Source organism: Carassius auratus, chromosome 5 (genome assembly GCF_003368295.1).
Source record: "Carassius auratus strain Wakin chromosome 5, ASM336829v1, whole genome shotgun sequence".
Lineage (NCBI taxonomy): Eukaryota > Metazoa > Chordata > Actinopteri > Cypriniformes > Cyprinidae > Carassius > Carassius auratus.
This window is the reverse complement of record NC_039247.1, coordinates 30956836-31222296: the sequence shown is the minus strand read 5'-3', so window position 1 is coordinate 31222296 and position 265461 is coordinate 30956836. Positions and strand designations below refer to the sequence as shown.

Below are 265461 nucleotides of genomic sequence, written 5' to 3'. Positions count from 1 at the left end.
GTCCTGTGTTCTTCTGCTCTCGCTTCAAGGTTGTGTGGTTCAGAGAGCCGACATCCCCATCGAGAAGAGTGAGACTGTGAAACACAGAGCGTGAGGCAGAATTGGCACAGCTGTGTTGAGATGATAGTAAGATGTGGGGTTCACCATCTGTACATACATCATTGTTAGAACAGTAAGTTTAAATGAAGCTTTGTTTCATGTGTGTTGACTTGTACATGTATGCATTTATTGTGATTTACAGCCCTCTTGCGGCTGTAGACGGTAATTTTTTCTCTTGGTTCATTTCTCTTAGTTCATTTCTTTGGTTTCATTACAAATTAATTTTGATAAATAAGTCGCAGCTGACTATAAGTCGCAGGACCAGCCAAACTATGAAAAAAGTGTGACTTATACTCCGGAAAATACGGTAGTCATTATCACGATAATCCATGTACAAGAGTCAATTTCCTTGGATGAGATGGTTTTTATTCGTTACTTATTTGACACTACGCTATAAACACACACTGACCTCATCGAGCTTTTATTTTGGCACTTCCGACGGGTCCCATCGGGTTCGGGCAAAGATCTTCAGTTCTAGGCCACAGTATGTTACTGAGGCATGCGAACATCATGCATGTAGCTTGTGTCACTTTCAAGAGCGTTTGATGGCCGAGCCAAAGATCAAAATCGCAGCAACCACAGTTTAAATGATAAAATGTATGTTCAAAATTACAGAGCCACTTCTCTCTCTCTATAGGCTTAAAGGGAATGTAGCAACTTTTAAAAACACACACTAATATATGAGCTTTTCTTCAGCTAACCAGACCATTCTGCCAGATAGTTTCATTTCTTTTTGATGACAGGAACTCACCAAGGTTTTATTGTTGTATCAAATAACTGTAGTAATGTTGGCGGAAAATATGATTATCCTCATTGGCAAAACTGACTCTATTCAAAAAACCACTAGATAAAATAAAGCCATTTTAAACCAACTATACATGCATGCAGTTTATTCAAATATTAAGAGATACTGAGTGACTAAGTATAACTTCTAACATGAGCATGTAACAGGTTTTGAGTCATAGCGTACTTGCAGCCTAAAGAAACTTCATTTTTTAACAGGGAAATAAAGGTGAAATCATAACCTGAACTTAGTCCTTCAGTAGGCTGCTGTCAATCATTCTCTCTGCATCTCCTGCAGTCTTCAGCTGAGCTCGAGAGGGGGGGGGGGGGGGGGGAGCGGCGGCGCCATCTGCTGGTAAAAAGAAACAATTACATCTCCCGCAGACAAGCTAGGATGTTTGATTTAGAGTGCTCAGAGGTTCTAAAATAAACATCCGGAAATCCATTGCTTTCCAGCACCTCTCTACAGGTAAAAACATAGACAGTAAAAGAAATGGACACAGTTGAGTGACCCCATTGGATTCAACAGAGAAAAATGAAGTCAATTAGAAGCACGCACTTCCTGGGGGTCGAGCGTACTGCACAGACTCAAACTGAGCTTGATGAAGTAGATGTCACCTGAGCAACCTGTCTGACAATTGTAAGTCTTCTAATGCCTGTGCCAAGAGACATCTGAATCACCCACCGAATCTTGCAGACAAGGCGAGCATGAACAGGAGCACATTTTGGTAAGTGTTCTGATTAATTATCTCCCTTGACTTTATACATCCACATCCCCCCGATAGCCTCATAGACAGTAAAAGATTGCCTGCGAGCTTCTCCTCCTGTCCATACGGTAATTTCTCTACTGTGCGACAGAGAGTCGCAGGTTATGATGCAATCGTTAGCCTATTTTTTTTTTTACAAAAACTGCTTCTACGGGACCATACCGTAAGATACAAGGTAATGGAGCCTTTTATACATTTTCGTGTTTCTTTAGAAATAATAAATGGACAAATGGAGTCTTTAAATGCCCCAGATGTAAAGTTATTCGCTGTCAAAGTGACGCCAAAATGAATGGGAGTCAATGGAATGCTAACAGCAGGTAGGGGTCCGCTAGCCAATGGCAGCACCCACGGGTGCTTAAAAAAAATATGAAACCCTGCCCTCTTTCTTTAAACTGACCTCTTACAAAGTGTGATTGTGCACGAGCGTGCTGCAGCCGTGGAGGTGTGGCCAGAGTGACTACAATCAGCCAATTACAACCCGAGCTGGAGGCGGAACATTGTAGCTATGGCTGATACATCAACAGAGGAGAAATCAACTGTTTTTGGGGTCCCATCCAAGCGCCACCAACGACAATTATTAAGTTAATCGTTTATATATATATATATATATTTGCAAGGACAGTGCTTGCAAGGAAGATAGTAGTGTACATGTATAGAGATTTAAATAGATGAAGATCAATTGTAATTTAGTATACAAATAAATGCAAGAGAGCAGATCAATCACAGGTTGTTTGGTAAGCATTCCGAAGTTATACGTTGTTTAATTTTTTTTTTTTTTTAAATACTGATGAATATCAGTAGAATAGAAGATATAACAGAATATCTGTATGTTGCCTTGCAGGTACTGTATAAATGGCAACCACTGAATCTCATATGAATAAACAGCATGAATGTTTTTGTTGTGTTTTAGGTGTTCAACACAAGACCACAATTCAGTATGCAACACGACCGGATCTCCCAAAGCTTGTCACGATCGGTGATACAGGAATACACAGAGAGATCCAAGTGCGGGTATGATGTTTATTAAGGGGTAATCCAAAGGGGTAAACAGTCCAGGCAGGGTCAAAGCCAGAGTATCCAATCAACATGAAAACAGACAAGAACACATGGCAAGAGCAAGACTACGGATAGCATAAGACAAGGACTCCGTGACACATACTCAGACAGACCGGGTATAAATACACAGAAGGTAATAATCAATTAACCCAAACAAGGAGGAAGGTGACCAAATAAGGGAACAGACAGTTCATAAAGTGACAGACACCGTGGGAAAGGAGGACACCTAGTGGAAACCCAGGGAACACAACCCAGACACTGTGACAGTACCCCCCCATCTACGGAGCGGCTCCCAGACGCTCTACGACAAGACACAAAACAGAGACCAGGAGGGAGGCGGACAGGTGGAGGCTCAGGGGGAGGGACGGAGGGCCAGAAAAGAAAAACATGGGAAACAGACACCAGAAGTGTGAACACAAAACAGGGAGACCAGGAGGGAGGAGGACCAGAGGAGGTTCAGGGGGAGGGACAGAGGGACAGACTAATAGAGAGGAACAGGGACAGGAGTGAACACAAAAACAAAAAGCAAAAAACAACATGAAGCCCCCCAGGGCAGAGCAGAAGACCACCACATCCTTGTGGTCGAGGCCAGAGTCCTTCAGGGTGGAGCGGAAGACCACCACAACCGTGTGGTAAGGGCAGAAGCCCCCCAGGGCGGAGCAGAAGACTACCATGTCCTTGTGGTCGAAGCCAGAGTCCTCCAGGGCGAAGTGGAAGACCACCACAACTGTGTGGTCAGGGCGGAGCAGAAGACAACCACAACCGTGTGGTCTAGACCGAAGTCCCCCAGGGCGGAGCAGAAGACCACCACAACCGTGTGGTCAAGACCGAAGTCCCCCAGGGCGGAGCAGAAGACCACCACAATCGTGTGGTCAGGACGAGAGCCCCCCAAGGCGGAGAAGACCTCCGTGCGGCCGGACCAACGGGATGACGAAACTCTGGTAATCCCCTGGTGTCTTTACTGGACTCCAGAAGATCGGTGCTGGCCTGACTCTGCTCGCGAAGATCATTGGTGACTGGCATTTGTTCATGAAGACCATCGGTGACTTGCACTCGTACTTGAAGATCATTGGTGACTTGTATTTGCTCATGAAGATCAATGGTGACTTGCCTTTGTTCATGAAGATCACCCGTGACTTGATTCAGTCCTAGAAGATCACCCGTGACTTGACTCTGTCCCTGAAAATCACCAGTGACTTGACTTAGTCCCCGAAGATCACCAGAGACTTGACACAGTCCTTGAAGATCACCAGTGACTTGACTTGACTCTGAAAGGTCAACGGTGAACAGCCTTGTCTCTGGAAAGTCCATGGTACCTAGCCCTGGCTCTGGAAGGTCATCAGTGACTAGCCCTGACTCTGGAAGGTCAGCGGTGACTAGCCCTGATTCTGGAAGGTCAACGGTGACTAGCCCCGACTCTGGAAGGTCAGCGGTGACTAGCCCCGACTCTGGAAGGTCAGCGGTGACTAGCCCCGACTCTGGAAGGTCAGCGGTGACTAGCCCCGACTCTGGAAGCTCAGCGGTGACTAGCCCTGACTCTGGAGGGTCCACGAACACCTGACTCGACTCTGGAGAGTTCACTGGAACCTGACTCGACTCTGGAGAGTCCACTGGAACCTGACTCGACTCTGGGGGGTTCACTGGAACCTGACTCGACTCTGGAGGGTTCACTGGAACCTGACTCGACTCTGGAGGGTTCACTGGAACCTGACTCGACTCTGGAGGGTTCACTGGAACCTGACTCGACTCTGGAGGGTTCACTGGAACCTGACTCGACTCTAGAGGGTCAACTGGAACATGACTCGACTCTGGAGAGTTCACTGGAACCTGACTCGACTCTGGAGGGTTCACTGGAACCTGACTCGACTCTAGAGGGTCAACTGGAACATGACTCGACTCTGGAGAGTTCACTGGAAAATGACTCGACTCTGGGGGGTCAACAGGAACCTGACTCTACTCTGGGGGGTCAACAGGAACCTGACTCTACTCTGGGAGGTCAACAGGAACCTGACTTTACTCTGGAGAGTCCACTGGAACCTGACTCGACTCTGGAGAGTCCACTGGAACCTGACTCGACTCTGGAGGGTCAACTGGAACCTGACTTGACTCTTGAGAGTTCACTTGAACCTGACTCGACTCTGGAGAGTCAACTGGAACCTGACTCGACTCTGGAGAGTCAACTGGAACCTGACTCGACTCCAGAGGGTCAGCTGTGACTGTCATCCTGTGCAGCGGCATTGGGCAATCAGCCATCTTGGGCCATGACTCTGGACCGGTGGTCAACTTGGGCATTGGCACTGGGCTGGCAGCCATCTTGTGCTGTGGTGCTGGATTGGCGTGAACAGTCTTGGGAATTTCTAGGATCCTTGACAGCATGGAGAAATATTCCAAGAATGAGTCAGCGGCCATCTTGGGCATTGGTGCTGAGCTGGTGGCCATCCTGCATTGTGGCACTGGATTGGTGACCACTTTGTGCTGTGGCGCTGTGCTGGCGTCCATATTGCCTTGTGGCACTGGGTTGGCGGCCATCTTGTGCTGTGGCGCTGGGCTGGTGGCCATCTTGCTTCGTGGTGCTGGGTTGACGGCCATGTTGCCTCATGGCGCTGAGCTGGCGGCCATCTTGTACTGTGGTGTGAGGCTGGCTTCCATCTTGCCTTGTGGTGCGGGGTTGGTGATTGCTTCTCTCCCGCTCGATGGCTGGGGAAGAAACATCACTCGACATACCGCTGGATCTCGTGTTGACGGAGTCCTTCTGTCACGATTGGTGATACAGGAATACACAGAGAGATCCAAGTGTGGGTATGATATTTATTAAGGGGTAATCCAAAGGGATAAACAGTCCAGGCAGTGTCAAAACCAGAGTATCCAATCAACATGAAAACAGACAAGAACACACGGCAAGAGCAAGGCTACGGATAGCATAAGACATAAGACAAGGACTCCGTGACACATACTCAGACAGAACAGGTATAAATACACAGAAGGTAATGAGAGAACTGGAGACAGGTGGGGAATAATCAATTAACCCAAACAAGGAGGAAGGTGACCAAATAAGGGAACAGACAGTTCATAAAGTGACAGACACCGTGGGAAAGGAGGACACCTAGTGGAAACCCAGGGAACACAGCCCAGACACTGTGACAAAGCTAGCCTGTAGGAAACTGAAAGGGAAGAGTCCAGGAGTGGTTTTCTTGCCTGCTTTTGCCTCTATCATGAGTGGACAAAAGGCAGAAGCATTAGAGTAGTTCTGCATGTCTGTAGGTCACTCATACATCAGGTATTAATAATAATAGCCAGAGACAGACAGTAGTCATTTAGAATCAAGTACCTTTAAACATAAAAACAAGGTGTTGATTCCTTACAAAATTAAAAGAAGAGGTCAAATCTGGAAAGGAAAGTTGTAAAATCCAGAAATGTTTTTATTGTTAAAAATCCAGAGGTTCAAATAAATATGACATGTAAAAGCATAAATGAATCAATGATTATTCATAAAAGAATGATTTCCTTCTCAAAGCAGTTGAGTGCAAACTTCAGCCCGTATCTGATTCTTAATCATTTGTTGGTCAATACTAACCTCCCGCTAACTTCAGCAAGGCATAGGTATCACATCATGATTGATGGCATTAGATTGCAGTGCACCCATTCATAGTTTAAGTCATTTTTGCGTCATTGAATTGACCAGTGCAGGGTTGCCAATTAACTGATTTGGAGAAAAAATCATGTTTCTGAAAACAGTTTGTATGGTAGACTAGTTGTTGTCAAACTGTGTTGCGTCATGGAGTGTCCTCAGGTAGTACTCGGCACTAACCTAGAATGGAATGTGCTCTGGAATGTGATGTACTCCTCCTAGGTTTTTCATCTGATCACCACCAAATCCGGACAACATGAAGCCAAATTGCGAAGACATTTTTAATATCTCAAACCGTTTGGCTGTGGCGAAGCAACACATTTATTGTGATAAACAGAAACAAAAAGTGTGTTATAACTTTCACATACATTGTCTGATTTTGATGCCTTCGATGTGACTGTTACTACCAACTGGCAGCAGGAAGTGTGTCATTTTCAAAATGCTTTGAAATCAGCATATTAATTTCACTCGATTTGCTTCAAACTTCACCGGAATAATGTCAAATTCACCAAATTTCTGTAGGTGTCCAGAAATAAATTTAACACAGCACTGCATAGTCTTCACTGTAAAATAAAATACACAGTCAAACCAAAATGTATTCAGACACCTTCAACATTTCTCACATTATAACAGTTTATTTGTTATAGTTTAAAATTGGTAAAAAAAAAAAAAATATGACAAGAACTCAGAGTTAAACTGTGTCAGAAAAAATTCGTCTTGATAATGTCAGATAATTTTTATAAAAAGATATGTATTGGAATCAACCAAAACTTCAGACAACTGTCAGTATGACAATATTTACACCACTATCAATACTTTGTTGAACAGTTATCAAGCAAGCAATGCTTAATTTGGTTCAGTCTGTGGTGTGAAAAGGTTGCATTAGCAATTAAAGAAAGAAACACTTAAGCAAAACATGGTCAGGTCCCAAATTTATTTATTTATTTTTATCAATTTCACTGGTAGTCTACAGTATGAAGAATTTTTGGGTATAATATTTCACAGTTCGCTGTATTTTGCTACTCACTTACATAAATGAACTAGTGTCCTGCACCCACCAGTAAAACAGTATAATCAATTATATCAAATTTTTTGTTTGACTGTGGATAAATTCTTGTTAAAACTACAAAGTAATTCAATCAAGAGCAGTGAGTGATTTACTTTCATTTTCTTGGATTAACATTAAAGATACCGACAGCAGAGCTAGTAAATTAGGCGCGGTCACTTTAAGAGCTGAAGCCAACTTGATGTGTTGAATACTCAGAGCACGTAATAAAACGTATTTTTAAAATACACATTTCTGTTTTAATAAATGCTCATAGTAAATCATAGCATATTGCCTAAAACATAAAATGGGTACAAAAATAATCAGTGATACATTTGCGACCTCATAAAAATAAGGGTCGCAATGTCATTTCAAAAGGTTGCATATGCGACAATTTTGGTCGCAGTGTAGTTCCCTGTATATTTTTTTTACATCAAGATGGACAACTTTTTAATTTATAGTCATTAGCAACGACCAACAGGAAGTTGGTTATTTTGGTCAAATTTAGATGTTTGGAAAAATCTGGCTGTGAATTAATGCATATTTCTCCTAGGAGAATCATGCAATTCAAACCAAGCTTTGTCAACATGATGCCAAAGATACTGAAAATGCTAAATTAAGAACAAATTTTGTGATATCTTGAACGGTGTTGCAATGGTGATACGTTACAGTAAAAAAGGAAACAGTAATTTTCTTATATGTTTAAAATGCATTTTCCAAACTATTAAAAACTTTGTACATATGGATAACAAGACATTCTTAGGAAAAATGCTTAATTTCATAAATTTATAAGGCTCATCAATTATAATCCGAGGTCAACAATTATTATTATTTTTTAACTCTCAGACATTTCATCTGATAGATGAAGGCTGTAATACTATACCTATATCTGTCCACCAGATAGAGTCATAGAATAAGAAATATTTATAAAATATCTCAATTAGTTAGAATGAAGAAAAACAATACATAGTAAAAGTTAATATTTACTATATTGTTAATTTCACAAAAGCTTATAGTCAGCTTAAATCAGTTTAAAAAATCCTTACCTATCATAAAAAGTGTTTGGTAACACTTTACAATAAGGTCTAATTTGTTAACATTAGTTAATCCATTAACTAACATGAACTGACAACAAGCAATATATTTTTTATAGCATTTATTAATCTCTGTTCATGTTAGTTGATAAAAATGTTCATGGACATGTTAATTCACAGTACATTAATTAATGTTAACAGCTACAACTTTCAATTTTAATAATATATTACTAAGTTTTGAACTTAATATTATCTAACATTAATACATGCTAAGAAAATATTGTTCATGTTAACTAACATAAATAATGCAAACAAATTAAACCTAATTTTAAAGTGTTACCACAATTTTATATATTGTTCAGTCTCTCTCTCTTTCTCTCTCTCTCTCTGTGTGTGTGTGTGTGTGTGTGTATTTCACACTCTTGATGTTTAGCTCCAACCCTGATCAAACCCACCTACCTGTGATTTTTCTAATGAGCTAAACTGCAGTGCACTGGCCCTCGATCCAGGGCAAGATTTGAATAACCCTGCTGTAGACTAGAATGTTTTATTAATGCTGAAATTTTTTTATCATAGGCTACTGTGCATTATTTGCCATCGTCTTATTAGTTATATTTTCAGTTATATGCAGGCTATATGACACAGTATTGTTGCAAATAATTTACAATAAGTATTGTGCATTTTACACTTCTGTTGGATTGATTGAAAATTGCTTTATTAAAAATTTCAAGGATCAGCATTTTAAAACTACATAGGCTAGAAAAGTAGCATATTTATCATAGACTGGATGTAATGATCGTGAGCTTTTTATTACATCATCCCCGATACAGACATCATGTTCTTCATCGTGGCCTGCGTGTTTTTCCATGCACACAATCATGCACACAATCCCGCCATTCTTCCGAAGTGCTTTCAATGCCGCTTTAGCTAGACGCGTTTAACATTCTGCGACGCGCGCATCCTTCAGTGTTGCGTAACACACTCTGTCCATCAGCGAGGATGATGCGTGATGATGCTCTGCTTGGCTAATAACGGATGCTGAGCTGCATCCCGCCCCCATGCCCCCCCATACGAATGCTGCTCCATGGTGCCAACAGACGGACATTATTACACGGCCGAAGAAAACAACAGCCAGCCTCCATCACCAGTGAGTAGATGAACATCTCACCGCACTATGGATAAATCAGGGCATATTGAACAGATGCAGTTGCTTGCTGCACTAGAGTCTGTTGGGCACAGGCTGGCGTTTGTGCCAGTTTGCTGTTATTGATAATCTCCATCAAATAGAAACGCGGGTCACTGTCGTCTGTTTAACACTGTGAATATGGTGACACTGCTCTTCCATGTCTAGGAGAGACTCGATGATTGTTGCATATCAAGAAGTAGTGGCTATACAGATTAAATGAATCAATATGTGACATGTAATTTAGTTCTAGTTTGGCAAATAGGAACAGAAAAAAAAAAAATCACTGACTCTCCTGTCAATATGATTAGTAACAGTAAGCCATAGCTAATCTGTTTGAGTCTATAGGTATATAGTGCTTTAAAATAAGAAATATATATTGAGTGTGTGTGTGTGTGTTTCCATGCAGGGGTTGAGATCATCTCCAGTGTAGGTGGGTGTTAATGAGTGCCTCCATGGCAAACAGGGGACCAAGCTATGGGCTCAGCCGTGAGGTCCAAGAGAAGATTGAACAGAAGTATGATCCGGCTTCGGAGGCTCGGCTTGTGGAATGGATTGTGGTCCAGTGTGGCGACGACTTGGAGCGACCTGAACCTGGCAAACAGAACTTCCAGAAATGGCTCATGAGTGGAACTGTAGGTGTTTAGTGTGAAATATGAGTAAGAAATGATAGGGATGTGCTCAAGGAGCCTAATCAACATACGGTTTGCTAAACTTCTTACACAGCTGAGAGCTGGAATCATTATGTGGAATAATCATTGCATCACAGAATAATATTATGCATTTGACATGATTATGAAACTGTACAGCGATAAAGCATTATGGACGATTTTTTTTTTTGGAATGACTAGTAATTTAATTAGACAGAAAGAGATCAACAGAGAAAGTTTGAAGTAGAAAGGCTGAAATAGTACTTTTGCATTAAAAAAATAAAAAAAAGTTTTTGGTAATATTAGCTATAGATAAATCCCTTCATAGATGCACAAATTCACTGGAAATAGTGCGTCATCCATGCATGTTTGAGAAACAATGCACTATGATTTGTGAATTGTAATCTTCTGCTATTTAAAATCCATAATAAGCAAAAACTGGGATGCAGTGATTTTACAGGACACCTTTATAAGTATAAGACACCTTTCTGTATATTAGTTATTGTTTTAGTAAAGCTAGGATGATGTTAAGATTTGGGCAGAACGAATGAAATGTGTCCTAACCCCTTCCCAGATTCTCTGCCGGCTCATCAACAGTCTGTACCCCAGAGGTCAGGAGCCAGTTAAGAAAATCACAGAAACTAAAATGGTCTTCAAGCAAATGGAAAAGATCTCTCAGTTCCTGCAGGCTGCTGAAGAATACGGTGTCAACAGAGGAGACATATTCCAAACTGTTGATCTTTGGGAAGGTAACACACACACACACACACACACACACACACCACATCATTTCATTTATTTTGAACCTTCTGCAGTTTATCTTACATTATCTGTGAACCACTACTGTACCAAAAAAAATTTTTTTTATACATATACCAAGTCTGCGTAATCAGAGTGCAGCTGTAACAATGTATCCAGTAAATCTAATTTAATTCTACCCTTTATTTTATTAAGAGCATTTCTAGCTATAAATTCACCTATTAAATGATCAATAAGACATCTTAAATAATTAACAACATTCATTGATTCTGCAACCTTATCATCAAACTTCATAAAAAATTCAGCATCTTAATGTAATCTCCCTCATAAAGCAAAGAGAGTCTTACTTAAATGTAAGGAAAGTGTATTATCCAAAAACCAAATGGACACCTCTTGTAAAAATAAAGGACTTAAAACACTCCCTTGAGGAACACCACTGTTTATAAGATAGACAATATAACTTTAACATCTACTCTCTGACGTCTGTTTTCAAGATAGGACTGTATCCAGCTATTAGCCTTTTCTCTGCAGCCTATTGCCTTTAACCTAAGAACTTTTGAACAATTCCACACTGAGAATAAAATGATTGCACTTGATTTACATTATAAATATATCAGAATTCATTGGCCACTGATATCAAATAATGATTGCAAATTTTAGCAGCCTCCTTTGGATTAGAAAACTTTTATTAAAAGTACACACAAAATCTGTTTGTACATAGTTCTTTTGAACCTTGACTTGTGATTTATTTCTGAAAGTGAAATTAATCTGAATAAAAATGTTGATCACAAAAAAGTACACAAAAAAATAAATGCATGGTTTAGCACGATGATTTCCATTTATCATTTGCAATTATGTTTAGAAGTGTTCAGCATGTTTTAGATTATGTTAACTACAAAATATGATGAGATTAAATGTCTAGTGTGCTACTTTTCTGTAATATAACATTTGATGCACTTAACCTCGATGAATCTGCCATTGTGGACAGATTTAATCATATATTACAGCCTAAACCCCATGAGCGGCCGCACACCATCGTTGCCAAGCTTCACTAACACTCAGAGTCATACCAAAATCTGGGAGACCTTTAAACCTTCAAATGACTGTAAAAAACATGATTTACAGTTCAGATACAGCTTTTCACAAAAGCAAAACATTTTCTAAAATGATACGATAAAACTCAACATTTCAGTCTTTAAACTATTTTTAAGAAAAGGGACGAATATCAGTCAATTATCATATTAATTTAAACAATTAAGTAGCATAAATATATCTTTGTGTAAATCTCTAGATTTGTATAGTACATTGTCCTCTGGTTCACATTTATGACTGCGTGTTTTCTGTGATTTTCGAATTGGTCTGAACAAAAAGAGCAGAAGGCCTTACTGAAAAATGTTAATTCGTTCTCTGTCAGCAGGAAACCACAGTCTTTTGAAGTTTAATCTTATATCTCAATTCTTGTCTATATGTCCCCAATATATAAGACTTATTCAAATCATAGTTAAGACTTTGTTGTATCATGTAAGACTTTAAATGGCTTTGAATCTGAAACAGACCTCACGGGGGTCCCTTTAGTGAGGAAAGAGGAAATGAAATTTGCATGATGTGTGTGAGAAGGATTCGCTTCATGCAAGATCTTAAACTGGACTACCTTGGAATAATATATTGATGTGATTATACATCTAATGATGTTTGGGCCATACAAATGTCGGGAGTTTTCCGTGAGAAATAACACAAACGGATGAAATACGGGAGCTTTGGAGATTAGCTGTGGCTCCTGCTGGAGTCAGGACAGTGGTGTACATCGTTTGGGGATGTGGACTCTAAATGTACAGGAGCATGGGACTTGTTTTGTGGGGTTCTGGAGTGTTCTGTGTTTCTTCTTCATTTCTTTCCTTTCTTTCATTATTTTGGAGGGGATGCAGACTTATTCCCTGGGTCAGTAAGGTTTAGAGTATTATAATAACTGACTGACACTATTGGTTGCTCAGTTAACAATACCAGAGGCTCTTCCATCAGATTTTGGAGCTGGGATGTGAAAAATTCCTTAGTGACGTTGTATTTTTTCAAGAAACCCATTTGAGAAATGAAGACCACATTAATCTCAGGTCATAGCAGATAAAAGTGGTAGATATTTGATCACAGTATGCACGCTATTTCAGAGTCAGAATCTGTGTTAATAAGATGTCTTTGGCAGGCTCTGTGTCACAGGTCTCATGTTCCCTCTGTTCTAAAGGAAAGGACATGGCTGCAGTCCAGAGGACACTGACGGCCCTGGGAAGTGAAGCTCTCACGAAGGATGATGGACACTACCGTGGAGACAAAGACTGGTTTCACAGGTGAGCTGGATCAAGAAGAGTCACCTGTTTGCAGTTTGCCCATATAGATGTGCTGAGACTGGTGTGTGTAAACTCTCTGCAGGAAAGCAAAAGATGTTCTATGCATATCTAATTGCTTTCAGCTCCTGATTATGTCTGTTGAGGCTTTGTCAGCGTACAAAGAAAGTGGTGAAAGATTATCCAATCAGAAGATCTCTATCACAGCCTGGGCAGAACTGCCCACAGTGCAAACGAATAGAGTCTAAATTCAGATTCATCAGCCAATCAGATTGTGTTATTTGTAGCTGGTGGGTGTGGTCTTTACAGAGGCTGTCTAGCTGGCTTTAAGTCAATCACACATTAAGTGATGTAGGTAAGACGTGAGAGACCTTCTGTAAGAACTGCTGATTTATTACAAAGAAACGGAGGGCTTATTTTCATTTAAAAAAATCACTTGTAAGTGCTTTTGGCATGTGATCTAAATTGGCTACTGCCTAAATATTGGTGGAACATTTACAGCTGTTGCAATATTGCAAAAGGCCAGTAAGCACTTATGAAAAAATTATAATTAGTGGCGAGGCAAAGCATTGGATCTTTGAAATACATTCTGTATAACAATCTATGTATTTAATTTCTTTAAATTGAAACATCATACATTGTACATCAAATCAGAAACAGCTGCCTCGAAGTACACACTTCCTGCATCTCAGCATTTCTGATTGTGTTTCAGGAAAGCCAAGGTCCACAAGAGGGAGTTTTCTGAGGAGCAGCTGCGTCAGGGCCGCAGTCTCATCGGCTTCCAGATGGGAAGCAACCGTGGAGCGTCTCAGTCTGGCATGGCAGGGTACGGCACCCCACGGCAAATCATGCGGCATGACTCTCCTCGAGACAACGGCCATCAGAGCAATCCCTAAACACTACACACTTCTGTATTTAAAACCTCCACTGGAGCCCCAAGCCAAATCCAGAGCTCCAGATGTAGGAGGAATGTGTGCATGTGTGTGTGTGTGTGTGTATTTAGAGTCTCACACCAGTCCTAGAATTACACACATCAGAGTTGTCCCTTTACCCACAATGCACCAGTGCCAGCTGTTATCATCTCTCAGGCAAGATCCAGAGCAAGGCCAACATGTTTAAATTGAATATAGTTTGACAGATGAAATGTGCATCTCTCTAAAGGTGTATCCCTTTTAGAATGATATAAACTGACAATCAGATACTTGAATGTCTTACAGTTATGCATTTGGCCAATGCTTTTACCCAAAACAAATTAAAAGTCCATTTACTTTTGTGTCTTGTGAATCAAACCCATGTCATGGTGGGTTGATCGAGTGCATGCTGTGCAAAAGAAAAGTCTATTTCTACTTAAAGCCATATGTAACCAGTCAGTATGATTGATGTATACTGTCTAACTATAAACGTTCCTGTTCCCGCAGAATACACCAAACTAATCAACTCATCCTATAATGTCTTCACTAAATGTCATGGTTGTGCTAACATTTCTGATGTCAATGCAAATAACTGATGCTATACATTCCAGTGAGAAAAGAAAGAAAACTGTACTTAAGAGTCTGTATAGAGTAAAACGGAAAAAAAAAATGGTGGTATTTATGAAAAGTGAGTTCAAATGCAGCTATTTTCAACCTTTGTTAATTTTATGCATTGACTAACATGCATGTAGAGTAAATGTGCTTCTGATGCGAAGATTATACTGCAGATTATATATATATATATATATATATATATATATATTTATTGAAGTTTAATGATTGTAGCCACACAGTACCTTTGACAATCAAAATAGTTTATAATTGTCACGACTGAAACGTTTGGCTATTTAGTTCAGTGTTTGTTTTAAATTTTGTGGTTTGATCTTCCATTTAATTGATCATCTTTACCATCATTTAAATATTCCTGATTGTTTTTTTATTTAGTAAATGTATTAGTTTACATTTTTGGAATGTAGTGATTTTTTTTTATTTAAAATTGTTTGACTTTAGAAAAGAAAGGACTAGACATTAAGAAGATACTAGTGTACATTTTTAAATGTGTGCACAAATAACTATTATCTATTAATTCGATAATTGTTGCAAATCTTACAATTCACTGGTAGTTAATTATGTGTCTGTGCAAAGTAAACTTCACAAGACCATTTTGTGTTTGAATTGGAACATCTTCGGCTATTGGCAAAAATGATAATACATGTCACAAACATGATCAACTATTGGCAAATGTGCCTCAATATACAAACCATTGCACATCCATTTAATTCTGAGCTTCACAGACACAAGCTGCCAGGTGTAATGCATTGGTTTGTGGTGAGATCCATTTCTAACGTCTATTCAACTGATGGAAAATTGTGCACGCATACATTAATAGTTTTGAGGTCGATTTCTTTATTACTGTGAGGTTTGACCATTTCAGATGGTGATCAGTGCGATGTCAGAGTAAACCTGCACACACACACACACACACACACACAGCTCTTCATGAGAGATCATGACCACTGGAGAGGCTTGCTTAACTAAAGGTAACCTGCTTTTATCAAAAATGAATTGTAGACACTTGCATGTAGGTGACAGTAAACAAACTTGAGTTTATTTCGAAACACTCTCCTTCAGCTGATATACATGTTCGTTCTGCTTACTGTCAAACATCCAAACCATCACAATGGCTTCACAATTTTGTCCACACACATCTGTCGCTCACACACTCACTCACTCTCGTAGCTCTCTGAAAAACAAAAGATCTGAACAGAAAGAATATTGAAACTAAGAGGAATGAAAACAAATAAAAACAAAACAAAATGCAAAGTACAATAATGTCCTTGTCTTCTTTCACTCAGCCATCTGGGTGTCCGTCTGCCTCTTCCACCACTTCAGCATGTCTGAGCTGGAAATCAAAGCAACATGGATGTTAACCAGTGATGGGAATAACGGCGTTATAAATAACGGCGTTACTAACGGCATTACTTTTTCCAGTAACGAGTAATCTAATTGATTACTCTTCTCATCTTAATAACGCCGTTACCGTTACTGCCAAAAAATGCGGCGCGTTACTATAACTGATGATGAAGCTGTTTTTTTTTTTTTTCATCAGACCAACTAGATCTCTGAGCGAGAGGCAAATACTTTTTTTTACTGTTCTTCCTTGGTTAGTGGGCAGAGCACGAGACAAGCGCATAAATGCTGACGATTGGCTGAGGTAGAGTAAAATTTCATTGTAAGCCAATCAGAGGTAGAGTTGGGCGGGTTTTCGAAAGCACGCATAGTAGTGATGGGAATTCGGCTCTTTTGACTCAGCTCACTGAAAAGAGCCGGCTCTTTGGCTCACAAACGGCTCTTTAAATGACTTTGACTATAATATTTCAATTTTTATTACATAATTATTTAATTTCTATAGGCTAAATTTGAAAAAAAAAATAGAGTTGGCTCTTCAGATATGCGAGCCAGCTCCCGAAGTTCAACTAAAAAAGCCGGCTCTTAGAGTCGGCTCATTCGCGAATCGCGAACGACTCCTCAAAAGCTCATTCGCGAACGAGTCGATCCATCATCACTAACGCTCATTCGCGAACGACCCATCATCGGACAGGACAGGACACACAACGAACAACACAAGTCAGTCAGTCAACCAGAGACAGGTATGGCGACGAGCCCAAATAATCCAAAAGTAGCCTTCTCTAAATGGAAGTATATACATTACTTTTTCCTTCAAGAAATTAAAGAAACAATAAAAGGAAATATCAAAAGTTCCCAAAAATCTATCGTGTTATTTGCATTGATCCACTATATAAACATGATATCTACATACATGCCATTTGATTGGAGGCTAGTCTCACTTTGTCCCACAGCAACTTTTTTTTTTAGATGTGTGTACAATGTTTCATGTTTCTGTTAATAATGTATTGTATTAAGTGTCCATTTCATTATAATATTCAGATTTATCATAAATAATTGAACATGCACATGTATTTTAAGTTCCTTTAAAGAGGGGTAGAGGTGGGGTCACGTTTGAGCATTTAAAATGTAATTTTACTTGAAAGTAACGCAATAGTTACTTTCTTAAGTAACTAGTTACTTTAAAAATTTGTAACTGAGTTACTAATTTAGTTACTTTTTGGAAGAAGTAACTAGTAACTGTAACTAATTACTTTTTAAAAGTAACTTGCCCAACACTGATGTTAACGCACATTACCAGGACTCGGTTGGTGAATGTCGTTTCATTGGCTGGGAGATCATTGCATGACTGGACTGAAAATCAGGGATTGCAGACCACAGGACACTTACTGTACTTGTTTTCGTTTAGTCCTACAATCCATAATGCAATAAAGAAAAGTAGATGGCCAATCATATCAAAGTGGGCGGGGTTAACGGTTCACAGAAGCAGAGTGCGAATAAACGTTGAAAGAGAGGTGAGAGGAAAGTTGCAAATATTAATATTAATGTCAACCGTTTTATGTTAGAAATGTTTAATGACTGACAAACTGCTCCACTTTTCCTCAGATATGGCCAGAGCGAGAGCGTGATGAATGTTTCATGTGTGAATTATCTGCGTCTGTGTCTCTCTAGGCAAACAATGACGCTGTGAGTTTAGTTGCTTCAAAAACAGTGATTTTACCTCTTCGTTAATGAGGAACAAATGTAGTGATTCATAGCTAAAGCTATTTTATTAATAAATGTCAAAAGATCCTGTGCTCCTGAATGAGTCTCCTATCTTGAGAAATGGTTATAATGCACATCTGCAAATAGATCTATATATAGCTTGAACTAACTGAGATGGGGGTGGCATGTTAAACCAGCATCCCCTTTAGATTATTAATGTGTATTATGTGACACGAATCATGCAAATTAAATGTATGATCATTTCTGAACTAAATAATGGCGATTGGCCGTAGTAGTTACCTACTTTAGTTAAACTACACATGAACAACACTTCTACAGCATTTATTAATCTTAGTGTTAATTTACTTATTACAAGATTTGTGCTTGTTAACATTAGTTAATGCATTGTGAATTAACATGAACAAACATAAACAACTGTATTGCCATTAACAAAGATTATAAATACTGTAATAAATGTATTGCTCGTTGTTAGTTAATACATTAAGTGACATTAACTAATGGAACCTTATTATAAAACGTTACCAACGTGCGTGAGCAAAAATGTGATTTTCATTTTATACCAGTCTCTCAGTCTCTCTCTCTCTCTCTCTTTCTCTCTCTCTCTCTCTCTATATATATATATATATATATATATAAAATGGGCTGAGAGTTGAATGCAGAATATTGCGGATGGAGATGTATCTAACTCTCTTGCGGTCACCTTGAGGTTGTTGTAGTGTTCCAGGCTGCAGCAGTGCTCTGATTTAGCTCTTTTCTCGTCAGTGTAGAACATGTTACACAGCTTGCAGAAGAAACCAGTTACTGGGATGACGTAGTTCACACCTGAAATAAGAGGAGTCTTTCCTGAGACAAGATTTACACTGTTTTTTGTTTTTCAATTTTTTTGCTTAAACATAAAAAAGGGGAATTGGCAAAAATACATTGGCATAAACATTTCAAACCGCCAGGTTTTTTTAAAAATAAGAACACTAAACGTGTTTTCACACAGGTAGTAAATACACTGAACTTTATTTGCATCTAAAAAAAAAAAAAAAAACCTTGTTGGAAATGAAAACATTTTTGAAACTGACCTTAATTGACCTTAAAGTCAATACAACTTCAAATTAATTTTGAAAATGTTATCTTGGCATGCTTCAGATGGTTATAATACTGAGATGACCGAGTGTGTATAATAACACAAGGGTGTGTGATGGACTTACCCACAGTCTGGTCAGGCTGATAAGGTCTCAGAGGGGTTTTCTCCAGCTGACCGTCCTCTTCTGAACCTTTACATTCACAAACCGGATCTCCTCCAACACCTTCACAATCCAGTGAAGAACTCTGCTGGTTCTGCAAACACACATTTCCTCATATGATTTCTACTGACAGAGATATCATATATGCCTGACGCTCAGATACTTTTCTTTTCCTTCAACTCAACGCTTTAAAAATGCAAATCAAATGCAAGCATGACACTTCAGATCAAGATGTTTCTATAAAGATTTCAGGTGAGGTTTGATTTTCTCTTGTGATTACCTGGTCATTTTCTGTCCTTTCAGTGCTTGGATTAATTTCTTTCGTGTCCTTTTTTAACCCTCTCCCCTGTGCATTTTCGAGGAGTCTCCTATGAACAAAAAACATTACATAGACACTCGACCAAAATATGAGCTGAACTACAGAAAAGTGAAGTGGATTCATTTGAGATCTGCTGCATTGACATTTATAAGTGTTTTCAAAGTATCTGGCCAGCTGTGCATGACAAGGATGGAAATGTACTGTATTTTATAATTTGTGCATCTATCCACTTTATTCAGCGACATGATTTCAACATTGCACTGAAATGGAAAAACCACATTGACCTACCAGCGAATCAGAGAGTCCCCTTTCCTGCACATGGCTATCCTCAGCACCGAACCCCAAAACTTGCAAGGTCGCCGACTGTACTGCGCAACCATTTTTTCAGCAGCCTTCGTACTTTCCAGTTGCATGTAACACTGAGAAGCAACAAGTTGAGGCACAGGAAAAACCAAAGGGTTACGAAGACATTCAAGAACCCGCCAAAGGGCAGACAGTGACGAGGGAATACGTACCGTTCCTTGATACCTGTGCAGAGAGTAGCCAGTCAGTCTCCCAAAAGGCTTGGTTAGTTTGAAGAGGGATTTCTGAGTGTATTTCTGTCGCACGTTCCTCTGGTTGGGAAGACGGCTGATGAAGATAGACCTCCCGCTGGGGCTCTGAACATGACGCGAGGGATTGAAATCAGTCTAGTTTAATTCTCTACTCATCTACATTTGGAATAACCACATTCACTGAATTATTATGTGCACATTATACAGGTGCTGGTCATATAATTAGAAAATCATCAAAAAGTTGATTTCACTAATTCCATTCAAAAAGTTAAGCTTGTATATTGTATTTATTGATTATACACAGACCGATATATTTCAAATGTTTATTTATTTTAATTTTGATGTTTATAACTGACAACTAATGCGGTGTTCACACCAAAAGCAAATAGAGCGTCTGGCGCGATGATTTCAATGTTAAGTCAAGGTAAAGATGCGTTTACGCGGCTCTGGAGGTCTAGCGGCGTGAATGAGGCATTTAGCGCGGCAGACGCGAGTTCGAGCGAATTGAGCATCTTGCTCGAATGGTGCTTTTGTGCATTTACGGGTTAGATGCGTATTCGAGTTTGATGCCCGAGTTGAAAGATTTGAACTTTGGCGTCAAATCGCGGCGTTAACCAATCAGGAGCCTGCTCAGGAGTCACTCATTCAACATGGAGGAACAACTGATGTTGTCAGTGAGCAGTCACCCGGAGCTAAATGACAAGTATCATACACAAGTTCATATTTCAGGAATAAAAAGGACCTCGCTTTGAAGAGTGTGTTGTAATACCACAAGAAGCGGATTTCGCATCGGACGCACGTAAATCTCGCTTCAAACTCTTGCTTCTACGCATGTCTATTTCGCTCTAGATGCGCGAATGCATTCAAAATGTTCAAGCGGCGAACGGTAGACGCAAATTTGGACACAAAAGGTCATTGCAAAAGAGGCTGGCTGTTCACAGAGCTCTGTTTCCAAAAGATGTGGTAGAAAAAAAAAGTGTACAAGCAATAGGGATAACCGCACCCTGGAGAGGATTGTGAAACAAAACCCATTCAGAAATGTGGGGGAGATTCACAAAGAGTGGACTGCAGCTGGAGTCAGTGCTTCAAGAACCACTACACACAGACGTATGCAAGACAGGCCACTATCAGAGACACCTGGTCTCTCATAACACCTGAGCAGTGCCACAGACTGATCCACTCCATGCCACGCCGCATTGCTGCAGTCATTCAGACAAAAGAGCCACAACTAAGTACTGAGTGCTGTATATGTTCATACTTTTTAGTTGACCAAGATTTCTAAAAATCCTTTCTTTGTATTGGTCTTAAAATTATATTCAAATTTTCTGAGATACTGAATTTGGGATTTTCCTTAGTTGTCAGTTATAATCATCAAAATAAAAAAAAAATAAACATTTGTAATATATCAGTCTGTATGTAATGAATGAATATAATATACAAGTTTCACTTTTTGAATGGAATTAAATAAATGATTTGATGATATTCTAAATATATGACCAGCACCTGTATGTTACATGGAAAGTAATTTTAACACATACGTGTTGACTGATTTGTATATTCTGTCTACAGTATATATTGATCGTCTTTTATTTTATTTTATTCTCGATTTTTTCTGTTTGTAACTTTTCCTGACGTTCCTTGTGAATGTGAAGCAGTCTTAATATTCTTCTATATCCTTCCTTCTGTCATCTATGGAGAAATAACTCACAGGTGTAGCGTTTTTTGTGGTTTTCATAAAAATATGAACTGTTTTCAACATTGATGAGCAGTAAATCATCATATTATTCTGATTTCTTAAGATCATGTGAAGGCTGGAGGAATGATGCTGAAAATACAGCGGAGCATCACAGAAATATATTATATTTTCACACATAAAAACTGCTATTTTATATACTTTTCTACTGTGTTTTTGATAGAATAAAGGCAGCCTCCATGAGTATAGTGATTCAGTCAAAATCAGTTGAAACACTGACAGGTCACTGGTGGATGGGATGTTACAGTAAGTCTGTCTATCATGTTTCTAAACACACACCTCTATTGTGTTCATGGTAAGGCACATGGAAACAGACACCGGTCTGCCGCATATCGTTGCCTTGTGATCGCTGTAGAACTGCACCATTTCTTGGGCTTTTTCAGCGGTTTCCAGCTCAATCATAGCCTACAAGAACACAAACACACATCACAGCTACAGCAAAACCTGAAGAACTGAGACGAGTAAAGCTGACAGCGTATGTGGAAACGGAAGACACAGTGACTATAGAGAGAGTATAAAGCACCAATGTTGGATCCTCAAACGCATGATTTAATATGGATTCATTAAAGAATACATCAACAGGTCTGTTTCAGTGTGTGCATGATTAATGATAGCTACAGTGAGTTATGTGCAGTGACTGCTTCAAGCGCTCTTTATTCTCACAAAGATTTATTTTGTGTGTGTAGGGGTGTTTTGCAGCTCATTTTTTATTTAAATTTTTTAGCTCATTTATTAACTAAAGCATACAATATCCTTTGTTTTTAACTTGTAATGTTGTTAATGTTGAAAGAAGCATTTTTGAAGGAACTAGGATTAACAAATGCGGTATAAGTGTTTATTTTCTAACTAATGTTAAAGTATTCAACTTTTCTTAAAGTATTATCCAAGTTAGAAAATTCACACACACAAATACAATGTTTATTAAGGGTTAGAGAGATGTTTTACACACTAAGAGGAGAGTCCTGTTTTACTCATCCACTGAAAACATGCATAGCTGAAGAAACAACCTTGAAGTATCAGGGAGAACTTTTTTATTTTATTTTATTTTTGTATTTAAGATTACCTTTAATTGGAAAATGTATATTTTTGCTAGTAATGCACCAATAAATAAATAAATAAATAATATATAGCTCAGAAATTTAAGTTTTCATTAAGCCAAAATCAAAAATAAAGTTTAGTTAATAAATTAAATCAAATGTATTCAATAATTCAACATTCAAATAAGAAAACCCTGTTGTACGAACATTTAAACTGCACATAAGGCAGATTTTATATCACCTTTTAATAACAATAGTTTCTACTCCCAATTTATTGTTGAAATATAAACATGGCTGTTAAAAAAAAAAAAGACAGATCAATTCAAATGTAAATTAAAATGAAGTATGAAATCATAAGTAGAAATATGATCAATATGTAATAGAGTGTAGTATCAATAATATCTATGTTTTTTAATGCTTCTGAAAAGTGTCACCAAGGCTGCATTTCTTAAAATGATTTCTGAAGAATCATGTGACACTCATTTTAAAAAGGAATTAAAATATGAATCAGTTATTTGAAATTGTCACGAAACACAATATTACCATTCATACTAACTTTGTGATCAAATAAAGACAGCCTTGGACAACAAGGGACTTATTTAATAAAACAAGCAAAAAAAAAAAACAAGTGTTTAGATTGAAATTGTTCAGTCGGCGATATTTCGTGCATCCCTCATTTTTACACAACACGTACCTCCTGTTTGAACGTGGATAAATGCTTGACCATTCTGCCGAAGGGAGAGGTCAGACTGTGAAGATCCTTCATCAGGTCAGGGCTCCTCTTTACAGGCCACACCACCACTACTTTACTATCCTGAAACAAACACACACCAAACACACGTTTCATTCCCAAGACATCCAACATCTACAGTAAATGAGAGATGTGACTCTTACCTTTGACACAGTGGAGTCTGGAATAAAAAGGGAAAAGGGGTCACTGTCATAGATTAAAATATGAATGGATTGAATTTAAATTTGGCATGACATGAAAAGTCACTATTTTCTAAATGTGATCTTAAGTAAACAATTCATAAATGCACGAGTTGTATTTTTTTTCTTTTCGTGTTTTGACCTTGTAATGTTTAATGATAAAGGATCACCTCCTGCATTGTAGTCCAGCTCATCTAATGTAACGAAATCTTCCATGTTCTCTGGGAATTCTGCATCATCCACAACACCCTGCAGAGAAATAAACACATGCATTGCTTTCAGTCACACGTTCATGCACTTCCTGCATTCTCAAAACGTCATAAACCGTAACACTGGAGAGTACGGTCAAATGCACTTTATATGAAGGTTTCATTAGTTAATGCATGACATGAACAACGCATGTATTCATCTGTTAATGGAAACACAGTGGTTCATTGTTAAAGTATTAAATGTTAATTGACTCACCTCTTCGTCTGGATTCTGCTCTGAAGCTCTCTCTCTGTCCTCCTCAGCAGCGCTAGGTCTCTCCTCTTCCAGCTTCTCCTCCTGTTTCTCTTCTTCCTCCTCATCGGTCCTCTCCTGAAGCATCCCAGGTTCATCCTCCAGCTGAACGCCCTCCTCTTCATCCAGCTCCTCGTCTTCTTTCTCTACGGTTTCTTGGTTTGAGCCGTCGCTCTTGTCCTTGTTGCTAGACGTGGACTCCTCTCTTTGTCGGCTGTGTTTGCTCGGCTCAGATTTTCTGCTCACAGGCTGAGGACTGTTCTCTCTGAAGGACCAAGCATTTCAAAGTTCAATACCAGTTAATTTATACCGACAGCCTCCGTGATTCATCGAAACAACTCCACACGGTCGTGGTAGAGCACAATGCACTTATTCTCCATCGTTTCTCAAAACATACAGCACTTAGATATGAACCTATCATCTTTGCGGTGAAAACTGTATTTTCTCCAAATGTGTCGTATGATGGATGTCTCTTCTCGTTTATCACCGTGAAGCTGCTTTGACACGAACAGAAGTGACCTGACAGTATTTTGTTCCTGAAATGAGTTTGTATAGTGTGTAGTTTTCTAAATGGTTTTATTTTAAATGCAACTACACTACATTCAGAAAGCTTTTGACATTTGATTAGATGGCAATGTTTTTGATTTCACAGTTACAGTCTTGAGAAATTAACAAGTAATGTGTCTTAGTAATATGCTGAACTACTATAGTTCACTATAAACTACGATGTCTTTATATAAAAGCAGCAGAAAGAAGGAAAACAATAAGGAATTGATGGTGAGATGCAAAAATATGCAAAAAAAGAAAAAAGCTATTGGAAATTGCTTGGTACGATTTCTTGTAATTGTAGGAGTGTTTATTAAAAAAGCAGTCGATGAAGTTCTTGAGATATCAGAAGTCTCTTACCTCAGGCTTGTGATGTGCGTCATGCTCACTTTGACACTTTTGCCCTGGATCCTCAGAGGGTTACTGTAGTAATACTTCACCATGATTTTAGCATCACGCCAGTCAACCATCTCGATCAAGGCCTACACACACACACACACACACACAACAGTTCAATGGGGGGGGGGGCAGTGTATGTGTACAAAGGCTGTCAAAATTAATGCGTACAATTAACTCAAAACTTTTTTTACTGAACTAATCAACAGACAGTTTGTGACATATCCTCTGAAAAACGTGCCACTTTATGAAGAACTGTGGGTGTTTCACTCGCTGGATGTGTGCCAGTGTCACATTTGCATAGGATGCTCTATTTGGATCCGTGATTGGTTGAATGCACAGTTTAAATGAATGAATTGAGCTCCTCCTCACCTTACAGTCAGTGAACCTGGACTGCCAGACCTCTCCAAACATGCCTGCGAGCTCCAGCACTTCAGCCTCGATGTCCTCCCCGGGAGGCAGACGTGAGAAACACACCACCGAAGGCGCATTCGAGCGCTTTGTTCGTTTGGGTGAAGGCGCATCAAACTTGGGAGGGGTCTGTCAGTCAAAAACCGTAACCGTTGTGGATAGACCGTCAGAGTGAGTACAGAGGTGTGATTTGTGGGCTACTCACATAAATGCCTTCCACTGTGGGGGATAAGTAGAGGACGACTGCGCTCTCCTTTACGAAGGCTGGCTTCAGCTGGAAGTGATTGACCATATTCTGAGCCTCCTTGTGAGAACTGAACTCCAGGAATCCCTGTTACCCAGCAAACCAAAATAATACATAAATAAATGAAAAACACAATACAAAAGACTGAGTGTGACATGAATGTGAATGGGTGCCGTCAGAATGAGAGTCCAAACAGCTGATAAAAACATCACAATAATCCACAGCGCTCCAGTCCATCAGTTAAAGGGACATTTTCTCATTAGTCACTTACCTCCATGTCGTTCCACACCCGTACAAGCTTTGTCTGTCTTGACTGTCTGGAAGAATGGTATGTTTTTTCATCTATTTATGCTTTGGTTTGAAAGCAACCCATGCATCGGCGCAGTGTGAAGCGTTCATGTCTATGGGACAGTCTCAAGTTTACCAGTTCTCATCCAAAATATCTTAAATTGTGTTCCAAAGATGAACAAAGCTCTTACGGGTTTGGAATGTCATGGGGGTAGATCAATGACTACATTTTTATTTTTGGATGGAGTAACCCTTTCTGGAGAAGACAAAAGCTGAAACAAATCCATCAAGATGTTTTCAACCTCAAACTGTTGTCTGCAGCTAAAAATACAAGTCCTCTGTCCATAATATTGCTTTCTCTGGTGAAAAACTGTAATCTCGTCTGAATCCGGAGAGAGATCTACACAGATCAAGCCCAAAACAGCTGAGAGATGAGAGAGACAACAGGAGAAGCACTTATTTCCACTGGAGGAAGTGTATAGACTCGTATCTTAGCCAGAAGCAACGGTTTGATGTTAAAAACATCTTGATGATGCATTGTGTTTGGAGTGCTGTGGATTATTGTGATGTTTTTATCAGCTGTTTGGACTCTCATTCTGACGGCACCCATTCACTGCACAGCATCCATTGATGAGACACTTTCTCCAAACCTGATGAAGAAACACACTCCTCTACTGTACATCTAGAGTGAATTTCACTTCTTTATATCTGCTAAACTTCAGCTTTCCATAGAATAAAAGTCAATTCTGATGAACTAACCCTTTAAATATCACTGTAGTAAAGAGTTATATTGTTACAGGTGCTGTTAAAACAACGGTGGGCAAAGCAAAGTTCAACACAAGCTCATTGTGTAGAAATCTAGAGCGCCTTTCGTTACCTTCGCTGGGAACACCAGGTGCTTCACGATTGTGCCGAATGGTTTTCCAAGCTCTAGAAGCTCCCCCACGGCCACGGCACCCATAGGAAACTTGGCAACTACTACTCTTGTGTTGGGCTGAGGATAACATATAGACATTTCAGTTTGAGTGCTTGAGTAGCAGAAATGAATAAACCAGAGCAGCACATCAGTGAAGTTACCTTAGGAGGGTAGAGGTGGTCTGATGAGCCGGACATGTACTGATCCCCTTAGAGAAAAGATAAAACCTCTTTAACCTATTATAAGTCAAGTCAGTTTAAAATGACATAGGCTTGATGAGACAGGAACAGGAAGTTAAAGAAGAGACCACACAAGGGCTTGGCATTCAAATGGAGATAACTGAACCCATGCAGAGGCGTGTACAAGAGCGATATTTACGGTTCATCTCTCGTGAATCTAAATAAATGAATAAATAATAATACACTTGCTGTATTCCTCGTGTGTAAGTCACTTTGGAAAAAAGCATCTTCTAAATGAAGAAATTTAGTTTCAATTTCAAGAAAAAATAAGTATATTTGCTATCATTCGCTGCATTTGATTTGTCAACTTTTAGGAGAACGCTAGCTTGCAAATGGTCTCAAAGTTAACAGGCAATAAATAGGTCTTTACGTTTCATTTTGAGATGTGACTAGAGCTGCACAAACTTGTGTTATTCTGCGTGCTTAAGAAGTGTCTTTCTGTCTACAGGTTATCTTATGGGTCTTTCCATGGTTTTAATTTTAGTTTTATCATAACATTATAATGCCGTGCATATTCTAAAAAAAAGATCATAATCTAGGAGAAACCAATCCAGTGTATAGTTCAGATCTGAGGCTTCATCCTATAGAAAAGCACTAAAAGTGTTTCAGGTAGACCGTTTTCAGCTTGTTTGTTTTCATCTAAACACATAGCACGCGGTCGCTTCAAACAGCAGCATGATCAAATCTAGATGCACTGTGAAGGAGACGGTTTACCGATGGTGTGTTCGGAGCTGTAGGCTCTCTTAGAGGCTTGAAATGAGCGAGAACTGCGCTCAGATTCATTAAACTTGTGGCGGACCCCGGACAGATGGTCTCTCCATGTCTGCAGTCAAGAAACGACAGATTATAATAAACACATTCCTCCAGAAAAATCAACAAATACATCATTGCATACATGAAATACTAGTTTATATTGTGGACAGAATCTCCAAAATCGATACGAGTATAATATATTTATCCAAATGGTAATGCATTTTCATATTAATAGTTAATCTCATGATGAGCCTGAGAAAATATCCAGAATACACATGTCCGTGTCTAGCCTGGGTTCTTCTACATTCCCTCACTGTGAAGCAGTACAATCCTCCGATAGCATCACGGATAGATTTTCCCATAAATGTAATGCGATTTTACAAAATGTTAATCAGTTCTAGACATTTTTGTTCTTATGTAATAGTTTTGTCTGATCATGGCACTGGATGCATCACATATCTCTTCACCTTGATGGAATTCAGCATGCACTTGCAGAGAGGGCACTTGTGTGGGAAAACGGTCGGGTCGTCGCCCGACTCCATCTCCACAGCCGCGGGATCCGCACTCGGTCTCTCTCGGGAGGACTTCCTGTGAGCCAGCTCTCTTCTTCCTCCCGTGTACCTCTCAGACTTCCTGTGCCCCTCCCCCTTCCCATGATGCTCGTGGCTCCCGGAGCGCCGTGCTGAGCTGGAGGACAAGGGGCTTCTGTGTCTGTCGCTGGAGCATCTCTCGGGTGTGCCGCGCTTGTCCTGGGGAGGCCTGGACTCTGCGCTAGAAGACTCTTTAAGGGCTCTCTTGGCTTTGAGCTGCATGATGAGATAAGGGAGGGTCTCCACGCTGATTTCGCTTTCGGGAATCTGTGCGAGTGCATCCACATCTTCGGAGGACAGGCCGAGCGTCGCATACAGGCTCTGAGCACTAACAGTCTCGGCTTCACCGGTGTCTTCAGCGGCGTCCATCTCCAACCTTTACAGACAGGAAAGAGAAATCAATGAGGTCTGTATGTGGATGCAGAGGGAAGAGAATTGTTTTCATAAACTGAGAAGTAGAAATGAGTAAAACGGCATTTAGTTTATCATACATGCTTGTCAGTATATTCGGCAGTTCACTTTAATATGTTTCAAAGACAATAGAAATAGTTATGAATAATCAAATATATAGATGTACTTAAGTTACTCAAAAAAACACTGACTGCATTTAATACAATTTTTAATTACAATGCATTTTCATTAATTTCATTTAACTATGTAATGAATGTGAACTAAATTAAATATTTTACATTTAACTGCAACTTTAAGTATATTCATTTAAGGTATATATTTTAGCATCTTTAAAAGTATTCTTAAGTGTTCCTCTTTTTAACAGCAGGAGTCAACAATATGATTTCATTTTATTTTTCTTTCTTTCTGCATATTTCTTCATGTTGGTTAATGTTCGGTGGACGTGTGTGATGCCAAACTCCTTAAGGTTTTTAATCATTTCATTCTCTTAACTAGAATTTGTCATTATCATGATACCAGTACAGTTGTGTCACCCTGAATAACCTTTGAACAAATGCTTTTAACTTTATGTACATCTGTTAAGATTTGACTTGTTTTTCTGCTATTTGAGCCAATCAGAATCCTCGTTCTTCAAGTAAAGTTGGTGACCTTCTGTTAGAGTAGAATTGCTGTTGTATTGGGAATGTAAGGCAGAGTGGCCCATGATCTCCTCCTGGAGAAGTATTAAAGCGGATGAGTCCTGGTCTTCATTCATCAGACCTGGTGCTGGGGCTTAACTGTAAATTGCCCTACAGAACAATGGTTGTTTATTAACCTTGTTATTTATTATAATCTATTCACAGCTCTGGTGGAGGTAGGGTTAATACATACTGGTTATTAGTCAATGTTGATCAAATTAAAATGACTAAATAAGATGGTTGATGTCGCAGACCTAATGTCACAATTTGTAATGGTGTATCTAAATATACTGCATCTTTTTAAACGGTCGTAAATCTATCAGACAAGACGAGCTAATCGCACAATCCCATCTCAAACTGAATTCATGCATTAAAAAACAATGAATAAAAGATAAGTTTGGATATTCTGAACTTAAAGTTGACTGGCTCTCCTGCTCGCAAACTTCTGGCCCAAACGAGGTTGGGATGTTTTTTAAGTCCTGGTGTAAAAGACGTTCTGTAATTGGCTATACGAGGAAATACTATTGATTATTTGAATATAATTGCACCTTAACATAATGGCATATGTTTTGCATTCGAGTATTCTGCATTAATAATCCCCCCCTGGCTACAGTTAGCCCCAGAGCTAACCCACAGCTGATCTGGTGCTGGTCAAGCATCTTCAGACGCTACACTGTGTCTTCAGCGCGGTAACATCTGTCGCGAGGCTCAGATGTAAACACGAACATCAAACGCGCCGCACGCGCATCAATAACACGACCGGAAACTCCGAGAGATGGCTTGATTAACTTAACTTTGGCATTGTTGAATATTTCATCAATTTACACCCATACAAAAGAAATAAAAGGCGCATAAAATGGCATTCTGGAATTGCTCTTACATAAAAAATAATACAACGAGTTTAGTAATTACCTAAGCGTCCGTCAAGGAGTGCTCCTTGTCCAATTTGAAGATATGATGAATAGCCCGAGTTTCTTCTTCTGAAATGTCTTGGTTGCGATTCGCTCGAATGGTGCAAACACCGCCACCTAGCGCTCGGAAGCGAGAGTTTATGTATGGGATTAGAATCCCGCCAAATGTATGGCAGTCACAGAAAACTAGTAAGCATAAATAAAATATTTAAAATCGCGTGTAATATAATAACACATTATTTTTTTCCAAATCTCAAACAAAATCAGGTTTCCTGCTCATGTTATTTTTGTGTGTGTTCTTGTGGTCTTTTCCACTTTGCTCTTGTTTCCACATTCTGTGCTTGCGTTTCTAAAAGTTTGAGTTTCATGTAAATCAGGGCGGGCTTCAGCGTCACCATTGGCCCGTAGGTTCTAGATTGACAGCTGCTCCTCTAGCCAATCAGTTCAAGGGGGAGTTGACGTCACTCTAATGCGACTCGTGGCTGCTGGGGCAGGTGTGTGAAGATGGATAACCAGCGTCAGCAGACAAATCCCGGATGATCTCAGGTAATTATCCATAAATATTTTGTTAGTGGGTGACAGAAACATTCACTTGTGTATTATGATATTTTCTGCCAGCGCTTATTATTTTTCGATCCATGACTGTGCTGTTTGTTATAAAAAAAAACTGCATTTGTTTTTCGGTTTTGTGCGTTATTATTTTACACGTGTTTTTAAATATTTGATCTTTGCTTATTGTTTTTCGATCTGTGACTGCAATACATTTGGCGGGATTCTAATCCCATATGAGTGTTTACACAATGCATAAAACTAATTAAATGCAAAGGACAGAGTGTTAGGATACACGTATCATATCAAGCCTTGGCTGCAGCACAATGCATCTGGAGGTGTTAGTGCACAGGGATATTAAGTAGAGCCTAAACCAGTTGAGGTCGTTCTGTTTCGAAAGCTTAGCAGCTTATCTGAGAGTCTCTATTAATAAGTTTGGCCCTAGATCCAGATTTGAATGTTTTACGATTATGGTTATTGCTCTGTATGGACATCATCTCTTCACTTACTTTCCTAAGAAAAGGAAAAGACAGGTCTGTAATTCTGAGCTTTCCGTCAGCAGAAGGCAACGCCTGTTTCACGACTGCTGTTCCGGGGTTTTGTGAATTATTTTTATTACATTGGTTGGAGCATTAAAAAATAAAACTGAGAAAAAAACATTAAAAAATATATATATATTAATATTATGTCCTTTGTATAGGACACCAGGACTAAGTTAGTAACATAAAAAGGCATGTATAAGCAAAAACAATTATTTGTTTATTTATTTTTCATTCACCAATCAGTTTTTAATTCACTAATCAGTTTGTATAAAGATGATTCACAGCTATGTTATGAGAGATATAACAGAAGGATCTGATTTGCTACTGTACTTTATGGAATATGTGCATAAAATGTAGATACTTTATTTTATTCAGTGTATGTCTACATTGCATATTTATGTGTTCTTGGGGAAAACCATAATGAAAAATAAGTGTAATTGAATTGAGTTTATTTATATTTAATCAGGGACAATGCACAAAAAACATATACACAGTTAGATATATACAGTTTATATTATCATATTTCCCTAAGAGTGCTAAATCTGATCATTCTGTCAGTATCAGTGATATTAAAAGAGCAAAGAGAGGGAGTGTTTCTGATCAAAGCTCCTAAACAGCCTGAACGTGCTCAGAACAGGACACCCAGACTAAAACTGTGACATGAAGCCTCTCAGAGAAATCAGTCAAATATAATGTCCTCTACAGAGGTCAGAAGCCTGTGTCTGGGTCCCAGGAGTTTAATTAGGTTATCAAAATATGATTTTGCCTGCTGTAATGAGATAGTTTTATTGTGCACAAACTGTATTTCCCCCTGTGGTGGTGCTATTACACTTCCTACTTCCTATATTACTCTTACTATAAATAAAGTTAGAGCCATGGATATCTACTTGGGGAGCATTTCAATTCTAAATCACCTGAGGAGGAAAGAGCAGGGTTTGAGTGAAGTTTCACATGCTTTCATGTCAATGGATCCTGTACATTCTCCTACATTCTCCATGAAATCTGACTCAACTGAACTCTAGACCACAATTTTGGAACCGATAAATGCAAAAAAACAAGGTTTGATCTGGGTTTATGTGACAGAAAAGTCCAGCTTTCTGGAATACTCCTCTCCTTTTTGCTACATATCGCATTACATATGTACAGTATATATTTATATTACTCAACAATGAATGGCACATTGAAAAATAATTTTATTTTAAACATTGTTCAACATGTTTTCAATGGTGAGTACACTCAGGTGAGATAAATAAATCATTACAGAGGTCTGGAAAAATGCTACAGAAGACCACCCACAGTAGAGCCATATGAAGATATTTTTCTAACAGTGTTTTTCAGGATTTCATTGTGTTTACACTTACACAGCCTCTTCAAGCTAAACTGAAAGAACACACACACACACACACACAAAAAATGCATAGTATATATTTTTTTACAGATATATATTTTTTTGTTTTGAGTGCCGCGAGGATACTGTCATGACACAGAATGATCTCTGCGTCTGTGCTCGAGGTCCGAGGCTATTAGCTCCGTCCGGCTCGCTGTTAGCCTCGCAGCGGCTAATGGGTGAAGATGGCAGAAGACTGTACATTCCCGAGACGGACGTATGCGCATCTTGTCATTTTACAATTGCATATGGCATTAGAGTTTACATATAGTCCTGTCTAAAATGAATAGACCCAAGCAATTCACAGATATTGCCAGATAATCACTTTACCTCTACCATACTTGGATCGTTTGTGATTCTGGCTGTCATCCTTTCTTGCATTGCCAATTATAAGCTATATATTTTTAGGATAGCCCACAGTCATTATGCTACATCAATGTGCCCTCTACTGGATGTAATGTATTACAGTTTTGAAGTAACATGCGGGACACTGTTCATGACCCCTTGATGCCTACTGACACTGGGCCAGTCCCTTCAGAAGAACTCTTTCTAATATATACCCTTAAGTTTCATACTCTAATCCCATAAAGAGCGTACCTCTCAATCATCATTTTGTTTTATATGATACCAATTAATCCTTATACTTCATAATATATCCTTATCCTTATAATTCAATTTTCAGTACACAACAAAACTAATATTGTAGTTTCTCTGACTCAGGAGCAAAGCACAAGACATTACTGTTGGTTTTAAAACTTGGTTTGTAGCGTTGGTGTAGTAGATCCGATGTTTTTCGTTTTAACATCAATTGTCTCAACATTGATAGGATGTTTGGAGGACTGGTTCCGTTTCTTCTGTACACTGAAGTGCACTCCGTAGCAGAAGTAGATGAGCAAGCCTATATTCAATTAGGAAATACAATTAAGCTTATTATGTACAATGATTGGATTATGTTGAAATGTGCATGTACTTTTTGTCAAATGTTTTGATAATACTGGTAAAGCACTCCTGTCAATGATTTTTATTCATCGCAGAGCACATCCTGATTGTGAATCCTGCCCTAATGAAGGTGTTTAGACTAGTGTTCATAAATGCAACAGTTGCATTCATCAAACAAGCATAATGAATAAATGAATTTGGCAATCTGAAGTCAATGGTATATTTAACATTGCCTTTGCTGACTCATTTGTGAATTATGAATAAAATGTATTCTCCAAACCACTTACTCACATAATAATTTCCTGAAAGTGTTTAATTTGAATTATTTTCCTGCATATATGGCTCAGTATACTGAAAATATTCATGTAGTCTTACCCACTGCCATCCACACTGCATAGCGAGTCCACGTTTCACCCCCCAGCTGGACCATTAAGTAGATATTGATGAATGTACTGAAGACAGGGAGTAATGGCAGAAATGGGACCTACAGAAAAATGTGAAAATGTTTGTAGCAATCTTGAACTAGTTATAAACACAAAATTTCCATGTTCTTAACAACTGTATTTATCAACTGTCGGATCACAACCCACCCAAACATATCTTATGTCCCTAGTGAAAAAAGTACACTCAAGCATACTTTTAAAAAGAGTAATATACTTAAATAGAAAATACTTAAGTGTGAACTGAAGGTAATGTTTTCGGACACTTAACAGCATGTTACTTGCAACTAAATCAAAATTAGCCATATAGGTGATGAATAAATGTGAGACAAAATAGCATAGAGTTTTATTGTTTTGATTATTATTGATGTAAAGCACATTTCTTATGTATGCCAAGTTAAAATAAAATTGGAAATTATTTTGACCTATGCATGGTAGTACATTTCATGACCTAAGGTCCAAAGCAAAAGCACTTGAGATCCACTGTTAGAACAACAAATCTCGGCACATTTTATGCATTACTTGTTGCTCAAATGTAAAAAAAAAAAATGTTGATGCTTTTTAATCCAGTGAGTGACAGCTTACCATAAATGCAGCCTTGCTACCATTCTGTGGTTGTCGCCAAATAATAACGATAGTCATGAGAAACGCCACCGAAACCACAGTGATAATCAGAATCACCCACCACGCTGCTATCAGTCCAGCCTGTACAACTTTTGTGATGATCACACTCAGGATAACCGCGAACACAACTAGAAATCACATTAAAGGTTCAAATGAAGTGGAGAAGGAATGTTAGCATGAAATAATTTTAGCATAAAATTAGGTTAAATGCACTTGGATGTTCATTAGTTTAGGTTTCAGTTTCTTGTCCTGGTATGTCAGTTTTATTTTCTGTTTGTAAACAATGCCTGATGAAGGTCACATGACGACCCAAACATTTGTTACAATTAGCAAGTTGTAGCAGTGTGCAGGAGTCATTATGTTTATGTTTTTTATATGGTTTTATAGCTAAAATTTATGGCATGGAATTTCTAAAATATTAAAGAATATTTTTAAAATACTCATTAAAACCACAAATATTGATGGTGCATTATTGTCAAATTATTATATTTGCAAACTGAGTTATAATTTTTCTTTAAGCTTGGAATTTCCATTCATTTTAAGGCATTTTCTAAAGAATTATGTCAGCAGCTAATTGTATTAATCATAAAAGTTCAATTAAGTTTGTCATTGTTGGTTTAGTTTAGTTTATTTATTGTTTATGAGAAGACAGGCTTGTGCGACTTAACTACATTTTCCATCATTCTCTTTGAATGTGCAAGAAAGATAAAAATTTTAGATACAGCATACTTTAGATTAGACTCACTCATCAGATGCAAGCATAATAAAAACCAAAACTTACTTGTAAGTATGGTCAGCACAGACACAACTTTAGAACTTCTAGCAGAAGCACTTTTAGGGGAGCTAAAAGGATTCCATTTCTTCTGAAGTTCTGCTTTCTCACTGATCTCAGCTGGCTCTGACTGGTACCTGTGTGGATAAAAATTGTTCATTCTATTGCACACTGCACAACTGTTACTATAGTCAGTAATTTACATCTAACTCTGTTGTCTGAACATTTGTTTTGGCTCTGGATATTGAGCAATGGTTTGAGGATTGCAAACTGTCAGTACTTACACAGGCATAAATGTTGGTAGCACTTTATTTTACAGTCCTGTTCCTCATGTACATACTATGTACTTATTATAGTAATTACAATAACTATGTAATAACTAGGTACTAACCCTGAACCTACCCCTAAACCTAACCCTACCCCATTGTAGTTACCTTGTGTTACCAGAACTTTCTTAGATAAATACACTGTAAGTACACTATAAGTACATGTTAGTACACGTACTGTAAAATAAAGTGCAACCTAAATGTTTTTAAAATAATAACTGAAACTGATGCGTGGTTCTAAACCAGGGGTGTCCAAACCTGTTCCTGGAGGGCCATTGTCCTGCAGAGTTTAGATCCAACTATAAACAACGTGAACCAGCTAAAAAAGCTTCTCAGAATCACAAGAAACGTCCTGCCAAGCAAGTTGGAGATGGTTGGGGCTAAACTCTGCAGAACATTGGCCCCCAGAGGCAAGTTTGGACACCCCTGATCTAAACACAGTACTTTATTACACAGATGAAGATAATCCTGATAATCCTGATGGAGGTGTAGACCGAAACGAAATCAGAGGAACTGAGGACTAGGGAAACATCACCGGTTCAGAGGACTAAGGTGGAGCTTGGGGATCGGAAGACCAAAGTGGAGCCATTGGGGCACATATCAGTGGCAGAGATAAAAAAAAATGGAGGACCACTGTGACACCAAAGGAGTGGAGGGCCAAGGCACAGCCAAAGGACTGGAAGTCCATGGTGGAACCAGGGGATTAATGGACCATGGCAAAGCCAGAAAGACAAGGGACTCAGGTGGAGCCAGAAGGCAGGAGGACCACAGTTGAGACAAGAGATTGTAGAGCCATGGAGGCCAAGGCGGTGAGTCTTCAGATGACAAAGAACACAGCGGATCAGGAGGCTGTGGTCGTGCTGATGGAATTGGTGCACTGAGGAGCCGGTGATGACCAGGGCAGCGTTAGAGCAGGATTACCAACAAGGCCATGATGCAGGGCAGAAATAGCAGAGGAGGAAGGGCCAGGGACCTTGACAGAACCAGAGAGTTTATCATGCTGTGGAACCAGCAGAGTAGAGTCCATAGAGCTGGAAAAAGACCAGCAAAGTTTAAGGATAAGCCAAATGGGACCAGCAGAGGAGGAAGGGCTTTAAGGAATCCAGGAATCCAGGATGGACAGGATAATAATATCTGCTTGCTAGATGGTGGGTGCTGGCTCCAGAACAAATTGAGCACCAGACACTGGCTCGAGGTCAGACTGGGCTTCTGGCCGAGGGTCTGTGGTGGGTGTAGACAAAGGCTTTTGGGGTCTGTGATAGGCGTGACTAAACTCTAGGGGCGATTGTGCTCCTCATCCTCCTTGCTCATGGTGAACTGCTTATCTGGTCTAAGAGTTGATCTAAAAATTGGCACAAACGTCCCTTGAGGACCATCAAAAGATACTTGTTATTTGTAATATGTGATTTTGTAACTTATTTTGGGCATATTATGTGTAAATCCAGGTTGCATTACATATTTCAGTGTGAATGTGTATTCTTTGCAGTTTGTAAAATTGGTGTGGGTACTTCAGGAAAAAACAATAAAAATCTATTATACTATTCATGGATTATTTATACATTTATATAATTTTGTATTGTGTTTGAAACTTACCGAAGAATTAAGATGCAGATGGCTACGAGGGTATAGGCGAAGAGAGTTCCAATAGACATCATGTCTACTAGAGCCTTCAAATCAAACACCAAGGCCATTATTGCTAAAAACACAAATAGTTCACTTATAGAATTTCAGAGGCAAAAAATTAAATGAAGACAACCAAATTTACATCTCCTATATTGTATATTAAATTTCAGGGCTAAGGGTGTACTCACATTAGGCACGGTTGCCATGAACCGGGCCCGAGTACGATTGTCCCCCCTCCCCACTCCCCCTCTGGCCTGCACTCACATATAGGGTTTCAGCATTCGTGCCAGAGCACGCTTACGTCATTATGGTGCGACGGTTTCGGGATAAACAGGAAGAGCGGCGCTCTATGAACACAATGGAGTGCATCGCTCTGTTTTCTTTGTGGATAATTTTGTGTTGTTTGGTCCACAGCCTGTTGTTAAACAGATGTGTCGCCTTAGTGGCGCGAACATTTTCACGTAATCATGCTGCTCGTATGAGGATGTTTGCAAGATACCAGCTGAAGTGCAGCAAGGACTTTGCAGTTTTTAGTTTTTTTTATGCGTTTTGCACCTCTGCCGTAGACCAAAGCGACCCTTTCCCTGCCATGTTGGTTTTGGAGCGTCGCAAAACCGTGATGCAAAGCGTCCTTTTCCGTGCTCCGGCACGGTTAGCGCTCACACTGCATGCGAACCGCGCCCGAGTCCAACTGAACCGTGCCCTGGCCCACCTCTTCCAAGCGGGCCAGGGCCGGCCAATTGAGCCGCGCCTGGGCATGATTCGGAGCACTCACACTAGTCAAACGAACCGCGCTTTGGTGGTCAAACGCACTCGGGCACGGTTCAAACTGGCAGTGTGAGTACACCCTAAGAGTAAGTGGCCTTTGGGACGGCCTTAAATATCTCTATTTACCTCTGGTGTAGTAGTTTGGTTGCAGAAGGCATGTCATGTAGATTAGTTACCGTTATGATGGTGTATTACTGTGATGTGTTTTTCAAAGAAAATTACCTGCTATTATTCCAGAAGAGAGTGTGGCGATGACAGGACTCTGTCTGGAACTCATGTTACTCAGTGGTTTGAAGAGCAGCCCATCTCTGGCCATAGCAAACAGCACACGAGGCATAGGAAACATGGATCCCAGCAAACTGTTGAATAGTAAACAAACTGCACTAATGTTACAGTAATTTAACGTTGTAATTTATTTTACTATTTTGTGCATTTCAAGCAAATAACTCTTATCAGCTGCAAGAGTCATCCCCATCCAAACTGAAAAGGCAAGTTAATTTCTCATAGTTCTTCTTTTCTGCATTGTGATCATTAACTATCAAGTTCAACAGCAAGTTTGCTTCACTTATCTATACTGTGCACCTTTAAAGAAATACTGTAAGTTCTTAAAAGCTTATCTCTCATTGAGAACATAATGAACCTGGATGTACTGGTGGTTTTGTAGACTAAAGACCCAAACTAACAATAGCAAGGACTGACCATAATATGTGTTAAATAATAAACTGGATATATCTGTTCTGATATATCCTGCATCAACACAATCCTCGACAACTGTGTTTGACAGTTTAGAGACTGCATTATGCATACAACATTTGACTTTATGATGTCAATGTGGCGAGGGGGAGTGGTTCAGCAAGGCCTGCAGTGGGAGAGAGAGTTGGAAGACCAGCGGTGAGTAAGTGGGTCAAATACAAACAACGTTTGTTTTTATTTAGTGAAATAAAAGTCACCAGCAGCAGTCTATCCGACCACGTCCTCTTCCTTCCTTTCCGATCATTGGCTTTGTTACATCCAACTTTACAGAACAAATGCACAGTTTTCCTTTTTAGTTTACAGGAATACACTGTACTGTCCTCTTGCTGATCATGTAATGCTGCTTTTTATAGTCCTAACACTAAACATCTAGTGTAGTAAGTGCTTTTTGGCCAACATGTGTTGCTTCACCTTGTTGAAAGAGCACACAAAGATCCAACAGCCACAGCATACTTTGCAGGATCCCAGCCCACATAGGTGAAGGCTACAGGTAAGGGACTCTGAACATTTAGTTGGTAATAGGGCATCATGAGGGTGAGAGCAGCCGAAACTCCGAAATAAGCCAAGAAACAGATGAGAAGAGAAGCCACAATTCCTATAGGGATAGACTTCTGAGGGTTTTTGACCTCCTCACCTAGATACAGGAGACAAATCAAGTACAAAAACAATTAAGACTAGTAAATTATACCTTTTCACTTTATGTGTCTATTAAGGACCATTTTTGCTCAAGAGTTTTCATGCTACTTCAATACAGTGTCAGATCAAAGTGATCACCCAAAAGACAAAACGCACGCACACACACACACACTATAAAAGTACATTAAAAAGTACTATATTCCAAGACATCTGAAGCCATACGTGTCATGGCATTGACAATCCAACATGAATGATTCAGGAATTCAATATAAATAGTCCTTAATGTACAAATGTAAAAAATACGGAGATTCTCAGGAGAACATGCATGCATAAGTGGCCAGGAACTGAACTAAAGGAGGGTATAAATAGACAGGACTAAATGAGTAAATTAACAACTAATAGGTGGCAACAATAGGTAACCATTGTAAAAAAAAAAAAAAAAAGTACACACTAGAAAATGCTCTGGTTAGTTACATAACTAAGATAAGGGAATGAGTTGCATTTCACAGTTTACTCTGGTACTGAAGTCTGATTTGTTCGCATTTGTGTAGCTGCATGTACCAATGGTGCTTCAACCCGCCAAAAGGGGTGGAGCCGACTGCTATATGAGTCGGCTCTGAGAGCCATTTCACCAGAACCTTTTGACTGATAGCAACACTCATTGACTCGCGTACTTCCATATACTACGACAGCTTACACAACACTCATTCCTTTATAGCAGGGAACTGAGTTTATGTTAGTAACCTGAGCTTTCCCTTTTGAACGGGGTCTCCTGTTGCATTACGTGCTTATCGGGAATGCATCTATTTGCGAACGAAGTCACTCTCTGAGCCCAACCCCAGAGCACCTATACTGAGGGCTCCTGTAAGTATGAGCTAATAACAAGGCCCAAGCCACTTAGGCTGAGGAATACATAGCAAAACCTTCTTTACTTACATAAGGGATTAGGTAAATTTAAGTGGACAAAATCTGTGCCCTGCTGGGCAGGGACATCCGAATTATAAAACCTGTTGAAGGTGTTAACACGAGGATTCACATATAAATGGTTAACAACAAAAACAGCTCTGATCATGTAGAATGTGCTTATTCTGTTCATTTTTAGCACTTTTTGTGTAAATTCATATTTTTTTTTCAACAAAAGAGTGTTGTCACTTTAATTACGAGAGCATGATTTGTCACATTTACTTTCAGCGTTGAAGGGGTGTGACCCTTGTCCAGCAGCTCTTGTAGAATGCTTAGCATGTAGAACACATCACAAGAGAATGGATCCTAGTTCCTAGCTGCACACCAGTCAGAAAAGACAGATCATTTAAGGTCATAAATGGATCTTGTAAATGTTGCTGCAGTCTTCAAAATGGTACAAGTCACACTCACAGGGAGTTGTAAAGAGGGGCCAAACATGATGGATCCACAGTTTTGGCCAGGGATGCCAAATCATCCGCTTGAGAGAGAGGAGATCTGTCTTCAATGGTATCGGCCAGGAGACTCAGGAAACCATGTCTGATTACTCCAGAGTGAGGCCACCAGGAGGACCAAATATCTAACCCTCCCAGACCTGTCTAATGAACTGAAGAAGCAGGGCTACCAGGGGGAAGCTCTACAGGTGAACGCTGACCCAATAATGGGCCAGGTCCACCTCTGCTCTCCTGAAGACAGACCAGATCGTTTAAACTGTTTGGGGATGCAGTCTACATTCTCCTAGAGCTACATTGCCCCTGGACAGCATGACTGCTCTTTGGATCAATCTGCCTGGCATATGAACTGCTCTCAGTACAATGAGATTGCAAAATGCCCTAAATAGACGCTGGGTCATCCTGTAAAGGGAGCATGACCTGAGACATCGTGCCCCTCCAAAGCCGGCAGGAAGGTTTTTAGTGCTAGAAAAACTGCCATTATCTTGAGGCGGTTAATGTGTAAGCATTTCTCCAGGTTTGACCAGGAGCTAAACGCTGGTCTGCCCTCATACAGCTTCTGAGGCTTAGGGTCCAATGTCACTCTAGGGCAGTGACCTTGAGGCGGGCCTGGGAAACGAGAAGGGTTTTCTTTCACTGCTGAAGCCCAGGCTAAGATTTAGGTTCTGAAACGCTCCACCATGCGTCCACGCCTGGCCTGATGTGAGATATTGCCTGCAATGATTTCTTTGTCGCTGTAAACTGCTCAGCAAAACCATCCACAGCAGAGCCGCACAGTCCCTTGGGAGACTGGAGTGTCTAGGAAGACGACTTTGTCAGTGTCACGGATCTCCATCAGATTTAGCCAAAAGTGCCAGTACCAAGCCAAAAGTGAAGCACTATGCCAGCCTGGGCAGCTGCTGAATAAAGTTTGTTAGGTCTGAGTTGGTCCTTAGATAGATGTGCTGCATTGGCCTTCAATCTCCGGGGTCAATGGAAGGCACAGATGAACAATGACTGCCTCTTCAAAAGGGTAAAGCTTGGCATAACCTTGTTCTTCAGCACCATCAACAGTGGTGAGAGCGGCAGAGGATGAAGGATTAACATGCACAGAGTAGGGGGTCGCTCCACATCCTGGTGAGGTCTTCACAAACTTCTGGAAAGAACAGGGCCGGCAGCTGGTGGGAGGATCATTAATGGTATCCCTTCAGGTACCAATCATCTAAAAGGCCTTGGACAGGCTCTTCTGGAGCTGAACAAGTTAGGCCGAGATCCTCCACAGCCTTGGTTAAGAACTCAGATCAGCACGCTGCCCATGCTGGACCATGTTGTTTGCGTCAGAGGAATGGTGTCGGGATTTTCGTCTGCCGAAAGAAATCAATCCAATTGCTGCCGACAAGGGGTGCTGACCCTCGTGTGTTAAGCACTCAGGCACATTGAGGCATTGCAGGGAGAGTGAAGCATGCATGAGCATGCATGGAGTTCACTCGATCCCGGTGTTTGTACCCCGTTTTTGGGAGGGATGAAACAAGAGAGCAAGTCGGGGAGGACTGCCTTCGTGGAAGAAGATGATCCATGAAAGGAGAAGGGTGTGGCTCATTCTCTCACAGTGAGAGCATTCTGTCCCAGTGAGCACAGACTCAACGTGAATCTGTCGTCCATGCTTGTGTGTACAATGTGTTCAGTTTTTTTTTCTCTGTTTTGAAGTTTGATGGACATGGTCATTATGAACTGGAAAAAATAACAGCTCACAGTTTTGGAAGACAAATTGTCATTTTATTTTCATTTAATTAAGCATTCCTATTGTTGAAGTACCTGTGGTCGCAATGCAGTCAAATCCCACAAAGGCATAAAAACAGGTTGCGGCTCCAGCAAAAGTTCCCTCAAATCCAAATGGAAAGAATCCTCCTGTTCCAAAACTGGATATCGTTTTATTTGAGACTGAGAGATTTCTAAAAAAAAAAAAAAAAGAAAAAGCAATGCTTAAAACTAGGTATGTATTCTAAAAATAATTTAAATGTGCATTAAAACAATCTTTCAATTTCTCCATTTAATTTTTTGTTGTTGATTTAAACTTGCAGTCAAAAGATTTACGATTGCTACAAATGCTCTGTAAATTTCATAATGCAACATACGCAGTTATTGTGTAGTTCCAAATATCCTTCTCTGTTATCTGCCAGTTTCTAATGTCACCCTTGATGAATCCAGCAATGATGACAAAAACCAGAACTACCATATTTATAGCTGTGAAGATCTTGTTGACAATGGCAGACTCCTTCACCCCAAAGGCAAGAATCCCTGAGAAATTACAACAAGCAACATCAATTTAATCCATGTTGATTCAAATGACTATCTTTACATAAATCATTTATTGACACTACAACAAATTTACTGGAAGTCTTACTTACCTGCCAAAACCAGGATAAGGCCAGCAGCAAAGAAGTCTGGATATGGAGCAAGGCCAGGTAAATTCATTGGTGTATTTTCACTCAAATAATTGGCAATCTTATTTCCAATCAGGTCATCAAAAGTGCCACTCCATGCTCTTGCCACACTGGATGTCCCTGTCATAAAGTCATTCAAATCAAGCAATTATACAAACTGATAGTGGTTCTGAAATATATGGCAGGTTTTTTTGGTCATTTAATTATAGGCATAATACTTTAGTGAATATAACTCTTGTAAGATTAATGTCACTGATTCAATGATTGTGTAATGCTACTGAGAAGTTCATAGAAAATCTTATTTGAGCTCGGCTGCAATTCCTAAAAGCATTGAGAGTTAAGCTTTTTAATACTTAGAGCTGTTCTATGCAACTCTTTGCCCTCTAGCTTTTAAAAACTAAAACTGTTTGCATCTTTTTGATTTTTGAAATCAAATACCTTACATTTATGTAGCGCTTTTCTAAGCATTCAAAGCGCTTTACATTGTCGGGGGGTATCTCCTCATCCACCACCAGTGTACACTGGTGATTTTTAATGACCACAGAGAGTCAGGACCTCGGTTTAATGTCTCTTCCGAAGGACGGTGCTTGTTGACAGTATAGTATCCTCATCACTACACTGGGGCACTAGGACCCACACAGACCACAGGGTGAGCACCCCCTGCTGGCCTCACTAGCACCTCTTCCAGCAGCAACCTAGTTTTCACAGGAGGTCTCCCATCCAGGACCAGAGTCTTACATTACTCGCCACTCCCATAAGGTATGTCCCGCGCCATAAAACATCCAGTGGGGTGGAGGGGGGGGCACTCTGGAGGCCTCTAGGAGCAGGGTTACCAGACGGAAGGACTCCAAAACGGTGCACATTCCGGGAACCATGGAGGATCTGGCAGCTCTGGGAGCCATGGTGGATCTGGAAGCTTCGTGTACCATGGCAGAGTAAGGAACACAGGAGGCCATGGTAGAACAGCCACCAAGGCCGTGGCCCCAGAACCCACCTCAACGGCTTGAGCTCTACTATCCCATATAAAAAACATGGGGACGTTTACAGGGTCATAGGCCCTATGTGGGCCATGACAGGGGACTGGAGCCCTCCATGGGCTTAACTGGGGATTTGGAGCCCTCCCTGGGCTAACTTGAGGATCTGGAGTGATGGGGGATCAGGAGTCCTCCCTTGAGCAAGCTCTGGGGCTGGAGTTGATATTGTAGCCGACACTGGAGCAAGCTCTGGGGATGGCAGGCTTGACTCTAGAGCAGCTGGCGGGCTTGATATCTGCGTGAGCAGCTGGCCTGTCTTCTGAGCAACCGGTAACTTTGACATGGGAATGACTGGCGGGCTTGGCATCGGCACAGCCGGAGGGTTTGTCTTCAGAGTGACCAGTGGGCTGGAGTGAGCTGCAGCCGGTGAATTTGACAATGGCACGACCGGCAATTTAAACTTCTGGGCAGCTGGTAGGCTTTTCTTTGGTACTCCCAGCAGGCTGAAATGTGAGCTATGGCTAGCAGGCACGACGATGGCGCGGCTAGCATGCTTCACAGCGGGGCAGAGAACAAACAGTGGAACAAAAGAAAAACAACTGACTACTCAAAAATGAAAATCCTGGAGAATGATAGATGCTTAGTGTTTTTAAGTCAGCTGTTTTGTCACTAAACACACGACAAACACTGGATTGAAGGAGCGAGAAGGTGAGGAGTAGAGAAATCAAAAAAAGGTTTTATTTAGAGCACACTGGGGATCACAGGACTGGAGACATCAGGAGAACAGAACAGAGACAGAACTCACAGTAAATACACAGACACCAAATGATCAAATTAATTAAAACACGACTGGAGACGAATACACACAAATGAGGACAGAAAGACAGGAAGAACCAAATAAGGGCAATGAAGGCACACAAGGAGCAAAACACACACAAAACATGGACCAGAGTCTAACACCTGTTTTGAATAATCTGATCTATGCTCAATCTTCCTTTTTTATCATTGACAACATTATGTTTTTCCCTGTGTATGGATGTGACATGACAACAACATATATATATATATATATATATATATATATATATATATGTATATATATATATATGTATATATATGTATATATATATATATGTATATATATGTATATATATATATATATATATATATATATATATATATATATATATATATATATATGAAGAAGCTTCCCAATGGAAACCTCGACAAGACACACACCTGTTTCACACATAATCCATCTGCAGTACGTATGCAGTCCGTGTGTGTTTCGTATGTGGTGCTGAAGCAGCACGGACTCATACTCATTGTGCTTTCACATAGGACGCGTTTGCAGTCCGCTACTCGGTAAGTAAACGATCGCTGCTCTGCTGCAGACGCAACGCTCCTGGAACGCACTGACAGACCGCAACCGCGTGAACGCTGGAATCTGTAACGCATACGCACTGCAGACGGATTATGTGTGAAACAGGCGTTAGGTTGTTTGCACCATGGCAATGTGGAATTCGTTTACAGCTTTCTCAAGCAGTTTGTGATGCATTTTGGAAACAGGAGATGAGCCCCTGGTCTAATGCACCACCTGTCTTGAGAAACCCGTTCTCAAAGACTTAATGTTACTTTTAGTTATTATTTTATTTGGGTAGTACACATATTCTGAATGCCTTCAGCAGAATTCAAATGAGCCATTTTAATCTAGATTAATTCCAAGATTACAGTGAGATTAATATAGATTAAAAATAATCTATGCCCACCACTAATATATATATATTAAAATTTAGTCATTTAGCAGATGCTTTTATCCAAAGCGACTTACAAAATGAGGACAATGGAAGCGATCAAAAACAACGAAAGAGAAATGATATACAGGTGCTGGTCATATAATTAGAATATCATCAAAAAGTTTATTTATTTCACTAATTCCATTCAAAAAGTGTAACTTGTACATTATATTCATTAATTACACACAGACTGATATATTTCAAATGTTTATTTCTTTTAATTTAGATGTTTATAACTGACAACTAAGGAAAATCCCAAATTCAGTATCTCAGAAAATTAAAATATTGTGAAAAGGTTCAATATTGAAGACACCTGGTGCCACACTCTAATCAGCTAATTAACTCAGAACTCCTGCAAAGCCTTTAAATGGTCTCTCAGTCTAGTTCTGTGGGACACACAATCATGGGGAAGACTGCTGACCTGACAGTTGTCCAAAAGACGACCATTGACACCTTGTACAAGGGCTGCGGGAAGTAATTTTGAACAGGGGGTGCTGTAATTTTTTTTTTTTTTTTGACAAAAATACATCTAAAAATAAATACATTGAGATTCACTACTTTATTGTCATATACACTTCAGTGCACAGCCAGCCAGGGTCTGAAACACACAGACATCAGTTCTCAGATATGCCCAATGCACTATTAATCTGAAGCAGAATCAGAAATAATAGTTTAATAATTGAAAGAAAACAAAATAATTACTTTCATTACAATTTCAGATAGCCTATACATACATGCAACTTATTTAGATACAACAAATAATATTACAACAAAATATAATATTAATCAAACTTCACAATAACGCTAAAACAATGCAATCGATTTGGTCAGCTGGCTTGAGTCACTGCACGTTTATGTCACACGCAACTCTATTAACACCAAAATCTTTTTACGTACACCACAAGGAAATAATCTCTGACTATTTAAGCAATTTGTTTATTGAACAGTTCTCCACATCCATTACGCAAAGAACACATGCACAGTATAAAGCTTTCTGTCTCCATCTCAAAACTTTTTACACAAACCACAAGGAAATAATCTCAGACTATTTAAACATTATTTAACAGTTCTCCACAACCATTACGCAAAGAACACACGCACAGTATAAAGCTTTCTGTCTCCATCTCAAAACTTTTTACACAAACCACAAGGAAATAATCTCAGACTATTTAAACATTATTTAACAGTTCTCCACAACCATTATGCAAAGAACACACAAACTAAATAATACTCTCCATCTCCATCCCCACCACCTTACTAAAATAGTATAGTGTACTACTTACAATTGCTTAGCTAGTCAAAGCTGATCCCACACTTGTTGCCAAAAAAATAAATGTTACAAGCGCGGCAGCACCATGCTCTTACCTGAGCTACATGCATGCGGGGTGCCCTGGTTACAGGTGTCCAAATGTCGAGGTGCGCTGTGGGGTCATGGAGATAAAGTCTCTCATGAGGGGACGAATGTCCAGGGAGTTCAGAATGTCTGTGTTGGTATGCATCAGCGAAAGGTGTGTGAGTCTTTTCTGGGTCATGGTGCTGCGTACCCAAACGCAAGGCGGAGAAAGTGCATTCGGATGTGGCCACGGAGATGGGTATGCACAGACATAACTCGATCAGTTTTTCTATCTCTGAAAACATGGCTCTTGTTTGTGGCTGGAGCTTTATCAAACATGATGCTACATCTTGGACTGTGACACAAATAAACCCTCGGCAAGCTGTTTGGCAATGCTTGGCCTAAGCATTTTGAGCTGGAGTTCAAGGCGGTTTGTATCAAGCTCCTCCGGGAGCTGAAGGGCCTCCAGATCGACGCTTCTTCCCTCTGCTGCTTTGATAACAGCCCTCTCTCGCTTTGCGGCAAGCTTCATACTGGACTGATCAAATCTTCTGTCCAGCTCCGCCGATATCACATCAATAGCCTCGAAAAAGCTACGTCGCCAATCCACTGTTTCCAGTGCACCTTGCGCATTTGCTGTGGCACTCTGTAAGCTTGTGGCAACTGCTTCACAGGGTTCAAACAGGGCATGGCAGCATAAAAGACCAAAATATGTTCTCCCTTTTAAAGCCTGTTTGTAGAGTCCCCCAATCTTTGCTCTGCTGTCCCCCCTGACACTCTTGTCATCCTTCAGCTCGTGCAGTGTAGTCAGGAGAGCGGGGTAAGCTGCAATGATGCGGTTAATGGACATGTCACGGATACACCACCTTGTCGGGCAAAGGCCTAAGATGTTGACAGAAACCTCATCACAGCCAAAAAACGACTGGTAGAGCTGTTTTCACTTTGATGACTCTCTAATCACAGATGAGACACCCTGAACAAAGTTTAAAGTATCAGCCACAAGACTCATTTCACACGCTGCTTCTTGAAGAATCAAATCCAGTGAATGGTTGCTGCAATGCACATAAAGTGAGTGCGGGTTTAACTCTTTAAGCCGAGCCTGCATGCCTGAAAAACTCCCTGACATATTAGCTGCTCCATCAAAACAAAATCCTGCGATGCGTTCAATGGGGATATTTAGTCTTAAAAAAATATCCTTAATGTAACTGAAAAGAGTTTCTCCAGTGCTGTCCCGGGCGTTATAAAATCCCCAAAAAACATTGAGAGGCTCCAAGCTGCTGTCAACATATTTTAGACAGCAGGAGAACTGCTCAGTGGTGCTAATGTCAGTTGTACCGTCAGCTGTGAGGCCATAAAATCGGCAGTGCGATGAGCGGGCAACAATTTCCCTCTGGATTGCATGAGCAAACTTTTCAATTATTTCATTTTGTATAGTGTCCGACATCCAGTTGTCTCTTTCTTTCTTCAGGGAGATCATAGATGCGCTCCAGCATCAATTCATACAGTATTCCTTCGTGTGCTGTGTCGCCCCTGAAGGCAATTCCCTTAATGCCAAGGAATCGGATGGTCCTGAAGAGAAGCTCCAAACAGTGTCGGGCAGTAGCCTGCTTTCTGGCATGAGCGCTGGATAAGCGAGCATCGATGGGGACATCATCCAAAGCGGCCAACTTTTGTATTGACTCGCTGTGCAACTCTGATCTCTCATGCTCATTAAATTTTGAAAAGACGACATTCAGGAAAGGGTTGTCTTTCTTAAATTTGTCTCTAGGTATGACTTTTTTTTGACTGCTTTCAAGCAAACAAAACACAAAATATGATCAGTCTCTTCCACATAATGCAGCCACTGCCATCCAGCAAACCAAGCCGGTGCCACAGAACGTGAGAACGTTTCATTACCACAATGCCGTGCGGGAAATTTGAAACTGGATGTTGGCTGGAAGGGCTCGTCTAATCCAATCACGCTAGGTTGGGTTGCGGGTGCTGGGGCTGGGCCTGCCGGTTCAACTGCAGGCAGAGGCAGGCGGACAGACTCCCTTGTCATGGTTGCGGTATTTCTTCACGAGAATTCGTTTCTGTGACATATTTTCTCCTCGTTTCTGTCATTAAACTATGTAAATTTACTAGTCAGCTGCTGCCAAAGATGGATGTATTCTGCATGGAACGAGCGGGAAACCTCTTTACTCGGCGACCAAACCTGCCTGCCTGACGTTTACAACTTAACTTCCGAACCTGTGTTGATTAGGCCTCAAAATATGAAATTAAAATCCAAAATATATGTAATAGCCTATGTGTGTCAAAATCATTTTCTAAAAGACCTGCCAAGAGAGCATTGCAATAGTCCAGCCTGTACAGAACAAGATCTTGAACAAGGAGTTGTGCAGCATGTTCTGAAAGAAAGGGCTTGATCCTCTTGATGCAATTTTAGCAATGTGGTCTAAGAAAATCAGCTGATCATCAATCATAACTCCAAGGTTTCTGCCTGTTTTTGAAGGAGTTATGGCTGATGTGCCTAATGTGATGGTAAAATTGTGATGAAAGGATGGGTTTGCTGGAACCACAAGCAAATATTGATTAATATAATAAATATGTTGTGTAGCATTACATTTGCATATATGTTATTTAAAAAAAATGTAAAAGGGCAAACAAGCACAATAAAAGTTGTTCATATGATTTTTGTGTCTTTGTTATTTTATAGTTTGGCATTTAATTTTTTCGTATGCAAAAAAAAAAAAAACATGCATCTAATTCATTCTCCTTTTATGTTTCATGGAAGAATTAAAGTCATCAATATCTGACATGAGTGTAAGAAAATTAAATTTTTTGTCTCAATTGCTTCTTTAAATGTTAAGGTAATGGGCATTGCCAGCATTAATGAGCAACAGCAGCCAGCTCAAATAAAGCATATTTGTTTGAATGTATTGTCAGTGCTGGGTATATGATGTTTGTTCTTGCCTATGATGTATGACAACAGTAAGTTCCAGCCGGTGATGAAAGCCCACACCTCTCCGACAGTGACGTAGCTGTACAGGTAGGCAGAGCCAGTTTTGGGCACTCGTGCACCAAACTCTGCATAGCACAAGCCCGCAAACACAGATGCCACTGCCGCAATGAAGAATGACACAATGATACTGGGACCAGCTACTGTTCTTGCAACCTCACCGGAAAGGACATAGACCCCAGCACCCAGTGTACTTCCCACCCCAAGGGCCACTAGGTCTAGTGTGGTCAAGCAACGCTTAAAGTTGGATTCTTCACCATCAGGCTCCACTGGCTTTCGCCTCGATAGGCTCTTCAAAAAGGACAGCACCTTGTCACAGGACATCCTGAGACAAATAATATTGGTGATTATATGTCACATACAGTGTGTCATGATAATAATAGATGTATTCAATAGAAACATTTGTATTGCACTTCAAGCTTTTGTTTTTTCTTTATATTTTCAATGCAAGTCTTTGTTTTTATTAGGCCATTTTTCAAAAAATATCAGTTATGTTTCTTTAGTCCATTTTAAGTGATTTTTATGTTTAAACATGATCAGCTTATTTCTTCTTTTCTTCATTATGTTTATTTGAAGCAGTCAGAATTACCCTGTGTGGGAAATGTGTAATACAAATAAACATACCTTGACTTAAATATTCTGTGTGCTGCTACGGAAGACTTAAACTTACACAGTGCTTCTGTTATCTGAAGATAATACAAATACATTTTATTTGTATACAACCATTTGTATATAAAATTCAGCTCATTTATAAGGAAATAAAAAAAACAACATAAAAAACAAAAAAATTACAGCTATGGTAATAAAAAGAAAGAATGAAGGAAAAACTAAAAGGGATGTAAAATTTAATATGCATTTGTTCTTCACTGTTTTATTAAAATGTACATTTTTTTATTAATTTATTGTCTTTTTTCATTCTCGTAAAACTTTTTTTAAAGATAATTTTTAACCATTCATTTTCCTTAGTCAATTTTAGATTATTTCAAATGTTTAAAAATAATCTGTCTATTTCTTATTTTATCAATTATGCCTAAAACACTCAGAATTATGAAATGTGTGATACAAATACATTATCAGAGGGTAAGAAGACAAAGAAGAATAGATCAAAAACTATTTAGAATAAAGCATAAACCCTAAAAATAAAAACAAGAAAGAAAAAGTAAAATATAATATTAATAATGGTAAATTTAAATAAATGGAGAGCAGTTGAGGGGAAAAATACAAGGAAAATAAAAAGATTTGAAATAGTAATATTTTTTTTTTTTTATGCATAGATCTTGGCTGAAAACAGCTAACTATATTTTAACTCTTGATAGACATATAAATAAATTAATTTAATAATATTCAGTCCACTAAAATGTTCAAAAGTCATATTACTTATCTTCTCCATTTACTGGTATGCACAGAATATCTGGCAAAAGCTCATTATCTTGCTCTTTTGTTGTTCTCTCAAAGACACTAATACACATGCTTCCTAATGGGAATTAGTTGATTGAACATTTTTTTTATTAATATCTAAAGGGTCTTTGTTAATCAATTTTATTTTTTATATGTCATTATGCAGAAATTATACAATTTAAAAAAACTGCTGTCATGTGATTGTGAAGCACAAAATACTGAATGAGCCCTTGCCAAATATTCAAATAAGCAACACTGTCTTCATATTAATCACAGTATCTTCTTAAAGTGAATAATTAGGTAACTTACCTGCAGGCTCAGAATCCAGGCTGTGTGTGAAGGTGTGGTTATGGTCCAAGAGTTCCTGAGCACAGACTTTATAAGAGAGCCCCTCCTGTAAATTCTCACGTGTCCAAAACGCCAGTGTGCCGTTTTTTACGGACTACATATATATATTTAGAAAAAATGTGTGATTTCCGGAGAAGAGATAGGCACTAGTTTATAAGAATTTTGCAGTTGTAAGGCTGACACGCACCAGGTATTTATCAAAAGAGCTCTGTCTTGTGGAGTGCAAAATCAAAAACATTAACAATTAAAAAATAAAACGTACAATGTTGTTGAATTTTGACCCCGTGTATACAGTACTCAGAATCAACATGGTGCTTGCTTAATATTTCCAGTAATAACTTGTCTTACACCTCAAGGTAAAAGACAAACTTCAGCTTATAGGAGAAAACGGCTTGACCAAATGTTTATGTCCATCTCATCTCCTAACCTCCCAAACAGCACTCACGATTACAAAGACTTTCTATATTATTATTATTTTTTTCATGTAATATTATTTTTATGACATTTTCTTGAAACACTTACAAAACTGATACAAACACATACTGTGTCTGTAACAACACTTATGTACAGAAAAGAAAACAAAAAAATAAACACATATTGCATAAAAAGCGTAGAGCACAGACCAACATAAGGGTTAATAGATTCTGTACTTTGAAAGTTAGATTTAATAATCCATCTCAAACAATAACAACCACAGTTGTAAGGGGTTAATATAATGCACATTCAAATATATTCAAATACCCAATCAAGAATTTGGATCCTCTGTTATACTCTATATTATTTAAACATATTATTTTCTCTAACATATATTTGTAAAAAAAATATATAGAATTATAAAGCATGGAAAGAAGTAAATTAGTGAAATAAAGATGACTCATAGAAATACTGATGTTCAAATCTGTTACTATGGCTGCTTAAAAAATATAAGGGGCAAAATCTGTTATTTCTTGCTGACTCTTATTATTACAGTGGCTGAAGTCCATGGCTATATCCTGAATAGCAGAATAACACTCTGCAGCATGTAGTGCACAGTAACTAGAGGATCCTGTGCAGGGTTTTCTCTCCCACAATGCAATGCATTTGACTTGAGTTAATATCAGTGAATTTTGACTCACAATTTCATATGGCTTAAAAAGTCGTTAATATTGAGTAGCTCCTGTTTCAAGTAATAATTGACTAGTTTGTACATTTCTTAACCACCAAAACCACCAAAATGAAGTTTTGTGTCTTACCAAACAATGCTTGCATAATGTGTGTGGTCTCACATAGTAAAGGTATTATACACTATTTAAAATAACATAGCTATTGGACAAAACTGTGTTTCGCAGGAGCCTCCAAAAAGGTGGGCACTTATTATTAAAATGAAGTAGCACTGGCCACTAGTGGTGATTTTGCACTACCAAATTCAAAACATATAAGGAAACAGTATGTATATGTATCAGAGTCACATTCTTGTTCAACAAAGCAAGGGTATAGGATAATCATTTTTACTACAACTTAAAAAAACACTCAACACAGGTGTGATCAAATTGACTTTGTCAAAATTGTTTGCTGAGAATGACTGTAAAAGTGTTTTTTTTTTCTCTTCTTTTAAGAAAATGTGCATAAATACATGTTGTTGTTAGCAGACGGTTGGAGTGACTCTCAGAATCACTGAAAGGTGAGGGGATCATGTGTAAAAATATTTTTTGCTGAAGGAAGCAAAGTAAAGCGAAAACCCTTCAGAAAATGACCAAAGGTCTATTATGCCAACTGGAATGCAAAGTTAAACGACTAATCATTAATGTTTCTTTAATAATCTGCAATGATGGATCTTCTAATGCTTTGAGTCATCCAAATACTTACATTCTTATTTAGAAGAATATATATATATATATATATATATATATATATATATATATATATATATATATATATATATATATATATATATATATATATATATTAATGAAACAACACCTGAAATTGTGTGTATTTCAACATGAAAAAAAAATACTTACTGATCTGAAATCAAAACAATTTGTGCAATTGTTATTTGCTTGTTGCTTTTATTTGTTGCATACTTTTGTTTTCCTTTCTTCTCCATTATGAAAGAAAAAAGCCATTTCAAAATCAGATTGATTTTCTTGGAGGGTCTAAGGGCCACAGGGTGGTCCTCTTGTTCACATTGAATAAGAATTCACTTATAGCTGGAGGGCCAGATCTAAAAATTGGCACAACATCCCACAAGAACCATCGACAGGCAGCAAGATCCTTTATTAAAGCATGCATTAAAAATGGATATGAGGGAGTAATCAGGAAGCTAGCTGGTCCTCACATGTTCACCTTATTTAAGGAGAACGAGCTGAACTGCTGCTAGATCCATACTTGTGCTCTGTTATGGAGGATCTATGCATCAGGTCGTATTAATAACAAAAAAAGTTAATCCAAGAATTCAAAGTAATCCAAAAGGTAAATGGAAACACAGCAGCTTTGTATAGCAAAGTCAACGACTGACAACTCAATGAGCAAACAAGGGTTTTTATATATACAGCCTATATAAACTTTATTGTATTGAGCATGGGAAAATCATACAAATTAGTTTAAATGTATTAACACTGATGAGTATTTAAACATTCTGTTTATTCTGAATAGAATGAACTTGTCTCTAAATCTCCCAATTCATCTACTTATATAATATGCCCTAAAGTATGTACTCTTGTTGAGAAGAAAATGTAGAAGCTTTTGAGTGTGTAACAGAAGAGAATGCAAGCTTGGGGTTGGTCTAAATGAGTATAATTCACCAAACTACTGTTATAAGAATGAGCCCCGTCAGACTGGTCGTGGGGGAGATGTTGTAACAATATATAGTGATATTCTCAATGTTACCCAGAAAACAGGATACAGGTTTAACTCATTCAAAATACTTCTGCTTAATGTTAGATATGCAAAATAAATCTATTGTATCTCTTGCTCTGGCTACTGTGTATAGACCACCAGGGCCGTATACAGAATTCCTCTCAGACCTATTGGTTACAGTTGATAAAGCGCTAATTGTCAGAGATTTTAATATTCATGTTGATAATACAAATGATGCATTAGTACTTGCATTTAATGACCTAATAAACTCTTTTGTAGTCAAGCAAAATATCACCGGGCCCACTCATCATTTTAATAATACACTAGATTTAATTATATCGCATGGAATCGATCTTACTGATATAGATATCGTACCTCAAAGTGATCATGTCATGCTAATACCTGCATACAGACCGCTCATTAAAGTCGCCAAACCAGTTCAAAAACAGATTAAAGTGTGGCCAGAAGGATCATCAGAGGTTCTTCAAGACTGCTTCAACACAACTGACTGAGACATGTTTAAACAGGCTGCCACATGCAATAACAGCACTGACCTCCAGGAGTACTCAGAGACTGTTACTGCCTACATCAACAAGTGTATTGATGATGTAACGATCACAAAAACTATCACTGTCCAGGCCAACAAGAAGCCATGGATGACGGGGGAGGTCTACAGACTACTGAAGATGCGGACCGCTGCCTTCAGAGCTGGAGATGAGGTGGGCCTGAGAACAGCCAGGGCCAACCTGTCCCGCGGCATCAGAGAGGCTAAAAGTCAGCACTACAGGAGGATAGCTCATCAATTCAGTGACAGCAAAGACACTCAGAGCGTGTGGCCGTGGATACAGACCATTAATGACCATAAGCCCCCACCATGGACCTGTGACAACAACATCTCTCTGTTGAACGAGCTCGCTTTGAGCAACAAAACAGCACCACTGCACAGAAGACTCCACCTCCTCCCGGCGACCAGGTGATGACTCTGACCCCAGACAGTGTGAGGAGATCCTTCAGCAGGATCAATGCACGCAAAGCTCCGGGTCCTGACAACATCCCTGGGCGTGTACTGAGAGACTGTGCAGCAGAACTCACTGATGTCTTCACAGATATTTTCAACATCTCACTGAGTCAGGCTGTTGTTTCCACATGTTTCAAAACTACCACCATCATTCCAGTTCCAAAGAAGCCATCTCCATCCTGCTTCAATGACTACCATCCTGTTGCACTTACTCCCATCCTCATGAAGTGTTTTGAACGGCTACTCATGCGCCACATCAAGTCTGCCCTCCCCCCCTCCCTGGACCCCTTACAGTTTGCATATCAGTCCAACCGCTCGACCAATGATGCCATCGCCACTGCCGTCCACTCAGCACTCACACATCTGGAAAAAAAGGACTCATATGTCAGAATGCTGTTCATAGACTTCAGTTCGGTATTCAGCAGAGCCCCCTCCTCTTCACTCTGCTGACCCATGACTGCACACCGTCACACAACTCCAACCTCTTCATTAAGTTTGTGGATGACACAACTGTGGTGGGTCTCATTAGCAACAAAGATGAGACAAACTAAAAGAGCGAGGTGAGCCGCCTGGCCGAGTGGTGCAGTGACAACAATCTCTCTCTGAACGTGGAGAAGACGAAGGAGATTGTTGTTGACTTCAGGAGAGCACACACTGAGCACGTTCCTCTGACCATCAACGATGCGACTGTGGAGAGAGTGAGCAGCACCAAGTTCCTGGGTGTGCACATCACAGAGGACCTCTCCTGGACTGAAAACACAGCAGCACTGGCAAAGAAATCAAATCAGCGTCTCTACTTCCTCTGCAAACTAAGAAGAGCCAGAGCCCCGGCCCCCATCATGTACACCTTCTACAGAGGCACCATCGAGAGCATCCTGTCGAGCTGCATCACTGTGTGGTATGGCGCCTGCAACGCGTCCTGCCGAAAGACTCTGCAACGCATATTGAGAGCAGCTGAGAAGATCATTGGTGTCTCTCTCCCCTCCCTCCAGCACATTTACGGAACCTGTCTCACTCGCAAAGCCCTCTGCATCACAGGTGATCCCACCCACCGGTCACACAGCTTCTTCAGCCTGCTGTCATCAGGGAGGAGACTGCGGAGTCTGCAGGCCAGGACCAGCAGACTGAAGGACAGCTTCATCCACCAGGCTGTCAGGAAGCTGAACTCACTCCCGAACTTGCCCCCCTCTCCTCTTCTGCCCCAGGCACCACTGAACTATGAACCCAACCCCAGATACCACATCCCCAGATCCTTCCACCCCACTCATATAGGATGACATGCACCAGTCACTTTGTGCAGCATTGTTCTGCTCACTACCTCATTCAGCATGGAACTGACGTCATTCTACTACTTCATAAGTTAAAATAACTGCTCTTGAGCCCTTTGTCACGTTAATCAGACTAAATAAGCTTTTTTTAACTAAAAATACTTTTGTATTCACTGTTGTTCACTTCACTGATTTGCACTCTATCTGCCATTTGCCTTGCACTGCTTCATTTAACTTTATTTTTAATTTTATTATATGTCTTTTTTTACATGCCCTTATTGTATAGTTGTATCCAAGGGCGTAACTTTGGGTCTACCATTGGGGGGGTTAAACTTGCGGCATATTTATTAATTAATTAATTTATTGAATAATTTTCTTGTGTAAAAGGTAACATGCTAATTTGCATAATTTAATTATACCCCCCCCCCCCCCCCCCCCCCGAAAAAAAAAAAAACGGGTGACTGTATTGGAGCAAAAAGCAACATAAGTTATAATTCAGTGACATTGGTTCTACACAGTCCCTGGCACCCTCTGGCTTTACCTCACAGGACACTGGCAAACCAACATCTAGCCAGCCAACTCCAGTCAACAAAACAGCATAATAACAAAAACAAAAATAACAGCATTAAAAACTTTCAAATAGAGAAAATGAAAGTGCAATTATATTATCACTTTGCATGAAATAAGACTCAAAAGTAGATTAAAAAAATAATAATAATTGTGTTTGCATTTAGCCTCTGATAACATCAAATTCAGAAACTGAGAAAATAAAAGTGTGGACTGACGTTAACCTTAGTTGTGCTTTGATTCATTTTGTCACTTTGCAAACTCCATGCAAAAAAAAAAAAAAAAAAAAAATATATATATATATATATATATATATATATATATATATATATATATATATATATATATAATAATTATAATATATTATAATCATCTCAAATTGAACCGGAGGTGGTAAATTCCTAATAATAATTTAACGTTACGTAATTTTTTAGGTATTTTAATAAGATAGATACCTAAAATACGTTGCGCATACAACACAATTAACGCGATCATTATAAAGGTGTTTGAACAACAAAACACATCCACTTGCACATATTTGACAATCGGAATATCAGATATATCCTGCTATAGCTAACAAATTTGTGAAATTAGAATAAAAAAGGAAATAATAGCAGATCATCAGTCATCAGCGCTGAAAAGCAATGAATGACGCGTCTCCATGGGAACCATAAAGCGATACTAAGATCAATAACGGTCGCCTTGAAAAACTTTTAAACTTACGTGTGAAAAGGTTAAGTAAGGCTTACATTTAAATGTGTCTTTGTTTTGTTTTGAGTGTATGGTCAATAAATAAAGTAATTAAAAAGATGGGCACAAAACATGTTTGTCATGTATCTACTCCCCACACTTTGAGAAACGCTCCGCTAACTTAACAGCCAATTTAGCGGGGTACCTCCGTTTGGTCAGGATTTTCTTTTCTTTTTTTTTTCTTTTTTTTGGCTGGTGTCGACAAACAATGAAAAATTGTTGTCTGGCTGCCTTTCAGTGTCCTTTTCATCTTTCCGTCAGCTTTTTCCACCCATTCATCCCAGGGACTGCGCAAAATAGTGAACAAACTTGGTAGAGAAAGCCGGTTGGATAATACCAAGTAGTCGGTGCGGGGGGCGGGGGGTACATTACAGATTATTTAAAATATGATACTATCTTTCTTGCTGGCAAATGAAATTAATAAAGAAAACGAACAAAAGTATTTATTCTGAATATTTCATATTATTTTAATCTGAATGGTTTGATGATATTGAGGGGGTTATATTAGTTGGATCTGATTTTTGGGGGGGTCATGACCCCCCTAACCCCCCTGCAAATTACGCGCATGGTTGTATCTACATTTTATATTTGATCTAGATTTTTAGGCTTTAATGTTAATGTTATCTGTATGCACCGGGGGTCTGAGAGTAACGCAATTTAGATTCTCTGTATGTATGTACTGGACATGTGGTAGAATTGACAATAAAGCAGACTTGACTTAACTTGACTTGACATGACCATTTCTTTGTACCGTGCATGCTGCGTTCTGTATCACTGATATTAACTATATGTCTCAGCGTTACCGTCTGGGCAGAACTATTGTTCCAGCTACCAAAGACAGATTTGGAAATTACCTGCCTGATCTATCTCAACTGCTATTTGTACCCATACATACACATAAACTAGATGAAATGACTGGCAACATGGGCACTATTTTCTCTAATACATTAGAAGCTGTCCCATCAAATTAAAAAATGTACTGTGCCATGGTATAACAGTAATACTCACTCTCTCAAGAAAGAAATTCATAGCCTTGAACGCAAATGGAGAAAAAATAACTTGGACGTTTTTAGAATCGCATGGAAAAACAGTATGTCCAGCTATAGACAGGTTCTAAAAACTGCTAGGGCAGAGCATATACACAAACTCATAGAAAATAACCAAAACAATCCAAGGTTTTTATTTAGCACAGTGGCTAAATTAACAAATAACCAGATGCCACCTGACTCAAATATTCCATCAACGTTTAATAGTAATGACTTTATGAATTTCTTCACTGATAAAATAGATAACATTAGAAATACAATAGCGAATGTAGATTCTACAGCATCTAACACTTCAGTTTCATCTATCGCACCCAAAGATAAACTGCAGTGCTTTACAACCATAGGACAGGAAGAGCTAAATAAACTTATCACTGTATCTAAACCAACAACATGTTTATTAGATCCTGTACCCACTAAATTACTGAAAGAGTTGTTACCTGTAGCCGAAGAACCGCTTCTCAATATCATAAACTCGTCGTTATCTTTAGGTCACGTCCCAAAACCATTCAAGCTGGCGGTTATCAAGCCTCTTATTAAAAAAACACTACTTGATCCTAGTGAACTGGCAAATTATAGGCCTATTTAAAATCTTCCATTTATGTCTAAAATTTTTGAAAAAGTTGTGTCTGCTCAATTGAGCTCCTTCCTGCAAAAAAATTATCTATATGAAGAATTTGAGTCAGGTTTCAGGCCCCACCATAGCACAGAAACTGCACTTGTTAAAATTACAAATGACCTGCTTCTTGCATCAGATCAAGACTGCATCTAATTTCTAGTTTTACTTGATCTTAGTGCTGCGTTCGACACCATAGATCATGACATACTCATAGATCGATTACAAACCTATACAGGTATTCAAGGGCAGGCTCTAAGATGGTTTAGATTCTACCGGTCCGATTGCTACCATTTTCTTTATTTAAATGGGGCGTCATCTCATTTATCACCAGTAAAATATGGAGTGCCACAAGGATCCGTCCTAGGTCCCCTTCTATTTTCAAAATTCATGTTGCCTCTTGGTAATAATATTAGAGAGTACGGGATTAGTTTCCACTGTTATACTGATGATACTCAACTATATATCTGTCACGCTGTCAGTCTCTGTTTTCCTGGGTGTCCACTAGTGAGCTCACTTCTCCTTAGGAACTTCACCATAGGCACTATAATTCCTCTAGTCTGGTCCTGTCTTCACAGTAATTGCACTCCAACTAATTGCACCAGGTGCAGGCAATCTATTGTCATTAGTCTCCTTATAAATGCCTGTCTTTCCCTGTTGTTTGTATGGAGTCCTTACCCTTTGTGTTACCTATGTTCTCGTCTCCCGAGACTTACCCTTACCTTCTCGTCCTCCGAGTTCCCGTTCCATTCCTTCCGGGTCCCTCCTTTGTTTTGTTTGTCTCCTTGGACTGTTTACTTTTGGATTACCCTTTTTGTCAATAAAGTTTACCTGTAATTGGATCTCTCCCTCTCCTTGTGTTTTCCTGGTGCACGAACATCACAATATCTCATCAAGACCAGATGAAACTTTTAATTATCAGAGCTTACAAAGTGTGTTAAAAATGTAAAAGATTGGATCATCATTAATTTTCTCCCATTCAATTCGGTTAACAGATATTACTTATTGGACCAAAAAACAGTACACAAAATCCCGTAGATTACAATTTTCAACTAGACGGATGTACTGTTACTTCCTCTGTAGTCAAACATCTAGGTGTTATATAAGACAGCAATTTGTCTTTTGAAAACCATATTTCCCATGTTACAAAATCAGCATTCTTCCATCTTAGATACATTGCCAAGCTACAAAACATGTTATCTGTTTCTGATGCAGAAAAGCTAGTTCATGCATTCATGACCTCTAGACTGGAATATTGTAATTCTCTTCTAGGTGGTTGTTCTGCTTCTTCAATAAACAAGCTACAGGTCGTCCAAAATGCAGCAGCTAGAGTCCTTACCAGGTCAAGAAGATATGGTCATATTACCCCAATTTTACAGTCTCTGCACTGGCTACCTACTAAGTTCTGTATCAGTAACACAATATTATTGCTCACCTATAAGGCCCTAAATGGTTTAGCTCCTAACTAGCGTTATACCATGCTACAATCCATCATGCTCCCTAAGGTTATAAAACGCTGGACTTTTGGTAGTTCCTAGGATAGCAAAGTACACTAAAGGCGGTAGAGCTTTTTCGCATTTATCTCCCAAACTCTGGATTAGCCTTCCTGATAACGTTTGGTGTTCAGACACACTCTCTCTGTTTAAATCTAGATTAAAAACACAAAACATGTCTTTGGCCAAGCATTCAAATAATGTATTTTATTGGACTGCTTTTATAATAAATAATGTATTTTATTGGACTGCTTTTATATCTGATCAAATGCGCATTCTTATTCTTTAGCTTGGGTTAAACTAATAAATTTTACTTGGTTGGAGAAGCAGCTACGCTAATTATGTCTCTATTTGTTTCTCTGTTTTGTAACTAGGATTTATACAAGCTCCATTCTGGATCCAGAACACCTGAGTAGAGATGATGCTGACCCCTTAGAGGACCTCAGATGAACCCTGAAACAACATACAGAACTAACAAATATTGCTATAAGTTTGATTGCATCATGTAATAATTGCTCTTAATAGTGTTCACCGTCTTTAATATATATTTTTTCCATACATTTCTGCCATATGCACATAAATTGACAGTCAGCATTGATAAGCTACTTCTAAATATTGTAGAAACGTAATTTTCTGTGAAGTTGCAGCAATCTGTATCGTAAAAATCGCTATAAAATTAAACTTGAATTGAAAATATATAATTGTGCTCTGTCGCATAGTTACGTTCTGTCATGGAAAATGTTGTGTCATAGTTAATACCCTCAAATGCACAATCCACATATTATATAACTACATTTTAACTACTCAAACAATTCCTCCTACCGAATTGGAAAGAAAACAAGTAGTATGTTAATCTGCCTGTTTGTTGCATAACGATTCATTATGCAACAGTTAAAGGACAAATGTATTTGTTTTGCTAATGTGCTCTAAGCAAGTTTATAAAAGTTCACAATAATGAAATTTAACACAGATAAATATCTAATTCTAGCAATGTTTTGTCAGTGAATGATTAATCTGAAATAACATTTATAAATTTTATTGTATAAATGATTAAACAATTGTAAACTGTTATTATGTAATTATACAATTTTATATATTTCTATTGGTAGAATATAACACATTAAGCAAGCCTTTATCCAGGAAGGGGGGATTCATTCATTTTGTACTTAATTGCAGGGTTTAAATACTTTATTTTGGTGACCCTTTATGCAATAATTTGTGCTGGATCAGATTGTCTGTTGATATATTAATGAACATGTGTAATCTAAACATGTAAATATACTTTGATACCATATAAATATGATTAATTATGATATAGTTATGTAAATACTTATACACTAAATGCTAATAACTGTAATGGTGTAATGGTCTTTTCTCTTCTAAGCACTTCTGCCACTTGGAGGACTGGTGACATCTCCTCGCAAAAAAAAAGAAAAAAAAAAGAAAGAAAAAATACCATATGTTTGTGTTTTGTCTTTTTTTTCTGCAAGGCCTAACAATATATAGGCATGTTATATATTAAGAATGTAGCAAGATATGAAAACATAATGTAACCAACACAGTAGGTGTGTTTGACTTGACGCAGCACTTTGCAGATTGATTGGTGTAGGACATCTATGAGTACCGTGAGAGCTACTGTATAGACAGCAGATGGATCTAACGCTTTCAAAATGCTTTTGTGGTACTTTGATGTCAAACGAGCACTGATCGATCTGCTCAGTGCCCCTTCAAGACGAACACTCCTAATCTCACTCCCAACTCAACACATGTTGATGCTTGATCAGGACCCCTTGGGTCCACTTTTAAACATTCAAGGTACACCTTAAGCGTCACTTTTCGATGCGCAGGGTACTCCGTTTTGCTTTCAGTTTTATGCCTTATTAATTCTTTGCATACAGTTGTAAAAATAGAAATAATTTTTAATTCGTTCATACTTTCATAGGTATTTTAAAGCACCTAACCTCACATTTATCCATAACCTTGGCCAACTACCAACTTCTCAATAATATAAAAACACGTAACAGGCAAATAAAAGTAGTTATTGTCACATATATTTGCGACACTGGACCAGAAAACTAATCAATGTATTACAAACAAGTCTTGTTGCATTCTGAGTTTTCTGAAGCCATGCTTTTTATGAAGGACAGTATAAACCATATGATTTTAATCGCTCCATTAACGTAGTCATATCTCAGTTAAAATATATTCCTGAACTTTAGCATGACACAGTTGGTGACAAGACACACAAGAGCCAATGGCATTTCACAACCAAAGCTGAAGTTATGCTTCTTCTGGTGGCAATTTTTGAGTCAACTTAGTCATTTCAGACCCTTTAGCAACTTTTTTTCCACTATAAAGTGCCTAGCGACAAATCTAGCGTCTTCTTGGACAAACCTTATTTAGTCTCTGACTTTGAGACTCGCCGCACACTCCTGCTGCACACATACCCCTACTAGACCATCTGGGGACTTCAGGCATACTTATTTCAACATGCTTTGCTTTGGGAAACTATGTAAGATGGATAGTTTGCACAGTGGGAAACAGGGTAGATTTACATGAACAAATTATGTAAACCATCTTTGTGATGATAATCACAGGGATTTGGAGAGTGATTGATTTACTACTGTCACGTCTGGTTTGGTTTAAATTTAGATTTCTTAGTTTCTAAGTTTGCCATTGTTTATTTCTATGGTTTCCGATTAGTCACATCTGTGTCTTGTATAATTCCTAGCTATCCCAGTGTGATATAACGCACTGTTTATTGATTTGTCATTGTCTTTGTTATACAGAACTGCTATGTTTGCATTTACCTTTTGGATTACTGCAAACTCTTACCTTTGCTTTTTGGATTACTATGAATTATTGGATTACCTAATTGTATTTATTAATAAAGAGCTGCTGCACTTAGGCCTTCACCACAACCTCAACTGTTACATAACAGATTTAAAGTAGTTATATGACCCTGACCCTGAATGACAATTTTTGTAACTGTCATTGCCTTTTGCCTTTTTCTTTTTACTGTAAAACCAAATACTCAAACTTAATTGCACTGAATATGAGAAAATGAAATTATACAGATCAGTTTTAATTAACACTGAGAAATTAGAACTTAGTTTATTTTGAGCTGAATGAACCTGTCTCTGTAAATGATGATCAGCTGCTGGTAATGAGCTGTAATGTTTGCATTTACCTTTGCTTTTTGGATTACTATGAATTATTGGATTACCTTCTCATGTTTATTAATAAAGACCTGCTGCACTTAGGCCTTCACCTCAACCTCAAATCTGTCATGCAACCATTACATCACATAACACAAGTATGGATCTCAGTTCAGTTCAGCAGTTCAGCTCATTCTCCCAGCCCCGGGTGAACATTCCCTCAAGGACCACAATGCTGAGTTCCTCCATCTGATTAACCAGGTACATTTGATTTTTGACTGTTTGGCTTATGATTTGATTATTGTGTACTTAATGGTTTCAAGGTCTACTGTCCTGAAGAGTTTAGCTTGAACGATGATCAAACTCACCTGATTGTATGATAATCCTGATATAGATATCGTACCTCAAAGGGATGATGTTACAGACCATTTCCTTGTGTCGTGCATGCTGCGTATAACTGTACATCAGATTAAGGCTGCATCTCATCGCTAGTTTTACCTTATCTTAGTGCTGCGTTCGACACCATAGACTGTGACATACTCATAGATAGATTACAAACCTATACAAGTATTCAAGGGCAGGCTCTAAGATGGTTTAGATCCTACCTGTCTGATCGCTACCATTTTTTTTATTTAAATGTGGAGTCATTTCATATATTACCAGTAAAATATGGAATGCCACAAGGATCCGCCCTAGGTCCCCTTCTGTTTTCAATATACATGTTGCCCCTTGGTAACAGTATTAAAAAATACGGGATTAGTTCCAACTGTTATGCTGATGATACTCAGCTGTATAACTCAACGAGACCAGATGAAACTTCTAAATTATCAAAGCTAACAGAGTGTGTTAAAAATGTAAAAGATTGGATGACCAATACTTTTCTCCTATTAAAGTATTACCCCAATTTTACAGTCTCTGCACTGGCTACCTATTAAGTTGGGTGGCCGCTTTCCTCTGGCCAGACGAAACAAGCATGGCATGGTTTCTGGTTCTCATAGCCTTTGCTGAGGAATTGTGCTAATGGCCAGTGCAGCCTTCATGCTAACACCATGTTTCTTGATGATATATTCTTAGGGTAACAGGTCAAGCTAGAAAAACAAAAGATCTTGGCATTGAGCCTTGTGGTACACCATACTGCACTTGTGATCAATATTATATCTCGTCATAAACTGCCATGAATTGATAACAGTCAGATGATTTGAAACATGTAAGTGCTATTCCACTAATACCAACATGATTTTCTAGTCTTATTAGAATGATAAGAGCACGTCAACTCTAATGAGAGCAGTCTCAGTACTATGATACGGTCTAAATCTTGACTGTAAATTCTCACAGATAACATTTTTCTCCAAGAAGGAACATAGTTGTGAGGATACTGCCCTTTCTTTTATCTTTGATAGAAAAGGGAGATTTGACATCAGTCTGTAGTGATCAATAGTAACCAATTCTCTAGGATTGATTTGTGTTTTATTATTATTATTATTATTATTATTATTATTATTATTATTATTATTATTAACATTACTATTGTCGTTGTTATTATTATTATTATTATTTATTTATTTTATGAGAGGCTTAATAAAAGCCAGTTTGAAGTTTTCTGAGTACATATCCTAATGACAGTGATGAATTAATAATATCCAGAAGAGGATCTATGACTTTTGGAAGCACCTGTTTTAGTAGCCTAGATGTTTAGGGTGTAACATACACATGTTGTTTTAGATTATTTAACTAGTTTATATAGTTCTTCCTCTTGTATAGGTCCTCTCAGGGTGCTATCTGATGCAATACTCTAGTTGACTGCTGAATGGTTATAATTTTATCTCTAATAGTATCAATCATTGAAGTAAAGTAGTTTAGTTGTAGTATTACTGCTGTGTTATAGGGAAATGTCTGTGCCTGTTTATGCTTTATTTTTCATTAATTAAGCCACTGCATTGAATAAATACCTGGGGGGTATTTGTTTTCTTCTAAAAGGGACAAAAAGTAAGAAGATGTAGTAGTTTTTAAGGCTTTTCTGTAGGAGGAATTACTTTCCTTTCATGCAATTTGAAATACCTATAATTGGTTTTCTTCCAGCTGCACTCCATTTTCTGGGTTGCTCTCTTTAGGACGTCAGCATGCTCATTATACCAAAGATTCAGACTGTTTTCTTTAATGTTCTGTCTTTCCTTAATGTTCTGTTACATAATTTTTTTCTGAGATATTGAATATGCTGAAGAATTTAGACAAATCAGGAAGATTACTTACAAAGCATTCTTTTGTCATAGAAGTGATGGTTCTACCATATTTGTAACAAGAAGTCAAGAAGTTGAGTTTTAGCTATATGGAGCTATATGGAGCATAAACAAAACTATATAATGATTTGTTATATCATCAAAGTGAAAATCGTGACATTTGCCAAGTATGGTAATCCATACTTCGAATTGGTGCTCTGCATTAAACACATCCAAGTACACACACACACAGCAGTGAGAAGTGAACACACCGTGAACACACACCCAGAGCAGTGGGCAGCTACATGTATATATCCAGCACCCAGGGAGCAACTGGGGGCTTATAGTGCCTTGCTCAAGGGCACTTCAGCCATGGGTATTGAGGGTGGAAGAGAGCGCTGTTCATTCACTCCCTCCCACCTACAACTTCTGCCATCAACGGGACTCGAACCTGCAGCCTTCAGGTTACAAGTCCAACTCTCTAACCATTAAGTCCAACTCTCTAACCATTAGGCCACAGCTGCCCCACTGCCCCATTATTGCTTTGCTGCAGAATTTCAACACCATTAACATCACTTCTATGTGATAGCATTACATTTCAAGTTTGTTTAAGACAATAAGCAGGTCTTGACGTGTTTTCTTACTCCAAAATAGGGTTGTAACGTTATGAGATTCTCTACTCAAAAGAGATTTACTTAATTAAAATGAGGGGAAAAAATATTCCCTAATGTTTATGCAAATTATTATTATAATTATTATTTTAGAAGTAGGCTACATTATAGTACACTCGTAATTTCTGTCAATTTCTTTGAGTTAAAAATACTTTTATTTGGACGGGTTGTATTGAAGAGCTTTGAGTGTCAACGTATTTGTTCCCTTTCAGTCGGTCACTGTGGCGAGTGGGGCGGGGCCAAGAGGCGTGGGAACGAGGAGGGAGGCCAGGTGTAGTGATTGGAGATGAGCTGCACCTACGCCCCACCGCCAGTATTGAGTCCCACGTAGGAGATGGAAGGATATAAAACTGGAGCTACGATAGTGAAGGACGAGAGAGGACCAGGCCTGGGACATTATTTTATGTTTGCTTTTTATTTTGAGCGCACCAGTCGTCCGTGAGGGGCTGGTGTGCTGTTTTGTGTTTATTTTTCAATTATTAAAATGTTTTGATTGTGCGCTGGTTCCCGCCTCCTTCTTCCCGATGATTACAAAGGTCTTATTATTACAGTGGTGCCAAAGCCCGGGAGAAGGAGGGACGCGCTGCTGAAGATCCCTCGCCTCTCCGCGAAGGAATCGGGGGACTCCTGCCGGCTGCCCAAAACCGGAGGAGCCGTCGCCATCCACCGGGCGGCGGAGGAGTGTTGTGCCGTCCGCCGAGGGCCGTCCAGTGCCACCGCCGGGCACCGTGGAGGAGATTACCCAGCTGGTGGAGGGCCGAGCAGCAGTGCGTCTGGGAACCGGAATTTTTTTCCTCTCTCCCCTCTCTCGTCCCTGTCGCTCCTCCTTCCATCTCCTTTTCTCTCGACTCGTCTGTCCTACCCCCAGGTTCCTGCAGGTCCCCGTGAGCGGTCCCCCCTGGAGGGAAGGGGGGGGGGGGGGGGAGTAGAGCGCAGTCTCGAGGGTACCCCCCGGCCTGCGAGGGGCAATGGGGGTATGTGGCGAGTGCCACAAAGGGCCCAATAGAGCCAGTCCCTCTAGCCGACATGAAGTCCGGCTTTTGCAGCCCCTACTTCATAGTATCCAAGAAAACAGGTGGGTTACGGCCAATCCTGGACTTGCGTGCCTTGATCCGAGCTCTTCACAGACTCCCATTCAACATGCTAACACTCAAGCGCATTTTTGAATGCATTCGTCCATTGGATTGGTTTGTAGCTATCAACCTGAAGGACGCGTACTTTCATTCTTCCTTGACACAGACTGTTTCTTCAGTTTGCTTTTGAGGTGCAGGCATTTCAGTACAAGGTTTTCCCATTCAGGTTGGCGCTGTCTCCCCGCGTCTTTACAATTAGCCCTGGCTCCTCTCATTGAACGAGGTGAGGTGTCTGTATCCTCAACTACCTTGACGACTGGCTGATTCTAACTCACTCTCGAGCAAGGTTGTGTGAGCACAGGGATCTGGTGCTCAGACACCTCACCCGGCTGGACCTTCAGGTCAACTGGAAAAAGAGCAAACTCTCCCCTGTGCAGAGGATCTCTTTTCTTGGTATGGAAATAGACTCCGTCGCCATGTTTGCGTGGCTTACGCTTGGTGGTTGGACCTCTCGTTTCTACAGGCTGGCGTTCCCCTAGAACCTGTGTCCAGACATGTTGTAGTGTCAACAGATGCCTATGAAGTACAATTCCATGAAGTACATTTCACCTTCAAACTACTAGACATTAGTTATATGATGTATCCTTGAGAATAATTTTGATAAAATACAGTATATTGGTTGCAACACACCCATAAAAAAATAAAATAAAAACAAAACAAAAAAATAATAATAAATAAATAAAATAAACCCACATACCTTATATCAACCGCTTATGACCGAGACGGGTCCACGCAGTTGTCTATCTCTCGCTTTTAGTTATTTCCTTCTCTTTAGCTCTCTCTGCTTATTAACTATCTACTAACCTACCAATAAAATTATTGTTGTGAACAATGCAACATTTATTAACATAACCATTATGTCACGGACAGAAGAGAGAGATAACAGGGTATGCAGGTAAGTAGATGTTTATTGGAATTATGGAGACAGAAGATGGGATCACACAATCTTGCAGAGGAATAGTTGAGCTGAGTGGGATGTTAAGAGGATGACTTGAGGATACTTGCTGTACAGACGAAGGTCGGACACAGGAGGAACTGACAGGACACGGATGACAGATGGTGGTAGGTAAGCAGGATGATCAGACATTCAGCTATTCAGATGATTCCAAGAGTAGCAAAGAGAGTAGAGTCGTGATTCTCTGACAAGACCAGACAGAGAGTGAATGGAAGTGTGGGCTTAAGAAGTGGCAGTGATGAGCGGGTGCAGGTGTGGTGACTTCAGTAATCTGGTGATAATGAGCGGATGGGCAGAGTCGGGTGATTGGACTCTGATGGTGTGGCAGGTGTTACTGGTGACTCCGTGATACATTAAAGGGTTATTTATATATTGGAACGATTACGCACATACCAAATAATAGGCCTGCGCTCTGAAGGGTGGACACAAATAGGCCTATATATATATATATATATATATATATATATATATATAAAAATAAAAAAAGTTATTTATATATATATATATATATATATATATATATATATACATACACACATACATATGTAATATAACTTTTAGCCCTGTAAAGTATATGATGAGATGAATGTCCCATAGGTGTCATAATCCACTATGAAAATAAACTTATTTTGGCCATCAAAGTATAAAAGAAACCGAAACAGTTAAATTTGACGGAAAAAAGTTAGGGGAAAAAAATTGTAACGTTGTCTTGTGTGCCGTTAGGCACATTTTTCTGATAGAGTAACATCTGCATCAAATCCATCAGAGAGACTGGACAAATTGGACCACTTCAGCCAGCGTTTGGAAAGTGTAGGATCTATCCCCATGTGTCAGCAGAAGCTGCGCTGGAAAGATGATTCTGTGCTTATGAATACCCTTGTCTCGCAGCTTCTTTCGTACTTCATCATAGTCGCGCTGCATCTTGTGAACACCAGCGGAGAGGCCTGGATGAAAACGGACTTGTTCGTTATTGTAAAAAACATTCCCTTTGATCCTGGCTGCCTTTAATACTCGCTCCTTCTCTTTGAAATTCAAGAACTTCATAATCAGCGTCCTAAGACGTGTCATGCGCGAGTCGTTATTTGACAGAGTGCCAGTTCCTTGAGCCCGCTCGATTACCATTGTCTCCCGCGATTCCATTCCCAAAGCCTCTGGTATCCACTTCTCACTTCTCTGCTTTCTCCGGTAGCCCCACCAGTCTGACATTGTTACGTCGGTGTGGCGAGTGGGGCGGGGCCGAGAGGCGTGGGAACGAGGAGTGAGGCCAGGTGTAGTGATTGGAGATGAGCTGCACCTGCGCCCCACCGCCAGTATCGAGTCCCACGTAGGAGATGGAAGGATATAAAACTGGAGTGACGACCGTGAAGGACGAGAGAGGACCAGGCCTGGGGACATTATTTTATGTTTGCTTTTTATTTGTGCGCGTCAGTCGCCGTGAGGGGCTGACGCGCTGTTTTGTGTTTAATTTTGAATAATAAAACGTTTTTGATTGTGCGCCGGTTCCCGCCTCCTTCTTCCCGATGATTACGAAGTTAATATCGTTACAGTGGTGCCGAAGCCCGGGAGAAGGAGGGACGGGCTGCTGAAGATCCCTCGCCGCTGTGGTGAATCCGTGGTGCCCTCGAGCAGGTGAGGTATGTGCCGCCAGGGACGCTCGGGGCGGTGGGCTGGAGCGAGTTGCCGGGGACGGGCGAGCTCGCTGCCGACCGCCCACGAATATGGAGGGGCGGCTGCCATCCGTGAGGGAGCGGAAGAGTGGCGCCGTTCGCCAGGGGGCTGGAGCCTGCCGCCTCCATGACGGAATCTTGAGGGGCAGGGAACGGGGGACTCCTGCCGCTGCCCAAAATCGGAGGAGCCCTCGCCGTCCACAGGGCGGCGGAGGAGTGTCGTGCCGTCCGCCGAGGGCCGTCCAGTGCCACCGCCGGGCACCGCGGAGGAGATCACCCAGCCGGTGGAGGGCCGAGCAGCAGTGCGTCTGGGAACCGGATTTTTTTTTTTTTTCCTCTCTCCCCTCTCTCGTCCCTGTCGCTCCTCCTTCCATCTCCTTTTCTCTCGCCTCGTCTGTCTTACCCCCAGGTTCCCGCAGGTCCCCGTGAGCGGTCCCCCCCGGAGGGAAGGGGGGGGGGGGAGTAGAGCGCAGTCTCGAGGGTACCCCCCAGCCTGCGAGGGGCGATGGGGGTATGTGGCGAGTGGGGCGGGGCCGAGAGGCGTGGGAACGAGGAGTGAGGCCAGGTGTAGTGTTTGGAGATGAGCTACACCTGCGCCCCACCGCCAGTATCGAGTCCCACGTAGGAGATGGAAGGATATAAAACTGGATCGACTATAGTGAAGGACGAGAGAGGACCAGGCCTGGGACGTTATTTTATGTGTTTGTTTTTATTTGTGCAAAATAAACACAACGCCCCTCACGGCGACTGACGCGCTGTTGTGTTTATTTTTGAATATTAAAATTATGTTTTGATTGTGCGCCGGTTCCCGCCTCCTTCTTCCCGATGAATATGGAGATTTGTGTATCATTACAGTCGGCTTCTGCATTCTAAATCTTCCACTTTGTTTGAGAGCGTTTTAAAGGTGCTTTCCAATGTGCTCACTTTGGATATTAGCCCATTAACATTGTCTTCAGCATCAGAAATACGTTATTCTGCGTGCGCTAGGCCATACTTGCCAACCTTGAGACCTCAGAATTGGGGAGATATTCAAAAAGTGGGGGGGGGGGTTGTGTCATATATAATCACACACACAAACAAACGTAAAGAAGAATATCATTCATTTATCTTTACATAGTTTATACATACATATCATGTACAATAACAACAACCCATCACAACCCATCCCCATTTATGCAAACCCAACCCAGTCCATTTAGTTAGGAATTTGCAGGCATATTTTTTTCTTTTTATTCGCCATGTCTCCTTAACCTATCATGGTAAAATAAAATATTTTTTTATTACCTATATAGATGTTCTCGGGATTCCCAATGAGATTGTTTGTGATCAGACAATCATAAACTGATGCAAATTACAGTGTCATATGCCATAACATTTATTTACCTAAAGTAGAACGTCACAAAGTAGCAGTTAAATTCGCGCATGTGCAATATAACGCCAGAATGGCGTTGCTGTTCCACCAGAGGCTGTTGCTAAGTGAATGGATGGTGAAACGGCGCCCAGTGACGGATGGTGTAGCAATATTCTTGTCCGGGTGGAAATCGGGAGAAATTCGGGAGAAAGGTCGGCCCGGGAGATTTTCGGGAGAGGCTTTGAAATTCGGGAGTCTCCCGGAACAATCTGGAGGGTTGGCATGTATGCGCTAGGCGCCCTGTGTGTTCCTGTATCTCCTTTCTTACCTCCGTAATTATTGTTTGCACACCATCTATCTTCTTATAAAGGCCACTTTTCAAAGACATTATGGCTTTCATGATTTCCCGGTTATTTTCACCCGAAAGTTTCTACTTCACCATCTCCTTCTTCGTCAAGGCCGTTGTCACGGTTTACGCTGCCGGAAGGAACACGGAGCCGAGGATAAACAAAATAAGGTTTTTAATATATCCAACATATGAGGTAGTCACACGTAAGTAGTAAGTGAGTGAGTTAGTAGACCCGACAAAACAGAACTGAAAGGACAAGGCTTATGTACAAAGGATAATGGGGAAACACAGGTGGATGGAATCACTAAATTAACAGGGACATGGAACACATGAGGAATAGAATAGACACACCTGGGAACTAATCAAACCAAACACGGAAGACAGAAACTGGGTCACAGGGGCAAAAACACACTAAATGAGTCCAGGTATGTGACAGTACTCCCCCCTCCCGGTAGGTGCGTCCTCGCACCGTAGAAACAACCGAGGGAGGCGTGTGTGGGAACTTGGGAGGAGGTTCCGGTGGAGGACAGACTCCCAGGAGGGGGCCAGCAGACAGGGACCACGGAGGGAGGAGCCAGGGAGGAGACGACGGAGGGAGGAGCCAGGGAGGAGACAGGAGCAGGAGGAGCCAGATGGTCCACCAGAGACCAGCCAGGACGGAGATCCAAGGTGGAGTCGACGGCGGGAGGAGCCATGGTGAAGGAAGGGTCGACGACACCAGGGGGCTGACAGGCGGAGACTGCACCGGTGGGTGAGGAGCCCAAGATGGAGCAGCACAGCCGCAGAGCCAGGGTGACGTCGAGGATCCGGAGGGCCTAGGTGGAGCAGAAGGCTCAGGTGACCAAGGCGGAGGCGGGGTCCTGGCAGACCGCTGTGGAGCCGGAGCGACCAAGGATGGAGGTGGAACCGGAGGGAAGGAGGAGCCTGACAGAGCCGGAGGGATGGATTGACGAGGTGGAACCAGAGGAGTGGAGTCCCGAGGCAGCGGATGGTCGCCGACTGACCAAGGTGGAGCCGGAGGGACGAGGGAGCCCGGTGGAGCAGGTGGGATGACAGGCCACGGTGGAGACGAGGGAGCTAAGAGCCAAGGCGGAGCCGCTGGGTCGAAGGACCGAGGAGGAGTCCAGGGCTCGGAGGCTGGAGGCGGAGACAGGGCCTTATCGCGCCAAGGCGGAGCTGGAGACTGGCAGTCCAGCGGCAAAACATCGCGCCCCGATGGCGCGGACTGAGGGTGAGCTGCGGGACTTACTGGCACCAGCAGGGATGACGAGGAACTGGCTGGTCTAGGAGGAGGAGAGAGGAGAAGGATGGGAGGAGGGACAGGAGGATCAGGGCTGGACGGAACCAGCGGAAGTGGAGCAGAGGGACCAGCAGGTCCTGGAGGAGGTGGGAGAGGGAGGCCGGGAGGGAACAGCGGAGACACAGAAGATTCAGAGCTGGCCGGAACCAGCGGAGACACAGAAGACTCAGGGCTGGGCGTAACCAGCGTAGACACAAAAGATTCAGGGCTGGGCGGAACCAGCGGAGAAACAGAAAATTCATGGCTGGACGGAACCAGCGGAAATGGAGCAGAGGAAATGACTGGAGGAGGTAGGAGTGGGAGACTGAGAGGGTATACAGGGGAATCAGGGCTGGACGGAACCAGCGGGGAAACAGGAAAATTAGGGATTACCTCCATAGACCAGTCCTTCAGATCCAGAACTTGCTCCATATGACCTTCAGAGACTGCATACAGCTCACCCTCAGTCGCAGGAGTGTGGGCAGGGCTTTCCTCCACGCCCTCGATCTCCACGAGGACTCCCACGATGCACGGTGTTGCCGGCTCACACACCTGGTCAGTCGCGCTCTCAAGATCCTGCTCCATGTCACTGGATGGCTCGGCTCTGCGGCTGCGGTGGGCTCTGGCTCCGTGTGGCGGGATGGTGGCTGGCTGGTCTCTGGGTCGGGAGTGGGACTGGCGAGATCCTCTATGGGGCAGACGGTGAAAGGTGAGCCATTCCTCGCCAGAGTCCACTCCACGAATGCGGCAAAATCCTCCCGAGGACCATCTTCGGGTGACAACGCTCTGCACTTGGAGTTCAGGCTGGTGTTGTAGAAGGCGCAGAGCGCGTCGTCTGGGTAGCTGGTGGCATTAGCTAATAAAAAAAAAACTGTCTGGTATGGTCCTCGAGAGAACGTCCTTCCTGATCCAGCAGGAGGAGGAGGAATTCGGGGCGATAGAGGGGATCCATAGAAACTACGGAAAGAAAAGACTGTGAAAAAACGAAAGCAAAACGGAGGGAAAGACACGCAGTTTTATACTGTCTTTTTTAGGTCAGGTCTTCTGTCACAGTTTACGCTGCCGGAAGGAACACGGAGCCGAGGATAAACAAAATAAGGTTTTTAATATATCCAACATTTGAGGTAGACACACATAAGTAGTAAGTGAGTGAGTTAGTAGACCCGACAAAACAGAACTGAAAGGACAAGGCTTATGTACAAAGGATAATGGGGAAACACAGGTGGATGGAATCACTAAATTAACAGGGACATGGAACACATGAGGAATAGAATAGACACACCTGGGAACTAATCAAACCAAACACGGAAGACAGAAACTGGGTCACAGGGGCAAAAACACACTAAATGAGTCCAGGTATGTGACAGCCGTCTTTCATGGCTGCCATGGCGTCGCAGATTTCTTCACCCTCAGAGTGTTCGTCTTCGTTTCGCGTTTTTTTCTTGTCTTTTTTGCCACCTATACGTGTTATTTTGGTTCCCTGTACTCTTATGTACTTGTTGCTTAAAGGGGCGGTGAAATGCTCGTTTTCACTCAATATCCTGTTAATCTTGAGTACCTATAGAGTAGTACTGCATCCTTCATAACTCCAAAAAGTCTTTAGTTTTATAATATTTATAAGAGAAAGATAGTCTGTACCGATTTTACCCGGAAAAACACGAGCGCCTGGAGGCATGATGTGTGGGCGGAGCTAAAGAATCACGAGCGCGAGTAGGCTTTTGCGTTGAGAGCATTTGGAAGCTGTGACATTACCGTGAGGGAAAAAACATCATCCAAAACAAACCATGGCTAACAGTCAGATTCAGCCGTATATTTATGATCCAGAATCAGATTCAGAGGCTGAAATTTAACAAGAGCAGCATCAGCAACGACGTCTCTATGTGGTATGTATTGAAACTGTATATATTTGCTTAGCGGTTCCACTTTGTCGTCTTTTTTTTTTTTAAGGTGTACATTTGGAAAGTGCAGTTTGATGACAACATCGCATATTGTTTACTTGATGTGCTTACGCGCCGATAGCTAAGTTACCAACACAGAGATATTTGAAGCAGTTTTACTCACCGCCTGCGGTTCCAACACACGATCGTGACCCTTTTTCATTGGGACTGCATTATCCTTAAGAAATAAATGATGTGCAAATCCGGCGTCAAACTGGGCCTTGTTTGTAAAACAAGCATCTTCGAAATGCAGGGAACAAACAAAAACACTTGCACAACTCCGTTGATGCTCTGTAAAAATAAACTCCATCCACCGGTCCCTTAATGCTGGTTTTCTTTTTGGTAATCTGTGCAGGGTTGTCTTGCCCTGGCAACCAAAAACACACTTCTTTTGTGACATTTCGCTCTAGCTCTAAAAGGGTGAATGGCTCTGCTCTGCTATACGTGAGCAATCGCTCTTCCGGCAGAAGTGCCCTTAGGACCCATATAAGGAAATTCCGCTCCAACTAACGTCACACAGACCCATACTCGAAAAAAACTTTCCGAAACTTGTGACAAACCGGAAGAGGTATTTTTGGAACAAAAATACTCCTTCAATTGTACAACTTAATTTTTGAAACTTTGTCCATGTTTAGCATGGGAATCCAACTCTTTAACAGTGTAAAAAAACTCAGTATGCATGAAATAGCATTTCACTCCCCCCCAACCCCCCCCCCCTTTAACTTTGAATACACTTCTAGTTGGTATTGTAGGATGAATTAAATGCTAACAGCAGAGCCAAAAAGTTGTGACCTTTTAGCACCTCAACATAACCGGAAGTCTGGACAATCACATTCTGGTCCGTACGGACAACACTGCGACCATAGCTTACATCAACCATCAGGGCGGTCTAAGCTCTCACTGCATGTCGCAACTCACTCGCCATCTCCTCTTGTGGAGTCAGAAGCATCTGAGGTCGCTTCGTGCCATTCACATCCCAGGCAGGCTCAATCGTGAGATGTGAGACTCCACCCCTAGTCGGTTCAGCTGATTTGGGAATGGTTCGGAGACGCTCAGGTAGACCTGTTTGCCTCTCCAGAAAATTCCCACTGCCAGTTGTTTTACTCCCTGACCGAGGGCACCCTTGGCACTGACGCTCTGGCACACAGCTGGCCACTGGGCCTTCGCAAGTATGCATTTCCCCTTCTTGGACAGACATTGTGCAAGATCAGGGAGGACGAGGAGCAGGTCCTCATGGTTGTGCCTTTTTGGCCCAGCTGGACCTGGTTCCCCGAAATTGTACTCCTCGTGACAGCCCCTCTCTGACCAATTCCTCTGAAGAAAGACCTTCTTTCTCAGAGACGAGGCACCCTCTTGCACCCACGTCCTGATCTTTGGAACCTACATGTGTGGGTTTTGGACGGGTCATGGATGGTTTAGGTGCCTTGCCACCTCAGGTGGTAGCTTCCATCACTTCAGCTAGAGCCGTGTCCACCAGACTAGCCTATGCTTTGAAGTGGAACCTCTTCATCACTTGGTGTTCTTCACTGCGTGAAGACCCCTGAAAAATGCCCGATCGGGTCAGTGCTTTCCTTTTTTCAGGAGGGGTTGGAACGAAGGCTGTCTACGTCCACCCTCAAGGTCTATATGGCCGCTAAAGTTTCTATCTTTTTAAACTGCGCTCCTGGTGGCTTTGGCTTCGGTGAAGAGGGTTGGGGACCTGCAGGCATTTTCAGTTGATGAAGCGTGCCTGGAACTCTCAAGTTATCTTGAGACCCCAGCCTGGGTACGTGCCCAAAGTTCCCACCACTCCTTTTAGGGATTAGTTTGTGAGCTTGCAAGTGCTGCCCCTGGATGAGGCAGACCCAACCCTGGCGCTCCTCTGTCCAGTACGTGCAATCTGCACCTATTACGGAGGCCAGCTGAAGGGAAAGGCTGTCTCCAAGCAGAGGTTATCCCACTGGATAGTGGATGCTATTGTCCTTGCTTATCAGGCTCAAGGCCTGCCATGCCCCCTAGGGGTGAGAGCTCACTCAACTAGGAGTGTAGCTTCCTCCTGGGTGCTGGCGCTTGGCACCTCGCTGACATCTGTAGAGCTGCGAGCTGGGCGACACCTAACACATTTGCAAGATTTTATAATCTCTATGTAAAGCCCTTGTCCTCCCTTCAGGCCAGTAAGAACCTGCTCGGTGTCAATCCGCTTGCTGTGTCATTCCACAACACGGACTGGATATGTGCACTATTCCCCTCAGGTGAGTTCCTCATTTCAGAACCCTGGCTTCCTCCAGCACTGTTGATGTCCAGCACTTGCATACATGCCCTTTGGTGAGCCCTGTGTGGGACTAGGTGCCTCCATGTTTTGTGATTCCCCTTTCTGGGCAATCCCATGTTTGTATGTCCACAGTCTAAGTCTCTTCAAAGCATGTGTCTTTCCCTTGGCAAGCCCCTTGCCAGCTCTGTCATTGAAACTTCCACCCTTCGGGCTGGGTATCTCAGAGTTAATGTGTATCACCACCTTGGTTGATCCCTGCCTTTGGAAGTCATCCTACAAGCAGGCAGCCTGCTAACATATGTCTAGCTGGAATATGCTGCCTAGTGTATTCTGTGTTAGCTATAGGCCCTCATTCGTGCTGGCCTCGCAGCTCTGCCGTTTAATTTTATTTCTAAATCACTTATTACTTTTAAATTGTAAAGTTTAAACATCCATTTAAGCTTTTGGGATTTAAATCAGATTTTGATTGTAAACCCAAACATCCCAAAATTTATCTGAGTAAATAAAAAATTACTGTGGAGTTATGTTTTTTATGTTGTGTGGTTACAAATTAAACGTGAGGTTCAAACCATTATCTGCCGCTGTGTATATATGTAACCATGCATTAATTTGATTACAAGATAGTGTGTTTTAATCATGAAGCAGTAACCAAGCAAGGTATGATAGCAATGTTGGCTCATTAGCATAACATTAGTTAGCATTTGATTTGTTATTTATTATTGTCACACAATTTATGCAATGGACACATGTCCTAATCTTTATCTAAGTAAAAGATATGCATGTATGAACAAAAATGTATAGTTATTGCATGATTACTGTGAACGTGCATATTTAAAACGCTGCTTGCGATTGCAAAAATAGCAGCATGAAAGATGGACACATTTTATTATTATAAAAAAAAAAAATACTTTACATCTTTACATTTATTTTTGACATAAATTTATATTTTCTTTGTGCTTTTAGTTCAACTACTGAAGACCGACTTTGTAGAGAAGGAAATGTCATTCTTTAAGAAATTGTAAGTTCGCCTATTGTGTGCTCAATTAATCTTTCCCCTAAAAATGGTTATCTCATTATGTACTCAACCTTATGCTGTCTTAAACTTGTAGGTCTTTCTCTTGGAGGACAAATTGAGATATTGTCATAGAGAAATTATGTCTGTTTTGACCATACAGTGGAAAACCAGTGGTAACCAAACATTAAAGCTCCAAAAGGAACATAAAGGTATGATTAATCACCATATTTTATCAAAATATCTGACCAAAGGCCTTCAAATTACAGACAGAATTGCAAAATGTACATTGAAAATTGTTTACACCCAAATAAATTGAATCATTTCAGAAAACTGGCTAAACCACATGATTAATTACCTCTATCTTCGAATTACTGTATGTCTGTTAGTATTTGAATATTTGTTCCCCATTTTCTTTTGCACTGTAGGGATAAACAGACATTTCATCTCCAGTAAAGTATCATCTATATTGAAATCTATATTAAATTGCCTAATGTTGATTTGTATTTTATAAACCGTTAGTTTAATAAAAAATAAAAAACAAATTAATTTGAAAGTACATTTGTATTTTATGAACAAATAAAGACTTTATGTATGTTTGTATTCATGTATGCATTGTAAAAGTTTAACTATAGTGTTGAATTAGATTAAAAAGCAAAACATAACTTGACTTTGTTCTCTTTTGTAATACACAGTCAAATTGAAAATGCAGGGTATGATTAGTATGAGTAGTATGTAGCAGGAGTTATGAGTAGTAGTATGTAGTTTAACAGATATATGCTGATAAATCAAAGTAGTTACTGTAATATAAAATTAACTTAATATAAAAGGAAAAAAAGAGTAATTGGATTTTTGTTCCTCATCAACCACATTGGCCTACTTTAATAAGAAATCACTCCTATTTATCATGTCTCTTCTGTCTGACCATTAATAATATTTTTTTTCTGGAAGTCTGGACAAAAATGTTTTAAATCTGGAAGACTTTGGCTGTGTTATGTCATTGCTTTTGTCTTGTTTACAAATTATTTATACATGTAGTCTAATAAAGGGATCACCAATTATTTATCAGCCAAACGCCAAAATATTTACTTACCAAGACCCTCTGAGATTTTAAGTTAATATTTCAATAATTTAATAATACAGGTTCAGGTTCCCTGATGTTGGTTAATGGTCACATCATGAGATGCAGACAAACAAACTATATATTTCATCTTTTTAAGTTTGATTTTTTTTATAGTCCATATACTAAAATTCATTTTTTTAATAGCTGTTATATAATTGTATTAAAAAAAAAAAATAAAAAAAAAAAAAAATATATATATATATATATATATATATAAATATATATATATATATATATATATATATATATATATTTTGTTTTATTATATTTTACAAAATATCTAAAATTATATTGAAATATTTTAATATGTATTTTACTAGCTATGAAAATGAAATAACAGATAAAAAAACACCATTGAAAAAAAAAAAACAAGATCAGTTCTTTGTATTCATATGTTTAATTATGACAAAGTACAGAAATGCCAAAATAAAGACCTGATCTAAACATAAAGGACTGATCAAAAAGTAAGGTCTTTTAATAAAAAATTGTGTGAATATTGAATTGTGTGCTGTTTAAGAGTCCATTTCAATAAACTGGTGACAGAGACCTCTGGAGGTGAGTTGAATATAATGCACAGGATGTTATAAAAATTATATATGACTTTAACATATCAAACCATTGAGTCACTGATTCTTAAACTGGTGCTGCACACAGAGATCTGATCTCAGTCTCATCCAGTCTGTCTGAGATTACATGAAGAAACAGAACAAACTGAGACAGACTCAATCCAGAAGAACTGTGCCAATGTCTCCAAAATGCTTCAAGAAACCTTCCTGCAAAGCTCCGGTAGGCTACTGTGAGAACTTTTAGGCACTTTAAGTGGTTTAAAGTGAGGATGCTTTTAAAAATAATGACATTAATAGATTTTATTTAGCAATTAACTTCAATTAGCTAAATCAAATCAACATTTGATGTGACAATACTTTGTTTAAAACAGCTTTTGTCTGGTGAGTTTGCTGTTTTTCAGCTTTGCAGGGAGGTTTCTTGATGTGGCCAAAGTCTGTCTCAGTTTCTTCATGTAATCGCAGATGGACAGGATGATGATGATGATGATGATGCTGACATCAGATCTCTGTGTGCAGCACTGGACACTTTTAGAAATCTCACTGCATTATTACAATTAATGGCACAGGAATGTTTGGAAATGTAAAGTGATATTTCCTAAGACACACTACTGCAAAAGATAGAAATAACTGACTTAAAACCATTGTTGTTGGTTTTGATATACATGTATTTGAAACAGAAGTGCACATGTTGAGGACAAAGCACAAGCAGGTTCTTTACTAGAATGTGCAATACCAAAATCCTACTCCCATCACTTTTGAACCCAGTCAAGGTTTGGAAAAGCACTAGATGCGAAATAAATAAATATATATAAATATAATATATATATATATATATATATATATATATATATATATATATATATATATATATATATATATATATATATATATATATAGATATATTTTTTTTTTTTGCTGTTTCGAAAGAGTGATCATTAAGTTTGTATCCTAATTTACACGTCGCTCTGAAGTTATAAATGCGCGCGCTGGGCGAGCTCGGCCTCTCTCTCGCGCGCTACAGGAGTGCCATGGCGTCGTGCGCTGTACAGCTGGTGAGCATGCTGTGTCCGTGATTGGAGCTCTCATTTCACCATGCACACGCATGTCAGTCTAATAACATGTGTTTATTTTTACCTGCAATAAGCTAGAAAACTTGTGTTTATTTAATGACGCGATTTCAGGCCAAAAGTTGAACGGCGTCCGAGATGCATGACAACGGTGCGGCTGTGCCACGCCAATCATTTCTTTTACATTTTACCAGATTGACAAAGTGACGAGGAAGAGGGTGGAAAAGCAGAAATTCGAAACGCACATTTTGAAGGTCCCTTATATGAAGCACCCTTTACAAAACAGGTGCGCTGAATCTGCTGACGTCACTCCTCTCCTGTGGCCTGTCGCTCACTCTGCTCTTCCCCGCGTGTTGTTTGTGTGCAGATGGGGTCTTTGGTTCTACAAAAATGATAAGAGCAAAATGTGGCAAGACAATCTAAGGCTCATCACCAAGTTCGACACCGCTGAGGACTTCTGGGCGTGAGTTTGTCTTCATCATAAACAGCTGGGAAAGAGTTTATTCATTAGAAGAACAGTTGAAGATTCATATTAAAATCCACACAACAGATTGTTCCATATTACAATGTTTCCAACCCTGCCTGGATATTTTTTAAATGTTTAAATCGTTTAGGCTGTAGTTAACTTGATTTATTTAAACTGACATACACTTCCATTCAAAAGTTTGAGATGGGTATGAATGTGATTATTTTTAAAATATAAAGTTTCTATGCTCATGCTCATCAGTGCATTATTTCTGTTTTAGTAATTGTTAATATTTCAGAAATCATTCTTTATATATTTTTTTTTTATTGAAGGAAGAACAAAGTGATGCATCACATACAGAAAGGGTTAACAATGGTCCTTTTTTTTTAAATAAAAATTTTCACTTTCCCACAACCCACCCAATGAACATAGAAAATAAATAATAACAAAAAAATATATAAATGTATAAAAAAAAAGATTTAAAAAAATAAAAACAGTATTTCGAAGTTCTTGTATTACAAACAGTGAGAAAATAATTGACATCATTGTTAGCCCATTGTGTTGGATTGCGTTATCCGTTCCAATTTGCACTGGCCTTTTAATAAAAATATTAGTTTTAGTTTGGGGGAAGAGTTACGTCCTTTTCAAAATATGAACTCATTGGAGTCCATACTGAATAAAAACTTTTAGTGGATCCTCTAAGAGAATTTAATTTTCTCCAATTTCAAAAACCGCATCACATCACTAAGCCAAAGTGAAACTAAAGGTGGTTTATTTGATTTCCAATCAAGTAATATTCTTCTCCGAGCCAAAAGACATGCAAAAGCGCATGCGTCTTGACAATATTTGGACATGACCACACCTTGTACAGGTACTCCAAAGATGGCCATCTCAAAACTAGGCCTGATAACCTTAACATATGCCTCAGACAAAAATTTTAAATATAGCTGTCCAGTAATCCAGCAGTATGGGACAAGCCCAGAACATATGAGCGAGGTCCGCTTTAGCAGAGTGACATCTCTCACGTGTATCAGCTACATTTGCGTACATCTTGGACAGCCTAACCTTGCTGTAATGAAGTCTGTGGAGGACCTTGAACCGTATTAAACCCAAGCGAGTACAGGAAGTTGTTCCATTCACTCTAAATGCATTATTCCAGGTTTCCTCTGATATATCCACTGCCAAATCCTTTATCCATTCTGCCTGAATTTTGTCTAGATTAATATTTTTTGTTGACATTTAAAGTATTATATACATAGACATTATTGCCTTCAAATATAAGTGAATGTTTTAAATTGTATTCAATCCTGTACTGGGAGGAATGGATGGATATGTGGGACTATGATTTTGTATTAGATGACGAACCTGAAAATATCTAAAAATGTGTGATCTTGGCAGGTTATATTTTGAGGAGAGATTGGAAAAAGGGGCAAAAAAAAACCTGTCAATAAAAAGATCGCTAAATTTAACAAGACATGATTGTTGCCACTGATTGAAAACTGAGCCCCCCCCCCCCCCCATTTCTCCAGATCTGCAATCAGAAGTGTTTAGAAATCGCTTACCAACGAAGGAGAAACTCATTATTAATAAGTACTAGGGATGCACAATATTGGATTTTTTCCAACATGCCAATATTTATCAACTACTTTTAGCCGATAGCCAATTAATGTGTAAGGTCCAGACACTCGGCCCAAGGAATCCGGTGCTGGATGAAGGTTTCCTGCGTGTTCTGTCTTTCAGCGCGTAAAGTTATTCAGTTTAGGTTAAACTCAAATCTGACTCCATTTTATTATTTAATCTGACTCCATTTTAGTATGACCTCGAATTTAGGTTGAAATGCAAATTGGTTGTATGCCTTTTTAATTAATATTCTTCTGACATTTGATTATTCTAGTTAACTCTATTTTTATATTAACTCATTCATTCGGGTGCTCATGTTGCTAACAAGGATACAATGTAATCTACTAGTCAATAATTACAGAGTAAGACAGAATAGAATCAAAATGTAACAATTTATTTACAGTCAGGTAGATATGTATTTTGCCAATTACATATCCAATTGAAACACATCAAATCATATCAATACAAAACATCAAGTTCTCAAAGATGAATCTACAAGTAAAATATGCATACCTGACCTTAGAAAATACATAGTATGAAGTGAAGAGACACACAACACACTACGGGCTTTCTGGCTACAGAAATCGCCCTGATCCTTTTGCTGCAATCCTTTAAATACCTCAGACCAAGACAAACATCCCCCGAGATGAAGACAGAAACTAACAATTGGAATTTGCATTACCTCAGGTCCCAAGCCTGGGTGGTTTTACACCTCAATGGGAATAGCGGGTAATTTACATGGAGGACCCTAAGAAAGGACACTCCCATCACAGTAATCAAGATCTCTCTTGACTCTTCAGATCTGTATTATCTTCTAATCTACTTTTGTGAGAGTGAGACCATTGTACCAGTTGCACTGAGACATTTCCAATGATACTAGACATGAGTGTTAGTTCACTTGCATTGACATTTTCATGTAATCATTTTGAGCAGACTGAGTAGAAGGAAGAATGGGTGAAGGGATTTAAAATGAAACAAATGGCCAGAAGGGGAGGAGGTCTCCTGCTCCTCCACTCTGTGGGGTGTCTCGAAGATGCCCGTGTATGTTTGTATTGTCTGTTTCTCAGGAAATCAAAGTATCTCAGGTTCTTTCGTCCTTACAGTTCCTCCGTTTGACCCCCAATGGGTCACATTCAGATGAATCCAATGGGGTCACCGTTAGATGATTGTTTATCTTCGAGATGTTATCTCAAAATTGTCTTTGTGATGTAAGCAGCTTTAGAAACCTTCTGAGGGCTGTATTCATCTGCAGAACACTCAGTCTCAGCATGTGTGTGTCGCTTGAGTTTGGCAGGTGGATGAATGTCTCCAGGGTTTCTACCTGTGGTTGAGCTCAGCATGTGAGCACAGTTCAGTGGGTCAATCTGAGCCTTTACGACTTGTTCAGTTTACGTGTCATTCCTTTGTGGAGAAACCTCTGCTCCTTATGGCATCTTCTCTAGGACGGTAGTCTGACCCATCTTCGTGAATCCTCTCACCTCCAGCGGTGTAGTTTTTCTTTAAGCAGACTTCAGTAGGTGAAGGTGTTCTCCTTGCTTACACACTGATTTGTGTGGGACACCTGAAAAGCATCTTAGTGGCCATTCAATGACTGAATTCTGATCAGCTTAATGTCATCACCCATGGAGTAAGAAAGAAAAGTCATAAGTTAACATAAGAGCAATAAAACAAAAAAGAAACCTGATGAATTCATGTCAGCTAGTGCAAGTGGTACATCTGATGTTAAAAGTGGTCCCATGTAAACATACATTTTGGTATGAATGTCTCAAAGGAAATGCAGCAAGAGGTCAGTATAATTTGAGCATTAATTTAGAGGTATGCAAACAATAAACAAGTCATATAATGAAAATAAGAACATTCAATCACAATTATGAAGGTATATACAATAATCACACTGTTAATTCAGGAATTTTCTATTGAAAGTCACTTTAGAAGATGTAAGGTTTTTAAGAAGTGACTTAGAAACTCGATTAAAACATTTTTCTACAATGTAAATCCTAAATTCCTTGTAACATGTGTGTGTGTGTGTGTGTGTGAGAGAGAGAGAGAATGGGTATCTGATATAAAGGTTAAGTCACAGTTGATGGTTTGGTAAAGTTTAAAATTTTATGATTGATTGATAGAGAGTGCAGGCACTTCATATTTGATCATTTTAATAATGCTTATTGTCATTAGTGATGTGTTGGGAAACCAGGGGCCCTCTGGCTTGTCAACCATCCTAATAACAATCAGAAAGATTCAATATTTTAAATTGTAAAGGCTTGTTTGCCTCTGTGTTCAAAAATTTTGCACCATCAATCTGTGACTTGTTGTGCAAATGTGTGTTACAGTGTTGTTCCATGAGTTTTTTTAGACAGTTGCAGATAGTAGATATGTTGTATCTTTTGGGAATGTAATCAATTCTATTGTCCTGTGTGTGTGAGGCTATCTGGTTCTGTCAGTGTGATGATGGACAATAGATCTTTAGTGGAGTACCACGTTTGTGATCTAAGCCATCATTGTCTTCTGATTGTAGTGTACAGACTGGATAGTCTAGATGAGGTGATGATGCAATGGGTGAAATGTGTGTGCTATGGTCATGTCTGGGAGATGAATGGAGTCTAATCTATAGCAATCTGTGTTGCAAAAATTTAGTTCCGGTTCTAATCCGGGAGGCCATGTAGATATTTGTGTGGTGATGTTCTCCTGTGAGGTGTGAATGGCCCCTTCAAGTGTCTTCACATTCATCTCCCGCATTTCAGGTTATGTAACAATTCTGTTGTCCTGGCTTGGTGCAGAGGGGACAAGACACCCTCCTGGTATCTGTCCTCTAAAGAATTGCAGTGGTCAACCTGAGACAGAAACAGATACAAAGATAACCACAGTTAATTTTGAACTTGTCATCAGTTTCATGTGGCATGTGGAATTATTTTAACTACATTCATCCTCATGTACTGCAGTTTTAATCCAGATGTCACATGAAACGGAGTTCGGTTGGTCAGATGTGAATCACTGCTCCTGTTTCAGTGCAGTCTGAGTGTGTAACACCTGATGCTGCTCTTGCAGTCTAGCCCTCACAGTCTGCTGTGTCATGAGCATTAGAGACCCCAGTTCTACTGGGGACATTTTCTAGATTAATTGGTGTTTTTATCACCCATGTCGTCATGAATTCCAATGGACCAGTGTCCATGGCTTTAGTTGCTGTTGCTCTCATTACAGTCAGATCTGTGGGCAGAAATGTGTTCACCTGTTTTGGTGTTGTCTGTTTGACAATTGTTGTTTTATGGTGTTGTTCACACATGCAGATCTCTGTGGCACATAAAAACTTCTTGTATTTTACACCCCTCTCTCATTATTTTTCAAGTCAATTTAAAAGATTAAAAGATCAAATGGTGTTTTGTGGCTGTATATGACTGTGGCTTTGTGTAAATGCTGTCATGCTCCAAACAAAGGAAAGGAAGTTTTACAATTGTTATGTATATTTGGTCCTGTTGCTGTAACAGGTAATAGCCTCTAAGAGCGAGTGTGAGGTGAGATCTGGCTCAAAATACTTCCATAAAATGTTTTTATTATTGCAAGATTAGTAACAAAATCAGAGTTTCCATTTCCAAATAATGTTAGCCATTCTCTCTGATCAGATCAAATTTTTAGTTGGTGCTCCTCAGTGAAGGATGAATTGGTTTGCTATCGCTTGTGCCACACTATTGAAATGAAATCACACTTCCTCCCTTTTGGCACTGTGAAGCAAATCAATCTGCCACATGGTTTAAGTTCTCACATGTGAGGAGAGCATTTTCATTGAGACATTTATGAAATCACACTGTGGCCACATGGCTATTCTATGCTCCTCTACATGGTTTAACTGCAGCTATACAGGAAATAGCAGAGTGTACCGCTCAGGAGACAAACAAATTCAACACAGACACACATGCAACTTGAAATTGCGATGCAATTCCAGTATTAAAGTTATTCCAATTTTACACAAGACACATGGTCTAGAATGCATGTAGCATCTACAACCTTAAACCTAAGTGTTTACACACTTACAGTAAAGCAGTCATGTGTTTTTTTAAGAATAAACTAAACTAAGCTATGTGTACATTTAGTAGCACCAACAACTATAATGTGTTTTCTATGCTCACAATGTTCAGCACAATTATAAATTTGAAAATGCAAGCAGGATTATTGAAATTTGGATGTTTCCATATTAAACTCATTGCTATTAAACTGCTAACCCACTAGTAAGTGAAGTCAGTAGCTGAAGGCCTTGCATTAACAATGCAGTCAACTCACTAAGAGTGTTACCTGAGGTAGACTTGTTACATGTCAACCCCTGATCTTTTCCTTTAGAAAGTGATATCCTTCGTTTCAGAAAATAAGGTGGAGGTCTACCCCTTCCCAGTGACCAGCAGTTTTCCTCTGTATGGCCTATTTTCTGACAGGAAGAACAAAACCTGCTATCTTCGCCACAGGTTTGTTTGCTGTGTTCTCCTGAAGTTTGAGGATTTTTATGAATCTCTAATGCTTTTTTTACACCTTGCGCACTGGTCCACGACTCTACGCTATTATGGTGCTGCATCTCCTTAAGAACTGAAATCGGCACACTATCTTGAGCAGTGGCACAGGCTTCCTCTGAACTAAAAGTTCTAGATTCATCACAGCAAGTCACCTCCTCCAAGAAGTGGACATGCTTTTCAGCCCCATTGCTTTTAGAATAATTCCCTTCTGTCATCCACTGTGCAGATGCAATGGTTTGGGGCTTTGATTTCCATCTGTTTTCTATCCTTGAACCCCAATCTACAATCGCTCTGAATGTGTTTTCGGCTGAATCTGCTCCGTTTAACAAAGCATTTTGGACTGGAGTGCCAGCATTGTTCTTTATGAGTTGTAACAATGGTTCGTGATCACGGCTTGCATTTTCTAGACCGGAATATTTTTTGTATGTCGTCCACAGACGTTCGGCGAATGTTTCAAACGGTTCATTGCTTTCCTGCTTAATTTGTAGTATCCTGCTCCAATCCGCGCTCGTTGGACCCCTTAAATCTAGCAATGCCTGTTTTAATCGTTCAAAGATACTTTCGTCAGTTTCGTTATTGTTTCGCTTGATTATGTCTCCAGATTTCATTCGAGGGGTTAATTTAGATCGGAGTTCTTCAGGAATGGTTAAGAGTGCGATTTGCCATACATCTCTAGTTTCCAATTTATACACTGTGGCTTGTAGCATCAGTGTTTCCCAATAGGGTTGGAATGGCCCTCTTCTGGGCATCATTCCCACGATCTGTTTGTGTGTTGTACACTCTTCGCATGTTAATGGGCGGCTAATCATGGTTATTTCATCATTTGTATTTGTTATGGTTTTGAGTACAGCAATTTTAACTGATTTGGAGGGTTTTTCGCTGGATTTTGCTCTGGTTTTAATCGGACTTCGCTGATTTTGTTCTCTGTGTCTCTGAACGGGATCTCGGTTTCTCTGAGAATCTAATGCGGCAACATCAACATCATCACTATCGCTGTTTCTATCATAATCAAAGGTTTCATCCAGTGCCGCTTGCTTAACTGCAGCCACTGGGAAGCCTGCATTATCACAGCAGTCTTCAAGAGCTGATATGTAATTGTTGCCGTTTTGGAGTTTGTTTTGAAGTTCTTTGATTTTTCTAGACATCATCTCACTCTGTCTTGCCCAACCTTGTCTTTCGAAAGTAAATGCCTCGACCTGTGCTCTTAACTTTTGCAATTCTTCAGAGCGTGCCTTTTCAATTTCTTTTATGCTTGTTATCGCGCGTTCGTTTTCAGCTATTGTCTCTAGGTCATTTTTGCGAAGAAGGTAGATGATGGCAGTCGGGATTTTTTTATATTTCGCTTTAGACGTCAATTTTTTGCCCTCGGCCAAAAACCAGGATATTATTTCATTGTTCTTCCATTTAAGGTTGAATCCTTTATCGTTTAAACGAAGAAGAGTGTCTTTTATTTGCAGGGCTTGAATTTCCATGATCTCCTGATCTACACTGTCGCTGTATTGTCCCTGAAAAGCCATGTTTCCCCAGTTAATTCTCCCCCCACCGGATTTCTACGGTCTCCGGTCTAACAATGGGTATGTCGACCCGTTCTAAAAATGTGTCTATATGTGAGGTGCAAAAAACTTTCCCTCAACACTTCTAATAGGAAAAAGGAACGAACTTACCACAGCAGTTGTAGACAGGGAAGAAGGAGCTCAAACCTCATATTCTCTGTGAGAATCAATCTGAATTTCGCGCTGGAAAGACGTCACTCGCCTAAGTAGGGAGATCACGTCGGGGTCACCACTGTAAGGTCCAGACACTCGGCCCAAGGAAGGTATCCGGTGCTGGATGAAGGTTTCCTGCGTGTTCTGTCTTTCAGCGCGTAAAGTTATTCAGTTTAGGTTAAACTCAAATCTGACTCCATTTTATTATTTAATCTGACTCCATTTTAGTATGACCTCGAATTTAGGTTGAAATGCAAATTGGTTGTATGCCTTTTTAATTAATATTCTTCTGACATTTGATTATTCTAGTTAACTCTATTTTTATATTAACTCATTCATTCGGGTGCTCATGTTGCTAACAAGGATACAATGTAATCTACTAGTCAATAATTACAGAGTAAGACAGAATAGAATCAAAATGTAACAATTTATTTACAGTCAGGTAGATATGTATTTTGCCAATTACATATCCAATTGAAACACATCAAATCATATCAATACAAAACATCAAGTTCTCAAAGATGAATCTACAAGTAAAATATGCATACCTGACCTTAGAAAATACATAGTATGAAGTGAAGAGACACACAACACACTACGGGCTTTCTGGCTACAGAAATCGCCCTGATCCTTTTGCTGCAATCCTTTAAATACCTCAGACCAAGACAAACATCCCCCGAGATGAAGACAGAAACTAACAATTGGAATTTGCATTACCTCAGGTCCCAAGCCTGGGTGGTTTTACACCTCAATGGGAATAGCGGGTAATTTACATGGAGGGCCCTAGGAAAGGACACTCCCATCACAGTAATCAAGATATCTCTTGACTCTTCAGATCTGTATTATCTTCTAATCTACTTTTGTGAGAGTGAGACCATTGTACCAGTTGCACTGAGACATTTCCAATGATACTAGACATGAGTGTTAGTTCACTTGCATTGACATTTTCATGTAATCATTTTGAGCAGACTGAGTAGAAGGAAGAATGGGTGAAGGGATTTAAAATGAAACAAATGGCCAGAAGGGGAGGAGGTCTCCTGCTCCTCCACTCTGTGGGGTGTCTCGAAGATGCCCGTGTATGTTTGTATTGTCTGTTTCTCAGGAAATCAAAGTATCTCAGGTTCTTTCGTCCTTACAAATGCTCTGTTAAAAATTATTCAATTACAATTTACACACTGAGTTTGTTACAAAATTGTGCTGACCGGCACAGCACTGGAAATTCATCACCGTTTTCTTCATGGCAATTATAAATTTCAGTGTCCTAACCCCTGCTCTGATTTTGCATGATCACATGTTTGGTGATTAGGACCCTTTAAAATCAAATCTTTAGCTCAGTATTAAAACAATGATTTGGTTTTGATATCCCTTAGAAAAAATAATAAAGTTCAACAGTCCGGTTTAACCGATAATCCGCAATTTACAATACAATACTACAATATAGTATTACAATAAAAATGATTTAGTTTTTAGCTTGTTTCTGTGGTAATCCTTGTTCTTGAAACACATCTTCAGATGCACCTGAACACATCATCAGTGATGTTACCTGAGGTCCTCGGGTGTTTCTGATCTTTCAACATCAGACACCCTCGCCCAGTCCACCCAGCCGCAGCTGATCAGACCGTGACTTGTGTTCAGGAAGCACTCGCTTGCCCCAATGGTGCTCCTCTGCGGATCCAGCGCCATCTCGAGGCTTTCTCGGCTGCGTCGGTGATGTCCTTAATGGCCCTGCTCCTTGTTGTTCCTGTAATGTCCAGCGCAGTAAAGGCTTTGTGAAGGGAGCGCCCCACAAATCCTCTGCAGCCAACCTCGATAGGCATGCATCTCGCCTTCCAGCCCTGTGCTCGGCTGTCTGTGACCAGATGTTCATATTTGGTCACCTTTCTTTCGTGGGCTTCTCCCAAGCGGTCCTCCCATGGCACAGTCAGCTCCATGATGATTATGCTCTTGGTGCTCTCTGAGACTAGAATGATATCTGGCCTCATAGTTGTACTGACCGTGTACTTGGGAAATTTCAGCTGCTTCTCCAAATCCACAGAGAGTTTCCAGTCCTTGGCTGATGCCAGGATCCCTGCTGGTGCCTTCCTCTCTGCTTGTGGCTGTTCTCCTTCCCTAACAAATCCGATTGAGCAATTGGTCTTGCTCCCTCGGCCGCCTTTGCTGATCTCTTTGTTGATGGTGTCTGCAATAGATTTCAGCACCTGGTTGTGACGCCAAGTGTACCGACCCTGGCCGAGCGCTGTTGGGCAGGAACTCAGAATGTGCTCCAGTGTTCCCCGATCTGGGCACAGTTGGCAAGTTGGTGTGTCTGCTTTTCCCCACGTACAGAGGTTTGCTGGGCTTGGCAGGACGTCGTACACTGCCCGAATCAGGAAGTTTATGCGGTGTGGCTCGCTTTGCCAGAGCTCCGTCCGGGTGACCTTGCGGTCCATGGCCTGCTCCCACCTTGTCCTGACCTCTTCCTGTAATCGGCTGCGTTTCTCCTTCCCCCTTCAATTCTTTAAGGAGATGTTGGGAACATCCCCAAGCCTGCTCTCCCTTGGTCCACCACTCCCACAAGCTCTTTGTGCCGAAGACGTGCCTGTGCATCCAGCACAGCGGCTTGGGCTCTCCACTTTCTCCCTGTCTTCACCAGCACTCCTGCCTGGGCCACCTTTGGGTCATTGGAGTCTCTATACATCACAACCTCGCGTGCCCGAGTCACTTTAAACTCCTCTTCCAGGGATTTCAGAGGCAACCGGAGCATCGTGGCGTTTCCATAGATGGCAATGTTGCTGAAGCTCCTGGGCAACCCTAACCATCTCCTGAGACAGCTGCTAACCTTTCTTTCCAAGGTCTCCACTGGAGAAATGAGAACCTCATACACAAGTAGCGGCCAGAGTATTCTTGGCAGGACACCATGTTGGTAAATCCATGCTTTAAACTTGTCGGGGAGGCCAGAATGGTCTATTGCACTTAACCAGCTGCCCATCTCCTGGCAGGTTGACTGGACTGATGAGGAGTCTCTGAGACTGCTGTCAAAAACCTTGCCCAAGCTTTTCACTGGCTGTTCTGACAGTGATGGTATCTTTGCCCCTTTGATGCTGAAATGGAACTTCTCCGTGACCTTGTCCTTCTTCATCACTAGCGAACGGGACTTGGTTGGTTTGAACTCTTAATTTATTTATATTTTTCTCAAATATAAAACTGATGCCTGATGAGATCGCACATACTGTTACCTCATGCATTTTAGCATTATTATACAATAAGGTATGTTATTTTTGTATACTTTCTTTAATCCAGTCTTTATTGCCACATTATTATACATGTATGCATTTATTGCGAAAGCGACTGCTAGCAGAATGTGTACTTTTATGATCTTTTTGTCTGCCTGGATGTTTGAACAACAGTAATATGAGATTAAATGACTGTACCAAACCTCAGTTTAAATCACAATCATATCATAAAAGGACTCTTTGATCAAGTTATGCATCCCCACAAACAACCACAGCAAACCCAGAGCGCTTAAAAATCCCAGGTTTCATCACTATTACATTTTCCAAAAATGTAAATCGAATTGTGATCATAGTTCTAACTCAGAAGGCCTGAAAAACTTCACACTTGACGGACCACAGTTTTTAAATTCCTCTATATATTAAAGGATTTGTCGATTTCGTCTTCAGAATATGTTTTATTGATTCAACCGTTTCAGATTGTACCACAACATCCAGCCGCCAAGCAAACTCTCCTCTGGCTGTGACTACTCCATGTTCAAGGTCAAGACATCACTTTCTGCATATTTTAACTTTTTTGTCTGTTTATTTATCTTGTGTATTGTGTAATACTCTTAACATTTTATTTTAATATTGTGTATAACTGTCCTGTTAATGACTGAAGTATTGTTCGCAGTACACTTAGCTGTCTAAATTTAGTTCTGTTAATGTGTATCAAATTGGACTTAACATCAAAAACTGTAATTAGCCTATGGACAATTCACATTACACTTGCATTTTCTTTGTTCCTTTACAGGACGGCATCGAGCCCATGTGGGAAGACAGGAGTAATAAATGTGGTGGCCGCTGGTTGATCACTCTCGCCAAGCATCACAGACACACAGAGCTTGACCATTTTTGGCTGGAAACGGTCAGAAAATATACTTGCTGGCTTTTAACCTTTTTGATTTAAGTGGTCTCTTGTCAAAATTCACATCGTTCTCATCTTTCTATGCAAACTACTTATTGTATGAATACACAATACATATTTACCCCTGCTTCATGTAAAGGAAGGTTGCTTAAACTACAGCCAAATAAAGATGATGCTGAATACATGTTTGTTCTCGTGGCAGCTGTTGTGTCTCATCGGAGAGGGCTTTGGCTCCTTCAGTCGGGATATCTGTGGAAGTGTAATCAATATCCGTGCCAAAGGGGACAAAATTGCCATCTGGACCTCCAATGCTGAGAACTGTGAGACCGTGACATACATTGGGTAAGCATGCTTTGAGTTTTATGTAAACCTAAACAATAGCTGTAAAAAGGCCAACGTGCTCTTTCTTTTTTTCATTTATATTTCAAATTACATTTTAACTAAACTGTATAAACCGTATAAATAGTTGTTTTTAATTTTTTGCTGAACTGCAGATTCTAAACTTGCCAGAGTTCATTCAAAAGATGTTTGGTTATATCATAGTATTACATTATGTGGTGGTGTTTGATTTTAGACTTCAGCATCTTTTAAAGGAAGTCAGGCAGAATCAGATGTAAGCATTTGACCTCTCATGGTGCTGTAAACATTAATGATGGTGAAAAAGGGAATTTGTGCCTGGCAACCTAATGAAGCTAATTATCCATCAGATCAGATGGACGGGGAACAGTCTGCAGGCCTCTGCTGCTAGGATATGTTCTACAACCGCAAGGTTGAATTTATGCAGCGAACACATGATTAGTTTTGTAATAAAAATAAAACTTTTATCCTCCTTGTTTAACAGTAAGAGCAGATGGGGGATTGTTATTGCTCAGACTTTCAGACCTCAGAGATCAGGAGTGAACATTTGTCAGCGTAATGCAGATTTTTCTGGCTGTTCTCCACCAAAGCATCAGTAACTTGAACTTGATCTATCAGCAGCCAATGAGGCGAGATGTTTGGAAAGGTTATTTTTTTTTGGTGATTTTCCAAAATCGTATAGACTGTTTGTTGCTCACTTCTCTCATATTACTTCCCTTTCAGTAAGAAGTATAAAGAAAGTCTGGGGCTCCCGCAGAAACTTGTCATTGGATACCAAGCCCATGCGGACACTGCAACTAAGAGCAACTCCATAACCAAAAACAAGTTTGTCGTGTAAAAGTGGGCTTTAGTTTGATGCCGTTTCGGGAGCCTGGATGTTTCTATTGAGAAGAGATTAATAACCTTGCATTCAAATTATAATTTTTTTTGTTACTTCACATGTGTGGCATTTAAATTCACCTTGATAAAATGCAAGACTTTGTAAATTGAGCTCGAGTTGTATGTTTTGTGCTGTTGAAGGGGTGTGTCTAAAATGCGAAGACCTGTTTTTCTTTGAAAATTAAAACTTGGGCTACTTTTGCAAATGTTTCTCTGGCTTCATGCATGTGTGAAGAGAAAATGCTTTGGCTTTCTATTAAAAAAACATACCGCACAGCTTTCCAAAGGAGTCCACTTGTATAGATTAACTTAATGACCGCAGCACTCGAGCTGACTTGGACACCACCGATTAGTGCAAAAACCTGATGATCCATGACGTGTTTTCCAGCATAAATTGAGAATGTTCCAGAGAGCGACTCCTGTGATTTTGAAAATGACAAAATCTAATCTTTTGGCATCTTTATTTCTTATGTTTTCTGTCAGAACATTTTGTAGAGAAAAGCAAAAATAAGCAGGTTGAGTGAAGTATTCGATTACCCATTAATTAAAATGGCTTTAGTGACTCGTGATTGGTCACGCACATTATTAAACCTGATTTTGATGCATCATTTTTAAAGGGAAACCATAAATGTGTCGTTGGACCTGAATTAGTATAGAATTGGAGAAAAGGCACATTCATGTGTTTATTTTAGATCACAACTGCATATGAATTCTAGTGAATCCTCAAAATAAATCTTTTGTGTTTATGGATGCTGTGTAATACTTACATGGTCTGTGAGATTAGATAGATTGGATTAGCACTTTTAAAACTGGTTCCTAGTAATGCATCCAGTTTTTAATCAGCCTTCATTTCAGTATAGTTTGTTTATTGTATGCGTTCAGCTTTAGACTCCCTTTACTTTGCATGTGTAAATCTACTTTCTAAAACACATTTTATTTGTTTGGGCTGGTAATATGTTGAGCGTTTTAAATGATTTCAGCCACATGACCACAGGATGACTATAACCAGCCAGAGGAAATGGACTGGTCTCTCTGGTTAATGTTTCACGCTTCTCATAGGAACAGCACACACCATCACAGCGCTCCAAATTAATGGAGGAACTCAAAAAATGATCTAACATCACAGCTAGAGGCAAAATTAGGAAGCATGTTGTTTCACTAAATTATGCTTCTGCATTGGTACCAGCTTGTTTCCGTTGTAAATTGTTAGTCGTAATATTCGCTGGGAGAGAATTTGTCTGCCTTTTGTTTCCTCGTATGGAATTCATGACTTTTGCTTTTAATAAGGTAAGTACCCATTTCACTTTTTAATGCATAGTGCAATATGTGTGAATTATCGATGTTGTTTTTTTCTTAAGAATAACTAAGTTTACTGATCACTAAGTTGTATTTTTGTGGAAGTTAGGGATAATCTGTATTGCACATAGGTTCACGATAACTTGAAGGTTGTCATGTCTTGAATATATTCAAAGGTTGTTTTTTTTGTAGGCAATCATCAATTTTGTCATTTGCTGTCATTCTAGAAACATTCTGTAAACATTTGTAAAACCATTCTTGAAGTGAGATAGTTTATTGCATTGCTTGTTTCATGAAGGCCCATTATATTTATATTTAATACATTCTGAGAGACACCGCGTTCATCAGCATTGTCTGAATGTGCAGCTCGTGCACCCCCTCCTCTCACATAAATGACCCTGAACCTTTTTCCAGAGACTTGACTAGTATTTTGTGGAATAGCCAGGTCCTGCTGGAGCATATTTCCAGAGTTAATGAGCCGGATTGTTAAACACTACACCTGGGAAGTGAGTCTAAAGTGGCCATAGTATCACACACAGATCCAGCGGTGGGAAGGTTAGCCATGTGGAACTGTGTGGATCTGTCTCACTAACTCACATTTTCAGATGTGAAAAAGAAAAGTGTAATTCCCTCCAACATGTTGAAACTGACCTGGACTTTAAAACAATAATTCATATTTAACTAATTTCAACTGGTGTCAAGTTGACATCTCTGAAATAAAACCCCTATTTGCATCATTAAACCAATTTAATGATTCACAGTCCAAACAAAAAAGTTTAAAATCGTGCTGAGTTCATAGTGGTTTCATTCATTATGAGAGATCAAGATCATCACTTCTGGGGAAACGGGGCCCGGCCCTAAAGGGACATCGTGATAGAGGGACTATCACTATTTTTTCCCTTGAGAAATAAATTAAGAAGAATGACAAAATATTTAATGGGATGGATGTGGGCCTTCAAAATGGAGATACCCAAAATAAAAAGTTTGACAACTAAAACATAGAGAAAGATATCTTCAATACTTCCTGACTTACAGGCATGTAAACACTAGGAAATAAAACACAAGTGTTTTTCCCCCTGATGTTTGAACTGTCAGCACTGGCATATAATGCAGTGGAGATTGCTAAAGTCTACAGATCTTACTAATAAAGCTGCTTCTCTCTGTGTAAAAACAACATGATGCTGCTGCCATCTTTCTTTGCTCATTTTTAGCTTTGTGTAATTTAGATCCAAATCTCAGATGAAACTAATTTTGAAATTAGTGGCTTACTGCGCAAATATACATCAACAACATTTACAGCACAACCTTGTCATACGCCAGTTTCAATCATGAAGAAATCAGTTATTCCTTATCTATTCATACACCGCATCAAGGGCCTTGGTAAAGGTTGTGAAAGATGTCTACAAATCGAGATGAAATTGCATAAGCCTGGGCTATCTTCCATAGTGTTTCTCGATGCACTGAGTCAAAGGCCTTGACAAAGTCGTTAAAGTACAGTGAGATCTGTTGTTGTCAATTTGTCCCAGAACAAAAATCTGCTTAATGCAGAAGCCCTCTTGTTGATCTCTAAGGCAGGCGTCAACAGTGTGTAAAAGGTAGTTTAGAAGGACAATAGAAAACACCTTTCCAGGTACAGATTACAGGGTAATACACTGCCAGTTATCACACTTGGAGAGATCACCTTTTTTTGGGAGCACGATGATCATACCTCGTTTCTATTCTTCAGGGACTGCTGAGGCTGCCCACCAAGCGTTAAACAAATCTGTCAGGGCGTCAACAAGGCACTGGTCACCAGATTTAAGCATTTCAGGCAGGATCTCATCCAGGCCTGCAGCCTTGCCATTCTTTGTAATCGTGTCAAGGTTTACTGTCAGATTTGGTTTAGGGTTTAGGAGGCTGGGATCGAATTCTGTGGTTGGTGCTGGCTGGTTTAGGACTTCCTTGAAATGTTCAACCCATCGATGCTCATGTTCTTCATGAGTAGGAAGGGCCTTGCCATCCCGATGTACAGTACATACCTACATGCATACAGCGGAGAACAAAATTAGAGAACAACCGACAGTTAACTTGTCACGGTTGGGTTTGGGAAAACACAAAGAGAGGGTAGATCCAAATGCAGGTAAGGGTTTTTATTTAAACAGAGGGGTAACTACAAAAATAAACAGTCATGAGAGACAAACGTAACCAAAAGAGGGAACCGGATGAAACGGGGAACTCGGAAGAATGAGAAGGTAGAGGAAGTCTCGGGGGAACGAGAGCATGAGACACATAGGGTAAGGACTCCATGATGACAACAGAGAAAGACAGCTCTATATAGGGAAACTAATGACAGAGTATTGTCAACACCTGTGCGATTCTAATTGGAGTGCAATTACTGTGAAGACACAACCAGACTAGCGGAATTAAAGTGCCTATGGTGAAGTGCCTAAGGGGAAGTGAGCTCACTAGGGAACACCCAGGAAAACAAAGACTGGCAGCGTGACATTACCCCCTCCCTACGGAGCAGCTACCAGATGCTCCACCTAAACCCAGGAAAACCCCAACAGAAAAAGAGGCAGGAGGGAGGTGGAACGGCGGCGGACCAGGGGGAGGGACGGAGGGACAGAAAACAGGGACAGGAGCAACCAGGAGGAATGGAAAGGTGCAACACAAAACAAGGAGTCCAGGAGGGAGGCGGACAGGTGGAGGCTCAGGGGGAGGGAAGGAGGGCCAGACTAAACTAAAAGGAACAGACAGAAACAGAACTCAAAAAACACAAAACATAAGTCCATGAAGGGCATGTTGAGGCGTCCACCAGGACGGAGCAGATGACCACCACATCTTTGTGGTCGAGGCCGGAGTCCACCAGGGCGGAGCGGAAGACCACCACGGCCTTGTGGTCAAAGTCAAAGCCCTCCAGGGCGGAGCGGAAGACCACCACGTCTTTGTGGTCGAGGCCGGAGTCCACCAGGGCGGAGCAGAAGACCACCACGTCCTCATGGTCACCGCCGGAGTCCCCCAGAGCGGAGCGGACGACCACCACGTCCTCGTGGTCACCGCCCGAGTCCCCCAGGGTGGAGCGGACGACCACCACGTCCTTGTGGTCACCGCCTCGGGAACTGTATCAGGCACCGCCTCTGGAACAGCCTCGGGCACCGCCTCGGGAACTGTATCGGGCACCGCCTCGGGAACTGCATCGGGCACCGCCTCGGGAACTGCATCGGGCACCGCCTCGGGAACAACATCGAGCACCGCCTCGGGAACTGCATCGGGCACCGCCTCGGGCACCGCCTCGGGAACAGCATCGGGCACCGCCTCGGGAACAGCATCGGGCACCGCCTCGGGAACAGCATCGGGCACCGCCTCGGGAACAGCATCGGGAACTGCATCGAGCACCGCCTCGGGAACAGCCTCGGGCACCGCCTCGGGAACAGCCTCGGGCACCGCCTCGGGAACTGCATCGGGCACCGCCTCGGGAACTGCATCGGGCACCGCCTCGGGAACTGCATCGGGCACCGCCTCGGGAACTGCATCGGGCACCGCCTCGGGCACCGCCTCGGGAACAGCATCGGGCACCGCCTCGGGAACAGCATCGGGCACCGCCTCGGGAACAGCATCGGGCACCGCCTCGGGAACAGCATCGGGAACTGCATCGAGCACCGCCTCGGGAACAGCCTCGGGCACCGCCTCGGGAACAGCCTCGGGCACCGCCTCGGGAACTGCATCGGGCACCGCCTCGGGAACTGCATCGGGCACCGCCTCGGGAACTGCATCGGGCACCGCCTCGGGAACAGCATCGGGCACCGCCTCGGGAACAGCATCGGGCACCGCCTCGGGAACAGCATCGGGCACCGCCTCGGGAACTGTATCGGGCACCGCCTCGGCCTCCGGAACATTAGCGGGCACCGCCTCGGGAACAGCATCGGGCACCGCCTCGGGAACTGCATCGGGCACCGCCTCGGGAACTGCATCAGGCACCGCCTCGGGAACAGCCTCGGCCTCCGGAGCAGCAGCGGGCACAGCATCGGGAACGACCTCGGCCACCGCCCCGGCCTCCGGAACAGCAACGGGAACCGCATCGGGAACGGCTTCGGTCACCGCCTCGGCCTCCGGAACAGCAGCGGGCACCGCCTCGGCCTCCAGAACAGCAACGGGAACCGCATCGGGAACGGCCTCGGCCACCGCCTCGGCCTCCGGAACAGCAGCGGGTACCGCCTCGGCCTCCAGAACCGCAGCGGGCACCACATCGGGAACAGCATCGGGCATTGCCTCGGCCTCTCGAACAGCATCGAGCACCTTCTCGGGAACAGCCTCGGCCTCGGAAACAGCATCGGGCACCGCCTCGGAAACTGCATCGGGCACCGCCTCGGAGACTGCATCGGGCACCGCCTCGGCCTCCGGAACATTAGCGGGCACCGCATCGGGAACGGCCTCGGCCACCGCCTCGGTCTCCGGAACAGCAGCGGGCACCGCATCGGGAACAGCCTCGGCCACCGCCTCCGGAACAGCAGCGGGCACCGCATCGGGAATGGCCTCATGGACGGCAGCCGCCCGCTCGGGAACGTTCTCCGGGTCCTGAGGAACAGTAGCTGCCTGTCTCCTCCTCCGCCCTCTACGATGGAGAGTCGGTGGCGTTGAGTCGGCCATCTTGTGCTGTGGTGCTGGGCTGGCGGCCATCTTGAGCTGTGGCGCTAGGCTGGCGGCCATCTTGGGCTGTGGGGCTGGGCTGGTGGCCATCTTGGGTTGTGGGGCTGAGCTGGCAGCCTTGTCTGGAAACTCTGGTGTGGTTGTTGCATTCCACTGAGCACGATGGTGCAGGTAATTGGTAAACCCCCAAAAGTCCAGGATCTCTAACCCCTTCATCTCCCATTGAGGTAAAGGATCATCCAGGCAATTATTAAACCAATCCTTTAGTGCTGCATCATTGTAACCTAACCCGACTGCCAAAGTCCAAAACAATTGCGCCAGGCCACCCACCTCCCTTCCCTCTTGATGAAGGGTGGTTAAGTTCCGGACTCTCCCCCTCCGTTCCTCCATGGTGGTTGGGGAACCGATTCGAAATCTCACACCGCTGGATCTAGGCATGATGGAGTCCTTCTGTCACGGTTGGGTTTGGGAAAACACAAAGAGAGGGTAGATCCAAATGCAGGTAAGGGTTTTTATTTAAACAGAGGGGTAACTACAAAAATAAACAGTCATGAGAGACAAACGTAACCAAAAGAGGGAACCGGATGAAACGGGGAACTCGGAAGAATGAGAAGGTAGAGGAAGTCTCGGGGGAACGAGAGCATGAGACACATAGGGTAAGGACTCCATGATGACAACAGAGAAAGACAGCTCTATATAGGGAAACTAATGACAGAGTATTGTCAACACCTGTGCGATTCTAATTGGAGTGCAATTACTGTGAAGACACAACCAGACTAGCGGAATTAAAGTGCCTATGGTGAAGTGCCTAAGGGGAAGTGAGCTCACTAGGGAACACCCAGGAAAACAAAGACTGGCAGCGTGACATAACTCAGTTTGGAGGTCTGTTAAGCATATTTCCTGAGTTAAACATATTTCGGAAGCACAGTATAAAAAACTTAAATTCGATATTTGAAAAATACACTTACAGATACCTCCAAGTTTTTTGGTGTTAATCTAGCACCTGGTGCTAATTTCCTTAAATATATTACAAACCCATTTAACTGGCAGTGTGAATTTCCATTTTTCACTGACTTTGCGAGATGGTGAGCCATTCTAAAGTGATTGAATCCACTTTAGAAAGGAGGCAAGAGTAGAGACCCTCTACACTACACTTGTGCTGAGGTTATACAGATGCAGGCTAAAGGGACAAACCTTCTAGCCACTGCAAGATAAGGTGGTCATTCCAAATCTATGATTTCTAGAATATTGCTTCATTACAAACTCATTCAAATCCCCCCAAAAGGCTGGTCGTCCATGTAAGATGAATGCACGAGAAGACACGATCATGCAGAGACTGAGTGAGAAATGGGTTCAGCATTGCAGCTGGAATTGCTGGTCAGTTCAGTGCTGAAAAGTTTAAGCATCTGTCTCGGCTTGTTTAAGAGAAGTCAGACTCAAAGCGTACCCTGCAGGGACCAAGCCTCTCATCAGCAGAAAGAATCAAAAGGCTAAGCTCACCTTTGCTGCGGAGCATGTTGTGTGCAGAGAGGAGAACTGGTCTAAAGTTCACTTTACCGATGAGAACACGTTTCATTTATTTGGGTCTGATGGCAACATGCGGCTCCTTCCCTGCAAGCATCTCCCAATCTGCCAAGACAATGCTTCCCCCCCCCCCCACACTGCAAAATGGATAAATCAGTTCCTTGAAGCTGAAAACATTGAAATAATGAAATGGCCGGCCCAGGGTCCTGATCTAAACCCTATATATATATATATATATATATACACACCCATATACTGTATGTATGTAAAGTCAACATCTTTAAATCAGTAGTTTTGTATTTCTATCAATAGTTTTAGGTTAATGCTTTTAATCTGATTGTCATTCACAATGCTTCATGGGATTGTAGTTCTTTCCCTTCTTAGATACATTAAGTACCTTTTGGCTTTTTTTGTCCAGTTTTTAAATTATTTTGCTTCAAATCAAAGTTTGCAAAGTTGTGATTCACCGGTTGGTTTAGTTCATGGTTTATATCTCTTAAACAATGAATTTTTAAAAAATCCTTATGGGAAAAATAAATGTGAAAAATACTTCCGGAACCAAGACAGCTGGAAAAGTGGGTGGGAATGGTTGCACTTTATGCTGCTAATCCAATCAAATTCAAAGACCACAACGGTCTTTGGATGCATATCAGTGCCTAAATTGTGCCTAAATTAGTATCTTTTGAAAGGGTATTGCACCAGTGACAACTTTTGTACCTTTTTCCAAGAGTGTACTGTAACCATTGTATAAAAATGAACATTCTTTTTTTCAGTTTTAAGTGTCCCTTTTATTTATTTATTTATTTATTTATTTTTCAGCAATATTCAGCGTTCAGCCAAACACTGTCTGAGGAATCCAAAATCAAACACGATCTACTGTAATTCACTTTCATGGGCCGTGTTTACCTTGATCCATCATATAATGAACAGGAGAGAAATTTACTGGAGGAAGGAACAAAAGAATCATCATCTCCGCAAATAGACCCATATATGATCAGTGATGTGGGTGGACTCGCCAGCTCCTTCACCGCTCAGAAATGTGTTGGTCCATTTGCATACTGTCTGTTGACTCCATCAACTGAAGCAAGCGCATTTTAGAAAAAAAAATCGGCAAAAGAGGCAATTGACGAAACTAGTGGAAATACCAAAACTTGCCTCATGAAGACCACTGAAGCCAACTGAAGCAATGCGGTGTCCTCTGAGGTTTTACTTGGCTTACCTGGTTCTGCTGGGCTTCAGCGGTGTAATTTCGATCTATGGCCCACACCAGAGAGCCCAGAAGACAGGTGACATACTGCTGGGGGGGCTTTTCCCAATACACTTTGGGGTGACATCCAAAGACCAGGATCTTGCAGCGAGGCCAGAGTCAACGGAGTGTGTCAGGTATGAACAAAACATGGTCAGCTTCTGCAAATGTGGTTCAAACTTTTAATATCAACACAGCTGACCTTTAGCAATTAAAACATTATTTTGGTGACTAACCCCAACTTCACAGATAATGTTGATTATATTTAATGCATCATTTTTTTCTGTGTAGATATAGTTTTATACTTGGCCAGTTTTTGGGTAAATTAAGTATGCATGCATGTATTTATGTAAATTTATCTTGTCATAAAATCGTGTATCACAGATTGATATATTTGTGGGGAAATATATTATTTCCATCCACCCTCTTGAATCATCGTAGAAAGCCATATTTAGTTTGAGGTAAATGGTGTAAGAAAGAGACATACAATCTCTTCAATAGGTTGTCCTGTCTTTAGTCTTTAAAAATTTGGTTGGAAAGAAATATTTTCAGTGTTTAATTATGTTCACAACAGTAAAACTTAACACTAAAGCATATTTGATATAGAAATTATTTTCACTAATAAACTGCTAGTAAATTTCACATTTAATTACAAAGAAATGTTGTCAAGTAATGCATTGAATTAAACATGCGAGTTTAAGTAGAAAGACTGAAAAAATATTTTCCTGTAAAATGTATGCTACTCCAATACCTTTATGATTTATTTACAACTTAAAAAAACAATCATATATATTTTTTTTCGTGTCAAATTAATATCTAGTCAGTTCTAATTGAGGACTAGTCTTTGTTCCACTTGACAAAATGATAAACTTGACCCAGAGTGTGAGTTCTTATTGAGCTAGCCTTTCTTTTTCAGATATAACTTTCGTGGATTCCGTTGGCTACAGTCTATGATCTTTGCTATAGAGGAAATCAACAACAGCTCTGCTTTTCTTCCAAATATCACGCTTGGCTACCGTATATTTGACACATGTAACACTGTCTCGAAAGCCCTGGAGGCGTCGCTCAGCTTTGTTGCACAGAATAAGATCGATTCACTCAACTTGGATGAGTTCTGTAACTGCACAGGGAACATCCCATCAACCATTGCAGTGGTTGGAGCATCTGGATCTGCAGTCTCTACAGCCGTGGCTGACCTTCTGGGCCTCTTCTACATTCCTCAGGTTGTTCCGCAATTTCCAAACCATCACTGAATGAAATCGTTTTTGTGAATTATGCTTGATAATTGTAGTATAATGAAAATAATTTTGAATGTTTCTAAGACAGCAGCTGTATGAACCTCATCTTTAAGCAGGTGTAAAAATAATACTAATTTATTTGATTAATCACAGAACTGTTGTATTGTATTACAATAACAGTATTGTTTTGTATTCTGAAATGAGTTTTCTGAAATGTTGTAATTAAATATGCAAATTACATGGTTTATTTAAATATCCACTAATTTGCATACATTTCCAGAACAGAAATCTGGAGAGTTGATATAGCCATAGTTTCATTTTGATGAACAATTGGAATGATAAAAAAATAAAATGTAAATGGAGTAATGCATAGTCATAATAATAATGAAAATAATGCTTTCACCTGAGTTTAGAAAATAAAATGTTATATAAATCAGGCAAATAATATATGAAACCCCTCTCTAAAAACTTCAGAATATAGATAAGAATAAAATTTTCCCTCATTTTGGGAAAACAGCCTTTAAAAATATATTGTAATTGAAATTTAATCTCAAGACACAAATAAATAGAATGCATGAATTTTTGGGGGGAAAATTCACTGAACAAAATTGCCTGTTTTTCAGATAAGCTATGCTTCATCTAGTCGACTTTTGAGCAACAAGAATCAGTATAAATCGTTCATGAGAACCATCCCCACAGATGAGTATCAGGCTATAGCCATGGCTGCCATCATTGACCACTTCCAGTGGAACTGGGTGATTGCCATCGCCTCGGACGATGAATATGGCCGTCCAGGGATCGAAAAGTTTGAGAATGAAATGTTTCATAGGGACATCTGCATCGATCTCAATGTTTTAATTTCACAATACATCGATGAAGCTGAGATACGCCGCTTGGCAGACCGCATCGAGAATTCAACCGCTAAAGTCATCGCCGTGTTCGCTAGTGGACCGGACATCGAGCCACTCGTTAAAGAGATGGTGAGGCGAAACGTCACAGATCGCATTTGGTTGGCAAGTGAGGCGTGGGCCATCTCTAGCCTGGTTGCCAAGCCAGAGTACCTTGATGTCATGGGAGGAACGATTGGCTTTGCGCTGAGGGCTGGCCATATACCCGGCTTCAAAGAATTTCTACAGGAGGTGCATCCAAAGAAGTCCAGCCATAATGAGTTTGTGCGAGAATTTTGGGAGGAGACTTTTAACTGCTATCTTGAAGACAGTCCAAGGAATGAAGACAGTGAAAATGGAAGTACAAGTTTTAGACCTCTGTGCACTGGTGAAGAGGATATTGCAAGTGTGGAGACGCCTTACCTGGACTTCACACACCTACGGATTTCTTACAATGTTTATGTGGCTGTTTATGCCATAGCACAGGCACTTCAGGACATACTTACCTGCACACCTGGAAAAGGATTGTTTGCTAATGGCTCTTGTGCAGACATTAGGAAAGTAGAAGCATGGCAGGTTGGTTGATTATACCTAATAATTTCCAGTAGAGGTATTTCAGCAGGTTCCCTTCTGCTCTTCTTGGTTTTCTAGGATATTAACGAAATGCCTCTTTTCATTCTAAAAGGTTCTGAAACAACTGAGACACCTAAACTTCATAAACAGCATTGGGGAGAGGGTGCGCTTTGACAATGGCAGTGAGCTCTCAGCAAATTATACCATTATAAACTGGCATCGATCACCTGAAGATGGTTCTGTTGTGTTTAAGGAGGTTGGTTACTACAGTATACATAACAAGAACGGAGCCAAACTTTCCATTGACAAGACAAAAATACTGTGGAATGGCCGTCTAACTGAGGTGAGTAAGCATAGACCACACAGTATCCAGATTGCTTGGCTCTTAAAGCCTGTGACACACCAAGCTGACGGTTGGGCAATGGCGGGGTGTTTTTTGAGTGTCAGTCATAGTGTGTTCTGCACCGTTGACACCGTTGGGGTGTCAAACTCAATTCCTTGAAGACCGGAGTTCTGCAGAGTTTAGATTTAACCCTAACTAAACACACATGATGCAGCTAATCAAGTCCTTAAGGCTGATTATAGTCAGAAAAAGCCATTTGTTGTATTTCTTGAAAAATGTTTTCTGTATATCTCCCTTTTTTATGCTCGAACAGGAACATTACACACTAAAAAGTCATCTAAAAAGTGAAAAAGCATATAGGACCACTTTAACTTAATGGAGTACCCAAAGGATCATATTAGAGACAATAAATTTTTCCCTTTTCTCTACCAGGTACCATTTTCCAACTGTAGTGAGGAGTGTGAACCTGGAACCAGGAAAGGAATTATTGATGGGGAACCCACATGCTGCTTCGAGTGTACAGAGTGCTCAGATGGGGAGTACAGTGATCATAAAGGTTAGCAAATGTATATATTAGCAACAAGTATACTTGAGTCAAGACTTAGAGCAGATGTGTCCAATCCTGCTCCAGAATGGTTACCAGATAATCAAGGTTTTCAGGATTACTGGAAAAAAATGACAGGCTGGTGTTGGAGCAGGGTTGGAACTGAAGTCTGCAGCAAGGTGTCTCTCCTGGATGAGGGTAGGATACCCCTGTTTTACAGCACCTTTTATTCTTCGTTAAGTTCAATATTTTCTAATTACATTATACAATTTAAGTTGTAACTGTTACAGTTTTTTTCGATTGCTAAATGATAGTGAGCACAACTGGAGCTACATGTTCAGAACTCTAACTACAGTATGCACAGCAGCAGTCACCCGAGCTAAACAGTTCACATCACCTGCAAAACTCATTCCAAGCAACACCACACACAACCCTCACCGAGATAACACACACTCACTCAGAACACACCGAGAGGAGAAACACTACACACAACCCTCACTGAGATAACACACACCGTCACTTGGAACACACCGAGAGGAGAAACACCACACGCGACCCTCCCTGAGATAACACACACCGTCACTCAAAACACACCGAGAGGAGAAACACCACACACAACCCTCGCTGAGATGACACACACCGTCACTCAAAACACACAGAGAGGACAAACACCACACGCGACCCTCGCTGAGATAACACACACCGTCACTCAAAACACACAGAGAGGAGAAACACCACACGCAACCCTCGCTGAGATAACACACACCATCACTCAGAACACACCGAGAGGAGAAACACCACACGCGACCCTCGCTGAGATAACACACACCATCACTCAAAACACACCGAGAGGAGAAACACCACACGCGACCCTCACCGAGATAACACACACCGTCACTCAAAACACACAGAGAGGAGAAACACCACACGCAACCCTCGCCGAGATAACACACACCGTCACTCAGAACACACCGAGAGGAGAAACACCACACGCGACCCTCGCTGAGATAACACACACCATCACTCAAAACACACCGAGAGGAGAAACACCACACGCGACCCTCACCGAGATAACACACACCGTCACTCAAAACACACAGAGAGGAGAAACACCACACGCGACCCTCGCCGAGATAACACACACCGTCACTCAAAACACACAGAGAGGAGAAACACCACACGCGACCCTCGCCGAGATAACACACACCGTCACTCAGAACACACCGAGAGGAGAAACACCACACGCGACCCTCACCGAGATAACACACACCGTCACTCAAAACACACAGAGAGGAGAAACACCACACGCGACCCTCACCGAGATAACACACACCGTCACTCAAAACACACAGAGAGGAGAAACACCACACGCGACCCTCGCCGAGATAACACACACCGTCACTCAGAACACACCGAGAGGAGAAACACCACACACGACCCTCACCGAGATTACACACACCGTCACTCAGAACACACAGAGAGGAGAAACACCACACGCGACCCTCGCCGAGATAACACACACCGTCACTCAGAACACACAGAGAGGAGAAACACCACACACAACCCTCGCCGAGATAACACACACCGTCACTCAGAACACACAGAGAGGAGAAACACCACACACGACCCTCACCGAGATAACACACACCGTCACTCAGAACACACCGAGAGGAGAAACACCACACGCGACCCTCACCGAGATAACACACACCGTCACTCAGAACACACCGAGAGGAGAAACACCACACGCGACCCTCACCGAGATTACACACACCGTCACTCGGAACACACAGAGAGGAAAAACACCACACGCAACCCTCACCGAGATAACACACACCGTCACTCAAAACACACCGAGAGGAGAAACACCACACGCAACCCTCGCCGAGATAACACACACCGTCACTCAGAACACACCGAGAGGAGAAACACCACACACAACCCTCACCGAGATAACACACACCGTCACTCAGAACACACCGAGAGGAGAAACACCACACACAACCCTCACCGAGATAACACACACCGTCACTCAGAACACACCGAGAGGAGAAACACCACACACGACCCTCACCGAGATAACACACACCGTCACTCAGAACACACCGAGAGGAGAAACACCACACACGACCCTCACCGAGATAACACACACCGTCACTCAGAACACACCGAGAGGAGAAACACCACACACGACCCTCACCGAGATAACACACACCGTCACTCTGAACACACCGAGAGGAGAAACACCACACACGCAACCCTCACCGAGATAACACACACCGTCACTCTGAACACACCGAGAGGAGAAACACCACACGCAACCCTCACCGAGATAACACACACCATCACTCAGAACACACCGAGAGGAGAAACACCACACGCGACCCTCGCCGAGATAACACACACCGTCACTCAAAACACACCGAGAGGAGAAACACCACACACAACCCTCGCTGAGATGACACACACCGTCACTCAAAACACACAGAGAGGACAAACACCACACGCGACCCTCGCTGAGATAACACACACCGTCACTCAAAACACACAGAGAGGAGAAACACCACACGCAACCCTCGCTGAGATAACACACACCATCACTCAGAACACACCGAGAGGAGAAACACCACACGCGAGCCTCGCTGAGATAACACACACCGTCACTCAGAACACACCGAGAGGAGAAACACCACACACAACCCTCACCGAGATAACACACACCGTCACTCAGAACACACCGAGAGGAGAAACACCACACATGACCCTCGCCGAGATAACACACACCGTCACTCCGAACACACCGAGAGGAGAAACACCACACACAACCCTCACCGAGATAACACACACCGTCACTCAGAACACACCGAGAGGAGAAACACCACACACGACCCTCACCGAGATAACACACACCGTCACTCTGAACACACCGAGAGGAGAAACACTACACGCAACCCTCACCGAGATAACACACACCGTCACTCAGAACACACCGAGAGGAGAAACACCACACGCGACCCTCACCGAGATTACACACACCGTCACTCGGAACACACCGAGAGGAGAAACACCACACGCAACCCTCACCGAGATAACACACACTCACTCAGAACACACCGAGAGGAGAAACACCACACGCGACCCTCGCTGAGATAACACACACCGTCACTCAGAACACACCGAGAGGAGAAACACCACACACAACCCTCACCGAGATAACACACACCGTCACTCAGAACACACCGAGAGGAGAAACACCACACACAACCCTCACCGAGATAACACACACCGTCACTCAGAACACACCGAGAGGAGAAACACTACATGCGACCCTCCCTGAGATAACACACACCGTCACTCAAAACACACCGAGAGGAGAAACACCACACACAACCCTCACCGAGATAACACACACCGTCACTCAGAACACACCGAGAGGAGAAACACCACACACAACCCTCACCGAGATAACACACACCGTCACTCAGAACACACCGAGAGGAGAAACACCACACACAACCCTCACCGAGATAACACACACCGTCACTCAGAACACACCGAGAGGAGAAACACTACACGCGACCCTCCCTGAGATAACACACACCGTCACTCAAAACACACCGAGAGGAGAAACACCACACACAACCCTCACCGAGATAACACACACCGTCACTCAGAACACACCGAGAGGAGAAACACCACACACAACCCTCACCGAGATAACACACACCGTCACTCCGAACACACCGAGAGGAGAAACACCACACACAACCCTCACCGAGATAACACACACCGTCACTCCGAACACACCGAGAGGAGAAACACCACACACAACCCTCACCGAGATAACACACACCGTCACTCAGAACACACCGAGAGGAGAAACACCACACACAACCCTCACCGAGATAACACACACCGTCACTCAGAACACACCGAGAGGAGAAACACCACACACAACCCTCACCGAGATAACACACACCGTCACTCAGAACACACCGAGAGGAGAAACACCACACGCAACCCTCACTGAGATAACACACACCGTCACTCAAAACACACCGAGAGGAGAAACACCACACACAACCCTCGCTGAGATAACACACACCGTCACTCAGAACACACCGAGAGGAGAAACACCACACGCGACCCTCGCTGAGATAACACACACCGTCACTCAAAACACACAGAGAGGAGAAACACCACACGCGACCCTCGCTGAGATAACACACACCGTCACTCAGAACACACCGAGAGGAGAAACACTACACACAACCCTCGCTGAGATAACACACACCGTCACTCAAAACACACAGAGAGGAGAAACACCACACGCGACCCTCGCCGAGATAACACACACCGTCACTCCGAACACACTGAGAGGAGAAACACCACACGCGACCCTCACCGAGATAACACACACCGTCACTCAAAACACACAGAGAGGAGAAACACCACACGCGACCCTCGCCGAGATAACACACACCGTCACTCCGAACACACTGAGAGGAGAAACACCACACGCGACCCTCGCCGAGATAACACACACCGTCACTCAAAACACACAGAGAGGAGAAACACCACACGCGACCCTCGCTGAGATAACACACACCGTCACTCAAAACACACAGAGAGGAGAAACACCACACGCGACCCTCGCTGAGATAACACACACCGTCACTCAAAACACACAGAGAGGAGAAACACTACACGTGACCCTCCCTGAGATAACACACACCATCACTCAGAACACACCGAGAGGAGAAACACCACACACAACCCTCACCGAGATAACACACACCATCACTCAAAACACACAGAGAGGAGAAACACCACACGCGACCCTCGCCGAGATAACACACACCGTCACTCCGAACACACTGAGAGGAGAAACACTACACGTGACCCTCCCTGAGATAACACACACCGTCACTCAAAACACACCGAGAGGAGAAACACCACACACAACCCTCGCTGAGATAACACACACCGTCACTCAGAACACACCGAGTGGAAAAACACCACACACAACCCTCACCGAGATAACACACACCGTCACTCAAAACACACAGAGAGGAGAAACACCACACGCAACCCTCGCCAAGATAACACACACCGTCACTCCGAACACACTGAGAGGAGAAACACCACATGCAACCCTCACCAAGATAACACACACCGTCACTCAGAACACACAGAGAGGAGAAACACCACACACAACCCTCACCGAGATAACACACACCGTCACTCAGAACACACCGAGAGGAGAAACACCACACGCAACCCTCACCGAGATAACACACACCGTCACTCAGAACACACCGAGAGGAGAAACACCAAACACAACCCTCACTGAGACAACACAGACCGTCACTCAGAACACACAGAGAGGAAAAACACTAGCATCAAACACCAATACAGAAATACTAACTTTTCATCTTTACAGTTTGGACAATTTCAGTGACTTCATACAAAGTAATATTTTCTTCAAAGAAAGGAGTGACATTCTTTCACATGATTTATTTACATTTTTAGAACATAACAATCCTTTAAGGTAAATGAAAATTAGCAGTTTGCTTCAATAGTCTGTAGTAATTTACGGAATTACAGCAACAAGAAAAAAAAAGCTAGAAACTAAAAGTGCATATGTAATGGTCTAGGTGCACAAGATGGCGTCGGTGAGCTTCAGCGACGCGAGTGTGTGCATACTTACTTCCGGTCTTGCGATGCTCACATTGACTGTAAGGGAAACGTACAGGGGTGTAGCAAGCTTTTCAAAAGTGTGGGGGATGGATGTGGTTTGTTTATAAACCAAAATATAAACCAAAAAAAAAAAAGATGAATACAGTGAAAGAGGGGTACAAAATAAATGTATAACATACAGCATGGCTCCTCAAATCTTACCCTGGAGGTCCAATGTGCTGCAGAGTTTAGCTCCAACCATTTACATATTTGGTAAGGTAAAAAATACATTGTGTAGCTGTGTATACACACCATGAGTTCAACTTTCATCTAGTGAACAGTAGGGAACATTAGTGTATTTAATTCATTCACCCCAAACATACACAAGTTTCAAATCCACTGGCTCAGAAAACATTTACAGTATAGTAATAATAGCAGTGTGTATCTTATTTGCACTGATGTTTAGCACAACTGGAAATATCTATCTATGCACACACTCGCAAGACCAGAAATCCAAGATGGCGGAGATATGCAACTAGCCCATTCGAACAAATATTTTTCAGGGCAAATCCTGAAATTGCAATCAGCAGTGTTTGAAATCTCTTCTGTTTTGAATGTGTGGTTCACAGTTTTGACAGCAGTGTGTTAGCATTTGAACAAAGTGCTGTAAATCCACAGTGTTGTGCAGGTTGTGGTTAAAGTCATGGGATAAGTGTGTAGAGTTTGAAAACTGTGTTCAAGCAATGAAAAACGAACTAGAGTTTGGTCCACATGAACTGCTGCTGTGCAGGCTGTAGTCAGAGTTTTGCTCATGCAGTTGTGCTCACTGTCGTTGAGGGGTTTATGGAAGCGATTTACTGCATCTCTTTTTTCATTGGAGTTCTGAAAAAGATCCAAATGTAGTCTGGAAAACAAAAGGTCTCTTTGTTTAATGAAACTTACAAAAATGCATGAAACTTTTTTTTTCTTTTATTTGTTTCTTTTTAAAAATCAGAGGCAAACATCCAAATACTAGTCAGCAGGAAGTAAATTCTTTTAGCTGAAGAGGCAAGGAAGCAGGAAATAAAGCGGTGGTAAAGTGAGCAAATAACTTTGTTGTTACTCAGTCTGATTTTATCTGTAGTTCAACAAGTATTATACTGAAGCACAAGGAGTGGAAAACTACTACTTCTCAACAGAGAAGGTTTACAACACTGATGTATGTTTGCTCTGTTTAATCAAGTCGATCAGTTGACTTAAAAGGGGCTGTCGCGCTGTTTTATGTTTATTTGATTATTAAAGCTTAATTTGATTGTTCGCCGGTTCCCTCCTCCTTCTTCCCGTGATTATGAAGTTTGTAAAGTGTTACAAATGCATTAAACTTTTTTTTTTTTTTTTTTTTTAAAAAGCAGAGGTGGTGTTTTTCCTTTTGACATATTGCATGTTCAGATATTAATACAACAAAATATAAAAATGTTGGCAGTTAGGGCTACACAAATTAATCAAATTATAAATGCCACAATTACGTAAATGTTTAAACTGGCAATGAATCGTTAATGGTTAAGATATGTTTTTCTTTCTACAGCTTATCTGAAGGGTATTTCTTTTGTTTAAATTTGAGTTTTAGTATAAAATTATGATATCATGCATATTTTTACTTAAGAAACCAATCTGATGTATAGTTCAGATTTCAGGCTTAATTATATAGAAAAGCAATACAATGTTTCAGTTAGTGTATTTTCAGCTCATTTATTTTATTTTTGAATATGGCATGCAGTTGCTTCAAAAAATGTTATAAACATCATTCAGTGTAAATAGTGATTATATGATGTGTAATAATCGCAATTACAATATGAGGGGAATAATCAACATTTATGATTTTTATCATAATTGTGCAACCCTACTTGTAGTGACTAAAAAATAAAAATAACAATGCTGGTGGGGAAACTGTTAATAAATGCGTAGACTACATTCCTCATTGTTAAATCTTTGAATGAATCTTCCTCATTGAAAAACACATTGAAAAACACACACACACACAACTTCCTTAATGTTACGCCGTTTACCCCTAGTCTGTTTATACATCATCTAAGGGATGTAAACAAAAGCGTAATTGACTAACATTAAGATTTGAGTACGTTTTGTACAGTTGAGTGCTATTGTAATATTTCTTCTGCTTCTCTTCTCTTCTCCACAGATGCCAGTGTTTGCTCTAAATGCCCGAACAACTCCTGGTCTAACGGCAATCACACATCCTGCTTTCTGAAGGAGATCGAGTTTCTGTCCTGGACCGAACCGTTTGGGATCGCTCTGGCCTTACTTGCAGTTCTCGGGGTTCTGTTAACAGCTTTCGTGTTGGGTGTTTTTGTGCAATACCGTGATACTCCGATTGTGAAAGCATCGAATCGAGAGCTGTCGTTTCTTCTGCTTTTCTCACTCATCTGCTGTTTCTCCAGCTCTCTTATATTCATAGGAGAACCACAGGACTGGACGTGCCGTGTACGGCAACCAGCTTTCGGAATCAGCTTTGTATTATGCATCTCTTGCATTCTAGTGAAAACCAATCGTGTCCTACTGGTGTTCGAAGCCAAAATCCCCACCAGCCTCCATCGTAAATGGTGGGGACTGAACCTGCAGTTCTTACTGGTGTTCCTGTTCACGTTTGTGCAGGTGATGATAAGCCTGGTTTGGTTGTACAATGCTCCACCAGGGAGTTACAAGAACTACGACATCGACGAGATCATCTTTATCACCTGTAACGAGGGCTCCATGATGGCGTTGGGATTCCTGATCGGTTATACGTGTCTGCTGGCGGCCGTTTGTTTCTTCTTTGCCTTCAAGTCGCGGAAACTTCCTGAAAACTTCACGGAGGCCAAGTTCATCACATTTAGCATGCTCATTTTTTTCATCGTTTGGATCTCCTTCATCCCCGCGTACTTCAGCACGTATGGCAAATTTGTCTCGGCGGTCGAGGTCATTGCAATTCTAGCTTCCAGCTTCAGTCTGCTCGCCTGTATCTTTTTCAACAAGGTCTACATCATCCTCCTGAAACCCTCCAGGAACACGATTGAGGAGGTTCGTTGTAGCACAGCAGCTCACGCTTTCAAAGCAGCAGCGAAAGCGACACTGCGACACAGTTCTAGCTCCAGGAAGAGGTCAGGCAGCGTGGGTGGGTCCTCTGCCTCCTCGCCCTCTTCGTCAATCAGCCTGAAGACCATTGGCAATGAAATGGAGTCCCCCTCCACGCGGAGACATAGTCAGAAACCAAGGGTGAGCTTTGGAAGCGGAACAGTCAGTCTCTCCATAAGCTTCGAGGAAGCCAGGAAGAACTCGGTCCAGTGAGGGCACACAAACTGGTTTCCTCTCTGATTTTGGTCGTAGGATATGATTGTTTTTGTACTCAGAGGCGGTATCGCTATAGCTGTATCTATCATTTTCTCCAAAGCAACTTCCCAGTCTTCAGTCCCGGACTGATCTCTGTCAACTAAACTTAGAGCCACCATAACTCACTGACACTAAAGAGTCATTTGTGTACGATCCATCTGTCGTCTTTCATAGACACTTTAATCTCACTCTGTTCTGGGCATCTGCTGAATGCCTTAAATGTAACACAGAAGCAGATAAATAAAATAAAAACACCCTATTTATGTCTAATGTGATTTCTAATCTCTTGGTAATACAGTAGTTTTAATAGTTTAGAGAAGAGCTTACAAGCAAAAAGGGAACGAGCCTGTAACACAACTTGTATTTGACTCAGAAAATACCTTTTTCTTGCTCAGCAAGCAAGATAGCTTTGTTGTAATAGCCGGACCTTCTTCTCACTGGAAGTAACACAAGCCGTGCAAAGACGGGATGGCGTTAAACTGACAGTTTGATGTAAATCTGATGCAACACTTAAACTATAAATAATCTCTACAAGCTTACCGTTGTGAATTGGAGTAGAAACCTTTTTTACAGACGTACTTTTGCAATGTTTTTGTTGTTTGTTTTAAAACACTAATTATCTGCCTTTTTCAAGGTACATTTAGATCTCAGAGGAGAATAAACGTAAATATAATTAATAATTAAAAACAATGACATCATAATGGATGTTTCTGATTGGACAACAAGCACAGTAATAAAAGTTGTAACCACAGATTGATAATAGGTTCCATATTAAATACAAAACAATGTAAATCATATATGATATAAAACATTAGTTCATTTGTTACTAAATTGTTACATACTCGACTTATCTTTGCCACAATTTTGGGCTTGACATCCAAATACTAGTCAACAGGAAGTAAATTCTTTTAGCTGAAGAGGCAAGGAAGCAGGAAATAAAGCGATGGTAAAGTGAGCAAATAACTTTGTTGTTACTCAGTCTGATTTTATCTGTAGTTCAACAAGTATTATACTGAAGCACAAGGAGTGGAAAACTACTACTTCTCAACAGAGAAAGTGTACAACACTGATGTATGTTTGCTCTGTTTAATCAAGTCGATCAGTTGACTTAAAATCAGTTCAGATGGCATACAGTATATCTCACAAACCATTCAAAGCATGTTAAGAGTGTGTGCATGCGACAGGAAGGAAGTGCACAGGAATGACCCAGGACTGCAAAGCCCAGCTCCCTTAATGCACAAATCCACACTGTTCAGAGCAATAATTGAGGCTAAGCAAATTCCATCATTCATCACGTTCAGGAACTCATCAACTGAAGAGTTTTATACAGAGATTGTTTTACAAGATTTGTGAGGCAATTCTCAGTATTGCGAGAAAAAAAAGTCATATTTTTGAAATATAAACTCAAAATCACTTATTTTTATTTATTTATTAATATTTTTTGTATTCTTTAACACTGGAATTTTTTGCCACCAGATAGACTCCGCCCACAAAAAAAACGTCATCACTGTTTGCAAACTCCTGCAGGTTCACACCGGGAGCAGCCTTTTTGTATATATATATAGAGAGAGAGAGAGAGAGAGAAAAAAATAACAGGATAAAAAAGGTATACATACATTATGGCAGTGATATAAATTTGAAAATCTTTAGAATGTTTATTGTTTTTATAAGCTTCCTATTTTGTGATCTCTTATTAGAAAGAGTTTCAACAAATTAAGATCAGTGTTACAAATGTCGTATTTGATGGTTTCTTTTGACTTACTTTTGACTTATGAATATAAAACGTTGCTCAGATAATTAACAGATTAATAATGTGAAGCTGTTTATCAGAAAAAAAGATGGGTTTTGAAAAAGTAAAATATCATGATGTTCTAAATTAAGGGCTTTGTTTATTTTTATTTATTTATTTATTTATTTATTTTGTTTTGTCTATTTTAAAGTTAACCCAAAATTAAAAAAGGCACTGGAAAATTAAATGTTCACTATCTTCAGCAGATATATTACATTTATCACAAATGTATGTGCTAACAGCTACATTTACAGGATAACATGAATAATTTTGTAAATTACTTCTTTAACTTTATTAAAAAATGGAATGTTTATATGGTGAAGTGCCAACGCTGTGTGAAGATATACAGTGTTGTTTAAACCATTTTGATTTACATGGAGCACTTGATCCAACATTAAAGGAGTTTCTTATAAAACTGTTATTACAACATTTGTCAATAAAGGAGGAGATTTTGTAGGATCAGAGAATCTGGTTAAAATTATTACACCACTGGGATCAGCCTTAATTACTTTGTTAAATTATTAACACTTACGTGGAGAAAATCTTTGGATCTGAAACACTTCTTCATTTGTTCTGGTCATGCAGTTATAGATCTGGAAAGATGCTAGTTTTCTTTGCCTCGAATTCACGATTTTTCAATTAATCATTCACTTTTTTTTTTATTTTATTTTTTTGCATATCCCAATGCCTGTATTGCAATAAACTTAAAAGCGTGCAGAACCTGTACAACTTGGCCAGCCTAGAAACGTTCTTAATGTTTGATTATTAGCTGAAGTGAAGCCTCAGGGCAGGTGTAGTTCCCGCGTCCGCCGCCAGGGGATGATCGAGTCTCTGAGAGTCCGTCTGCGGCCTGCAGCTGCTGTGTTTGCGGAAATACTGGGCTTCAGTGCACTGGTGGATTGAGCTGAGACTGCATCTGCTTTCACAGCCCTACGTCCATTTAATATCTGTCTGCTTACTACTTTTCCCCAAAATGTCTGTGTTCTCTTCGAGATATAACAGCTGAAGTGCGCACCTTCGCACACGAGGGCGGTGAGTTGAGTCGCTGGTTCTGATGTGTTTCTGTATCATTCACGCTGTCAAACTGTAGCGAGCTGTAACATTGCTAATAAAAACAGAATACAGTGTAGTCTTCGCAGTCAACGTGCTTAAAGCTGTGCTTAAGAAATCAGAAACAGGCATTGTTTGGCTGTTCATTTACAACGATTATAGATGTCTCATGACCACATAATTCATATTTTAAACATGATCTCAAGACGTCGTTATGAAGCGCTTGACCTAATGCTAATTTTGAGGCATTATGAGCCGATATCAAATTAAGTTTTTCATTAATCTCCTGCGAGTCAGAAAAGAAGGTTTTGTGAATTGTGTTGTTTGTTGTCATCACATTGGTCTGAGCGTAAAGTGGAGAAAAACATTTTTGACAAAAAATGATTGTATTCATATTTTATGTACAGGATGCCTGGATTAAGTTATTAAAAATAGGCATGTATAAGCAATAAATAGGCATGTATAAGCAAAAAATAATAATAATAATAAAAAAAAAAGTCATTCATCAGTCAGTTTTTAGGTTGCAGGCTGTTTTTGGAAAAACTTCGTTTAAAGGTGATTCACAACCATGTTATGAGAGATATAACAGAATGATCTGATATGCTACTGTACTTTATGGAATATGTGTGTAAAATCTCCAATTAATTTGTTTACCCATTTTATTCAGTGTATCTACACATTGCATCTAATTTACATATTAATGTGTTCTTTGGACAAACTGTAATAAATAAGAAGAAGAAGAAGAAGAAGAAGAAGTGTTATACTGGGAGTAATAACTTGGCAGCATTTTCATAAGAATATCTCTTATTTCATATGGTTGGTGATCTATAAGTTTCCCAAAATGCCTGATTAACAGCCGTTTGTCCCGGTGTCTTCTACAGAAGACGTGCATGAAAATCACTCTGTTTCTTAAAAAAAAAAAAAAAATGTATTCAGTCATATTTTTTTTCTGAGATGTTTATGCGCGACAAAAATCTGAAAATTTGCCAGATTTGAATGATAATTATAAAACATTATCATATTTCCCTAAGAGTGGTAAATCTGCTCTTTCTGTCAGTATCAGTGATATTCAAAGAGCAAAGAGAGGGAGTGTTTCTGATCAAAGCTCCTAAACAGCCTGACCCTGCTCAGAACAGGACACCCAGACTAAAACTGTGACATGAAGCCTCTAAAGTATAATGTCCTCTACAGAGGTCAGAAGTCCAGGAGACATTTCATTCCTCTCACCACAGACGCAGGGTTGTCATCCGTTACAATGCTGCTTCTCTCGACTGTAGCCAAACAAAGCAAACGAAACGTGACTGATCAAACATGACCTTCAGCAGCACATTCACAAACACTGGCTGGAAACGACAGCTTTCTACATTGTTAGACGTGGCAAGGACGGACCAAGGTCCTGTTCCTGCTCACAACAGACCTGAAGCAGTGAAGTGTCAACATGAAACCTGAGAGGAGGAAGAGCAGCGCCGCTCAGAGAGAGAAACCTGAGGAATATGACTAACAGGTTACACCGGCCGGGAAGCTTCAGAGTGTGTGTGTGTGTGTGTGTGTGACGTGTGTTACGATTAACGGTAAAATATACATGCATTGTGCTTACCAACCATTCCTGCTGCGTCTCTTGAAGAGCTGTAATATCCGAGTGTGTTTGGAAGAAGCTAAAGTCTGAAGATACAAAGATCACGGTTTGATTTTTTTACTCTGGTATTTATACTTCCCTTTGTGCTATTGACAACTTTTACAGGAATAGTGACTATTCTATATGTAACGCAGGGCTGATTATGACAAAAATGAATTCATTATGACTATCACAGTTTACACTGAATGATGTTTGCACCGTTGCTTGAAGCGACCGCCCGCGTGCTATGCTTTTAGATAAAAATAAACGAGCTGAAAACCGTTGTAGTGCTTTCCTATAGTATGAAGCCTCAGATCTGAACTATACACTGGATTGGTTTCTTCTTTAAATAAAAGGGTTAAAATATGCATGCCTTAATAATAATATACTAAAACTAAAAATTGTAAGAATGGACAAACCCTTAAATTAACCTGTAAAAGAAAAAAAAATTGTAAGCATGCAGAATAATGATTAATTGCTGCTTTTGAGTGCTTAGTAATTCTATTCACGGTTATACATTCTATTAATTGTGATTTGATTACATTCATGTGGTTTTTAACAATTATTTGGGAGCCCTAAGCACAAAAGCAGTCATAAGGGTCAGTTTTGTTGAGTTGATCATTTGAAATCTGACTGAATAAGATTTCCATGACGTGGAAAATCTGGAATCTGAGGAAGCAACAAAATCAAATATTGATCAAATCACCTTTGAAGTTGTCCAAATGAAGTCGTTAGCAATGCAAACGACTAATTATAATAATTTTTTAATATATATTTACAGTAGGAAACGTACAAAATATCTTCATGGAACATGATCTTTACTTAATATCCTAATGATTTTTGGCATTAAAGAAAAATGGATCATTTTGACCCATACTATGTATTATTATACCCCAATGACTTAAGACTGCTTTTGTGCTCCAGGGTCACATTTAGCATTTTTGCTGTTTGCTTCAAAAACACCAATAATCCATGTACTCTCTAAATTAGCTTAGGGTTAAGATAAAGTTAGACATCAACCTAATACAAATGCTCTTTTTTGTGTTTCAGCTTTTCCTCACAACAGACTTCTCCCACGTCACTTCAGCTGAAGAATGTTTCCTCTTCAGATGAAAAAATGAGCGAGAAAACAAAGGAAAGAGACGTTTGGGGGAACACTTGTCATCTTTGAGCAGATGCTCGGATCTCTGGATCTCACCTCAAACTAAACTTCCATCATGGGTCTCTTTCCATCCATATCCAAGATCATACGGAAGGGGAAGGGGAAGTGTCTGTTTCTTCTGCTGTTGTGTCTGTGCGTTGTAGCATGGATAGCAACATTCTCCAATGATGACACGGTGAAGTCCGTCCAGAAGGGTTTGAGTCCTGACGAGAGGACTGTGAAGGGCCTTCCTCCGCTGGAGCTGGAATCAGAGATGATACGGAGCATAGAGGAGCAGTCGGTCAGAGAGAGCTGTCCAGAGCAGTCACCCCTGCTCCGTGAGTCTTGTCCAAGCTCAGCTTTTATTCTAAACCATGACCAGACGTAATGCTTCAAGTACAGGGAGTGCTCAGAAGTAGTCTGAAGGAATCCTCACACTGAGGCCATTCAGAAAGACACTCGTTTTGTTCATATACAAAACTTGAATGAGACTATTGTTGTCTTGTATTACAGTTACTGAGCAAGCCAAGTCTCTGACTCCCCAAATATCAATTCTGACAAGTAAATGTGGGCAGTTTTCCGTTTTTGCAGTTTAGTGTTTTTATAGTGTTACAAATCATTTTAAGACCAAAATCAACAAACAAAACAAATAGATTTGGTTCAAAAAGGCTATATGGTCCTAAAAGTAGTCAAACACATACTGCAAGTAAGGTAGTTGTTGCAGTTGTATGCTTATGTATGGGATCTAGAATACGGTCATGCAGAATCATGCATTAATATGTGCTTTGTAAGAAGTAATAAACAGCCAATATTCTAGGAACAAGTATGGTGATAAGCAACTAGTGAATAGTGTTAATCGACTGTAATATTTCAAGTGTGCAAACAAACTAAAATATCAAAATATACCATGAAGCATTTAAGTGTGTAAATGTATGGCAACATAGTACATAGATCTCCCGGGGGCACAAGATTTTAAGAGGATTGTCATCGCCACCAGTTTTATATCATTTGAAAGTGATGCAGCAGCTGGAATATTTATGGATATTCATTTGCTTAATTTATAGTTTTTAGCTGTACAGATAGCATGCAAATGTGGATATAATTATGATATAGCATTTCGTTTTACAAGCAGGCTGTAAGGAATTTAGACATAAATATGGTTTTCATTTACAATCATTAATTTATTTATTTTTTGTAATATAGCAGTACATTTTACACGTATCACCATTGAGCTGATAATACTGGATAAAGATCTGAAACATTAGTTGCAGCGTGGAGGAAGATGTGGGAACCACCTCTATATGAAAGTCAATGTTTACACATCACAGTTTTTTCCTTCCACAGCTGCTTGCTAATTCGGGCTCGTTTCCAGAGATGGGGCCCTGTAATTAATGTGGGCCCCATCTGGTGCTGTACTGAAGGACTGCACCTGGTCCGTAGGGCCTTTCACTTACTTGGTGGCCTGTGTCCATGTGTGTTTATTTGTTTCTGATTGTTCTTCTCCACAGGAGGCTCTATCAAGCTGTCATTTGATCCCTCGCTGACGTCAGGGCAGGTAGAGAGTGAGAACGGGGAGGTGGTGGAGGGTCAGTATAACCCCTCTGACTGTGTGGCCAGACAGAAAGTGGCCATCCTCATCCCTCACAGAAACCGAGAGAAGCACCTGCTCTACCTCCTCCACCACCTCCACCCGTTCTTACAGAGGCAGCAGCTTCACTACGCCATCTACATCATTCACCAGGTGGGCAAAACTCCCAGACATTGATAGAATCTGATGGCATTTCGAGAGCGTTCATTGTTAGGGTTACATAATGGTTTCTTGGACAATAACATAATGTTCTTTTTTATGAGCATATCCCAGTTTCTCTGACGTTAAAAGGGACCGTTATTGGTTCTGTAGCATTGACGCCCTCTTCATATGTGAAATGCATAATAGTGTTTACTTAAGGCTTTGGTCCCGGGTCCATTATAGTTTGCACTGCCCCATCCTTAAACAACAGTCTGTTTGCAAAGCCTGCGATACATTGTTACTTGTTAACCAAACAGTCTATTCTGTAAAAACTGGTTACCTTGTTGACACTTAGGATAGGGACCAATTCTCGTGATTAACTAGTTTCTCATTAGCATGCAGGTTATTAACAGAGGTGCATCTCAATAAATTAAAATGTTGTGGAAAAGTTCATTGATTTCAGTAATTCAACTCAAATTGTGAAACTCATGTATTAAATAATGTATAAATGTATTAAATAAATTCACTGCACACTGAAGTCTCTGGTTCTTTAAATTGTGATGATTTTGGCTCACATTTTCCAAAAAAACAACAAATTAAAATTTGGTGATATGCCAATCAGCTAATCAACTCAAAACACCTGCAACGATTCCTGAGTCTTCAGAATGGTCTCTCAGTTTGGTTCACTAGGCTACACAATCATGAGGAAGACTGCTGATCTGACAGTTGTCCAGAAGACAATCATTGACATCCTTCACAAGGAGGGTAAACCACAAACATTCATTGCAAAAGAAGCTGGCTGTTCACAGAGTGCTGTATCCAAGCATGTTAACAGAAAGTTGAGTGGAAGGAAAAAGTGTGGAAGAAAAAAAAGCACAACCAACCAAGAGAGCCACAGCCTTATGAGGATTATAAAGCAAAATAAATTCAAGAATTTGATTGAACTTCACAAGGAATGGACTGAGGCTGGGATCAAGGCATCAAGAGCACCACACACAGACGTGTCAAGAGATCTACTGAACCACTGACAACGTCCTAGGCGTCTTACCTGGGCTAAGAGAAGAAGAACTGGACTGTTGCCCAGTGGTCCAAAGTCCTCTTTTCAGATAAGAGCAAGTTTTGTATTTCATTTGGAAACCAAGGTCCTAGAGTCTGAAGGAAGGGTGGAGAAGATCATAGCCCAAATTGCTTGAAGTCCAGTGTTCAGTTTCCACAGTTTGTGATGATTTGGGGTGTGATGTCATCTGCTGGTGTTGGTCCAATGTGTTTGTTGAAAACCAAATTAATTGCACCTGTTTACCAAGAAATCTTGGAGCACTTCATGCTTCCTTCTGCTGACCAGTTTTTAGAAGATGCTGATTTCATTTTCCAGCAGGATTTGACACCTGCCCAAACTGCCAAAAGCACCAATAGTTGGTTAAATGAGCATGGTGTTGGTGTGCTTGACTGGCCAGCAAACTCACCAGACCTGAACCCCAGAGAGAATCTATGGGTTGTTGTCAAGAGGAAGATGAGAAACAAGAGACCAAACAATGAGATGAGCTGAAGGCCACTGTCAGAGAAACCTGGGCTTCCAGACCACCTCAGCAGAGCCACGAACTGATCACCTACATACCACGCTGAACTGAGGCAGTAATTAAAGCAAAAGGAGCCCCTACCAATTATTGTACAGTAAATTAACATAATTTCCAGAAGGCCAGCAGTTCACTAATAATGTTTTTTTAATTGGTCTTTTGAAGTGTTCTAATTTGTTGAGATAATGAATTAGTGGGTTTTTGTTAAATGTGAGCCAAAATCATCACAATTAAAAGAAGCAAAGACTTTATCTACTTCAGTCTGTGTGCACTGAATTTACTTAATGCACAAGTTTCACAATTTGAGTTGAATTACTGACATAAATGAACTTTTCAATGACATTCTAATTCATTGAGATGCACCTGTATTGGCTATTTATAAGGCACGTTTTCTGTATGATCATATTGTACATCCCTAATCCTACCCAATGCCTAAACATAACAACTACCTTACTATTAATAAGACACAAATTAGGAGTTTGAGGCAAAATTTGTAGTTGATGGTTTTTTGATAACGAGAATTGGAACTTAAAATAAAGCGTGACCCTAACATTGAGTCCATTGGGAAAAACAATTTTTGTTCATTTACAAAACTTGAATGAAACTATTGTTGCCTTCAACAATAGTGTGTTACTTCCTTCTCAGTATTACAGTTACAGAGCAAGCCAGGTTTCTGATTCCCGAAATATCATTATAGACAAGTAAATTTTGGCAGGTTTCTTTTATTTATTGCCGTTTAGTGTGTTTATTTTTTATTTTTTTATATTGTTACAAATCTATACAGAAAAAAAATCAACCCTCCTTTTTTTTCTATGACTTCTTTAACAACGGTAGAGATAAGCGCCACCAGCTGATGTTGGTGATATGGATATTTCAAGTTGTACAGTTTTCATTTTAAGGAAATGAACGGCTAGGTAAAGGAAAAATGATAGAAGAGGAAACTGAAGGAATTATGAAAGGTGTGCATGCTTTTCTTCTCGTGTTATGAACGTTCTGCCAGTTGTTCAGTCAGTAAAAACTCCTGAGGCAGTATACACCTAAAGAAGTAATTCATTCAAATCATTTCTTACACTTTTGTCTTTTAAGTCATGAAAGGAGAGTATTGGCAAACACCTGGTGATCTGTAGGAAATCACAATCTGCTTGAATTTTAACGATGTTTGTATAATATATGTGTCTCTGTTTGTGTTATAGGCAGGAGAAGCTACATTTAACAGGGCAAAGTTATTAAATGTTGGCTACCTCGAGGCTCTGAAAGACCAGAACTGGGACTGTTTCATCTTCCATGATGTGGATCTAGTTCCTGAGAACGATCATAATCTATACATGTGTGAGGATCAGCCTAAGCACTTAGTAGTGGGGAGGAATTCCACTGGGTACAAGTGAGTGATGCTGTCTCCTTCATTTAACACACATTCACATGCAGAGAGTTCTTGACATTTAGACACTTGAGATCTGTGTTAGATGGAGCATAAATCGCAGTACTGCTTCTCTGTGAAATACTCAAGCAGCAGAAGCGTCAGGATGGGGGTAGCTCAAAGCAGTCACACTACTAGTTGAACTACATTTTTCAGTAATGTGATTCGTGGTTCAGATGTTTTGCATTTTAAATCACAAACCACTTTCCTGTGTGACAAAACCCTACATCTCCTTTTGTATCACAGGAGGTAATAATCAAACACACACTCCTAAAATATCCATTCGTTCACATGTAGCATTGGGAAATACCATTCATTCTAACTAACAGGTTTGTTTGGACAACTCATACACTATAAAGGCCTCATACACCTTGCAAAGTTTGAGGTGACAACAACTTTTAATTTTTTTTTTTTTTCACAAAAACATTTCAGTTCCACCAAGACTTTTTTCTGATTTTTGCAACCAAAAGGTCTGAAATTGCTGTGGCTTTTCTCGAAAAAATAAAATAAAAATAGTGTTACAATGGTAATGTTTTTTTCCTGTGTTGTTTTGTTCAGTGCTCAGAACTGTCACTTGTCTAATCTAAAGTCTTTTTAAACCATTCTGTAGTCGAGCACTCCATAACGCCACCTCACAAACCTCATGAGTATTGAGTTAGTGTTTGCAGCTTATTGCGCTTAAAACACACAAAAAAATGGTCAAAATGCCCATCCTGGCAAGTATCTTCATAAACACAGTTAGTTTTGTCTGAATGTGAGCAGCTGTTGAGAAAGAAACCATTGTGTATAAGTATATTGGATCCATGCAGTCGGTCTTAAAGGGACAGCAGCCTAATAAAGCTGTGCTGTCTTTCATTAATGTTTATCAAAAAAATAAATAAAAATCCATCACTACTCTTGAATAAATAACTTTGTAACTTTGAAACTTTTGTTTTTAATTTACAGTTTATTCAATTTCTGTATGAAACTCCGGTCCTGTGTTTAGTTGATAATATTGGTTAAATAAATTACAATATTTATTGATGTGATATGCTTTCTGGCACAGTCGCAGCTTGTACTTTAATTTATTAGGTATAACCCTAACCCTAATTTATTAAAAACAAAGAGAAAGCAAATCTACTGTTGAAATCAGACATGATTAGGATAAGCAAATGTTCACCTTAATAAACATTAAAACTTTTATTTTACCCAACAAGTAAATATCTCTTGTTTAGCCTCTTTCAGAGCTCTCAGATCAATTATTAAATATTATTTTCTCCTTTGATGGATTTTATGGCTTCTGCAGTTGCAAAATCACAAAATCCTGGAGGGTCTGACATTCGTTTTAAGAATGTTCTTTATGTCTTCTGCTTTAGTTTGCAAGTAGGATCTGCATGCATTCCCAGACTATGTTATTAAATTTAACAAAACACAAACTTCTGGCCAATTTCTAATCTGCCTTTTATCACCAAAATTCTGGAAAAATGTGTTCTCACAGTTACAAAGTTTTTTTAGCTGATTACTCAATGTTTTAAATATTTCAGTCAGGTTTTCATAAATGTCATTCTACTGAGACTGCATTTCTGACAGTTCTTCATTAAATTTTAATACCATGTGATTTTGCAGTTCTTGTGCAGACTAGACGGCTGATTTTGATAGAGTCGATCAAGCTGTTCTTATTGATCGTTTAGAACATTGAGTTGGTTTAAGAGGTGTAGCTTTAGATTGGTTTAAATTATATTTTACAATTTGGAGCTTTTCAGTCAAGCTGGGTGAACATTACTCTAGGAATGCATTTTTGCCCTGTGGGGTTCCTCAGGGATCTATTCTGGCTCCGTTGCTCTTTTCTTTCTACATACTCCCTTTTGGCTCAATTTTTAGAAAAAAATGGTGTGTCATTTCACTATTATGTGGATAACATCCAGGTTTATTTGCCTGTCAAACTAAATTCCTTGGGTCTCGGGTCTCGGGTGTCGTGGCATGTTTGGCCTAAACGTTTTAATATTCAATGAAAAAAAACTGAAGTTATTGTTTTTACTAACTGTTTTTCTGTTTTAGAGTGGATTATCAAATTTTGCTTCTACTATATATATCTTTAAATGTGTGTTTGTGTGTTTTTTGTTTTGATGACTTGCTGGAAAGCACATTGGTCAACGGAAGTTGTAACTAATTGTACTATATAGGTTATAAACTATTTTACATCTAAAGTAATTTGATACAGGTTTTTGCCATTACAAGCTACATCGAATCTGTTAATTATTAAATGAAAGCAGTAACAAATAAAATGTATCCGTTCACACACATTCTATTGTTTTTTTTTTCATGTATGTTTTGCAAAATGCAATGGTTAAACTTATTTAAGCAGTTTGTAGCTTCTAACGCTTTACAGTAGCTTCTTCATTCTACATTGGTATTCAGCTACACTTAATATGATGCACCCCAAATAATTTCTTATTTGCATCATTTAATTATTTGTAAAATATACTATAGTTCTTTTGAAATATGTGAAAGACATTCATCACCTTCTGCCTGTGACTTCCCAGACTCAGATACAAAGGTTACTTTGGGGGAGTTTCGGCCATGACGAAGGAGCAGTTCCACAAGGTCAATGGCTTCCCAAACTCCTACTGGGGCTGGGGTGGAGAGGACGATGACCTGAGAATAAGGTGAGAGAAACTCGGGACAATGTGGCTTAGGATGTGCACAAGCATTCTTAGGTGACTTCACAAAAGGGCTATGCAATTCATGTTTTTCATCTTTAAAACATCATAGAAAATGTGTAAAAAATGCAAAGTCGTTTTATTCTTTGTATGAATGGAAATGTGTGTTTAAGGGGAAATTTCAGTTTCTGCTGTGGTACTATCCATGTCTGAACACTCCTATTCTCATTGTTAAGGATTTTAACTGAACTGTCTTTTTCAGGGTGACGCTGCAGAAAATGTCAATAATCCGTCCATCCCTGGAAGTGGCACGCTACACCATGGTCTTTCACAAGAGGGACAGCGGCAATCAAATCAATAAAGAAAGGTCAGTTAAAGTGAGAATGAGAAAGGAATGTAAATGTTGCCGTATTAGAGTGCACTTCTGGGCTTCCAAGAGATCATAACTAAAGTGAGGAACAATTTTTGACAGCATGCATTGTTTTACATTACATATAAAAAATAAAAATAAAAGATCATATAATGATATAATGTTTCATATAAAATTTTTTTACAAAAATAAACCACTGTATTTTTAATTTAGCCAATTGTTTAAGCCAGACAACAGCTTATTTTAGTTTTAATAGTCAAACACACAAACAAAATCTTATATTTTGTATGTACTGTAGATTAAAATTGTTCAGTGTTTCCTGAGGCCACAGGAGGGTGCAATGAGCAAAATAATGCAACACATTAAACTGTTTATTCAGTGCAATTAAATAACAGTGGTCTAGAAAAAAAAATATATACCATCTAAACTAATATTTATAAATAAAATATGATTTTGTTAATTGCATAAACAATTTTGAACAAAACAGAATTGTGTATTTATGCATAGCTCAATACAAATAGCCAAAGCACCGATCACATGATTAAATTTAAAAACATATGAGATGCAGAGGAATGGAAACCCTCACAAATTATTTTCTAAAAGTTGAATCTCTTTTAACTTTACATGGCTTTCTATTAATCTCTTGTGCGAGACACGAGTCAACAGTCATAGTTGTGCATCTCAGGAATGCGCCAAATATACATTCATTGTGAATGGCTTTCATATCTCCTCTGCATTGAGCTTCAGTGTTTCTCTAATTTCTTTAAACCCAAAAGTGCAGCAGCAGTGCTTCTTGTGGGTTCAACTGGATACAGAGTAACAAAAACATTCAAATGCAACACAAAGCACACTTAAAGCATCTCATGTGCCGCTTATAAGGCTCTCGGACACACACCTAAAATTAAAATACTCAGTTTTTGCATTTGAATGCACATTTTTATTTTAAATATGAATAATATTGCTTTTTTTTTATTCACAGTCTCATCATCATGTTTGTTTGTTTTGTTGGTTGTCTGCTTGTTACTCATAACTTTAAACGAAAAAAGCATTAACCCTTATGAGTTGTTGGGGACGTTTTCGTCCACTAGGGGGTAAAGTTGAGTCTTATTTTGGCCACAACTTTCTCTGTGTTTGAGCGAATGGAATGATTTTTGGTGACATCTTATTTTGACACATATTGTGGGAAAATGCTTTGAAATTTTTCAAAAACTCAACGGTACACTGTGGGCAAATTCACTACCCTTTCATTATGTTCATGGATGAAAACATCCACTAAATTAAACTGCTGTAAAAATGTATCAGATAAATTTTTTTTTTTTTTTTTTTTTTTTTTTTTTTTTTTTTTTTGCATAAATCTATTAATCAGCCTCAGTCCTGATCAAAACTACCAAATGTAAAAAAAAAAAAAAAAAAAAAAATCCAAGATTTTAACTCTTTAATTACCAAGTTCATAAATTATGTCACTGATTTGGGAATAAAAACACACAAAATTACATATTTTCAATTTAAAAAGTGATTGTGGACTGGATATTTTTTTACCTTTTACCACAGTCTTGGGGATGTCAAAGATTAGTAACAACATTGGCTTTGATGCATTGTTAGTTTTTGTGCAGCATTTTATTTAAATTTTTTCTCCCTAATTTGTTGTTGGTACAGTTGATCACTAGATGGGACCGTTAACCCTTTAGATAGGCCTGTGCAAAAAAGGCTTAGTTTCTGGCTTGTATATGGAATTAAATGGAGTATAACAACAAATTATAGGGTTAATGGTCCAACCTAGTGATCAACTGTAAAAATAACAAATTTTACCTCTTCCCAAAAGGGAAAACCACAAACAATCAAGAATGCATGATTACATGGTGTCATGGCTTTGCAATCAATAAATGTCGTTATAATGGAAGTCAATGGGGCAAAAACAGCCCCCAACAACAAATGAGAGAGAAAATGTTTTAAATCTAATGCTGCACAAAAACTAACAATGCATCAAAGTCTATGTTGCTACTAATCTTTTACATGCCCAAGATTGTTATAAAAAGAAAAAAAATCCAGCCACAATTACTTTTATATTGAAAATAAGTAGTGCTGTCAAAATTAGCGCGTTAACGCATTCGATTAATTTGAAATATTTAACGCGTTAAAAAAAAATAACGCAATTAACGCGGATGCAGTTTTTTTTATTTCCAGTTGTGGCCTTGTGTGTTCAACGTGCAAAGAAATATGGATAAGACCAAGGAAGGACTTTTAGACGGAAAGTTTCAGTATAAAACTCTGCCGGATTACTCTTCAGTCTGCCACAAGAAACATTACTCTTCATTTAGTCTGCCACAAGAAACAGCAACATTAAAATCATGAACTCGAAATGTCATTGTTTAAAAAAAAAAAACAATGACTGTAACAGTGCGTAAATCAGACCTTTCTGTAACGCTAACGTTAATAAGCTTACACGAAAATAAGGAAATAATTGTGTAGCGGAGTATTTTTTGTACACATTGCCGCGATCTGTCAATCACTCCTGTGCGCGTGCATCACTGTCCTCCTCGCAGCTGCAGCAACTTGCGCTCTCTCTCTTCATCAAGCTTTAAAACACAAAGGGGACAAAAAGATCATATTGTCTTTGTGCATAGGCTATAGATTAATTAGATAAATGAATATCTAAATTTGTGCCTTGCCGTCTACGGTATTTTTTTAGAACTTAGAAAAAAGATGCTGCAGGCTGCAGGATGACTCAACCTCCGCAGACAGTTTTTAATGTTTATCAGACAATAAATACTCAAGATTTTGCTTTAGTATAACTCACAACGAGTTTCACACACCTTCTCCGGCCACGTTGAGTTGTTGACACTTAACAGTGGGAAAAGCGACACATGCGCTATTCACTTGTGTAACTTAAGGGTGAATGGGTAATGTAGTTTCTGCTCTGGGTGGGATGAATTAGGAAGCTTGCATTGTGAAGGGCGCTCTGAAAATCGGCAGTGCAGGTAAAAGATTAAAACCTCTATTAAAACAGATGTCCAAATGAGCGTACCGGTACGCTACAAGCACGTTCTGGGCGCACGGAGGGGTGGCGGTAAGCTCAAGAGCTATATTTGGAAGTGGTGGTACTGAGTACAGGTGCATACCGGCCCACTTAAAGCACTGGCAATGACTATACTTTGGAATTTTTTTGCAGTCCACTTAGAATTCAACATGGAAATCATTTTTGTTTTTTATTGGCATTGATTGTTTTGAAATTCAAATGGTACTTACATGCCTGTGTTTTTATTTCTGTAATAAATATGGCTTTCAAGCCAACAGTTAATATGGAGGATATTGATGGTTTATTGCAGGTATGTTGTTTACATGAGAAAATATGTGTTACAAGTTAAACAAAAATTCCAATAAACAATCATATTTTGCATTTAAATAGTTTCTTTGTCTTGAGTTTAGATTAATTTTTTACATTTTACATTTACATATCCAAAAAGTTTCAGTCTTCTAATTGCGATTAATCGCGATTAATCGCGATTAATTTAAAAAAATTGTGCGATTAATTAGTAAATTTTTTTTAATCGATTGACAGCACTAAAAATAAGTCATTTTGTGTGTTTTTCCCCCAAATCAGTGACATAATTCATGAAGTTGGCAATTAAAGAGTTAAAATCTTGGATAGTGAATTTGAACAATGCACAAGGGTTAAACCCTATACAGTCTAAACTAACATTAAGCTGCACTTATGAACTTTAATATGCTTTATACAGAGGCAAGATGAAAAGAAAAAATACCATCCTAAGTTCCTCCTGCTGTAAATGAATCAGGATTTGTTTAGCATCTCAATCGATTTGAATCGTCACATGTTTGAGTAGATTTTCAACCGGCTCGCAGTTAATCGTTACACACCTATTTATGTCCAATGTATAAATACAAAGATGTTACTCCATCATAACAGTGGGCATAATTTTTTCATGATTATAAGTGAAAATATTGACTCCTGTAAAATGTAAATGATTCGTATTTTCAGCGTGGTATTTAAAGCTTTGTTTCCACAGGATGCATCTGTTACGCCGCACTCATCAGACGTGGAAGACTGATGGCTTGAACTCCTGTTCCTACAAGATTCTGTCCGTGCACAGAGCACCTCTCTTCATCAACATCACCACAGACATTGGCCGGCCGGAGAGTGCTCATTGAGTTTTTGGATACTGAAGAGAGAGAGACAGTTTACATTGAAACACAGCATTCACCAGTGCCTGTCAGATCCAGTGCTAAGTGTTGCACTGTGGATCTGTCCTACTTTACTCTTTATGGCCCTGCAAGATTTAATGGCCAGAATTCTGAACAAACACTACTTTTTAAGTATTACAGTAATCACGTAGAATAAGTCTGGTAAGGGAAACCTTTCAGGGTTGTATTTTCATTCATTACCCCTAGTTATAGATTCATATAACGTATTCTGTGTGACTTGTGCTCAATTAGGTCATTACAAAATATGGCACAACATCTGGGAGTAATGGAAATCAAAGATTGATCAATAGGTATATATTATGTACGTAGACTTTACATATTGATATTGACATGAATGTATGTGGGCTGAGGAGGTGAACCCAAGTCTGCATGTTCTTCAGTGATGATGATTTCAGCTGAACGTGCTTATAATGTCTGTCTGGTGAAAAATTATAGATATTGTAGTGGTTTTTGGGTCCAATGATATTGTTTAATCAGTTCAGTTTTGTTTCAGTGAAATGTAGCCGTAGATGTTTTAATTGTTTTACATTTACGTCATTGTTTAGACAGAATGGCTGTTCACCTCATACAACTGGGTGGTGTTACCTTACTGAATTTATGATCAAAGTAAAAGAGACTTTTGTTTACTTGGGATAATATCATCTTAGGCAAGATCTTCTCTGTTTTGAAAGATCACATGCTATCACAATGATAAAATGATCCATAAAACCTTTTTTAGTGCAATTCTTCGTACAAACACTCTTAGTGCAGTTCATCCAAGACAGAAGCTTTTCAGAAACTGGGTTTGACTAGAGACTGATCTTGACAAGTTGCATTTCAACAGTATTGGGATAGAACCGTAAGTTTGGCTTTTTTTTTTTTTTTTTTTTTTTTTTTTTTTTACAATTTAATCTTTTAAAAAATTAAACACGGTTAAAAAATTAAAAGTGCAAAGGGATCTGTTAAGTAACATTTTCTATGGGCCTTATTTGCTTGATTTTATTTTTAATTTTATTTCAAGTAAAAAGCATCTTCCCTCAGACTTGACATTCTGTGGCACACATATAAAATTATTCGGGTGTTGTAACTGAATTTTTTTATTTTTTTTTATTTTATACTATGCAGAAATCATGGGCCAAAAGTTTGTGAATATTAATGATAACTTTCTACAAACACTGAATGTCTCTACTTCAGCCAGCTCCCTAAATATTGGGATAAAAAAGAAAACAGTATAATATATGTCTTTTGAGATCTTGAGGTTTCTTTGTAGGTGAAGCACTCCATTCTGATGAATCTGTTGAAAAAGGAAACTTTCTGCAAGAGATTGAAGTCTGGTTCTGTACCCTGTTCATGGAACTGATGCAGTGTTGAACCTGTGTGTGTTGGCTGTTGACAAAAAAACAGTTTACTGATGCTAATACTGCAATAAAGAATTACATTAAACATACACCGTAGCTTGTTTTCTTTTTGTTAAATGTTATGTATGCAAGTTGTCAAATTTATGGTGGTAATATATTATCTAAGCATATAATAATAAAACATAAATAAAAAGACATTGTAGCAAATCAGCTCAAAAGCTCACAATTAATTTTGATTAACCCCTTAACTTTCCCTCACATTTTTGAACATAGACTTTTATATTCATAGAATTTGTATATATCATGAATGAAAACATTTTGTAACATGACATTGATTTACCATTTGCATGGTAATGCAATGTCTGATTTTAAAATGAGTTTTAAAAGATGAATCTTGAGATTTTAAGTTTTCAGTCGATATATAATTTCTGATGATTTCTAAAATGTGATAGAGGAAAAGCCAACAAAGAAGTCTTTTTTTTAACAAAGGTCAAAACTCCTGTTATGATGTAGATTTTTGAGGGTGCACTCTTGTCATAAATTAATCGATTTCTTTTCATACATAATTTTTAACAAAACGCATTGGTAAAATATATATTTGGGAGTCTTAGACCTTTCCAACGATATATAGTTTGTCAAGATAAGATTAGATTTAATAGTAATAAAGTGAAGTAAATGTAGGCATCCCACAGAGGGGACGGGTGACAGTTAGAGCTGCTAGTAGTAAATGTAGCAGAATTAAATTGCCCTTCAACTAAACTAAACATTCAGCATAAGTTCAGATTAACTCTGGGAAAGGATTATTTTTGTGGCCACAGAGAATACTTTCATTAGAGCATGTAACAAAGATCAAAAACATTAAAATTTGCAAAGCTGAATCAGAAACTCATGTGCACAAGAGTTTTATTAACTAATCATTAACCAAACTAGTCAAACAAACATACATACACTTGATCAGACATACAAAGATGATGAATGAAGCCAGTAGAGAAACCAGAGAATGCAGTTATGGAAAATGAGTCAGAACCACCTGAGTTAAAGGGGGATGGGGGAGAGTTGTGAGGATAGCTGAGAGAGTTTAGACAGCATTTGGTAGGAGATCGAGACTCATGGCCTTGGACAGTTAAGCCTCACCTACCGTCAAATGGAAAGGTAAAGTTATGTGGCCAGGAGACTCTCGCTTACATCCGACGGGAGCACACACATCGAACGGGTAAGTCTCGCCAACCATAGAAATGGAAAAGGTAAGTTTGTCTAGCCGAGAGACTCTCGCCGTTGTCCTACAGGAGCTAGTACTCATGGCATCAAATGGGTAAGCCTCTCTGGATGTAAGACAGAAAGGTAAAGTTGTGTGGCCAGGAGGCTTTCACCAGCATCCAACAGAGGAACTTTGTGCTCACTGTATCGGCTGGGTAAACTTTGCAGGCCGTAAAATGGAAGAGGTAAGTTAGTGTGATCGTGAGGCTCTCGCCGACGTCAAATGGGGGCTTGGTACTCATGGCATCGGATGGGTAAGCCTCGACGACTGTAGAATGGATAAGGAGGCTCTCGCCGGCCTCCCATGGGAGCTGGATACTCACATATTGGATAGGTCAGCTTGGCCGCTGTAAAAAGGAAAGGTAAAGGTTGTCTGGCCAGGAGGTCTCGCCGGCGTCTGGATCCCTTTGATCAGGAGGGAGGTTTGTGTGTTACTTATTTCAGGTGAGGGAATGCCGAACATCAGTTTGTGGAAAACTCCGATCAGATAGCCTTTGATGGAACCGACTTGGAGACCCTTAACGCCATAGAGAAAATAAATAAAGGAGGTAATTGAAAGTAGGGAAATATCCAGGAATGGAGTGTTGTATGTAAGGTGGAATGCCTTGAAGCATCTCCATGCAGTCATGTATGACTGGAGGGTTCTGGCTGAAACTGCCTGGAGAATGGTGTCAAGCGATGCATCGAGAAATGGTTTTAGAGGGTGGGTTATGGGAATATTAATTCTGAATAGAGGGGAACTGGAGTGGGGAATTGGTCCGCCTCTGGAGCCAGTGTACTGAATTTCTGAAACAGAAAGTAAGACATGGAGTCAGCTATTTGGTTTTCTAAACCTGGAACGTGCTTTATTATAAATTGGTCGCATGCTGCGATCCATATTAAACATCTGTGGAGAGGAATGAGGGCAGGAGAGTGAGAACGGCCTTTATTAATGCATTGAACGACTGCTTTGTTGTCGCAGTGTCCCAAGATACTTTTAGATGCCCATTTGTTCCCCACTGAAAGGCTGCAACTACGAGGGGGTAGAGCTTAAAAAGAGCTCTACCCCAAAAGAGCTAAAAAGAGTTTTAAAAAAAACGGCAGCCATCTGCTTCCCGCGGTTCAGGACCTGTCCGCACTGAGGCGTGCATGAGAATGAGGTCGTGATAATACAGGTGGATCTGTCTGAATGGTTTAAAGAGGGACTTTCCCTTTCACGCTCGTAAATAATAAAAAAAGGCCGGCGAACGAGAGAGAGCCTCAGGAGGATGATGTTATATCTTTAACTTTAATCTTTATCTTTAACACTTTCTGATACTGAGGTTAGTGCTCTGCTGGGTTTTTACCCAGGAAAAGCAGGAGATATTTGAGGATGGTGAAAAAGCTGAGGCTGAGCCTTCTCAATTCTGCTGCCCTGCGTATGTAGAGCTGTTGGAGGTTATAGAGCGAAAGTTACAAAACATTTGACCATAACCTTCCAGCTCAGGTGAGCCTTCTGAAATGAAAGATGCCATTTTCTTCTCGGATCCATCGGTTTCGGCATGAAAGTAATCTGCCGACATCGAGGTGATGCGCCAAAGCGGCTATGAGAGAATGCCCCCTTAAAAAGAGCAAAGAATTTTTTACAAATAATTTATACATAATCTTTATCTGTGAAAAAATTTTCTTTCTGCAGGGGAAACATCCTCTCCTAATCTCCCTCCTTGCCATTTAAGTCCCTTCAGAAAATCATCTGGCTTAAATGACAAGGCATACGCAGTAGCAGGTCAGGCTGTGGCTTTATTACACACAATGCTGGTGCTTCAAGCATATCAGACTGATCTGCTAAGAGACCTGGATAGAGGCAGGGGCCTTTTTCTGATCAGGTAGCTGAGCTGCGCCGCACCACGGATCTCTCTCTGTGCTACCAAGCAGGCTGCCTCCGCCATGGGCAGGACTATGTTGGCCATGGTGGCAGTGGAGAGACATCAGTGGATGAACCTGGCAGACATCGGGAGGAAAGAAAATCCTTTCTTCTCGATGATCAGATTTCGTCTTCTGTGCTTTTCGGTATTTCCGTTGAGACAGCGATTTGAGAAGTTCAGGGAGACGAAGGTGCACTCTGCTGCTTTCAGATCCTTTTTTCCACAAAGGTCCAGGTCTGAGCCCAAACAACATAGGGGTCCTGGCCTGACTTGATCTGAGGTTCAAAGACGGGCACAGAAGGCTAGTGTCACAACTCACACTCCTCCCCCACCTGCGGGCAGGGGTTAGAGGAATCGTGGGTCACGAGGAGGTAAGCAGAACCTAAGGGGTATGATCTAGACGAGGCAACGTTCACCTCGGTATCGGAGTGATACCGAGGTATCTACTCGTTCCCTTTGGGGATTTTTAACCCTCTGGAGTCTAAGAGGTTATCAGGAGAAAATAGCCTCATAACGCGTATATGCGTTAATCAACTTCAGAGGGTTAACTTCTGCTCTTATCCTCCCCTTCCTAATTCCCCTGTAACCACCAGTTCTCCACCTGATCGAGGTTAGGTGGAAACCTCTCGCATAACAGTCTCCTATGCTGGACCTATAATGTTTTTATAGTTCTTTGTTCATAGCAACCACCTGACTGATGGTCCAGACTAAAAGGAGGCACCCCTTGAGCGGGGCTCCAGCGCAGGAGGCTGGGTGAGTAAATGTAACCCTCTCTGTATATACTTATGTGTATTTAATTGCTGGTGGTTACGTGTCTACTTATAAACTCTGAGTTTCCTTTGCAGTGCTCAGTTATAGGGTTTACTAAACACTCGCCAGCACCAGCCATCCGGCTTCATGTTCTGGTATTAGGCGGCTGAGATCACAGGTTTCTGAGGGAGCCTCCTTGATCATCAGGCTTGGCACTGCACTGCAGGGAATTTCACCCCGAGGGGTCTCCTGGCCGCTTAGGGGTTCTGTCGCATCTAGCGGGAAGTGGAGGTGGCAGTTACAGAAGTCTTCTTGTATATGCTGCCTCAGGTGATGCTCCCCTCACCAGAGGTTTGTAAAATTGAACTTGCCTCACCTGTGAGATTCAGCACCTCTGCAATGCTTAGGAACCTTTAAGTACACACGCTAAGCTCTGTGTACTTTCTCAAAACCACATGGTGGTCAGTGTGCACGTGAACACTTTGCGCACTTTCTAAAAATTCAAAAGTGGTAAGTTTGCACTCAAGACTCTGCAAACTTTCTGAAATCTTGTACGATAAGGTTTATGTGCTCCGCTTCGTTCCCTTTCTTGAGATGATTAGACCTTGGTTCCTTGGGTCCATTCAGCCAGTGTGTATTTGTTTATACAACTCAAGCATTGCTTCCCTCAACATGAGGGGCTATTTGGGTGATTCTCGTAGTAATTTAGCAGCGCTCCCCTTTTTCCAAAAAAAGGGTCACCTATGAGCACGCTACTCTGAGCTCAGAATTCTCCTCTCATATGAGACTGAATTCTCTGTTTTTTCACCAGAGCGCTCCAGTATTGTTTCCAGAGATCGAGTTGATGACTCTCAAACATACTGTTTTGAGATGCACCATTCCATCTATGAGCTGCTCCATCAGAGTGCCACGAGAGCCCCTCCTTAGAACAGTATTTGAAAATCCATGCTATGGTAAGTGTGCACGTGAAGTCTTTGAACACTTTCTGAAATCCACACCGTTGTAAGTTCTAACGTTAGTATTCTGCGTTCTTTCTAAAATCCTATATGGAGAGGGCTTTGCGAGGTTGCTTAGTGCCTTTTCTTGAGTTGTTAAAAGCCCCGTTCATCTTGGGCACCACTCCAACTAAACAGGGTGTTGCTACTAGAGAACTGGTGAGACATTTCTTTCAGCAAGCTTATGCGTAAGCTAGCGGTAGCCCCTGTGTGACAGGCAAGACTTGGTAGAAATGCTAGGTTCTTAGCCATATCCCTTTAAAGGAATCTTTCCTGATTCCAAGCCTTCAGCTCTACCCTGGGCAGAGGCCCTAACAATTAAGTTGGGTATGTAGCTTAGACCTTTTGGTCGTAAGGGGAACTTTCACAGACAGCCGTCTAAACATCCCAGGGGCAACTCCCATGGAAATGGTAGAGTTGGTACTTAGTGTTCACAATGATTCTGGCCTGCAGTCCCCTCAGCATGGCGGCGTGGGTATACTGTTCCCCAAAGCAGCCCCTAGAGGACGCAGTTTGAAGTTCCCTCGAAAGGGAACTGTCTCAGGTTACGTATGTAACCATAGTTCCCTGAGTAGGGAATGAGACACTGCTTCCTCTATTTCCCAGCCATGCTTCGGACGCAAGCTTTAAACGAAGAAGATAATGACGTGCTTTCCCGGTGCTGATTTATAGTCGCGCCGGTAGTGACGTCAGAGGGTGTTGCTTACCAACAAGTTGGTGTTTTTTCAATGTATGCTTCAGACACGGGTCACAAAGAGGTGTTCTCCAAAGCGTTTTATAAAAGCTCCCGAACAAAAACCATTTTTATATTTTTATGACATATGCTACGCGGAGCTAAACTCTCGAGACGAGACTTATGATGGATAAAATATGTTAGGCCTACTAAATAAATACATATTTGTGATAGAGAATAAGAAGCTGATGTCTGATTTATCCTGGTTGGATTTACCATGTTTACTATGGTAACGTTAATGTTTAGCTTGCACTGTCTTTTACATCGCTTAGAAGTATTTCTGCCTTGTTTAGTGATTATAATCCACATCAGATTAAGTTATTTCAAACACTCGCTGCTGACTAAGAGTGAGTTGTGAACTCAACTTATTTTAAAAAGTCTTTAATGCTGGTGTTATAGCTGTTATCTTTCTGAAATGATCCGCAGCGCAGACGCTTTCCAGATCGGAGAAACCCACCTTTGTTCATAACCACTCCTCTAGCCATACCAGGCCCACTTTGGCCCAAGGTTTACGTCGGGCAAAAAAACCCTGGCCGTTGGCCCCGAGGAAGCCCCGACGAGACACGATCAAGCCCCGCAAGTGACAGTTGAAATGCGATTGGCTCTGGCAATCACTAGCACGTCCGGTTTAAGGTCGACAGTGGAAACACGGCTATTGATCTCCTATTGAGCTCACACCTCCAGGAGGTCACAGAGCCAATGGTGACGTTCACTTTTAAAGGGAAGGTTTATGAATCTTTGCCCTAGAGCATGGTATTTTGCATATGTAATTTGATTGGGTTTTGATGCAAAAACTCAAGATCTAAAGATTCTTAGTAAACTAATATGTTACATAGGTATAAACATATAATATACACTCTCAATTAGATCATCAGAAGATTAATTCATAGAGACAAAATATGGTATATGTAAGGTTACATGAATAAGTGGTTCTATCATAAGCACGCATAAAACAGTATACAATACAAAAGACAATGCTATCCATAATAATAAACACATTGATTATTGGAACAGAACTGTGGTAAAAGAGCATACTGTAACCGTGCCTTTCTGCTCCCAGGAAGCTCTCCAGTCTCTGAGACTCCTAATTAAGGATTTGATGTTAAATCCTCATGGAGAAAATGAATGGGAAAACACTTGAGAAAGTGGGCAGTTTTGTGCTCTATTACATCATGGACTGAGACTGTCTGAGTGAATTCAGCCTCTGTTGGCTTCTGTCACGTGATGCAGGATTATGCTATAGAAGCAAAAATAACCTTTGGCACATGCTGACCAGACACAAAAAAGTATCTGTTCTTATGCTGTAAACGCTTTAATCAGTGATCTGACATTTTTTTCCTGTCTGTTGATGCTATCATTTCTGTGTCTGCTAGGAAGAGCTAGTAGAAGAAAGTTGATTACTGACAGAAGAGGGTTTGTAATGTATGAAGGAGAAATCAGAAGCATATTTCCCTGATAATTAATTAACAATCAAGTCATTTTTTTTTTTAAAGAAATCAATTGTTATATTCAGAAATAATAAACTTCATTGACTAAATTGACTTTATAATGTTACCAAAAAAAAAACAAAAAAAAAAATCTATTTAAGATAAATGCTGTTCTTTTTAAATCTGTGACAAATAAAATATAATACGGTTTCCACAAAAATATTAGTCATATTTGAACATTGATACTATTGGGAAAAGTTTCTTGAGCAGTAAATCAGCATATTAGAATAATTTCTGAAGATCATGTGACACTGAATATTATTTTATTCAGCTTTTTATTTAAAAATAAAAAAATATTATTATTATTTAAAATTGTAATAATATTTCACAAAATTAAAATTGTACTGCATTTTTGTTGAAATAAATGCAGCCATAGTGAGCAAAAGAGACTTCTTTTAATTTGTATGTATTTATTTTTAACAGGTTTACTAAACAAAACTGCTCAGAAGGCAACATTATCTTCATCATTTCTCTGGATGGATATCATTAATCAGAAAAGATCTGCTATTACTGTCTACAGCGAGACACAAATTCATCCAAAGGCTTATCTTATGCAATGAAAAATTAATATATTGGAGTTTAAAGTTTGAAAAGGTTAGAATCTACCCTAGTGCTCTGGAAATGGAAAAGTAAAAAAATAAATAATAAAGCTCCTGAAATCTTGCACAATTGTCACCAAGAATGCATCTTTTGGATGTATGAAGTGTTTTAGAATGCTAAATTACAAATGCTCCCTTACTTGCTAGCTCTTTGTGTTGATTATGTCAAGGTTATCACTTATGTTTCCATGCCCAAGTTTGTCCTCAATCCTTCATACTTCCTTCCTCTCGGATCACAGCAAAATTACTCCTTGCTAGCTGCTTTTTTTTTTACACTGATCTAAACACACACACAAAAATATATTTTTTTAAATAATTATTTAATAAATATTTCACAAATATATATTTCTCTTTGTTTTCTTCAATGATCGCATCTCATATTTCATCTCGAGTATGTTCTTCACTGACATGTACACTAAATTTAGTAAAAACCTTGCGACAAAAGTGTCAAAACATTTTGATTTTGCTGGGGGAAAATATTATATATAAATTATAAATAAAAAAATTCACGCAAAACATATTCAAATGGTCTGAAGGGTTATACATTTCAATGCTGGAATTCTGGATCCAGGGTAAAGCAACAAAATCTGTAAAAGGCATTTGAAAAAATAAACACAAAAACTAAGGATTAACAGATTAAGGTTAGAAAAAAAAATAACACTTTATTTATTTATGAAAAAACAATTCAGGCAAATGTAATCTGCTAGTTTTAGTGCATAAAGAGGCTGCAGTGTTAGAAACACTCCACAAGCCGTGGTTAACGGGAACCTTGTGTTCATCTGCTCTGTCCTCTCGTCTGTCTCTTTCTGCCGTCTCTCTCCCCGATGTTCTGCTCTCGCTCTGCTTTTGTTTCCCTTCACAGGAAACTGTGTATTCTGGAAGCATTCAGGAAGGCAGAGAGCAGGTTTCCTGTCGGAGCCATGGTCACAAAAAAAGAAAAAAAGGGAGGGAGGAAGAGAGAAAGCGGGGTGGGGTGATTTGGGGGGGGTGAAAGGGGTTCAGTATTGACTGAACAGATGAAGAAAAAGCAGTCCGCTATTTCTGTCCCCTCCCCTCGCTCCTCTGCCCTCCCCTTCACAAAGAAAAAGTTCTGACATTTCAAGCCTCCACTCAACACCAGCAAGATGACCTCCACACAGACGGAGAGATAGATAGAGAGATAGATAGATAGATAGATAGAGAGAGAGATAGATAGATAGATAGATAGATAGATAGATAGATAGATAGATAGATAGATAGATAGATAGATAGATAGATAGATAGAGAGAGAGAGATAGATAGAGAGATAGACGAGAGTCTGGTGATGAAGTAAGGTTGGGTGTGTGTTGGGTGTGCTCCTGAATTCTTCTCCCACAGCAGTTCTCCGGTGGCTCGGTCAAGATGTGAGCGGATGATTTCTTTTGTTTAACACCGTGGACTTCCTAGGGACACATCTCCCCTTCCCGTCCCATGCGCTGTGGGGCCAATGGTTGATTTGAAGGTGTATTTCCTCTGGTCTGGATAAGTTACTGAAGCCTGATGAAGAACAAGGCTGCCAAGCTGAAGTCCAAAAGGAAGGGAACTGAGACTGCATTCGGCTGTGACTTGACCGAACATCTGCAGAATTCAGGACGAGACGGTAAATTCCTCTTTTCCTTACTCACTCCCCTTCTTGGGGTTCATATAACGGCCGTCAAGTCTTTGAAAGCCGCGGCGGTGGTCATAATAAGTGTACTTCAAGACGAGCAGCAGCCGGGCCTCTGCGTAAACATTAGCTACGTGTAATAAACCAACACCGCTTCCAGCGCGTCATGGGTGATGTGTTCCTGAGCTGCCCAAACACAAGATACTTCAGTCAGAGTCTAGACGCAAACTTTTGAGAGAAACTTGTTACTTTAACTCTTCCACTTTGGGTGGGTCTACAATAAATCTAAATGTGATCTAGTCTGACTAGTTGTGTCGTGCTTTGCTTTGTCAAATGAGTAAAGTGAAAAATAAAGAGCAAAGGAAATGCTCAGAGGAAGAGGAAGGGGGAAAAGAGGAGGACTAGATTTTAAAGATATACTGTTCACATTACATGACGATGTGTAGCCTACTGTTAATGACAAATCATTCGTCATAACTAAGAAGCAAGTTCTGTCTCTGTTTGTTTGTTTAGAGTGGTTTTGTTCCCATACTTAACTTCCAGTGTGTGTACTGATTATATTTCACATCCTCATGTTGATCCAGAAGCAGCTTTTCCTCTCTATGTCTGAAGCTCAAAGCTTAGGAGAGACATCACAACACTGATCTGGAAACAGTGTGATGCCGCTGAAGCCTGACAGATCCCTGTGACTTCTGAATGAACAGAAATGCTCTCCAGATATTTATCCTGAAGAATCTGATCCATGTGCTGTGTGGAAATAAGATCACATTCTATTATAATATCTTCAAATTGTGTTTTTTTTCTTTTGACCAATTATTATTATACAATTCTTTATCAAGTAAGATACTGATTTTCCTCTATAACTTAAACATCTAAAAAAAGAAACATTTTCTGTGCAGTGGGCACCTTTGGTTTTCTCACTTGCAACTTTGTGTATATCAGAAATGTATAATTTTTTGCAGAAACATAGGTTCTCAGCATCACCCTTTTACCCCATTGTGATACTAAATAATGTTTCCAAAAGTTGAACTGTAAAGTCAAAATCTCTCTTGAAAGGCCTGCTTATTCCTTTTTTTCTGCTAGTAAAAAAGCCATCTGTAGACATCAATAACAAACCAAGACTGGCATCCGAAACATATGATCCAGCATATGCTAGTGTTTTCAATAAGATATTAATGTCAGATGTCAGCGTCTTCCTACTAAACTAAAGCAGGATTCACCAATAACTGTAAAACCCTGGAGGTCATAAAGAGAGCGTTCCTCGGTGCTCTTCCTCTCACAGAACATTCATTCAATATTTCATTCACTCATTCATTCATTCATTCATTTCTCCACTGCGTCTCACGCACAACTGCTCAATAGTAAATGATCGGCTTTTCCCTAAATCCCCCATTGTTGCTTTCTTTAATGTTAATGTGTGTTGTGATTCTGCTCAGGATGTGCTGTGTTGTGTGTACTGGTTCTACTCTCAGATACGAGCTGATCTCTCTGCAGTTATCGTGTATCTATGAAAGGTTTTTTAATGTAGCTCTGTGATACACGTTTAGGTGAACGCTCCTGTTTTTAGATAAGTGTAGATTAAGTAAGACTCTGGATGGTTTATTGGCTCAGCTGATATACAGCACGTGTACTTCCTACAGGTTAAGGTTACATGGGTCAAGCTTAGTTTAGGGTTCACGGTTAGTACCTGGTTGAAGAACAGGACCATATCATTACTTAAATTATTAGAAACAGCTTTTATAGTTAAGAACTGTATAAATCTACTTTGGCTTCCTTTGCAAATGGATTACGACTCAGTGAAGTGCTTGATAGTTTACTGTCTGAACTAAATATTTACTGCTATCTAGCATCTAGCAAGCTAAAGAAGCACTTCTTCTGAAATCCAGTGTATCCTGACCTGTTATAAGACCAAAGTGGTTAATGCACAAAAAGACCAACACATATTAGAAAATGAATAATAACTGTGGCACAGAATTACTGTTCCGTACTCTTCCATCAGACGTCCACACAAACTGGAAAACCCCAATAAAACTAATGTAAGAAATATTTTATTTTATGTCTGTTTTGGTCCATCTTTAGAGACTTTACCTAAAGCTAATAATATTGGTGATAAATCGATCTAAAGCTTGACGGTATGGTTCGGAAGTGCTGTATTTGGGTGGGAGCGTTCCCGAGGTCTTGTAGAATAAGAGGAAGTGTCATAAGTAATACCAGCTGCAAGGCCTGGGTGTGTCAGGCTTCCTCTGAAACAAACAAACCATTTTTAACTTCCTGCCCCGGCCCACCTTCCCCACAATGAGCGGCCGACAGGATAAAGGAAGGACGGTGTAATAGTACTGTAGTCTACATGAAACACTGCTGTCCTAAAGAGAGACAACAGAAATGTTCAATCTGATTATTTAAAAGGTTAATAAACAAAGAACGCAGACCTGAGTGAATGTGGTTGGTGTATATTGTGCAGTGCATTAGTTGTGTGACTTGGTTTTCAAGTTTTTGGTGTTTGTAGGCATCTCTATTGCTCCTGGCTACATTCAGAATTGTCCAACTTTTTCAAACGTTTTCTCACACAAAGCCTTAACTGAGCCTAAATCCTACGTTGAACAGAGATTTCCCTCTTCACTCACAGATAATCTGAGCTACTGTGTATAACACACATTCACCGTACAGCGCTGTATTCTTCTAGGCCTATGTCTTACTCTTGTGATGTAAGCAGTCCACAGAAGCGGATGGTAAATGCTGTGATATTTTCCACACAGGACAGTCTTTTTTAAATTTACATAAAATAAGACTTTTTCGAGCTCACCTAATCTTCACCATCACTGCTGCATGACATCTGAAGTCTATTCTTCACTTTTTTTTTTCGTTCCCATCAATTTGCTTTATTTGATAAATCATCACAGCTTCCCTTTTACGTTAAAATCCAGGGTTCCTTACGCATTCGTGCACATGCACTCTCTTTAAAAACGGAGCTGACTGTTGAGAGCTAAAATATCAAATGTGTTTTATTTAAGAATGAAAGATAGCTTGCTTAATCTGCTCAAGTCCTGCTCTTTGTCATGCAATGGAATAGCTCCGAAAAGGTCAAAACAAACAACATCATATTTCACACACACACACAAATGAGCATCTCATTCATGCTCCCTAAATTCAAACTTAGTTCTGGTCACATTTTTAGGCACTGATTATTTATTTATTTATTTATTCATTCATTTTAATTATTTAATTATTATTTTTTATTTTTTAAACTGAGATTTGAGAGTAGTGCAGAAGAGGTGATTTCTAGTGAAGTGTAGTTTTTGGTCAGACTACCTCTACTATACATGCAATATACAAGACATACAGTATATGCTGCTAAATAATCTTCATTGTTTTACTTTTATGGCATTGTTTTTTCCACTGCATTCTTTTTTTTTTTTTTTGTACGGAGAGAATAATTTCTCTGTTCCATGAAAGAAAAAAGTCATAAAGGCTTATATGATGATGACTGAAGTTTCATTTTGGTGAACTGTGCTTTTAATAAATTAAGCTTTATTGATGTATGTGAATAACCATCCATGGATTTGTCCCGTGTTTCTCTCTCTCTCGTCTAGTTCCTTATGTTCTGAAGACTTGCGCAGAGTTCATAGAGAAACATGGGATCGTGGATGGAATCTACAGACTCTCAGGAATCACATCTAACATTCAGAAACTCAGGTGGGACTGTTTTTGGACTCACCGTGTCAAACATACAGTTGTGTTGCATGATGGGAAATGTTTACTATAAGACTAGAACTAATCTAAACTCTTTAATAAATCACCATGGGTACAGTCATTTCTCACACAGTGTGTGTGTGTGTGTGTGTGTGTGTGCGTGCGTGCGTGTGTGTGTGTGTGTGTGTGTGAGTGTGCGTGTGTGTGTGTGTGCGTGTGTGTGTGTGTGTGTGTGTGTGGGTGTGTGTGTGTGCGTGCGTGTGTGTGTGTGTGTGTGTGTCTGTGTGTGTGTGCGTGCGTGTGTGTGTGTGTGTTCACAGACAGGAGTTTTCCTCCGAAGCCTGTCCTGACCTCACTAAAGAGGTGTATCTCCAGGATATCCACTGTGTGGGCTCTCTGTGTAAGCTGTACTTCAGAGAGCTCCCCAACCCTCTCCTCACTTACGAACTCTACAGCAAATTTACAGTAAGTTTGTCTGATAGATTAGCCTAATGTTTGAAATGGGTGTTTGGATACTTTTAAAACATTTTTAAAATACAGTATTTAAATGTAAAAAAAACAACAACAACAACAAAAATCTGAATGTCATTGCATTATATAGAAAAAGATTTATTTTAGGAATAGCATAAGCCACTTTGATACTTTTAACATTACTGTTAATTGTTATATATATTTGTTGTACTATAGTACAGAGAGAAAAGGAAAAAGCAGCAATATGCAAACAGAAGAAGATAAAAGTTGATTACAGGAGTTAGATCGTGAACACAGTTGTCAAAAAGAGGTTAAAATGTAAAGGTTTAACCCTATCAAGCCGACTGTATGCTATTTGATACACACATTTGTACATCATCAACACAATCAGAACATCGCGGAAAAACCTGCTGCACACAATCTGCTACATGCTTTCTGATAGTTTATACTTTTGAACAAACTTTTATCATCATTATCATTTAAAGAAAATCAGTCATCATTGAAAACTACAGCGCTTTGATTAAACAACTAAGTATTTAAACATCGCCTTACTAAATCATATTATCGGGAGATATAGAGTGATAACTGATATTTATATGCATTTAAGTGTCTGTTATGTTGTGAAATACGTCACAAGCTATCATAATTTCATCTTATATTTTGGCCACATAAATATCAGAGAATGCACCACATTGTATATGTTTGCTCCCTTTTTGAATAAAACTAAGTGTTTTTTCCTCCTCAGGTATGAGCTCCATATTCATATTCAATAAACTGTTGCATTAAAAATATATATATTTCTGATTATTATTTCATATTTAAGGCTTTACAGGGTAAAAAAAATAAAATATATTGTTTGTACTCATCTATTTATAATATTTTAGATATTAAATGTCATGTAGTTGTACAAATAATAAGTTTAATATTAGTTTCATTTGGACCACTCCTTGGTTAAGATGATTATTAGTTTCCATCGTGACCATACTGATCCATTAGAAACACATTTATGATGTACCCATGGATCCAGGAATCAATGTTCCTCAATCTATATTTTTGTGCCAAGGATGCAGTGTCAGTTAAAGAGGAGCAGGAGCAACTCCAAAACATCAGGAGTGTCATCAAAGAGCTTCCTGTTTCACACTTCAGGTACAGCTGACATCACTTCATCTGTCTTCATTGACTCCCCTGTCATCCCAAACCTGTACGACTTCTTCTCTACTGTGGTTAAAGATTGAAGAATGGTTGAATGAGTCTTTTAAATACAATGGATATTAATAAGAACAGGGGCTGTCGAAACCAAAATGCCCCTCCGCTCACAAAGCCTGCGTTTAATTGAACCAAAATACAGCAAAAGCAGTAATATTGTGAAAATAAATAAATAAATTATATTCTGATGCACAGCTGTATTAAGCTGTAAACATCATTACTCCAGTCTTCAGTGTCACATGATCTTCAGAAATCATGAAAATATGCTGAAAATATTTATTATTATTATTATTATTATTAATTACATTTAAAACAGTTGACTAAGTTTTTTCAGGATTCTTTGATGAATAGAAAGATCCAAAGATCAGGATTTATTTGGAATAGGGACCTATATATATGCTTTTTGGAGGGGGGGGGGGTTATAGAAATTAACACTTGTATTTAGCAAGGATGCTTTAAATTGGTCAAAAGTGATGATAAAGACATCAATAATGCTACAAAATATTTCTATTTCAGATACTTGCTTTTCTTCTACACTTTCTTTTCATCAAAGAAACCTGAAAAACCTACTCAGCTGTTTTCAACATAATAATAATAATAAATGTTTTGTTGTTGTTTTTTTACCAGCAAATAAGCATATTACAATAATTTCTGAAGGATCATGTGACAATTTAGCTTTGATCACAGAAAAAAATTACAGTTTAACAGATATTCAAATATAAAGCAGCTATTTTAAATAGTAAAAATATTTCACAATATTACTGGTTTTGCTGTATTTTGGACCAAATAAATACAGGCTTGGTGAGTAGAAGATACTTCTTTTAAAATAATCATAAAAATATTACCATATGCACACTCCTAAAAAGCAGGGCTTTGATTCTCTTGAAAACGAACCGGTGTTAGACACATGTTCATACTGAGCAGAAACTATGCTTCTAACCTCAGCTCCAGATCAGCCACACAACACATGTGCGCTGGAACTGTGATCTCGGGAAAATGTTGATTACAATAGTTCATAGTTGACTAGCAATGCTTCAAAGAAACAACCCTCTGAATGAATCATTCACAAAACTGTCTGATCCGGGAAGATTAGTAGTGAAATATGATTTTAATTTCAGTCTGATCATCAAACAAAGTTATCCTCTGATTTAAGAAAACTGGGAAAGAAAGTACACAAGACGTTTTGACGACTTTTATGTTGCTTGCTTTATGCTTAAAATCTCTTTGCACTGGAGACAATGACCAGTACATTAGTCAAATTTTCTCCTTTTGACTTCCACAGAAAAAAGCAAGTCATAAAAAGGTTTAGATTTTACATAAGTAAAGATAAATTAACAATAAACAATACTGCATTTCGTTATCTTTGTTACAAATAAAAGTTGTATCTGTTAACAGTTAACGAACTGTGAAACTAACATGAATATGAACATTTTTAACTAAAATTAACAATTAATTATTAAGGCTAATAAATGCTGTAAAAATATGTTGCTTGTTTGTTTTGGTTAATGCATTAACTAATGTTAACATATGTGACCTTATTGGGAAGTGTTATGAATAAGTGACAAGATCTTAATTTCTGGTAGAAATGGTTGAAATACTGATATATTTTTTGATTTCCTCTAGAACTCTGGAATACCTCACCAAACATTTGGCACATTTAGCTACTCTCAGTCACCAAACCAACATGCATGCTCGCAATCTGGCTCTGGTGTGGGCTCCAAATCTACTTCGGTGAGTCTTGCAGCGGTTTTACTTTCATTTCATACACTAATTATCCATTGTCTTTGTAATTCAGTTCTCATGATTTTAGCCATAATTGGTTACACCACACACATGTAAAGCCTGCAGTGAACTTGCAAAAGTTACACTATAAAAGAAAATAATAATAATTTCCATTAAAAAAAAAAAAAAAAAACTTAAAATATACGGTAGCAACATTTTAGGTTTGACGGTTTTAACTTAAATTTACAGTTAAGTACCGTACTTTTATTAACTAATAAAATGTTATTATACCAGCCTACTGAAGAACTTTAATCTGTTTACTATCTTTGTAATACACTGATAAACACCAAATGCAGGTTGTGATGAGAAAGTCACATGACCATCACAAGCAGCATTTCAATAATCGCACATACAGGAGATGCACAGTGTCATTCACACGGACACTAAACACCATCACTGTAACACACGTGAAACTGAAACAATGCAATAAACAATCATTTAACAACATTAGGTGTAACACACAACCCTAATATACAAAACTGATCAGGAAAAACTAAGAATAAACATCACATTTGAAATGTCATGCAGGGAATTCTAGGAATGTCAGTTTACAGTTATTCACTTTTTTTATGTAAAAAACGGTATGCTACTGTAAAATTACATGTAAAGTCCAATACAGTTTTTCACCATATATAGTAGGATAATTTACCGTTGACCATTTAACAGGTTTTTACTGTAGAATTTTTACAGTCTTTTACCGTAAAATTCATGGTCATTTTTTACAGTTTAGAATTATATACACAGTTATATAATTTTTTGCTATTATCTGTTGACTGTGAATTATAAATTTCCTTTAAATGCATTCATGCTACATACTATTATCACTCAAAAAAAAAAATACTTTGATTCATTATCTTCATTGCAATCTACCAACATAACCCATTTTTTTTTAAGTGCTCTCTTTTTGTTTTGGTGTAGCTCCAAGGAGGTAGAGGTGCCCTTCTGCAACGGAGATATAGCATTTCTGGAGGTGCGGGTCCAGCAGTCAGTCGTGGAGTTCATTCTCAACCACACTGAGCAAATCTTCAACCTGGATGTTCAGCCCTCCAAGCCCCGAGAAGGTACAGCTCGCAGTAAAGCAACTGGAGCAATGCACTGTATCTCTAAATGAACTGAGCGCTTGGTGAAGATGCCAGATGCTGTTAGCATAGCCATAAAAAAACTTCATTGAAAAGTGAAGTCTGTAATTTTTGAAGTAGTAGTAAGAAGAGGTTTTATTATAGATGTACACCACCTGGGCATATCCGGTAACCATTGTGTACAACTCAAAACAGGATACAGAGTAATTGGAAATTGCAGCTCATTAAGGGGAATTAGCACACAGTTGGGTAGAGTGTGGCTTAGGCTCATTTGAAAGCCATCCAGTGTTTCACAGCTTGTGATGATTTGATCAGCGCACATGTGTTTGGTTTATCACAGCCTCCTAAAGCTCCTGCGATAGGCCTTGCTTTTACACTCGTCTTTCTATTTAGAAACCTGCCTATGAGTGTGGTGACAAGAAATAAAGTGTAGGTGCGTCTCAATCATACACTATTCTTTGTAGTGTACACTGAAAATTCCAAATAGGAAGCTCCTTTACAGTTGCCAAAAATATAACTCTTGTGGTTTTTTTATTAAAAAACTAATAAGCAAGCTCAGCCCATGTGACAAAAAGTAACACAGAAGCAACATAATGCATTACTTTCCGTAAAGAGCAACTAAGTAATGCAATTAGTTACTTTTTTAATTGGGTAATGCAATACTGTAATGCATTATTTTTTAAAGTAACTTTCCCCAACGCTGTATGTGATATTACTATGAATGCAAGTAAAATTGCTACAGGATAAAAACAATTATCTGTGTCTTTGCTGGAATTAATGATAAGGAAACGAAACTAAATTAGTAGGACTGTACTATTTGTGACAGCTGTGATGATAAAGTCAGGAAGTGGGGTGCATACAATAGCTTGAGATTTGTAGCCAAAAATGTAACAACAACACAATAGGCAAGTTACACAGAGGAAAGCCAACAGCTAACACATGCAGTGGGGTGTATTCACTACAGTACAGATCTACTAGATGTTTTTAGAGATTCTGAGTGGAAAACATGAAAACCGTCTTATTGTCATGAACTAAAACTATTTAAAACGGTTTTGTTAATTGAAACAAAGCTGAAATAAAATATAATTATTTGCAAGAAATAAGTTGAAGTTGAAGCACTCAAAATTCTTACTGTAAATTGGGACATTTTTTTCAGTGAGAACAAGAGTAAAATCCAGAATCTGTGATTTGTTTATTTTTATTTAACTGACAAGACCACAAAGAAAAGATTTCCAGAAAACTTGAGACAGGCAAAATAAAATTGAAAAGATCCAACTGTTTTGAAACATCCAGCAATAAACAGCTGCGTTGGTAATAGGTGAGGAGATCATGATTGCGTAAAAAACACAAGCATCCACTAAAAAATATGGGTCTTGGCCTGCTACTTGGTGCCAAACATTATGAGAAATGTGTCAAACTGTTAAAAAACAACATTTCTCAATGCAAGTTTGCAAAGAATTGATGTCTTTCACCATCTACCGTACCGTAGGGGATCTGGCGACATGTAGAGCAAGGAAGAAAATCTCCTTCAAACACTCAGATGGCATTGCATGAGAAACCATCATGCTGCAGTGTTAAATATAGCCATGTGGGATCTAAAGAGGTTCAGGAGACCATTGTCACTGAACACAGTCCATCGCTGGATCAAGAAAAACAACCTGAATCTCTGTTAGGGAAGGAGAAAGCTATACATCGAAGCAAGACTGGGCAGCATTTGCACTTGCAAACCTGTAGCAGTTAGTCTTCTCAGTAAAAAAAAAAAAAAAAAAGAGTAATTAAATGGAAAGTTGATGTGACACAGTGTAAACATGCCACTGTCCCAACAGTTTTGGAGTGTGTTGCAGCCGTCAAAATCTAAATTTGTTTATAGTTACAAAATACAATTAAATTGTGTAAAAGATCTTTTTTTTTTTTTTTTTTTTTGCCAAATAAATTGACCTTACAGATGACAAAATGTTCCAACTTTTCTGGAAATGGTGTTGTAGAACTGAAATATACTGAAACTAAATAGTAATAATAATAATAATAATAAAAAAAGAAAAAAAACAAACACACAAAACAAATACATTACATTGCATTACAAAACCTAAATGTTAATCTAAAGTAAATTAAAGTATATAAATAATGCTAAAATAACAATTCAATTACAGTTTATTTGTATAGCGCTTTTCATGATAAAAATTGTTGAAAAGCAGCTTTACAAGAAATTAAGTTTCTACAATATATTTAGTAGTAGCTTATCAGTGGTTACTATGTCAAAATAATGAGACGATGAGCACTATTTCCAGCAATGATCATATGTTGCAGTTAAAACACAAAGTATCATGTTCAGCCATTTCGTTTCCCATCATCTATGTACAGTGATAGAACAGGGGTCCTAAAGTCTGGACCTGGAGATCCACTTTCCTGCAGAGTTCAGCTCCAAACTGGATTAAACATACCTGTGACTTTCCTGAAGACCTTGATGAGCTTGTTCATGTGTGTTTGATCAGGGTTGGAGCTAAACTCTGCAGGAAAGTGGATCTCTAGGTCCAGGGTTGAGGACCCTTGTGATTAAACAAGGGTTTGACCTCTTTTAATGAAGCAAAGCATCTTATTCTCAAGACATGCTACATGGTTTTCATGGTTGTGTAGGTCCCAGCATGGCGTGTGGGGAAAAGTATGCCACTTTGCCAGCCAGCACACATTCTGGCCCCATGAAGCTCATGAGTCTGGAAGAGGCACAGGCTCGCTCTCTCAGTCCCAACCATCCAGCGATGAGAGAGAGGCAAAGAGAGAACAGCCTTCCAGATACCAGCACTGCTGCAATGTACCACACAGAAATAGATCTGTCTGACAGCAGGTGGGATATATTAACACACTCCCTACCTACCATGTGTTTGTCAGGTTTAACATGAACAATACTGAAACTCTGCAGCATGCACATAAACTGCAAAACTACATTTTTCATTTTAAATCTTCTCATAACACAGGCGAAAATTCTCAGGGAAATCTAAGAAGTGGAAGTCCATCTTCAGTCTTGGGCGATCCGTCATCGACTCTAAAGGGAAGCTGAGTCGCAATGGGAGTGTGTTTATGAGAGCCCAAAATCCCTCAGGTAAGAAACAGAAAGAATAATAAAACACAATTATTTTAATTTGGTTTATCAGTGCAGAGTAAAGAACAAGAACAAATAGTATTGCAAGATGGATGTTTTACATTTCTTTCCTCTCTTGAACAGAAAAACCTGTTATAAGGCCGTCCAAAAGCATGGACTCTCTCTGTTCCTATCAGGCAGCAGGTGGGGCGAGATCTCCATTTTACTAAACTCTCCTTTTGAGGTTTTTCTCCAAATAAAGATTCACAACTATTTTGATATACAGTATCAGCCTGAAACGAGATGATAATTCTTTAACCAAATGGTTTCAACCAAATGTATCAACTCAAAGTAAAGTTTATCACATGAATTTATTGCATGCTTTGTTTTAAAAACAATGTTTAATGCTTAATATTATTCATTCTAAAAACATTCCTGATTTTTTGTCTTTGGGTGAAGTGTGAAAAGCTGTTGGGGCTGCTGTACACAGGTTTGGTGTCACCTCCAGTTTTCTCTTTTTCACTCCCATTCAGATGAGGACAAAGCACCAGCAGAAGGAAGCAATGGTATCTTTGTCCCAAGTCTAAAATCCCGAACACTGGGCTCGGATATCGACTACAACCCAAACAAGAAGGATCCAAGATGGGACTCAGATACTGCTTCGGGAGGATGCGTGAATGAGAAAAGAGAAAGTGCCTCCTCTGCATCTCCACTGCAGAAAACTCTTCCAGAACAGCTGAAGGTTTTCAAAGGTGATGACCGCAGCGGCTGCCAGCCCACTTCTCCCAAAAACCGCCGGATGCTGTATTCTGGTTCAGCCGGTAGTGGATCGTCTAGACCATCTTTTCCAGGCAGCCTGTTTCCGCTGGAGTCGTCGCCACGGCAACAACGGAAGGCCCTCAACATTTCGGAACCCTTCGCTGTGTCTGTACCTTTGCGTGTGTCTGCGGTCATTAACGCTAACAGCACCCCCTGCAGGGCACCAGGGAAAGAGCGGGACAGGGGTCTGGGGGGACTCTTTAAGCCCAGTAAGGAGGCAGGACCTCTGGAAGCCCATGGAGGCGAGAGTATTGGCACTGCTGGATTGAGAGTCCCCAGCAGAAGCAGCAGTGGGAACCCCACGTTCACAGACTGGGAGAAGGGACTGACAGGTCACTCCAGCGTCACCGGGGTCAGAGAGCACCTGCTCAGTGACAGCAGCAGAGCCAGTATCTATTGCAACAGCAGCCCTTTCCCTGTGGAACATGAGGATCAGACTGGAGAAAGAGATATTACAGATGCGCGCACGGTGGAGACAACAAAGAGTATGACGTTTGGTGTGTGTGTGTGTGTGTGTGTGTGTGTGTGGGAGAGAAAGAGTATGCAAGTTTTTGTGTCATATCAGGACACAACTCTGTATAATGACATGGGTATGACACAGGAGAATACGGACTTATGAGGACATAACCCATGTCCCCATTTTTCAAAACACTTATAAATCATACAGAATGAGTTTTTTTGAGAAAGTAAAAATGCACAAAGTTTCCTGTGAGGGTTAGGGTTAGGTGTAGGGTTGGTGTAGGGCCATAGAATATACAGTTTGTACAGAATAAATACCATTACACCTATGGGATGAACACACTTTACACAAAAACAAACGTGTGTGTGTGTGTGTGTTGAAATACTTCCTTCTATCCTAGTTTGAAATGCAGAGGCAACTATATGTAAAACATCTGTAGGTTGTTAATACTGTGGTGCTTTCAGCCATTGCTTTGCTTTAAATCAACCAATGCTATGTGGGTTTGTTTGAGCTGGGACTGTCAGATATCTCAGTCATGGCAGATGAGGGAAGTGTTCGGGAATCACTTTATCTGTGCAGTTCTGTTTGGAGTTGCTACTCCCGCAGAAATTACACAAATCTGGCACCCTAACTGATAATATGATCTTGATTTCTCTGTATTTTCTCAGGCAAGGATGCAGAAGTGAGAAAGCTGATAGCAAACGTGGAGATTTGTGAACCTCGGGTGACATCTGAGACTAAAGAAACAGGGAAAGAACTGGACACTACATCAACACAACAAGAAATGCCAAAACTGGACCAACTGGTATGATTCAAATTGCTAAAACACATTGTGCACCTGCATTTTTAGTCGGACTGACATATACTACTAGCACAAGGGTTCATCTCAACCATGGGGCTGTGGGATGATTTAAAATGAAATATATTAATGTATGTAGACAAAGAAGGGCCTTCGAGTATAGAAAAAAGTTAAGAACCACTGTACGAGTATTAAATCCCAAGATGAAATATGACTAAGTGATTCTATTCAAGTCCTTTTTTTGTTGTTCCTTCGTCGTGTTTCACAGGAATTAATCAAAAAGGTGCCATCACCTGGCATGCATCAGAAAGCCGAGGCTAAACCAAACATGCCAGATGAACAGGTGAAGCCCTGCTTTACCAAGATGACTGGAAACGAGGACACTTGCAAGCTAAGTGCCCAAGCACAGAGAAGAAGTAGTTTGCCTACAAACACTGTGACAGTAAAGGGACTCTTTATAGACCTTAACAAAAACGTGACGTTTGATCATTCTGGTGCTACTACCTTTAATTCTGTCACGAGGCATTTCCCCGAAAGATTGTTGTCATGTGATGGTGGCTGGAATTATCTGGATATTACAGATGACAGGAGAGGCCACACGAGCCTAGAGTCGCAAACCATAATAACAACCAATCTAGAACTTTCCCCATTTCTCCACCTAAAGGAAACAGATATTCTCCAAGACGCAGAGCCATGCAGCGAAGAGGAACCAAGAGCAGAGTCTGTTAGGAAAGACAACACTCCTAAATGTGACTTGCCAGGTAATCAACGAAAATCAGAAGTTCACACATCTCTTCACTCTGACACAAAAGAGCCATTGATAACAAAGGATATTTGTAACGATGACAAGGTTAGTGACGAACCAAAGAAACTCGACTTAGCAGAAAGAATCAAGGGAAGTTTGGAAAGACTCTCGACTTGTCTGAATGAACAACATCGCACACTGGAAAGTGGTTATCGAGATGATGTAGACACCCGGGGGAGTAAATTGGATCAGGTTGAACCATGGGAAGACTTGTGTTCTGCCAAGCAGTGGGTAACCAGCCCTCTGCACTCACCAAAACCTACGCCATGTCAAGCACCTCACAGCCGAGATCTTGGAAAACCAAAAGAGGATGACTTGCCCAACAGCAAGAAGACTGAAGCTAAAGCACCAGCTGTGCTTGATGACATTACACAGGCTGCTGTGACAGCTGTCTGTGAACTCGGGAACAGAAATGCAGGCACAGATGTAGCTTGTTTTACACAGATAACAGAGCATTGTGAGAGCGATGACCTCACGTGGATGGGAGACAAAGACGACAGCAAACTTGAGATTCCACAGGTTAAGATATCGAAGGCATTCACAAATCCAGATGAGACGACTGGACTGCAAAACATGGGCAAAGCAAAACAGAAACGCTCTTCTCCATCTCAGAGATATCTTCGGCAAACTTCCAACGAGTCTGGCGTCGTGGTCAGGACTCGTCAAGACATTAAACCCAAACTCAGGCCATGCTCCTTAAACCTGGATTTAGGACACCAAGGTGTCAGAGACCGTGTAAAACATTCGGTTGCATGGGAATGTGAAGCCAAGCGTGAAAGTTCGTCTCTAGAGTTGGAGCTGTTCCTGAGTGGCTCCAAAGCACCTGTGCGACGCAACTCTGCGCCAGTCAGTGTGTCATCAGTTCGCACGGCATTCATGATCAAAACGTGCAAAGCTAAAGCTATTCCTGTTATTCCCCCAAAAATTCAGTACAGCCACATACCTCACACTGTACCTGAGGGGAGCACTGATCAAGTCAATCAAACTGCATCTGAAAAGAGACCTGCCAAGAGCAAGTTGGGGAAAGCCGGTTCTGCGCCCCCCGTCCAGAGAGTCAAGGACCACAGGGAGGACCTGCCCCGCAGTGAACCACCTTCAGCGCTCCAGCGACAGATTCCCATGAACGAGAATCACAAACCCACCTCCGTTCCAGATCTTCCAGTGTTGAGAAGGAAGCGGTCTGCAAATGGAGACACCTTCATGGATCGCCCTCGACCTGAGCGCTCATCGCTTCTTCAGAGATCATCCTTCAGAAATCGACCAAGACCTCAGAGTCTCATCCTGTTCAGCCCTCCGTTTCCCATCATGGACTACCCTCCGCTAGGAGACGACGGTAAACTGCTGCTATCTCCGATTAAAGCTGAAGCATCACCATTTGACGTCTATGCAAATGAATTAGCAGAAAACCTCAAAACTGCTGAGGGGGTGACCTTGCGTGATAAAATGACTTTGCCAAAGAGTGGACAAAGACTTGAGACCTCAACCAGTTGCTTTTACCAGCCACAAAGAAGGTCAATGATATTTGAGAATAGAAGTAACAGGCAAATCGAGTAAGACTGACCTTTATAAGCCATCATGCAATAACTACCACACTTCTTGCTTATTAAATGTGACGGAGTCTCAGCATACTTTATAGAAACACACAATGAGGCTTGGAAATCAAGGTGGCGTTAATCCTGATAATACACAGTTAAGGCTTGTGTAAAATAATGCTGCTAAGGACTTTCTTGATGAGGATCTCGATGTCTTGGTGTGTGTGTTGTTGCTTTCTCACGATTGGAATAATGTGTTTACAATCAGAGGCATTTGTAAATTATCTACACATCTGCATGATAATATTAAGATGCATGCCAGCCAAAAGAGAATAAAACTATTGAAGCAGTTCCAAAAATGAAGATATATATATATATATATATTCCATATTGTATTGTCTTCGTCATACAAATCTGTACTTCCATTTCCACGAAGAGTACACATCTATTTGCACAAATGTTTAGAGCAAAAGTCCAGTGCTAGAAGATAGTTTAAAGGTCAATGTTCTTGAATAATTCACACATCGTTTCGAGCTGTATGTTCTTCTTTAGCTGAAACAGTTTTTAATATTCTCAAGAAATGTATGAAAAATGGTTATGCTGAGGTCTCAAGCATAACAATATATAAAAAACTGTCCATGTATTATATAAACCGTAAATCAGAGAAGTTTTGACAATGTATGCTGAAGCGTGGACAAGGATGATCAAGATCATGAAGATGTCACTTACTGCCATCAAAGAACACTATCTTTGTAAGACGCTTTTTTATATTCAATCAAATTGGATTTATTGTATGTATTCTATTCTAAACAAAATAATAAAAGTATTTCACGTGTAATGTGTACACTGTGACATAAGCATTTTGACTGACAAATGAAGTTATTTCAGTGTAGAATTGTTTACAATTACATAGAACGCTATATTTCCATTTGCATAATTTTCTATGATTCAGGTCATATATGAATAAAGTAGTTCCTACATACATATACTGTACATACATACATACATACATACATACATACATACATATATATATATATATGGGGTATGTTCTGCCACTTACAGTTGTCTTGTAGTCAGATAAAAATAGAAGCAATCATTTATAATACAGGGCCACAGAAATGTGACCGTACATAACTAGTATATAAGTGAAGTGATCCAAGGACACAACTGGCCCTGTGCTGTAAACTGTGTCTTTATAAGCATATAGTCATTATTAAATATAGAACAATTAGATTTGCAGTAAAACAATGGGCATACTGTATATAAGAAATATAATCACATACCAAAGTCTTGTGTAGCAGAACAATATTCACATTATCATGAACCAGCCAGGAAAAGCATAACATCTGAATGTAGTGAAACAATTTTCAATTCTCAATATTTTAATAGTACTCGATGTAGATATATTATTTCCACGTGGTTGGAGACAATGCTCAACAGTTACTATAAATATAAAGCATTTTAAAATTCATGTCTTTTTTACATGGTTTAAAACATGCATTCGCCAGCATGCAAGATTATATTTTTAGACCTTATAATTATCTGCAATGTTTTACTTGGCCTAACAAATTCTGTTCCCATCTCTCGATCTCAGGCAGCTGTCTCTGTTCATGTGATGGTCATAAACTCGGCTTTCCCACGAACACATCTTTAATCGACTCTCCTTTACTCATTATTACAGACAAATGGGAGTTAGAAACACATAGTCACTGCAAACAGACAATGCAACTGTTTTGAACTCGTTTTTATTTACAAATGAGATGACTGCTTGGGATAGACCGCTCTTGAAAACACCAGATGTTTATTCATTTATTTTGGAGAATACTAGCATAATGTATAAGCTAGAAGTAGCTTTATCTCATAAAAACACAGTTAATTCATAAAACAATAATAATCTAAGAATTATAAGGACAAATCCATCCTTTCTGTGTCTCCGAAATCCAAATAAAACCTGTCACTAACTCCTCTTATGTTAAATACTTTTTTTCTTTTCATTTGAAGCCTGTGTGTTTTCATTGAGATATTTATGTCACAAACTACATTATTAAGATTTCAGCGCTGAGAATGAATGCAAATAGTGTCTTACAAAAATTGAGGTAAAATATGATACATTTGGAGATGTTGAAAATAAATAAAAGAAATGAATAAAAACTGAAGACAGTTGCTTGGAAACACGGAATGATCTGCAGCAACCAATACACCTTTAAAGAAATATAGAAATATAACAATAAACTTGGATTCTATTTGTTGCAAAACAATTTAGAACTCGTTATGATTTCATTAAAGTGTTGCTTGATTTTTGATCTTCATTTATACCTGCAAAAGTTTGTGTAAAGTCAGTTGTGATTAGAAAAGCTTTCCAACTATCCAAAATAATAACAATATTAACAATAATAATAATAATAATAATAATAATAATAATAATAATAATAATAATTTTTATAGGGCCAAGTTAAATGCAATATATTTAACAAGATCAGCTCGAATCCTTCCTAAGTGTAGAAACACTCCAGAAAAACCTCTAAATTCGGTCATGATTTTGAATTTATTTGATGTTTGCCTGAAACAAATCCATATATAAAATATAAAAATCTATATAACACATTTAATAGATCAGATTTTATCAAAAACCAGTTTCCCTGAGATGTCCTGAAACAGCACTAAGGAGAACAATCTTGTCTTGGATGTCTCAAGCAACAAAATATTTCTCATCTTCTGTTAAAATGACCCTGGTAGTTAGTCAGAGCTCGATTTTGTTTGCTTGTTTCCTGATAGGCCTTCTCATAAAACAATATGCAGCTCTTTATTAAATAAAGCAGAACAATGCAACCTTAACACGCTAAGCTTTCTCTTTATGGGGGAACTTCTGTGAGAGCTCTGAACTGTCCTTCGCCATTTTGTGCAAAGCAATTCATCACTGTCTACCATTTTCTTCGTGAGAATAAATCTCAGTAGCTGCAGCTTTGTTCTTTCTCACCTGAAAGACCCGAAGAGTATCGTGATCTCCAGGTACAGTAGGTACGAGCGCGCGCGCAAGGGTCCGTGCACGCTCTCCGCGCTCCCGGTGACGAGCAGTTTTTCTGATCTGCCATCTCACAAAGTTTGTGTTGCTGTAGACTACAATTCACAAAGTAAGTTTCGAAGTGTACTTCTGCGGAGCGTTATTACTCCGAGATTTAGCGTTTCGCGCTTTCAGCCTGTGTTCACAATAAAGACCAAACTCAGTCTTTAGCCCGTTTTGTGAGACTCGATCGCCTCGAGAGCAGGACTGTCTGAAACGAACTCCTAGCAACTGTTTACAAAGGGCTCTGATGATGTCATTCACAGGGCCTTTGATGAGGGTCTCGACAGGGGTCGATGAAAACGGAGAAAAGCGCGTTCTGGGGTCCATGCCAATTTTACGATCTGTTTTCAAGGGGTGGGGGGGGGGGGGGGGTGAGAACACCTCAGAAGACCTCTGGCTAACGTTTACAATGCGCGCGACAAAGGGGAGGCGGGGCCAAAGCGCCGTTTCTAGGTTGCAAGTCGTCCTCAGCTGACACCGGCCTACAATGGGTGCATTTTATGTAGGGCAGCCGGTGTGCGTGTCCCCCGGTGAACCTCTCGGTAAAACCCTGCTGTTCATCTCTGTGACCGACAGAGGGGGCTCAGTGTCAAGGAAAGCGTGCATCCCAAACCGGAAACCCCGCACTAAGAGGAACGGAATTATGGAGGAGAGGGATTGTTACATGTGACGAAATATTTACATGAGCCAAGGTCGAGCAGCCTTCAGCAAAATGATATTCTACAAACGGCTTGTTGTTTGCAAATATGTGTCGGTGGACTTTTGACATCACGAAATCTTAGTGGGACGCATTAAAATTATAATTACATCGCCGCCAATATTCAAACACAATATTCTGGATGTTAATTACTGTAGACTACACTGCTGTCATAACACTAAGATCAATCTCTCGGATAGTAGTCTATATATAAATACTATATATATGTGTGTGTTATACACCCACACACTTTAACAAGAACAGCGCTTGAAAAAAATCACTTAGCCTCGAAGGGGAGGTTGATTATTCCTCGTCTAGACTACAGACGGCCGCGCGCGCGCGCACGCACACGCACGCACACACACACACACACACACCTGTCATTGTCTAGACTGGGGGGAGTCGGGGAGGGGTGCTCGGTGTGACTGGCGACTCGTGAGCCACTATTGCATTATTCTGTGTCAGTCACGACGACTCCGCGAACGTATTGGTGAACAAAAAGGTCCGGTGTCAGTTTTCGCGATCTGATTGGCCAGCAGTCCCGTCAGCAACTCTCCTTACGTTTCCTTGAGGTCAGCTAGGGACGGTACAAAATAAATAAATGAGAAAATAGAAATGCGTAGAAAGTAAAAGGCACGGTGAACAATCTAGCTTGTTGGTCTTCCGACTGACGGACACCGTCATCATCCAATGCGCGAGCAGATATAATTGGGAGAAATTTATTGACAGCCCCCCTAACCAATCTAATGTAGGCCATCTATAAATGATCAACATGCGGGATTCTCGGATGACTGGCTGGCCTTTGATCGAGAATGGGACACGGATTTGAGAGAGTTTAACGCGCGCATGTAACACCTAGAATGACATTAGTGGCGCGCGCGTCTGTGCGTGCACGAGTCCTCGAGAGGGGACCGCTACCAGCGCACCGAAATACTCCGCGGAAAACCGTGCTCCGAGAATTAAGAAACTGAGGATGCACAGAGCCCATGCTGGTTCAAACACAACGATCGCGAGCAGCCAAAATAGTTTCACTTTCAGAGCCACAATGGAGCCAGTTTCGGGAGGGCGTGCGGCTCACCGATTGGGGTAAAGTCATGTTGAACGATTTATATCACAACCTACGTGCATCAAGAAAGTCCATTCTGTTCCAATCGCCAGCAGAAAGGCGTGGCTGCCCAAAATCTTCGACGAATAGTGAAAAAATGGGAGGGCACGAGCGAGCTGCGTGATGTCCTCTGCGAAGGTAGGCTGCAGCGTGTGTTTATTGATGAGATGAAAGAAGATGGAAGTGAGAAATGAAACAAAGTAAGGGACAATATTAATAAAGTCAGTCCTTGCCTGGGGAAAGCCGGGAAGCTGTGAAGCCTGTAGCCACTGGACGAGAAAGAGCAGCAGGTAAGAGACAGGGGCAAGGGGAGGGCGCGTAGACTATTTCTGTTAGGCTATTTATAAGAGTAACAGCAGTCATTCCCGTGATATGAGCTGAAGAAAAAATACAATAAACATGAAGCCTATACGAATAGCTCCAACGCAAGACTTTAGTCTCTGTCCATCAATAGGCTATAGCTCATTTGGCTTTGAAGAAGATAGGAAAAACTTGTGAAATGACATTTAGCTGGTGAAGAATTGGAAAACTGCGCGTTCCAGAGTTCCCCCAGAACAGCCCGTGTTTGTCTGAAATTAAAGCAGAGAGACTCGTGCTCGCCTGAAGTGACGTCTCAGGTAAAATGACCGTGTAATTCCCGCTCGAGCACTCGTTTATGAGAAGTAGCTGAACGGTTGTCAGGCTGCGAGGACTTTGTCGGTAGTTTTTACAAGTTGAGTTATTTCACGGGGTATTTTAATAATTGTCGAAGTGCTGAACCGTGACAATACGAGCCAGCGGAGCCGCTAGGGACTTCCCTTCCCTTCGACATATCTGATACAGTAACAGCGCTCGAACCGTGTCTTAAAGTGTCACGGACCCGCGATCAAAGCCGTCGGCGCTACGGGAACAAATGTTCGGAGGATTCGAGCAGTTTCAGACGCGTTTCGGGAATCTTAGTGTTTTTCCGGGCCGTTACTAATATTTGGTTGACCCCGGTAGATGCGCGCGCTGGCCTCTGGTCTCGGGACGAGCCGAATTGTTTCGCGTGTCGTTGTTTTGCGCCGATGTTCTCGGACGAATCTGAGCGAAACCGCGGAGTTGTGTAGTAGCTGGCGTGTCTCCGTTATTCTTCATCATTAAACGGGCTCACGCAGCCTAACGAAGTAAACCGGGATTTGGGGAGTGCGCGGACAAGCCGAAATGCAGTTTTAGTTACAAAAGATAAATGGCCATCTGTTCCGTATTCCAACGCCTGTACTTATGAATGACCTCTTTTTGACTCCGTGTTGTGAAGTGCCAGCTTGTTGCCTGTAACGCACGCGTTTGTAGGCTAAGCAAACAATAAAACAATCAGTCTCGGCCATTTTAACACACACACACACACACACTAAAAAACTTAATATGGCACAACACTGAGGAGCTCGTGCACAGTTTTCGGAGGTAACTAACGGGCCTCCAGGCAGCGCTGATCGCATTGTTATCTGTAGCACGAGACGGCGCGCGTGAGAGCCATGCATCGACCCGGAGTGGAAAAAAACACCCCACACACAGCTTTTTTCATTAATTTATCATATGCACTCTGTTTCCCGACGCTGTATTATAAAATGTCTGTCTTATATAATCTGTTTATTTTTAGCAAACGGCACGGAAAGGTTGGCATTTATGTGGGGAGATTCTATTCGATGTTGGCTACATTGATTATTACAATGTTTAATCTGAAAGAATCAGTCGGAAGAAGGGAAACCTTGTTATTTTACGATATGAACGGAATGCAGTTATCTCGTTTTATTTAGTGCATGCTTTATGGGTTTTTTTTTTTTTTTGGATTTGCTGACCGCTCTCAGACGCTTCGGCCTTGGAAGTTTGACTTATTGATAAAATAAAAAAATACGCAAATGATCTGTAGTCAAATATTACTTCATTAAACGTTAAGGATTTTTTTTTGTTGGCGTATATGGGACTCGAGAATATTGAGCTGATTTTGGGATGATTCTTGAGCTCAGTCATGACCTCTGTGCGCTGCTCTGTGTTCATATATATGTGCTGTGAGCCGGTCTCCTAAAGCTGTGGGGGTCTGAATAAACCCCTCTCTCTTTAGCCTGTCGACTGCTTCAGGCCCCGTTAAATGTCGACAGTTTGACGATGAAAACTTTGCATCTCGGTGTGTTTAGGATATAGGATATAGACATGCATTAGCATCAGGCAGTCAATCATCGTCAAATATCATAGCATTCTCCTGGCATTTATTTAACTTAAATATTATTATAAACATATAGGCTAGACTAAGGCAGAAACGATAATTTCAGTGTTTTTTTTTCTTTTTTTCACTGCACTATTTTTTATTATTATTGTGTGTTTTTTTTTAGCTGATTACCGGCCTATTTTTCACAGAACTGTTTTATAAAATTCTTCGTGTGTCTACAGGTTGGTGAACGTCGAGTAAATTAACTCTTTCTATATTTATGGCAAGCACTTTTCATTTTAGTCAGCGCATTTAATTAAAATAGAAGATATATGTTAGTTTGTGGCTCAGTTTTCCCCACACGACTGTAACATCTGAACACGTTCTTCTTTATTGGTGTAATGTGCACCTGTTTAACTCGGTTTTACTCTCGTACTGTGTGTGTATCAGTGAAACAGGTGTGTAGTTGTATGGCTGACTTACACAGAATAATACAGTAGGTGTTTGTCTGTCAGCTTTGTTGCATGCGAACAAGTTCTTGTGATTTATGGTTTACGTTTCTTTACGATTGTATAGGCTACACCAAAACCGAAAATAAACTTTTCATTATTATTATTTTTTTAATTTTCCTTGAATGTGTTGCAAACACAAATACCCGTTGTGTTATACGTCTGTGTATCCTTTAGCCAGCTTTAGTCATGTCAGCTGTGTGATTCCTGGAAATATGGGACACTTTTGTCTACATGTTTAAGGCGTTATGTAGTCTACCTGTGTGTACCTGTGAGAGCTGGTCATTCTTGAGTGAACTTATGCTTCTTTTGTAAGTATTGAGGTATTATTAGTGAATTTATCTGTATCCTAAATGATAGCATATAAACAGAAGGCTAACTAAGAGAACTCTAGAACAAAAATGTATTGTTTCTGTGGGAGCTGTACCCAACATTAATATTAATATGCATGCATGTATTTTTTTTATTTTTACTTGTTGTTTTTTCTGTAAAGAGCAATGTGTTTATTGATGTGGTTATTGATCTGATTGTTGTTTCTATAATGATCAGCTCATTGAGTAATTACTGTAGCAGTTAAAAGATTGGGATCATAATATATTTGACTTCAAACACTTTTTCTTGTTCTTTTTTACATTCTCGCTGCTTGACCTATAAATATGGTTTGTGGACGTGCAAAGTGGTTTTTAATTTCTGTGCATGATTATTTATTTCTTTTGCTTGTGATAGATGCGGTATATTAATTCATATAGACTTTGGGATAGTGGCAGCTTCTATAATTTTAGTTTATATTCCTATTTATAATGTTTATAAAAAATGTTAAAGATGTTCTTTTGTCTATTTTTGGTGAGTTGGAAATGACAGACGTAACCAAAGGACAACAAATAGATCCTGATCTTAGGAATATTGGGACTGGTAGATCAAAAGCAGGCATTGTGTGCTGTTTATTTTGGAGAGATCAAACCCTCACAGTGCTTCAGACGCACTGCTCACATGCCACTGCCAGAGACTGTTCAAGAGTTTCAATTGATTATTCGACAGAATGAAAAATGATCAATTACAATGAATCACAGGTTTAGAGAATCAGAATGATTGTGTTAGGTGATCTGCCTCAGGCCGTTCTAATTCTTCTTAGATCGGCGCTTGATAGCGTTGTTGATGCTGTTTGCTGTCCGGTCAGAGCAGAGCTAACTCAGTCGGCTTACAGAAGCCTTCACTAATGTAATTAATCGTCAAGGTCAGAGTCAGTAAATTCCTCTTTAAGGAATCTTACGGTCAGACATTGGCATTTATTTCAGTGCAACTCAAACCGAGCCAAATGCACATCATCGTCCTAAATAGAGAACGAGGCCTGCTGTATGTTATAAAGACCAGTGCATGAATATAAACCTGGGTTTGAGTGTTGAACAACATGCAGAGCAAGGGTCAGTGTGCACAGAGTTTGAGACAGACACTGGCAGGAACTGAAACTCTTACATTCTGATACATCAGCTCACACTAATGTCCAAATACTCTTCTGGAAGGTAGTATTGACAGTAAGGGAGGGTATTAATATCTCATGTAGCCTATTATAGGCATTTGACCTTTTGGCTCTGCTTTCTTTAATGTAGTTGCAACACGTACATATTTCATATCGTAACAATGATCAGTTTGATTATTCAGATCTGTATTGCTCTGGAGGCCTTCACACGGTCTGACCCATGGGACGGTCAGCAGATGATATTGTGTTGCCTGGTATTTGAACACAATGTCCATTCTTAAGTTTAATTATGCGAACATGCATGACTGCAGTTCTTGATTTATTCTGGTGTTCTGGGGATAGCCAGTAGGAGGAGTCATTCTCCAAAACAGATTACTCTCTTTACTGGTAACATGTGAACGTGACAAAATGGCATTAATATGTGACTTAAAAAAAAAGTCTGAACATCACAGAGCGAACAGGATTCCAGATTGAATTGAGAAGTATATTGTATCTCACTGTAAGATGTTTAATACGAGGATGTTTCTCTGACGTATAATGAGAGTTTTGCATCTAAACTCATGACACAGCCTGAGGGGAAACCATGGTAACAATGGTCAGACACAGACACAGGCGCTTCATTCACACTTTGATTCTCTCTGCTCTCTTCAGGGGACTGCAACAATAAAAACACCGCACTCCTCTATTCGGCCATTTTACTAAAATATTGAACAAATAAAAAATAAAAAAAATCTTTTTTTTTTTAAAGATATGTAATATCCCACAAAGACAGAAAATGCACGGAGAGACACTATTCTCCATTCAAGCTGAGAAAGCATTGAGAACTGGATTGTGATTGGGCTGTGTTTTTTAGTAAATGCTGGCGATGTTTTTAATCTGAGAGATCTGTCAGAATTAGCGAGCTCACCACTTTCCCCAGTTGTGCTGAACATCCCCTTCCCCTTACGCTTTATCTAAGAGGAACACAGTCTATTCTGTTTTACTGAAGACGAGGTTAGTCCTGATGAGGGATTTCTCAACTTTCATGCTGTGTTTAAGAATGTGGCTGGACTCTTCTCTCTCCGTGTGTGTGTGTGTGTTTTACATCCTCATGTTTAATACAGACGTGTTTCCCACCACGAGCGGGGCTTCAGTGGTGATGGGAACGCTCTTTGTCTCTGGTTCTGTTGATGGGCAGCTGCATCAGTGTTGGATGTGTTCGTCCCCATGATGCATGTTCTCCCAGAACTGGAGAGGTTGACCTCAGATGACCCGGACGAGGCAGTGTCAGCTACTCTCATTCACACCCACATGTATCCTGAAACCAGTTTAGACCTCACCTGGCAGACTTCAGAACCAAGAGCTGCTTTGGTACAATGGGGATTTTCCACACCGAGCGTGCCAGCAGCTCTTTCCCGCCCTTTTGCATACATAATTGTCAGTCATGTGTTGCAGCATTAACTCAGTGGATCTTTTCTCTCTTTTTCTCCTGCTAAAGTTTGCTGAAGTCAAGCTGGTGAAACAAGTAAGAATGCATTTTCTGTACGACTTTGTCACGCTTTCCCAAGGTCTGTCCCTAGCTTACAAACGTAGAGTTTGTTTTTGTACTTCAGCACATGCAAATAAAGCCTGTTTGTGCTTTTCTCCTATATTTTATTTGGTACGGCACGCACATCGCCTGGATCTTTTCAGCGTGTCTCTTTAAATGCATAAACGAGTACACAGGCATTTCACTGATGTGAAAAATGTATCTTGGATTCGAACAGGGAAGTTGTATGTGTGCCAAGGTGCTTTGGTGTCCTCAGCTAACCCCGGCGCTCATATGGTTCTCTACAAGTCTCGGGGAGGAAAATATCTGGAAATGGTTTGTAAAAGAGAGCTGAAAGAGTTCTCTCTCTCTCTCTGTGTCTCTCTGAGTTTACTTCGTATTTGTTTACACCGGGCTGTAGAAGAGGGCCTGACGGAGGCGAGGGAGGGAGCACAGTTAACGTCCTCCATTTCAGAGACCAGGGCAGCTCCGAACGTGTTCAGTTTAACGGGTGCGTAGACTAACAGAACGAGGAGTCGAGTAAAGGCTGTAACTGTAAATGCTGTTGAACATTCACCGCTCCACATTGTTAACAAGACTTTATTGTTCCTGGCAACGACTGGTTTGTGAAGACGGTTGGTGGCGCGCTGCACAAAACACTGCAGGATCTGGCGGGACAAATATATAATGTATCATGTTTCTGGGAAGACAACAACTGTCATCGGATGTATGCTCGCACACACACACACAGAGAGAGAGAGAGAAGGCGTGTAGAAATATAAAGCTTAAGAAATAATGCATAGATCTGAAGTCCTGTAGGATTCCAGCTGTTACACAGCAGCTTCATGAACTCCAGTGAGTCGACTCCTCCTGATGAAGCTCACCATTGTGTATCTTTATCTAAATATTTTAGAGGCGTATTCTTTCCCCTGAGACCCTGGCTTTAAACAGGATCACTGTGTGAGTGTGTGTGTGTGTGTGTCTCTGTGTGTGTGTGTGTGTGTCTGTGTGTGTGTGTCTGTGTGTGTGTGTCTGTGTGTGTGTCTGTGTGTGTGTGTGTCTCTGTCTCTGTCTCTGTGTGTGTGTCTCTGTCTCTCTCTCCCTCTGTGTGTGTGTGTGTGTCTCTGTCTCTGTGTGTCTCTGTCTCTCTGTGTGTGTGTGTTCGGTCCGAGCACACTGGTCTGTGTCCGGTGTCTGGTTCAGAGGAGGAGCGATCCTCACGTTATTGCCGTGTCTCTCTCCAGGTGTTGTGTATCCTTCTCTGTATGATGTGGCCATTCTGGAAGGAGCGCTTGAGGTTTTAATGTGGCTGTATGAACCGGGCCAGCTGAAAGAGGACAGCTGCAGAACTGAAGAAAGCTTCTGAATGTTGTGAAGTAGGGACGGCCTTGAGAACGGTGTGCATAGGTGTTCATACCTGTTGCCAGGACGGATATTGTTGCCAAGGCAGTTTGGCAGAGGGACACGTGTGTGAACGGTTTGCTGGTCATCTAACACAGTTTTAGAGATGTTTTTAAATCTACAGTTTCCTCACTAACTGGCAGAAGCAGAGAATATGGAAACGTTTTTATTTTGTAGTGCTAATTCTACAGCATGTTATATCTGTCCCCTCCCAGAGGAATGCAGGTGTAGTGTGTGTACGGTGTTATTATCAGATCATGTTAGTGTGTGTACCTGTGTGCAGGACGCTTGTTTGACAGAGGGACAGGAGCTGAAGTGTTTTCTAGTCAGTCAAGCACAGAACAAAGCCTGATATTAATCAGACTACTGTGAGTCACTGTTGAGTAGCTAGTATTGAGATTAACACTGAATAACAATGAAGGATTGTGATCGATAGAAGCAGGGGTCACAGGCCAAGAGACGTGTGCACAACAGGAACGGGAGTTTTACAACAACTGTGTGTGTGTGTGTGTGATAGAGAGAGAGAGAGAGTGTGTGTGTGTGTGTGTGTGTGTGTGTGTGTGTGTGTGTGTGTGTGTGTGTGTGTGTGTGTGTGTGTGTGTGTGTGTGTGAGAGTGTGTGTGTGTGTGATAGAGGGAGACAGAGTGTGTGTGTGTGTGATAGAGGGAGAGAGAGTGTGTGTGTGTGTGTGTGTGGGGATGTTTTTGTGTCATATCAGGACACAACTCTGTATAATGACATGGGTATGACACAGGTATTACAAGGAGAGGGTGACTTATGAGGACATAACCCATGTCCCCATTTTTCAAAACACTTATAAATCATACAGAATTAGTTTTTTTGAGAAAGTAAAAATGCACAAAGTTTCCTGTGAGGGTTAGGGTTAGGTGTAGGGTTGGTGAAGGGCCATAGAATATACAGTTTCTACAGAATAAAAACCATTACACCTATGGGATGAACACACTTTACACAAAAACAAACCTGTGTGTGTGTGTGTGTGTGAATAATTACAGTATGTGTGTGTGTGTCTGTATGTGAGAGAGAGATGTGCATGTGTGTGAGTAAATATGTATGTTTATGTGTGTTTCTATTGTATAAAGTGTGTACCATACATGTAATAGTCTTCTTTGCACATTGTTTAAAGATTATTGTTCTAGATCTGGAAGTTTTAAATATAATGGTAAAAATAAAATCTTTTTCTTTTTGTCAGATGAATCATGTAATAATCACACCTGCGTATCAAAAAGCAGCTGATAGGAGTGATCCTAATTCTATCGAACTCTATTATTTCAGAACCTGCTGAAATACAGTGTGTGTCTGAGGATAGCATTAGAGTATTTATTTATTTCTGTATTGTTAATTTAAGCAGACGCTAGTGTTGTTTCCTCTTCTTCAGGTGTAGCTCGGTCAGTAGCTGCCTCTTATATACAGTGATGGTCAGTGATCCTGTAGAGCAAGAGCAGCGGGAAGAGTACGCTGGGAGAACGAGTGATGCTTGTGTGACGCCCACACCAGAAGTCTGCTTTGAGCCATTCATACGGTTCAGACAGAGATGACGCAATGACTGCGTGCTGCTTCCACTAACCCAGGTCACTTTGAAGTCAAGTAAAAATAGATCAACGGCACACCGTTCAAAGATGTGGGAAGAATAATATCTTTATGGTAAAAAGACAGAAAGCCGTTACTGAGGTGAACAGCAGGTGTTGTACATTTCTGCAGTTCAGAGGTTAGTTGTGTGAAAACATCTAATGATAAATGTCCAGGAGTGTCCAGTATAAAGAAGAAATGACTGATCCGTACTGACCTTGAGTTTCATTCAGATATTTATACAGTTTTACCAAAACTGCTTCACTTATATCTATCAAATAATAATAAAACATGCTTAATAACTACTTAATAATAATTTACTTTCATGAATTTAATTCTTTTCAGTGAGGCTTGTGTGTGTGTGTGTGTGTGTGTGTGTGTGTGTGTGTGTGTGTGTGTGTGTGTGTGTGTGTGTGTGTGTGAGAGAGAGAGAGAGTGTGTTTGTAAGTGAATATGTGTTTGTGTGTGTGTGAGTAAATATGTATGCTTATGTGTGTGTATGTGTGAATATATGTGATTGTGTGTGTGTGTGTGTGTGAGTGTGAGTGTGTGTGTGTGTGTGTGTGTGTGTGTGTGTGTGTCATCAGGACGTTTTACTTCATGCACACAAATATATCAAAATGAATTTTAATTAAGAAATTAAGAACATGTCCATCATACACGATGGATTGAAATCACTCCATTCGGGTCATCGTACTGTATGTACACATTTTATTATTTTATGTATTTTCATGTAAATTAATAGCACTGGGGGGGGGGTCCTCATTATTGATTTGCACCCCCCCCCCCCCAGGTTTGATTATTATTATTTTCTTATTCTCACTTGCACTTCTTTCCATTGAGAAGGTGAAAAGCATTCATGAGATTCTGGCAGTTTCTGTGTGAGTCTTGTGAAACGGTTGGCCGTTTTAACATATGAAACGTGGTTATTAATCTGACGACGTAAGGTTTTTAAAGGCCTTTTATTATGACACTGGAGATTTGGCAGACTGGAGATACTTCACTGGAAAAAACAATACCATTGTTCAACAAAGAAGGAAAGAAGAATCAGTACGTTATAGGCATTATTTCTGAACGGCTGAGTTACATTCAAGAGTAGTCTAGAACAACAACTAAACGGTTAGCATTAGCTTCTATTATTATTATTATTCTATTATTATATTAGTATGTCTGAGAGGAACTTACTGTCTTTAGAAAAGTTAAGATGGTATTTATGTATAAAGCATATCAAAGTTCATGATAGTTTCACGAAACTGAAGTCAAACCATTCAGTTTCTGCTTTAAATCTGGAATCTATAAAATCTAATTTAGATTAAAAACTGTTCATATTGCATGTATGGATCATGACTAAAACGCAGCACAGACAGAGCCTTATTTTGTTTCTATGAGGAGATTAATTTTATTGTGTTACTTATTTATTGATTTGGGGCTTGTTTTCAAAGGTTTCTTTTGTTTTGTTATTTACATTTACATTATAATAGAAGCAATCAAACCAACAACAGAGCAATGACACGCAAGTGCTATATTAGTATATTATTTAGTGTTATATTGAAATTTCTCAAAGAAACGTGCAGAACTTTGTTCAAGCAATAATAAAAGGACACATTTAATTATGTGTCTTAAATCTAATTGTGTAAAAATAGTTTTTACCTGTTTTTACACTTTACAGCACGATCAAATCCTGACTAAACAACATTTAATTCAAAGGTCCACTTACTCTTTCATATTTGCTCACTTCTTTGACAGAAATGCACATTCAGAAATGTCTTGTGTGTGGAAATCGGCACATGCAAACTCTAAATAAAATATTTTGAAGTCGTGATGAGCAGTAAGCATATTTAGGAAGATCATGATATGTTCTCCTGTGTTGGTGGAGGTAATAAATCAGATGCACATGTTATAATCAGACTCACAGCACATGCAGAGCTGGATGTAAAATGATGACTGTTTGTGCGGAGCAGCGTTTACCTGGACATACACGCATCGAAATAAAGCCCAGATTAAACCCGCGGTGCATGCTTATTTCATTAAACCACAGACCTGTTGAAATCATAATAGCACTTATTATGATTTTTAAATGGTTTTAATATTTTGTGCAGCCTTAGAAAACAGTCTAATAATGCGTTTCATAGATTCTTGTCCATGAAATGCGGCACTTCGGTATTTTGCCGATTAATCGACACGACTAAATGCAATCAATGACCTGAAGCACCATCTGATCTTAGGAAGGATTCTCAACACCTCCTGTTTTTACACGGCTGTCCTCCTTTTGCTGATTTTCTTTCTTTCTTTCTTTCTTTCTTTCTTTCTTTCTTTCTTTCTTATTTAGTTTGCCAGTTGCCATGGACATCTGTACCATCATGATAAGACTGTAATTGCACCAATATCTGCTCCGGGGTTCGAATAATTGTGAAGCCCGTCACATGAACAGTCAAATCTTCCATCTCAAAAATATCCTGGTGACATTCACAAAAAAATGGCTGTCACAGGGCTCTTTTACACTCCTACAATTTTACACAAAATATAATGCGGTGTGACTACAGTTATTAAAAATGACTGAAGAGGTGCATTTAAATGTGGCAATATGCATAATGACTAATAGAAATGAACAGAGGGATTTACACTTTAATGAAGGGGGCAAATGGTATGGAATTAGTTATTTCCCAAGTGTGTGATGCGTGAGATATTTATTCAAATTGATGTTTTCAAGTGTATTTAATGTGCTGTTTGGAAAATGTGTGTCATACTATTTCAGTAAAGCATGTGAAGAAGCACGATCTCTAGATGCCAATATCACTAATACGGAAACAGAGCTACTGTTCTTACTGTCCTCGGGTGTTGATGTGTAAAATAATGCTAAATAAATGTGTTTCTGATTCAAATACGACACAGGTTGGTCCTTTAGAGACGTCTATATCTGCTAACACGTGTTTATGGCATTTGATTGAACAGCAGTAATATGCATGAAAGAGGGAGAAATCTGATTGTTAATATGTGGTGACTCAGAAGTGCCATTTAGCGTTCGCAATATTCAGAAACACAAATGTCAGTCAACAAATAAACCAAAAAAAGAAAGAAGAATCCGTACTGTGTTTCAGCAGAAGATGGTGAAGTATCGCAGACCGACGGTGAACTCTATTATAAACAGCAGAGTATCACTGATCTGACTTACACGCAAGAACAAGAGCTTCAGATGAAGCAGGAACATGCAAAACTTTACGATTAGATGGCAGAAGGCCATAAACACACTATTTACGCTTTTCTCCGGAAGACTTTGTTGGCGCTCTGCCTGAAGAGCGCGGGGTCGTTTCAGGTCAGGGCAGGCGTGTTGTTGTAAAGGAAGTCGAGGCATTCGACTCACTGTATTTCACTTCCTTGTTTTTCACGTGCCGGAATCACATTTGAAAAATCAGCCTCTGAGAAGACGACACAGAAGAAGAGTGTGTCCGAATAAACCAGCAAACATATTTGAGACATTGAAGATGCAGACGGAGTGGCCATGCACGCTGGGATCGGTCTGAACAGGTCGGGATGGTCTTTTCCCGTAGTTGTTTATGCCATTGTTTGTGTGCAGCTTATGTTCGAGTTATTATGTAGGAATCCTGCTTCTCACTTTGTTTGGCGTTTGAATGCTTTAAATACGTTCAGCTTGGTGTAAAAGCAAAGGATTTCTCAGCAAACAATCACACACTTTTCTTTCTTGATTTATTTATGCTACATTAATGTGCATCCTGTACTCGATTTGTGCATTTGTTGCCCGTTAAAAGGGTTCCCAAAAGCAGTTGCACTACATTTAGTGAAGCCGTCTATTCAACTCCAAATGAACGCTTGCTAAATAAATGAATAAATAATGAATGATGAAAGCGTCAGGAGGACGGCACATATTCTGCCATCTCATTCAGCGACCAGTAACAGTCCGCTGTTTTAGCTTGCTGAGGAATGTTTGTATTGCACAAAATCATGACCAAAAAAAAAAAGGACAAAAGAAAAGAAAAGACAGAAGTGATATTTTATTCATTAGGACTGTCTGTCTTTGTGTTCTCATGCAGTCTGGTCTGCATTTATATGCTAACATAATTTACTCCTCTAACCTAAGGCAGAGTTTACCATCACCTCGGCAGAGAGAGAGTGTGTGTGTGTGTGTGTGTGTGTGTGTGTGCAGCCATTGTTCCTAATATCTCATGATGAGCGTGTGTGTGTGTGTGTGTGTTGATTTCAGATTGACTAAGGAACATGGGGAGCCTTTTCAAAATGTAGAGACAATTCTCTGCCTGTGGTCAGGATATAAATCTTTCTCTTGATTTAAATGTCACCTCTTCTTAACAGTTAATTAAAAAAAATGATACAAAACAGTTTTTCTTAATGTATGTAGTTATTATTTTCCACAAATAGCAAGAGCATGTTGCTGCGTGTTTCCTTGTGTAGGTGTTTTAATGCAAACCTGACTGTGAGGTGTGTGATTAAATCCTGAAACTGATTGGTCGTTTAGTTATTCTTGACGGCATACTATCATCTAGTTTATAAATTGCAGGTAAGTTGAGTTTTACAGGGCTGTTTAGTGATACAAGCAGGGCTGGATTTAACCAGTAAGAAAGATAAGCAGCTGCTTCGGGCCCCGGGGAATCAGGGACCCATCTGATGCTGAAAAAATATATTTGGCAAACGCTCGTGTGTTTTTGTGTTCTGGAGAGCGTCAAATGCTCACACACCGCTCAAGTTTTGTCCAGTGCCGAGTTCTGCAGGATGGAGAATCCTTTACGATACGATGTGAATAAGAGATGGATAAATGCAGAGAGAGTCATGTATTAACGGGAGATCGTGATGAACTGAAGTGAGTGATGGCTCACAATGTGTTATTAACCTCAGAGAAATAAAGTTTGGCCATACGTGTCATGATTTTATATGTCTGGATGTTTCAGAATGACTCGCTCGTGTGATTGTCTGCTCATACAAACTCACGAATGCAGAGACGGGAGACTTTCGCTTCATAATATGTTACATTTGTGTTTTGTGTTTCGTCAAACCCATTAAGAACACTTGGAACATAGAACGAGTGGAATGGGTTAATTTTATGACATTTGTATCCTTTATGTGAAAAAAATTTAAGATGGTTACAATTCATCAAAACCTTTTTTTTATGTTTTTATAATGTCTTCTTTTGTGATCCGAAAAAATTAGTAAAATAAGGTATAAGGTAATAATGTAGTCTAATATGGTTTTAGAACAGCATCAGGTTGACTAATGATTTACTGAAGTTATGAAGAGTTAAATAAACTATAAACTGAGAGAGAGAGGGTTAGGTGTAAGAGAGCACAAACACGTCTCAGGTGTGGGCTTCACCTCTGGAAACCAGTATTGTAATTCAGGAATCAGATATGTAGTATCTTATATACTCAGAAAAAAGTGCATCAGTTGTACCTTTAGGGCTACAACATCATCACCTGGAAAATGCCACCCAACAGAGCATATTATTACCCTATAGTAGTGATGTTCACCCTTAAGGAACTGAAATGCACCTTTTGTGGGTGAATAAGGGACAAAGATGCGCCTTTAAGTGTATGATGTAGCCCTGAAGGTACAGTTAGTACTGTAGACTTGACTGATGGTATGACTGGAGGACGGAGGATGAATGAGAAGACTGCTGTTTAAACCCTGTCCAACAAGCAGTGTCTGAACTCTAGGGTACGATGCCCCTTATTCACAAACAAGCTTCTATCTATTTATTTATTTGAATTATTTTTTTATTTATTGTATTTTTTGTAATTTAATAACAATAGCTTGAAATTCACGCTGATTTAGTGTTTGGTGTTTCTTTAATGACGGCATGTAAAGCTGACGGGTTTGAGCAGATTCTGAGGATTCATGTTGTCAGTGTCACACATTTATCATAAGGTTTCTTTGTTCTTTCCAGAATCCATTTTTTTATTATTACTGTTTATTTTCTAGGTTGCTGTAAGATTTTCCAAATTTTGAACCCCACTGTGTGCAGTACATTATATTTTACAGCAATTAAGACTGACGCAAAATAGCTGGATTTGTGAAAAACACTTATTTTTAAAAATATTAGAAAACAGAAAAGTATATTAAACGGTCACACTTTATTTTTAGGTCCAATACTTGCTATTAAGAAACCATTAACTATGACTTTTGCCTCAATAAACTCTTAATCGCTGCTTATTAACAGTTAGTAAGGGAGTTGTTAAGTTTATGTATTGGTAGGATTAGGGTTGTAGAATATGCAGTATATGTGTTTTATAAGTATTAATAAACAGCCAATATGTTAATAATATGCATGCTTTACTAAAGTGTTAGCATTGATCAGTCTGATAACATTGAGTATGTCTCTCTGACCTCGGCTCAAAGCTACGAGCAAGGAAAAGTGTGTCACAGAGTATCAGTGATTCATTGGGTCACAATTATTCTTGTGCTGCCCAAATCTACACAAGACAGACACTGTCAGTTTCGCTTCTTGCCCGGTCCCTCTCTTGCTTCCTCTAAGTCAGTTTTTGTGGTTTTTGGGCATATTTTCACTGAGAGTGATGTGATGCTAGGACGTGTGTGTTGCTGGCTATTAACAGCTCTTAGTATGTGCAGAGTAAAGCAGGTCAACACTGCATTCAGCATCATTAATATATTCATGTAGGTTTTATACCAATATAGTTTGGTGGCGTTATAAATAAATCCTCGGCACCTCTCTCTCTCTCTCTCTCTCGCTCTATCGCTCTTATTGTTTCTGCTGTGTGCCATTAAAGAGCAGACTCAGAGGCAAAGGACAATGTGTGAATGCCGAGCATTGTAAGTCACATTTGCATATTTGAGATTTATATTATTCAGATGCTTGACATCCTTTCCCAGAAAGCCCCCCCTCTCTCTCTCTTTGCCCGACACCCCACCCTCACCTTTTTCTTGCCTTGCCTCCCTCTCTGTCTTTTGTTTTCCCCCCTGATAAAAATGATTTCATGCGTTCTGAGATGGCCGGCTCTGTGATTAACCTGACTTTCAGCGTCTCTCTCCCTCTTCCTGTCTGCCTGTCTGTTATTATCCGGTGCTCTTTGTCACTGCAGCGGGGCACGGCCGTCTGAGCGTCTCTCACACACACACTGACCTCTGGGGACGGACTGACCGTGTGTGTTACTGAGTGACAGACGTACAGAGCCACATGGAGCAGATTCCCTTCTAAGATTAGAGATTTTTGGGAGAGGCAAAATGAGGGTGGTGAAGGGGTGGAGTGGGGTGCTAATGTGGAGGGTTTTTTTCCGGAAGAAGGGGGTGGGGAGGGATCTAATTAATTTTGAAGGATCATCGGCCCCTTTCGTCCGAGGCAGGGCGGGAGACGGAGGGGTGAGCGAGGGGGTGGAGCGAGTCTGAGGGAGACGGGAGGAGGGGGGCAGACAGACCCCGGGACTGATTATAATTCTGGGCAGGTAGCAGACGGCTGCTGTGCACACACTGTGGGCCAGGCGGAAAGGAGGGGAACGGTGTGTGTGTGTGTGTGTGTGTGTGTGTGTGGGGTGATCTCTGGGAGCAGGTCTTCACGTTCAGTTTCCTTGCACTCTTGTTACCTCACTTCACCTGCGATCACTCTGAGATTCCAGCGATGTTCATGAGAGAAACTAAACTCTCAGATCTCCAGCGTGTCCCAGAATTATAGAAATGATGTCACAGCATCAATACACCAGGTTCCCCAAGTAAAATGTCTTTAAAATACTTCTCTCCGTGCTTATTATGCAGAGACGACTCCAAACGCTGTGGCTCTGTGATGCTTTAAAGCGTTGTTCTGAACCCGTCTGGCGGAGCAGACAGAGTCCGTCTGGAAACCTGTGAGAACACAGTCATTATTCTTGAAGTTCTGAATGTAACATCAGCAACTAACCCTTTACATAAGTGAAATAAATGTAATAACTTACATTAAAAGCCAATGATATAATTGCGGCGTCTTGAAATACCCTTCTACTCTCTGTGTATGGCTAAATATTTTCTTATACCCGTGTGAGAAAAGCAAACAAGTACACACACTCTCTTACAGTAAGTGACTCAGTTGAAATGTGCATGTCATATGTAAATATATAATCAAGTGTTATGCATGTGCTCAGAAGAATAACAGTTAGTGGACCTTGATACGTGTACTGTTTAATGTACACGTGTAGGAAGAAACATTCATAAAACATTCACTTCCTTCCAGTGCACTTAAGTGGCTTTTTATTTGATTCATATTATATTATCTGCAGTATTTTTTTTCAATATCCTTTTAAGATTTAAAGTACACTACGAGTGCACATTCAATACAGTTAAATGCTCTTTTTTACACAAGGTTTAAACCTACAGAAATAACAATTAATAACTAATATAGTTTTTTTATTTCCTTATAATCAGTCGTTTTATATTGTGCTGTCGTCTTTGATTAAAGCAGGTCATTCACAATACTTCATGTGAGAAGTAGTTAATTCTGTCCTCAAATAAAATACGCAGTTATGAGGTTTGTTCTGATTTTCATACGTCTGTGCTTCAAATTGTAGTCGGTCGTGTCGTGCTTCATTTCAGAGCTGAATGGTTTGGTTCAAGGCTTAGGACGCTTTTTTCGAAGAATTTTTAGAAATCCAGAAAAATACTTGCAAAACCAAGGCCACCCAAAAAGTGGGCGTCCACTTAGCATGTAGTGTTACACTTCACAAAATATATGAAATATTCGAGAGGCTAATGGAGTGTTTTGTGAAGCTTTTATGTCCGTTACATCTAATGTGCCCCTAAAAGGCTTTTGAAAGATCTTGGTAGTATGTGCCCTAATGAGCTGGTTTCCTCAAAGTCCTGCATCACGCATGTGTGTGTGTGTGTGTGTGTTTATCAGGAAACATTTACCTCCTCTCCCCGTATCAATATGCATGAAGTGTTGATTGTTTGCACTGTTTGTCATGCTGCATGGTATAGACAAAGCACCGCTTTATACCAGAACATGGCTTTGATCATGGCCTCTGTTCTCTGCCATTTATATTCATATGCATGTATTTCTGGCAGTGTGGCTGGTGATCAAAAGGATGCGCACACAATATATGCAGTACAGTATGTATCTTGGAATACATTAGCGTTAATTCGTCACCTTTTGGGGTCTTGTTAGCACGCTGTTGTCAATGAATGAGTATTCTGATGGAGATTATATGAATAACGTCATTACAGATACAGTGTCTGCAGAATAGCACATGGCAATGTTGGGCACAAATATGATCATTGTATAAAACCTGTGCATAAATAGGGGTGCACAAACTAGGGGTGAGCAATATGACAAAATCCTTTATCAAGATACCAGTACTTTTCTTTAGTTTCTCAGTTACTTAGGTTCTTTCAACTACAGTCGATCAAATAAAGAAGAAATGCTACATACATTGCACAAAGTTCTTCTTATTAAAGTGACACATGTGATTTAGTCGAGAGCAGTGAGAGATCTTCTAGTATTAGACTGCTGTCACTTTAAGAGCTTCCTGGATCCAGTGTACTGTCACACACGTGTTGTCTTCTCTCAGCTGTGACCTACATTGCTGTGTGTGTATTTAACTGTTCCAGGCCTGTCTTCACGTGCATACAGCCAAGTGAGCTCTCTTTCGCTGCTGATTGCATTTGAACGGCTTCAATCACTTTTAAACCACAATATTTAAAAACATACGCAAACGATATGTTTCATGACCACGTCAGCATCATGTGAGCGTGTCACCAGTCAATGATGTCTCACCCCTTTAACATATGGATCGTATACAGTATGAACATGAATGATAATGAGGTATGATATTACCTGTTCAAGTGGTTGGAGTTACTCAAATGATTTCATCTGAAAAAGAAATGCTTATTTGTATGAAATGCACACTTGTAATGCACTTAAAATCTTAAACTTATTAAAAAAATGTACTTGCATATATATTAATTATATTTAAGGTAATTTAATGGTACACTGTAATGTTTTTCACTCGGATATAACGAAAAAAAAAAAAAAGAGCAAGTACATGATAAAACCATCTTGCTTTGACTATGGTAAGCCTATAATAATATTTATGTTTTAGAGCTGTTGGGATGGATTTAGCAGGAATCTGCATAAGTGTCATTTTTCACGTCTGTAACTAAGAACAAAAGATCAGGCTACAGCTAGGCTATATGCAGTGGAAAGTGATATAGTAGCTTGAAGTGTGTGTGTGTGTGTGCGTGTGTGTGTGTGTGTACACCTATAAGTTTCAATGAACACATGTAAAGAACTATTACATTATAATTTTAAATTTAGTGTCCCTAGTAAAAAAAATAATAATAAAATGACTAATAAATGTACTAAAATGTAGTTGAAATACATTTGTTTCATGATAAGTATACTACAAAAACATATACATGTCTATGTACTTAATAAAAATAAAAGTTATAATTTTAAATGTACACATATATTTAAATGCATGGCAAGTTTCAATAGAAATAACATCAAAGGATATTTTAGTTGATCATAAATGCAGGTTATTACATTCAGAAGAACACCATATTTTAAAGTAATTATGAAAACACACATAAAGATGTTTTTTAAGTGTCTGAAACCATTCTATTCAGTTTGCACTTAAGTATGTATTTTTAAGTATAATATTCCTGTAAAAAGTGCACAAGTACTCTTTTTATGCTGAAGGACATTTCTTGGAGAATCTTACAAAAGAGTGATCTGACCCTTATCTAGAGACCGGCGACCGCATAGCAATGTGCTGAAACTAGTTTTCACTACTTAGTTTTCTTCATAAAATGTCAAATTTACAGTAAGCTGACAATTGCGTATTGTTTTTTTATTCCAGATGATCCCGGTGTATTTTGACGGTGGTTTATGGTTGACACAATCACCGTGTGTTAGCATCAGTGTGTGTGAACATTAGCTCCACACTTAACAACAAGAAGTGTTGGAAACCTCTGTTCATTTGCCATCCACACTATGCTCAGAACTAAGATTCGTTGGCACTTCGTAAAGCATCGTTTTTCTTTTTCCTGGAATCGACAACACATTTTTGGGCCATGATCAAACCACTGCCATTGCATAGCATAAAGTTAGTCATCTGCTTATTTTCATACGTTGAGAATTTTTTTCCGGTTCGGCAGTGTTGTAACTTGTATTAAATGTCTAGTCATAACAAGTCATAGCCATCCGTTGCACCAAAACATGTTGATATATATACAACAGACCATTCATGGCATTACAAACAAGGATAATGGATGACAAATCAACTCATTTACATATGTATGGATGTATTTATGTATCTTGATAACTGGTAGTATGTTAAGCTTTAGTTAAATGATATATATTAAAGCATGAGGGTTAGAGTAAAAGATTTAGTAATGCTATCTTACACAATGCCTGTGCAGTTGCATCAGTATGATGAGGATATCTTTTGTGGTTGTAATGCAAGGGCACTAATTCCAGTAAAGCATAGGCTAGCACTTCACAGGTGTAACAATGAGAAATAACAACTCAGGAGAATGAGTGCCTATTACTGTATGTCTGAGTATTGTACATCACATTAATAATCAAGTGCATCGTAATAAGATCAATCTGTGAGGTTCGGTGATGATGAGTGACGTGACCGAGGTCAGTGCAGCTTCGATCTACTGAAGACTTTCAGTGCTCATGTTCTTAAATGTCCTAGTGTTGCAGGAAGATATGGTATAATTGTGTTGATTATGAATGTCTGTGCTGTTGTGAGATGTGTCCGTGTAAGGTCAGGTCTTAAGGGGGTCTGTACAGTCCAGAGGGGCCGAGCATCATTTATTTTGACGGAGAGATTTCCAGTGACACGAGTAGAATGAAACTGAACGCAGGGACAGAGTTGATCGTTTTTGTGCAGACTGTGTGCTCTTACATTGCTGTGATAGTAACAAATTCACAGTCTCAAGGGTGTGATAATGTCAGCTGTAGTGAATGCAACACATACTTGCATTGCATTTCACCGCGGTCTGAGCATTTCCAAATGCAACAAAAGTGAGTTTGCATGCATGTACTTGTGTAAAGTATGGGCCTTACACAAAGATAGATTTGAAATTGTGGTACGTAAAACATAACTATGTTAAAACATACTACAAAAAAACACAAAAAAACTTTAAAAAAGTGACTTTCTTGTGATTCATTTGTCACACTGAAAATGGAAATTCAAGTTGCTACAGGTCACAGAATACACTGTGCTCTTTTGCTTACTGCTCTTTTTGACAAATGTATAGGCCATACATTTTGATATGCATCAAAGCACAAATACAATGAGAAGCAAAGCAAACAAGCGTTATGACAAACGTTGCTCATTAATTTAAAAATAGATTAAAGACAGACGAGTTCTACAGGTTTCTTTAGATTTCTACCGGGTGAAATAAGTAGATTGTCTGAGATTTGATCTCAATCGTGTTTTTTCACACGATCATATAATGTGTTGGCGTGGTTGTTAGGCTGAGTAGCGAGCGGGTTTGGTGAGTTAGGGGGAGGTTTGGCACCTGGCACGCGTTGACGGTTACTGGTTACTCTCTCAGCTATCAGGCAAATATGGTGTGGTCTGGCAAAGAGAACAAGGTGTACACACCAGCCTGAATGGCTCTCATCACAGACACGACTTATGACACTGTACAGCCCTCCATCTTGATTGATTTATTTATCTTTGAAAGAGGCCAATAAAAATAGTCTTGTCTTATGGGCACATGAAAAATTGATGAGATTTTGAGAATTCAAAGACTGCATTGTTTGTGGAAAGGTTATCTGTGAAATTCAGTGTTGCATCTCTGAAGAAGAAAAAAATCATTTTTAATTGCATGCATCTGTGCTGTCTGCTAGAGGCGTGCAAATACAATGGAAAATATGCATGGGTAAATAAAACCGGTATTTGAAGAAAAAACCGTCAACCTTTTCAACAAATATCAACCTTTATTAAGGAAACTGTCAAACATTAAAAGAAACATAGATACCTAAAACGACTGCACACTGATTGTCATATACCATGTCTGATTTCTTCCTGGCAACAGATTCATTTAGTAATTTGTATGTTGCTGGAAATTATTTTTCCTGAGCGGTTTCTCACAGTTCAGTTATAATCTATGCGTTAGAATAACACAAAGAGCTTTTTGAAAGATTAAGCAATACAATACAGTAAGTGTCTTTAACTACTACTGTATGTACTAACAGGTGACAGGTCTTTTTTTATATTTTTATAAATGTGGCGTTTGTCGTTTTTGCAAATTAACTCTTCAGATGAATGTGGACAGACCACACTTGCTAACTCTACTGTAACCACCTCTGCTAAAACTGTTCCCGCTGGTGTTATATGGAAAAGAGCTGTGGGAACCTTCTTAAAAATGACTTCTATAGGGTGCAATGAAAAAACACATGCTGTTGATATGTGAAGTATGTGAAGTCAATCAAAATCAAGGTCTATTAGCTCAATTTAGTGCATATGATGGCTCAAAAAAAAGAAATCTAAAATTTAAAATCTAGGCATTAATGTATAATACATGTACAATAAAACACATGTAACCAACTAGCAATAGCACGTAGCAAATACATGCTTTATAAAATGTTTAAAAAGTACTTCTGAATGTACATCTGAATGATGCATGTAAAGACAGACCACAGCTTTGAGTAGAAAGAAACACTTGTATACTGCAGTCACTCCTTTTAGAAATAGTTAGTTATTATATTGAATAAAAAACTCATCATATACTACCCTGCTTGTCATATGAGCTGATTATGTGCGCATGTGTAATTTAGTCCTTCAGCATTTTGTGTAAAACTATCCATGCAATCAAATTGTAAAAATCTTATTATTTTAATGAAAGTATGCTGTTTTGTGTATTTCACATCAATTAAAGAATTGTGCAGGTGGAATGCAATAAACTAGGCTGTTTATGGTTGCCAAGCAACAAGGCATCTGCCGCATTAATGTAGGATTGGACCGAAGTGTGGTCACAGGTGTGTGGAGATCGGCCTGCAGATCTGACAGCATCCACCGTCAGTCTCACACACATTCAGCTTCACGTCAGCATATAAGATGTGTCTTGCTTTCTATTATAACATGATTGTCTTCCTGGAGAATAAACTCTGAGGATACAGAACGAATAAGAAAGAGAGCGAGAGATGAGGGTTTGCCGTTCCAACTTGATGGATAGTGACCTACAGATGCCGGATCCATTCACAGAGCCAGAACATGGGAATTACACACCGGTCTAGACAGAGACTAAATTGAATCTCAGCCTAACCACTTCAGCACATAAAGTGTGCTGAGAGAGACAGGAGAAGCGGTGGAGTTAAGGGAATGTAAGGGTCATCAGATCTCTAAGGACCGTGTCGTTTTGAGAGCTTTCAGACACATTTGAAAAGCTGTGATCTGACAGTGTCACACCGTGCCTGTCCTCGTCCTGGTTTTGGTCGTAGGTTAAGCTTTCAGAATAAATCAAAATATATACTAGGCTCTTCTTGTGGAAGAGCATGGACTGTGACGTGTTTCAGTGTCTCTGCATCACCATCCAGAAAATAAGGAAATAATATTTAATGTGAATAACGATTTCACATGTGGTCTGTTGGAATGAGACGGTAAATGAGACGGTATTTCTGGCTGGTAACATTTCTGGTTAATTCGCACAATGTCTGAGGACGTGATATGGTTTAGCACGCTTATGCAATTGAAAGACTGTGTTTTAAAAATATAAATATGTAATCTGACGCACTGAGACGCACATGCTAACAGTGCATTTTGTGCAGCTCACGGTAAATCCTGCTTATATATATATATATATGTGTGTGTGTGTGTGTGTCTTGAAAAATCTTGTATATGTATAGCGAGTAGCTATGAGGGACCGTACAAGCAACAATTCATTCTTGCACTCTCACACACTTACTTTCTCCTTTCACATACATACTTTTTTTTTGCTTTCACACACATGCATTCTCTTTTTACATACATTTATTTCTATCTTTTTTGGTATCCATTACTTCCTGTTTAAGCAGGAAGTCATTCTCAGACCAGGAAATTCATGTGCAAGACCTGATCAGCTCTTCCTCACAATTTTACAGTTGTGCTATTCAAAGTCATCCTGTTTTCTTTCAAGTGCATATTTTTAAGTTTTTAACTTGAACATATCATTATGTAACATACATGTTCTACAGATCTGTGTACAAGTGTTAATACACTGATTTTGATCATATTAACAGTGCTTTACACTAAGGAAATGTTTTACTGGTCCAGTTCGGCCTGTGGTTTAATTTATTTTACTTGCCCTGGCAACATTTTTTCACAGGACTTGCCACAATCAATCAATCAATCAATCCATCAATCAATCAATCAATTAATAAGACTTATTGTTTTCATTGTTGACTGTAACATTGTATTGTAATAAATAACCATTTTGCACAAATAGGTTCAATAGTTCAAATAGAAAACTAAAATAAACCATGCTTTTTCAGGTCTTTCAGGTAGGACTAACTATTCCAGTTAAGGATGCACTGATCAGGATTTTATTTATTTTACAATCAAATGAGCCAATTCCCATTCTCGTTGCCAACTTATTTAGTTCTTATTCTTTTTTTTCTTTCTTTCTTTTACATTTATTAAATGTTTATTTCGCTCTGTTACTGGCCAAACTAACCTTGAGCTAACAAACAAACAAACAAAAAATATATGCAACATGAAGCAAGTGCACAAAACAAAAACATCAGATGGGCTGAATGAATATTTTATTATTACTATTTATTATTATTAGTTTTATTTCCTTAATTATATGTGTGTCTGCACTATGTTTGTACTTTCTGTTCTGGAAGCTCCTGAAGAAATTTCTTCTGTGTGTAAACACTCTTTCTGATTCTGATGAAAATGCTAATTCAATCTCTGACAGCAGGTGGTGCTTATAGAACACTAGCCTAGCACTGAGTTATTGCTGCATGCAGAGCTGCGATTGAAAAAATAAATAAGTAAATACAAATTTAAAAAATAAATAAACCGCAATGAGTCTTGAGTTATTTAAATTATATAAAGATATCGCTGTCCCTAACTTGCAAACTTAATTCAACTAACTTAATTCACTTCCTAAATTAAATAAAAAAAAAAAAAAACTTTGACACTTACAATACTTCTATCTGGAAACACGACTTATGCTGAGCTCGCGTCCTAAGAACAAGTCCATATAACCTTTTCACAATGATAATATTTATTTATTTTTTAAAACCCAGATAGCTTGCTGAAATACTTCTGTGGCTGCCTCATCTACCTCAGCCATGCTGATCAAGACTTGTCCCGATGAGCCTGATAGCGCCTAACCTGCCTTCCGTTTCAACTAAAAGCCTTCCGTTTCCACTGTACTCCTTCCATTTCCGTTTCCACTGTACTCCTTCCATTTCCGTTTTCTCTATACTTCTTCCGTTTCAACTAAACACCTTCCGTTTCCACTATGCTCCTGCCGTTTCCACTATGCTCCTTCCATTTCCACTATGCTCCTTCCGTTTCCACTATACTCCTTCCAGTTCCGTTTCCACTATACTCCTTCCGTTTCAACTAAATGCCTTCCATTTCCACTCTACTCCTTCCGTTTCCACTATGCTCCTTCTGTTTCCACTATACTCCTTCCATTTCCATATCCACTATACTCCTTCCGTTTCCACTATACGCCTTCCGTTTTAACTAAATGCCTTCCGTTTCTACTATACTCCTTCCATTTCAACTAAACGCCTTCCGCTTCCACTATACTCCTTCCGTTTCAACTAAACGCCTTCTATTTCCACTATACTCCTTCCGTTTCCACTATACTTTTTCCGTTTCAAATAAACGCCTTCCATTTCCACTATGTTTCTGCCGTTTCCACTATGCTCCTTCCGTTTCCACTATGCTCCTTCCGTTTCCACTATACTCCTGCCAGTTCCGTTTCCACTATACTCCTTCCATTTCCACTATGCTCCTGCCGTTTCCACTATGCTCCTTCCATTTCCACTATGCTCCTTCCATTTCCACTATGCTCCTTCCGTTTCCACTATACTCCTTCCGTTTCAACCAAACGCCTTCCATTTACAACATACTCCTTCCATTTCCACTATACTCCTTCCGTTTCAACTAAACGCCTTCCATTTCCACTATATTCCTTCAGTTTCCACTATGCTCCTTTCGTTTCCACTATGCTGCTTCCATTTCCACTTTAGTCCTTCCGTTTACGTTTCCACTATACTCCTTCCATATTTGTTTCCACTATACTCCTTCCGTTTCAACTAAACGCCTTCCATTTCCACTTTACTCCTTCCATTTCCACTATACTCCTTCCAGTTCCATTTCCACTATACTCCTTCCGTTTCCTCTATGCTCCTTCCGTTTACACTATGATCCTTCCGTTTCCACTATGCTCCTTCCGTTTCCATTTCCACTATACTCCTTCTGTTTCCATTTCCACTATACTCCTAACGGAAACGGAAGTGTAGTGGAATACTTTTGCTTCCGTATTCCACTATACTCCTTACATTTCCGTTTCCACTATACTCCTTCAATTTCAACTAAATGCCTTCCATTTCCACTATACTCCTTCTGTTTCCACTATACACCTTCCATTTCAACTAAACGCCTTCTGTTTCCACTATACTCCTTCCGTTTCAACTAAACGCCTTCTATTTCCACTATACTCCTTCCGTTTCCACTATACTCCTTTCGTTTCCACTATACTCCTTCCATTTCCACTATACTTCTTCCGTTTCAACTAAACGCCTTCCATTTCCTCTATACTCCTTCCATTTCCACTATGCTCCTTCCATTTCCACTATGCTGCTTCTGTTTCCATTTCCACTATACTCCTTCCATTTTCGTTTCCACTATGCTGCTTCTGTTTCCATTTCCACTATACTCCTTCCATTTTCGTTTCCACTTTACTCCTTCCGTTTCAACTAAACGCCTTCTGTTTCTGCTATACTCCTTCCGTTTCAACTAAACGCCTTCCGTTTCCACTATGCTCCTTCCATTTCCACTATACTCCTTCCATTTTCGTTTCCACTATACTCCTTCCGTTTCAACTAAACGCCTTTCGTTTCAACTGTAGTCCTTCAGTTTCAACTAAAGGCCTTCCATTTCCACTAAACACCTTCCGTTTCCACTATACTGCTTCAGTTTCCACTATACTCCTATAGTGCCAGAATAAATTAAGTCTTGTACGGCCCCTCATAAGTAGCTCATAAAGTGCATTTTAAGACACAATATGTGCCAAACATCTTCCCAAACTTTTGATGAGAAGGATTGATGAATCCATGATAAATTACATTTTAGTATTTAGTTTCATTAATTTGCTCTACCTGTTTATGAATTCATAGTCATTGAAATATATTTCTAGTTTTAGGCTCTGCTTGGAATATAGCACCCAAATGGCTCGCACCACTTTTGTGGTAATTTTATGGATGCTCTTATGATCTTCGAAGCTTTACTCATTGCAGCCTCTTGTTAAAGAGTGACCAGTACAACTCTTTAAAATCCCACCTCTTCGTGTGTAAAGGAAGAACAGGTTTAGAACACTAGGGTTAGTAAATATTTACAGAATCTTCATTTTTGGGTCAGTGTGGTATATAAAGGTGCATGATGTTTAATGTGGAGAATGGAGAAGAGAGAGGAAGCCTGTGTTCTAAATAGAGTACTAGTGTATTTCATGCAGTCGCGATTTCTTTAATTGGTCATCTAGTAAATGTGATCGTTTCGACACTAGTGTCTTGGTGTTCTCTGTCAAATGACCTACAGTAACTATGTTTGTTTAATCAGTTATCGACTCAAAAATAAATGATACAGTTCCACAATCGAGATCAAAAAGACCCCCTCCCTTAATTTTTTCACAATAGTTTTGATCACAGATGGCACAAAATATCATCTTGACACATTTGATGAGTTGCTATGCTGTTTTTGTCATTTGATCTGAATATCAAAATGGATAATATGTAGTCAGTCGAAACAGCTATGAGATTAATTGATCATCTCTGGAAAGTAGTTATCTGTGACAATGTATTATGTTTTGTGCTTAATATCAACTTTTTTGGTGTCTTATTTGTTAATGAGCTATTTGTGGACACATTGTCTTTAGATCTGTGGACTAAAAAGTTTTTTTTTTTTTACATGAAAAGATCAAATTACATCCTTGGTGTAAGAAATAATGATAATGAATAATTATTTATTATTTTACATTAATAACACTATTACACACACACGCACACAAACACACACACATTATCTTATCCTACTGATCATGGTTTATGCAACTTTATATATATTCCTCCCAGAAGGTTTTTGGGATACAATATTTCAATACAGTATGCATACGTTGGAAGATATTGTAGGTTATTTGAATATTCCATGTAGCCTATAGAGAACATGTGCATAATTTGAAGCATTTGCATTGTGAACATGACACATACCAAAATATTTCTATGAGTCATATGAATTCATAACATGCATCTTTTGTTTCTTTGGTGAAATAAATCAACAGACTCGCTTTTCTTTACCTCAGAGAGAGAGAGAGAGAGAGAGAGAGAGTGTGTGTGTGCGTGTGTGAGTGTGTGTGTGTGTGTGTGTGTGTGTGTCTGTCCCGGTGACCCTGATCGCACCTGACCTGCCTTCCGTTTCCACTTCCATTACAACTTTGGATATATATTCCTCCCAAAAGGAAGTATTTGCATTGTGAACATGACACATACCAATAATTATATGAGTCATATTAATTCATAACGTGCATTTTTTGTTTATTTGACTCACTTTAGAGAAAGAAAGAAAGAGAGAGAGAGAGAGAGAGTGTGTGTGGGTGTGTGTGTGTGGAATGGGAATGTGATCGGCTGTGGTGGTGAAAGGATGGGTGTGGCAGGCTGACCAATCTATCATCTCTCTCTTGCGTAATAACACCTGGCCCAGTGAGCATATGATTTCTCCTTCGGCAGAGTTTGACCCTGTAATTGGTGGTGAAGTGTGTCCACAAGTCTGTCACAAATGTGTCTTTGTGATAACTCGGAGGGAAGTGCTTCCTGCCTCCATAGCAACAGACAGGAAGTTACAGTGCTACAACCATCTCTTTATACTGTACATTCACAAAGTGTAAAGGAAGGGGAACTGCTGTTTTTCATATGCAATATGTGGAGGAATGATGGAAAGTGTTTTGAGGTGTCATAACTTCATGATAGTGATATACTGTATGCTGTAATCTGATTTAATGGGAAAAAATATTATACAGACGTTTTCATTAGTAAGTGCATTTTTATCATTAAAAATGTAGATAAAGATTGTAATAATAAACTATGTAATTCCTCTTTTATGCACTTAAATTATGATTTAATACAAAACAATTTGAATTTTTTATTTTTATTTTTTAATCCAAAAAATAAATACAAATTAGTCTCTTTTAAATAATAGTTTTCTCTCAATAAACTCCTAATAGTCAGTGAGGTAGTTGTTAAATTTAGGAATGGGGTGGATTAAAATATGTTAATGCAGATTAAGGCATCCATATGTCCTTTATCAGTATTAATAAACAGATTATTAGCAACTAGTTAATAGTGAGAACTGGTCCTTAAATTAAAATGTTACCACAAACTTCTATACTTCTTTTATTTTTAAAATTATATTCACTTGTTTATGATGGATTTAAACATCATGGTAGTATTTTTGTATTGCCTTAAATGTATGCTCAATTTTAAAAACCCATAAAAATTGATTATGATTGGCTGAGCAGCATTCGATGCTGTTTTAAAATACTCTATAAACACACACCTGTGACCTCATTAAACCGCCACTGATTCTTTATTGCCACTGAGGACCTACTTTTAATGGCGGAAGAATTAACATATAAATCAATAAATTTAAAAAAAAAATTCTGAATGTTTATTTAATGAAAGCTTACCAGGTAACCTTTCCTTAAAAATGTTGATACCAACCTGTATAAAGACTGTAGATGATGCTAACTCTGAACCAGTTACAGGGCAGATCTTTAGATTTATGAGGTAAAAAGCATGTTCCCATTACAATTTAAAACACTGCATTTAAAAAATTCATAATTTCTTAAAGATGTAGTTCATCCATTCACTCAAAACCTTGTTGCTTCAAAAAGTTCATAAAGAGATTGTAAAAGAAATCCATTTAAATTGAGCAGTTTCATTTTTCTTCTGAAGAGACACAATCTCTTTATATGATGAACAGAATTAATTTAGGCTTATATTCACATAAACTTTGATCAATGCGCATACATAACACACATAAAATATGTGCACATTAAGCACCGTTGAAGGCTGTCTCAATTTGAAGGATCCTTGGAATGCAGCCTTCGTTTCACGTTCTTTATTCAGCATATTTTCAAGTCATCAAACTTATCCTTCACATTCTCTAATCACGAATCATTCCGGTTCACAAAAAAAGATTTGGAGCAAAATGAATCAGGACTAGGCTCGTCCAATTTCATTCCTTAATTAAATACCAACAAAATGTGTTTTGGAAACATTTATGGAGCCGTGCGCAGACAGAGTCTAACCCAGAAGCCTCAAAAGGACAGGACTAGAAAAGAGGGCTTCGACTAAGGAGCAGTTTGGGTCAGAGGAAGCTCAACCGTGCTTGTTTGACACGCGAGAATCAATTAAACAGTCGCTTAGTTTGAGCTTCTGCAGGAACCAATGAGGTTTGTTTATGGTCAGATGTTTCTGTACTCTTCTCATTGGTCATTGGACGCCTACGTTGTTGCACTTGCTAGGGTGTTCTGGGTGGTTGCAGGGATAGTGTTTTTGCAGTGTTATATATGGGCAGTATTACGCGGGCAGGAGTGCCAAATGACTGTGTATGCTGTGACGTAAGCGATATCTTTGTTGTAGTATCCTCTTAACGGTCAAGGAGATAATTAAATGTTTCAGGGATATGTTTCGGTGACAAGTTTCTCATACCTAGGTTAAGCCTAGTTTTTGAATGAACTATTTGAAAGAAGGGTCTCGGTCTTACTCGATGTCAGTCATTAATATCCTACTGGTCAATAATGTAACCTGCAATAAAGTCGCTGTAAACTGTATTACAAATACTCAGCCAATATTATTGGCCCCGGGGAATCAGGTGCCCCATCTGATATTGAAAAAACATATTTGGCAAACGTTCTAGTGTGTTTTTGTGTTCTGGAGTGCATCAAATGTTCATTCAGCATGCAAAATGCCAAGTTTTTATCTAATGCCAAGTTTTTCAAGCTCGCGAATCCTCTCATTATAACAACGTGTAGATACGATGTAAATAAGAGATTGATTGTGCAGTGCAGGGAGATTCATTATTTAACAGAAAGTCTTGAGATCACGATGAACTTCAGTGCTTTTAGACATCTTTTAGTGATTGTAGTGCTCTTTCTAGACTGTATAATCCTGTCAGACTGTCTCAGAACGGATATATTAACCTCAGAGAAGAAAGTATCGTGTTTCGTGTCATGATTTCATTTGTCTTGATGCTTTAAATTGTCTTGCACCAGCACGAACTGCTGTGCACTCACACAAATGCACGAATGTGATGACTGGAGACTTTCGCTTAATAAAAGATTACATCTTCTATTTGTTTCTCTGCAAACCCCTTAAGAAAACCTGGAACATGGAACAAGTTGCATGGGATAATTTTATGACATTTAAAGCTTTTTTTGTAAAAAGATTGAAGTAGGTTACAATTAATTAAATGGACAAGTGCAAGCAATTTTTTTAATATAATGTCTTCTTTTGTGATCCAAACTTAATAAGCATAACATGGCTTTAGAACGGCATCAGGTTGACTAATTATTTATTTAAGTTTTGGAGAGGTAAATAAAGCGAGGTGTTTATGCGGGGCGTAAAAGAGCATGCATAGTTATTATGTGGCCCCCAAACCACTAAGTCCCCCCCTGCACAGACTAACGGTCCGTCTAGGACACAGAGTGACACGAACGGTGAAAAATCCCAGTGCTGTTACTGGTGGAATCTCAGCACTCTTGGAAGCCTTTGGTCCAATCAGATTCAAGGACTAGAACTCACTGTTGTATCAAATGAACTACCAGCCGTTACAGCTGAATACCTGTCATATCTTTTGTTGCTTGTATAGAAATGTAATTTTATTTGTCAGAAAAGAGTAAATCTCCCATGCTGAGCAACAAAAACCAAACAAAAAACACATGCAATAACTGTTCTCTCTGATTTTTTCTTTTTTTACAGGGCGACTTTGAAGATTCTGCATGAGGTTAGATTGTGGCCAGACCGAAATGAAATGAGTGGCTAACGACTGACCTCTTCCGCTGCACCACCACCACCAGCAACCTGTAGCATCTAACCAGTGCCTCTCCACCAGCCTGATACACCCACACCCACACCCACAGAACACCATCAGACTGTAAGTGTTTCTCTCTGGTCCAGTAATGAGCAATATCAGTCACTTGAACACCCTCTGCCTTTATCTTCTTCCCTTCTTTCTGAGATTAAAATATATATATATAATACAGCACACCCTACAGAAGAGAAACACATCTGTGTGCAGCATTTACTTTGTGTGTTAAAGGACACATATATAGACTCGACTAAATTTGGGTTCCATTTTTACAAACATTAAAAACATTTTTTTTTTTTTTACATTGTAACATTATTAACAGTTGAGCACTGAACTCTCGATTCTGATTGGCTGGAATGTGATTTGTGGAGGAAACTGATTCTAGAGCAGTGATTAGGGGCAGTATTATCACAGAGCTGTGTTCCTCTGACATCTGTAGTTATGAACACAAGCGTCACACCGTGGTCAGACGACGGCTAAGCGTTCAGCAGCCGCACACTGTTTATTACAGTAATGAGAATATAATGAAAATCATCACTGAGAGTAATGAGAATTCTCAATCTCAAAAGGAAAATGGATGCATTACAGTAATGAGAATTTAGGGGTGAGGGTGGGGATGTGCTTAATTGTCATGAAAATAATGGCATAATACTTAAAAATGATTGTGGTCCTAAAATATGCTTTATTTTCTTTATGTAAGATATAAATCCTTAGTTTCTGATCTTTTGATTTCGGATGGGTTAAATCAGACTGCTGTCTTTCTCAAAAGATTCCTTTGTGGAAAAATAAGTCAACTTTAGCAAACTTTCAAAAATAAATAAATAAATAAAAAATAAAAAAATTATATATATATATATATATATATATATATATATATATATACTTGTGTATAATTTTGGACTTGTTTTTGAGACATTTATTTGAATGATAATTGCAGTAGGATCTCTGAATTTAATTTGTCTGTTTTTAAATAGATTTTTAATTACACATTTGTTATGAAAATTGTACTTTAAAAAATGTATTAACTTTAAATGTGATACTAAACAACACACCACTGTAGAAACGATAATCAAGTTCTTTATATGTTAGTGAACACATCTTCTGTAAAGCACCACAAAAGTTACTCAAACATAATGATTTAGAATATAATGAGAAAAGTCTTTTCTCTTTGAGTACACTGTTGTTGCGTTTTATTTCATTAATATGATACAGTAAGTACAGTTTATTTACAATATATACTATTAACACCATACACTTGAAGTGCACTGTGTGTGGATCGTGTAGTATTGTCCGATACAAACCTTATAACACTCCGTACACAACAAATCTTAAACGGTTGGTCTTTTATTATTATATTTAGCATGAATAAAGTCTTGCATGACACTACCTTGCTTTACACACTTCAGTACAGTTTGGCAGATTGACATCACACCATGTATATACACACACACACACACACACACACTGTAGTTGTGTACAGTACAGCACTGGTATAACAGCACGCTTGATTAGTGTGTATTTTTCCCTCTTGGTAAACAATGCTCTCTAAACAACATACACATAATGCAATACTTTGATTAATATCAATATTCCTAATTCACATAAATCCTGCTGCTGTAAAATGCAGATCTAAAGGTGCACCACAAAAGCTACATTTAGACATGTTTCAATCCAGATCAAACTCATTATTTTGCAATCCACTGCATCTTTTGCATTGCCATTCAGAGTAATACTGAATAATACCTTTATTTTGGGATTTTAGAGAAACACGGTCTTAAAACTTCTCCTTTTTTTTTTTAGAGCCACTTGCATATTATATTCATATAGTGTCTGCTTAGTGTGTGGCATTACCTATTCACTTCCCACTCTGCCACTGTTAAAATCTGGGCTTTGCATGTGTCAAATAAATATATCTAGATTTAATACAATTGGAATCAGATATTAGAAATAAAAATATTGTTTCATTTGGTCTTGCTACGCACCACGAACCTCTTTATGAGAAGTAAACGGTTTCACACACAAAAAAAAAAAAAAAATCATCAAGAGGTTTTAAAGTTTAACAGAAACATGTCTAGACACACGCAAGCACCCGGTTTTTCTTCTCCTTTTTCTTCTACAACTCTTTGCTGCGATAACCTTCAGAAATGATGCATATTTCTCTGCCGTATCATCTTGCAGTGTCATGCTTTAAGTCTCAGAGGTGGCATCCTTGAAATCTGCCGTTTGCTATGGATCCTAAATGAATGACCTGCTCCGCTAACCTTTCTTTTCACATCCTTTCATGCAGCACTAACATTTAAATGCTCTTGAAATCATACAAGTGAAGAAATGAGATTTTAAATGCTTTCTTAGGAATAGCAAACACTCGCTATTTCTGAGACTGCCGTTGAGGGAGTGAGACCAAAGCGGTAGCAGAATGACACTGCGTAAAGCTGAGAAGTGCTCGGAGAGGAATGCACGTGGAAAGGGGAGAGAGAGAGAGATGAAAAGGAGCAAACAGTGTGTGCTTTCAACTTTGCGTGTACGACCATTTCCAACAGTGTTAAAACTCTTCTGGGCATTCTTAAGAGTTTCAAAGCCTTCTGTTGAAAAAGGGTGCAGCGCCTCGCAGAAAGTGGACATTTTGTGTCTCTCCAAAACTCTTTGTATAGACTGCTGCGTGCGCTCTTTCAGATGCAGACCAGCATGCGTGTGAGCTTCAGAGAGGTCTGAAACAGCTCGTTGCATGAATCGTGATCCCGTGGACTCACAGGGGCTTGATTGATTTGATTTACTCATTTTTAACATTTCATATTTAAGGCAAAGCCAAACACGTGCAGACTAGCTCAAGACTGCCCTCTGTCTGTGAAAAGAAATGAGGTCAGTGCTTCCCAGCCTCTCCACTCTTCAGAAATAACGTCTCCAGTGTGCTAATCTGGGATGTTTTGCTAGGGTTTACTGACATGACCCGGCGACGGCACCTGTTAACTTATAAAGAGCCACATTGATTATTCAGCCTGTTTTGTAGGATTGTTGCTATTAGTCTAAAAGCTGCAGTACATATTTATAATCAATATCATCTCATGACATTAAAAAGCATAGCTGTAAATAATATAATGTACAGTGCCCTGAACTAGATTTATAAGATATAGATATATTAAGCATGAATGCTGATCTAAGGTGTTTTTAATCCTAAAATTATTCTTCTGTTTTTAAACCTTAAATATGGATAGTTGAAAAATAACACGAACATTACCTTTTTCAACATTTTAGGTTATAATGTATATAATGCAGGGCATGGTGTGTATTAAATGCATCCATTGCTTGCTTTGAATGCTTTTGCAGTGTGACAATATGAAAAGTACAAATATCCCACGCAGTATTTGCACTCTAAGAAAAGTAAGTCAAATGTGTAGTGAGAAATGAAGGAATAGCCTTTTAAACGCTGCATTTATGCAAATAAGTAAAGCTTTGAAGGGATGAAAGTTTAGTCTTTATTCACCCTCATGTCATTCCAAACCTGTATGGCTTTCTTTCTTCAGTGCAACATAAAAGAAGACATTCATTGTTATAATAACAACTTATAATAACAATGAATTATGCCTAATTACATGCAAGTAACCCCAATCCCAACCCTAACCTTATAATAAGTGCATGTAGCTCATTAATATTACTTAGTACTTCAGTGTATAATTACACCTTCAAATAAAGTGTAGCCTTCAATTGTAATTTTATGCATTAGAGTTAGAGGGTTATTTATGTGTGTGTGTGTGTGTGTGTGTGTAATTAAGGTTCTCTAGACTCTTTAAACATCTGTACTCAGATTGTCTTCTCTTCAGATCCAGAGACACAAAGTACAGGTTATTCAAGTGTGCTACTGTAGTTGGTCATCACATGACCTTACTATATTTGTCAGATGACCTCGTTGCATTAGAATGCGGTGTCCAGTTACTTGATAATTGATAGTTTGGCATTAGAAATCCATAGGTCTGGGATGAATAATTGTACGTGGTTAGCTCTGTCACTGCTGGTTTTGACAAACTCTTCTGGGTACTGTATAGTATTACACCAAACATGTGCTGTGCTATATACAGTAAGAGGTTTCCAGTCCTGTTCCTAGAAGGCCACGGTCCTGCAGAGTTTAGCTCACACACAAAGTCATCAAAACATGAAGTAATCTCATGTATATAAACTTCCAGCCTTCTCTTAGTATTGCTACAGGGCAGTATATATCACAGGGGAGTACCGTAGTATATCGGTTAAATACATTCTTATAATTTCTGCAACACTTTAACAGAGTATGATCTATTCTCAGCACGTCACAGTGATACTCTGCTGTTGGCTGCATTCTGACAAACAACATCCCGTGACCATTCAGTCCATAAGGGCAAGACACGTTCTACAGGAAATATCACTGAACGAAAGCAATAAGACATTCCACAAGATAATACCAGACTGAAGCATATACCTGCGGTTATCTATGGATTATTTATTGCTCATACTCACTAATAAACACACAAGATAATTCACACTCGAGTCTGAAGCAGTGGCGATCTACTGTATCATCTTCATATTTAACAGCCTACACTTCCTCTTAATGATTTCTGAGGAAGAAAATATTATAATTCTCATATATTTGCATCATATATATATGATCTCATCTAGTATTTCTATGGCTTTGTGTTTTTTTCTCTGTTTGCACAGGTGTTGGCCTTCAGTGTTTTCTCTAAAACTTCTAACAGGGGAATGGAAATTGAAACCATTTGCAACTAATCCGAGATGATAACATGCTATAGTTGCTAAATTGATTAACGGGTATATAGTTTAATCATGACGATGATATTCCCGTGCCCTGCATGTCGTGATGAGTTTAGAGTGAGAAAGAGTAGCGGTAGACGGTATTTATTAAAACGAATGAATATATGGTGGATGTTAAACTGAAATGTTTCAGAAAAAGCATAGCTCACGTGAATGACGTGTTGTGTTTTGTGTTTGTGGCGCAGGTGACATCAGGTGCAAGGGGATGACCGAACGCATTCACCACATTAATCTCCACAACTTTAGCAATTCTGTACTTGAGACCCTCAATGAGCAGCGAAACCGCGGGCACTTCTGTGACGTGACGGTTCGGATCCACGGAAGCATGCTGCGAGCTCACCGCTGTGTGCTGGCTGCTGGCAGCCCCTTCTTTCAGGACAAGCTGCTCCTGGGCTACAGTGACATCGAGATCCCCTCGGTGGTTTCTGTGCAGTCCGTCCAGAAACTGATTGACTTCATGTACAGCGGCGTGCTGCGGGTCTCCCAGTCCGAGGCGCTGCAGATCCTCACGGCCGCCAGCATACTTCAGATCAAGACCGTCATCGACGAGTGCACCCGCATTGTTTCGCAGAACGTGGGCATCGCTGGACCTGGCGGCTTTTCCGTGGTCCCAGGAGACTCGGGGCAGGAGACGCCTCGGGGAACTCCTGAGTCTGGCACGTCCGGCCCCAGCAGTGATACCGAATCAGGCTACATGCAAACATCTCACCAGAGCCTTGACCGCGTTTACTCCTCGCTGTACTCCAGCTGTTCTGGGTTGGGTCTGCAAAACGGTACCCGTGGGAATCGCTCCCACTATGCCAGCGCCGTGGCCAACGCCAGCTACGACTCGCCCCTTCCACTACAGCAGAAGGAGGGAGGGCAGGACCCTGCCTGGATCACACGCATCCACGAGCGCTCGCAACAGATGGAGCGCTTCCTGGCCACGTCTGAGAGTACACACTGCCGGAAACAGCCTCGTCCCGTGAGGCTCCACACTGGTGACCTTCACATCAAGCAGGAGCAAGGGGACGAGTACACCTGCTACGGGCTGGAGGACTGCCGCGAGGACGGAGAGCAGCTGGAGTGTGTCGAGAGCGAGCCCAAAGGAGAGAGCTTCGACTCCGGCGTCAGCTCGTCCATCGGCACAGAAACGGATTCTGTGGAGCAGCCCTTCTCGTCTGCGTTCGCTCGAGACAACTGCCCGAATAAAGGCCTGCAAGGTGAGCGGGGAACCCCTGTGCAGATCGAGGTCAACGATTCATCCCCCGAGCAGACCCAAGAGTCGGTGGAAGACGAGAACAGAAACGGTCCTTCTCAAGAGAGTGGCGAGCTCGGACTCCATCAGCTGCCACAAGCATCCCAGCCGATGCCTGTCGGGCCGTACCTGCGGCCAGGTGAGCCACTTACCAGCAACCTGCGGATGCCCCTCACCCTGACCAGCAACAGCCAGGTAATGGGATCCGCAGGCAACACGTACTTGCCTACGCTCTTCACAACCCAGTCAGCCAGCGACAACAAGCCTTTCCTCTTCAGCCTGCCCCAGTCCATTGGGAGTCAGCAGCCCCAGTTTGTGGCGGTGCCCTCTCCCAGCATGCCCCCGTTCCCCGGCGGACTGACCGTGCCACCGGGTGGAAGTCAACAGCAGGGTGGTGCTTCTGTGGGACAGCACGGGGAGAAGAAGCCCTACGCGTGCACTCTTTGTTCCAAGACCTTCACTGCCAAACAAAACTTTGTGAAACACATGTTTGTGCACACAGGTGAGTTCTCTGGATGGTTAGCTGCTTGTATAACTGGCTGAATAATTGGTAATAATCAGTGCTGTCAAACGATTAATCCAAAATACAAGTTTTTGTTTACATAATAAATATGTGTATGTGTGTGTAATGTGTATTATTTATACACGAGCGGTCAAAAGTTTGGGATCAGTAAAACTTGTAATGTTTTTTCTCTTCTGCTCATCAAGGCTGCATTTCTATCAAACATACAGAAAGAAACAGTACTCTTGTAAAATGTTATTACAATACAAAATAATGGTTTCTATTTTAATATCCATTCAAATATATTGTATTTCTCTGAAGCAAAGCTGAATTTCCATCATCATTACTCCAGTATACTACTAATATGATGATTTATTATTAGAATTATCAACAGTTCTGCTTCCAAATATATATATATATTGGAAACTGTGATACTTTTTTCAGGATTCTTTGATGAATAAAAAGTTAAAAAGAACAGCATTTATTCAAAATATAAATCTTTGCTATCACTTCTTAACAATTTAACACATCCTTGCTGAATAAAAGTTAGAATTTCTTTCAAAAAGAAAGAAAGAATAAGATAAGAGACTCGTGTAAAAAACATTAAAAATCATTCTGATCCCAAACTTTTGACCGGTCGTGTATATAAATACACAAACAAACATGTATATCTTATACATATATAAATAAATAAATAAATATATTTGATATTGTATATGATTATTAATGTTTTTATATATAAAAAACATTTTTCTTAAATATATACATGCATGTGTGTTTATTTATATATATATAGATAATGAATATACACAGTACACACACACATGTATTATGTAAACTAAATCTCTTGTTTTGGACGTGATTAATCATTTGACAGCACTGATAGTGAATTATTCGTGTTGGCTGTCCTCTGTGGATTAGGTATGGTCTTCGAAAGGAATGATTTATACTGCAGAGTTTCCAATATTTTTAACAAGTTTATATTTCACTTTATATGTACAATTTACTGTGATAACATTTTTCTTTACTGTAATTCATACCATGATTTTGTTCCAAAAAGGCACCATAATACATTTACTTTCTTGTGATTTATACTTTTCTAGTTCTCGAAGTTCTCTCTTTTTTTTACTAATTTTTTTAAATGGACTTTTTCTTGTTTCCCTCTTAGTTTGAATGCTCTGTAAATGTTTGGTACAGACCTCGCACAGAATAAAACAGTCACAGTTATTTCTAATTAATTCTCTGTATCTAATCAAATCAGTTTTCGGTAGAAGTGACCGCCCTGCTAGCTTTACCTGTCATTCCTGATCTTATAATGATAACTGATTACAGACCTTTACTCTTACTTTAGCTTTTTGTTTTGGAGAAGAAGAGGAACGTGTATGAAATCTCAGTGTAGCTTAAGCGTGTTGGCTGTGCTGGCCTTTTTAGATTTAAACATGTTACCTGGCTAATAATTTACATATTTAAAATTAATACATTAAGCAAGTGGTTAGTAAACTGCACTTTTCAGCAAAAGTTACAGTCTCTTTTATTATTATTATTATTATTTTACAATTTAGAATGATATGCACAGACAATAGCATGTAAAATTTTGAATTGTTTAAAAAGGTGCTATAAAAACCCAAACATAGACAATATGCAATCAAGAAGCATATTTCTGTAGCTGTCGCATTACAACCCTGCATGCAAAATAAGGTAACTTTTCACCATGCAGTCACAAAAATAAGAAGATGTATAATGTATACTAGCATGATCTGTGACAGGACAGTGGCTAATGCAGGAGGCTTTGGTGAAACGTCTGTGCTCTGTGCTGTTCCAGGTGAGAAGCCGCACCAGTGCAGTATCTGCTGGCGTTCGTTCTCGCTGAAGGATTATCTCATCAAACACATGGTCACACACACAGGCGTCCGAGCGTACCAGTGCAGCATCTGCAACAAACGCTTCACCCAGAAGAGCTCGCTCAACGTCCACATGCGCCTGCACCGTGGAGAGAAGTCCTATGAGTGCTACATCTGCAAGAAGAAGTTCTCCCACAAGACCCTGCTGGAGCGCCACATGGCCCTGCACAGCTCCGAGACCGGGGTGTCCGGGGTCAGCGCCGCAGGGAGCGCCGGAGGCCCCGCGTCCATCCCCGTGCCCATGGCTGTTCCCGAGCCAGGAGCAGGAGTGGTGTCTCTCGCCATGCCGGTGGGAGTGGGCGGAGCCGGGGGCGGAGTCGGGGGCGGAGTCGGGAGCAGTGGAGTGAGCGTCGCTGCCGAAGCAAGCTGCCAGGAGGGGACCACCTACATGTGCTCCGTGTGCCCTGTCAAGTTTGACCAAATCGAGCACTTCAATGACCACATGCGCAAGCATGTCTCCGATGGATAAGTACAAATTAAAAAAAACATGAAAAAGAATTCAATGATACAGAAAACGGCACTAGATTTTTTTTTTTTTCTTATATTGGGGCATGAAGAGTAATGAGTATAGACACTGGCACATTAAGTTTTCTAGAAAAAAATAAGCGTTTAATTTCTTTTCTTTCTTTTTTTTTTTTTTTTGTCCTTGCTATTCTTAAAGAATAAAAAAAGATGGTGGCCTTAAGGCTGTGTAGTTGGATGACGATCCACTGGCTGGATCCATACTACTGGCCTCTAAATGTATGCTTTCCTTAAATACTGATTTATGTGTTGAACACTACCGAAAGGCCTGCGAAAGAACACACAAGAAAAAAAATTCACATGCGCGCGCACACTCAGACATACACACCAACACAAATACACAGAACCCATGCATGCACTCACACGCACAAACTACTTATACACACTTATATATGGTAGAGGTATTTTGTACGTCTGTGTATTTGTGCATGTGAGCGTGCGTGTGTGCACAAAATAATTATTGCAGTGAATTTTTTAACCTTGTAGATCTTTTCCCATGTAGACCGTATTGGACACTATAAGCGTCCAAGCTTACTGTGGTATAGATTTAACCTAAAAACAAATAAAAATGAAAGGAAAGGAAAGGAAAGAAAAGACAAATAAAAAAGATTTGGCTCTAGATTCGTCCTAAAATAACGATGGTCACATGTTTGCCTTTTTTCGTGCGATAAGCATAGGAGAGTTGTTCTGATTTGACACTGGTTTTTATTTATTATCATGGCATTGAGGGATTATGATGTTGATGTTGTCAAGGTACAAGCCAGTTTTACTAACTCTACTAAAATGGGAATTTTTGAGTGGCTTGACGAATGAATGATGATTATGATTAAGACATTTTCCTTTTCTCCCGCCCACATTTTTTTTATTTGATGGTTCAGGTCAAGTTTACAAAAAAAAAAAAAAAAAAGTATATATAAATATATATCAATGACAGTATTCGAGAAAAACCTTTGAATGCCGTTAATAATAATTTCCAATTCGTTTTGCATACACTGCCACTAAGAAGACGACTGTTAGTTGACCTCCTCCGCTTCAAAATGACTAAATTTCAATTGCTCCATGGTTCTCTTTTGTATTTTTGAAAAAAAAAGAAATAAAAGTAAAAGGATAATGGCAGATTTTAGTATGCAAACCGGCCCGAATCCAAGTGAATTGCTGCTCCTCACGTGCTCACTTTGAGACTGTTATCAGCTGTAGAATCCAACATTATGTGTGGAGATCTCTCCAACTATTATTATTTCTCAGTGAACGTGGTAAACGTTAAGCTATTTGGAGCCATGGGCTAGATGAGATCAAAGTGAACTGGACAGAAATAGCCTCCTAAACGCATTAAAGTGCTGTATGTCCTGTTAGCGGCGGGCGACTGCTGGGACTCGGTGTTTGGGCCGGTGGGGTGACTCAAATGCACTACTCCTGTTCCTAAAGCCCCACCTCGTGGCTCAAACAGCCGTCCTGGTTTTTGCCTGATGGGATATACAGAACAAGGCAACATCTACCGAACCACAATAAAATCAACACGGTCACTCTTCTTTAATATACCACAGGGAGAAAACTCTCCAGACAATAAGAAACATTCCCAATTTTACCAGTATCTAGACATGGTGTGTGTATTACGGAAGTGAGTTGAAAAGGTTGTATTTTTGGTGTTATGTCACTCAGAAGCTCTGTGTTCATATTTGGCTTCGTTATACATGTATTTTATTGATATTAAAGATCCGCCGTGCAACTGCAATCTGGCAACTGTGCTCACTTATCTGAGATGAGAGACAGCTTGGAAGTGTAGTTCAGATGATGACAATTCATTTAGACCTTCTCCTTTTTGGAAGCTGTAGGTTTGAAAAACAGTGCTACTTTGCACATTTACTTCAAAATCCTGTGCTTAAGCATCGAATTGTTTTACTTAAGAAATTAAATTCTATGATTTTCTTTTCATTGTTTATAAAGGAAATATCTTTTCTTAAAAGCTTGATAAGAGGACTGCATTGTTTTCTTGCATATATGTTGCACTGCTTAAACCAATAAGTGCACTACTGTTACCAGAGATGTTCTAGTTTTTAGAGATAATCTTTTTTTTTAATCAAATATTTGGTTCTGTAGTTCACTTGTGTTTGAATAGCTTTGTTCCTGTTTTTGATTAGATGACTTTTTTCTTGGCTTTGTTGTCATCACTTGCTGTTGTATTTACTTTGTGCTGTTTATGCAAGCATTTTCTGTACTTCTCCTCTTTATTTATATTTAAAGCATTGTGAGCTTATCCCTGGTCAGATCCTAATGATGTACACCACTTCCATCCCCATCCCAACACTATCCCAATGCAGTTTAATCATTCAAGCAAATGCTCCGTTTCCCTCTCATTCATACCAAACTAAAAAACAAAAGCAAAACAAAAAAACATCAAAACCATAAAACCACCAAAAAAAAAAAAACAAAAAAAAAAGATTCGTAGTGTATGCCTAAATATATGATACATGTCTTTTAGAACAAGTACGTTTCTACAAGAAGGTCTTTGTGCAAAGCTTTTTAGTGCTGTCTAGGGATCAAGCACATGTCTGTATGTGTTTGTATGAGCATGTGTGTGTGTGTGTGTGTGTGTGTGTCTATGTACAATTTGTGATGCCTGAACTGTAGGGCTTCCTTTGCAATATGCAGTACAGGTACGGCAACAGTGACAACATGTTATTTTACATCCTTAGGAGTACATTTGGTAACTTTCTCAAGAACAATTACTACAGAGAGTAACATGAGGAACGTCATGCTGTTATAAGTCTGAATAATATGATCTGGCCTGACCCAATCGCATGATTCTGTATCGTTCTCCAGTGCTTTTTAACTCCGTAATGCTGCAAAGTTTGGCCACGGGCTGTGTTGGATGGGTCTGAGGTGCTGCCTAAGACCAGCACACTCGTCGGATCTACATCTCGTGTGATTTCAGCTCGGTGTACCGTTTGTGTTGTTGAGTAGCGATCTGAGAGGAAGAAGAATGTTCCGCTGGTAACGTTCGCTCTTGCTGTTATAGTTTTGATGGTTCTGAATCGTTGTGGTACACTTGATATCGTCCAGTAGATAATCCATGAATTAGAATTGTAGTTTTTCAGATTCAGGAACCGTCCGTGTGAATTTCAACTGCAGCAATTCACCGAAACGTTATAGCGGATCACACATATACGTGACCCTGGAGCACAAAACCAATCATATGGGTCAAATGTTTTTAAATTGAGATTTATACTTCATCTGAAAGCTGAAATTCCATTAATGTGTGGTTTGTTAGGATCGGACAATATTTGACTGAGATACAACTATTTGAGAATCTGGAATTTGAAAATTTGGAGAAAATCACCTTTAAAGTAGATCTTAGCAATGCATATTACTAATCAAAAATCAAGTTTCATCGTCATGGAACATGATCTTTACTTAAAATCCTAATGATTTTTGGCATAAAAGAAAAATCAATCATTTTGCCCCATACAATGTATTGTTGGCCAAGAGACTCAAGACTGCTTTTGTGCTCCAGGGACACAGATGTCTTTAAAAGAAGAGTCAGGCCTGCAGAAACATTCACATTTCTACACATTAAAGCACTTGATGAGCGCCACCAGAGAGCAGAGAAATCAATATCACTTCCGAATAGTTTTCTAGATAAAGTATATTGTTCAAATAACATCCATTTGGTGGTGGTGGTGGGGGGGGGGGCTTATATTGGCCATCAGCTGTGTCTTTACAGATAGCCTTAATCATGTTTGACTCAAGCGACCAAATGCACTATTGCTTGTGAAGGTGCTGTTGCAATTTCTAGTGTTTATGTCACACAACCGGATTTATATTTAAGAGAAGGGCAGAGAAAGCAACCTTGCAATACAGTATTGGATTTATGAAGTACATATAGCTTCATGCAAACAGCTGACTTCTCTTCTCGGTATCGAACCATGCATGAAGACAACAGCGTCACCGCTCCTAGTATCAGGCTTCATATATATATTAAAGCTGTCTCATCTCGCTTGTGTTGAAGTGAGTGCTATGAGGCTTTAATGTCCGATATTACTGTTACTCTGTCTTTGTTCATATGTAAAAAAAGAAACGCAGCAACAGCAACGCAAAACAAAAAAAGATGGTCTATTTCACAGAGACTTTGTCTAGCCAACATTGTGTAGTTTGTGAAAGTGTAACAAATGTCATAAATGTCATAGTCTACTCTCCGTCGCATCTAGACTGGACACCGAAAAGCACTATGACGATCACTTCTACGGCTAGTTCAGACTTTTTCACATTACTTACAGTATATATATTTACAGTTCATAATTGTAGAGTTAGCGTTTATTTTTGTTTTCTGCTTAAAATTGTAATTTTACAATACATATAAGTTTTCTTCAAGTGTACAGTATAGATACAGCCTTCTCTTTGCTATTACAGTGAGTTTTCGTTGTAGGACTAGCACCTTCTTTTCTCCTTGCTTTTTAACAAAGGTACTTCATTTATAAAGAATATCTATTCCTAGGCTTGTGGGCACAGAAAAGACTTTGGAAAACATCACCGATATTTACGTAGGAGCGCAAGAGGTTTAGAGTGAATATTACTCTGAAAAGTTGATTGATTGTGTTGTATGCTCAGAGACTAAGCTTTTCCATAACTATATCATAATAAGAGCCCAGTCAAATACTTAAGTCCGATTCAGGCGGTGCATTCTCCCGTCTCCATCCATATTGACTCAATCTAACGTCGCTGCATTGAAAAGTTGTTTTCTTCTTCGAACGAACAAGCACCAAACTAATTCACGACAAGCTAGAGCATCCATGTCTTCATCAGCATCTCCAGCAGATAGTACTGTAACCAAAACAACACCTAACACTGTACACGTGGAGCTTTACAATGCCTCTCCTTTGTAGAAGAAAAAAAATGATGATGAAGTGCCTCTTTTTACAGATCCAAGCTTAATGAAGCTCACGATAACACTGTTATTTTTATTCTGTAATAATAATGCTTCACGAAACAGAAAAAACAAAACAATATCCACTGCCTAAAACGAACAGATCCCAAGCATGAGGACTACCAGCAATAATAATGACAAAAATAGATCTGAAATGTCACAAAAAGGACGTTTAAGGACCACTAATAAGTAAGGGTGTTTTATTATGTTTTAACCCCTGAAATCACCAAAATGAAGCTTCTTTTATACTACAATATACAGTGTTATATTGTGTCCAAAGTGCCCCTGTTAAAATTATGAATAATAATACAAATTTGCGTATGTGTTCATTTAATTTCGTATTTTTCAAACCTGCCTTTTTATAAGTCGCGTATTGTAAATGCCCTATTCAAAATGTCTGCATTTTCAATATGCATTTTATTGGACGTTTATGTATGTGTACAAAACTAAAACTAAACAAAAAAAAAAGGTTCTTCCTGCTCTATTTCCTCTACTTCCTCTCTTCTACTCGGTTCTTTCCTATAGATGCTGAATTTTTCCTTTCGAAGATGTTAATGCTGTGTGCTTTTGAGCAGTCGTTGTAATACATAATCAGCATAATATTGTGTGCACCGTAATCGATATTTTCGATGGTTTATGTGAAAAGAGGTCATTGTTGTTCTGTGATAAGATTTGCTGTGTAAAGCCGAGATTATACAGACTACTTTGTAAACTAGAGAATATAAGAGAGAAAATGAATACCGTTTTAATCTTTGTAGTCGGTAGACAACTATATCATATGTTCAATACCAAATTTATTTAATCTTTTTTTTTAATTCCCGCCAGAGGCTAGATATGTAAGCATGCTTGTGATTACACACTTTTTCCAGCACTTCTCTTTCTGCGTTACAGCTCTGAATGGTATTCGCTATGGATTATATGATATTCTTCTGCTTGTATCATAGGCTCAGATCCAAAGACAAAGCATTTACTCTATTTATGACTACAGAGTTTGTTCGTTTGTTTTTCAGAAACAATAGAAAATATATTTACAGGACAAAGTACAATGCAGATTTTAACAGGAGAAGCAAGCAAACGTAAAATATCTTTAGATGGATCATATATATATATATGTATATATATATATATGATATTCCAGATACTGCAGTTTCTTTACTAATCACACAAGGCATACTTTAAGTAATAATGCTGACTACACAGTTTTGAAACATGATGTGCATGAAAACACAAGTGTGCTCATGTCATTTGCATGTTGAGGATAGCTTTTTCTTGGCCACTGAAAGCTGGAAGTCCATCTCCCGTAATGAGCCTAGCTGGGATTTGGACTAAGGAAGCGGATAGTTTGCATGCTTTTAGGGACACCCACAGTTTGCAACAGGGCCATTTGCTAAAAGTACTCAGTAGATTGTATTTGAGGGCCGGCAAGGAATGGACTGAGAGGTCTGTGAGCTACATGTTTTGTGCTTTCTCTATCTTCCCCAACCACTGTATAGACGCAAAAGCCTCAATCTGCTCTGTTAGATGACACATCACACCCCAGTTCACCAGTAATAAATGTGTTTCTGTATAATTAATCAAACTATTAATCAACTAAACAGTCCATTTATGAAACCGATTTTCTTCTGCTACTACAGTTCCAGACTCATAATGAAAAATTCCTAAACAAATGCATTTTTCTTTCACCCGGTTGGATTAAATTCAAGAATAAATGTTTCTTTTTTATTTAAAAAGGCTTTGGGAACTTTGCATCATATCATAACCAGTTTTGCATAGTTCCCTTGTATTTTTGTTGTTGTTGTTTCTTTATCCTTCAATGTTTTAACCTTTATTTTAACCATTCTTATTGTACCAAATGTGCTATTGTTTGAGCAACACAAAGCAAACCAATTGAGTAGTCCAAAGCTCCTAAAGTCATTTAAACATAATTCATTATTATTATTTTGTATGTTTATATTTGATCTTGGACTCTAAAAAGTCAAGTCAGAAAAGCTGAGTTTATGTCAACACCAAAGAATTATGTTGAAGAAACACAATGCGTAAAACATACTGAAATTGGATCATACTTTTGAGATATGTGCATCATTTTTCATTAAGTGCTATGATAACTTGTTTTTTGATTCCACAGTGACTCCTTTCATCAGTTTTCGATTTGTAAAAGTTAATTCTTCAGTAAATATGATTTGCTTCTGTAACATCAAACATGAAATCAATTGCACTGATGCAAGATAAACTGATGTGTTTATCCTCATCTTTTTCGTTCTTCATTATTTCAGCTGCTCTGCTTCTTGCGGTGGATGTTTAGATCCACGTGTTATTTGCCAGCATGGACCAAGTGTTTTATTTCTTTTGTTTGCACGTAACGGTTTCATTTACCAAAAGCTGACGTTTATAGAACAGCTCTAACAAATTTGAAAATGAAACATCAAATGAAATATTAAATACAATTAGTAATGGATTCTTTCTGCGTAAATCAACATAGAAGTATGTGAGAGATTAGTATCACGTTTTATCTTTAAGGACCAATTTCCCATTTTTCTTTATAACATATTGTGATATCATATAATCAGTGTAAAGTGTCATGTGAATATTTGGATGGAAACAGTAGAACTTTACCCCTTGACAAATAGACAATGTAGTAAACTAGCTTGTTTAGCTCTGTTGGTCCAGATGCACGTTAGGATACACTTTTATCCCTATTTTTGTGCTATAAAAATGTTTGGGTGACTACATAGAAACCTAGCTGATCTAACAATCAAAGTTTTCAAAAAGATTTGGTATTTTTCACTATTTAAAGCCATATCTTAAGCCTTGTTTTATTCTTGCACTAGCACATCATTTATTTTCACAAATTTCATATTGAAGCATTCAAACTGAGTGAATGTGGAGCTGTTGTAGTAAAGGTATTAAACATCTTACAGTATTCAAGCAACCTTAAAATCAAATTCTGCAGTATGCGTTTAAAGTTACTTTGTCCAATTTCTATTATCGTTGTGAAAAAGTTTGATTGCTTTATAATACCTGCTGTTTAGAGATATACAATAAGGTTTTTTAGAGTGTGCACAAGGCCATTTTATCATTTATTTTTATATGTCAGACACTGGACTACAATAATTTTTCACAAATTTGTGAGACATCAGTCAAGCCAAGTCAAATTGTAATTTGATTTGTATAGGGCTTTCATGAACACAAAACAGCACAGCACACAGATTTCTCACACGGGGATGTCTACATTCAACTGTCTCTAAATTCACATTTTGTAGGGAAAACGCCAGTTTTCAATCACCCTGAATTTTAAACAATCATTCTACAAAATCTAGGAAAATGTAAGAATTGTAAAGAAAACCCCTCAGCAAAGTTATTGCATGATAAAATGTCAAACGCAAACCACTTCCACGAAAACAACAACTGAGAGAAACCACTAAGCAGAAACCACAGTTGATCCCTGTAGCAATCCTCATTGACCACTTATCAAACCAGAAAAGAATTTTGCACTAAAATTATTCTTGGTCTTCTTCGATAAATAGCAATAGAACACTTAACATAAACACGAACCAACCACACGTAACAGCGGAGGCTTTCTGTGCTCTTTAAAGATGCTGTTTTCTTTCTTTTTATAAAAAGACATTTGCGTTATTTGTTTATACAGATACAACAGTGGAGATGTGTAGTGATGCTGAGGCTGTAAAGTTGGGTAGAAATGCTGTTAAAGAAAACACATATAACATGTCCGAGTTTTAGGTCCATTGAATGATATGCTTCCTGTTTCCTCTTGCGATTGTTCTGAACAATTCTTTTACAAGCTCCGAGGAAAAAAGAAGAAGGCTGTCCCAGAAACATGAAGACACTTCTTTTTGTGGTGTTTCATATCCATATAGGCCAACTTGCTTGACTCTAGGGAGAGATGTGAGAGTCGGAGACCTTCAGTTGAGTGCAAACATATACTTATTGCTTCATGTTATTAAATGAGTTGATCTTTTCCAAACACTTTGTCTGTACTGTTGTGTTTCTGGGACTTCATTTAAGGGATGTTTTGTCACAGGTTGGTTTCTAGCCTGTGTTGGTTTCTAAATCCACACATAAAACCTACTTAAAGTCCTTATCCATAAAGGAAGAAAGCATGATTGAAACTGGAACGTCAAAGGTTTCCTATGCCTAACTATAGGTGATCAGTAATAACTTCTAGCAATTATACGTAGTGATGGTTTTTTGGTTTTTCTGGAATAGTGGCTTTCCTGTTAAAACTGCTTCGTGGTGTTGTTGGAAGGTGTTGCAGTTTGTCTCAATATGTTGAGTGTTAGAGGAAGCATAAGTATGTGCCTTCATGTAATCTTCTTGGTGAGCTTGTTTTTATGAAGAAGCTGAAGCCAGCCAGTTGTGTTTGCACTAAAACCAAATTGCTTTCGTGATGTTGGTTATTTGAGCAAGCTTGTTGCGTCACTTTAGCAGTATGCATGAGGGTGAGCCTTGGTAAGTTCTAGGGATAGAGCTCGTGTCTTTTTACTTCTAAACTAGTGCAGCTTAGGAAATCCCCAGAATAGTATCTCTGCTTCGTTCTGTTTCATTTCCACCAAATCATCCAACCACGTCATCGTGTCTTGCAGTGACATATTCCATAATGTGCATACAAAGAAATATAATATTACATACCATACGATATTAGAGTATTTAACACGTCTGTGGAAAAGACTGTCACACATTTCTCTGAGTAAGTGGGAGTGCATGAGTTCATGAGGTCGCCTCAAGACTATTGGTCATGTTATTATTGGTTCTTTTGTGCTGTTTTAACTAAGTAAGTTTGTGTTGCATTTGTAATTTATTTCTGTTTTGTTCATTGAAACCTAAAAAAGGCCTACATGCTTTTCAGTCTTACAAATGCACCTTATTCTCACCTGTCTGGAACAGACAGGCCTTGTAATATCTCTAATTTAGCACCTTACTACACAGCATGATTTCACTTTATGCCAGTTTTGCTATACTTCCATGCATATGATTTGAAAGAAAAATAAAACCTTATATATTTTGTGAAAATATTTAAAGGGATGTGCCAAAGTTTGGAGGCGATCTCCCTTGTTTGTATGTTTATTATGACTTTTTTTTTTTTTTTCCTTCTGCTTCAGTTATTTCAGTGGTATCTCATGTAATCTTTCTTACAAATGTGTTTAGAAAAAAAAAATCAGCAAAACAGTATCATTACTTGCCATTTTACAGTAAGCCCTGTATTTTCACGTATATTTACCAGTGATGTGTATTTGTTATTAAACAGAAAATAGCTGTAAAAGCTTCATTATGTTACATAATATTGTGACTTTTTTCGAAAAACTGTGAAGACTTGCATATACTTTATACAGAAGTATTAAGCCTTAATGCAAAAGACTAAAAAAAAAAAAAAAAAAAGAGTGGAAGAATAACTGATTGTTGCAAAGTAAGGATGATTTTTTTGTAAATGTTACCAGCACCTTTTTTTGTAATTTTCACTCTCTGAGGTATTGTAAGTTCACTCTGTTTGTGAAGTTTGAATATGAAGGAATAAAAAAATAGTACTTTCCTGTACATTAAAGAATGGAACGTTTTGTGTTTTTATTTCTGGATGTGTGACTGTATTATAGAAACATGCTAACATGCTACTATTCCCTTTAGATACCATAAACTTTTCTCTTTCTTTTTTTGTTTTTTTCTTCAAATCTTAAGGTAAGAAGTTTCTGTAAAAATGTTGTTCAAATATCAATGTCCATATCAACAGAAGAAATTACAACTAACACATAATAGTCTTAAGTTATATTTAATTTGCATATTTCTCAAGTATATATTTATCAAGTATTCTCTGTTTTCCTAAGTAAAATTTTTATAGTAAAGTCACAATCAATAATACTGAACCACTGTTTCATACAGTATTGTTCAAAATAATAGCAGTACAATGTGACTAACCAGAATAATCAAGGTTTTTCGTATATTTTTTTATTGCTACGTGGCAAACAAGTTACCAGTAGGTTCAGTAGATTCTCAGAAAACAAATGAGACCCAGCATTCATGATATGCACGCTCTTAAGGCTGTGCAATTGGGCAATTAGTTGAATTAGTTGAAAGGGGTGTGTTCAAAAAAATTGCAGTGTGGCATTCAATCACTGAGGTCATCAATTTTGTGAAGAAACAGGTGTGAATCAGGTGGCCCCTATTTAAGGATGAAGCCAACACTTGTTGAACATGCATTTGAAAGCTGAGGAAAATGGGTCATTCAAGACATTGTTCAGAAGAACAGCGTACTTTGATTAAAAAGTTGATTAGAGAGGGGAAAACCTATAAAGAGGTGCAAAAAATGATAGGCTGTTCAGCTAAAATGATCTCCAATGCCTTAAAATGGAGAGCAAAACCAGAGAGACGTGGAAGAAAACGGAAGACAACCATCAAAATGGATAGAAGAATAACCAGAATGGCAAAGGCTCAGCCAATGATCACCTCCAGGATGATCAAAGACAGTCTGGAGTTACCTGTAAGTACTGTGACATTTAGAAGACGTCTGTGTGAAGCTAATCTATTTTCAAGAATCCCCCGCAAAGTCCCTCTGTTAAAAAAAAGGCATGTGCAGAAGAGGTTACAATTTGCCAAAGAACACATCAACTGGCCTAAAGAGAAATGGAGGAACATTTTGTGGACTGATGAGAGTAAAATTGTTCTTTTTGGGTCCAAGGGCCACAGGCAGTTTGTGAGACGACCCCCAAACTCTGAATTCAAGCCACAGTACACAGTGAAGACAGTGAAGTATGGAGGTGCAAGCATCATGATATGGGCATGTTTCTCCTACTATGGTGTTGGGCCTATTTATCGCATACCAGGGATCATGGATCAGTTTGCATATGTTAAAATACTTGAAGAGGTCATGTTGCCCTATGCTGAAGAGGACATGCCCTTGAAATGGTTGTTTCAACAAGACAATGACCCAAAACACACTAGTAAACGGGCAAAGTCTTGGTTCCAAACCAACAAAATTAATGTTATGGAGTGGCCAGCCCAATCTCCAGACCTTAATCCAATTGAGAACTTGTGGGGTGATATCAAAAATGCTGTTTCTGAAGCAAAACCAAGAAATGTGAATGAATTGTGGAATGTTGTTAAAGAATCATGGAGTGGAATAACAGCTGAGAGGTGCCACAAGTTGGTTGACTCCATGCCACACAGATGTCAAGCAGTTAAACTAAATATTAGTTTAGTGATTCACAGGATTGCTAAATCCCAGAAAAAAAAAATGTTTGTACAAAATAGTTTTGAGTTTGTACAGTCAAAGGTAGACACTGCTATTTTTTTGAACACACCCCTTTCAACTAATTGCCCAATTGCACAGCCTTAAGAGCGTGCATATCATGAATGCTGGGTCTTGTTTGTTTTCTGACAATCTACTGAACCTACTGGTAACTTGTTTGCCACGTAGCAATAAAAAATATACTAAAAACCTTGATTATTCTGGTTAGTCACATTGTACTGCTATTATTTTGAACAATACTGTATATATGAATTACTATTGTACAGGTTTTCATATATTTTTTTAATCAGCTCATCAACACAGATCAGAATAGACTGCAATGGAAAGGAATCGATCCAGAAGCCCATTTGAGAGGTCATCAGAGAAAGATGTTCATTAAAGACATTTTCGTCAAGAAAAGCAGCAAGTTTTAAAGTACACACAGTAACTTTTACAATATTGACTATATACTCAGAATTGACATTTGACATTGATGACATTCCAACATTTCATTATGCACTGAATACTATAGATATTGCAAGAACATTGGATTTTTGTTTTGATTGGACAATGTAAGTGTATTGCCTAATGATGCAACTTTACATTTTTAGAGCTGATCCAAACTGATCAGAACCACAGCTTAAGTGTTTACAATATTTCTCACATGCACACACACACACACACAATGACAAGCACTTTATAAAAAAAATTATATAAAAACTTAAACACTTTACTTTTATCAAGACCCCACCCACATACTCGAATAAAGTAATACAAACAACATGGCTATATCTAAGGTCATCAGAGTTCCCTATCAAACAGTCACTCTCGTTGCATCGTTGATGCTAGGGGAATGCATCCAGCAGCGCCATGCTATGAGCAGATGCAGAACTTATCTTGTTCTACAAGCCCAACTCAGGAGCGTTCACTAGAGGGACCCGTAAGCCTGAGCCACAGAAGAGACCCAAGTCATTAATCAGAGGTCTACTTAACATAGTCCTTTTCCATTCCAAGGGGGAATGGGTACATTTAAGCAATCATATCCATGCCTGCAGGGCAGGGACATCCAAATTTTTAAATCTAGTTTAGGTAGACGGCGATGACAAGCTCTTGACCTCACAAATCTCCAAAATAGAGATCCCACTGGACCACGCCCAGGAGGAGGTCATTCCTTTGGTGGAATGGGCCCTCACACCTACAGGGCATTGCAAGCCAACTGCGGCATAAGCCAGGGCAATAGCATCTACTATATAATGAGAAAGGTCTCTGCTTTGTAACTGGCAGCCCATCTGAGCGACCTCCAAAACACAGAAACTGCTTCTCTGATTGTATGAAAAAACTAGAGCACTCCACATACACTCTGAGTGCCCTAACAGGTCACAGTAAGTTGGGACCCTGCTCACCATCTGTCACGGGGAATGCTAATAGGGAAATAACCTGGGCTCTGAATGGAGCTGAGAGCACCTTGGGTATGTAACCGCTACGCAGTTCGAGAACTTTCCAGTCTTTAAGCCCAAGATGAAGACAAGAAGCATCTTGAAATCTGTTTTGCATCTAAAACTGTTCCCAGAAAGGACAGTCTCTGTCTGGGAATCAGAAAACTCTTGCCTGAATTGATACTCAACCAAAGGCACTCCATGTAGTTGAGCAACAATGACCTGTGAGCAATAAACTCCCAATCTGATCCAGGAAACACCAGCCAGTCGTCGAGGTAATTCAGAATGCAGATTCCCATCTGTCTCAGAGGGCAAAGAGCCGTGTCCATGCACTTCATAAAAGTGAGAAGGGGAAGTCCGAATGGCATAACTGTGTATTGATAGACCACTTCCACAAATCCAAATCTCAAGAACGGTCTCTGTCTGGGGGCCATTTGCAAATGACAGTACATTACTTTCAGGTCCACAGACAGAAAACAGTTCAATTTGGCATGCCCAGAGTGGCTTACCACATGAAAGCCGGTTCTGTTTTTATAAATGACAGTGCATTGTGCTGAGACAGGGATGGGACATACGTAATTAGAGGTTGAGGAGAATAGTGGCTCCGCTATCACAACATTCATTTTTTGAGGTACATCTTGAGCTTGAAGGATGTGCCCGGCTAGAAAACCTCCACCGTTCAGAAGTGTTCGAAGAGGTGGGGAATGATCGCAAGCTTTCTTGGAGGCTGTTACGTCCCTGGTTAGTCTAGGGCTATGGGACCACGTAACAGAATAAGAAAAGGTGATGTGTGGAGGCAGACAGGTTTGATTCCCCAACCCCCGAGCTTTAACAACAGCCAAAAATTGACTCAATATCAAAAACAAGGTCTTTTATTTTACAAATATGGGAGGATGTCAAAACTTTGAGAGGGGGAAAGGCCAACATAAACAAAAACCCTCTAACTTTTTGGGAGAAACTAACCAAACTAACAAAGGAAAGAAACAAAAATACAATAAAAATAAACAAACTCCCTAACTAGCGTAAACAGGAGAAAAGTAAACAAAAATGGCACCCACCTCTCTACTAAGCCAGGGCTATAGCATTTATTATCTAATAAGAAAGGTCTCTGCTTTGTAACTGGCAGCCCATTTGAGCGACCTCCAAAACACACAAACTGCTTCTCTGATTGTATGAAAAAACTAGAGCACTCAACATACACTATGAGTGCCCTAACAGGTCACAATAAGTTGGGACCCTGCTCACCATCTATCACAGGGAGTTGCTAATAGGGAAATAACCTGGGCTCTGAATGGAGCTGAGAGCACCTTGGGTATGTAACTGCTACACAGTTGGAGAACTTTCCGGTCGTTAAGCCCAAAGTAAACACAAGAAGCGTCTTGAAACTAAAACTGTCTAGATGCAAAAACTGTTTTGCAAAAACTGTTTTGCAGCTAAAACTGTTTGTAGAAAGGACAGACTCTGTCTGGGAATCTGAAAACTCTTGCCTGAATTGATACTCAACCAAAGACACTCCAGGTGGTTGAGCAGCAATGACCTGTGAGCGATAAACTCCCGTTGTGATCCAGCAAGCACCAGGCAGTCGTCGAGGTAATTCAGAATGCAGATTCCCATCTGTCTCGGAGGGCAAAGCACTTCATAAAAGTGAGAGGGGCCAAGGACAGTCAGAATGGCATGACTGTGTATTGATAGACCACTTCCATGTATGCAAATCTCAGGAACGCTCTGTGTCTGGGGGCTATTTGCAAATGAAAGTACATGTCTTTCAGGTCCACAGACAGAAAACTGTTCAATTTGGCATGCCCAAAATGGCTTACCACATGAAAGCCGGTTCTATATTTATAAATGACAGTTCAGTGTGCTGAGACAGGGATGGGACATACGTAATTAGAGGTTGAGGAGAATAGTGACTCCACTATCACAACAGTAATATTTTGAGGTACGTGCTAAGCTTGAAGGATGTGCCTGGCTAGAAAACCTCTCGGAAGTGTTCGAAGAGGTGGGGAATGATCGTAAGCTTTCTTTGAGGGTGTTACGTCCCCGGTTAGTCTAGGGCTATAGGACCATGTAACAGAATAAGAAAAGGTGATGTGTGGAGGCAGCAAGATTCGATTCCCAACCCCAGAGCTTAATCAAAATCCAACAATTCACTCAATATCAAAAACAAGTGCACTGAGCCGACCTGATTCCACTAATGCCTGATGGCTGAGCCCCGCTACTCTGCTGTTTCTTCCTCTTAGGAGAAAAATAAAAGGGGGGAGTAGAGCGGGGACAATTGCCTTCATTAAAGAATGCAAACGAAAACGAGTGAAATTCATACTCTCACAATGAGAGCATGAATTCTCAGTGAGCGCCAGCTTCAGCATGGGCGATACCTGGCCAAGGTATGCACTCATTGTGTCCATTGAGCTACACTTGTGACACAACATTTGAAACAATGCAGATGAAAATCTGCCCAGGAAATTTGTTCAGAAATTATTCTTTTGAAGTGCCAGATGGCCGCAGAAGAGTACTAGATCTCTTCAGCTGCCAAGGCTCCTTATAAGGTGGTGAACCGGCTGAGCTTCTTCTTCTTCGTTTTCGTCACAGAGTCCGCAAGAGACGGTCTCATGGCTGAAGCAGAAGAATTTGATGATATGAATCAGAATCAGAATCAGAAAGAGCATTATTGCCAATTATGCTTGCACATACAAGGAATTTGTTTTAGTGACATAAGCTTCCAGTACACAGGGACACCAACACACAGACAAAAAAAAAAAAAATTAGGCAAATAAATAAGTGTATAAACAATTGTGCTATAAATGATAATGGAATAGGATTGAATAAGATGCAGGGATGTACTAGGATGGAGGGGTAACAAATAAATATAACGATATTGCACTTTTTTTGCATAAGCATAAGTGGGGAACATTTAACTGTTCATGAGGTAGATTGCCTGGGGCAAGAAACTGTTTTTGTGCCTTACTGTTCTGGTATTTGTGGCTCTGAGGCGCCGGCCAGATGGCAAAAGTTCAAAAATGGGGTGACTTGGATGTGAGGGATCCAGACTGATTTTATGAGCCCTTTTCCTCACTCTGGATATATACAGTTCTTGAAGGGTGGGCAGGGGAGCACCAATAATCCTTTCAGCAGTCCGAACAGTTCTCAATGACGGCTGAGTAGAACTGTTTCAGCAGCTCCTGTGGCAGGTTAAACTTCCTCAGCTGGCGAAGGAAGTACAACCTTTGTTGGGCCATTTTCACAATGGAGTCAATGTGATTGTCCCACTTCAGGTCCTGAGAGATGGTGGTTCCCAGGAATCTGAATGACTCCACTGCAGCCACAGTGCTGTTCATGAAGGTGAGTGGGAAAAGTGCAGGGGGGTTTTTCTAAAGTCCACGATCCTCTCCACTGTTTTGAGCGTGTTCAGCTCCAGGTTGTTAAGACTGCACCAGACAGCCAGCTGCTCAACCTCTTGTCTGTAAGCAGACTCATCACCGTCCTGGATGAGGCCGATGACTAGTGTCGTCTGCAAACTTCAGGAGCTTGACAGAGGGGTCTTTAGAGGTGCAGTCATTGGTGTACAGCGAGAAAAACAGAGGGGAGAGAACACATCCCTGAGGGGCGCCAGTGTTGGTGGAGCAGCTGTTTGACATGAATTTCCCCAGTCTCACTAACTGTTGCCTATCTGTCAGAAAGCTGGTGATCCACTGACAAATAGAGCTAGGAACAGAGAGCTGGGTCAGTTTGGTCTGGAGGGTTGTTGGGATGATGGTGTTGAAAGCCGAACTAAAGTCCACAAACAGGATCCTCACATAAGTCCCTGTTTTGTTGATTGCATCATCCACGGACCTGTTTGCTCGGTAAGCAAACTGCAGGGGGTCCAGTAAGGGCCCAGTGATGTCCTTCAGATAACCCAGAACCAGTTTTTCAAACGACTTCATGACGACAGACGTTAGAGCCACAGGCCTGTAGTCGTTAAGTCCTGTTATCTTGGGTTTCTTTGGAATGGGGATTATGGTGGAGCGTTTGAAGCAGGAGGGCACTTCACACATGCCTTCCTGCTTCAAACGCTCTGAGTCAGATTATATAGCCATCGGCGCCTCCCCTTTTGGCTGACGAAATCAGGCTTCAGTATCAGAGTAAACAGGAGTTTCCCTTAACATCAGCAACACAACGAGAGTGACTGTTCAATAGGCAATCATGATACGGCGTGTGTGTGTTCACTGCTGTGTGTGTGCACTTTGGATGGGTAAAATGTAGAGCAAGAATTATGAGTATGGGTCACCATACTTGGCTGTATGTCATGTCACTTTCACTTTCAAGATGATTGAATCAAATTAGAACCAAACTCTGCATGCTGTCCATGATCTCCAGGAGCAGCACTGAATAGCCCTGATAGTGGTATTAATAAGTATTATAAATGAAATTATAATTACATCTGTATAACAAATAATGTACATAATTAATCATAATGGGATATTATAAACTACATTCATCTTCAGGAATTACTTGTAGCATTATAGCATTAATAGTACAATACAATTATTTGTTCGTCGACAGGACAGACAGTGTTCACCGTTTATTGACTCTAAGTAAAAAAGTAAAAAAAAAATATCTGGCACGAAAAATAATTTTACTACTAATACATTGCTTCCAGAGCATGTAACGATACCTGAACGTTAAAGTGACCTCGTCCTGTGAGCATCAAACACAGACAACCAAGTGTGAATACATACTGTATGGATGTTTATTAAACTACACTACAGGGGAATATGCATCATCTGACTAAACACAAACATACACACATTAAACATAGATGAAGCACAAGAAAGGCATGGATAGAGAGAGAAAGCGAGAGAGAGAGGGAGAGAGAGAGAGAGAGAGAGAGAGAGAGAGAGAGAGCGAGCGAGCGCACTGCAGATAGAGAGAGCGAGCGAGAGCTCACACGCAAGAGAGTGGAGAGTCATGGCAGTATTTACTCATAAACTAAATCACAACCTGTTAAGAACCATCAAATAATCTCATCACCTTAATTTAAAGGGGTCAAAGCCTAAGAAGCGCATCTAAATAGTTAACAACGGTTACTTGCATTGGTTCTGTAGTTGCTGAGTAAAGTGTCCCGGTGCATTTATAACGTGTAGATTCCTGTTGAATCTTGTTAGGAGTAAAACCTTCATTTTATCCATGGGTTGACTGCTTTGAAATGAATCAACAAAGTTGCTGAAAACTGGATCTTGATGATCGGATGGCAGGTGGATCAGGAGGGCCAGAGGACAGGTTACTTGTGCTTTGAAGACTGGAAGTCCAGCTTGCCATGTTGCTGTGGTGGAGGTTTGCCCACAAAACAACTGGTCTGGACACCGTGCCTAAACTTTGCATCCTTAAAGGGCCATTGACCATGCAGCTTCGGGGCGTTGGTCCTCTTTATGGATGCGTTGGCTGTTGAAGGCCATAAAAGTTTGGAGTCTAATTAAAGCTTGGAGGCACTTTCCAGGTTCCATTGTGACTGGAGAATCGCTGGATGTTTCAGGAAGAGCAGGCTATTTTTGTCATCTGAGTAGTTTGTGCTCTGATGGGAGCAGTGTTCTGCTGAAGTAGGCACTCCCTTTAGTTCTGGTCATGTGTTGGTGTAGACCAGCACTTAGGCAGTAGTTGGTGAATCCAGCTGTCAGATTAAACTCTTTGAGATGAGGGTAGATGCCATTTGAGTTTGCTGTTAGGTGGTCTTGAGTCAGTCCACATAGTTAGCATTAGCTATGCATCACTGCCTCTTGTGAAGAGCAGCTTTAACATTGGCAGTTGTCTCTTCAGAAAAGGGGATGTTGCTCAAAGTGGGGCTGGGTTCCCTCCATTCCCTTGAAGGTGTGTGGTTGAGGGTTTGGCCACGCTGTCTGTTGAGCTGAACAGCGACTCTTTTTGTATATGCTAGGACTACAGTCTTATATATTAACAAGAGTAAATGTCTGGTAAGGTCTTGGCAGTTCTCGCACTTGACAGGGCTTCTTAAGGGGTTTGCGATATCTGCAAGAAACAGGAAGTAGCAGGTTGAGCTTTGCTTATTTTACTTCAGGTTAAAACGCAGGTGTCCTTGGCAGTCACCATGGTTGACAACAAGACCTCATAGGGGAGCTCATGCACTTGCTTGTAAAGGCAGGTCTGGTATGTACTTGATGCATGCTTTGAAGAGTGTGAGGCTCAATGTCATATTCTCATCGCTGGCTGTGAGATTTTCTCATGACCTCGGTGACCTGACAGTCTATCTGGGTGAACTGTTTGTCTGAAGTGGCAGGGGTTTTGCACTTCAGCCTTGAGTTAAGGCTGTCTCAAGTTCAGCAAAGGGTCAATGTCATCCAGCAGCTCTTTATTAATGATAAGGTGGTATGGGTGTATGACTGCATGTTCAGTGCACACCTTTGGGGCCTTAAGAGTTCAGTTCTGTTTCCAAGTCTCACCTTGTTTTCCAACATGCTGTTTCCTGGTTGCCCCTCTTTTGGTTGGGTTCCTCAGGAATCTTAATTCAAGGTTTCGGTGGTGACTGTTATGCTGACAGGTTTTGGATCATCCTGAATGTGCAACCATCAGCCGTGATGGTGATGGAATGGCTGGCCCTGTGGTCAGTGGCTGGTTAGCAAGGATCTGGGTCGTGAGCTGGTCTGACCTTGAGACTGGGTTCTCACGACCAGCTGAGATGTCAAGCCTGATTTTTGTGACCTGGCAGTACACTTCAGATGAGTTGGCTGGCTGGGAAGATGAACATTCCTGCACTCGAGCCCAATTCTATAAAGGCTCCAAGTCCATTTGTGTTGTGTACATGGGTTGTACAGTCTCATGGAGCTGATGGTCATATGCAGTGGAGTTGGCCATGTGTGTATTTTGGCCTGTAGTGGGTGGTCAGCCGTCTGCTGATGTGCTGTCTGGGTGCCATGACCGTCTGGCTTTAGAATGGATGTCTCTGTGGTGAGAGACTGTTGGCCAAGATCTGGGTATTTCTCTTAGTAGGAGGGCATTCTGGTAGGTTGTTTGTTTCTCATGCCGCTCGTTGTTATAAGGAGTCTGCTGGTCTGATCCTGTTTGTCCTGCTGGTGAGGCCACTCTTAGGATCAGTTCCTTTAATGTCTTCAGGATCTTTTCATGCTGGCCCATGTGTTCTGGAGTTGAAACCTTCCTCCCTCGTTGCCTGTTCTGTCATCTGCCATAGACTCATTGTTGTAGTGGACTCGTAGTTGTAGTTTTTGTAATCCACTTTGACAGTTTCAGTCTGCTGGTACAGGATGTTGTGTGCCTCAAGGCTGGGGGTATATAGAGCATATAGTCTGTCTTGTGTGGTCACATTGGCACAGTTCAAGCATAAAAGTCTCTGTTTTGCAAGTAGTCAAGTGTTGTGTCGCAAGTGTTGCAGTATTTAGGTCGACAGTTGTAATGTCTCTGGCCAGCTTGTTGGGTTCTGTGGGTCCACATGGTGTGTGTGTGTCCGCAGTGAACCTCTGGAAGGGACAATCCCCCACCCCCACTGTGGTTGCTGTGTAATGTGAACTGTGGGTTCTCATTTGGAGACTGTTAGCTGCACTAGCAGGTACACATCAAACACCTCAAGGTAATACACAGAAACCATAGGAATTGTTTGTATTCTGTTCAGGGGCCTGGTGTAAGGAAGGTTATGGACAGGAATTAGGCTATTAAAACCTGTAGCAATCATTAAATGGACAATAGTTTCTAGAACTGCCAGTGGGGTTTCGCCATGCACTTTAATTCATGCAGCTAATCTTAGGTTTCTTAGTCAGACTTAAGACTTATGCATTTAAAACTGAAAGTGGGGGTTTCTTTGCCCAATATCAGATAACTTTTCTGATAACTTTTTAAGATTTCTTCGCCAGATAATGGGACTTATTCGGTTGTTGCAACAATTTTGATTGACTGACCTGCAGTAAGATTTTTTTTTGTGAACAGGTGATGGGGCACACATTAGTTAGTTAAGCTAATGGTTAAACCCACAGGAGTAAAAGTCTAGTTGTATGACATTGGAAGGTGCAATGGCATTAGTCTAGCTATACATAATTAAAGGTCTTAATTTTAAGATACTTGAGGAGCATCGCTCGCTGTCTTCTCCATGCTAAAAGAGGATTTCTTCACTCAATTTAGGGCAGTTAAAATTGCATTGAGACACTATAAAAGGTTTAGCCATTTCTCAGTGAGGAACTCTGGAACTGTTAAGGCTCGGAACGTGGGCATGTATAGCCTACACATTCACAAAACCTCCCCAATAGGACTAGTCACCGTTGACCTTCCAGAGTCAAGGCTAGTCACCGTTGACACTCCAGAGTCAAGTCAAGTCACCAGTGAAATTCATGGACAAGGGCAAGTCAACGGTGAAATTCACGGGCAAAGTCCAGTCACCAGTATTCTTCATGAGCAAGGTCAAGTCACCGACTATCTTCATGGGCAAAGGCAAGTCACCATTGATCTTCATGAACAAATTCAAGTCACCATTGATATTCATGTGCAAAGTCAAGTCACCAGTGATCTTCATGGATAAAGTCAAGTCACCAGTGATCTTCATGGACAAAGTCAAGTCACCAGTGATCTTCATGGGCAAAGTCAAGTCACCAGTGTTCTTCATGGGCAAGGTCAAGTCACTGACTATCTTCATGGGCTAGGTCAAGTCACTGACTATCTTCATAGGCAAAGGCAAGTCACCATTGATCTTCATGAACAAATGCAAGTCACCAATGATCTTCATGAACAAATGCAAGTCACCAATGATCTTCATGAACAAATGCAAGTCACCAATGATCTTAATAAGCAGAGTCAGACCACCAATGATCTTCATGAGCAGAGTCAAGTAAGCATTGATCTTCTGGAATCCAGTCTAAACACCATGGGATTACCAGAGTCTCTCCACGTCTCTTTGTAACTACCAGAGCCTCTCCATGCCTCTGCTGAACTACCAGAGCCTCTCCGCATCTCTGCTGAACTACTAGAGTCTCTCTTCATTTCGGCTGAACTACTAGAGTCTCTCGTCACCTCTGCGGAACTTCCTGAGCCTCGCCACGTCTCAGCCGAACTCTCTGAGCGCTCGACTGATCCTGTCATGCCCACGGAGGCCACCCTCAATTTGTTCATGGTCTCTGTTTCAAACTTGCCTAACCAGACTTGCTCTCCTGTTAATTCGATCCCACTGTGGTGGTCTTCTGTCTCGACTGCACGGATGTGGTGGTCTTCTGCCCCGCCCTGGTGGGCTTCTGTCTCGACCGCACGGATGTGGTGGTCTTCTGCGCCGCCCTGGTGGGCTTCTGTTCCAACCGCACGGATGTGGTGGTCTTCTGCGCCGCCCTGGTGGGTTTCTGTCTCGACCAAATGGATGTGGGGGTCTTCTGCTCCGCCCTGGTGGGCTTCACATTATGCCCTTACTGGACTTGTTTTATTGTTTTTTTGTTTTTGTTTCTCTTCTGTCTGTTCCCATCTATGGACCTGGCCCTCCGTCCCTCCCCCTGATCCTCTGCCAGTCCACCTCCCTCCTGGGTTTCTTGTGTTTGTCTTTCCTTCTGTTTCCCTCTAAGGACCTGTCCCTCCGTCCCTCCCACTGATTCCCCACCGGTCCACCTCCCTCCTGGGCTCCTTGTTTTTGTGTTTGCACTTCTTGTCTCTGTTTCCCCATTTTACCTGGTCCTCTTGTCTCTGTTTTCCCATTTTACCTGGCCCTCTGTCCCTCCCCCTGGTCCTCCGCCGCTCCACCTCCCTCTTGGTCTCTTCTTGGGTTCGGGTGGAGCATCTGGTAGCTGCTCCGTGGAGGAGGGGGTAATGTCATGCTGTCTGGTCTCTGTTTCCCTGGGTGTCCACTAGTGGGCTCACTTTCTCTTAGGCACCTCACCATAGCCACTACAATTCCCACTAGCCTTGTCCCTTCATCACAGTAATTGCACTCCTGTTAATTGCACCAGGTGCCTTCCCTTATTAGTCATTAGCCTCCCTAAATTTATCAGTCTTTCCTGTTGTCTGTATGCAGTCCTTTCCTTCTGTTTCCTGCTGTACCCAGTCTTCTCGTCTCCCGAGTCCTCGCATTCCGAGTTTCCTGTTCCTGTTCCCTTCCTGTCCCTTCCTTGTTTGTTCATTTGGATTGTTTCTGGTTTTGACCCTGGCTTGTTTGGATTGCGATTTGGATTACCCCTAATAAAGACATACTGCAACTGGATCTCTCTCTCCCTGTTTTTCACTGGGTCATGAACGTCACACATCTACGTTAGTATCAGCCCTGCCAGGGTCTCATAAGCAGCTGTGAAAAACCGTGATGGGGAGGCAGCTTCAACCTTGTAAATATGCTAAAGTTTAGCTTTTTACAGAAACTGCCTATTAAAGGAACCCGCAAAAGAGAAAGCAGCTCCACCTAGATAAACGAAGGAGCCTCCTGTTTAGGGGACCCCAGATTTGGGGGAGGCAGCTACAACTTCATTTACACAAGGGATCTGCTTGCTAATGGGACCCCATATCAGGAGAAGGTGGCTTCAACCTTGAGACTTTAGCATCTCATAAAAGAGCTGCCTATTTAAGAAAACCAACTAGTAGGGCATGGGGCGACAATGGCTTAGTGGTTCATGTAGGTTGTCTACAAACCGGAAGGTTGGTGGTTCAATCCCCGGCTCCACCTGACCAAGTGACGAGGTGTCCTTGAGCAAGACACCTAACCCCAGCTGCTCCCGACGAGCTGGATGGTGCCTTGAATGGCAGACACCACAGTAGGTGTGTGAATGTGTGTGTGGGAATGGGTGAATGTGAGGCAAATTGTAAAGCGCTTTGGATGGCCATGTGGTCTGTTGAAAGCGCTATATAAATGCAGTCCATTACCATTTAGTAGGGGATAAAGGATTTGGTAGGGAAAGCAGCTACACACCTAGGTAGATAAAATATTAGGATAATTTCATAGCATAAGAGACCGGCCTACTTTAAGAGTCCCACGCGGAGGGGAAGGCAGCTCACCTAAGAGGTCATGAGACCTTGAAAGCTGAGATGAGGACCTTACTTCAAACCCAGAATAGGGAAAGTGCTACTTGCTTTAACATCCTCAATGGGAGCTTCCAAAAAGCTTACCCAATATCTGGTATACCTTGGTAACAATTTCACTGTTCCCGCCGGTATGTTGTGGAGATGTTGTTTTGTTTTGAATGAGAAAATACACAACTAGAAATCAGTGTTTAGGTTGTATTAACTGTTCCGGATGATTCAACCCAAATATTCAGATGTGTGCAGCACCTTTTAGGTAGGTTAGACTACAATGCTGGCTGTTCTGACAACAAGCGTCAAGAGTTTTGAGCAGTGTAGAGCAGAGCTTGTTGTCACAGTCTGTAAGTACATTTACACATTTAAAGGATTTGCCACTGATGATTCAAACAAGAGTTTTGAGCAGTGTAGAGCAGAGCTTGTTGTTTGTTATTTCTCCGATCACAAATGCAGACATGGTTTTATGTTTACATGGCACGATGCAAACCGCATAAACACATTTCATTTCACCAAATACACAAAATAAGTTGGGTGTGCCCTCACTCCCAAAGGTAGGCTTGATACACCAGGAAAATTGCATCCACAATTCAAGACGACAAAGAGCTGTCAGATAACTTGAAACTGTGTGATTCAGCTATATGTGTAAGTCGCGTACTAGGCACAACAGAGACATGACTGGGTCTCCCTCACCAGAAGGGATTGCTTGCAAGGTTACCACTTGATCTCTGAATGGGGTATTGGAAACCTTAGACTTATAGCCGGGCCAGCATCTCAGGACCACATAAAAGTCTGTAATTCCAAACTCTATGCACATTTCATCACCAGCAGTTTTTTTTGCCTTAGAGCACCTCTGGATAGAGGTTATCAGCATGGCCATCACGGAGAGGGCACTAAGCTTTGATAAAATTGATCTCTCTGTACTGCCTGTAAGACCACTGAGAGACCCCAAGAAGAGATGAGGTGCAGTCTCTGAGGTGCAATCTCTGTGCACTTTTCAGGAATCTAATAACAAGATTGTACTTTCCTACCAGTCTTCCAAATACAATGTCATGATTTGCTGCTATAGCAGCCATGTAAACTTGCGAATGGAGGAAACACTCTTGGTGAAAGGAAAGCACTGACACAGTAAAACATATCTGTGGACCTTCTCCCCAAGAAGAGCACCAAGCAACAAACATGAGCCACTTTAGGACATATAACCACCTGGTAGATGCGGCTCTAGCCTGAGTGCTTGTGTCCATTATGTCTGGTGATAGGCCTGTGATTTATTCCTTGTTACATCCAAGGAACAACATGGAGGTTCTAGAGGTCTGGATGTAGGTGCCAGATTGTGCCCTGCTGTTGAGAAAGTAGATCCTTCCTCAGGGGGATGTGCCAGTGAGGGGCTGATGACATGCAAGTCTACCAAGTCTAGTTGGTCTTATATGGCACAACCGTTATAGGGTCAAAATTAACTCGTATATATATTTTTTAACACAATTAGTTGCCTGCAGTCTGTGTACACAACCAACCTATTGTGAAAAAAAAAAATCATTTTCATTTTTCAAAAAATATTTTTTCCCTATAAATCGGAAACTGTCTCAAAATGAGACTTTCACATATGCACTCCGAAGTGACGTCACTTCGAATAGGCCGAATCCATGCCTGGCAACAATCTATCAACATACTGTAGCTCCTCCCCTAAGTGAGCTGTACACAGTCCACCATGTTTATCCCCTCATTACAGCTTTTAAAACATTCAAGAATCTTTTTTTATAAAGCTGCTAAAGTTATTCAGTTGAAATAATAGATTTTTTTAACACACTTCAATTCGAAAAATAGAAATACATAATTCTTGTCAGCCACAGTACATTACATAGATGCAAATTATGACTTAGTGTCAAAGGCGCAACACCATTTGATGCATGCATTTAAAAAAAACAGCGAAAACATTTGAGCTTTACTATTTCAAAATCTCAGTGTATTTGGAATCGTTTGTTCACAGGCAAAGAAACTTGTTTTTGTCACTGACAAAGGAGCGAACATGATCACAGATCTCCGTGGTTTCATAAGACTGAACTTTAGCGCTCACATACTTCACATCATTCCGAAGTTGGCTACCTTCTGAAAGACGTGAAAAAAACTAGTCACCTACTTCAAACATTCTGGCCTGCAAGTGAAGCAAAGTGCTTGCACAAAGTGAAAATAAGTCCTTAAAGCAGTCAGTGGAAACAAAATGGAATTCTAATTTTAAAATGTTAGATTCCGTGTTTCAACAGTAGGATGATTTAGCAACAATCCTGTTGGAAAATAAACAGTATGACAAAGTAGGGTGCATCAACAAAAATATTCTTAAAACCCTAGTGACCAAAAGGTTTGGCACCAAATTGAATTCACATGCTCTACAAAATAGCAACATACCAATATTTTATTTACTTTTTTACTTACTTTCTCACATTTCACTTCTGGTTATATATGCTCTATATAATTGTGTATGTGACGAATAAAATCTTGAATTTCTCGCTACCAAACTGCGTCAGTTAAAGATGACTGATGATAATAAAATACAAGCTGTGATTCATGCAGTCAAAGTTTTAGTTGATGGATTGGGGTTTGATGAAAATAGAATGGAAAAACTAATACCGCAAACAAAAAAGTCTGCTTTTCAAGACTTTGTGGAATGGGAGGAAAGGAATGATACCATGGACAGGACTTGTCAATAAATTCCAAAATAGCTGGATATTTAAAGGTCAAGTTGGACAGATCAGAAGCACATGGGCCCAAGAATGTCCTCTAGTGGTGGAAAAGACAGTGTCAAGAGTTTCTGAGATTGAGCAAATTAACGCCATGTACTTTGTATTCAAGCTTCCAGTGCTCCATCGGAGAGAGCTTTCAGTATTTGTGGTTGCACAACCGCATAAAGGTTGCATGAAGTAAATGATATGAAATGTCTGCATGGACACATTAAATAGGCCTACATTATATTTATTGACAAATAAGGATAATTTATGTTAAATGTTTGGACATTGCTTAAGGAAAAAATGGCTAATGCACATTCTTAAGCAGTATCAGGCTAAATGCTTTTCTGTTTGACCATGTGAGAAATCCATGTTTATTTTTATTTTGTTTCATCGCAAAATTATTACTATTATTATTATTATTATTTAGATTTAAAAGGGAAGCAAGTGAAACAAATAACAGAGTAGAGGAAAGAAGCAATGAAAATAAAACTACACGGATCAAAATGATAAAGACAACAAAATTGTTTTTGCCCCCCATTTTTCATGAGGTGAACTCAAAGATCTATGACTTTTTCCATGTACACAAAAGGCCTATTTCTCTCAAATACCTTCGCATAGAGTTGATCAGTTTGATGATTTTGGCCTGTGGAATGTTTGTCCACTCCTCTTCAATGGCTGTGCGAAGTTTTTGGATATTGGCAGAAACTCGAACATGCTGTCATATACGCCGACCCAGAGCATCCCAAACATGTTCAATGGGTGACATGTCCAGTCAGTATGCTGGCCATGCAAGAACTGAAGAGATGTTTTCAGCTTCCAGGAATTGTGTACAGATCCTTGCAACATGGGGCCGTGCATTATCATGCTGCAACATGAGGTAATGGTCGTGGATGAATGGTACAACAATGGGCCTAAGGATCTCACCACGGTATCTCTGTGCATTCAAAATGCCATCAATAAAATGCACCTGTGTTCGTTGTCCATAACATAAACCTTCCCATACCATAACCCCACCGCCACCATGGGCCACTCGATCCACAACGTTAACATCAGCAAACCGCTCACCCACACGAAGACATACACACTTTCTGCCATCTGCTCTGTACAGTGAAAACCGGGATTCATCCATGAAGAAAACACCTCTCCAAAGTGCCATCGAATGTGAGCATTTGCCCACTCAAGTCGGTTATGATGACAAACTGCAGTCTGGTCGAGACCAATGTAACACTAATGAGTGGATGGTATTCAGCCATCTGTTTCATATTAATGAATCCTGACTCTCTAACACATTCCTGCCTCAAAGACCAGAACTTGAGTAAACAAGGACCTTCGTTTTACAAACCACTCCAACATTACTCACCATTTGGGTGCCGTGATGTCGGCAACATCCCATGGCGTGGTGACATTTTACACCTTAGAGAGAGCCTCCAGAGATTCTCGCGTGAGCCTCAAAGGAAAAACGAAACCCCCGTTTTTCCCCACACGGCTGACGTGACATTCCACAACACACACACAAACGTTTCTTTACACTCTTCATGTAAGTCATTACTAAGATGTATTTGATAGGTTTGTGTGTTGCGTAACTGGTTAGTCCTGTTATGCGATGGCTATGATTTTCTGATTTGTAACTTGAAAATGTTTCTCCTAATTAAAGTTCTTAAATAGAGTCGTGATTTTGTAACCCTACCTCTGACCAGGTCATAAAACTTTATGACCCAACTGGGAGAAACAGAAAGCCCAGCTCGCTAGGAATTCTTGTAAGGAAAAAGGAAAGTAAATGTATTGTAAATGTCTTAACTGTATTTCCTTTATGTGCTTAGATGTCTTCCCATATCAAATTGGAGTATCTGTAATTTTATTGTGTGTTAATCAGACTTTAAATGTGTGTAATTCTGCATATGAATGTAACTTCATGTTTCTCCTACCTTTACCTGTCATTCTTGGTATGTGTTTAACCGTCTTGCTTTGACTGAACCACTCATACATAGGAAATTACAGTAAAATGTATTATTCTGGAATTACCATCTTGCAGGAATATAACTGCTGAGTTCTGAAAACACCATAACTTACTCGATTGGGTGTTTCCCCAGAGACAAAGAAACTTTTTCCCTTTTCAGATCTTTGGACGTTCATTGGTTGTTCAGAGGCATGAACCCAGTCGCTCCATAAGAGACTGACACAGAAAGTTCTCAGTAGCACTTGGTCTGAGAGAACGTCTGTTTCCATGGCTCCTTAGGGAGCTCTCATCTCCATTTTTCTTTTCTTTTTTCTTTTCTAAGTTTTACTCTAATATTCACCTCTCCCTCCACGAGGGAGGTAAGGATCTCACTTAGGACATCTGTCCTACCCCCAGGTTCCCGCAGGTCAGCGTGAGCGGTCCCCCCGGAGGGAGGGGGGGTAGAGCGCAGTCTTGTGGGTACCCCCTGGCCTGCGAGGGGCGATGGGGGTATGTGATGAGTGGGGCAAGGCCGAGAGACATGGGAACAGGAGCAAGGCCGGTGGAGTGATTGGAAATGAGCAACACCGGTTTAGAGTCCCACGGAGGAGATGGAAGGATATAAAACAGGGAGTGACGACAGTGACAGACGAGAGAGGACCAGGCCTGGGTTTTAGTTTGTGTTTGCTTTTTATTTGTGCTGTTTTGTATTTATTTTGATTATTAAAACCTTATTTGATTGTCCGCCGGTTCCCGCCTCCTTCTTCCCGATGATTATGGAGTTTTAATTTGTTACATATTGTTATACGCATATTTACTCTGAAAGAATTGTAGTTCGATGTATTATTAGTTCAATTATTTGTGACAGTGTCTGGTTTGTGTTCCCTGGGTAACCACTAGATGTCCTCCTTCCCCATGATCTCTGTCTTCTCATTGCACTCAGCTGTCACTAATCATTAATCATTGCACTCAGCCCATTCCCCATTAGCGTTTGTCATTTCCCTGTGTATTTATTTTATTTCCCTGTCTGTCTTAGTATGTGTAACGGAGTCCTTGTATAGTTATCACAACGTTTTGTAGTCTTGCCCTTGCCTTGTGTTTTTGTCTGGTGTCTTGGATTGCTACTCTGGTTTTGACCCCTTCCTGGACTTTTTACGATTTGGATTACCCCTAATAAAAGACATACCTGCACGTGGATCTCTCTGTGTTTTCCTGTATCCCGATCGGGGGGACATTCTTGCAGTCAGTATGCCAATTGGATGCTCCCTCAAACTTGCGACATCTGTGGCATTGTGCTGTGTGATAAAACTGCACATTTTAGAGTGGCCTTTTATTGTGGCCAGCCTAAGGCACACCTGTGCAATAATCATACTGTCTAATCAGTATCTTGATATGCCACACATGTGAGGTGGATGGATTATCTCAACAAAGGAAAAGTGCTCACTAACACAGATTTAGACAGATTTGTGAACAATATTTGAGAGAAATAGGCCTTTGTATGCATAGAAAAAGTCTTAGATCTTTGAGTTCAGCTCATGAAAAATGGGGGCAAAAAACAAAAGTGTGTTTACCTGCTAGCTTTGGCTGGCAGGAATGGGACAAAACTTGAATTCTGTGTTTTTCTGTCAATATGGGGTGCTGTGTGTAAATTAATGAAGAAAAAAAATGAATTAAATAATTTTATCAAATGGCTGCAATATAACAAAGAGTGACAAATTTAAGGGGGTCTGAATAATTTCCGTACCCACTGTATATTTTTGTGGGAGCAGGACTGAAAAATTCATCTCTAGTTTAAACTGATATGGCTTAAAATGCAAGCATTTAATAAACTTTCACAGCGTCGAAGAACTGCAGTTTCATGTGAGCGTGACCATGATAGACATGATAATCAAAACCAAACAGATATTTTTTTTTTGGGGGGGGGGGGGCAGAGTATCCGAAGCATGAGCTGTAAAGGCATAACCCAATTCTGAAAAGGTGTGGTGAGCAGCAGCTAATTTGCATTTAAAGATACATGCATAAAAACTGTGTGCTTTTGTTTCTGATAAAAAAAAAAAAATTTCAGCTGAATTCTTGGTGACAACCTAGCGTGATGGCCACACAATGTGTGTCACTGTACCATGTTCATCTTGGGACTTGTGCCAATGCTGAAGTGGCATCATTTGCATCAACCCAAACAATGTTACCACGGCTGAGGATTTCATGTATCCCAGGAGCCTCTGGAAATATTTAATAGTTCTGGAAATATTTAACGGTCTTCTTTGTGACATAGTCCATCTCTACACCAACAAAAGGGATGCACTGCACAGGGGAGAGCTTGATCTTCTCCCAGTTGACCTGAAGTCCCAATTGGGCTAGGTGCTTGAGTACCATGTATGCACATGACAACTCTCAAATCTAGTTAATATTTGTAATTAATATTTGTCTGAAATGTTGTAAGATCATGTAACAGAAAGATTAAAGAGAATAAAAATAATATTAAAAAGAGATTGGTCCTGTATGTTGTTGATTAATTCAAGCAATGATGTTCTATAATGTTGTCCGTTGACGTTGTACGTAATCATGTCACAGGAAATTTAGAAACTTACCAGTGACCGAATTCATGTACATGATATAATGAGGTAAGGAGCTAGGGAGCTGATTGAGATGCACCCTGCGTTAAGAAACAAAACAAGACAGGGTAAAACAAAAACTAAAACTCCATGACCGAAACTGTGTCCCAAACTGAAGTGTATGGACTCCGGAGTGCATAATTGAAGAGCCCATTCCAAGACCGATTGCATCACCGCAGCATAACTAAGGCTGATGTATTATGAAAGTGACTTCAAATGCACCCAACCATATCCCACAATCACTTGTGCGCAGATGACATTAGTGTTTATATTCAAAGAACACGGTGGGTGAGAGTTGTGTAGGGGAATTTACATTGAAATTAAAGTATTGTGTTTTCATTTACTCAAATACCTAGTGAAATTGTTATTGGGCATTTTTTTTTACTCAAAGACCACAAACAATAAGACTACCACTATATAAGGCCATAGTCTTTCCCTTTGTTGTGTTTTTGTAGTGCTGTCATTCAAGATATGTCTACAAATGTTTTAACCAAGCTTCAGAACTTCGACTGCTGTCGAATTTTCTAATGTTAATATTGCAAACTGGTCTTTATATTTCTCATTAAGTGTTTCCAGTTTCTCTTGTTTTAGAACCATTCTGGAGAAAATTTGCCTGCTGGGGAAAGTCTTATAAAAATACAAACTAAGCAAGTTAATAGACACATTTTTGCTGGAATTCATTGTGCTGCTGTTGTTAACAGGCATGGTTTATTTGCTCTTTCTTAGGATTGCATGTGTCCTGAAACAGGTGAGGGAGTGACTGGAAGCTGGTGGAGTTGCTCAGGGAGGAGAGACAGAAGAGAGAAGAACACAGGAGATCAATGAGGGAATAAAGGGACTGTTTTAAAGGGGTTAAAGGGGTCATATGATGCGATTTCAAGTTTTCCTTTCTCTTAGAAGTGTTACAAGCTGATTGTACATAGATAAGATCCCTGAAGTTGTAAAGACTAAAGTCTCAAAACCAGAGATATTCTTTATGAGAGTTAAGACTCCTTCAAACACGCCCCCACATGTCTACATCACGATGTGGGAATATTTGCGTAATGGCATCCAAATGTTCATGCAAAGAGAAATGTTCATGTGGTTTCAGTAACACAGTTAGTGTTGAAGCAGTCATGTCAGAGAGATGCTGTGTGTATCTAGGAGAAAGAAAAAGCACTTTATTTGGTCTTCTGAAAGTAGATGCATTTAGGAATCTTTAAGATTATAATAACAGAACAGCAACGCATTTTATGGACGACTGTTTAGTGAACCTAAGAGAGGAGGTAATTCTGACTTTGCTATGACAATCTGGCATTTCTGAATCAGCTACTGTAAGTATGTTTTCTTATTAGTTTAAGTATTTGCTATTGACTGTTCAAATGTGGAGTTTTACGCATTGTGTGTGTGTGTGTGAGAGAGAGAGAGAGAGAGAGAGAGAGAAAGAGAGAGAAAGAGAGAGAGTAAGAGAGAGAGAAAGAGAGACGGTTACATCACAGTGAAGTCATCAGTATTAACCGTCCGTGGCTTGTGTACTGCAAACACATAAGAGCTTCATCACAGTGTCCGTTAACCGAACACTTCCTCTTTGCCTTTCTCGCCTCTCTAGAGACCGGTTTGTAGGAAATCCGCGTGTATACGCTGTTATTTGGAAATCTGTACCCATTCAATCCGTCACTATAGTGCAGGCGCCTGGTGCCCCTGAGGATTGCGGTATTTTTTTCCTTTTTCTTCTATATTTTCTTCTATATTTTCAGGGATTGTATTCCGACGCTTAAGAAGCGTATGGATGTGGTGAGTAACTTTTTGCTCTATATTCACATCAGTTGAAAGGAGGTTTATTTGTTTACCTGGTGATCTGCTGTTCGCAGCAGAGGGGAATCGGTCACCTGTCTTTATCTGTGCATTCGCGCATAGATAGGTGTTGCATAAAAAATAAATAAATAAATAAAAAATTTTGGAATCAAGGAATTTAGTTATCACACTGTCTCCACGGTTCGCAGCGGCTCAGTGAAATCCCCCTATGGGGGAACTGCGTAGCAATCCTGGAAGAGCTGCCGGAATCTGCTCCCAGCTATGCCTGGACAGCTGGGAGAGGAAAATCTCAGATCGTTGGGTACTCGCTATGATAAAAAGCGGATACAGAATCCAGTTCCGGCAACGACCTCCTTTGTTTTCAGGGATTCACTTAACTGTGGTCAAAGACGCAGTCCAGGCAGAAATTTTATCCAAAGAAATAACAACCCTTCTTGGGAAGAAGGCAATTACACAGCTACAACCCTGCGAACAGCACACTGGGTTTTATTCGAACTATTTCCTTGTGCCCAAAAAAGATGGTGGTCTCCGACCCATTTTAGACCTAAGACGTCTGAATGCATACATAAAAGTGTTGCCATTCAAGATGCTGACCACCGCCCAAATCTTGGAGGTTATAGAGCCAAACGAGTGGTTTACAACACTAGACCTCAAAGATGCATACTTTCATGTGTCCATTCATCCAGATCACAGGAAGTTCCTTCGCTTTGCTTTTCAAGGCCAAGCATATCAATTTGAGGTCCTTCCCTTTGGCCTTTCCCTCTCTCCCCGTGTATTTACCAGGGTGGTGTCAGCCGTTCTTTACCTTCTTCAGGCAGTGGGTATAAAGATCCTCCCATAACTGGACGACTGGCTAATCTGTGCACCAAGCCGTCACAAGGTTCTAAGAGATACAGAGGCTGTTATCAACCATGTACAAGAGCTTGGGTTCCGCATGAATCTCAAAAAAAGCAATGTCAAACCACGGCAAGAAACCGTATTTGTAGGGTTAGTTTTGAACACCTTAACAATGACAGCATATCTGTCCCCACAGAGGGTAGCAAGGTTATCTGCCCTGGCACTATCTTTCCGCTTAGGCAAGCGAATGGAGTTGGCACAGTTCCAAAGATTACTGGGGATGATATCGGCAGCCATAAAGGTAGTGCCTCTGGGACTGCTCAAAGCATGACCATTGCAATGGTGGATCAACAAATTTCAACTCCACCCAAAATTACACAGGCGAGTGAAGTTGAAAGTCACACAGAAATGTGTTCAGGCTCTGCGTCCATGGATAAGCAGCAGCAGGTTGGGTCAAGGTGTTCCTCTGGGGAATATACCAGCGAGGAGAATGGTGGTGACAACCGATGCTTCTCTGAAAGGTTGGGGGGCTGTCTGGCAAGAAAGATCAGTCAGAGGCTCATGGATGTTCCCATGGACTATGGAACACATCAATGTGCAGGAGCTGAGAGTAAAGTGAACCGCGCAGCCGATCTCCTCTCCCGAACTGGACCTCTCCCGGGGGAATGGCAATTACACCCGGAGGTGGTGCATCTCATTTGGACCCGGTTTGGGAGAGCCCACACCGACCTGTTTGCATCAGCCGAGACAACCCATTGCAAGATGTGGTTCTCTCTGAGTGGCCAAGGAGGGCCTTTGGGACTGGATGCACTGTCTCACGAGTGGCCGGGAGGTTTATTATACGCTTTTCCTCCCCTACCATTGATTCCTCATGTGCTCAAAAGGGTGGATCTGGGATGTTGCAAGATCTTACTGATCGCCCCGAATTGGCCAAAGAGACATTGGTTCCCACTTCTCCTATGTCTGGTACAGGGCCATCCATGGCCACTACCAACCAGAACAGACCTTCTCTCTCAAGTGGAGGGACAGATCTGGCACCCAAACCCAGCCACATTACAACTCTGGGTTTGGCCCCTACTGAGCCCCTCTCTTGTCAGCTAGAGGAGGCAGTAAGGAAAACCATAAACAATGCTAAAGCACCTTCCACTTGGGATAACTACTCGAGTAATTGGCGTGTGTTCTCTAACTGGTGTCAGGACAAAAACTTAGACCCCATGAATTGGGGTCTCGATTCCATTTAATGCATTCTTCAGTCACTTTTAGACTCAGGAAAAAAAGTCAACACAGTACGAGTTTATGTGGCGGCTATTTCCCATTTCCACAGTATTGTGGAAGGTTTATCAGTTGGTAAACACATGTTGGTTACTCAATTTCTCAATGGTGCACGTCGCCTCTATCCAGGCAAAAGGCTGAGATCACCATCCTGGGATCTTCACATGGTCCTACAGTCATTGACTAGAGCCCCATTTGAACCATTGGCCCAGGCAGATCTTAAATCACTGACGTGGAAAACAGTTTTTCTTCTTGCTATCTGTTCAGCAAAGAGAGTGTGTGAGTTACATTCTTTAGCAGTAAGTGAAGACTGTCTGAGATGGAAGGCAAACTATTCAGGGGTCTCTCTTTGGCCGAACCCGTCTTTCCTGCCTAAAGTTCTTAATACTTGCACGATCAATCAAGTAATCGAACTTGCAGCGTTTCAACCTGATCCTGATCTCTCTTGTACAAAACTTGATCTTGCTACCTTATGTCCAGTTCGAGCACTTCGCACATACATTGAGCGGACACAGTCGTTACAACATTTACACACTCAGTTGTTTTTGTGTTTCGATAAAACCAGCCTCGAAACAGTGCCTATCCCATTGGATAGTAGACACTACTGCACACACATACTCCAGTCAGAGCTTATCAGTCCCAGGGAACCTGGTAGCTCATTCTACCAGGAGTCTGGCCACATCCTGGGCCGCACTGAAGGGGGTGGCACTAACGGACATATGTGCAACGGCATCATGGAGCTCACCTTGTACCTTTGCCCGGTATTACAGGGTCAATGTGGCGGACCCAGTTACACTTGGGTCCACAATTCTGCTCTCGGCCGCTAAGCAGGGATGTAAAGAAGGAGAGGCTTACATTCCCTCGTGACCTTGATGGCATTAGTCATCCAAGGTAAGACCTTGGTGACGGTCATCATTCGGTCTCAAAGATCGTAAGTTATGACTATAACTATGGATCTATGAGACCGAATGATGACCGTCACCATTTCTTGTCACTCGGGATGAACTGAGGCGTTCCAGGCAAGAGGAAGTGTTCGGTTCATCCGGATGTTTTATAGGGAACCAACCACTAGGGGTCAGTCACCTGACATTGTTTACATTAGGTCTCGAGGAGAGCTGGAGGAATGGCGTCATTCAAGGTAAGACCTTGGTGACGGTCATCATTCGGTCTCATAGATCCATAGTTAAAGTCATAACTTATGATCTATTTTTAAATGTTGCATTGTCAGTGAAACAACCTAATTTCTGTAGTTTATTTTATTTTATAAGCCTGAGTACTTTCTGTAATTTTTTTAATTTGCATATTCACATGTGTAAATAAAAGAGTAGTAAGCTTGGATTTAACATCAGAAAAACATCACTTTTTGAGCCCTGTCTCCATGTGTTCTGGGGTCTTCAGGAGGTCAATCTCTTGGTGAATGTCCAGCTGCTCCTCAGACACTCAGAGGATAATGCGGTGGACAGTGGAATGAGGCACATGTCAAACACTCTGGAGACCACTCTGTGTGATGTACAGACAGAAGAGAAACACCAGGGTCTGGATTGTGTTCACATCACTGTTGATGTTCACTTCTCAGAAGATGCAGCAGCTCTGTCAGGGCCTCGCTGCTCAGCCCCAAACCTGTCACCGGTCCAGCGCAGGCACATTCAGCTCTATCCTGCAGCACAGGGGGCATGTCTGATTTAGGGAAAGAAAGAAAATTGAAATTGTTTAGAGCTATTACAATGTTATTAGTAAAATAAATACTGAGGTACTTTAGTAAACTACTTTTAGTAACTACTAATTGCATTGGGGAAAAAACTACTCATTTAAACCCTTAGCTAAAGGGATAGTTCACCCAAAAATGGAAATTCCAAACCTGGAATAACTTAAGGGTGAGTAAATAATGACAGAAATTACATTTTTGGCTGAACTATCCTTTAAGTAAATGAATTATCTTGCATACTCTAATATAGTGAATGTACTGAGAGTAAAAGTAAAGGTATATACAGTATTGTTCTGAAAAAAATAATTTGTCAGGATGGTTTGAGAATATTTAATGAATGTATTTGTATTATTTTTTTTTTTATTTGTTTGTCTTTTTTTTTTTATTCACAGTTTAATTTTTGCTAATCTGTCTACATATGATCACCATGGTCAAGACAATAAACTATATAAAATTGCACCTTTGTAAGATATCAATCAGCCTAACATTATTCAAGTAAGCTCCAAGCCATTCCAAAGCCAATTCAATTGTAATCCGACAAAGGACGCAGCAAACCAGTGTAACTTACCTGGCCTTGGTCTTGGCTAAGCCTGAGGTACATCACCATCTCTTCTATTATGATGTAAAACATAAAAACAAAAATGATCAATTCTGGCTCCTCCTATCCTGGCAGGATTGTCCTCTCGTCAGCTCTCTTCTCACACTGTTGTTATTCACAGAGCGCTAATCAGGAACCTCTGGTGTCACAATCAGAACTCCTGCAAAGATGGAGCGTCCTGCATGCACTTTGGAGGCAGTTTAACTAAACCCATTAGATTTTATTTGACTACTGTAAAACAGGAATAAAAAAAAAATTCATACTACTGTAACCAGGTGGTCAGGAAAAGAAACACACTGCAACAGATTAATTTGTTTATATTGGGGTATTATCTGACTGCTGTTTGTTTCCTTTAAAAGAAGTTACAGTGGTCGGCGGAAACACAGCGGAGCAAAAATAAATAAATAAAAGTAAATAAAATTCCAAAAAATAGAATTAAGAAAAATTACTAAATACAAATTGTCACTCCAAGAATTACACAGTGTAATGACACTGAAGACATTAAAGAAATAAATAAAAATAAATGTGATGTTTCACCCATTCCAATGTAACAAAAAAAACAAAATCTTAGATTTCCAGCAGATGAACACTGGTTGAAAACCAGCACAAGACTCGCACTCCCAAATAATTTACTCTGGAGTGAGTATTACCAAAAATATCTACTGCTTCATCAGGTGATTTGGACTTTGTCTTTAAGAACACAAATAAATATCACCAAAATCCTCATACAAAATGGTCAAAAAAATGAACTACTGATAAAGTAAAGAATACGGTAGTGCTATGGTACAAAGAAGAGATCAAAGAAACACATTAATAAAGTCATCTCATCTTTGCACTCACAATAATCACCTTTGTCACAAAAACACACATTGTTAAACATTAAAACAAGAGTTTTAACAGCACTAATAGTGTTTGTACAGTTCCAAATACTAATACAAGAGTAGACAAATTCTGAACTTACACTGGAAGTTTCCACTATCACCAGACACGAGGTTCACGTGGATCACACTCCATCCGATCTCATCTACAACAAATTACACTTCAAACGTTCGCACAAAATAGGTCTCTGTTTTCACGGATATAAAAGAAAGGTTTTACAGTGATATTTACCCAGGAAGACAGCAAAACTTCAAAATAAATCTCCCCGTTGCCAACACGACGACACAGCACTCGGCTGCTACACTCGAATCATCACGAAATGGCTGTTCTGTTCACGCACATGCCAAACAGGAAATCTCGCGAGCAGAGATCGGTGATCTCTTAAAGGGGCCATACACTGTTTTAACACCCGTTGAAAATACGTTGTATTTATACCTCTGGCCACACTACTAAAATATGACTAAAACAAAATGGCATTTTAGTCAAAAGACTATTACTAAAACTAAATCAAAATGTAACAGTGGTGCATTGCTCTTATCTTGTTCCTTTGGTCTGCTGTTAAGGAAGCCAGTGATGGTTAAAGAAGCTTAAGTTTGTTGTATCTTGTCATGTCATGCATGATCCATACAACAGACATGGTACATCAGAACGTGAGATACAGTCGTATATCTGATCAGGTTCTGGTGCAGATGTTTGTGCCATGTGACAAGGGAATCAAGGGAATTGGCCTTTTGCTGACCATAGGTAGCCATCCACCAGATGCTGTTTGGCTGATGATAACATTCTCCTCCAATCCCCCTTGCCAGGAGTGAGGCTCAAGCTTAAGTCTGGGATGAGCAGGTGAGCAGGCTCTCCTTCTTCCCTAGGTCCCCTGTCTCAGGTCCACTTCGAAGCCTTGTGGGGTTTATTAGTAGCCTGCCCTGTGGATAAGCTGGTGGTGCCACCTTCCTGCTTTGCGAAATCCTCATCAGTGTTGACGATTAAGCCAGCACTAAACATACTTTCCCAGCATCCCACATCCCCATCAGGTCGAGCCATAGGTGGCACTCCTGGACCACTTGTGTGGGCATCGTCCGACTCAGAGCCTGCACCATAACCTTCATAGACCGCTGGAACTGATTGTGGTTTGACTTCTGAGTTGAGCCCTGCAGAATGGCCATGGCTTGCAGGACAGAAGTGGCTTGTCAATTGTAAGGCATGTAAGCCCTTGCCATGAGGGATGAGGACAACTTGCATGCCCTGGATAAGGGACTACATTTTGTAGACATAAATGCACCCCAATCACTTTCTCAACCTAAAGATGTTCTCTGAGTATCCCTTCACCACACTGCCATCGAGAATGATAAGGACGGAAGACCTGGTGTATCGTGTCCTGGTGGGAAATCTAGTAAAATCTTGTGGTGAGGGCTCAGCCGAATCTTCATGGTCAGATGGCTCTAGCCCAGCATCAGCGGCTGCAATCGACAGTTCATTTTCAATTTGAGCCCTGAATGAGAAACGGACTTCACCCTGTGTGCGGTTTCAAACCCGTCCAGAAACTCAAGGACATGTGTGAGTGGAGGAATGGAAGGTCTACTGGGATTTACCTGTCTCTGTACATCCTGTTTTGAACAGTTCTCCTTATACATTAGGGGCGGATCTACCGGGGTGGCAAATGCCACCCTAAAAGAAAGCCTTGCCACCCCTGCTGCCACCCCAGTTGGCAGCAACGAATTAAAGGTTATGGCCAATTTGAAAATTTACGAGCTCGAATCTTTCGTGATTTGCGATCCCACTCCGAACTCCCGAACTGATTCAAATGATTAGCGATCCCCAAACTGACTCAAATGATTCGCGAACCCGCTACGATCTTCCGAACTGATTCAAATGATTTGCGAAACCCGCTACGAACTCCCGAACTGACCCAAATGATTCGCGATATTTAAGAAAGTGACTGCTCTTTCTATCGGTTATAACAATTCGGTCTCGTCATAAAATTTATTTTCCTAATCGCAACATATGGAAGACGCTTTAGCAGTAAAACGTGTGCATGATTACACGATGCCACCTGTGCAGGTAGATAAAACTGCTCTTTCAACGTTACCTGATACTCCCACCAAGAGTCCACAATCGAAGATACAAGAAACGCATTCAGTTGTGAAAGAAGAAAGTTTCTGGTCCAATCAGTGGGGGAGTAAAATTATCTACTGTCATGGTTCCAATAATTCTGTTGGGGTTATGATTTTATTTAATCAGCACTTTAATTACACTGTACTTGAATCACATTGATCAGATGAAGGCAGATGGTTAATTATTGTTATCCAGTTTGGGGAAAGCATTGTTATTCTAGCAAATGTCTATGGCTTTAACAGATCCAGTCTTAATACTTGTCTCTTTACAGATTTAACCTCCAAATTAATTTCTTTCAAAACCAAATTCCCATCTACATCACTAATTATGGGCGGGGACTTTAATGAGGCTGCTGATTTATGTTATGATAGATTTCCTCCAAAAATATGGCACTACTACTGATAACAAAATAATTAGTGATATATGTTCCAGTCTCTCTTTGGTAGATATTCATAGATTCTTACATAATGACTCTTCCTCTTCCTTCACTTGGTTTAAATCTGATTTGACATACAAATCACTAATTGATTTTTGGTTAATATCTGATAATCTGATTTCTTCTGTTAAATCATATTCTATTTCCAATGCACCTTTAAATGATCATGCAGTTACTGAGTTAGAAATTTCTGACCTAAATTATAACTTATTTAGGAAACCAGGGTATTGGAAATTGAATATCTCTTTATTACATAATTCCAATTATTGTTTGTGTATTAAAGGCATAATTGATTCCTTTAAAAAAAAATACTAATATTTCTCATACATTAAACTGAGAATTGTTTAAATATGAGTGTCGAATGTTCTCTATAAAATTTAGTAAAGAACTTTTGAAGTCAAAAGGATTACAATTAGATTTTATATTGAAAGAGATTAACCGCATTACTTGTCTTGCCAATCCAAATGATGCAGAGAAAGAAAGTTTATATCTATTAAGAGAAAAATTAGTTTCATTTTATATAGAAAAGGCTAAAGGGGCCTTTATTAGATCTAGGGCCAAATGGCTAGAAGCCGGAGAAAAAAACTCTCCATACTTTTTCAATTTGGAAAAAAAATGAGCCAAACTTAAAAAAAAATTCCTCTTTGTATATTGATAACACTCTTATATCAGATGACAAAATAATTTCAAAATTTGTTTCAGACTTTTACCAAAAATTATATACATCATCTTTTAATCCTGTCTCAAGTGATTTATTTTTTAACAAGTTACAACCTTTCACTCCTAGTATAAGTATAAATAGCAAAAACCTTTGTGAAGAGGAGATGTCATTGAAAGAATAAGATGATATCATAAAAAAAAAACACCTTTTAACAAAAGCCCAGGACCTGATGGTTTACCGTTTGAGTTTTACAGATGTTTTGGGGAGGAAATTAGTGGGTTTATTTTGAGTGTGTTCAATGAGTGTGCAGCAAATGGAGAATTTACAAAATCTATGAAACAGAGTAATTACTCTAATTCCAAAACCAAATAAAGATGTTTTGTATTTAGATAACTGGTGCCCAACCACACTGCTTAACTTGGATTACAAATTGTCAGCATCTCTATATGCCAATAGGTTAAAACCATGCTTGGAGGAAATCATATCTATCACACAGTCTGGATTTATGAAAGGAAGAAATAGATCTTAGGTCTTAGACCTTTTAGATTATTCAGATTTGGTAAATGAGGAAGCTCTTATTTTGTTTTTAGATTTTTATAAGGCTTTCGATACAGTATAGCACAATTTCATGTATCAAGCTATTAATCATTTTGGTTTTGGCCCAACTTTTACAAATATGATGCACACACTCTATAATAATATCTCAAGTAGTGTTTCTCTGGTATCCAAAGAGGCATTAGACAGGGATGCCCTATTTCCCCATTTTTATTTTTATTAGTGTCATGTTATTAGGTAAGACAAGGCTCGTTCTATTTATTCAAGAGCGTTCTTTATTTTACTACAACACAGAGCACTAAGCCATCCGTTGGACTCCATCAATAATAATCATACATTGCCCTCTAGTGGTTAGCCTATCCAAACTACGGTAACTTAACATGGACAAAAGACAATCTCTCAACATATTCCCCTTTTAGAAGTTAGCAATAACAAGATCCCAAACATCTGCATTTTGCAATATTAATTAAATCTTAAATTTTCTTAAATAATATAACAAAATAAATGCAACAACTTTGTTATCAAATAACATTTTTTTTCCATTATGTCTTAGCAATAGTCTTAGAACGGTGCAGGACATCACAGGGGTAGACTGCCCTCAGTCCTGAAAGGGATTATTCTGCCCTTTTGAACATCATCAGTCTTGAAACCTAAGAGGCACCTTTATCTCACGGCCCCTGGAAGTTCTTCTCACAGGAGTAGATGGCGGAAGGGGAGACCCTGGGAAAGGGCATGCTGGTAGCTGGCTCCCTGGTGATTCCGGCGGCGCCGTCACGTCTGTCGGTAGAGAACTGCTATCCTGCTGAGACATTGTAGGCTGAGCACATTGCTGTTCCGCAGGAGGTTCGGTCTCAGGAACAGCCTGGAGGTGACACCTGTTCCGACAAGTCACATTTCCGTTGGCCATCTCCACGAGGTAGGATCTCGGTAGGATTGGTGTAGAGCAATAACCCATAAGGGCTAAGCAGGGGTCCAGCTGTTTGAGGATGTACTTGGCAGTCCGAACAGCCCTTTCAGCAGCTCCATTCGACTGTGGATATTGTGGGCTGGAGGTAATGTGAGTGAAACCATACCTCTGTTTGAAATCTTGGAACTCGGCTGATGTGAACTGTGTCCCGATGTCACTGACCAGTTCTAGTTCTGAGCTCCGATGTTTGGCCACCAAACTGTCAACTTGGCTCGCTCCCGACATTTGGTGTGGCCCTGGTGACCTTCATGCAGTTGAGTACTGCTGGAACTACTATGCGGTCGTGATATAGGACCAGACTGTCCGACTCTGATAAGTGACCTCTGGCTGCATAGTATCCACGCAGTGGTGAGCCCTCCGTCATTCTACGAGGCCACCCTTTTCGGATGAATGTGATTACTTTTTGAAGTTCGGCATCGCTTTGTGTGACTTTGCGAATTTCCTCGAGCTTGGTTGACTTGATTGGTTTGCTAGCCACCATAGTGTTCACATATGCCTTTACTTGCGTTTCTGTTTCAGGCACGTAACTGTCTTTCAGTGGATGTCTGGAGAGTGTATCTGCAACTACTAGCTGCTTACTGGGAACATGTTCAGCAGTGACGTTGAATCGCATGAAGCGCATAAGCAGTCTCTGGCATCATATGGGCGTTTAGTCCAGATCGTATGAGTTGATCAATGGCACCAGTGGCTTGTGGTCAGTTTGTAAACGGACTCGGCCCATACCTTGGATGTAGCGGGCGAAACGTTCACAGGCCCAGACAGATGCCAGACACTCCTTTTCGATCTGCGAATACCTCTTCTCTGCATCAGTGAGTGTGCGCGAGCAAAAGGCAACGGGCCGCAACTCTCCATCATGGTCTTGCAACAGGGCAGCTCCAAGGCCATAACTGCTGGCGTCGGCACTGACCACTGTTGGTTTGTTGGCGTCGTAATAACTAAGAGCTGGTGCAGCCATGAGCATTGCTTTTGCTTTGTTAAATGCTTTCTCCTGAGGCTCACCCCAAACCCACGCAGTCTCTCTCTTGAGCAGGTTAGTGAGTGGATGCAAGGTTGATGAAGGTTGTCAATTTTTGGCAGCTGGGGTCCTATGTAATTTGCCAGAACCCGCTAGAGGCATCCAGAGTGGAGAAAACCTTGGCTCCTGCCAGCTTAGGTCATATATCATCCAGTGTGGGCAAAATATAACGTTCACGCTTCACTCCCTTGTTCAAGCGTTTCAAATCCACACACACTCTGACCTCGTCCTTGTTGCGTTTTGGAGCGGGCACCATTGGGGCACACCAGTCTGTCGGCTCTGTAACTTCCTCAATGATTTTGAGGCTCAGCATACGCTTTAGCTTTTTCTCTACTTTTGGAAGGAGCGGAAACGGAACTCTGCGTGGCGTGTTGACGCTATATGGGACTGCTTCCTCAGTCAGCTCGATCTTTACAGGCTCACAGTTCAGTAGTCCTATTTCCCCAAACACATCACTTGTTAAGTCACTACTGATAGCATTGACTCTTTCTACCAGCCCCATGTGCTTTGCCACCGCCTTGCCCAACAAGTTACTAACATACTGTCCTTCAACAACTGTAATCCAGTATTGGTATTTCTGACCTTTATATGTAGTGGTGGCAAGGAATTTACCCACGCATCGGACTTTCCCACCTGGGCTGTACACTGTTGGCCTGGACTTGTTCAGTTTTGGTTTTTGACGTAATTTGCTGAAAGCCTCTTCAGTCATAACGGTGGTATCAGCACCTGTATCGATTTTAAAATCCACTGGACTGCCATTCACAAGTAGCTCTACATCCCAGTCAGTATCGGCGTTTGACTCCTCAATGATGTTTGGTTTTGACTTTGTGGTTGCTCTCAGGAATAGTTCTCCAATAAAAAATGAATCCTCATCTGAATCCTGAAAAAAACAGTTCTACTCGGCCGTCATTGAGTCTGTCCTCTGTACTTCAATAACTGTCTGGTTTGGTTCAGCAACAAAATCAGACATCAGAAGACTACAGAGAACTGTTTGGACTGCTGAAAGGATTATTGGTGCTCCCCTGCCCACCCTTCAAGAACTGTATACATCCAGAGTGAGGAAAAGGGCTCAGAAAATCACTCTGGATCCCTCACATCCAAGTCACCCCATCTTTGAACTTTTGCCATCTGGCCGGCGCCTCAGAGCCGCAAACACCAGAACAGCAAGGCACAAGAACAGTTTCTTCCCCCAGGCAATCTACCTCATGAACAGTTAAATGTTCCCTACTTATGCTTATAAATGTGCAATATCCTTATATTTATTTGTTAACCCTCCATCCTAGAACATTCCTGCATCTCACTCAATCCTATTCCATTATCATTTATAGCACAATTGTTTATACACTTATTTATTTGCCAATTTGTAAATTTGTTTTTTTTTTTTTTTTTTTTTTGTCTGTGTGTTGTTGTCTTTGTGTACTGCAAGCTTATGTCACTAAAACAAATTCCTTGTATGCGTAAGCATACTTGGCAATAAAGCTCTTTCTGATTCTGATTCTGATTCTGATCCATAACGGCCTCTGCTCTGACTTCTTTCAGCATCTTGGATTTACACACGGCCTCGAAATGCCCGATTTTATTGCACTTCCTGCACCTTTTGTTATGGGCTGGACAGCTTTCCTTTTTATCATGCATCCTGTTGCATCTCTGACAGTTCAATTTGTTCTCGCTGTATTTCTGTCCTTGTCCCTGCCGTGGTTTATCATAGCTCCTCCTTGTGCTATTATACTGTTTCCGTCTCACCTCATTCACTGTTGTTTCCACGCGCTCTGCACTTTGTTGTTTCACTTGTTCACTTTGCCGTGCAAGCTGGATGGCTCTTTCCAGAGTCAGGTCCGCCTCTAGCTGGAGTTTTTGCGAAACATCTTTGTCCATTATCCCGATGACGATCCGGTCCCGGATCTGCTCGTCTTTCCCCGCACCGAACTCGCAGTGCTGCGCGAGCTCGTACAGGCTCTGCACGAAAGCTTCAACTGTCTCACCAGCCCTTTGGTTCCGCTTATGAAAACAGGCGCGATCGTGGATGACGTTTCTTTTCGGGACAAAGTGTTCATCAAACTTCTGCATCACTAGATTAAACTCATACTCTGGATGTGGCATGGCCTCGGTTGCCGCAGGGAACACAAACGAGCCGTAAATAGGTTCGGCATCTCTCCCCATCGAGTACAAGAGCGAGTTCACCTGCACTTCGCTGCTCTCTTTGTCCAGTTTCGATGCAACTCTAAACCGGGAGAATCTCTGCCACCATGTAAGCCACTCCCCTGGCTGCGAGAAATCGAACGGCTCGGGAGGTCCAAACTTTGCCATTTTGCTCTTAATGTCGGCGTGGAGTACTTAATTCTGACACCATGTCATGTTATTAGGTAAGACACGGCTCGTTCTATTTATTCAAGAGCGTTCTTTAGTTTACTACAACACAGTGCAGCCTAAGCCATCCGTTGGACTCAATCAATAATAATCATACAGTGCCTTCTAGTGGTTAGCATACCCAAACTACGGTAACTTAACATGGACAAAAGACAATCTCTCAACAATTAGTAGCTGAAACTTTGAATCTTTACACTCTGCATTGCTCTCAAATCAAAGGTATTGAGATAGGAGATTTCACTTTAACCATTAGTCAACTTGCTGATGACACTTGTTTATTTTTGAAAAACAAACATCAGGTCCCTGTTATTCTGGAGGCACTCAAATTGTTCTCTGATGCCTCAGGTCTATCTGTGAATCAGTCTAAGAGTGAGATTATGGCTGTACACCAACTAGAAGACTCAAGTATATCTGGAATACAGGTTAAACAATTAGTTAGATACTTGGGTATTGTAATTAGTAAATCATATACAGAGAGACTAAGAGAGAATTTTTCGCAAAGATTACAAAAAACAAAACAAAAAATTTTTTAACTGTTGGCTCCAAAGAAATTTATCTATTCAAGGTTGTGTATTGATTTCAAAGGCTGAAGGGATCTCCAGAATTGTATATCCAGCGTTATCGCTTTATGTCGATTCTAAAATGTGTGCCGCAGTTGATAAAATTTTATTTAAATTTATTTGGAGAGGTAAAACAGAATATATTAAAAGGAAAACCATAATCAGAAGTGTATCAGAAGGAGGACTAAATGCTTTAGACTTTGACACTATCAATAATATTGTGACAAGCACTCCCAGAGTAATCAGCGTCGCCCTGGCAACCAACAGAAAACACCTGCACGTCCTCGTCACAGCTGCTCCCCATCAGCCTGCACACTCTTAAGGAGCACATGCTGCACTCAAACGACGGTCTCGAACCGAATTAAACGCTGTTCTAACCCCTGTCTCATTTCTTCGCAGTAAGCAGCGAGTGACCGACAGCCCACCCACTCTGGAGCACGTCAGGTCTCCCACTTTCACCTTAACTGGCACCGGCCACCAGAAAGCGGAGCAGCACACTTCACCAGGCACCCCACACTACTCAATAAATCCACCCTCGGGGGCATTTAATTTCACGCACCTCTTGTCGAGTGATTCTTCACCCTGTGACAGTGGTGGAGAATACGGGCAGAACAGTGAAGAATTACCGACAAGATCAACGCCCCTACTCCTAATTTTTTCCCCTCTTTGTGTCACCAGCACCACCGAAGTCGGTGTGCGCCGCCCAGCATTTACACAAATGGGAATACAAGTCCCGGGTGCCAGCCCATGCCCAGGCGGCCGAACTCAGCCGCATTGCCCAGCACTGGTTGTTGGAAGGAGACCCCACCCAAACACAGGTAGCGGAACGAGTGGTGGTCGATCGCCTCTTGCGCGCACTACCTCGCGCCCACCGACAGACCGTCGGCATGAGGATCCCAAGTAACATCGGGAACTAGTGGAGGCAATCGAGCTGGCAGATGCTGTCCATCACAGCGGGGCAGGGGACCGGCTGCCGCCATTCCCCCGGAGGGTGGTCCAGGAGTGACGCCCGCTCATGAGCACATCCTGGTCATCGTCAACTATGCCACCCGGTACCCAGAATCAGTCCCCCTGTGGAAGGCCACCACGAAGTCCATCGCCTAGGAGCTGTTTTTGCTGGCCAGCCGAGTCGGCCTCCCCTCGGAGATCCTGACTGACCAGGGAAGCCCCTTCATGTCCCGGCTAATGACAGACCTCTGCCGGCTGCTGCGGGTGAAGCAGTTGTGGACCACCGTCTATCACCCCCAAACCGATGGACTCGTAGAGAGATTTAACCAGACCCTCAAGCAAATGCTCAGATGCGTAGCAGCGGAGGACAAGCGGGATTGGGACCTCATGATTGCCTACATGCTCTTTAGGATCTGCGAAGTTCCTCAGGCCTCAACTGGCTTCACCCCCTTCGAGCTCCTGTTCGGCCGTCAACCTTGAGGCCTCTTGGACATGGCCCAGGAGGCGTGGGAGCAGCAGCCGTCCCCTCATCGTACCATCATTGAACACGTCCGGCAAACGAGGGAACGGATCGATCGAGTGATGCCGTTAGTCCGGAAACACCTCACCAGCACCCAGCAGGCGCAGCAACGTCATTACGACTGGGCAGCCCAACCACGGGAGTTCCAACCGGGAGACCGCGTCATGGTCCTGGTCCCCAGCTCTGTATGCAAATTTCTGGCCTCCTGGAAAGGACCCTACTCGGTGGTGGAGAGGATTGGGCTGGTCACATACCACCTGAGACAGCCGGGAAGACGGCAGCCGGAGCAACTCTACCACATCAACCTCCTGAAGAAATGGGTGGGGACCCGGGACCAAGTAGCTGCCCTAAGCCTCACTGAGCCCATGGTTGTGGGTGTCAACCCCCACCTCTCCGCTTCCCAGAAGACGGAGCTGCAGATAGGCCAGACGCAGACAGCTACGATAGGCAGACGCAGACAGGCCTCAATAGACCGTACAGAAATAGCCACAATAGGCCAGATGCAGACAGCCACGATAAGCAGACACAGACAGGCCTCAATAGACCGTACAGAAATAGCCACGAGAGGCAGACACAAACAGGCCTCGATAGACCTTACAGAAATAGCCACGATAGGCAGATACAGACAGGCCTCGATAGACCGTACAGAAAAATAGCCATGATAGCCAGACACGGACAGGCCTCAATAGACCATACAGAAATAGCCATGATAGGCCAGACGCAGACAGCCACAATAGGCAGACACGGACAGGCCTTGATAGACTGTACAGAAATAGCCATGATAGCCAGACACGGATAGGCCTCGATAGACCGTACAGAAAAATAGCCATGATAGCCAGACACGGACAGGCCTCGATAGACCATACAGAAATAGCCACGATAGGCCAGACGCAGACAGGCCTCAATAGACCATACAGAAATAGCCACGATAGGCAGACACAGACAGGCCTCGATAGACCATACAGAAATAGCCACGATAGGCCAGACGCAGACAGCCACAATAGCCAGACACGGACAGGCCTCGATAGACCGTACAGAAATAGCCACGATAGGCAGACACAGACAGGCCTCGATAGACCATACAGAAATAGCCACGATAGGCCAGACGCAGACAGCCACAATAGGCAGACATGGATAGGCCTCGATAGACCGTACAGAAAAATAGCCATGATAGCCAGACAAGGACAGGCCTCGATAGACCGTACAGAATTAGCCACGATAGGCCAGACGCAGACAGCCACAGTAGGCAGACACAGACAGGCCTCGATAGACCGTACAGAAATGGCCATGATAGCCAGACACGGATAGGCCTCGATAGACCGTACAGAAATAGCCGCAAAAGGCCAGACATATACAGGCCTTGATACATACAGATCGACCATACAGATATAGTAAACACCACCACCAGTAATTGCATGAATTTACCTGATTAATTACTGGAGAGCTTGCTGAGCTTCGAGAATGGTTTTTTGAATCAGGTCTGATGTATGATTCAATGCTGAGGAAGACCATCTGCCCATGATCTTAATAGCTGATGCAGAGATCTCTCGCAGCTTTTGAGGACAGTGGCTAAATGAGTTCTAAAACAGGCCTTGGAAAGGGGTGCTCCGTTAGGTAAAATAGAGAGAGGAGCGTTTTTAGAAGTTCTAGGTCGGATTTTAAGAAATTTCACCATGCAGAGAAGGAACAGAATTTATTATTGATTTTTGAATTTGTTAAGGTGACACCAGAACCTTGCACGTTGGTTTTTGAGTGCTTGAGGAAGAGTGTGAAGAATTGAAGTCCAAATCGTAGATCTGAAAGGGAAAAGCCGCGAGCAGGATCAAATTGATTAGTTTCTGAAGTGAAATCCCCTGGATGCATAAACCCGTAGAAGGATCCGGGTTGGCTGAGGGGCACAGCTGTCTGAAGTCTGAAGTGTAATGTGAAGGCCGCAACAGCCAAATAAGACTGAAGTCGATGTTATGAGAGACAGAATGAACCAACACCAGTAGATGCGCATAATAAACAAGCCTTGATTGTAGCTTAACCCCTTAACTGTCACCCCCCATTTTTTTTTTTTTTTTTAGGCATTAAAGTGCACTCTCCAAACTAAATTGCTGTCATTTATGAACACTTTGGAATATAAACATAAGGTTGGTCTCTTTTAAAAGAAGAAAATAAGCAGATGTTGGCAAAAGTGGAATTTTTTCAAAAGTTGAAGTATCAAAAAGTTATAGAAGTTTAAATGTACTGTAAATAATATGCGCTATTAATTTTTGATATATTTATTATAAATATTTTACATAACAGGTTTTACTCTAAAATTGGTATAAAATTAAAGCCTTGTGTCTAAATAAGTTATGTTATAAATTTGAAGTTGATATGAAAATTTGAGGTTCCTTTGAGATTCTATTTAGGGCGTCATACCACGCACAGCCACTGGGAGTCTTCACTTTTGCACTAAACCCTGTCATGTGATTCTTCAGCCCGGGACACTGGTGGAGAATGTGGGCACATTGCTGAAGGATCACCGACCCACACGATTGTACTGGATCACCAAATTGTTTTTTCCCCCTCTGATTTTTCGTCAGGCGGTGACTCCCTCCCCAGCTACGGAAGAGCTCCTCAAACACCTGACAGAAATAAGCATTCGACAGCAGCATTTTGTTGAGCACATGGCCACTCGGCAAGGAGAAACGGAGCGCGAAGTCACCGCTCTCCGCTTCACGGCCGCTCAGCAGGCCCCTCTGCCGGACCCCCGCACTCAAGCCACCCAGCTCCTGCCGAAGATGACCGTACACGACGATGTGGAACATTATCTGGGCATGTTCGAATCCATCGCCGCTTGAGAGGACTGGCCCCGTGAAGAGTGGGCGCGGATACTGGCACCGTTGCTAACCGGGGAACCCCAGCAGGCCTACTTTTCCATGCCAGCACGCCAAAAGGAATCCTATGATGAACTACGGAAGGAAATTCTGGCGCACGTGGGTTTGTCTCCCATCGCCGCGGCCCAATTGTTCTGAGCCTGGAAGTATAACAGTCGGTTGCCAGCCCGCGCCCAAGCCGCCAAACTCAACTTTGTCACCCATCACTAGTTGCTCGCCGGGAGTCCCAGCACCGCCCAAGTGGCCGAACGCGTCATCGTGGACCGGTATTTGTCCCCAGCCACGGCCCCTTCAGCAGGCGGCCGGAATGAGGAATCCACACACCGTGGGAGAGCTCATCGAGGCCGTTGAGCTAATGGTGATGATGATGCGACGAGAGGCTGGGGAGCGAGCACCGCCGTTTCCCCGGAGGGTGTACCAGGAGCAACGCACACCAGAGGGCACCCAGTGCACAGTCAGCAGGTCGGCGGTTCCCGGCATACAGGACGAGCCAATGCCAACGGAGCCACCACCCTCTACCAATCGCGCCTGGCTGGCAGGCTGTGATGTCCATTTGGAGCCACCCAAGAGGCACCCCAGACCGAGGTTTTCATTAACGGCCGTCTGTATACAGCCCTGTTGGACTCTGGAAGTGCGGTAAGCCTGGTCCAGTCCTCCCTATTTCCCCAACGGATGGGAACCAAAGCCTGCCTCTCCAACACCTTCGTCCATGGGGACACCCAGAATGTACCCACCCGGCGGGTGACTCTCTCCACGAGGACCTGCACCTGGCCACTGGAAGTGGGCATAGTCAGGGACCTGCCTGTGCCCGTCCTGTTGGGAAGAGACTGGCCAGGCTTTGACCAACTGCTCATCAAGTCACCCGGCCTTTGAGGGGAAAGAGGTCCAACCACCACCACACCCAACCCCACACTTCATGGTCCAGAATGGCCTGCTGTACTGTGTCGCGCAGCAAAGAGGGGAGGAGGTAAAGCAGTTGGTAGTCCTATGCATGAAGACAGACAATCGTCGAGCTCGCCCATTCCCATCCTATGGCATGCCACCTAGGGGCGCAGAACACCACTCAACGAATCCGAGACAGGTTCCATTGGCCCGGCATGGAGGCGGAGATCAAGCGGTTTTGTCAGGCTTGTCCGGACTGCCAATGGACATAGCCACAAACTCCTCCCCCAGCTCCGCTAATCCCGCTGCCCTTCATTGAGGTGCCCTTTGAGTGGATAGGAATGGACGTTGTAGGGCCGCTGCCAAAGTCCGCCCAGAGACATGAACACATATGTCATAGTGGATTATGCGACCCGGTACCCCGAAGCCTTTCCACTGCGCAAAGCCACATCCAAGGCCATCGCTCAGGAGCTCTTCCTGCTGTGCAGCCGGGTCGGCATACCCCAGGAGATACTGACCGACCAGGGCACCCCCTTCATGTCCCGGACAATGGCTGACCTCTGCCACCTCCTGAGGGTAAAGCAGCTTCGGACCACCGTGTACCACACTCTGACCGATGGGCTGGTCGAAAGGTTTAACCAAACATTAAAGAAGATGCTCCGCCGCGATCAAATGCTGCCATACGTCCTCTTCGGCATTCGGGAAGTCCCCCAGGCCTCTACAGGATTCACACCATTCAAGCTTCTGTTTGGGCGGCAGCCCCGTGGCCTGCTCGATGTCGCCAAAGAGGCCTGAGAGCAGCAGCATCGAAGCTCAGCGTCGATGATACGACCGGGCGGCCCAACCACGGGAATTCCAGCCAGGTGATTACGTCCTAGTCCTCGTCCCAACAGCAGCCTGTAAATTCCTCGCCAAATGGCAAGGCCTGTACATCATCGAGGAGAAATTGGGGCCCGTGACTTACGGAGTACGCCAGCCGGGGCTTTTTGGGGTTGGCTGGGTACTACCTGTGTTTTATACCTAACTTCTCCTCCCTAGCGACAGCCCTGACAGACCTCACTAAGAAGGGACAGCCGGAGAAGGTGAAGTGGGGAACCCAGAAAGAAGAAGCGTTCAGGAGTATAAAAGCGGCGCTCACGTCTGAGCCAGTGTTGCGCGCTCCCAACTTTAACTGTCCCTTCTTATTGCAGATGGACGCATCCGACACCGGGTTGGGAGCCATACTATCCCAAGTACAAGACAGTGAGGAGCACCCGGTGGCCTACATCAGCTGAAAGCTGTTCCTAACAGAACAACGGTACGTGGCAGTGGAGAAGGAGGCGCTGGCCGTCAAGTGGGCAGTCCTGGAGCTGAAATACTACCTACTGGACAGGATCACGTGGCACCGAGGACAAGCACCTGACACTACTGGCACCGTCACGGTTTAAAGCACCTGTCAATAAATACACCCTCCGGGGCTTCACTTTTGCACTAAACCCTGTCGTGTGATTCTTCAGCCCGTGACAATATACATAAAGCAAAATGTATATCGCCTGTACCAAATGGTAGACTATTTTCCACTGATCTGAAGATTTTTTACGACTCTCTAACTTCAATACAGAATAATCGAAAAGCTCTAAAGACATCTAAACTGCTGAAAAGGATACTTAATGTATTAGAAACATGATTGATATGTTATACAGGATGCATCTTATTGTTTTACAGATTCACGTCTCTGTATTCCCCATTTTTATCAAAAAAAAAAAAACATTCAAATGATTCGCGATCCCGCTCCGAACTCCTGAACTGTAAAAATAAATTAATAATTTTCGATTTTCAAATATTGCACCTGTCAAACATAGTCTATTTTTCCGCCAATACTGTTGACGGTGTCCTTTATCAGTAGGCTTTATATTTATACTCAACATGAAGTATAGATACTGTTGTCATGAAGACAAGACCCTGGTCTGTCGGCGGCCTTCCTCTATGTCACCTACAGCAGCAGCGTGCCAGCGCCACGTCAGGCACGATTCTGGTGTGTAAAGACCATAGACTGTATAAAAACACAGAAAACCATAGTTGCCAAATCCGCTTATAATACACGACTTTGGGCTTTTTTTGTTTTGTTTTGTAAGTCGCGTTAAAACAGCATGGGTTGCGGATTGCGTTTTTTGGGCTTATTAAAGAATATATGGTTGCTTGTTAGGAAAATCTGACAAGCAACTTCATTTTCTTTACATCTATGGTGTACATTGATACATTGATTGACACTGTCTGCTTACAGATATAGCCAAATCAGTGCAATCATACAAGTGCTGTGGCGTAACATTCATCAAAACATTCAGCTGAATCCGCCCCCTTATATACTTGCATTGGAGTAAAATAACGTTCAACGTGCAGGCAGCCTGATCTACAGAAAAACACGTATTTCAATTTCTACAAACAATGCCTCCAAAGAAGTGGTCCAAGTATGGCAAAAAGTACAACAAAGACTGGGAAAAGGATAAACAAGTGTTGCAGCACTTTAGTGTTGGGATGTACAGAGGTGGAGAGGAGACCGCTGGGGAGATGATGGACAGTGCCAGGGAGGAGAGGGATGACCTTCTTTTGTGAGGTAAATTTGTAATTTTTTACAATGTTTTTGTTATATATTAATTATCACAGGCTTTAATAAAAAAACAAGTAGGCCTAGTCCTATACTATACTAACAGAAGAAACATATGGTTACATTTGATTTTATTAAGCTAAATATATGTTACAGCTCCCCTTAATGCTCTTGTCTTTCCCTTCTTCCCTTAAAAATTAACCATGGTTTTACTACAAATAAAACCAAAAAACCATGGTTACTATAGTTAAACCATGGTAACCACAAATTAACCATGGTTTTGCTAAATTAACCATAGTTTAACCATGGTATTTGTAGTAAATCTGTGGTTATAGTGAACACGCCAAAAAAACCATGGGTTACTACAGTTTTACTATAATTAAACCATGGTTATTTTTCGTAAGGTTTGTCTTTTTGTCCTTTTCCTTCTCTCCAATCCTAATTAGCCTCACAGGTGATCGGAGATGAGGAAAGTGCGTTCTCTCCGCTTTGTTGCAGTTCCCTGATTTTTATTTATTTTTTATCCTTTTTTTTCCTAATCAGTTTATCCTTTTCTAATAAAGCAGTGGTTTCAGTTTAATATGTTGTAGGCTCATTTATTGTTAATAAATGATAATGCGGAAAATAAATATTAAATCAAATAATATTGGGCTTGTTTTGGGCTTGTTTTTAAAGCTCCAGTTTCTTATTTGTCTCGCGAGAGTTGGCAACTGTGCAGAAAACGAGAAGCAGCCACGCAGCAGAACCACCACGCTCACGACCAGGCGTCAAGGAAGTCGACCGGAAGTTGAAGTCGGCTGCGTGCCGCCATCTTGTAGCAGAACTTAACTAGCGTTAGCATTCCCATTGACTCCCATTCATTTTGGCGTCACTTTGACAGCGAATAACTTTACATCTGAGGCGTTTAAAGACTCCGTTTGTCCATTATTTATTTCTAAAGATACACGACAATGTATAAAGGGCTCCATTACCTTCTATGTTACATTATGGCTCCGTATAAACAGTTTTTGTAAAAATAGGCTAACGATTGCGTCATAACCACTCGACTCTCTGTCGCATTACCGTACAGACAGGAGGAGAAGCTCGCAGGCAATTAACTTAACATGGCGTACTGGCGTTACATTTTAAAATACTATACAAAATAATTAATGAGAATACTTACTCCTGCTCACTCACGCCAAAGAACTCCCCGCTCAAGCTCACCGTCTCTGCAAGATTAACGATGGCAGTTTGCACGCACAGCTACTAAAAGATTTACATCTGTCAGACAGGTTGCTGACGTCATCAAGCTTAGTTTGAGTCTGCGTATCAGAAACAGAAGTGCTAAAAATAGCTAAAAACGGGCTTCACTTGTCTTAATTGAGTTCCAATGGGGTCGCTGTGTCCATTTCTTTTAGTGTCTATGCTCACGACACGCAGCCAGTGTGTCACCGGCCTGAAACTCAGGAGGAAAAGTTAGGTAAAAATTGAAACGCGTGGTATTTTCAGCTCTTCACTATATTGACATGATGTAGGCTACACATGTGCACACAAGCGCGCTATGAGAGGATTTCTCCATTTCATTTGATAAAACTATCGTCATTTATTCGTATCGTATACACAGACTAACAGAAACTGCAATGTCTTTACGACAACCTGTCAAAATAAAATCTCAGTATAACTTGAAGAAATTCAAACAGAAATATAGTACTATTGCACAGTACTTCAAGTATTAGCATACTTGATATGCTATACTTCCTATTAGCTAATAATAATAGTTAATTAAAAAACACAGAAACTCTGTCTACAACCCATCAAAATAAAAGTTTGGTCTAACTCAAAGAAATTATGTAAGAAATTGCTTTGTAAAATATACTTAAAAAAGATATACTAAAAATTATTTTAAAGGAATATCACACAAGTTTTCATAGATGTTTTAATTTAAACTTGCCAAACAATAACACCATATTTTTCATAAACAATTTCTAAAAGTACATTTGTATTTGTGCTTATAATGTTTATTTATTTATTATTATTGTCAGCTAATAAAAGCTATGCTTCAGGAACCATATTCATATAACATATAAGGATAATGTAGCTCTTGACTGGTTGAGTTAGATGATGATTAACACTAAACAGTAGAAAAAGAGTTGAGTCTCCCCAGCTGGAAAAGTCGTTGGCTGTTAAAATCGTGTGTTTTTTTTATAATAAATTGACATATTGATAACACTGAAACTTTTATAATGCTCTTAATTACATGTCGATGCATACTGTATGCATTAGTGAGTGTGGTGGTGCTTATGGGGTATGGTCACTTATTCCAAACTGTTTCAAATGCAAGACATTGATTACATGAGCTTAAGTTTGTAAATGATAGCCTGTGTCCTTTTGTAGTGTGCACATATATTTAAAATCCAACTGTGAAAACTGTGACT

The 265461-nt window shown here is 40.3% G+C and overlaps 8 protein-coding genes and 1 long non-coding RNA gene across 15 annotated transcripts; 6 read left to right on the top strand and 3 right to left on the bottom strand.

Annotated features, from left to right (window-relative positions):
* Window positions 1-9225: 9225 nt before the first annotated feature.
* LOC113086300 (transgelin-3-like) lies at window positions 9226-14778 on the top strand. The gene is made up of 5 exons (XM_026255390.1): window positions 9226-9559; window positions 10005-10230; window positions 10820-10994; window positions 13241-13343; window positions 14053-14778. Exons 2-5 carry the CDS (start codon window positions 10039-10041, stop codon window positions 14234-14236), a joined length of 654 nt encoding a protein of 217 aa, XP_026111175.1. The 5' UTR covers window positions 9226-9559; window positions 10005-10038; the 3' UTR covers window positions 14237-14778.
* Window positions 14779-15892: 1114 nt separating this feature from the next.
* Window positions 15893-30738, bottom strand: LOC113085858 (matrin-3-like). Of its 2 annotated transcripts, none has more exons than XM_026255292.1 (19): window positions 30657-30738; window positions 28534-29032; window positions 28028-28136; window positions 27236-27282; window positions 27036-27152; window positions 25832-25957; window positions 25588-25755; window positions 25180-25301; window positions 24238-24538; window positions 23943-24021; window positions 23737-23753; window positions 23537-23656; window positions 22085-22210; window positions 20014-20157; window positions 19787-19917; window positions 19460-19547; window positions 19144-19273; window positions 18645-18766; window positions 15893-16214 (listed from the first exon to the last, which is right to left on the bottom strand). In XM_026255292.1, exons 2-19 carry the CDS (start codon window positions 29023-29025, stop codon window positions 16164-16166), a joined length of 2490 nt encoding a protein of 829 aa, XP_026111077.1. In that variant the 5' UTR covers window positions 29026-29032; window positions 30657-30738; the 3' UTR covers window positions 15893-16163. The 2 variants fall into 2 exon arrangements, with proteins under 2 accessions (XP_026111077.1, XP_026111078.1); XM_026255293.1 differs by having other exon boundaries at window positions 28534-29054; window positions 30657-30716.
* A 2072-nt stretch (window positions 30739-32810) lies between these two features.
* Window positions 32811-52683, bottom strand: LOC113086073 (cationic amino acid transporter 2-like). The gene is made up of 13 exons (XM_026255320.1): window positions 52658-52683; window positions 51575-51636; window positions 50905-51275; window positions 43814-43969; window positions 43541-43703; window positions 43221-43357; window positions 39790-40012; window positions 38848-38984; window positions 37828-37930; window positions 35918-36045; window positions 35098-35264; window positions 34448-34556; window positions 32811-34031 (listed from the first exon to the last, which is right to left on the bottom strand). The coding sequence occupies exons 3-13, from the start codon at window positions 51272-51274 to the stop codon at window positions 33883-33885; spliced, it is 1842 nt and encodes a 613-aa protein (XP_026111105.1). The 5' UTR covers window position 51275; window positions 51575-51636; window positions 52658-52683; the 3' UTR covers window positions 32811-33882.
* A 30268-nt stretch (window positions 52684-82951) lies between these two features.
* Window positions 82952-96943, top strand: LOC113086309 (eukaryotic translation initiation factor 4E-1B-like). Its single transcript, XM_026255399.1, has 7 exons — window positions 82952-83009; window positions 83219-83310; window positions 83392-83487; window positions 95001-95064; window positions 95318-95431; window positions 95634-95773; window positions 96512-96943. The coding sequence occupies exons 1-7, from the start codon at window positions 82986-82988 to the stop codon at window positions 96624-96626; spliced, it is 645 nt and encodes a 214-aa protein (XP_026111184.1). The 5' UTR covers window positions 82952-82985; the 3' UTR covers window positions 96627-96943.
* A 786-nt stretch (window positions 96944-97729) lies between these two features.
* Window positions 97730-118237, top strand: LOC113085850 (extracellular calcium-sensing receptor). The gene is made up of 7 exons (XM_026255286.1): window positions 97730-97954; window positions 104933-105496; window positions 106276-106582; window positions 107221-108060; window positions 108170-108400; window positions 108833-108956; window positions 116800-118237. The coding sequence occupies exons 2-7, from the start codon at window positions 105300-105302 to the stop codon at window positions 117942-117944; spliced, it is 2844 nt and encodes a 947-aa protein (XP_026111071.1). The 5' UTR covers window positions 97730-97954; window positions 104933-105299; the 3' UTR covers window positions 117945-118237.
* A 2379-nt stretch (window positions 118238-120616) lies between these two features.
* On the top strand, window positions 120617-136957 carry LOC113086208 (beta-1,4-galactosyltransferase 4-like). Of its 3 annotated transcripts, none has more exons than XM_026255359.1 (7): window positions 120617-120807; window positions 123491-123919; window positions 125090-125322; window positions 128078-128265; window positions 130824-130946; window positions 131203-131307; window positions 135336-136957. In XM_026255359.1, the coding sequence occupies exons 2-7, from the start codon at window positions 123658-123660 to the stop codon at window positions 135475-135477; spliced, it is 1053 nt and encodes a 350-aa protein (XP_026111144.1). In that variant the 5' UTR covers window positions 120617-120807; window positions 123491-123657; the 3' UTR covers window positions 135478-136957. The 3 variants fall into 3 exon arrangements, with proteins under 3 accessions (XP_026111144.1, XP_026111151.1, XP_026111157.1); XM_026255366.1 differs by lacking the exon at window positions 120617-120807 and adding an exon at window positions 122359-122507; XM_026255372.1 differs by lacking the exon at window positions 120617-120807 and adding an exon at window positions 122372-122526.
* A 7993-nt stretch (window positions 136958-144950) lies between these two features.
* LOC113085761 (rho GTPase-activating protein 31-like) lies at window positions 144951-162775 on the top strand. Of its 2 annotated transcripts, none has more exons than XM_026255255.1 (12): window positions 144951-146190; window positions 149787-149889; window positions 150207-150351; window positions 151421-151503; window positions 153187-153294; window positions 154264-154406; window positions 157059-157266; window positions 157397-157521; window positions 157645-157704; window positions 158034-158816; window positions 159448-159584; window positions 159847-162775. In XM_026255255.1, the coding sequence occupies exons 1-12, from the start codon at window positions 146091-146093 to the stop codon at window positions 161935-161937; spliced, it is 4086 nt and encodes a 1361-aa protein (XP_026111040.1). In that variant the 5' UTR covers window positions 144951-146090; the 3' UTR covers window positions 161938-162775. The 2 variants fall into 2 exon arrangements, with proteins under 2 accessions (XP_026111040.1, XP_026111047.1); XM_026255262.1 differs by having other exon boundaries at window positions 144952-146190; window positions 158034-158804.
* A 4153-nt stretch (window positions 162776-166928) lies between these two features.
* Window positions 166929-218139, top strand: LOC113086010 (zinc finger and BTB domain-containing protein 20-like). Of its 3 annotated transcripts, XM_026255315.1 has the most exons (5): window positions 166929-167074; window positions 178843-178954; window positions 198591-198765; window positions 203682-205235; window positions 207058-218139. In XM_026255315.1, exons 4-5 carry the CDS (start codon window positions 203702-203704, stop codon window positions 207603-207605), a joined length of 2082 nt encoding a protein of 693 aa, XP_026111100.1. In that variant the 5' UTR covers window positions 166929-167074; window positions 178843-178954; window positions 198591-198765; window positions 203682-203701; the 3' UTR covers window positions 207606-218139. The 3 variants fall into 3 exon arrangements, with proteins under 3 accessions (XP_026111100.1, XP_026111099.1, XP_026111101.1); XM_026255314.1 differs by lacking the exon at window positions 178843-178954; XM_026255316.1 differs by lacking the exons at window positions 166929-167074; window positions 178843-178954 and adding an exon at window positions 167106-167401.
* Window positions 218140-240860: 22721 nt separating this feature from the next.
* On the bottom strand, window positions 240861-247251 carry LOC113086351 (uncharacterized). The gene is made up of 4 exons (XR_003284773.1): window positions 246808-247251; window positions 246659-246721; window positions 245668-245711; window positions 240861-245071 (listed from the first exon to the last, which is right to left on the bottom strand). It is a non-coding gene; the product is annotated as an uncharacterized LOC113086351 (long non-coding RNA).
* Window positions 247252-265461: the final 18210 nt, after the last annotated feature.

Bases quoted from the DNA above. Each gene is read 5' to 3' on its own strand.
- LOC113086300 (XM_026255390.1), top strand. From the start codon at position 10,039: ATGAGTGCCTCCATGGCAAACAGGGGACCAAGCTATGGGCTCAGCCGT. The intron at 10,231-10,819 runs GTAGGTGTTTAG...ACCCCTTCCCAG, and splicing joins AATGGCTCATGAGTGGAACT to ATTCTCTGCCGGCTCATCAA. The intron at 13,344-14,052 runs GTGAGCTGGATC...ATTGTGTTTCAG, and splicing joins GACAAAGACTGGTTTCACAG to GAAAGCCAAGGTCCACAAGA.
- LOC113085858 (XM_026255292.1), bottom strand. From the start codon at position 29,025: ATGGACGCCGCTGAAGACACCGGTGAAGCCGAGACTGTTAGTGCTCAG. The intron at 27,153-27,235 runs GTAACTTCACTG...TGTTATCCTCAG, and splicing joins ACCACCTCTACCCTCCTAAG to CCCAACACAAGAGTAGTAGT. The intron at 16,215-18,644 runs GTGACCGCAAGA...TTTGATTTCCAG, and splicing joins AACACTACAACAACCTCAAG to CTCAGACATGCTGAAGTGGT.
- LOC113086073 (XM_026255320.1), bottom strand. From the start codon at position 51,274: ATGTCCTGTGACAAGGTGCTGTCCTTTTTGAAGAGCCTATCGAGGCGA. The intron at 38,985-39,789 runs GTGAAGCAACAC...ACTATTCAACAG, and splicing joins TTGTGTGCTCTTTCAACAAG to TTTGCTGGGATCCATGTTTC. The intron at 37,931-38,847 runs GTAATTTTCTTT...TTGTGTTTTTAG, and splicing joins CTCTTCTGGAATAATAGCAG to CAATAATGGCCTTGGTGTTT.
- LOC113086309 (XM_026255399.1), top strand. From the start codon at position 82,986: ATGGCGTCGTGCGCTGTACAGCTG. The intron at 83,488-95,000 runs GTGAGTTTGTCT...CAACCGTTTCAG, and splicing joins ACCGCTGAGGACTTCTGGGC to ATTGTACCACAACATCCAGC. The intron at 95,065-95,317 runs GTCAAGACATCA...GTTCCTTTACAG, and splicing joins GTGACTACTCCATGTTCAAG to GACGGCATCGAGCCCATGTG.
- LOC113085850 (XM_026255286.1), top strand. From the start codon at position 105,300: ATGCGGTGTCCTCTGAGGTTTTACTTGGCTTACCTGGTTCTGCTGGGC. The intron at 105,497-106,275 runs GTATGAACAAAA...TTTCTTTTTCAG, and splicing joins GAGTCAACGGAGTGTGTCAG to ATATAACTTTCGTGGATTCC. The intron at 106,583-107,220 runs GTTGTTCCGCAA...CCTGTTTTTCAG, and splicing joins GCCTCTTCTACATTCCTCAG to ATAAGCTATGCTTCATCTAG.
- LOC113086208 (XM_026255359.1), top strand. From the start codon at position 123,658: ATGGGTCTCTTTCCATCCATATCCAAGATCATACGGAAGGGGAAGGGG. The intron at 123,920-125,089 runs GTGAGTCTTGTC...TCTTCTCCACAG, and splicing joins AGAGCAGTCACCCCTGCTCC to GAGGCTCTATCAAGCTGTCA. The intron at 128,266-130,823 runs GTGAGTGATGCT...GTGACTTCCCAG, and splicing joins AGGAATTCCACTGGGTACAA to ACTCAGATACAAAGGTTACT.
- LOC113085761 (XM_026255255.1), top strand. From the start codon at position 146,091: ATGAAGAACAAGGCTGCCAAGCTGAAGTCCAAAAGGAAGGGAACTGAG. The intron at 153,295-154,263 runs GTGAGTCTTGCA...GTTTTGGTGTAG, and splicing joins TGGGCTCCAAATCTACTTCG to CTCCAAGGAGGTAGAGGTGC. The intron at 159,585-159,846 runs GTATGATTCAAA...CGTGTTTCACAG, and splicing joins TGCCAAAACTGGACCAACTG to GAATTAATCAAAAAGGTGCC.
- LOC113086010 (XM_026255314.1), top strand. From the start codon at position 203,702: ATGACCGAACGCATTCACCACATTAATCTCCACAACTTTAGCAATTCT. The intron at 205,236-207,057 runs GTGAGTTCTCTG...GTGCTGTTCCAG, and splicing joins ACACATGTTTGTGCACACAG to GTGAGAAGCCGCACCAGTGC.